At 37.3% G+C, this 219,210-nt stretch overlaps 12 protein-coding genes and 3 long non-coding RNA genes across 22 annotated transcripts; 7 read left to right on the top strand and 8 right to left on the bottom strand.

Moving 5' to 3' along the window:
* The first annotated feature begins 2,430 nt into the window (after positions 1-2,430).
* Positions 2,431-12,037, top strand: LOC105392274 (nicalin). The gene is made up of 11 exons (XM_048628021.1): positions 2,431-2,724; positions 3,288-3,475; positions 4,230-4,416; positions 4,927-5,057; positions 6,012-6,224; positions 6,555-6,636; positions 7,008-7,150; positions 7,525-7,692; positions 10,400-10,499; positions 11,072-11,204; positions 11,842-12,037. Exons 1-11 carry the CDS (start codon positions 2,550-2,552, stop codon positions 11,981-11,983), a joined length of 1,662 nt encoding a protein of 553 aa, XP_048483978.1. The 5' UTR covers positions 2,431-2,549; the 3' UTR covers positions 11,984-12,037.
* A 2,167-nt stretch (positions 12,038-14,204) lies between these two features.
* Positions 14,205-31,285, bottom strand: LOC105392287 (hemocyte protein-glutamine gamma-glutamyltransferase). The gene is made up of 15 exons (XM_048628020.1): positions 31,116-31,285; positions 28,479-28,568; positions 27,023-27,153; positions 26,444-26,568; positions 24,858-24,990; positions 22,200-22,383; positions 21,362-21,579; positions 20,745-20,951; positions 20,343-20,562; positions 19,741-19,899; positions 19,014-19,134; positions 18,532-18,640; positions 17,846-18,006; positions 17,179-17,370; positions 14,205-16,091 (listed from the first exon to the last, which is right to left on the bottom strand). The coding sequence occupies exons 2-15, from the start codon at positions 28,547-28,549 to the stop codon at positions 16,002-16,004; spliced, it is 2,121 nt and encodes a 706-aa protein (XP_048483977.1). The 5' UTR covers positions 28,550-28,568; positions 31,116-31,285; the 3' UTR covers positions 14,205-16,001.
* Positions 31,286-36,497: 5,212 nt separating this feature from the next.
* Positions 36,498-52,863, top strand: LOC105392273 (ionotropic receptor 75a). Its single transcript, XM_048628027.1, has 12 exons — positions 36,498-36,717; positions 37,180-37,328; positions 37,724-37,883; positions 38,122-38,455; positions 38,740-38,912; positions 39,472-39,698; positions 39,919-40,018; positions 40,337-40,515; positions 50,076-50,183; positions 50,760-50,926; positions 52,357-52,554; positions 52,686-52,863. The coding sequence occupies exons 1-12, from the start codon at positions 36,558-36,560 to the stop codon at positions 52,738-52,740; spliced, it is 2,010 nt and encodes a 669-aa protein (XP_048483984.1). The 5' UTR covers positions 36,498-36,557; the 3' UTR covers positions 52,741-52,863.
* A 1,647-nt stretch (positions 52,864-54,510) lies between these two features.
* On the top strand, positions 54,511-69,070 carry LOC105392286 (threonine--tRNA ligase 1, cytoplasmic). 5 transcript variants are annotated; one of them, XM_048628017.1, is made up of 17 exons: positions 54,595-54,750; positions 55,010-55,257; positions 55,567-55,738; positions 56,750-56,827; positions 57,294-57,472; positions 57,872-57,950; positions 58,313-58,334; positions 59,373-59,497; positions 60,227-60,336; positions 62,986-63,141; positions 63,624-63,801; positions 66,188-66,310; positions 66,748-66,926; positions 67,288-67,354; positions 67,907-68,014; positions 68,385-68,499; positions 68,888-69,070. In XM_048628017.1, exons 1-17 carry the CDS (start codon positions 54,685-54,687, stop codon positions 69,046-69,048), a joined length of 2,166 nt encoding a protein of 721 aa, XP_048483974.1. In that variant the 5' UTR covers positions 54,595-54,684; the 3' UTR covers positions 69,049-69,070. The 5 variants fall into 5 exon arrangements, with proteins under 5 accessions (XP_048483976.1, XP_048483974.1, XP_048483972.1 ...); XM_048628019.1 differs by lacking the exon at positions 67,907-68,014 and having other exon boundaries at positions 54,511-54,622; positions 67,288-67,462; XM_048628015.1 differs by lacking the exon at positions 67,907-68,014 and having other exon boundaries at positions 67,288-67,462.
* Positions 69,071-69,477: 407 nt separating this feature from the next.
* On the bottom strand, positions 69,478-73,542 carry LOC119691099. The gene has a single exon (XM_048627903.1). The coding sequence runs from the start codon at positions 73,540-73,542 to the stop codon at positions 69,478-69,480; it is 4,065 nt and encodes a 1,354-aa protein (XP_048483860.1).
* A 1,643-nt stretch (positions 73,543-75,185) lies between these two features.
* On the bottom strand, positions 75,186-78,450 carry LOC119690559 (putative phosphatidate phosphatase). Its single transcript, XM_038106036.2, has 6 exons — positions 78,229-78,450; positions 77,705-77,859; positions 77,205-77,404; positions 76,629-76,743; positions 76,044-76,220; positions 75,186-75,345 (listed from the first exon to the last, which is right to left on the bottom strand). Exons 1-6 carry the CDS (start codon positions 78,287-78,289, stop codon positions 75,214-75,216), a joined length of 840 nt encoding a protein of 279 aa, XP_037961964.2. The 5' UTR covers positions 78,290-78,450; the 3' UTR covers positions 75,186-75,213.
* Positions 78,451-78,805: 355 nt separating this feature from the next.
* LOC119690584 (zinc finger protein 221) lies at positions 78,806-82,836 on the top strand. Its single transcript, XM_048628022.1, has 7 exons — positions 78,806-79,081; positions 79,499-80,293; positions 80,527-80,619; positions 81,064-81,168; positions 81,597-81,719; positions 82,091-82,213; positions 82,571-82,836. The coding sequence occupies exons 1-7, from the start codon at positions 78,959-78,961 to the stop codon at positions 82,778-82,780; spliced, it is 1,572 nt and encodes a 523-aa protein (XP_048483979.1). The 5' UTR covers positions 78,806-78,958; the 3' UTR covers positions 82,781-82,836.
* A 681-nt stretch (positions 82,837-83,517) lies between these two features.
* Positions 83,518-85,942, bottom strand: LOC119690585 (zinc finger protein 184). The gene is made up of 5 exons (XM_038106193.2): positions 85,781-85,942; positions 85,058-85,582; positions 84,771-84,896; positions 84,205-84,330; positions 83,518-83,775 (listed from the first exon to the last, which is right to left on the bottom strand). The coding sequence occupies exons 1-5, from the start codon at positions 85,895-85,897 to the stop codon at positions 83,575-83,577; spliced, it is 1,095 nt and encodes a 364-aa protein (XP_037962121.2). The 5' UTR covers positions 85,898-85,942; the 3' UTR covers positions 83,518-83,574.
* Positions 85,943-93,574: 7,632 nt separating this feature from the next.
* LOC119690525 (phospholipid phosphatase 3) lies at positions 93,575-171,671 on the bottom strand. 2 transcript variants are annotated; one of them, XM_038105809.2, is made up of 7 exons: positions 171,381-171,671; positions 121,362-121,449; positions 98,239-98,393; positions 96,028-96,248; positions 95,498-95,624; positions 94,886-95,068; positions 93,575-94,550 (listed from the first exon to the last, which is right to left on the bottom strand). In XM_038105809.2, the coding sequence occupies exons 1-7, from the start codon at positions 171,510-171,512 to the stop codon at positions 94,419-94,421; spliced, it is 1,038 nt and encodes a 345-aa protein (XP_037961737.2). In that variant the 5' UTR covers positions 171,513-171,671; the 3' UTR covers positions 93,575-94,418. The 2 variants fall into 2 exon arrangements, with proteins under 2 accessions (XP_037961737.2, XP_037961738.2); XM_038105810.2 differs by lacking the exon at positions 171,381-171,671 and adding an exon at positions 151,289-151,391.
* On the top strand, positions 114,688-124,182 carry LOC125490039. The gene is made up of 3 exons (XR_007267410.1): positions 114,688-114,698; positions 121,503-121,505; positions 123,229-124,182. It is a non-coding gene; the product is annotated as an uncharacterized LOC125490039 (long non-coding RNA).
* LOC125490038 lies at positions 128,458-129,405 on the bottom strand. The gene is made up of 2 exons (XR_007267409.1): positions 129,115-129,405; positions 128,458-128,742 (listed from the first exon to the last, which is right to left on the bottom strand). It is a non-coding gene; the product is annotated as an uncharacterized LOC125490038 (long non-coding RNA).
* On the top strand, positions 153,801-160,245 carry LOC119690526 (C-type mannose receptor 2). Its single transcript, XM_038105811.2, has 5 exons — positions 153,801-153,926; positions 154,272-154,556; positions 156,485-156,739; positions 157,130-157,354; positions 160,001-160,245. The coding sequence occupies exons 1-5, from the start codon at positions 153,890-153,892 to the stop codon at positions 160,150-160,152; spliced, it is 954 nt and encodes a 317-aa protein (XP_037961739.2). The 5' UTR covers positions 153,801-153,889; the 3' UTR covers positions 160,153-160,245.
* An 11,539-nt stretch (positions 171,672-183,210) lies between the features above and the next one.
* On the bottom strand, positions 183,211-185,690 carry LOC119690524. Its single transcript, XM_038105808.2, has 4 exons — positions 185,461-185,690; positions 184,723-184,913; positions 184,285-184,395; positions 183,211-183,356 (listed from the first exon to the last, which is right to left on the bottom strand). Exons 1-4 carry the CDS (start codon positions 185,576-185,578, stop codon positions 183,222-183,224), a joined length of 555 nt encoding a protein of 184 aa, XP_037961736.2. The 5' UTR covers positions 185,579-185,690; the 3' UTR covers positions 183,211-183,221.
* Positions 185,691-187,795: 2,105 nt separating this feature from the next.
* Positions 187,796-207,850, top strand: LOC105395355 (phospholipid phosphatase 2). 3 transcript variants are annotated; one of them, XM_038106107.2, is made up of 7 exons: positions 187,796-188,045; positions 197,712-197,814; positions 205,156-205,310; positions 205,749-205,960; positions 206,607-206,733; positions 207,106-207,288; positions 207,543-207,850. In XM_038106107.2, the coding sequence occupies exons 1-7, from the start codon at positions 187,938-187,940 to the stop codon at positions 207,654-207,656; spliced, it is 1,002 nt and encodes a 333-aa protein (XP_037962035.2). In that variant the 5' UTR covers positions 187,796-187,937; the 3' UTR covers positions 207,657-207,850. The 3 variants fall into 3 exon arrangements, with proteins under 3 accessions (XP_037962035.2, XP_037962036.2, XP_037962037.2); XM_038106108.2 differs by lacking the exon at positions 187,796-188,045 and adding an exon at positions 195,727-195,816; XM_038106109.2 differs by lacking the exon at positions 187,796-188,045 and adding an exon at positions 196,236-196,387.
* Positions 194,647-195,460, bottom strand: LOC125490036. Its single transcript, XR_007267407.1, has 2 exons — positions 194,934-195,460; positions 194,647-194,788 (listed from the first exon to the last, which is right to left on the bottom strand). It is a non-coding gene; the product is annotated as an uncharacterized LOC125490036 (long non-coding RNA).
* Positions 207,851-219,210: the final 11,360 nt, after the last annotated feature.

Genomic DNA, 219,210 nt, shown 5'->3' with positions numbered 1-219,210 from the left:
CAATATAATATGGGTGCCTGATTGCATAAATACCCATAGATCTATTATAGGTACATAGGTAATAGGTTGTGCTTATGTGTTAATCCAGGGTGTCGTTAAACCTTATAAAATTCCAAAATGTGCTGAAAAAAAATCCGTTTTCTCGTGAAAGGGTTTATAATATTGGTACAAAGTAATAGGATAAACAGCAACCATACAATAGGCAAAAACAAGTGCTCATCATACTATTAATGGTGTGTTTGAGGGGACGTACCCTTCTTATTAGAGAAGTACTTAGTTAATATTATGTTCCTTGGGCGGGCTTGAGCGGGATTCGAACAATCGACCCCGAACTCCAAAGGCAGGTTACTTCAATCTGTGCTACAACGTTAGTTTATTACTTCTATGGTTTATACTACCACCTTATGAGTTACGGTTTTGTACTTAAATACTAGTTTTGGGACGTGATGATGATGATGATGTGCGACCACTGCGTCGCCACCGCCGCTTGCCGACACTTTACATAAAGCGAACAGTTCACGATGTATACTCACGATGGCGCTAGCGAAACTTTCAGACCACTTTCAGACTAACAGAACAGATTTTTTTTTCTGGTTTTTATGACCGGCGTTAGATCTAAGTGAAAGTGAGGTGTAGCCTACTATAATAGCGCCGTCAATAAAAAATATCATAACTTCGGTTTAAAAGCGTTTTTTTTTCAAAACTGCATTGTTTCACGCCCTATTTGTGATTTCTCAATTTAATACCAAGAATGTAGAAGTCTATGTAAAACGATAAAAACGGTCGTTTCTGAAAAAAACAGCACCGGCTACCATCTATCGGTCGATTTTGGAACTTTTTTTATTAACTATCAGAATATAACCTCTTACTTGGAACCTATAACTCTGGTACTTTAACTAACGTTCAATATCACTATAAACCACTATAAACCTTTATTGTGTCTGGCACTTGTTTCTGTTGCAGAGTTAGCTTTATCGGACTCTATACCATAGAATAACTATAGATTGGCAAGTTGCTTGGCGACCCTCCTTGCGGGGTGAAAGACGCGGAGGGGACGAGGTACCCAAGACGACAGCGGGTAGCGGGAGGGTAGCGGTGGAGGGGAACGCGTGCACTGCATGTCATTGTTACGGCAGTCTCGGCCGCGCAGCCGAGGCGGCCACATGTCTTATATAGTCTGTCATAATTTGAGTGCGACCCACATGAGATCATTGATCCTGAGACCATTAGTCTTAGGATGAGTGTTGAGGCCTTTTTAATATTATCATTATATTATTATTAGGTATCTATAATTCGTCAACAAAATAACGTTAAAAACAACAAATCGTGTAATGTCTCAATATAGGGGCTTCTTGTAGAACAGCGTACCGGATCAGTCATGCTACGCGGCTAAAGGTTGGTACTGCGCAGTCAGATACGAAAAAGTAAACAACAAAGACGAAGAGTCCATATGACAGTGCGTCAGTTGTCAGTTCTTGTAACTAGGAAAGCAACCAAAATTTATGTGATTTAATGAAAGTAATTAATGAGCAAAACACAGAGAAAAATTACAAAATTGATGAAATTTTGAAAGAAAATGGTCATATCGTGCTTCGCCTACCCCCATACCACCCGGAATTAAATCCTATTGAACTTGTGTGGCTCGCAAGAACGTCGATTGACTCTAACTTAGATAAAGAGATAAAAGACTTAGAGTTGCTTTTCTCTAATTATTCGCCTGAAAAGTGGAGAAATTGTGACGACCATGTCATAAAAAATTAAGACGAATATTATAAATCTGATAGAGTATTTGACAATGTATTGGACAGGTATGTTATTGTTTATTTATAATTTAATGTAAATTAAACATAAAATATTATATGTGTACACTGAACTAATATGACTGGCGTACTCTAGTACATTATACTTCAAAGTAGGTATAATGTTTTTTGGTTTTTGTCTTAGATTTATAATTGAAGTTAATGAAAACGATGATGAAGATGAGGATGACGACGACGATGAACAAGTTAAAACAGAGAGTGAACATGAAATTGATTTATAAAATAAAACACTTTTACATAAATAAATTCAAATTGGTAGATATTCTGAAGGTAAACATCCAAATTTTAATGCTGTCAAACTATAAATTTTAAGCTAAATATGACATTTACGGGAACACTCATAGAATAAAATTTTACTTACGTCAGAAATAGTTACAAGCTATCGCGAGATTAATCCGGGCACACTTTTCTACGTGTGTAGCATGTCGTGCTACCTCGCCCCCGCCACTTCTTTCACCCCGCAAGGAGGGTCGCCAAGTAACTTGCCACATTATAAGTACTAGTAAGTACTACTGTAGTACTTAGTTATTCTATGTCTATACGTTTCTCTAGTTTCTTCACAGATAAAAAAAGAAATCTTTTAAATATTTTAGTCTGGCAACATTTTTCTGACCTGTCATGTCATTGACCGACTTATCATATCACACGTAAGGTTTCTAATGGGATTATATTATTGAATTTGGTTTTAGTTATCAATTACCCAGTAAAGTCAGTTAATTAGTCGCCAAAATGTGGCTAGACGAGGCTGATGGCTTCGCGGAGCTCTTCAAGGGTTATTTGCCCTACTATTTGCTGGTAGCTCTGCCTATTTTTATCATCATGTCCCCGGTAAACCCTGTGGCGGCTTCGCACGAGTTTTCGGTCTACAGAATGCAGCAGTACGACCTCCACACAGTCCCGCACGGTAAGCATTTAGTATTTCTTCAGTTTTAAGTCACAATTTCCAAAACAAATTCGTCAACTAAAAGTGAGGTTATTTTTAGTTGCCTGTATTTTTGGAGTTCAAATCTAGCTTGATTTGTTCTCATTGCTTATCTAAGACGAAGATCTTATCAATCGTGACAGCTGTATCAATTTCTAAGTAGGTTGTGTTTTCGTTGGGATCATTAGTTTGTTGTCTAGCCCTATAAATGAATGAAACTCTCAAATGTTCATTTAATGCATGTAGTCCATTATGAGTCAAGAAGGAAGAGGTGCTTTCCCACACTAATGATTTCAGGTTTTTCATATTAGTGCTCAATGAAAAAGAGGCTGAACTTTTGACTGTTACCAAACCTGAGAAACTATATTTTTATTAAATAAGTATGGATCCATTTCTATAGAATAAACAATCATTGAGTAATAACTAGTATTACTCAATGATTGTTTAGTGTTTTAGTTTGTACTAAGTAACCTAAAACTATATTCCTCAGATAACCATTACAATAATTTTGACAACACTTCTAAACCAAACACATCTTCATCCAGGTTGCAGAAGCACAAGCATCAACCTGGAGGGCCGCTCGCTGGCAACATGGGGTACGTCCCGGCACTGCGTGGTGGCACGCGTGCAGGACATCAGCATCGACCAGCTGATGGAGATCCGGAGCAAGGCCGGCGCGCTGCTGCTCGTTCTGCCCAAGAATGACACGGTGCTGACTAAGGAGGAAAAGGAGGTTGGTGTTAACCCCCGACAAGAAAGAGGGCAGTTTATGTAAAATGTACTTATACCCAGAAAAGCCAGGCCTATTTCCAGCAGTTGATGATAGTAGTTATCCCAATAGAATCTCGCATTTGTGTCAGGCAAAATATGGAGAATTGGTTTTCCACAACATGTTATTTGTAAAAAATGGGGTTTGATATTCAGTTGAGACGGTTTCATAAATTCAGTTCAACTATACACTGTATCCAATTATGTCGCCAAATCTTCTGTCATATCCTTCAAGTAAAATACATAGTATAGCCAAACACAGTCTATTACTTTCAACTAGAAACAATACTGCATAAATCTAATTAACATAAACACAATGGATTTCCAACAATGAATATCATAAAAATAACAATCAATGGTTGGCAATACATAATCAAAACAAATGAATATAGCCTTTATGTTCAGTGAAACCAAGTAGCTAAACTGCATGAGAAATACAGAGGACAGTATGTTTTAGACAGCCATGATATAGGCGATTGAAAACCTTCATAGTTACAAACTTTCCTGTTTATAATAATACTAGCTGTTCCCGTGAGCTTTGCTTCGCCTTAAAAAGTTGAACTCCATGGGAATTTCATTAAAATCGGTGCAGCCATTCTGACATGAAGAAGTAACAAACATAAACACACACAAACTCACAAACCTTCGCCTTTATAAAATTATAATAGAATTAACTAAATTTCTTTCGAAACCACTACAATCCACCCTCTCCTTCCCAGCACATCCAACTTCTAGAGATGGCGATGACTCAGCAAGAGTTCACGGCGCCAGTCTACTTCCTGCCCTGGTCTCCGCCATTAGACGACATCCTGGCGGACTTACAGCATAGCATCGTAAATGATGACAGCTCCGCCACTGCGCTGGATGCCATGTTGAAAGGCGTGTCGTCTAATGGGTATCAGATTGGTAAGTCGGGTTTTGTAACCTTTGTGCAGTTTTTAGTGAAAAGTCTCTTTCAAAATCTCTTTCACTTACCAAACAATAATATGCAAAGAAATTTTGATGTATAAACTTTAAACGATTAGATATTATGTAAAAATACCGAAAACTATGGCTAACAGGGTCATAATTTCAGCACAATCGGTAGAGTGGAAAATTCCAAAATCCCATAAATATTTCTTTTAGCCATTATGTTGCTATAGCGAGATCCACCCTACACAGCCCCCTTTTTTAAACATAAAGGGCCTTACCACAAAAACTTAGACAGTATTTAAGTGGTGTTTAGCGCTGTCAAACGCCTACAAAATCTGTCTAATTTCGTTTTAAACACTTGTTAAACAGTGTTTAAAGTTTTTTGTGGTAGCACAGAAAATTTCTAACGCTCATAGATAGATGGAAGCACACACACCAATAAAACTTATTAACTTATAATGTAACTCATAATGATTAACACAACTAAAAATCCTCTCTCCACAGTGGTGTCAGCGGGCGCGCCTCACCGGCTGGACTCGAAGCCGGTGGCTCTGCACGGGAAGCTCGAGGGCCGCTCCAGCTCGGGACCGACCATCGTGGTGGCCGCGCAGTACGACGCCAGCGCACTTGTGCCGGTGAGACTACCTTCTCTGTTGGTGTTGTATAACATTGTACAGTCAGCTGCATAAGTAGCTATACACTTTTGTACCTTGCAGCATAAACTGCCCCTTCAGTCATCCCAACATTGACGGTTTGTTAAGAAGGTAATTTGACTAAGTACAAGACGGGGTGTTGCAAATCGGGTATAGCACGCCGAAAATTTTGTGGTATACAAAAGGAAGCCTATACCCAACCGTGGGCGATAAAGAGCTGATGATGATGATAGTACACCTAAAAGACTCAATTCATTCTCAGGAGTTTTCATTAAACATACAGATATCTTTAGCGGTTCAAAAATTTTATTCAAAAATAATATTAAAAAAGTTATACTTACTTGACCAAATTTGAAAGGCAAATCGTAAATATAATACAACCTTTAACTCTTAAACTAATCTGTTATGAGTAGGTATGCATATTTTACGTATCGAATTATTATATATTATGTATTTTACATATAAAATATGTATTTATGTCTATAACACTAATTAATATCTAAATATGATTTTTATTGTTTTATTGTTTATACATTACACCTATGTATGTTTGTATGTATGTATGTATGTATGTATTTATATTATGTTCATATACTTAATTTATTTTTTTCTTTTTGAATAAGTGCTCATCATATTCATTAAATACGAATAGTTATCTTTTCATTCTACTTGCAGATAATTCTTAGTTGAGATTTTCTTCCATCAAATTAATGTAGAACTATGAATGGTATTTTGTCACTTTGTTAGTCAGAATTTAAAATGTATAACTTTGTTTTGTTTCGTTTACAACTTGTTATTAGTTAATAATGTGGGAACTTGTTATTGGCCTTGTATACTATTAATTATCTTAAGTCACATATGTTTTATAAGCGCTGTTAGTTTCCTGAATAAACATAAAATAAAATAAAATAAAATATCCCTATTCTTCCCCTCCAGGACCTAGCCTACGGCGCAGACTCCACGGCCTCAGCCACAGTAGCCCTCCTAGAGCTAGCGCGCATATTCTCTCGCCTCTATTCACGCGCACTCACGCGGGGAAGCGCCTCGCTGCTGTTCGCTCTGACCGGCGCCGGCGCAAGACTGAATTATTTTGGGACCAAGAAGTGGTTGGACGATCAGTTGGACGCGCCTGATGGGAATACGCTGCAGGTATTTGAAGACTTATCTATTAAATTGTAAAAATTTGGTAATTGATATAGTTTGAGGTGCGTGAGTTCTCCAGGACAGCTGGCAAACATTATGTTCTGCAGTGGGCTGGACGAACGAACTTAAATCTGATTCTAAATCTTAAAACGTATTTATTTACATCAGTAAATACTATTAGTAAATGTAGACCTCTCCCAAGGAGCGCAATAACAATGTCCCCGGTCTTCTTCATAAAGTTACTATTGGCCAATAATCTGAGATAGCCAAGCAAAATATCAGTACTTTTAAATCAAAACAAAATTACGTTATTAATTCACATTTTCTTCTCCTTAGGACATTTCCTTCGTGATGTGCCTAGACGCGATATCGGCCAGTCCAGACCTGCTGATGCACGTATCAAAGCCTCCTAAGCCAGGTTAGTACTAAAACAAGTCTATTTTTGACATTCATTAAGATTATGTCACTTTACAACACATGATACCTAAACATTTATGTATTTCAATTTTAGTTACCGTAGAATGCCCAATTTTGCGTTTCATCTACAATCTATATCATTGCCTATTTTTAACCGACTTTGAAAAAAGGACTTATAAGACTACGATAACAAATGTTTTCTTATTATTTTTTCCAGTTTTTACCTCTACTCTATTCTATTGTGTTCATGTGGAGACGTTAGTACTAAAAAGACATGTGCAAGTCTTGCACCTGTCTTTCTCTTCAGTTTTTTCCATTTACATATACTAAAGGTAGTTTTACCAAGATAAGCAATTTTATCTTCAACACCAGGTGGCGCTACTCACAGCATCAAGTCCCGCCTCGGCACTCCAGTCAACCACAAGAAGATCAACTTGGCCGACGAGCTGCTGGCGTGGCAACACGAGAGATTCAGTATCAGGAGGATGTCTGCGTTCACGCTTAGCACTTCTCAGGTAAGATAAAGATAATTTTTTTTTTATTAAAAATGCAATGCAAAATACCTAAAAAACAATAACACAACGGGTTGCTGTCCAGAGTGTTAAAAAGGCACCAACTCAGCCTAATATGCTGTGGACGGTAGGGCCATGGGCGGTAGATGGCGTTAGATTTTTGGTTCTGGTGCCAATTTTTTTTCAAATAATGACAAAGTTACAAGTATATAATAAGTAGTACCACAGTAATATAAGAAATCAGAAAAGTTTTGTCTTAATTTCAATATTTTTGTCATAACCTAGAGAATCATCGTTGAAGAAATATGATAGCAGTTATAAAGAACCTACATATTTTTAACGAATAACATCACCACAAAAACCACCTCTATCCCCAGAGCCACAAGGACCCGTCTCGCGGCTCGCTGCTCGACACGCCATCTGAAGAGAAAGTGCTGAACTTGATCACAAACATACAGACTATCGCGCGCGGGCTCGCCTCTCACGTCTACAACTTGACGGGGGAAGAAAGTAAAGACGATGCCGCCTTGTTCGAGGATGCCCTGGTAAGATACACATATTAATAAAGTCAAAGTCAAATATTTTTATTCTTCGTAATAATATAAAATTTTCTGATGAACGTCAATTTTTACAAATAACTCTCCGTTCGGATAAGGGGGCTCTTTCTGTCAGCAGTCCATCACTATAGACAAATGAGGCCCTGATCTAGACACGCGGTAGCGTGTCAAGCCAAGTACGAGAAACAGAACTGGCGAGCCGCACCGTGTGTAATATTACACGAACCATTTCGAGACACTTTTGACCCCTTTCATAAATCAAAAACTATTAAATATAAACGTGTGAAATTTGGCTCATATATTGACACTAGCGAGATACGTATGTATGTGTTCTAAATTTCATAAGCGTATCTCAAACGGTTAATTAGATATTAATGTCCAAAAAACCTCATTTTTAACATTGACTGACTCACTCACGTAGGTATAGATCAAAATTCTTATGGTACTAAAAACTATGAAAAAATGGTTTTGAGATGCATTTGCATAATATTAATGTTAACTAGTCTAAGATAGCTGTTAATAGAATGGAATGGAATGGGATCGGATCAAATCGGGTCGGATCGTATTGGATGGAATCGGATATGTACGGATCGGATGGGAACGGATCGTATCGGATGGGATTGGATCAAATCGGATCGGATCGGATTAGATCGAATCTGCTCGAATCGGACGGATCGGACAGATCAGATGGATCGGATCGTATCTGCTCAGATCGGTTCCGATGAGATTGGATGGGTACGGATCGTATCGGATGGGAACGCATCAAATCGGATCGGATAGTACGGATCTGATCAAATTGGATCGAATCGGATTGGACAGATCGGCCGAATCGGACGTATTGGACAGATCCGATCGGATCGGATCAGATCAGTTCCGATGGGTACGGATCGTGTCGGATGGGATCGGATCAAATTGAGTCAAATAGGATCGGATCGAACGAATCGGCTCAAAACGGATCGGATCGGATCCGATTGGATCAAATCGGATAGGGGGCCGTCCATTAATCACGTAAGGCTCAAAGGGGGGGGAGGGGGTACGGAAAACCTCACGAAACATCACGAGGGGGGAGGGGGGGGGATCTCGTTAGACATCACGTGTATAAATTTTTGTCAAAAAGCGCTAGGTATTTCTGAACCGAAATTTTGAACGGCGCAAAACTTTGAACGGTAGATAGGATTTATTGCAAATACAGAAATGTTTTTCAATTCAAAATGCAATTTTCGTTATATTTTTTGTAGTCAAATAATAAAAATAGCCTTTACATAGACTTCCAAAAAAATACACGTGATCCAGGGGGGGGGAGGGGGGGTTGATCCCAAACCTCACCAAATATCACCAGGGGGGAGGGGGGGTCAAAAAATGAGAAAAACGACCTCACGTGATTAATGGACGGCCCCTAGGATAAAATAACACTGACAAGAAAATTATAAGTAAGTACCCCGTAAACGTATGAAAATACAGTAATAATATTGAATATATGATATGTAGATTGAGTGAATATTTTTATCCTTTATTTTTGTCTAGGGACTTTAAAGTTTTTTTTATGCATTTTAAAATTTGTCTTTTTAAAAGGACCTACGGAATTACGAGGATAATATATTATTATGTACGTACTTACCTACGTATGTATGTACTTACCAACAAAAAGTAATGATATCCAATCAAAAACATAAATGTGAAATGAGAGCCAAGTTCAATATTATTATAGGTACTTACCTAAATGCCGAATGTTGACTTCAACGACAAAAGAAGTGAGATCTAAATGGGTGCCAAGTTCAATGGTCAGTCCTGAAATTTATTTATAAGTAACAGTATTACATAATCATATATTCTTATAACATAAAATAAAGTATTGTAGCCTAAGGTCTGTCTTGGCTTTAGAGTCAGAAGCGATACCTTTGCTCAATGCGAAAGTTATCGGGCATTCTAATAATATTAGGATGAATAGAAATTCGGGTTCGGTGTAATGTTACTCGGATTGTTAGTTTTAAAAGCAGTACGGTAAGGGTCCTATGGAGGTATTTCTTGTGTAACTCATGGTCCATATCCTAATATCTTTGTAAGTATCTCCTGCCCAATATCTCCAAAGTGGTGACCCCGACGGAATTTCAATACGCAACATTCTAGTATGAACTCAAAGTCGCTATAATAGACATCCTAAAGCGTGAAATTCAGTATGAATGTCAGGCATGAAGGACCAAAAAGGTGCACAAACATCAGGCCATAGCACAGGTCTTACTGCTGTGCTGACACCCACTCTTATAAAGCTCGATTCTTACTGCTTACTCATACTCCTATAATAACCCATTACCCTCTTTCCCCTTACAGAGTGTGGACGAGGCGTCAGTCCGGCACTGGTACAAGTACCTGACGTCACAGCCGCGCGCGCCGCACGTTACTAGCACCGGGGCAGGGGCCGGCGTTACAGGTGATTACCCTATTACAGTCTAGGAACCATATTACTTACCTATAGGTCGTATACAGAAAGGACGCTGCAAATTTATAAGCACTTACCGGCCGAGGCTTGACAGCACTGGTGCGTTCTACACAAAAGAATAAAGCAAATTTTTGAATATTGAAAGGTAGTTCTCATCGCTGACCGACGTTGAAGCTTGTAAGCTCTGTAAAAAGTGCTTAAAGGGCGTGTAAGAGCTTATAAGTTTCCAGCTTTCTTTCTGTATACGTACGGCCACAGAGTGTGGACGAGGCGTCGGTCCGGCACTGGTACAAGTACCTGTCGTCGCAGCCGCGCGCGCCGCACGTTACTAGCACGGCTACAGGGGCCGGCGTTACAGGTATTTTATTGCAAAAGTAGTACCTAATCAAAGCTAGCATGCAGAGCCTGTAATATGGGTATCAAACTACTCATATATCTACACAGATACATAAATATTATTAACAACCAAGATCCGACTCCAAATATCTGCCCCAGCCGGAACCTTCGGCATAGCAGTCATGGTCACTATGAACATAAATTAATCAGAATATAAATAAAATAAAACACCACCCAAATACATACCATATTGAACTGTTTCGTCATCTGTGTAGATTTTCCTCCAGGAGTGCAAAAAAAAAACTATTTCGTCACTCTCTAGCAAAGAACTTATTGTTAATTTTATGAATAATTTTATAAATATCTACCTACACACTTGTCCTCCTTGTACTTCCAGATGTCGCCACTGTCGAGTAGGCCCGATTCCCTAGTTCTAAATGGCTGTTTCAGACACAATTTTTCTCCACAATAATGTAATTGGTCAGAACCTGAAAAGCCTACTCGATAGTGCTGCAATCTGCCAAAGTTTCACTTGGTTTTCTTCCCCATTGTGTAATATAAGTGTACCTAACTAACCCACCCTCTCTTCCCCAGGTATCCCAGCAGCCCTAGAACGCGCTCTCTCCCGCTACCTGGGCTCGGTGACCACCTCCCAGCAGCAGGTGGACAAGCGCGAGCCGGAGTACACCCTCTACGGACCCACAAGGGCACAGCTGCATGTTTATAGGTGAGGACTGATTATTTACTTTACTACGTGGGACGCCCTCCTGCCCGCTGGACTGACGACCTCAGGCGGATAGCCGGTAGTCAATGGATGAGGACGGCCGAGGACCTAGTGTTGGGAGAGGCCTATGTGCAGCAGTAGATGATTATTAGCTGATGATGATGATGAAAAAGGCCCTAGAGTGAGCTCTGTCTCGCTACCTGGGCTCCGTGACCACCTCCCAACAGCAGGTGGACAAGCGTGAGCCGGAGTACACCCTCTACGGACCCACTAGAGCACAGCTACATGTCTATAGGTGAGGAATGTTTATTTACTGACAGCGTGGGACGCCCTCCGGCCCGTTGGACCGACAACCTTAGGCGGGTAGCTGGTGGTGGTTGGATGAGAACGGCCGAGGACCGAGTGTTGTGGCGCTCTTTGGGAGAGGACTATGTCCAGCAGTGGATGATTGTTGGCTGAGTAAAAATCACGTGACCAACAAACTTTATATGAGAACTGTTTTATTTTTCATTCTGATTTAATTTTCGTGCTTAGATATAACATGCTGCATTGCTGCACATGTGGGTTTTGGCTTAGTATACCCTTTTTGCAATACCCTGTACCTTACATCTCAAACCCTATCTCTCCATTTCCCCCACAGCGTGAAGCCAGCAGTGTTCGACCTGATCCTCACGCTCGCCATCATCGCCTACCTCGGAGTAGTCTACCTGGTACTGCAACTGTTCCCGAGGTTCTACGAGGAATATGCTCGCCTGGTCACCGGCAAGGCTAAGGTTCAATAGACTATGAGGTCAGGACTTGTGGGTTTACTATTTATTATAGTGTGATCATTACCGCTGTGCACTCCCTGAGGTATGGGCGCGGCGAGACGGGTGGAAAAAACGGATACTGCGCTCTGTCACGTCTCTATCTTTGTCTCTGTCACATGCCTTAGCGAATGCACAGCTCTAATGGTCACACTATAGTTGCACCATAGCTGCGATGCGAGCTCACTACTCTCTGATTTTTAATTGGAAAGAATTCTGACATTTTATAAGTGATGCTACTAAAAAAGTTCTTTACCGAAAAAATGAAAAATTGCGATCCATTTCTGGGCAATAATTTTTTCTTAATATTTTTATACAAAAAGATAAATCTAAATATTTACTTGCTCAAGTAAACTAATACAAAAATAACAAATATTTCAATATAATAGCTGTTCCCGCGAGCTTCGCTTCGCCTTAATAAGTTTTCCCGTGGGAATTCCGCGATAAAAAGTGACATATGTGTTAATCCAGGGTGTCAGCTAACTTCATTCCAAATTTCATTAAAATCGGTTCAGCCGTTTTGACGTAAAGAAATAACAAACATACACACATACATACATACATACATACACATAAACACTTACAAACTTTCGCATTTATAATATGAAGTAGGATCACGACTCACGACCCATGTATCGAATTAATTTTAATTGCTTTATTTTATTCTTTAGCATGGCATCACTTCCTACTAAATTCAGGGATAATAAACCTTTTTAATCAATTTCAAAAAAAGATTGTCTATTCGGTAAGTACATATAATATGTTCGGTATGTATGTAAGATTATTGGAACTGCACCATATTGACATATGACAATATACGAGTATCTAATAAACAAATATTCAAAATTTTATAAATGTTTATGTACCTATGTACGTTTCGTTTATATGCTTGTTGGTATGTATGTTTGTCCACGCATATCTCCGAAACGATTGATCCGATTGTCACTATTCTCTTTAAGGGTTCCGTACCTCAAAAGGAAAAAAAGGAACCCTTATAAGATCACACTTTGTTGTTACCACCTTTTTTCTCGGAAACGGGTAAAGATATCAAGCTGATATTTCGTATAGATGTACATAATTATGATGAAATTAAAAGGAAAACTACCTCAGGTAATTAAGTATACTTGTACGGAACACTCACTGGCTCAGTCGGGTAAGCGCCCGCTTCTCAAGCAAGAGATGCGGGTTCGAATCTCGGCGCTGACATGTAGGTAACAATGAGTTCTTTGAATTTAAGTACAATGTATACCATCGCTCTTACGGAGAAGGAAAACATCTGTGATCATATGTGAACCCACCAACACCGCAGTGGACCAGCGTGGTGGGAAATGGTCCAAGCTTAGGAAGGCAGTATGGAGATGCTGGAGGCGGGTTCCGCTCATCTGGCATAATCTTTATTGACCAAAACTCATTTCGCATAACTCGTATGGTCTAAACTTTTTTGGTCGAACCATCACTTTGCCAAGACTTATGTGGCATAAGGCTCGTTTCGTCTAAAACTCTTTAGGCACAATCTTTAAACACCTAAGTTTCGTTTGCTCAAATTTATGTTCGTCTATACCTATGTATAATCTTGTTTCTCCTAATGTTATCTTAATAAATAATATATTAAGTATGTAGTAAATGTACAAATTGTGGTATTTTTCTCCTACATCCCGAAAATCACGATATTGTATGATAAAAAAATCGAAAGTTTTTAGATATATTTTCTACGACAGCGATAATTATATAAGATAATTGAGATTATCTTTAATTGTATTTTTCACTGTTTGTAATATATTTAGGTAGGTACGGTAATTATTTCTCACCGTAGGTAAATCCCCTTTTAATTTGGAGCGCCGCACTTAATAAAATGGATACAGGGACTAAAAAAAATATATTATAGTCTCAGATGTCCAGACTCGTATTGAAAAAGTGCCCAGCCCAAAAAGGTTTGTGATCTCTGATTTGTCTAAAATTGATAACTGTCAGAATTCCGTAAGATTACTAATAACAGTGTATACGCGTGACGTCTCGCTCTATCCTATGGGGTAAGTGTGAGTGGGAGTGAGATGGCTGTACGATGTGACGTCGCATCGCAGTTTTGTGTTCAATGCTCTTATTGTTTAATTTTTCAGCTGTTTTTATGAATTAAACATTTTTAGGGATTAGACTGGGGCTGTGTAATTTTTTGCCGATTACTCAATCGAAATGGTACAATAGGACCGTTCCTGATAAATTTATAGATGATAGGTGAGTTTGTTTTTACAATTAGATTCCTGGTTTTCTTTTAGTTGGACTTTTGATGGGTAGTTTTGAAGGAATTGTAGTTAGTGTAGGGTAAACGGTATACAGCTTACATAAATAATAATAATAATATGTCAAGTGCGCTTTGAGCCAATCACAAACCACTGCCATTGGTGTTTAGAATGTAAAAGCTACTTTAAGGCGTTCAACTAAACTGAATAAGATCTAAGGACTACTCGTAAACTTTTGGTTTTGTATGCAATTGAGAATATCTAGTGGATACTAAGTCAAATAGTTTTAGTTCACCATTTGTATGTAGGATAAGCAAAATTGGATTTACTTACTGTCATTCCTTTTTAGAGCAATACTAAATACTTAAATATATACCTAAGTCCTTTTATATGATGAGTAGCAGTTGAACCATCGAAATTTTAAGTGATTATAGTAAAACCACAAGTCTTATCAAATAATTATCATTAAGTATTGAACAATTTCAATTAAGTACTTTTGAATAAGCAATGCGTAGAAAAGTCTAATATATTATTGTTTGGGAATCGAATAGAAAAATACTGTTACATATTAGCGTAAGGCTGACTGCAATAATTTTAAATACCTACTTAATTAAAATAAATTGTTTTTTAAACGAATAATTATCTCAGTTTGAAGTATTATGAAATTAACTTTTAGGTCAATATTGGTACAAAACGAGTCTAAATTATAGATATTTATAACCTGTACTGTACATTTTATTACGCGACCGTGTTAACCTCAAATCCAAATAATTAATATTTATCATTCTATATAGGATAAAAAAGAGATGATAATCAATAATACTTTTTTTGCATTTTATAAGGTGAGTTCCTTTCTGTTTCCATCCAAACAAAAAACAACTTATATCAATGTATAAAAATCCCTGTGCGTTGTGTGATAATGATAATTTATAAATATACATAATCGTTATATTATTTATATACAAAATACCAAGCTTGTTGAGTTTTTTTTTATTTAAACTACAATATCAGAGAATGAATTTCCTAGTTTTAAGCTTAAGACGTGATGAGCGATGAATTGGTGATGTTTCAAGAGTTTCTTCTCAAGATTATTCTATGTTCTTTTGTACAGATTTGTATAAAAGAAATTTCAATGCATGGTTCTATAGATTTAGAAAAAATGTCAAGCGGTTTTAGGTTACAACTATAGTTTGTACACCGTCATATTTGCAGATTAAATAACGACTTTAGTATATTTCGTACTTTTCTATGATTTGTCATTGAAGTTAAAATCTGCAGATATGCCTACGGTTAGTGTCGTGTAAGCAATGTAATGAAAGATCCTCAAATGCGGTTGAGGGCTCAACCAAATAAACGTTGTTTCTTAAATAAACTGATGTTTTATTGAAAAATATACATTTGCACAGGTTTAATTTGCACTTATGTATAATGTGCTACGGTCTAAAAAACGGATATCAAAAATAATTTAGTTTCTACCTGTTATTTTTTGTTGTTGTTTAAAAAATGTAAGTAAATATAATAGTATATGGCACATATCAATATACCCAACAGTTTACTTTAAGCTTACGGTACTAAGTACATAATTATCTATGTACTTATAAAATTAATTTCATATAAAATCTAAACTATAAACTTAACATACAGCACAACATAAACTGATTATCGTATAAAAAAATACTTCGCAATAACATTACATCCTTAGTACAAAGAAGAGAGCTAAATTATAGTATTATCATGATATATGTATAAATATATATTTAATCAAAGACTTCAGCACTCGCCGCGCCGCTGATGTCCTTCAGTTCTTTAGACTTGAACGTCACCACAAAATTGATGGGGCCGGGTTTCTGAAACAGAAATGGTAAGTAAAATAAGGAGGTAATACATACTACACCGTTTCAAATATGCGTGCTTATACGAAGGTTACATAAATTATAATAATGATAGTATGTAGCTACCTATGGCCCAAATAAATGGCTGCAAAGAATGTCATCTCATCATTGGTTTCCTAAAATTTATGCCCAACAACCTAGACCTACATATAATTCTCTTCCGTAAAAGCTCACACCTGATTTCCCCGAGAAACTAAGAGAGATACTGATCTTAATGGACAACATTTCAAAAAACTAAAGCTGCTATAAATCGAAAACCATTTCGAGATTTAGCTCTAAAGGCCACAAAAAAAATGTTATTGTATTTATTGGATGTATCATTTTAGAGAAAATCATAAAATAGTAAAAAAGTGCTGATGTCGTCATGCATCAGGTGCGATGCATTTTGGTGATCAAAGCCCATAGATTTAAAAATAAAGTAACTGTCACTTTCATTTTTGATTGACGTTGACGTTTTATCGTGACGTTGTTGTTTATTTGGGTCATTTTCATTAATTCTGTTCTGACACTTTCTGACTATTTTTTTTATTTATTATTAAGAGATGACCTCTATATAATATGTCCCAGAGCATGCCACCGCCTACACAGTTGAAAAAATGCTTCTGCTTATTTTTTTACATGATAAGTACCTACTTTCCATCATCCGAAATATCAATGTCATTTGAAAATGACCCATTTGTTGGTTGCCATGTAAATAAAGTTTAAATGTCACTTGTCAGTGTCATTTATGTTTTTTTTCGAGACTCAGGCAATAGACAAAAATAAAAATTGAGCCTAATATGTGACGTCACTTCCGGTTTTAAAATAATTAACTTTAAAGTTAAAAATAACATGCAAAACTTAATGTATATACAAAATAAAAAAATACGGGTCCACTAATTTTCTATAAACTTTCCGAATAGCTAATAAAAATATAGGGTAAAGAAAATGAAATGTTGTCCATTGCATTATTTGATGTTTAAACGTTTTTCAACGAAAATAAACCAATTTTCACTCTCCACCAAGCAAGCCACCAACAAAAATAACAACCGAAATCACTCACAAGCGGCATAACCGGAATCTGCCCGGTCACCAGCTCCTTAGCCCCAACATCTTCTATCGGCAGCGCGAGCGTGCGGCCCGAGATGCCTGATGACGTCACCCGGAACTCGCAGCCGGTGAGGGGCACGTCGAGCGGGTTCATGAAGGAGAGGGCTACCGTGGCCGGCTGGCTGGCTAGGAGCTCGTCTGTGAACTGTGGGGGGAAAGAGGAGGTTATTTGATGGTGCCACGCTGTTATTTTTCCGAGGTTAGCGTAGAGTATTTCAACGACCCCGACGTCGCAACGCAGTTTTGTGTACAAGCACTATAGTTCCACAATCTATATTTTATTCTGAGTTAAAAATAAACACCTATCCTATAGGATAGCAACAGGTGCTACAACCTGGCAATTTATTCTGGGGGGGTACCATACTGCTGAGGGTACCTACACGTGCGTAGAGATGAGTAGTTTGAGTAGGTACAGGACTTTTTAGTAAAGAAAGTTTCATCGAATAAGCTTCAACTGTTATATTTGTCCGGCGCACCCTAAACACTCAGCTACTGCCGCTAACCTGACTAGCCATCACCTCAGTTACAAACGCTAGACCAGCTCTAGCATTCCCCACTCACACAAGATTCCTATTTATAAAGTAGTGACAAGACAACTTTCCTCGCAGCTCCATCCATACCTTAACAGAGATGATAGGCTTGAGCACGGCGAAGTCATCATCATCGGCCCAGGATTGCTTGGTCTCGTCCACGATGGCCATCGCCGTGATCTTCAGGTTGCCGTATTCCACCAGCCGCGTCAGGTACTCCTCGGGGGTGACCTGGATGCTGATCTCCTCGCCTGTGAGATGAATTAGAGTAGAAATTGAGGGCCAATGGGGAGAAGAACTAAAAGCTCATTACAGATGGTGCCCTAGACGAGTGTGCCTGATTCCCCAGTTCTAATTGATGGCTCAATTGCCATTTTTTCTCCCTAATAATGTCATTGATCAGAACCTGAAAGGCACACTCGATTGTGCTGCCAAAGTTTCACTTGGTTTTCTTCCCCGTTTATTGGGCCTAATTTGGACTGCAACCTAAAAGACGATAGGTCTTTCTTACTGGATTTCAGGCTGTACCATTCTATCGGATTTAGAGCTTTTACATATTCAACAAAAGATAGTAGTTACCTTTTCTAAACAGTTTGCTCTCAAAAGTCGCTAATGAATAAATTGATGACGCCCTCGCACTCATTTAGGCTTCATCCAGTATGATTTATATTATTTCCAAAGTATTCAGGTAGGATAGGTAAGTAGTTAACTACTCAACTAGGTATATTTGTGAACATTGTATCTGCGAGGAAAACAAAAAAAAAATAAGGTCTTACGTTTCCCAGGTCCGACAAAGATTTTCCCCTCAGCTTTCTTGACGACTTGCGACTTGACTCCGTTGTAGAAGATGCTGGTCGCTGACAGCACCGCCTTTATGTTGCGACCCTGGAAAGAACAACCATTTTTATGCATGAGCTTTAAATTTATCGACATGACTGATTATCATGGTCATTACATTATAGAAAAGAAACCTAAACCACCAACTAAAGAAAAAATATGACCTAAACTCTGTCTTCGTTGTTCTATGTGGCCAGTCATTCATGCTTATTCAGCACAGTTAGTATTTTCGTACCATCATCAAAAGCTCAGTAAATTTTTGTACCGTTCACCGAGTGTTCATATAGAATCATATACCTAGTCTATCCTCAGTATAGTACTAACTAACTGTCTCTACTGGACACCACATAGGTAGGTATTGTAGGGCAGTATAGACCAATGCGGACTCGGGTGTACCCTCTCAATGGACAGAACATGATACCTCGTCGGAAGTGTTGGTGATGTCGACGCAGATCCGGAACTCCTCGCCGATGAACACGGTGTCGATGTCGCGCAGGCTGAACTGCACGTCGCTGCTCGTGTTGTTGAGCACCGCGTAGTATCTGGGGAAAGAGGGGTTTTATTTATAAAGGGAAGTTTATTGTTTTGGTTAAATTTAAGTGCTGTAGAAACTTAGTTTTTCTTAAAGGATTTTGACCGGTATGTAACATTTTATGTAATAGGTATGTTATGTACCTACTTATTCACTATAAAATAGGGCATTTTAAGTACTTTCGACATTCGTTCGTCGAAGAAACCTGATTAGAAGAAGCAGTAAAAAAGGCATTTCATGATTTTTTACAAAATATGTATATTAACTATTTGATCATTTCGAAACAGTATAATTTTTTGGCAATTTTGGGGTCGTAAGGGTCGACTATCGGGTAATTAGGGCATATGTAAGGGAGAAAGAGATGAATAGTGTGTCCAATTGCATGTAGTACCTAGGTCATCTGATGACTAGTAGTCATCTACATCACAGGAGAACGCATTTACCCCACTAGTCAATGACTAGCCAATGACACCACGAACAGCGGGCGGGTAACGTCTCCCGTGGACCGTGTGACTTGTGGGTAAGTTGTCACAGGATTCTATCCCGTGCACGTTTTCTCTATTTCTCTCCACCCTGAAAATTCCTTGATTGAAAAGTGTATCCATCCCCTTCTCACCTCTTAGCCCTCTCGCTCTGTCTCACTCCGTTCATGAGCGCCAGTCGCTCCGAGGCGGACCCCTCCGTGTGCTTGTACTGGTGCGTGATATCCTCCCGATCCTCGTCTCCGTTCGGGTCGAACACGTAGGGCTTCTTCGTTAGGATCATCTTGCCGATGCTGAGGGGAATTAAAAGGTTTTAAGTGGTGGTTTTAGAGTTGACAGTAGCGGTGTTGGTTTGTGAGGGAGCTTATATAAATAAACTCACGAGCAATGGAAAAGTTTCAGTGGCATATGGAACAGCAATGGCAGGTGGATTTTTTTCAGTGTATTTCTTCAAAACGTGATTCAGCCAATGAAGTCGAAGATAGTTTAAAAGGAATATGAAAAGTCATCTTGTACCCCCTGCAGGTTGACTGGCAGAAATTGCTTTTAGCATTAAGTCCACCTGATTGTACATTATTACTATAGTATATTGTACAATAAAGTATAAATAAAATAAAATAAAAGTGACATTTTAAAGGCGGAAGAAACTACACCTTATCCTGTAATCCGTATGCATATTATCTTCTGATAAAGTGAAGCTTAGGTAGTTACAGTCAAAAGCTCAAGTAATACTCACTAGTAGTTCTTAGTATCCACGATGCTCCAGCCGGTCTCCGACTCAGGGTCTCGCCTCCACCGCATCAGGTCAGCGTTGACTGTCGCCACCATGAAGCCCACGTCATAGCTGAGGCCCAACACCCCTTGCTTCACGGCTTCTAGAGGCGCTGGACCACATTGGTAGAGACCGGAAGATTTCTCTTGGGGTGTTGCGTCAATCGATTGCCATCCACCGAAACCTGCACATAACGATCCCTTGTACTACTATACTACATATAGGATAGAAGATCTTCATCAGCCATATACTGTGGCGAAACAACTAGTAAACTTATAGAGATAGGCTACTGCCATTCTCTCGTCCTCTTATAATACGAGTATGGTGCTCTTATCCCAAACGTTAATATAGCACATAAAGACTCACCAGCCGGCAAGTCAGGCCTCGCCATCCAGACATCATTCCACACATGGTAGTTCCAGATAGAGTCGACCCCCTCAGGGTTGTTCGGGTCAAAGTCCAGGTCGTCCATATTCTCCGTATAGTACTTGTCGACTGAGAGAGAGCTGTTTGCGTCGTGGGCGGAGACGATGTTGGTGACGGCGCGGCATGGGATGCCGAGGGCTCTGCAGACTAAGGAGAAGAGGAGGTTTTAAGGCATATTTTAGCGTAATTTACACGACGCAAGTTTCTTGCCTTTAATTGTATGCAACAGGCACTGAAACTTGCTGATAGAGAGTCTGTTAACTATGAAGCTACTTACGAGTATATACGATGTTGTCAGATTAACGCAGCCTTGCTATACCATCATCTAACATTAGCAATGGGCAATCCTTTAGCAGCATTGCAATAAAATACCAGAGCTGATTGGATTTGTAGGGAGGATGAGGATGTGTAGAGGACTGTAAGGATTATTGATTGCTAATTTTAGATGATGGTACGGTAGCAGCACGCTAATTCCTCATTATTCGTCATTGGAGTATACCAGAATAATTTTTTCCGGATTGCTACTATTTGCTACAGCATAACGTCCAAATACTAACTAGTAACAACGACCCCGGCGAACACCCAGCACTGTCCGTAGGGCACCTCCTGCTGCGTCTCCAGGAACTGGCGCAGGATGTCCACGGAGTTGGTCCACTCGGTGGGCGCCGTGCCGTCCTCGTATTGGCCGTCCCAGCGACCAATCAGGATGCCCTGGTCGTCGTTCGAGTTCACGATGCGGGATATAGCGCGAGAGACTTTCACTGGGTCGCCGCGGCTGGAAGAAGAGAGAGGGAATTGAATTTTGTCTTCCATGTAGGTTTAAGCCCTCATCTTAGCCACTACTAAAGTCACTAGCTGCACAATACCAGTCCAACGGACACAAACAAAATAATATAATAATGATCCTGGATATTTGGCATCGCCCATGATGCCACGGTGTGCTTGACTATGCAGGAACTCGTGATAGGTACCTAACTCATTCTAGATTCTAGGAGTCTTTCAAAGACATAGAGAGTATATATAGCTAGGTCCCCATTCAAAACCCCTTTCGTGCTGAAGCGGAATAAGACACTACAAAGCCCACCAAAATCCCCATTAAAACCCCAAAATTACTGCTGAAAAGTGTGCTGGTCTATGAACTGGTGATACGTCTCTCGAGGAGTTACTCATTTCGTGCGAAAGAAGAAAGAAAACATTTATTTGACATAATGAACAACAAAAACAGAAAAATAAAAAGAAAAAGAATACAACAAAAAAATAGCAATACAGGAATAAATACAACATAGTACAAACAAACAAACTAGGTTGCTGTCCAGAGCGTCAAATCGGCACCTGCTCAGCATGTGCTGACACTATAAAGCATACCAAAAGCCCCATAAAAAACCCCAAGCTTACTGCTGAAACGGCACGCCAGCTCTGTCCAGCGCGAACATGCAGGCCGGCAGCGCGGCCTCGTCGAACTGCGCGAAGAGCCACGCGCGGCCGCGGCTGCTGCGCGCCGGGCCCACCCACACCTTGCCCACGTCGTTGAGGACGTACTCTTGCAGGAGCTCTGTTTCTTCCATGTAGGTTTGGTCGTCTGGGGAGAGGGGGGCATGTTTATGAAGAGCATGGACAAGATCAAGAGTTTAGTAGGTACATATTTTTGGGATCATAAAGGCTTTTTCTAACAAGACGCGTTATAACGCGCCTCAGAGCGCTACCTTGACACCGCGTTGCGTTGCGTACTGCTAGCGCTGGCGCCTAGCTGGCGCTCTGTTTGATGGTATTTTACCATAGTAGTACAACACATCTTAGCGTCATAGCACTCATAGCACTCATAGCGCTGCGTAAAATTAGCGCTTTGACGCGCGCTAGTACCGCGCTCTGTTTTACCATGATAAAGATAATACACAACCTAAAAGATAACTAAAATTCGTTTCGGTGGTTGAGTCTGCTTCAGCTAGCTACAGCCCTAAAGCCTGGCAGTGCTCTCATCACTAGCCGTTCACTAACTAGCCCATGACTTTGTTCAGTGGTATAAGTAGAAAATATTTGGAACTTGAACCGAAATGAAATATAAAATATTTACACGTGTTCAAGTTTTTCAATATAGTAGAGACCCAAATTTTAACCAACTTTTTAACCCTACCTATAGTTAGGTACACCTTGGGTATGTCCAGGTCCAGGTATCTATGTAAGATCAGTTTAAACATTAAGTTGTAAAAGTCTACTTCCTAGTTACTCCTTAGCTTGGTAGGTACCTACCTATACCTACCTTATTGCAACAACAACAAAGGGTCAAGTTCAAAATCGCATTTATCAATTTGTACGGTACTCACAAACCAAGGCTATAGATTGGCAAGTTGCTTGGCGACCCTCCTTGCGGGGTGAAAGACGCGGAGGGGACGAGGTACCCAAGACGACAGCGGGTAGCGGGAGGGTAGCGGGGAAGGGCAACGCGTGCACTGCATGTCATTGTTACGGCAGTCTCGGCCGCGCAGCCGAGGCGGCCACATGTCTTATATATTCTGTCATAATTTGAGTGCGACCCACATCAGATCATTGATCCTGAGACCATTAGTCTTAGGATGAGTGTTGAGGCCTTTTTAATATTATCATTATATTATTATTAGGTATCTATAATTCGTCAACAAAATAACGTTAAAAACAACAAATCGTATAATGTCTCAATATAGGGGCTTCTTGTAGAACAGCGTACCGGATCAGTCATGCTACGCGGCTAAAGGTTGGTACTGCGCAGTCAGATACGAAAAAGTAAACAACAAAGACGAAAAGTCCATATGACAGTTCGTCAGTTGTCAGTTCTTGTAACTAGGAAAGCAACCAAAATTTATGTGATTTAATGAAAGTAATTAATGAGCAAAACACAGAGAAAAATTACAAAATTGATGAAATTTTGAAAGAAAATGGTCATATCGTGCTTCGCCTACCCCCATACCACCCGGAATTAAATCCTGTTGAACTTGTGTGGCGGTACGTGAAAGACGAGCTCGCAAGAACGTCGATTGACTCTAACTTAGATAAAGAGATAAAATACTTAGAGTTGCTTTTCTCTAATTATTCCCCTGAAAAGTGGAGAAATTGTGACGACCATGTCATAAAAAAATAAGACGAATATTATAAATCTGATAGAGTATTTGACGATGTATTGGACAGGTATGTTATTGTTTATTTATAATTTAATGTAAATTAAACATAAAATATTATAGGTGTACACTGAACTAATATGACTGGCGTACTCTAGTACATTATACTTCAAAGTAGGTATAATGTTTTTTGGTTTTTGTCTTAGATGTATAATTGAAGTTAATGAAAACGATGATGAAGATGAGGATGACGACGACGATGAACAAGTTCAAACAGAGAGTGAACATGAAAGTGACATGGAAATTGATTTATAAAATAAAACACTTTTACATAAATAAATTCAAATTGGTAGATATTCTGAAGGTAAACATCCAAATTTTAATGCTGTCAAACTATAAATTTTAAGCAAAATATGACATTTACGGGAACAGTCATAGAATAAAATTTTACTTACGTCAGAAATAGTTATAAGCTATCGCGAGATTAATCCGGGCACACTTTTCTACGTGTGTAGCATGTCGTGCTACCTCGCCCCCGCCACTTCTTTCACCCCGCAAGGAGGGTCGCCGAGTAACTTGCCACATTATAGGTACCGTATACGCCTTTAACAATTTGAGTTCACTTCTATAAATAAACTCACATGCTTCGCCAATACAGCAACAAAGAAAACAAACTTATTTGTGCAACTAACTACCTATCCGACATAGTAAAAAACATTAAATCATTATTATTACTTACATAAATGTATAGGTATTTCCTAAATATGAAAAGCTATATTCTGTAAGTACATAAATGTATGGTATTTTAACTATAAATGTGGCAGAAATTTCGCTACCGGACACCCAAGACCCCAGTACAAATATCTGTCTTTTAAACAAATATCTGCCCACCCGGGAATCGAACCCGGGACCTTCCGCATAGCAGTCACGATCACTAACCACTACACCAGATGAAAGTACTCACCAGGGTTCCAAGGGTTAAACAGTATATACAGGTCGGACTCGAAGTCGTACACCTCCCTCAGGTTGGTGCCTCTACGCCGGGTCACCACGCGGACGGACCAGCTGCCCACTGGCAGCGTCACTGGGGTGGATACCTGGTGATGGAGAGCATACCATGAGTAAGTATAAGTTTTTTTTTAGTTATCTATCACGGCCTAACGTGGCAATAAGGTAGCGTTGTATGATACTACACAAACATATGGAAAAAGAACAGCGCCAACGTAGTCACTTGTCATAAAAATTGCTATCGATTTGAGTTGTTCAGTTGAGCACTGTTAGTGCCAATATTCGAGTTACATTTAGGTATGTCGGTGGAGGGTAACTTAAATGTTACAGTTGTAAGCAAATACATTTATTTATTACTAGCTGTTCCGCTGTTCTGTAGTTTTGGCGTGAAAGAGTAACAGACAGACAGACAGACAGACAGACACAGTTACTTTCACTTTCTTTATAATATTAGTAAGGATGTATTCTCAGTGTCAGTGATAGTATATAAGTATGTTAGTAGAAGTAAGTAGAGGTATTCATTCGTCAAATACCTAGACTAAACATTCTAGCAATCTCTCTATTAAACTTTAAGTAGGCGAGTATGTACACCCATGATCATTAGTATTTAGTACTCAATCTTTTATTGCATCCATAATTTAAATCTGCTTATGCAATCTTTTGTGATCCAGCAGCAAAAAACAGTAAATTGGAATATTATGCAAAATTTGCCGTGATGACTTTGAAATTATCGATGCATAATTATTGACATAAGTAATGTAATTGCATAAACGTGATGTCGATGTCGGTGCAACAAGAAGACTAGTTTCTTTTGACCTAAAATAAAATATATTTAAAAATTAGTTATCCACGTAGGTAAATACTTCCTGAAGGAAAATATAAGCATAATTATTTAACACTAAATACTTAACTAAATGAAAAATAACTTAAGAAACTAAAATACAGTAAAAATGTGCTCTATAAAGTAAAGGTTATTTATGAAAATACTTAATGTCTCTTGGATGACTACCTATACATATATTATGTATAATAAGTAGGTAGGTATATAAGACAAATATAGAATAAATTATAAGTAAGTAGAATCAAGCTATAGCTAATTAATTATGTAATCCGATTTTATACTTGGCTCTGGTATTTGATTGTTTTATTTGTGTGTTAAACCGTCTTAAGAATTTGGAGCCAATTTAAGCTCATTACAATAAATTGGTCATTTATATGACTGCCTTTAAAGAACTTGACCCATTGTATTTATATTTACTTTACATAAGTAGTAAGGTAGCCTGTTTGTTAAGCCCAATTTAAAGGTTCAGAATATGGCACACCTAACAAAACCTAACCATCTTCATTAACAATTAGGCACACCTAATAGATACTAGTTACAATAGTGCTGAGGGTAACTCAGCACCGGCTTCAACATGGAATTTCAATTTCTTAAGCTTTTATACTATGTACCTACCAAACCAGATTTTTTTTCGTGAATTTTCATTAAACCTGACCAAACCAGGTGTACTTAGTACCTTTTTCTTAGCTATAAGTACCAACCTCAAACATCATGTTGTCGTCCTGCACATCGGTGATCCGGGCGGACCAGATCCCCTTCTCCGGGACGGATTCCCGCTTGATGAACACCGAGCCCATCGTGTCCTTGTCCAGCTGGGGGTTCTCGCCTGGCAAGGAAATATGAGATATGGTTACTTTGTTGATTTCCTACTAGTAGAACAGGAGGGTTCTCGCCTGGGAAAAGGAGTCCAGGAGTTGTGGTTATTGTTGTCTTGTTAAGTTCCTACTGATAGAAAGAATCTGTTGGATTGTTAATAAAGATTTTTATTCTATCTAGGGGGTATAGACAGCTGTTTATCAGCAGCGCCGATGCCGTCTAGAATCCCTAAAATCCTTGTCAACTACTGGACATTTGCTACTCCACATTTACGTAAGTAGTCCATAATGGGCTCGTCAACACTACGTATCTCAGATCATACTCTCTCTAGATTTTGGTAGTTTGTGGTGGTGGAAAGATTATCCAGTCTGTGTAGGGACTTTACTAACTGCTCGGACGCAAAATTCAGCATAACGTATGGCTCTTGTCTCTCACCACAGCCAAACAGCTCACCCATCACTCACCCAGCACAAACACGAGCTGCACCACGTCGTTCTCCTCATCAATGGGCCGCTTGAACCGCACCACTCCGCTGAACGGCTGCCCGCGCCGCACCACCGCCGTCGTGGGGTTCAGCTCGTTCACCACCTCGTATCTGGGGGGACAGGGGGGATGTCAGGTGATGGGTGCACGAAAGGAAATTTCATATGAGGGGGGGCGCAGGGGGGTAGCGAGTGGAGATAGCAGGTGATGGGTACGAAAGGAGCTTTCGTAAGTGAGGTATAGATAGATAGATAGAGTACTCTTTATGTGTACCCGAAGATATAGGTAATCAACAATTTTACATTAAAAGAAAGGAGGACTTTTAACTGCTTATAGCGATCTCTATAAGACAACCTTTGGATGGATGGACTAAAAGATACATAAATATGGTACTATAAATGTACGTGTGGCGTATTACCATGTGCTTAAATAAGAGGTGTATAATAATATATTATGTGAACGCATTAATACGATTAGACAGCTAGCGGTCAGTTATAAATGTGTATTTATAAATATTGTGGCGAAGATGCTGCTTGAAATCATTAGCTAGTTAGCTAAGTACCTCCTAAGTGTTTTCCCCGTATACGTATAATTATTTTTAAAGAATTCGTTTAACTACTTTATTTCTTGTGTATAAGTACGAGTACCTAACCTATGTATGTTATGAATGATTATATACTTACTTAGAAATATGTAAGTACATAACATATTTTTTATAAGAATTATATTTTTTATCTGTAAAAAAATATTATATTCGCATCCGCCTGATGATCATTCGTAGTAAATATATCATAGGCAAGAGCTTCAGTCCTACGCGTTTATATGCATGTGTAAACAGGTCGTGTGTAAGTTTGAATTTCTTCATTGTTATTATAAATTCTTTTGACCTTAGTAAGTAATGCACAATGGTTTTTGATCGGTATTAAGCTCTACCACCTATCAACTTCTTATAGTTATCTTCAGCCAATCCTCGCTAATGTAAGTATATTTTTTTCAATTAGTTTCAAATTTTTCCTCTCTTATAATTAATACGCGAATTAAGTATCAAAAAAGTTTCGTCGCTGACCAACAAACCTTACCTTACAGAGCTTTGCCGTGTTATTCTGTTTTTTAATCTCAGATGCTCTATTGACAAATTCTGAACGCTTCATCAACAATCGATTGTCCCGCCAATAGAACGATACGGTCACTTAATCGGGGGACAATCGACTTATTTATGATGAACCGTTCAGAATCTGTCAATTTAGTATCTGAGATTAAAAAACAGTCGTAAGAGCCAATTTCTACATAGTGGGTTAGAGCCTCTAGAAATACCAAGGATTATTACTTGGCTTTTGACACATCTGTCAAGAATTTAATATGGAGATGATGTATATTGATCAACCTTTCCCTGGTTACGATTTATCCGACTATTGTGAAATTCGAGCTTAGACTTACTTCCTCGTGTTGTGCGGCTGCGCGTTGTCCGCGGGGTAGAAGTGCACGATGTCCACTTGCAGCGGCTCCATTGTTGAATAGATTTACTAACTGCGACAAAAAAATATATAATATTATTCTTCCACCTAAATAATGTCTTCAAAAATCGTTAGTACAAATCGGTAGTAGCTTTTAACTATAACAAGTTTTTTTTTTGTAAACTTCTACTGTTCTTGTGTGTGCAAATAAATAATATTCTATTTAGAAATAGGCAGGTATACCTATTGACATGCACTTTTAAATTTTTAAATATTTTTTCTTAACTGAAAAAAACGATTTAAGTAAATAGTTGATACCGATGTTGATTAGTTAGACTACTTAACACATTAACGAAAAAACCTACATAGGGACCTAGTTAAGTACTCAACAATGTAAACATTAACAACAGCATTATTTACAAATCCTAACTTATATTATAAATGCAAAGTAACTGTGTCTGTCTGTCTGTTACTCCTTTACGCCAAAACTACTGAACGGATTTGAATGAAATTTGGTATACATATATTATGGTCTAGACCCTGAGAAAGAACATACACTACTTTTTATCCCGGAATTCTCACGGGACAACTTTTTAAGGCGAAGCCAAGCTCGCGGGAACAGCTAGTGATCTATAAGTTTGGGGTGGTTTCAGGGACTAGACATGCACCTCTTTTTTCATTCGATTATTTATAAGTGGCAATACATTTAGTTATTAGGTATACATAGTTCATTCTTAATCTAGACATTTATGAGAAAGTTTCGTTTCAAAGTTTTTTACGAGAATAATAAACTAGATTTTATTGGCAGTCTAACATTATAAAAATATTTTGTAGTTTGACACAAACACTAGGTAGGTATACCTACATTCTTGAGGCAACGACTTCAATACAGTTGGTTGCCAAGTGTACAAAATTTAAATCAGTTTTCCTTATTTTAAACGTAAATATTTTATCAAACACACATAATAATATTATAATACTATCAAGAGGTCATTGTCCTTATTCTATGCCTATATCCGTCATTTTGGTTCATTAATTTTGGTAATTTATCATTATCATGAAATAACTACTGTACTGAGGTATACCTAGCTCACGCCTCATTTGGTATTTTTCAGGATGTAGGTATTATGGATTAATATGTTTATATCAATGATCACCCAATAAATGGATGATCATATATAGGTAAGCGATAAACCTACACCATCACAAGTTTAAATTCACCTTCCTTTACATAATATATAACCCAACCATAAAAACTAGACAAACAGGTGTGAACATATTTTAACGATTCATAAAAAATACTGCTTAATAAAATCGGACGTAGTAAATCGTTTTTAATATCGATCGAATCAAGGTAGAAATATGCGAAATTGCGAATGTGTGCGAGTTCTATTATTGTACCGCGATGCAGGCGAATGGGGAACTGACTCATTCATCATTTTAGCCGCAGCAGTCACGATGAAATAATAGAAATTGAGTAAAATTTTCTAGTTATTTACTTTTCGAAATTTTATCAGTTCTTCTTTTTGAACAGCTACCATATTTATTATCAATTTTAATTTAATTAGCCTTACCCTTACCTTAGACATTAAGTATAATTTATATGTGTGAGCTATATTATGTGAACAAGTTTTAAAAGCTTTTGTAACTGTTACTGTAGAACGCTTCTATTACATCTTGATAAATAAGATTCAGCGTATAAATAAGTACTGTAAATGTAGGATGTAGGCAATATAGCATTGCTTTCCATAAAGTAACACATTAAACGGAGCTTTTATTCCTAAGTACCTACCTAGATATACCTTAGTTATTGTAGTAATACAGGCTGTTAATTTTTTTACCATAGTCGCAAGACTGTCAAGTCGCAACAGAACAAAACAGTTTTTTTTACAAATAATTATAGTACTTAATAAAAACTTATAAAGGTTTTATAACTCTACATTAGAAGATCTCACTATATCAAACTAAACGTTTTTGTAATATTTTCACGCTATAAATTTTGACCATTTCGGTGTTTATTTTCAAGCCAAACTGTGATTTTTCATAAGCGACCAGAAACAATACGGTACTTAACTACTCAATTTATATGCAAACCTAGAAATCTGTAAAAGAATCCATTCAAAACTGTACAAAAATCCATAACTTCCAAAGCAAAGCTTTACCAAAGTCATCATCAGATGCTACTGAAATTACATTAAACCCAATGGTGTACTCTACCTGTTTAGTGTTCAACTTCACCAAGTAGGTATAGAGGTAGGACTATAGGACCAGTTTTGGGCAATATACCTATGTAATAAATACGAGATTTGAAAGATAACCTAAGCTTAAATGATTGTCGTTCTGTAAACAATATTATTATATATAAGTAGCTTTCAAAATTTAAAATGATTGTAAAAGACTAAACTTTTTAAAAGTTTGAAAGAGTATGGTATGAACCTACTATAGCTACCTACTTGTTCCTATACTAAAGAGCAGAACAACAGACGTAAAGTATAGAAAGAAACTTTTTTTCAAGTAGGTACTTAGATACAACCAAAAAATATAATAATAATTTACGTGTTTATTAAATATGCAAACATTTAAAACAGGTATTTTCAAGTGCTAAGCTTAAAATACACACCTTAAAAATCACAAAATCACGCAAACACCACAGCAAAAACAACACAAACAAACTTTTATTCACCGATCGAGACGGTTATAAAAAAAAATTGCGAATGCGAATTTAAAATTTAAATTTAGAACGCGTCGCGGGCTTTGCGCGTGCGCTCACACACTGGCTGGGAACTTGCTCCAGACGGCTTATGTATGTATTTATTTAACATCTCGTAGTATTGGACGATCATCCATCGGTAGAATGACCATGAGCGCTTAGACATGATGGGACATCGGCATTAAGACGTAAGAAGACAACGAGGTAAAGTTTCTTACTGCGTGGTAGATGTTCATGTGGATAGCTAAGTAATCTGAATGGCCAATCCTATTCGAATTGGTGAGAAACCCTAGTCTTCGGCACGAGTTAGAGTCATGGTACCTTAGCTCTGCAGTTTTGTTTTTCCGAAGCTTCGGAGCGCTTTGCTTACCACCACGGCTCTATCGTCGTCTACTGCTTGAAATTTATTTTTGTTTATTCGTGCGTCGATTTAGAGACTAAACCTCCCTGCTACACAAACGGAATATAAAAATCCATAAAATGATAACAAAATGCATGGACACTCTACATTCTGACAACAAAGTTAATTCATCGCACGCGCCTTCTACAGAAGCGTTTAGTCAGTCAGCCAGTGACATTGACATTGTGACGTTGTCATAACATTATTAACAAGTATTATGACTATTTCTGACGAATAGCGAAAGAGCTTTACACATCGGGGAAACCGAAGGCTCTTCTAATTTAAAGTAAAATAAGTTTGTACTGTATTTTTTAGTTCATATGACTCCCACAACGCTAACTTTGCAACAAAAACAATTGGGACATAGAAAAGATTATTACAATTTATCGTTTGTAATTTCTCACAGAAGTACCTATCTTCAACTTGAATAAAATATACATACCTATGTAGGATCCAAATTCTCCATGTCTCTATCATCCTCCTAAACACAAAATGTATGAATCGCTGAAAACTCCGTAAGTAAGTAAGTACCGAACTAATCTACTACAGCTTATTCTAATACCTACTAATACCTGCCGCGACCTAAAAAAGTTTCAAAAAAAGTTGGATAAACCAATCACATATCGTCAATGATAGAATTATTTACTCACTCTGAGTTCAAATAGCAAGTGTTAAAACGACCGGGTGATTCCCAAAGGTCTTTCTCACAATGTCGCGATGACTAACTCCTCAATGATTACGTATAGTCGTAGAAACTACTCGTGGTAGCGCCTCACTGGTGACGTCACAATATTTGACAAATTCGTCTCACGGGGTCACTCTATATGACGAAAAACTAAGTTTCAGAGCGCTGCTGCGCGAGCCACGACTCTACCTCGTTGTATTAAACGTGCCGATTGCACGACAGCTCTCGTTCTTTCGTTTTTTGTCAGGGTAGAGTAACCCTCCAGGCGAGGTCGAGAATAGTCATCATCATCATTTATCATCATGTCCGGTGGCTATTCGGTTTTTGCCGATTCCTTTTTAAGATATCCTTTTCAAGATGTTCATTATGGCATTGTTATTTTGATTATTGTTTCCTAATTAATGTTGTGTTTAATACCTACTGAATTATTCACTGATAAACTCTGCTCTCGCGAAGCTTATTTTAATAGTGGGTTTATCATTTACTATTATCTGTTTGGACTCATTTGAGATTCCCTGATCTGAAAGTTCAATGTACGCTAATAGTATAAGTACATTCATACTTATACATATGTACCTATAAGTACTTACGTAACTTATATACCTGCTACTTTACATCGTAATCTGAAAATTATAGACCTTCAAGTCAGTATAATTATTATTGACCCGTTAATCCTAATACTTAGCATAGATTTATTCTAGTTTGTCTTGACTAGCACTGTGATCTACGAGCATAATTTTATTTAGTCATAGTCAGTCACCGTGTGCCGTAGGCGTTAATTCTTGATTACTCATTTAAAGCTTAGCTGAAGAAAATCATTATAATTTCAGTGCTTTACTTACTTATAATAACAAATCATACAGCATACATGCATTAAGACCTAGCTTAGCTTTTTTTGTTATATTATATTATTAGGATTTTTGTCTTTCCAATATTACCGCGCAAGTGGTAAACGTGAATTTTTCGAAGATAACCCACGATTATTGGTACTAAAACTTATGTGCATAAATAAGAGGAGGACCAGGATCTCAGAGCGTGTGATGTAAAGTAATAATAATGAATCATTACAATGATGGAATCAGATAGTTATGCGTGTGCAGTGGGTATTGTTATCGCGATGGGTACTAAGTTTAGTCACGGAACTTGCAAAGCTTCTGGCTCGTGAGTGCAAAGTTCATGCTAGACCCCCATGAGCCCATCTCCATTGCTCCTGTGTTCATGCCTCTTACATTAATGCAGTGACATTGAGGTGTGTAGGTATATTCAATGGGGCTTACTAGAAGACGGTACTAGAAGAATACTTAATTAGAAAAAGCTTCCCATACAAAATCTAGTTTTAATTTTTTTTTCGCTTCAAAACTCGTTGAACAAGAGTTGTTCAGAATTATAACTTAAAATCTCAATAAACAGTTTGCAGGAACCGTTTTAAACTAAATTTAAAAAATAATTACAAAAGAACCAGTCTTTGGTACAAGTTTTAAAGAGACGAGACGAAGAGGTAAAAAAACGAGACGTTTTAATGCGGCCATTGCTATCCGGTACCACTTTATTGAATAATACCTATTAGGTACGCCTTTATTTGCAGTTTTTTCTCAATTTTATCGATTACTACACTTGTTTACGACATCATACATGTACTAAAAGTATTATTCCTTCATGTAATGAGCTAAGTAAATCGTTGGTCCGCTCGTTTATATGTTGATTTACGATCTTGATGATAGATAGTAAAAGTTTGTTTTATACCTACCTACTTAATGCATAATTATTAATGAATTGTGTGTGTTAGCCGTGGTAGGTAATCGTGTTCCGTACCTTACTCATTCTTTTTTTTTCTTAAATTTAAGAGCCGTGTAGTTCCCGCCACCGCGGTCTGTCACAAGCCCTACTGATTAAAACCCATTAATTTATAAATAGGATAGGTATGTTTTTAAAAAAACTAGTCATCAGACTAATACTTACTTAATAAAAACTCAATTGGAGACCACGAGCGTAAAGGGGAATGCCCTCCGGCCCGCTGGATCAACGACGACCATAGACAAGAAGCCGGTAGTGGCTGGATGAGGAAGGCCGAGGACAGAGTGTTGTTCCTTGGGAGATGCCTATGTCTAGCAGTGGACGATAACGGGCTGATGATGATAACCTGACTAGATAGTTAGGTATATTATATGTTATTGGTTTTACCATACCTACACATTTCTGATTTACCACTGGGTTTAGACCTACAGAAATGATTATGAATTACAGGTAAAACTTTAAGACATATGGCTCCCGATCACATACGACGTTAATTATAGATTAGGTAGGCTAATGTAGTTTTAATTAATGCTTAGTTAAGTTACAGAATGATCATTAATTAAGTAGTAGGTAAACATTCTCGATAAATTGTATGTGTATGTTTATTGTAGGTATTCAGTCATTTACATGTGAAACTAGCACATTATAGCTGCGTAAAGGGAAAATTCAAAGAACTCATTGAGGTCATCAGGTCACCAGAAGATCCGTATGTATGTCCCAAGGTCTTATAGCAGGCGCCATCCTAAATTCAACACTTAGCATGGCCAGCGACTTTAGGTAGGTAGGTACCCCAGAATCGAACTTAGGACTTGATTAAACATAGTACAAGCTTTTATTCTAATTATGATGAATTAGCATGAACAGCATGTGTTAGTAAGGGATTATTAGATTATTACGAGTGATTAATTCGTCACTAAAGTGTGTCAAGAACTTCTTATATCCTGCGGGCATCTATGTAAGTATGTATACAATATACAAGCTACTTAGGTTAGATCTTACAACTAAAGGCGACGTCTTACAGGAAGGACTTATAGGAAGGTGATAATAAGGTGAAATATGTGTATTTTATATTTTTATCTTTAGGTTATTAGCTGAGCTTGCATCTAAACTAAGAATACTACTCTTACTAAGGATAGTTAATCATCATCTTCATATCGACCACTCTCAATTTTAAAGATCAAGAATCTGTCCATCCCAACCAACTTACACACAGGCAGATAAAGTTACTTAGTCACTTATAAATACCTACTCATTTTCGATTGAAGTTTAATTTCTCTGACCACCATTGCAATTGCAACATGCATTCTCGTTATGAAGACTGATGCGATGGGACAGGCAGCCTTGATGCAATTATTGAGTGCAAGGATAGTGCAGAGTTCGGCGAAATCTGTGAGTCACGATGGGCCAAACAGATGCTTCAATTTATTTTTGACGCCCTTTTCCTTCTTCAGACAGACCTCTTTTGTCTTAAAGTGGGTTACAGATATAAAAAGTCCTTGGGTTACAGTGCTCAGAAAGTCATGGAAGTCTAGATTCTAGTTACCGCAAAATTGTTGTATTTCAAACAGTTATACATTTCTGGAGACCTTTGGACATCCTAGATAAAGCGGATATATTTCTTAAAGTCAGAAACTCCTGAAAGCACTAATAAATAATAAGCTCTAAAATATTCAGGCAAGTTACAAGAGTTTGTATTCTACTGCACATGAGTAGGGTAATAAGTAGTTATGGAAACGAAATGACAATTTGTACCCCATCATTATCGTTAGCCATAACCATACGAGCAGTAAGTACCTACCTAAATATTGTACCGACGAACGCTTATAATGTAGGGTTACATCCGTATTTCGGTACTGAGGCGTACAAAACTCCTTAACTTTAGCTAAACATTTAGTAATATTTTTAAAGCGGCATTAGGTATGTCATACATTTTCTTCAGTATCTACCATTGAGTACACCCGAGTCTCTACTACTAACATAAACATTGTGTAAATATAGGTTTTACATTTTTTTTTATTTATTCATTTATTTAACTACTTATATTATCTTACAGTATAACCCCCTTATTCATAGAGAAGTTACAAAACGTTTTAACTAATAAACTGTTTTGTCCCTCTCCAACAAAGAACAATTTGTTCTTTGACAGAGAGGGACAAAACAGTTTATTAGTTAAAACGTATTGTAACTTTTCTATGAATAAGGGGGTAAACCTTTAAAATAGGTAGCAATTTAAGGAGCAGTGTCCATCACATACCTAATCTTTCATGTTACCTTAGTTACCTATCGAATGTTAATTAATGCATGAAATATATAAAAAAATATAAAAGGTGGTTAACCACTTCTGAAAGCGAATGTCCGAAGAACGTTCGGGGCTCATTAGATATAACTTATAGCATCAATAAAGATAAATCAGCCTTCTTTCCCTCCAAACACATTTCACATTTCTACCTGCACGAACTTAACTTCAGAAATCATGAATTTCAGGAAAACCCTTATAGTTTTCATATTCCATTTTGTTGTTTCTGTGTTTTGTAGAGATAGAGATACTGTAAATATGTTGGTGTCCTACTTATCCTATGAGAATGCTGATGTGCCGACTTCGCTGCTAGTTCCTGGGTTGTGCTGGTCGCCTTGTAAGTGAAATATGACTAAGAACACTCGGGGTAACATTACCCATTTTGACCCCAAATTCGAAAATCGGTAAGCCGGCGGCGGTGGTACGCTACCATAGTCAGATTGATACAGATATACACACTTAAACACCTCTCATTTTATCGGGTGTCAATTAAGTACTATTTGGTAATAAAAACATCGAGGTGTATTTGAAGCTTTTTAAAACATGAGACAATCTAGGAAGCCTGAGTGAAATTGGTTGGCTACCTATAACACTCGTTTCTCATCCACATATTTACATTCCTAGTCCCTCTAAGGGAAAAGCACTACACTCGGCACACTTGAATGGAACCTATATGTACAACTTATGTGGAACGGATATGCATCCGCAATGTCTAAAGTTCCAAGCTTCGCCAACGTCTTGGCAACTTCTTGCTACGCTGGTCTGCCCTCATACAGTATACTTACAATACATTTTCCAGACTACCAGAAGACCTTAGCCGCGCTGTTGTCCCAGCACTCTGTCCCCACGGGCGGCTCGCTGCAGCCAGCTCGCTCGGAGCACTACCTGCAGCACGTGCTGGTGCTGGCCGACCTCGCCTGCCCGGGGGCGCAGGAGCTGCTGGAGACCGTGAGTTAGGGAATGTGGGTGAGGGGTGACGGGGCGATGCGCACCGGAATGTTAAATGTGGATTTAGTGTTAAAGCTTGATTCAAACCGAAACTACCTAATAAGGATTGATGTATCTTAAAAAGAGATTAGACACTACCTAGATTTAAGATTTTACTGCAAGTCGCCTTGGGAGGTGCTACATATAGAAAGAGGCCAACAGGGTATCCGAACATGGGAAATAATGGTTGAAGGTTGGAGGGCAGAGGACCTCTGAAGAGGCAAATTGAAAACATAATATTTATAGAATGTTATAATAAGCCACTAGTCTTTCAGCTTTACATAGCAATGGTACCCTGATTTAAATAATCAAGACTCTAATCTCATTCTACTAATGCTATTTTTTTTTCATATCAGGCAAACAAGGATCTGCTATTCAAGTCACCGTACAGATGGCTGCTCCTGGACTATGAAGTTCCTGAACAGAACCAGCATCTGCTGCGAGTCATCGACATCCTCGTGGACAGCAATGTCGTCGTTGTTAGGAGGTCTAACCACGGATTCACTTTTACTGAAGGTAACACTGCATTTCTAGAGCAGTAAGCCTCTTCCTTCATCGTCTGTTCATTGAACTGGTTTTCCACTAGACTTGCATGAGCGTACTGCGCATCGATGACCAGTTAAAGATTGAGTTGGTATAGTTGGAAGTATAATGTTAAAGTTGATGTTGATACATTTACCACTATGACCAAATAATGACTTTTTCATAATACTTAGTACTTAGGTATAAATCAGTATAACAAAATTGGTTTCAGCTTACAAAATAAACGAGACATCCGAACTAATAGAACATGCAAGAGGCTCCTGGCGACCTATTTACAATCTTCCTCCAACACCTCATAAATCTATTGGAAAAGAAAAACATGAAGACAGCAATAACACTGGGATTATATCAGAAAACGGTGATGAAATGGTTAGAATAACAGCTTTTACCCGAGAAATCAAAGTAGACCAATATGGCATAATCGAAGATTACAGACAGTCGAAGGTGATCTCATCAAGAAGGCATGACTTGAGGAGACATGTCCTGACAATGTCCAACATTCTGATCGAAACTAATGAAACCATGAAGCACATGAATGATCGACTGTAAGTTTACTAGACGAAGTACCTACCTACCTCTATAAATTAAATAAGGATCTTGAGAATAGATTTCTTCACCCGATAAATTTAATTAAGTACTTATTGTGATTTTGATGAGACAGAAAAACCTATGCTTTAATTTTGCGGTTGTTATTTCATCTTCAGAGTCTTCATAGTTCATTCTCTCAAAGATTGTGATAAATATTTTATATTTTGAGCCTACGCCATCCAACCAACCAACAACGCGTCATCCTCTTTCACTATCTTCATTCCACCTCCATCCTCTTTAGTGACCTCCACCACGACTCCATCACCAAGATGTCTTACATGGTGGTGAGCATCTGCTTCGACATGCTGAACGCGACGGAGCGGCTCATCTTCACCAACTCCTGGGGCTACAGGAACCAGACCGGCCACTGGCAGGGGCAGATCAACTCGCTGCTGACGAAGGATGCTGATTTAGGTAATGTTATCTTACGGTGGCCCAAAGGACCTTCAAATCCGCGATGCCGCCCTATCTTCATGAACTGCCCTATAACTTCAGCCCAGCTTAGCTTTCCTGCGCGTAGCTTGCTGTTTACCTACCGTATTGTACCGTATATAGGCATCAATGAATGTATAGCAATTAGGACAACGGTGATGGCCTTCTGGCTGCTTCAATTTCCACTATCCTTACTAATCCTTACTAATATTATAAATGCGAAAGTAACTGTGTTTGTCTGTCTGTCTGTCCGTCTGTCTGTCTGTCTGTCTGTCTGTTACTCTTTCACGCCAAAACTACTAAACGGATTTGAATGAAATTTGGTATACATACGGTCTAGACCCTGGGAAAGAACATAGGCTACTTTTTATCCCGGAATTCCCACGGGAAAACTTTTTAAGGCGAAGCGAAGCGCGCGGGAACAGCTAGTGTTAAATATTTCCTTAATAGACCTTTTTAGCGATTCCTCATACTTCAATAGAAATGTAAAATATTTAGTTTTTATTTGGCAGATGATACACTAACAGCATTTACCTCACAGGAACCCTCACAATCTTCACTCAAGAGCGCATGCAAGTCATAGACTACGTGGCCATGGTGGGCAGAACAGCCGTCCGTTTCGTCTTCAGAGAGCCACCACTAGCCTATGTGGCTAATATCTTCGCACTACCCTTCACTGGAGCCGTCTGGCTGGCCATACTCATCTGTGTGCTGGGATGTGCCCTGCTTCTGTATGTGACATCGAAGTGGGAAGCTTCTATGGGGATGGTAAGTTTGATTGCTTTGTTGAGGACTGAAGTCATCGGTGACTTAGATACGGATAATATAATTATTGCTATTGCTTTGGTTGTTACTTCCTATCTCACTTTCTTTAACTTTAGAACAGAGAACTAAGCCGTAAATCTAGGCACATGTTGACTGTTGGTTTCTTTTCGCTTTATAGTGTTGCTTCTAAATCTTAAAACCCTAAAACCGAGGCTTTATTTAGCACCCCCTGCAACTGGACGGGTCGTGGGCCGACGTGCTGATCCTCATCATAGGAGCTGTCCTGCAGCAGGGATGCACGCTGGAGCCGAGACATGCTGCTGGTAAGATAATACCGTAACCTACCCAGGCGCCTATAGAACTCAAGTTAAAATCGCCATTTTCCACATTACTTACGTGGCCACAAACAGACAGACCAACACAGAATGAAGAAGTCAAACTTAAGTATTTATTTTTTATATTATTTTTATCCTGGCGCTGCTGCAGATTGTATGGCTCAGGCGAGATAGCGCCATATTAGAGCCTGTTTTTGGCTAAATTCCTTGCAAAATATCCACGTTATAATCCTGAGATTAACAACCATTACCTTTGGTGCAAAAACCACACCATTCTTCCTGCCCAATTATCCCTTTATATCCCAGGGCGCGTGGTGACGCTTCTTCTGTTCATATCGCTGACGATCCTGTACGCCGCGTACTCGGCCAACATCGTGGTGCTGCTGCGGGCCCCCAGTTCCTCTGTGCGCTCGCTGACCGACCTGCTGAACTCGCCGCTCAGCGTCGGCGCCAGCGACTTTGAGTATAATAGGAACTTCTTTAAGGTAAGGCTGGTAATACATTTTAAAACTCACTATCTTCTATAAAAAGGTTGTCTGGTGGAGATTGCTATAAGCAATAAGGCCGCATTTTATTTTAAAGTTTTTGTTCTTGGTGCATACAATAAAGGTAGTATGTAATTAATTACTAATATTGTATTGAAGTGTGAAGTTATTTTTCTCGTTTTATTTGTAAGTTTAAGGTAAGGATGGCAGGTAATAATGTAAGCATGTTCTGGTTCCGTTTTGTGTAAGATTGCGAACCCGTATACTCGTAACTCGTAAAGTAACTACTTGTGAGTATTCAAAGGCATTGAGATGGTAGTAGACATCAGTAAAGTTCCCCGTGCTACATTACAGGGTGGCCCAAAGAGTGACGTCCAAAGGAAAATGTTTGATTCCTTAGGTCAAGGGGTAGCCAAATCACACCCATGTATGTTCAGCAATTTTTAGTAGTTTAGGAGTTATGATTTTTTTAACTAATTTTCTACGAAAGTCGACCTCAGTGGATCAATTATGTTTTTTTTTTTTGATAACTTTTAGTGTCATCCTCTTAAGTTGTTCTTTTAACCATAAAAGTTTCAGCTTCCTAGCTATAATGTAAGTTAGTTATTTTTATATCGAAAGTTCAAATTATATCATCGAGCTAGACTGCTCTGAATTTTCAACTTGAAATTAAAAATTGAACTATACTCTAATTTTTTATTCCGCGGAATTCTGACATTTCATTAGTGATACCACTAAAAAAGCTCTTCACCGAAAAAAGGTAAAATTTGGATCAATTTAAGGGCAATATTTTTTTTAAATGTTTTCATAGAAAAACATAAATCTAAATATTTACTTGCTCAAGTGAAGTAGGTAATACAAAAATAACAAATATTTCAATACTAGCTGTTGCCACGAGCTTCGCTTCACCTTAATAAGTTTTCCCGTGGGAATTCCGCGATAAAAAGGCTACTTTTTATCGCGGAATTCCCTGGATAAACACATAAGCTATTATGTGTTAATCCAGGGTGTCAGCTAACTCAATTTCAAATTTCATTAAAATTGGTTCAGTTGTTTTTACGTGAAGAAGTAACAAAGGTACACACATACACACATACACACATACTCACAAACGTTTGCATTTATAATATTAAGTAAAATCACGACTCACGACCATTGTATTGAATTAATTTAAATTACTTTATTTTATTCTTTAACATGGCATCACTTGCTACTAAATTCAGGGATAACAAACCTTTTTAATCGATTTCAAATAAAGGATTCTCAATTCGGTAAGTACATAATATGTTCGGTATATAGGTACCTATGTAAGATTATTGGAACTGCACCATATTAACATATGAAATCAAAATCAAAATCAATTCTTTATTTGTGAACATAGGTAATGTATGAATAATAGGTGTTAAGTACAATGTTGAGATCTCTATGTTCTATCTGGTCACAGATGTACAAATCATCATGCAAATCATGCACACATGCTTTCTTCATAATTTAAATGTTAGGTACAAAATAAATATTAGGTATATTACTTAATGAATTTTGTTAATACAATAATGTCTCAATTAATAAATGTCAATATTGAATAAAATTACTAATTATATAATGTTATAGTGTTTCATCAGTCAAATATTCGTTTATTGTATAATAGCATTTTCCTACTATTTAGTAGTTCATACAATTTCTTTTTAAACAAATTATAATTTAAACTGTGGAGATAATTCGGAATTTTATTAAAAATTTTTGGTCCCATGCATAATATATTTTTCCGCATCAACGCAGTTTTTGACGACGGATAACTGACGTTATTCATATATTGTGACCTAATTGATCTGTGACGTGTCTGGGAGACTTTGACAAACAGATTTGGGTTGGTTTTTACAAACACCGCAACTTCATATATGTATAAACATGGGAAAGTAAGTATTTTGAGAGACTTAAAGTGTGGCTTACAACTCTCATCTGGTTTTAATCTGCAAATAGCTCGTACACACCTTTTTTGGGCCTTAAATACAGTTTCTCTCTCGGTACAATTTCCCCAGAAAATTACGCCATAGCGTAACGTTGACACTACGTAACCATGGTATGCTGACAGAACTGTGTTACGGCTTACAATTTTTGATAATTTGTATAAAAGATACGATGATTTACTTAGCTTCTTACAAACATTTTCCGCTTGAAATTTCCATGTCAGCTTATTATCTATATTTAATCCTAGAAACTTTGTTACGGATACATTTTCTATTTCCGTTCCATCATAATTAATATTTAATTTGTCAGTTTTGTTAATTCTCTGATAGAATGTCATATATTTAGTTTTGTCAATATTAACAATAAGTTTATTACTATTTAGCCAATTAATTATGTCTTTGAGAGTATTATTAATGTTAAGTTCATATATGTCAAGGTCAAGATCATTACATTTAATTGATACCGTGCTGTCATCTGCAAACAACACCATCGGATAGTGAATGCTCATTGGCAGGTCATTAATGTAAATGAGAAATAGTAGTGGGCCCAGTACACTACCTTGAGGGACTCCACTAGTAACAAACCTACTACTCGATAAGACCTTAGTCTCTTCTTTGGTCTTTGGGCAAATCCTTACGATTTCTGTATTCTGTCGCCTGTTACTTAGGTAAGAATTAATTAATTTGAGTATGTTTCCTCTTATGCCATAATAGTTTAGTTTGTCTAATAATATTTTATGATTAACAAAGTCGAAGGCCTTAGTCATATCCATAAAGATAGAGCATATAGGTTTACCTTTATCAACGCTTGTAAATATGCCATTTAGTAAATCATACATGGCCAGATTAATAGATTTGCCTTTTCGGAATCCTTTCTGTTCCTCAACTAAAATATTATACTTATTGAGGTATGAAAGAAGCGCATTGTAAATATTTTTTTCAAATACCTTAGAAAATATTGATATAAGAGCTATTGGTCGATAGTATTTCATGTTACACTTATCTTCTTTTTTAAATAGAGGTTTAATGATAACAGGCTTAAGGCTTTCCGGGTAAATACCGTCCACAATGCATAAGTTCATGATATAGCTTAAATGCTCCATTATTATATCAGATACATGTTTAACAACTTTTGTGTGAACGCCATCATACCCCACGCTATTTTTATTTTTTAAAGACCTAATGGCTTTTTGTATGTCATCCGGTGTCGTAGGTGTCATGAACATAGATTGAGAATTATTAGAATTATTATATTTTAATTGAATATTACTAGAACTGTTTGGTAGATTTTTTTCTATTTGATCCACAAAAAAATCGTTAAAAGCATCAGCAATTTTTGTGGGATCGGTAAGAGTAACATTATCTGTCGTAATTTTTGTGATGGTCTCGTTTGGAAATCTAGATTTTGCCTCGTTTATTATGTTCCAACTCGCTTTTGTTTTATTGTCTGCCGTATTAATATAATTATTATTTTTTGCTTTCTGCGTCAAAGATATAATTTTTTTAAGTCGCTGTGAGTAGGTTTTCAGTAGCGTTTTATTAAGAGGCGTCGAATTTCTTCTATAATTCCAAAGCAGATCTCTTTGTTTTCGTGCACATATTTTTATTCCTTTAGAAACCCATTTCGGCCTTTTCTTAGTTGTAATTTTAACTGTAACTATTGGAAAACAAAGTTCATAAATTAACATAAATGTATCCATAAATCTATTATAAGCAGTGTTGGCATTATTCGTTTCATAAACATCGGAAAACGATAGACTGTTTATATGTTCTCTAAATTTTTGTAGGTTCTCGATAGAGTAGTCCCTTTTTTTTACAGTCCATGAGCTTATTTTGCTGATCTTTTTTACGGGCACCTTGAGAAGTTGAGCCGTATGGTCAGACAGACAGTAGTCAATAACTTTACCACTACATTTATTTCCTACGTTATGAGCAAAGTTGTCAAGGCAGGTTTTACTTTTTAGTCGTGTCGCTTCAAACTCAAACTCAAACTCAAACTCAAATTTTTTTATTCATCGTACAAATATAAAATTTTCTGATGAACGTCAATTTTTACAAATTACTCTCCGTTCGGATAAGGGGGGGCTCTTTCTGTCTAAGGAGAAGAACGGAGGCAAGAAACTCCTGAGCCATCTTTTCAAAAAAAGACTTAAAACTAGTTGGTATACAATACATATAAGCTTAATAATTATTATTATAATAATATGAGCAGAGCTAACTACTTATCACAGCCATGCATTAACGTCCTCTAAGTAATCATCAATTTTATAATAAGCTTTTTTACTGAGTTTCTCTTTAATGTAACACTTAAACTTATTCTCTGGCATTTGAGCAACTTCTGCTGGAAGCTTATTATAAAATCTAATACAGTACCCTAAAAACGATTTATTAACTTTCGCCAGACGCATCGCTGGAAAAGCCAGCTTATGCTTGTTCCTAGTATTAATGTCATGATTACTGCCAATTGTATCAAAAGTTGAAATATTCTTTCGTACATACATTAAATTGGAAAAAATGAACTGACATGGAACTGTAAGGATGTTAATTTCTTTAAATAGTTCTCTCAATGAATCCCTGGAACCAAGTTTGTATATAGAGCGGATGGCTCTTTTCTGTAATACAAATATAGTTTCAATATCAGCTGCTCTACCCCAAAGCAAAATGCCATACGATAATAAGCTGTGGAAATAACTAAAGTAAACTAATCTGGCGGTTTCAACGTCGGTCAGCTGTCTAATTTTCCGTACAGCAAAAGCTGCGGAGCTCAACCTTCCAGACAATTTTTCAATGTGAGGTCCCCACTGTAACTTTGAATCTATAGTCATCCCAAGAAAGACAGTATCATTAACTAGGTCCAATTTATTCCCATCTAGAATAATGTTAGTATCGCACTGTCTAACATTCGGCAGTGTAAATTTAATACATTTCGTTTTCTTAGTATTCAATAGAAGATTATTAACGGTAAACCAATCGTGTATGTCAGATAGAATTGAATTAATTTCATTAAAATTATTTTCTCTTCTTTTAACTTTAAAAAGCAAAGAAGTATCGTCAGCAAATAAAACTATATTAGTCAATTTTTCAACCATAAAAGGCAAGTCATTAATATAAATGAGGAATAAAAATGGTCCTAGAATAGATCCTTGAGGGACGCCTATTTTTACATGAGCCCCCTGTGATTTAGTATTGTTAATACCAACTACAGGCAGAACTCGTTTCTTTTGAGAGCTTCGCGCTCTTTCAATACGCTTAGTATCGACTGTATGGACATAGACATGTTTTGTAGTAGCGCTCGTTCTATCAGCTATAATCTAACTAATAAGTTTAGCTCAAATATTTATGATTAGTAGTAACATTATTTACTTAACGGTTATTTTATGTAATAGTCATAGCATATTGTAGGTATAAATAATATTTTATTTAGCTTAGTTTAGTTTCGTGTTTTCAGTTAGGTTAGTATGTTTGCATACATAGGAATCATTTGTGTATACTCTGTTACCAATTAGTGAAAACTAGTAATTGGCTTTCAACTGTTTATTTTTAGTGTTATACTGTTAAATTTTAGCTGTAAGTTTTCCATAAAATAAATAAAAAAATAAATAAAATAAATATCGACCCTTTGTTGTCTCTTGTCTAAATATGAAGATATCAAATCTAAAGCCTTTCCTCCTATTCCATAGTATCTAAGTTTCGAAATTAAAGTCTGATGGTCTACACAATCAAACGCCTTCGACAGATCACAGAAGACTCCAATAGCATCGTGATGGTCTTCCCAGGCGTCAAATATGTGCTTAATCAACGCAGTACCGGCATCGGCTGTTGATTTGCCTTTTGTAAAACCATACTGCTGGCTATGAAACAATCGAGCATCATTGAAATGCAAAAGCATCTGACTGAGTATGACCCTCTCAAATATTTTACTCAAAACTGGAAGAACCGAGACAGGCCTGAAGACCAGACCAGACCTTCCTTTATTTCTAGGGTAAGATTGAAACTGTATAAAAGATTCCGAAATTGATTTGTTAAGCTGTTACATTTTAGAGTATCGATGTTAAAGTCTCCCGCAAGTATAATGTTTTTTTTATATTTAGTACAGATTTTCAAAATTTCTTCTAATATTTCAAAAAATGTTACAAAATGTTTTGCTACGTCTTTGTTTTTGGGAACTCTATAAACACAGATCACAATAGTATTTAAATCTGTCAATTCTACGGCACAGCATTCAATTATACCAACAATATTTTGTTTGTTTTTAGTTGTTAATTTCGTAATTAAGTACACCTAAGTGCCCTTTTCCAATGTTTAACTTTTTACCTATAACGGTTGTCTGGAAGAGATCGCTTTTAGCGATAAGACCGCCATTTGTGCATGTATGTTAATTAAGTTAAATTTAAGTTATGTTTCATGGTGTGCAAATAAAGATTATATTATTATTATTATTATTATTATAATAGAAAGTTTCGATATATTTAACATTTCCCTATATTTATGTCCACTACGAACCAATATACATGCACCTCCCCTTTTTTGAGTTCCTCTAGAAAAGTGTGCTGCTAAATGGTAATTAGGGATTGATAATAGATCCTCGTGGCCATTAATTATAAAATGTTCAGTGACACATATTATATCGACAGATGTTTGTTGCGATTGTAATTCTTCTAAGTGAACAGTCAATACATCAGATTTACTTAAAAGGCCTGCAATGTTTTGGTGAAGAATATGAATGTGGTTAGTTACGAAAATTATTATTACTTTCACTGACTATGTTTACATTACATTTTCTATATTCGTCATTAATAAAATTAATTAATTTCTGTATGTCATAAAATATTTGTTGCATTCCTTTGTCATTTAGTTGCCCTTGTCCCCTTGAAAACATATCGTATTCATAAGACAGATTTGCATTTGAATCAAGTACAAAAATGTGCTCATGTGTCAGAGCATCCAGATAAATCAAATTATTAAAAGTTTCTACTCTCCAGTTGAACATTGAGGTGTGATCATGGCATTTGAATGTAGGTAGGCATATTACAATATTTGTATGGTGTAGTGGTTGTAGCGTTTTCCTTATGAAAAGGACTATATCAAAGTAGTTATTAGTAGTTTTAAAGTCATTCTATGACAATCCATTAAGCCTAATAAACAAATATGATTTTTTTTATTGTATAAGTATGTTTATATGTTTGTTGGTATGTATGTTTGTCCACGAATATCTCGGAAACGATTGATCCGATTGTTACTATTCTTTTTAGAGTTCCGTACCTGAAAAGGAAAAAAGGAACCCTTATTGTTGTCCGTCTGTCTGTCACCACCCTTTTTCTCAGAAACGGTTAAAGATATCAAACTAATATTTCATATAGATGTACATAATGATGAAATTAAAAGGAAAAATATCTCAGGTAAGTAGACTTGTACGGAACCCTCAGTGCGCGAGTCCAACTGGCACTTGGCCGGTTTCTTATCGTTGACCTTTCGCGTTGTGATAGTTTGTTGATTTTTAAAAACGTTATGGAGCCACAACCTGGCCCTTCACAGGAAGCGGCCCCATCTGACAGAGCACAAGAGTCAGACTTTCTCTCTCCCAGAAAGAAGCGTCCTCGTGGTTCTTTTGCGCCTAACGTAAAGACCATCATTCTAAATATTTAAAGATATAATATAGAAAATTGTCCGGATACAACTGATGTTCAGACTCGTATTGAAAAAAAGTACCCAGCCAAAAAAGGTTTGTGATCTCTGACATGTCAAAAATTTATAACTGTCAGAATTCCGTGAGATTAAAGATTAGAGATTAGGTATTCTCATGGTCCCTTATTAATTTTAAAAACTCCGCAAGGTTCCAAAATAACATAAAAATAAAAATAAACTATTGATTAATGGGGTATTTATTTGCAGAAAACAGCCTTCAAAGGTACTTGGGTGGAAATTACCTCATTAGTCAATGTTTTCAGAAAGTTGAAAGATTCCTGTTATATGTCATTACTAAGGACTAATTCAGTCAGAAAATGTATCAAATTAAAGGGAAAATAAGATTATTTAAATTTTTTTTTATTTAAGTTACATTTTTGAATGTAAATTCTTAGTAAAATGTTTAAGTCTGAGTTGTAAGATTTATGAGATAATTGTATTATTAATACTACTTAAGTAAATAAACTCAAATAATTATTTTACACATTTACTCACAATAAATTTTCCTTAGTAATGACATAACAGGAATCTTTCAACTTTCTGAAACAATTTATAATAATAATATAGCCTTTTATTTCCGAAAACTTACAATTAGTAACAAAATAAAATCTTACAAATCTTATAACTACTATTTAAAAACTTACACTACTATTTACAAGCATGCGGTTACAGAATGTCTCTGATTTCGGTGTGCCTTACGGCAAAGGCCTCCTCCAACTCTTTCCATTGTTGCCTGTCCATGGCTACTCTTGTCCAGTGAGCTCCTACCGTGAGTTTCAGTTCATCCTCCCACCTTCTTGCTTTCCGTCCTCTGCTCCTGACACCATCCCTTGGGTACCAAACTGTCACCTTTTTGCTCCATTTTTCCTTTTTGCATCGAAGCATATGCCCAGTCCATCTCCATTTAAGTTGATCTATACGTGATAGAATATCCGTTAGTTTGGTTTTGTGCCGTATATCTGTACTTCTGACTCTATCTTTTAGCTTCAAACCTAGCATGCTTCTTTCCATCCCTTTCTGGCATCTTTCTAGTTTTTCCCTATGGTGTTTCGTAAGGGCCCAGGTTTCACAGCCATATGTGATGCAGGGTAGGATGCAGGTATCAAAAGTCTTCTTTTTGATTTTTATGCTCAGTTCCTTACTTTTCATCACTTCTTTCAGAGCCCAGAACTTCTTCCACCCAGTCGCAACAATTTACTAATTAGGTAATTTCCACCCAAGAACCTTTGAAGGCTGTTTTCTGCAAATAATACCCCATTAAGCAATAGTTTATTTTTATTTTTATTTTATAATGAAACCTTGCGGAATTTTTTAAAATTAATAAGGGACCATGAGAATATCTATTTCAATTTTTAATTTCAAGTAGAAAATTCAGAGCAGTCTAGCTCGATGATATAATTTGAACTTTCGACATAAAAATAACTAACTTACATTACAGCTAGGAAGCTGAAACTTTTATGGTTAAAAGAAAAACTTAAGAGGATGACACAAAAATAAAAAATAATTTAAAAAAGTTATCCAAAAAAATTATAAAACATAATTGATCCACTGAGGTCGATTTTCGTAGAAAATTAGTTAAAAAAATCATAATTTCTAAACTACTAAAAATTGCTGAACATACATGGGGGTGATTTGGCTACCCCTTGACCTAAGGAATCAAACATTTTCCTTTGGACGTCACTCTTTGGGCCACCCTGTATATGCACCAAGCTATTTACCTAGTTACTTTAGAATCACAATGTATGATAGCGATAAAGCATGCACCCACAGTCATGAATTTATGGACTCTAATTGACTTTTAGATTACTTACATACCTACAAATATTATACCTATAAGTAAATAAGTAAGTACTTATACCTATAGTTTAACTATAATGGGAAACATTACATTTAACATTGTTATTTCAGAAACTAAACGAGCCAATAAGGAAGGAGATATATGACAAGAAGATTGCACCAAAAGGGAAGAAACCCAATTTCTATAGCATGAAGGAGGGTATCCAGAAGATCAGAGAGGTAGAGATGAATAAATAATAAGTTGAACCTTTCTACAACCAATTGCAGCAATATCAAAAGATGCCAAGTACATTCATAAAGATCGCCAACTTTTGATAGGGATTTCGATGTTAGATTAACTAGGACCCCATTATTTTACTCGTAATCTATATATTTGTATGCTGGCCTTACCAATCAATGGACAGCATACAAATATCTAGAATATGTCTAGTCTAGTCTGGCTTCGTAAAGAACAAAACAACCCTCTATCCCCATCCTTCTTCAGCTACCGAAGACTTATACGTAACCTAAATTGGCCTTAGTCACAAAAAGTTATATTCAAAACACACCTCCACTACTCTCAGCTTTTGTAAAAGCATGTCTCTCCGTTATTTAAACGCCCTTGAAGAATCCGGTCCTATACCTAGTCTATTTTTTTAACAGACGAGTACCTACCGAAACCTTTTGGTCCTTACAATGCTCACCTAAAATACAAAACCCATCTCACTCTGTCAATATCGGAAATGTGTGAGATACATATTCAGTACTTCCTCGTTTGTTAAAAAAATAGGCTATAAATGTTCCCATCTCCGCCAGGGTCTATTCGCGTTCCACATGGAGCTGAACCCCGGCTACCGGCTGATCCAGGACTCGTACCAGGAGGACGAGAAGTGCGACCTGAAGGAGATCGACTACATCAACGAGATCGACCCCTGGGTGCCCGGCCAGAAGCGCGGGCATTTCAGGGACCTGTTTAAGATTAAGTATTATAGCGGAAATTTTTCATTGCTCGTTAGTGTATACAATCATATTGTTTCAGCTGTGTCTGTGTGAGAGAAGGAAAAACTATGGGTAGGTTAAGTAATCGTAACTAATGGACATAATTACGAACTTTGAATGAACTTTTTTACAGGATAAATTTTAAATGATTATAAATGTTGATAGAGATAAAATTAATTTTATAACGAGTAGGGATAAAGAACTGGGTAAGTACTTTAATTATCAGGAAATGTAGGAAACGGAAAACCCTAGTCCCTATGTGCCGCTAGGAATCTAGATTAGCGTTCTGGGAAATGATAACTGGCATTTAGGTTAGCGTATTTATGATTCAACGTATTGCATGCACATTCTAGTCTTACCATCAATTAGGTAGATATGTAAGTACTTATTTTTACATAATTTTCCGGCATGGTGCAGTTTTTTAAGGAAAACTTAGAAAAATAACTGTATTTTCATTAGGAGCGGTGGTAGCTCAGTCGGACAAGCGCCCGCTTCTCACGCAAGAGGTGCGGGTTCGAATCCCGGCGCTGACATGTACCAATGAGTTCTTTTAACTTAAGTACAATGTATACCATCGCTCTTACGGTGAAGGAAAACATCGTGAGGAAACCTGCATATCTAGATTTAGCACATCTAGATATGTGAACCCACCAACCCGCAGTGGACCAGCGTGGTGGGAAATGGTCCAAGCTTAGGAAGGCAGTTTAGACCTTGGGGATATGCACAAAGGTTCCACTCTAGAGAGCCAGGTGCAGGTACTTACACCCCCACAGAGAATAGAATAGAATAGAACTGTATTTTCGCTTACCTTTCCTTGGACGACCGAATGGCGTAGTGGTTAGTGACCCGACTACTGAGCCGAAGGTCCCGGGTTCGATTCCCGGCTGGGGCAGATATTTGTTTAAACACAGATAAGTTGTTCCCGGGTCTTGAATGTGCCCGTAAAATGGCAATAGGCCCGCCCCCTATTACATTGGGACTAACATAACACTCTGGCGAAAAGTGGGTGCAGCAATGCATCTCTGCCTACCCCGCAAGGGAGTACATTAGAACAAGGCGTGAGTGTATGTGTATGTGCTTTCCTTGTGGTGTATTTTATGACTTTTACCTTTAAGTTGCTATGTTGATGTTGATTGATAACTATACTAACTATAGTAATTATATGGCTTTACCCATTAGGTATCAAATACCATTATTTATTTATATTTTAATTAATAAATTAACTTCCTAGGACCTAGGTACCAATAACAAAAACCCTCTTGGAACATGGACTTCCAGTTTTTCATATTTTGTCTCTATCGTAGAAGTTAGAACAAAGCGAACTCATTTTCTAATTTCCACTTACAATTTTTTCATTTAATAACTATACGTATTTATAGCATTTTTAACTAACCTATCTTCTCCTTTCACCCAGCTTCATGAAAATCCGAGAGTCGGGCATCCAAGCCTGCATCCACCACCGGCTACACGTGCCCAAGCCCAAGTGTTCTTATGGGGTCTCCTCATTCAGCTCAGTGGGGGTCACTGACATCTACCCGGCGCTGCTCATCACTCTCTATGGGTTCCTGGTAGCTCCGGTGACGCTGCTGCTTGAAATCACCTACAAGCAACTGTAAGCTTGTTAGCTAGCCTTCTTGGTGTGCCATGGTTGCCTGGTACTTTTGTTGGCAAATTATGATTATTATTTTTTTAAGGTCAACACTTCCTACCTACATACCTAATTATTATTTCTGTATATTTCAGGTTGCGCGTTCGAGAGAAAAGGAAGGCACTGGAAAAGATTGATTTCACAGAGTGATTTAAAATTTAAGAGTTCACATTTTACTTAACTGAATTTAATTGAGTTCACAAGCACTGCATAATACTTAACGAGTGCATAATGCATAATAATGTAGGTTAACTAACTAGACTCTCTGTAGACATAAATGATGATGCGCACAAATATATGGAAGCTGGGACCATCACCAATAGAAATGAGTGATACGTCGTTGAAAAGGTATTTTTTGCAGAATATGAATAACGGAAGCGCTAGTCCTGATTTACTGTCCAATTAGAATAATCGTACCTTGAAAGTTTTTATATTTTATTTCTGTAATTTTAATGTTTTTGTTATGTTTTCACATTCATTTTTAATTTTTATAACAAAATGATCATCATTCATTATAATATTATATTTGTTTATTATCTCAGTAAATAAAACCAGTTGAAAGTAATTTCTTTTTTAATAATACGTGTTTACGTGTATTACGCCCTAACCGTCATCAGGAGAAAGAGTGCAATGCCATAGAAAAATACTTCCTTCCGACGAATATATTTCAAAATGGACAACATATACGGATTTGTCGTCATAATATTTTTTTGCTCACATGAAAAGAGCTATCCAACGATGTATGACTCATCTTTATTGGACATAGGTCCCAAAACGCCCATTGTCGTTTATAAGAAACTAAGGCTCTGTTTCACAATGTCTGGTTAGCGGCTACCTGTAAGATAAAATACATGCTGTCACTCTCTGTTATTATTTTTTGACAGTGACAGCATGTATTTTACCTCACAGCAGGTAGCAACTAACCAGACATTGTGAAACAGGGCCTAATAATAAAGTACCTAGTTATACACCTACCTAAAGTCTTATTGCTGGATTATTGACCTAATAAAATACTTATTATAATTATATAGGTAGGTACCTACTTATCTAGTTATTTCTTTTTTGATTAGGTAAGTACTATACAACCATCTTTAATTTATGATAAAGAATGAAAAGAAGAAAGAATGAAAAGAACCTGAAAGGTTCGATTTTTTATTGTTCACTAATAATAATATTGTAATAATATATAGATATTGCAGTTTTAAGAATTTAGGTAGCTATTGAATAAACTTATTCACACAGATATGATTTTTCTCCCTAAATAGTCCCTTTTCAATTTCCACGGAGATTTGGATTTTCGCGCGGTTGCAGCGGGGTAAGTTAGTGTTGCCATTGGAAAACCATCAGAGGCATTTCGAGGGATGAACCGCTTTGGAGACCCGGTAGTTTTTGATGAACCTTTAACCTTAGTTTTTGTAGCAGACACAGACTTCTTCTTTTCACCAGTTTTTTTAGACTTGGGTGACTTGGGCCCTTGTGTAGCAATAGCTGTGGCGCCACATTGGGTTGCGAGATTCTTGGTTTTTGCTCGAAGATTGTTATCTGAAGATAGGCCAGCTACAATGTAACGCAACTCTGATAAGGCATGACCGTGAGAGCCTACATCCTCTTGTAATTTATCTAATTTCTTTTCAAAAACTTTAAACGCATTAGCCAACTTTTCTACTGGATCCATTGTTGATGCGGGCTTTCCTTTTAAAGTTTTCATTTCAGATTACTAGTAAGTTACTTGAAAATTTACACAAAATTTTTGTTTGTTTTATTATCATTTTATTTCCACAGAACAGACGATGTCAGTGTTGGTATTTTTGATTTGATTGATTTTCAAAAATTTGTTCTTGGAATAATAACAACCTCCCACCAGGATACAGATTAAAACGAAACTTCTGAACGGATTAAAAAATAAACTGTCAGTGTCAGTTCACAGCAACGTCAGCTAAAACGTCAAGTGTCAAAAATATTTTTCTGCGACACGGCCGCAATGGGTGATACCGCTGTTGAAGATATTCAAAAGCTAAATATTGACGAAAAGGCAGGATTTTAGTCATTTCTAACTCGAAATCTGATGCTTAAATTTACAGTTTAACGATAGTGATGCTTATCTTGTTCGGTTTCCGTAGAGATTGTGTGATCGGCATCAAACGAGGCCTTGCCACATGGGTTTGTAGGAACTATTTGGACAGCTAAGCAATAACTTAGCATGACTTACTTGCGTGAATCCTAAATGATCCAAAACAGTGCCATTTCCTTATAATCCAATGGTAGTGCTGTGATCTGTGATGACATTTTAAACAGTAGAAACATACAGCAGCTTTTGCATCAGCCATTCTCAAGTCATGACTCACATGGCACCTTAATTACCCTTACACATACAACTTACAAACAAAAACATACATCAACAACATTTTCTCCATTACAGTCACAAAAAAAAGCTATGAAAGAGAAAAAGAAGACCGAAAACAGTGGTGGCGGCAAAGTGGGAGAGTTGAACCCGCAGCCGGAGTACATCCAGAGACGTATCGACCTGTGGGACAAGTACAAGGCCCAGTACCTGGAGGAGCTAGAGAAAAAACCGGCGGTCAGCATCGTGGTGACGCTGCCCGATGGCAAGCAGGTGGAGGCCAGCGCGTGGCGCACCACTCCGTATGATGTTGCTAAAGGAATCAGGTTGGTAATGTTATAAATGTGCAATTTGTTCAATGAGAGAAGAAATATGAAGTTTGTTTCTCTTTACTATAAATTATTAACCAGTCATCCATTCATACCAGTTGTGTCTGATTTTGTGCGAAAAACCTGGTTTAAATTTTACCAATTTTATTCAACATGCACACCCCTTATTCCCTTACCAAATCACGTAGCTACTTAACACCTTTCCTTACATGCACACAAGTGATTTTTGGCCAGAATTGTAAGTAGACCAGCTTATACATTATACGGCAGCATAAAAAACACTTCATAAGCCCATTTCTCTTGCAGCCAGGGGTTGGCCGACAATTCCATAATTTCCAAAGTCAATGGAGTGCTGTGGGACCTCGACAGACCCTTGGAGGGTGACTGCAAGCTGGAGCTGCTGAGGTTTGACAACACTGAGGCTCAGGCCGTGTTCTGGCACTCGTCCGCTCACATGCTCGGAGAAGCTATGGAGAGGGTAAGGAAATGAATAATTATTCATGTAGCTTTTAATGGCAGCTTCATGGTCTTAAAGGTGGTAATCCATGGTGAAAATTTGCCTCAATAACAGTTGACAGTTATAGTCGTTTGCAATAGAATCCAACAATCATGTAAACAAATATGGCGGACTGACATTGACAGCGTATTGTTCATGCCCATAGTGATGTCATAGTGTTCTAATTAGATTAAATATATAAGCCATAGACTATAAAATAAAACTGATTATATATAAAAAAGTGTTTATTAAAACAAATTTAAATCTTCGTCTTCTTCATAATCACTATCAGAAGTGTCGCCGGTGACCGTAATTATAAATGGAACCACTGTGTCATCGCTTGCCGTGTCTAAAATGCCGTCGAGCTTTTTCATTTCTTCCTCTTCCTTTTTTCGTTTTGGTTAATTATATTAAGCTCTTGAAAATTATTTTTTATTGTATTCAAATAATATTAAATTAAAATAATTTATTAAATTAAAATTAAAAGATAACTTCAGATTACGAACAACACTAACTTTTCAATGACTTATAGAGTTCGATGAGTAAAAAACTAAGATGACAGCTTGTCAAATACTTCGAAATTTTTACGTTGCAAATGTTTTAACAAATTTAACTTATAAATACAAGTTAAATCGTGTTGAAGATAATGTGAAAACAATGGTGCGTTCGTTGAAATCAGACTATGTTCATAATTGATCGTCAAATGTATGTGATTACGGAGTAATCGTGACAATTTGGTTTGTTTACATGATTGTTGGATTCTATTGCAAACGACTATAGAAAGGCATCTGGCTAATCCTTATTCTGCAGTGACAGACCCTAGTATTACTGAAGTGTTTTCCACCAACACGGTGTAATAAGAAAAAAAAGTCTGGTAATTGTTTAAACTCCAAATTAACAACTTAGCATCAAGGTTACACCTTCATTCATATGAAATAAAACTGATCAAATATACTTGTTATCTGGACATAATTTATTGATTTGTTGTTACAGGTGTATGGAGGATGTTTGTGCTATGGACCTCCTATTGAAGAGGGCTTCTATTATGACATGCACTACCCTGAGAAAGGAGTAAGTATTCCACAGCATTTTCATACTTACAGTAATATCTGAAACTTGCCCATTAACTTGTTAACATACACACACTACACAGACACACACACACACACACAGCCCATAAATGGACCACTACAGGACATGACTTCCTGCAACTTAACCAACACTGAAAGGTTAATCTGATAACTTAGTAGGCCAGTTGGTGTAAACTGATAAGTCTGATTAAACTTAAATATGATTTAGATATTTTTGGTAACTATGCACTTTTTAGCTACACTGCAAATACATTAATAGTAAAATATATTCAAACCTCCTACAGGACCTAAAAAGGCTTAAAACCGCTTACGGCGGCGGCGGCGGCGGCATTGTGTGCGGTTTTTCTATAATATATAAACTGTCTTTTTTGCATACAATGATTATCCGCCAACCGCGGCGTTGCGTGTAATCCGCCTAATAACACCTGAAACACCTCCATCCGCAGATATCCTCAACAGACTTCCCGGCGATGGAGACGCTGGTGAAGAAGATAGCGAAGGAGAAGCAACCCTTCGAGCGGCTCGAGCTCACCAAGGAACAGCTGCTCGAGATGTTCGACTACAACCTGTTCAAAGTGAGGATCCTCAAGGAGAAGGTGGACACACCCACTACTACTGTTTACAGGTATGTGAATTTTTTAAATACTTATATTTACTCTTTTATCACCTTCATCAACCAAAATAACTTCTTTATGGAATTTAGACAGACGTAAATAAATAAAAAAATTCACGGTGCGAAGACTGGGCTGCATGTACTTGTTTTTATTTATCTAAACCCAGGTCATAAAAAATCTTAACAAAACAGAAACTGTGTCATGAAACGAAGCACACATGTTTTTTTAGAAGTCTGAAATAACAGTAATTTTAATGCATCAATAATATACAAAGTTATAATTATGCTACTATCATAACCGTGAGTAAATAACAGTCATTTTAATGCATCAATATTGTACAAAGTTATGTGCTACTATCATAACGGCTTAATATTATTATTACTCTCATGACTACGGTTTGTATTTTTCAGATGCGGAACCCTGATCGACCTGTGCCGCGGCCCGCACGTGCGACACACCGGGAAGGTGAAGGCATTCAAAGTAACCAAGGTAAGGAAATTAGCCATTTATGCCTTGCTATTGATATCACATTAATCATGGTTACCCAGTCAAATTATGTATTTTTATGTGTGAAACCTGTTTTCGCTGTGCTTAGCGACCGTGCTTTATTCACAGCACCGTAGCTAAAGGTGGTAGTGAAACTGCTTCCGAAGCTTGGAGCCGCGGGTTCAAATCCCGCCCAGGGCAAATATCTGTTTGATGAACACATGTGCCTAATATGTATCTATCTATGTATTTCTGTAGTTATATCAGCTGTCTGACACCCATATCACAGGCTCTGCCTAGTTTGTGGTCTGATACCCGTGTATGAGTTCTCCCCACATATTTATTATCTATTTATTTCCCCCCAGAATTCCTCAACCTACTGGGAAGGTAAAGCCGACGCGGAGACGCTTCAGCGCGTGTACGGAGTGTCGTTTCCGGAGCCCAAGCAGCTTAAGGAGTGGGAGCTGATGCAGGCCGAGGCCGCCAAGAGGGACCACCGGAAGATCGGAAAGGTAACTTTAAAAATTGTTTAACAAGTGTTTAAAATTAACATTGATAGATGTATTACGCGTTTGACACCACTAAACATCTATTAAATACTGTCTAGTTTTTGTTGTCTTAAATTTGACAGTGTTTAAAATGAAATTTGACAGGATTTCTAGATGTTTGACAGCACTAAACACCTGTTAAATACTGTCTAAGTTTTTATGGTAAGGCCCTAACTGTACTACCACAAAAAACTTTAAACACTGTTTACAAGTGTTTAAATCGAAATTTGACAGATTTTGTAGGCGCTTGACTGCACTAAACACCTGTTAAATGCTGTCTATGTTTTTGAGGTAAGATTACAGTAAATAACTTTAGACATTGTTTAACAATTGTTTAAAAAGCGCTAGCAATTTGACTAGGGATTGACAGCGCTAAACATCAGTTAAACACTGTCTAAAACTAGTCGCTAGAACTCGTCAACCAACTGGGAGGGCGCGGCCGACGCGGAGACGCTTCAGCGCGTGTACGGAGTGTCGTTCCCGGAGCCCAAGCAGCTCAAGGAGTGGGAGCTGATGCAGGCCGAGGCCGCCAAGAGGGACCATAGGAAGATCGGGAAGGTCAGTGGCTCTATTTCTAAGATATACTTTAAACATTGTTTAACAAGTGTTTAAAACGAAATTTGACATGTATTAGGTGTTTGACAGCTCTAAACATCTGTTAAACACTGTCTAAAGCTGTCGTTGCCAACAACTAAAAAACCTAAATCCTAACTTACAGCCACAAAAATCTTTAAACACTGTTTAACAAGCGTTTAAAACGAAATTGGACAGTTTTTGTAGGCGTTTGACAGCGCTAAACATCAGCTAAATCTCATTTTATATTAAAAAACCAAAGATAAAAAAGCTAGCTGCTAAAACTAGTCTTGGTAATGAGAGGGTAAAGCCGACGCGGAGACGCTTCAGCGCGTGTACGGAGTGTCGTTCCCGGAGCCCAAGCAGCTCAAGGAGTGGGAGCTGATGCAGACCGAGGCCGCCAAGAGGGACCACCGGAAGATCGGGAAGGTCAGTGAGGGACACTTTTTATTCATTTATATTACGGAGGAGCCAAGATTTTGCCACTCCTCCATTGAAAAGGAAGGATCGGAGGACCAAGATAGGTAGATATCTTTTGGCATTCATTATTCATAGAAGATGTCGCCACAATATCGACGGTGGAAAGGTAAAAATTACTAAGCGACTTTAGTTGCGACAGTGAGTTCTACACATTGCTGGAATCTACTTTTTCCACGTTCAGCAAGGCAGCAAATAAAAGGGGTTGTTGGTAAGTAGACCTGATCGTTTCAGGAGGTGAGAAAGACCTTTCCAGTCGATTGAATCCTGTGATGCCTTATCGGAAACTTAACCATTGTTACAAAAGCGGTGTACGAAGCCGAAAGGGGGTGGCTCAGGTGGTCAATCCGAACAACTAAAACAGAAAACGTTAGTATAACATCAGCACTCCTAAACTTCATTTCTCCTAAGATTCGGACCGAGGCTTTTATGCGAAGCGACCCGATCCAAAAACTTATAATTAAACCTAACAATAAATTAGATCCAGAAGGGCTTAAACGGGGAGCACTTATGTCATGACAAAAGTATTGCATCGCGCTCACTCACATCGCAGAGCCTCAAGAGCGACCGCGACGGAGAATCTTTGTCATGTCTTAAATATGCGACCCGTGCTAGCCCTTCAGGTACTCAAAGTTTCAAACCCTAATTTCACAAGTTATAAATTGAACCCTATTGTTACAGGAACAAGAGCTGTTCTTCTTCCACGAGCTGTCGCCCGGCTCATGCTTTTTCCAGCCGCGCGGCGCGCACATCTACAACACGCTGGTCAGCCTCATCAGGGAACAGTACAGGTGCGGTCTTAGGAGCCCCCTAGACGATCAATTATATTGTGCAATCCTGTTGTCCTTTCCTACCTCTTGAGGAAAAACTTGCTCCCGGTAACAGCCTTCCCTGGCACATTTAGAAGACTCTAAATCGGTTGCGAGCAGAGGTAGGCTGCTGCAAGGTCAATCTTGCAAGTGGGGCTATACCGTTGGTACCAACCTATGCGACTGTGGTACCGCCCCCCAGACTATGGAGCATTTACTCCCCTGTCCCCTGTGCCCTTCCACCTGCACACGGGAAGACTTATGCTATCAAAGTTGCCTCTTTTTGGTCTGGACAAATATAAAAATTCGCATGTTCACTGACACGAAAGAAGAAGAAGAAGATTGTGCAATATAATTCATCGTCTAGGGTTAATATTGAAGATTGCGCATGCGACTAGTGTCAACTTGACAGCACTTTCGACCACTTTTTACCTATCGAATTGACAGTTGTCGCACTCGCATTCGATTCTATACGTTAGCTCTGTTTTTCGTGATCGCCCTGCTGGGATTGGTTAATCAATAATACGTCATCTCCATATAAAATTCTCGACAGATGTTTCAAAAGTCATCCACTAATATCTGCTCTAACCGACTATGGAAAAATTGGCATTTAGAATGATTGTCCACCGTAGAGTTTAATCGATTCTGATTCGTTTGGTAATACTTATCTAAGTCATTTTTTCACAAAATGTATGGGTTAGACTAGTTGACCTCCAAGGCGACGATCTACAGGATGTTGGGAAAAGCCGGAATCTACGTGTGCAGATTTAATTTTCGGTCTTAGATATAACATGCTGCACACGTAGGTTTCGTCTTAGTATACCTTTTCAGCAACATGCTGTATAACCATGGCACTCGGCTATTCGTATTTGCAAATACTGCCGTGTCATTATATTCGGAAAAAATATTGCAGAATTTGCCTACCATTTTGGTATTTGGCGAACACAGCAAACAACCAATAGCAAATCATAACTGCATAGTATAAAACAAAGTCACTTTCTATGCTTAAATCTTTAAAACTACTCAATGGATTTTGATGCGGTTATTTTTAATAAATAGAGTGATTCAAGAGGAAGGTACAATAACATCACAGTTTTTCTGAAGTGTATTGCGGAAAGTTATCGTAACAGATTCGATACAAGTGGTGATGGTTATGAAAACACATTTAAATTAATGGATTTTAAAGTAGGTAAGCAGAATCTGTGATTGAACTTTGTACTTTTCAGGAAATGACTAAAAGGCCTAGGTAGATTTTACGTAAAAGAAAGTGAAGTTCTAAATTAGCAAGGCTGGTCATTTCAGGAGTAAATTTTTCGCAAAGCAAAAGTGGTTTACAAATCATACGATCTTCGATTCGATTTCGTAGGACAAACTTCTGTCGTTTTAAAATATAATTCACAACAAGTATCGCTAGGTGGCGGTAGCGGCTGTGATTCTACATCGCGGTATGGTTGTGTTTCAGTTCTGCTTTGTATTAGTCATGTCTGGTTGTTACTAACTTACGGTCTTATTCATAAAAAGTTACGGGAGACCTATAGGCCTGCTATAAGCAAATGTCAAAAAAACTTTATTCATAAACGATCAATAGCGCTAAAGAACTCTCCAACTGATTCGTAAAACCTTGATATGCTAAAGTTGGCTGGACCCTACTATACACCTTCCGTAAGCCTCCTCTTGTACAAAAACATGGCGGCCGGTCAACAGCTGTTCTGCTTTATTGACGATTTGACATTTGTTGTGAGTTAATATTTGCTGAAAATAAGTTGCCATGGTAACGTAAAAATTTAATTATTTTTTTTGTGGGTTTTGGCTTGGCCAACTGCGCCTTTAAGCCAACGTAAACTTTTTTAAGTGCCGCGCTGTGGCTAACATAGATAATAGAGATTGATAAATGAATGAAAGTTTTCGCTATTTTTGTTTATGGTTTCGTCGGACCGGCAACTTAATAGGGTAAATGTCAAAATGTTTGGTCTGTGAAATCTATTAGCATCACTATAGTTACTGAAGGTTTACGGAACTATTATGAATAGAGATTTTTACGAAACCTCAAATAGGCTTAATGTGTTCCGTAACTATTGAGCTCAGTAAACCTACTTTAAGGTTTTTTTATGAATAAGACCGTTAGACTAGTAATAGTATTTATTATGTGGAAAGTGTTATGTGGAAAGTATAAAAAGTATAAATATAAATTTTTGCATAGAACATCGTATTTTAGTCAAACTGTTATGCGGTGTTCTAATTTATTTACCAATGAGAAAAGAATGATATATTTAATGTCACTCAAACTCAAAGATTCATATAATCTCCCTTTCTTATCTTTTCGCTCAGTAGTTTCTATGGGAAAGAAAAACCAATTTAAACTAGGTCAATATTTTTAATTATATGAAAATAGTGATTGTCGTTCCCCGTGAGTGCGGCTTCGGTAGCGTCCTGCACGCCAGCGGATCATTGATTTCGGTATACTATCCTATAGATCCGTTGTAGACAGAAACATAATTCCGCTTGTCTGGAAATTAGAATCGAAATCTGTGTTATTAAGCGTCAGTATGCAAGCTATTATTCCACACTTTTTATATGGGCCTATATGGCCTGAAACAAACACCTATTATAATCAGACCCCTACCCCGGCAGGGCCCGCGGCTTCCACGAGGTGGTTACTCCGAACATCTACAATGCCAAACTGTGGCAGACGTCGGGCCACTGGGCGCACTACGCCGACAACATGTTCTCCTTCGAGATCGAGAAGGAGACCTTCGCGCTCAAGCCGATGAACTGTCCGGGGCACTGGTGAGGACGTTTTGAGATTATTACTCGTAGAGAATGGTGTGAGTGGGACGTGGGTCTGTGATGGGCCGTTATAATAAAAAAGAATGTCATACTCATAAGCTTACTACAATGAATCATTCAAACAGTTGTTTTATAAGGTATCAATAAATCGGTCTTATTGCTTATAGCAATCTATATATGGCATCTGTGGTGCAAGGATATCATCATCATCGTCGTCATCATCAGCCAATAACCATTCACTGCTAGACATAAGCCTCTCCCAAGGAGCGCCACAACACTCGGTCCTCGGCCTTCCTCATCAAACCACTACCGGCTACCCGCCTAAGATTGTCTGCCAGCGGGCAGGTGTCCCAAGCTGCGTTTGTCTGTTCGTGGTCTCCACTTCTCCAGATAGCCAGGTTCTTCGCCAGATATGACCAGCACACTGCCACTTAAGCTAGTGCATGGATATAATAATAATTATTATTGTTATGTCTCCTCAGTCTAATGTTCGACGTGCGCTCCCGCTCATGGCGCGAACTCCCGCTCCGAATGGCGGACTTCGGCGTCCTCCACCGGAACGAGCTGAGCGGCGCGCTGTCCGGCCTGACCCGCGTGCGGCGCTTCCAGCAGGACGACGCGCACATCTTCTGCACCGAGCAGCAGATTGAGCCAGAAGTGGTGAGTTCAATAACACACTATAATAAAGAAACGTATTTAAAATGGCTTACTATACGAAAGAAGAAAGAAAATGGCGATTTAAATATGCCGCCATTTTGTGTCTAGTTACTAAGATCTTCTTATAAAGAACGCATTTAAAATGGTAACCAAAAGCGAGATCGAAGAAATAACGCAAAATGGCGCTTTAAATATGCCACCATTTTGTGTCTAGTTACTTTATTATGAGCCACAATAATAAAGAACGCATTTAAAATGGTTACTATAACCTAAAATGGCGCTTCAAATATGGCGCCATTTAGTGTCGCGACAGTAGCGCCATCTAGGGCCTCCTTGGAACGAGCTGAGCGGCGCGCTGTCCGGCCTGACCCGCGTGCGGCGCTTCCAGCAGGACGACGCGCACATCTTCTGCACCGAGCAGCAGATTGAGCCAGAAGTGGTGAGTTCAATAACACACTATAATGATGAAGGTATTTAAAATAGCGCTTTAAATATGGCGCCATCTTGTGTCAAAGACACTAACTTACTTACTTACTTAGATATGAGCCACAATAATAAAGAACGCATCTTAAATGGCTACGATAAGCGAAAGGCGCTTTAAATATGCCTCCATTTTGTGTCTAGTTACTTAGATATGAGCCACAATAATAAAGAACGCATTTAAAATGGCTACTATAACCTAAAATGGCGCTTCAAATATGGCGCCATTTAGTGTCGCGACAGTAGCGCCATCTAGGGCCTCATTGGAACGAGCTGAGCGGCGCGCTGTCCGGCCTGACCCGCGTGCGGCGCTTCCAGCAGGACGACGCGCACATCTTCTGCACCGAGCAGCAGATTGAGCCAGAAGTGGTGAGTTCAATAACACACTATAATTAAGAAAGGTATTTAAAATGGCTACAATAAGCGAAATCTAGTTACTTAGATATGAGCCACAATAATAAAGAACGCTTTTAAAATGGCGATGATGGGTGAAATTAAAGAAATAACGCAAAATGGCGCTTTAAATATGCCGCCATTTTGTGTCTAGTTACTTAGATATGAGCCACAATAATTAAGAACGCATTTAAAATGGCTACTTTAACTTAAAATGGCGCTTCAAATATGGCGCCATTTCGTATCTAGTTACTTAGATATGAGCCACAATAATAAAGAACGCATTTAAAATGGCTACTATAACCTAAAATGGCGCTTTAAATATGCCGCCATTTTGTGTCTAGTTACTTAGATATGAGCCACAATAATAAAGAACGCATCTAAAATGGCTACTATAACCTAAAATGGCGCTTCAAATATAGCGCCATTTAGTGTCGCGACAGTAGCGCCATCTAGGGCCTCCTTGGAACGAGCTGAGCGGCGCGCTGTCCGGCCTGACCCGCGTGCGGCGCTTCCAGCAGGACGACGCGCACATCTTCTGCACCGAGCAGCAGATTGAGCCAGAAGTGGTGAGTTCAATAACACACTATAGTGAAGAAGGCTTTTAAAATGGCTACGATACGAGAGAATGAACTAAGTAACCTAAAATGGCGCTTTAAATATGCCGCCATTTTGTGTCTAGTTACTTAGATATGAGTTACAATAACAAAGAACGCATTTAAAATGGCGACAATATGCCGCCATTTTGTGTCTAGTTACTTAATTATGAGCCACAATAATAAAGAACGCATTTAAAATGGCTACTATAACCTAAAATGGCGCTTCAAATATGGCGCCATTTTGTATCTAGTTACTTACATATAAGCCAAAATAATAAAGAATGCATTTAAAATGGCTACTATAACCTAAAATGGCGCTTCAAATACGCCGCCATTTAGTGTCGCGCCAGTAGCGCCATCTAGGGCCTCCTTGGAACGAGCTGAGCGGCGCGCTGTCCGGCCTGACCCGCGTGGGGCGCTTCCAGCAGGACGACGCGCACATCTTCTGCACCGAGCAGCAGATTGAGCCAGAAGTGGTGAGAAAGAAGGCATTTAAAATGGCTACGAGAAGCGAGAACAAAGAAAGTAACCTAAAATGGCGGCCTCATATTATCAGGGCATACATTCGTGTGATGAGTGTTTGCCTCTGGTTGTCGTCTATTTATTAGTTACGTATTTATCTATGTATCTTTGTAGATATATCAGTTGTCTAACGCCCTTATTACAGGTTCTGCCTAGTTTGGGGTGGGATGACCGTGTGTGAGATGTCCCAACATATTTTTTTATTTATAAAATAAATATTCTCTATACTACAAAGTCACGTTACCAACAAAGTTTGTATAGAAAATGTTTTTTTCGCGAATTTTTACATTCTGATTTCATTTCCGGCCTCAGTTATAACATGCTGCACACGTAGGTTTACTGTATTTATTACACACCGTATCCTTCCATTCAAAACCACCTTTCTTCTCCCCCAGCATGGCTGCCTGGAGTTCCTGGACTTCATCTACTCGACGTTCGGGTTCACGTACCAGCTGTACCTGTCCACGCGGCCCGAGAAGTACCTCGGGGACCTGAAGACCTGGGAGCACGCTGAGAAGGTACTGTGGTTACTTGTGAAGCGGTTGGTAATTTGGCGTAGCAGCATTACTCGTTATTTTCTTGGGCTGTGATCTGTAGCAGGACTATTCAGAATGATGCAACATTAAAAAAATCCTAACAATAAGGAATTTTGTACCAGCGGCACGCAGAAAACTGATCCGAGGTGTCGATTTTCAGCAAATTTATAAAAGTGTCAATATCTCGAAAATAATCGTTTTTTTACTAAGGTCATATTACGATATTCTGGCCGCCGACGACGTTTAATGTTGTGTTTAATAACACCAAGATATTTCTATCTAGGACTTCACCTTCCTACATACATACTAAATATGATAAAAAATTGTCCATCGTGTAAGATCAACCAACATTCTAACACACTCATTCCTCTTATAATATCAATATCAAAACTGCAATAATACCCCACCAATCCCCACAGGCATTAGCAGACTCGCTCAACAAATTCGGCAAGCCGTGGCAGGTGAACCCGGGTGACGGTGCCTTCTACGGGCCCAAGATTGACATCATCATCAAGGATGCCCTCCGAAGGTCGTTCCAGTGCGCCACCGTACAGCTGGACTTCCAGCAGCCGGAGAGGTTCAACCTCACTTATGTCAGGTGAGTTGTATGGGAAGATAAAATTTAATATAAGAAAAGATAAATGTAATGGAGGAAAGAACGCGATATTTTGCTCTATTGCGTTGCGCTCTGCAAAAGTCTGCGACAGTCAGCTGAAAGAATGTCAAGACGGACGCAGATTGTTTTAGGATTTTACGTCATCATCAGAACAATAGTGGACATAAGTATCTTTGTAGGAAGAATGCTATGTCGTCGGGCGTCCCAAGTTACTTTTAGGTATTCCTGTCCACTCTAGAACGCGGTTATTGATTCTTCATCGACATTTTCAATCCAGTTTAAACCAGCTTGCCAAACGAATTTTTCGAAACGTGTCAGTGGTAAACTAACTAATTAATTCCAGTGAATCCGGCGAAAAGAAGCGTCCAGTGATCGTGCACCGAGCCATCCTGGGCTCAGTGGAGCGCATGGTGGCGATCCTGACGGAGTCGTACGCGGGCAAGTGGCCGTTCTGGCTGAGCCCGCGCCAGGCGCAGCTCGTGCCCGTCGGGCCCAACTTCGACGAGTACGCGCTACAGGTATGAGTGTGAAATGTGCGAATTAATAATAGATTTTGGTGGACGTATGTTGTTCTATAGTTTTGATGGCAGGATTTTTAAAGCTACCGCGGTATGCTGTCTTAAAAGTGTCACTCAAAGAGCGTTTTTTTTTTAAATAAAGATCGCGTTTCTTCATAACAAGCGCGTTTCTTTATAACAAGCCCGTTTCTTCAGCGTGTTTCGTCATAATGAGCGCATTTCCTCATAAAGAGCGAATTTCGTCCTAAAGAGCGCATTTCTTCATAAAGAGCGCATTTCGTCCTAAAGAGCGCATTTCTTAATAAAGAGCGCGTTTTTATTCATAAAGAGCTCATTTCTTCATAAAGAGCGCGTTTCTTCACAAAAAGCGCATTTTTTTCATAAATAGCCAATTTCCATCAAAATGAGTCTCCCCGTGCGTCCCCTGGGCTAGTGGAGCGCATGGTGGCGATCCTGACGGAGTCGTACGCGGGCAAGTGGCCGTTCTGGCTGAGCCCGCGCCAGGCGCAGCTCGTGCCCGTTGGGCCCAACTTCGACGAGTACGCGCTACAGGTAGTGTAAAAAGTGCGAAAAAAGATTTTGGTGGACGTATGTTGTTCCCGATTTATGGTGGCGGCGTTTTTGAAACTACTCTATAATACGCGCTACAGGTATGAAATGTAGAAATGTGAATGAAATGTAGAAGGAAAATATTATAGGCGGGTTTTTGAAACTATTGCGGAATGCTGCCTGAAAGATGTCAGTAGTTTTATTATGGTGTATGCAATTATTAGTTTTTCTACTTCCAGTTCCGAAGTTACTTCCTTAAGACCTCGTTTAGCCAAGTTTCATCAAAATAATTTCCACCGGTAATGAACCTTTCCTGGGCTGGCTATGACAGATCTATCACTGATAAAATTCCAAATCATTTTTATAATCCCAGGTGAGGGACAAGCTGTTCGCGGCCGGCTTCATGGTGGAAGCGGACACGGACCACGGCGACACGTTGAACAAGAAAGTGAGGAACGCACAGCTAGCGCAGTTCAACTATATACTTGGTACGTATTATACAAACATACAGTATAATATGCTCACGACTGTAATCCCCGAAGGGGTAGTCAGAGGTGACTCACACGTACTTGCACATATTATAAGGGTTATTTATTTGTTGATCGAACACACTTTAGTATGTAACAGGGTAGCTATTATAATAGTTCTCTTAGCCAAACGGAAACTTGTTTGGATTTTCATGTAATGTCTTTGAAAAGGTTCGCAATGATGCCGCTGGTTTTCTTTTTTAGTTTAGTACTTTAGCTTAGATTTTGTTATGCAAATTGAAGTGTAATCATTGACCGTGTGCCCTCAATCTAAATGCTAATTGGAATGTAGTGTATTATGTTTTTTTAGGGACAACTTAAAAATTAACAACTCATTTTTACCCCACAGTGGTAGGCGACAAAGAGAGATCCTCAGGCACAGTGAACGTACGCACTCGCGACAACAAAGTACACGGCGAGTTCACAGTGGACGCTCTCATAGAACACTTCCGCACACTCACTAAGGAACGCACGCTGGCTGACGACTGCCAACTGTTGACTACAGACTAGACTGGACGAGTGTGAAATGTGGCGGCGTGGATTTGGGCACTGAAGATTTATGCCGTCGAATATTGCACTTTTAAGTGTAATTTGATTACATATAATGTAACTAGGCTACTTTAGTCCAGTTTTTTAAGTTCTTGATAAGATATCTGTTAGGGGTGGACTGTATTTGAAAGTCTTCTTCAGTTTTCTTAGTTGTTTATTGTTCCGCTTCTGTTTTCTGAATGACAATTTGCGTACCAAAATGACCCTACTTAAGTACTCAGAATTGGTCACGCAACCGATAGCTGATAAGGTGAGATACCTTACTCTAATATCTACAACCAATGACATGAAAGTATAACAACCTATAAACTATGCTATACAAAACTATTACTTATACATGTTAATCTAATCTTATGCTAGGTTTTCGTCGTGAACATTCTCCCGCCGTCGCTATCTTGCGATTCTTCTGGCAGCACGACGATCCTCTTCGTTGGTCGACGCAGCACGTGCCCGTTGCTCGTGGTGATGTCGACGACTCGCACGATGTTTTCCTTCGCTGGGTAGACAGCCGGCAGACTGGTCCTCGGGGCCAGGTGTTGCGCGGTTTGTTCGAGTCGCACATGATGACCAGGTCGCCGATCTTCGGTTGGCTGCCGGTGCTGTGTGGCTCCCGCCGGTGTTGGAGTAGCGGTAGGTACTCCTGCATCCACCTCTGCCCCCTGTTGAGCTTGCCTCCAGTGCTGTCGTGCTCTCCTGCTGTCGTGCATTCTTCCACGTGTGTCCGAGCGACACGACGGCGCTGCTCTCCTTTTCGTCGCTGGTCTTGGGTACTGGTTCCTTGTTCTCCGTGGGCCAGTGTTCTTCAGAATGCCGCAGGAACTCGGGCCAGTCGAAGTCGTGCGGCGTGGCTCGAGTTGCGTCATCGGCGACATTTTCGGCTGTAGGTACCCATCCCCACTTGTTTTTCTTCGTAGATTCTTCGATTTCAGCGAACCTGTGAGCGACGAAGGTCTTGAATATGCGTGGCTCAGCTCGTATCCACGCCAGCACCGTCTGTGAGTTGCTCCAGAACACTCTTCTCGTGATGTCTTCATAATCGTGTTCCGATCGAGTTGTGTTCGAGATGCGAGTCCCGAGTACCGCAGCCTGTAGTTCCAGCCGCGGTATAGACGTAGGCTTGATTGGTGCGACTCTGTTCTTCGCCATGGCCAGTGTGACCTTCACGCTGCCGTCTGCTCGTTGCATTCTCCAGTAGACCGCCGCGGGCGGCGGTTTCGACGGCGGGCGGTCCCCTCGTAGCACCTCAGCCGGCGTCTTATGACTGTTAAGACGAATGCCGAGATTGTCTTCATGTACGTGCCACATGAGGCCGAGTGCCTTCTCTATTTCGCTCCCGCCGATGTCGATCGTAGCTGTCCCGGGGTCGGTGATGAGGTGGCGTAGTACTTGTCGCTCGTTCGATGCCAATCCGCGTAGTTCGAAGCCCGCTCGTCGATGAATCTCGTCGACTGTCTTCGTGACGTGCTGGGCCTCTTCCACCGACGTGAAGCTTTGCAGGTAGTCGTCCATGTAGTGATTCCTCTCAATTGCTCGGACGAACTCGGGGTGCATGTCGGTGAAGTCTCTGGTGTTTCTGTTCTTGATGCAGAGTGTCATGCACGGTGACGATGATGCGCCGAAGATGACAGACGTCATGCGGTACTCGTCTGGTGTACCCTCCCGCCGGTCGCCGCGCCAGAGGAAGCGCAGCGCGTCTCGGTCGCACTCCTTGATGCGTATCTGCATGAACATCTCCTTGATGTCCGCGCTGACTGCGTAGGGGTGCTGCCTGAACCGCATGACCACCCCAGGAAATGACTGAAGCAGGTCGGGGCCGGTCAGCAGCATGTCGTTCAGGCTGCGCCCATGTGACTTCGCTGTGGCGTCGTGCACCAGTCTTATCTTCTTCTCGGGGTTACAGACGGCGAAGTGCGGCAGGTACCACGTTCTGTCTTGCGTCGGGAGTGTGGTGGCGGGCTCGGCGTATCCTGACTTCAGCATATTCTCCATGCGCTCTTCACATTTCTTCTTGAGTTCTGGGTCACGGTCGAGCTTGCGTTCGAGGCTGCAGAGTCGTTTCAGTGCGTCTTGACGGTTGTTAGGTATTTTCTCATTTTCTCGTTTCCATAGCAACCGAGTTCCGAAGCGACCATCGGGCAGCCGGCGACTTTCCTCTTCCAGTTTTCTCGTGGCTTGCTCCTCTGGATCTGTCGTCGGTTTTCTCGCTTCGATGCCCAGGGACTCCAGCTCGAAGTAGTGCTTCATCATTTTCTCCATTGATTCTTCCGCGCTCGTGACGTGCCCGCAGAAGTTAATTGGTTTGCTCTGTGTGGTGCGGCAGCCGTGCAGTACCCAGCCGAGCTGTGTGCGAGATGCCACAGGCTGGTCACGGCGGCCGTCTCGGACTTCCCTCGAGACAATTAAGTCCCAGTTGTCCTGGCCGATAAGTAGTTTCGGCGACGCCTCCTCGTAGGCAAGTTCCTCTCGAATATCGCTCAGGTGGCTGCAGTCGTCGACTTCTTCTCTCTTCACCGTCTGAGTGATGAAGTCGAGCTTCTCGACTGTGCGTACTTCTTCAAGCTTGAACTCTTCTTGTGCGTGCTTGCCCCGTATGGTGAAGTCGACTTTCTTGCTCTTCGAGTGTCGAACTTCTTTGCCGCTGACTCCTTGCACCCACATCGGATCTGTGGGGCCGTCGAGGCCGAGAGAGTCGGCCACGTCCGCGTCGATCATCGTGATGGTGCTTCCCTCGTCGAATAGTGCGTAGGTATCAATACTGGAGTGAGGGCCAGTAAGTACCACGGGCGCTATTTTCAGGTAAGCGCGGCGACGTTCGCTATTGTTCGCTGCGACAGTCGGCTTCTCCGTCGTGGACGCGGTAACCTCTTCATTTTTCTCTTCTTTCTTCGCGGCTTCATGATGCAGGAGCTTGTGGTGACTCAGTTTGCAGCCGGAGACACCGCAGGGCTTCGCTTTACATGAGAAGCGGCCATGTGTGCTACGTAGGCAGCGGAAGCACAGCTTGTTTTGTTTCGCTATTTCCCAGCGCTCGTCAGTCGTCTTCTCGGTGAACCTAGTGCATTCAGGTAATTTGTGAGCCTGTTTGCACAAAGGGCAGCCGTCCTCTTCTTGCTTGTGCGTGTTCTCGGCGGCGTAGGTACGTTCCGTCCTTTTCTTCGCTGCTTTCTCCCTCGCACTCACGGGTGTAGGTGCGCTGTTGTCGATCTGCTCGAGCGCGGCGTATGGGCCGCACTTGTCCGCTTCGTGGTTCAGGTAGGTAGAGAGCTTCTTCAGGTTCGCATCTTCACCATGATGCGTGAAGTTGTACTCGTACCATTTGTCACGAAGAATCGGTGTGAGCTTCTCGATTACAGTGCGCTCGGTCTCCGGGTTGTAGAGGAAGTGCGGTTTCTTCAGTGCTTCGATCGTAGCTACGATGTTGGCCAGCTTGCTTGCGAAGATGCACAGGTCACGTGGGCTCTCAGCTAACTTCGGTAGTTTCTTCACTTTGTCGAGCTCGTTGAGAATGAGTGCTTCTGGCCGCCCGAACCGTCGTTCCAAGCCCTGTATAATGACGACAGGGTTCGGATCGCTGATTAGTAGACAGCTGACGGCTTCGAGGGCGGCCCCACGCAGGCTTTTTCTCAGGCGGGCGACGTTTTCTATCTTCGTGAAGTACTTCTCGGTTTCATGGTAGGCCGCACGAAACGGTAGCCACTCGCTGCTGTCTCCGTTGAACGTAGGTAGATCTTGAATGTACCGTGGCGGCTCTCTGTAGTCGCCGCCGCTCAGCACACTTTTCAATAGTGCTGCGAGCTGCGTGACGTCTTCACTCGACGACTTTTCTTGCTGACGTGCAGGAGGCGCGCGCTCTTCATACTGCAGCGCCTCGACGACCCGTGGCGGTTCCGTAGGTATCCACGGGGTGGGGGGGGCCTGTGTCTGGCCCCTCACGGGGGACGAGCCTCTTGCCTGGCCCGCTGTGAGAGCGAGAGCAGGGGGCGGGGGCTTAGAGGATTGCTCCTGCACCCACTGCTCGATGCGCTCGCTCTTGTCGACGATGTCTTCATCTTCCTCATCGGACGAGTCCTCCGCTTGTATCCGCAAGAGCTTCACCTTCGCTAGTTCGGCGGCGGCTTGTGCTTCCTTCTTTTGCGCCTCGGCCAACAGCTCCCTAGCCTCCAATTCCGCGAGGAATCTCTTGCGGGAGGCTTTGGAGTGATGTGACCGGGGCCGTAAGGTAGCTGGCTGCGATGTGACTTGACGCACCACAGTGACCACGCTCGTTTCTCGAGGTGGCGGCGTCGCAGGGCGCTCTGATCCGGTAGCGCTTGCGTTCGCCGCCGACGTAGTCGTGGCGTATGTCTCAGTCGCACCGCTTCCCATAGTCGTCGTGGTGTTGCTCGTACAGACCGTGCTTGATTCGGCGATACTGGACTCTTCCCTCCGGCTACTGTGGCTTCTAGTAACCGGCATGTTCGTTCTTTATTCCCGTTTTCGACTCTTCGATAGACCAATGTTCAGTAGGTCTGCCAATTTCTTTCTTCTTATCCGGCTTCTCGAAGGTTCGATGTTTCTTCTGATCCGTCTCGAAGTTGACCAATGTTAGGGGTGGACTGTATTTGAAAGTCTTCTTCAGTTTTCTTAGTTGTTTATTGTTCCGCTTCTGTTTTCTGAATGACAATTTGCGTACCAAAATGACCCTACTTAAGTACTCAGAATTGGTCACGCAACCGATAGCTGATAAGGTGAGATACCTTACTCTAATATCTACAACCAATGACATGAAAGTATAACAACCTATAAACTATGCTATACAAAACTATTACTTATACATGTTAATCTAATCTTATGCTAGGTTTTCGTCGTGAACAATATCAGTAGATAGACAAGTTCAGAACGTTTGTTTACATTTCCATTGCTGATTTGCATTTACGGTTTGGTGTATTTAAGAGTTATTGTAATATTAACAACTTTTTAGATAAGTAAAATCAATACCCGAGCCCAATTTAACATTTAGCTTCACTTGCAGAATTCAACTTTCAATATAATATTGTTTATTCTGTCTGGATAATTTAAAAATGTAGTAATTTATTTAGAAATTCACAAAGTCTTGGCCGGCTCAATGCACCGATCCCTTTTCAGGGTTTTTTATACAGTCTTAATTTATTTAAAGTTATTGGTTTCTATCAATAAATTCGCAAAACTTAAATATTGTTTCTTTTCAATCCTTATCCTTCTGAAGCTGCGTACAGACCGGCCAAACGAACGCCAACGAACGGGTTTCATTGATCTGCCCTGTATTATGTATGATAAATATATCCATCGTTAGGCGTTCGTTGGGGGCAGTGATGATGGTAAGGGGTGTTTCGTCAATAAGTAGGTATGATAATTCACAATTATAATTTTAATAAAACTCCAAAAATATTCCATCTGTGTTTTTTAAGTCAATAAAAATACAATTTAATAATACAATAGGTAATAAATTAAATTCTATTAAATAAATAGTCGCTTAAAATAGTGTTTAGAACAGAATTATGTTCATAGGAATGATTACTATCTACGAGAACATACTACAAAAATGTACCTATTGCTTATCACTATCACAAACATGTTTTATTTATAGTAGGTATTTTTTCTAACATTTCATCCTCATCAAAGATAAATTCATACAAAAAATATCATTGCAGTAAATCTATTACGTAGTTGCTTCGAGCTAATAAAACATAATAAATAAAACCCGACTAGAGTAAGCTTAAATTGTGAAACACAGGAGTTTTTCCTTAATAAAAGTAATATCAGTTCTTTGGTGTGATTGTCAGGTAAATATTGCTTCATATTAGTAAGTATAGTTGCATCCAAAAATATGTACTTCGTAAGCTTTTTCCTACTTTACTTTAATTAGTGCAGTCATCATTATTTTCACTACACATTTCCTTAAAAACGGCGATACGGCTCACTACCTATCACGTGAATACAAATTTTAGTACCGTATTTAGCAGCATTGCTATTTGGAAATATTACAGCTTCCGCCTCTATAATTAAGGTATTGTATGTGTTCATACTTATCATTGTATGTGTCTTGCATTTGGTTACAAAAATACTGTTTACGTTATTGCTAACTAATGAGTAAATAAGGCAGGTACATTACATATTAGCATTGTCTTGTAAAGCGGTAGGCGATTCGTCTGTTTCATTAAATTTCTTATCGTCAATACCATTCTTCTGTTCTGTGTGTATTTCTCTCGGACATTCGAAGTTTTTGCAGAGACGAAATATCTGTTGAAAGAGGTAGCAATTAGCATTTTGATGAAATAGACGGAAATTATAGAAATATTGGTAAGGGCGCACACATTACAGATAGGTATTTGGACTAAAACACAATCTTTAAATTTTATTCTAAATAAGTAGTTGGCTAGGCTTTCTTTAATAATATTTTAAGGGTTCCGTACGTCAAAAGGTAAAAATCCATCTGTCTGTCTGGCAATGTCGTTTATTTATCAATATTTTTAACCCCTGATAGAAAAAGAGGGATGTTATAAGTTTAACGTGTCTATGTATGTGCGGATCTGTCTATGGTAGCGTAGCTCCCAAACGGCTGGACCAATTTTAATTTAAGTAGTTTTTTAGGGTCATATGTAAAGTTCTTAGCCATATTTTATCAAAATCGGCTTAGCCTTTCAAAAACACGACTTTTACTGTTCAATGTCTATGTTTTTTAACTTTGCTTCGATTATCAAACCTTACCGTAAACTGCAACCCAACCACCGCACCGCTATGCCGGCCCCGGCTAACACGTCCCGCCAGTGGTGGCGTCTGTCGAGCACCCGCGAGACGGCGCAGCAACCCCACTCAACACGCTTTTGGCCTAACGGCTGAACCGATTTTAGTTTTCTTTTTTTAGGATCACAGGTAATGTTACCCCCAGTGTTCTAGCCATTATATCAAAACTGGCTTGACTTTTAGCGTAACCTTACCGTAAACTGCAACCCAAGCACCGCTATCCCCGCTCCAGCCAGCACGTCCCGCCAGTGGTGGCGTCTGTCGAGCACCCGCGAGACGGCGCAGCATGCCCCGCTGAGGACGCTGGCCGCTTGCAGCGAGCGGACAGTCAGTGTGTGTGAGGGGAGGGTGAGACGCCGGTGGAGGTACCACTAGAATATTAGATGGGGGATTTGGTAACTGTTGTTACAAAAAGTAGGCTGAAAACTGCGTAAGTATAGAGGTCTTTATAATATGTGTGTAGCCTTGAAAAGGTTTTGATGATCCACGCCCATAAGAGAGAAAATTGGCATGAAGTTGTAGAAATAAGACTTGCTGGACTGCTAAACCTGGAGACTAAAAATTTTGCACATTAGATACCTTCCCTTACACAGTGTAGGTGTACACTAAGGAATAATTTTTGGAAAGTCTACCCCTAAGGGGGTAAAATAGGGAGTAAGTATAAAATTCTTAACTGTCAGGACTTCGAATCTCCAAAAAATACCCTCCCTTTACCCCAAATTTGTCGCGAGCAAAGCCGCAGGCAAAAGCTAATATAATAACAGCATCCCCACACTCACAGCCACAAACAGCGCAGCATGGACCGCCATGGAGGTGTGTCCCGACGGGAAGCTGCGGTCAGACTGCGCCACCCAGCCCTGCTTGGTGCACGTGTAGCGGGGGACGAACTCAGACCTGGAATGAAATTCAATATTTTTCAACAATGAAAAATTGATTTTTTTTTCGTTAGTCATAATATTACTTTACCACCATTTCATAAAGGCTCGTCATTATGTACATTTACATATTACAAGTAAGTACATAAAATAATAATTTGTACACTATTATAAATAGGGTTTGGCAAGGAAGAAGATGAAAGCACATGATTATTCTTATGATAAAGGTTCTCAAAGGTAGGTTATAAATAATAATATGTATGTTCATGACTTTTTACATTTCCTCCTTATCATCAGTATAAAATTAGTAGGTACTTAACTATTTAATCTGTGCTTTGATCTCCCATTCTTAGTTACTTATACTTACATAGAGATCCCTGAAATATTGCTAGATCAGCTTGTTTTTATGAATTGCCTTTTTTTACCTAGCAATTTAGATTTAAGTAACAATAAGTGTAAGGATAGGTATATATTTCTCACCCTTCACAAGTATCAGCCTCCTTGGGGCCACAAGTGTCAAAGAAGTGTGGCCGCGGCTCTCCGACCAGCACCTTCAGTATGGACACAAACACCAGGTTTACAAGTAAACCAAAAAGGTACTCTTTAGACCATTTTAGAGCTCTTTTTGTGGATGCTTTTCTGTCATCACTTTTATGGAATATCTTCTCTACAACTAGCATCTGAAATAAAATATTGGGATTATTGAAATAATTGGCTTAGTTAAAAGGTAAGATTTCCCTGTAAACTTAATTACTTTTTAAACCACATACACTTTAAGGCCAAGAAAAGTGTTTCAGGAAGAACTGAAGCTAGGATTTAGTGTTACTTATACATTTAAATGATACTGGTAAAACAGGAAATCATAGCTACAGATATTGGAATCAATCACTTTGAATTAAAATCCACAAGGAACATAGCAGACAGTCATTAATTGATAAATCATGAATCTCCTTATTTCAGTAAGCAAACAGATGACTCACTAAGGCTAATGGCAGCAAAGCAGTTACAGCAATGAGCCACTTCCAACTTATAGTGTCTCCAGTGTATGGATGAGAAAGTGAGGGGTCATTGCACTCAAACCCAAGCCTGTTACCGGGAATCCACTTCAGTTCAGCAATAATTAGCAGGAACAGCGCTGGAAGATACAATAATGATAACGATTAATACTGGTTTTATATCACTTTTACTCAGTTTTTTAATAAATAGTAAATAATGATGCACTTAACATAATTATTCTGCTGGGTTGTAAAGCCTAGGCTGTTACGTAAATAAATTAGGTAAGTACCTTATCCAATAATGCATTGTACAATGAGTTATCGACGAAGACGATACAAATGATAACTTTCGGCTCTCACGCCGCAAAACAGCTGATCGACTGATGAGTCATGTAAATGCTCGGTAATCCCCACCAATCGATAGATGCTATAAATATAACTATTGTACTACAGTAAATTTAGATAATAGTGCTTTTAAATTCGTAAGTGATATTTATTTGTGAACTTACCTCGGTGCCACCGGTTAGTTTTGCACCAGCAAAACTTTACTCTATCCAGAATTCGATGCATTTCTAGATAGATCTGGTATTAAGATCCCCAAGCTATTAACAATAATAACAACTGAGGGACTATTTTTATTGAGATATTTTTAAATCAATTACTTTCATAAACTTTTATTGAATTTTCCTCGAATTTTCATGCAAACAAACTCGAGTCTCGACGTTGACGTTTACGCATAACGCAACAAAAGCAGAATTGACATTTACCACTGTCACCAATATTCGTTTCGGAACTAACTATCGAGACAACTTATATTAATTTATGTAGGCCTCACGATTAAGTACTGTAATAAAACATGCATTCCGCATAATGCGTGCTCACCTTTTACGAGAGGTCTTTCTCATAAAAGGACATCTCTCATAAGAAGATGCTGAAAGTGCTAAAACACATACATTTCCATATTCTGAAACAAAGCTTACTTACTACAGCAGGTTCCGACCCGCCGTCCATGGACAATGACACAGATTACTATGCCATCTGTCAAATTACGTTGCGTATTTATATGTCAAAATAAAATCTATTTGACAAATTCCGCCGCCCCTGTCTATGTCTACGCTCAAATATTATTATTTAAATAAATAAGTATATTCATTTAAAAACAAAACTTTCTTTGGCTGTGCTATAAAAAACATGTTATTAATTATAGTAAATTAGTTCAGCGGCTACGAAAATACAGACATGGATTTTTCAGGCGTGTGTCGTTTATGTTTGAGTGAAGACTCATTGATCTCAATATTTACAAGCAATGCAGCTGAGGATAAAAGATATTCTACTGCCATTTTCCTCACTAGTGGTATAAAGGTACGTTATTTAGTGAATCCTACTCTTACTTGCTTAGCTCATTGAACCCTTAAATAGCACATTCCAATGGTTTACTAAGTACAGTCAATATAAATGTACAATGTAGGGTCTGTCCGATCTGATAATAGACTGCTAGCTGGTAGTGGCTCGTTGAGAAAGTGTGAGGACAAAAGCGCCATGCTTTGGAAGGTCTCAATGTTCAGCAGTGTCAAGGCTTTTACAACCAATGGTTGGGACTGTTATTTTCTCACTTTATTTACTTTTGACTGAAGTACATAAACATTTACTTTGTTTCATTTTCCAAACCATTGATAAACTCTGATCTTAGAATAATGTGATCAATTATCAATATCTGTATCAATTATTTAATACACATAATTCATATTTTACTATATTATTTACTTGTTTTGATTACAGGTGACTGAAAATGATGGTCTGCCCCAGAAAATATGTAGTATATGCATAAACTATTTAAATAAGTCTTTGAACTATAGAAAAAGGTGTAAAGAAGTAGAAAATAAGCTTCTTGAGCAAAGTATTAGCATAAACAAGGAGGAACCTCTAGAATTTGAGGTTTTATATGGAGAAACAATTACTGAAAACACAGTAAAAACTGAAGTAGTTAAATTGAAAAAACATTATAAGACAGAGACAGTAAAAGTTGAAATAAAACTAGATGAAAATTTTGATGTCAAAGATGAAATCTTAGGTGAAAGGATTAATGATGATGATGAAGAGATAAACAGTGATGATGATGAAGAAAATAAAAGTGAAGAAAAAGCACTAGAATACACAATTAAGAAATATTCTACAGGCAGCCAAAATTCTGACAGTGAAATAGTACTTTACATTGGCAATAATGATGATCATTTTAGCCAAGACGTCAAGAAAGAAATTGAAGTGACCACAACAGATGAAATACCTAAGAAACTAAACCAAAAGCAATCTGAAACAGATGATGAACAAGATGGTGACCTGCCATATGAAATAGATATGAAGGCACCGGATCAAAACCGAGTTGTATGTAAGGTTTGTAGAAAAAGCCTTTCCATTCGTAGCATTGATGCTCACATATCGTCAATGCATCCCGGCAAAGATAGTAGAAAGATGCAGTGTGAAATTTGCTCCGTGTTTATTCTGAGACATAAATACAATCGCCATATGAAGATGATGCATGGTATTGGCCCTGAGATGAAAACTTTTAGATGCAGCGTAAGTGTTCAATATTTTTTATATGTTCAATGACTGGGAAGGCACTGGCTCTCAAGATACAGGGTTACCTTGTTTGGGAGTCAGGGTTTTCATGTTTTGTGTTTACTCTAAACTTGTTTCCAACAAAGATTATTAATGTTATAATAGAGTTTTTTTTTCAAAGAAAGATCTACTTAATTTAAACTTCAACAGCTTCAGTTTATGAAAATTTATATTTTATTATCTGATTTCAGTACTGTAAGTCTGAGTTCCTTGACAAAGAGATGTTGATCACTCATGTGGCTAGCTGTGTGAAGAGGACTAAGAAAAGGGAGCCAAGTAAATCTGTAAGTATAACTTTCCTTATAGAAAATTCTAAATATAATGTAGTAATGTTTATTTTTTTCACACATTTTAAAGACTAGTTTCGTTTGACACAGTTGGGTATCAAAACTCACCAATACAAAAATAGTATTTATTGTACGAAATTACAACTTCCCTAAAAGTAAAACACTCAGTGTTATATGCTGAGGGCAGTAGTATACCCATCCAACATTGCAGCACTTAAACGGACAAACATCATCATTAGCCCAATCTCAATCTCTTAATTCATCCATCCAAAGGTTGACTGGTTAAGATCGCCTTTTGTACCCTAATTAAGTTACAAGTACAAATTAAGAGTATTCTATCTAGATAGATTAATAGATATTAATCAGCCCATAAACTCCATAATCACCCACTGCTCAATTTACCATACATGTACAACAACCTGGATGTGATGTGAATTTCAGAGTAAAGAGCTACAGGAGTGTGATGTCTGTCAGAAGGTGATGCAGCGAGGCAGCATCAAGCTGCACAAGGCGATCAAACACGCCGGGCTCAGACCTGTGTGCGAGGTATGTTTTGCAATAATTATTATTATAAAGGGGGATATGGGAGGGTGGGAAAGGTAGCCTATGACAGTATCTAAGGTCCAAGCTATCTTTAAGTTAAAATTAGTTTAGCGGTGAAATTCTTATTCAGTGAACTGGACTAGGGTGAAAGGATCTGCCTATCACAATCCCACGTTTGTGAAGGCTCAACTATACCTAGTGAAATACTTGTGTTTTCTCTTAAAAAACCCGTGGTAATCACGGCAAAAAAATATGCTTATGTATTAGTCCTAGCCTAGGTGACAGATTCCTACCTAAAAACATACTTACCGGTCCAGCCATTTTCCGAGAGTAACAAACATGTATACTTATTGTTAACCTCCTCTAAACTTAAAATACGTTCTATGAATTGGTGGGTTCGTATATTTATTCTGTTGTTGTCTTTGTTGCAGCACTGTGGAAGTACATTCGGCAACAAGTACCGGCTACAAGAGCACTACCGAGCTAAACACGGCTACGAGAAGTTCAAGTGCGGCCACTGCGACTTCGAGAGTGCCAGCGCCATGGCTCTGAGGGTGCGGTCATTTGTTTATGTTACGTCGTTACATAGCTTTACAAATAAAATCAGTTTCTACTGAAGTTGACTAACTTACTAGTACTAGTCAAACTTAACAACATTCCGTAAGAACCAAACCAAAATGGTTAATTTGGATTCATTTTACGGTAGCATTTAAAAGTGTAAATGTAGAGCCACTTATGAAGCTGTATTTATAATTCAAGCGATGAAAGCATAGCCAGCTTCATAGGTAGCTACTTTATACCTTGTCTAACTCACAAACCTATTCATTCTAAAATTTATTATTTGTTACTTTATAAAATTACAAAGTGTATCGCTACTGATAAAATTGACAACTCATAATATCTAATTCTTATAATAATTTTCCAGAACCACGAGCGTCGCCACCGCGGCGAGAAGCCGTTCGTGTGTGAAACGTGCGGCGCCAAGTTCCACGCCGCGTACCTGCTCGCGCAGCACAAGCAGTCGCACCGCACCGAGAGACTCGCTAAGGTATAACGACACATTTTACATTCGTGCTCTTGCACATGACAACTCGCTAAAGTATATAGGCAGATTTCACATTCATGCACTTGTACAGAATCATTGTTACTATGAGAGTGGGGTCAGGTTTCTCTGCACCTGACCGTACCGTTTACATAGCTACGTGCTCAGTTGCACAATGCACAATCATAGATTTCTATAAAATATACATTATATACATACAGCACATATTGTATCGTGAAACTTGTAAAAGGAAAAGTATATTGACACATTATACACTAGTCCTACTGACACACTGTTACCCATCACATTTGACTGAACTTTCATTACGCAATTATAACCCTAAAATGCTTCTCCTACCCACAGTGCGACCTCTGCCCGGCCTCCTTCAAAGCGCGCAACTCTCTCCACATGCACAAGCTGAGCGTGCACAGCGCGCGCGTGTTCGCGTGTTCTCTCTGCACGCGCGTGTATTCCAGCCGACACTACGCGGCGCGGCATCTGCGGAGACGTCACCGAGGTGACGGAGCGCAGTTGACGGCGATCAGTGATGATAGAGTGGCGGTGGAAACGTGAAATGTGTGGGAGTGGATTTGCGAATGAGTGGATGTAAATGCGTGAAATGTGTAATAGTGGTTTTGCAATATGAGTGTTATTTTCAAAGTTGGAATTGATTTTTATGAAACATGGTTCAGTATTAGTATAGTTGTAAATAAATAAATAGTTAATTATCTTAAAAAAAACAGATTTATTTTGCTTTTTTCTTTAATTATTTATAAAGGTTTCGTTGTTAGTGAGATTATTTTAATTTATTGATGTGCAAAGCATATTGTTAATATTATTTAAGGATAATAATTACCCCTCGAATTTTATGTATCAGGCTAAGGTTAAATAAAAACAATCATAATACATATAATTTGTATTGTATTTACTTCCCTATAAAATTTGTGTGCGAACTAAATTCATACAACCATTAAATGCACATATTGAACAAGATTGTAATTTCAAAACAGTCCTCCCTTCTAAACAGATAAAGAAGCATTCTGCAGGCATAGCACGGCACACCAATCATTCTAGCTATCACACATTGCACGGCCATGAGAAAAGGCGCACCATAAAAAACTACAATAATATACACCATGCAATGCCTCTTATCATGCCATGTCCAAGTGTTTTACAAATATGACTTGTTTAGAAGATCTGTGATAACATTTACAATACAATACTCTTTATTTGCACCAAAAGGAAATAATACAAAAACAACTTATAAACTTAAAAAAACAGTACAAAAAGGCGGCCTTATTGCTAGCAATCTCTAGCAGACAACCTTTGTTTGGAAGACATTTAATTCTTCTCCACAAAAACAACAGCTATAACTTGATCTTGATAATCTTCGCATCACTAGTAGTCAGTCCGTGTAGCTTCTTCAAGTGGACCCTAATATACTTGATGTTCCTGTATACGTGTGCGCAAACAGGACACTTGTATGTGAACTGCTTGCTTGTGTGTGCGCTGTACGTGTGGCGCGCTAGGTGGCGGCGCGATTTGAACATTTGAGGACACTTTTCACACTGGAATGGTGGAAACAAAATGAGATATAGAATCAGGAAATATATACGTAAAGTGCATCTTTGCGCTTATGTTTAGTATTGACTGATGATGATGATAATGACAGGATTTAGGAAGAAAGGTATTATAAACCTACAGAGATCACAACTCGTTCATTTAAATTATTGTAGAATTTTCTGTAATTGGAGATCACCTTATCGGCTTACAATTTAGCGATAACATGTGAAGGTTTCTCCTTTAGAAAATTAAGCGTCAGTGTGCCCAAGTATGATAATTTTTTAAAGTCGACTGTTAGAATCCATTTCAAAATGCTCACATCCTACAGGCCAATTCCTGACTTGTAAAGTCGCCAGACAGTGGCGCGTCATAATACAACATTATGTAGTCTCCATTCTAACATTCGACATGAAAACGACAGAAGCGCTGTCTACCTGCACCGTGGCGCTGGTCTGGTGGCTCTCCAGGTGCTGCAGCAGGCAGCGGCGGCTGTGGTACGCGGCGCCGCACTGCGCGCACGCGAACGGACGCTCCCCCGTGTGCACGCGCCGCTCGTGTAGCTGGATGGGTGTGGAATGTGACGGATAGGTTTTAGGATTCTGTTATGCCATGTTTAATTTATGCACTAATATTGCACTGATGAAAATAGCTCAACCATTTTTCATTTTATTTAGGCACATATAGGACTCAAAATAATGGGAGAGGCTAATCTTTACACCAATAATTCTCACATGAAATAGGTAGTTAAAGATCTAGAAAAACTTAGAAAAAAATGTAATTCATTTATAAATGAGTCTCTTGTTCTTAGCATGACAGTCACAAATATTAGAGGCATGTTAACATGATGAAAGGGTTACCCAGACAAATTAGCTGACCTCCCAGGGTAGATACTCAGGGCCCATACAGAGTACAATAGATAAGTATCTCAAGGTAGCCATTTTTGTGTCAAGTAAATGTATATAGTATATTTCTTTCTGGCTGATGATGAAGATGCAATTACCACAAGCTGGGTGTTGTCTAGTGCGAGGTAGTCACAGCTGCTGCATCGTAGGTTCCGCTCCATGCCGTGGTGAGACCGGCAGTGGCGGTTCAGCTGGGTCGATGACACAAAACTCTTGCCACAGTACTGAAAAGTTAATAAATATTAAAAGTACAGGCTGTTTATAAGTTGGTTTAAATTAGTTTTCCAGCTAAAGCCTAGACGAGCGATAGAATAGAATATAATAGAATAGAACCCCTTAAGTTTCTACTAAATTTATTGTTCAGTATGATGATTAAATCACTTACCTCGCAAACAAATTTAAACCCTAAATGTAGTTTGGCATGGCTCACAAATGAGGGCCATGAGTTGACAGTCTTCTTACACACTTTACATGTGACGGGACCTTTCGGATTCATCTGGCCTTCGACAAGACTCAAATAAGCTTCCCTTCTTTCTTTCCTTGAAGATTTTGTTATTTCTACTGTACATTCTTTCTCAACTTTTGGTTTTATGTTAGATTCTGTTGTTATATTTTGTAGTTCTATACTTTTATCTTCTACATCAAAGTCTGTTAAACTTTTACTGTCTAATTCTGAATCAATTTCTAGTGTGGTATTGAAGGAGCCCAGTGTTGTATCATCAACTTTACTAATACTGTCTGGTGAAAGGGTTTGATTGTCAGCACTGTTGTGAATTTCAAGTTTTCTGTAGCCCATTGCAAGAAGCTTCTGCTCAGCTGCTTGACTTTGGCTTCGGAGGTTGAGAGAGGAGTTAACTAATTCTTCGCATGAACTACAAATGTGCTGGGGTAGACCGTCGTTTATATTTATCTAAAAAAATAACAATGGTTTTACAATGTTTATCTAAAGACAAAAAGTTTACTTGGGTATATTATATATATTGTGTATTAAGAGAAAGGTTAGCTATCAGATTATAATTATGGTTGTTATAGACACTTACTTACTATTTTATGTAATTTTTGAGTATTCGAACACATGCTTAATAGACAAGAAAACTTTAAAACTTACTTGAAGTCCGGTAGTCATAGCTAAAATATTGCTGTTTTTGTCACTAAAAGATGCATTAGTAAATATTGGTCTCAGGCGTTCTTTGGAGAGACACAATCGGCACAATTCCGAGGTCATATTGGATTTGTGAATACTAATTCTAAAGAATAAACACGAAATTTATCAACACAATAACTATTGCATAGTTTGAACTTATTGACATTTATTTGTGTGCGGTGTGCGCAGTTTTTGACGTTTTAATTTGACGTATGTGAGGTTAGCCTGCGGAAAAGCCCTGTTGCGTAGGTACAGGGAGTCTCCAGTTTCTCTCATGAATGTGCAACCAACACGCCCGTAAACAAAAAGGTAGGTCCGTTGCATTGGTGCTTTGCTTATAGATAGGTAAATAGGCGCTGTTTGTATTCGCAATAATATGCCACGATATTGCAATCCATCTCTCGTAATTAGGCACCTACCTTCTCTGACATGAAGCTATGTAAATTGCACAACATAACTACCTACCTACAGTGTGACGGTAGCTGGTAGATACGCACATGGTTGAATTTTATCAGTGAGATTCCTGTAGTCGTCACCTCGTCACACAAATTTAGGTAGGTACCTTATTATACTTAGCTAAGTAGGAACGTCAAGAACTCGGAAATCGTGATAAATAAACCAGCGGCTCCGTACAATTTTAACTAGTAATTGTTGTCGTCTTACCTACGGAACATTATTATTAATATGATACCTATACATAACTACCTAATACTTACCTACCTAATTATTGATTCTTAAAGAACTTCTGTATTTATAAGAATGTCGCAGGTGTTCATTATTTCATACACTTACATCCGCGTTGTTATAAGGCGCCATTCTTTTCTTAAAAACTTTAAATAGATTTTTTGAATCTTCAGCTCTTAAGATGTCTTTTTTATTTCTCCTAGACTACGACACGCCATTATCCGTCGACATCTATGGTCAAACGCAGCTAAAATAGTCTAGCTCTTGGACTTAAACAGAGCTCTGCTCTTTGAACTAGGCACAGGTAGGTAACTTAAGCCCAGCCTAGGGCGTAGGGGTTGCGGCAAAGAAAATTATAGCTTAGCCTACATTAGTGCCGATATATCATTATTCATTAGGTAAGGTTTGCTATGCAAGCCTCTGTAGGTAGGTATTTATTGCAAAATCGTGTCATAACAATAGAGATACCTACCTACCACGAGTTTGTTGCCATGATAGGTATTTCATCTTGGTAGGAATGTAATAGCTCGGTTGCATTTATCATACTCTGTAAGTTATGGAGTCAGATCTATGTATACTAGTTACCTTTATGTATGAAATTCACAAGTTGCTTAAAGTTCTGATGCTTCTATAGGACTGATGATGATAATGTATCTAACACCTTTCATTCAAAAGGTCCTCTAAAGACCCAGAAAACATAGGCTATAAAATACAGGACGCGTCGCGATGCTATTTAGGATACGTACACGTTATAAATAGAAAACAATTAAACACACACGATACCAACAAGAGGGTCAGTCGGGCCTATTTGTCATCGCATTATCAACACGGAGATTGGACGAAGGTACACAACGGAAAGACTGGGCCTTTTTTTAAACACATCGTGTGTGGCCGGTGGAAATCCTAGCTGGCGGTTGGTACTGATTGGACCGTGATAGTTTGACCCATATCGATTCATAGATAGATAGAATAGATTCATTTGTTTTTTTGACAAACTATTTCTAATACTAAGTACTTTTGGTAAAAAATAAAATAAAAATGTACTGAGTAAATATGGTAGTAATTACCTACCTAGTTCATTCATGGGACAATCGATCGTTGATGATCCGTTCAAAATCTGTCAATTTACCTAGTATCTGAGAAAAAAATAGACTTTAGACTCACTTAACTAAATCTGTAAAATTATAGATTTTGTTTGTTGAGAAGGTCCAAGTCCAAGTTCAAACCGGGTCCAAATCCGGGACGATGGTCGACCACATAATCACCTGTAATTTATAACCAGAAAACGCATGTGTTAACAAACTATAGATAAAAGGGTACTTTAGGATTATTTTAATGGAGGAAATTTAGTGTCTTCGGTTGATAAAAAGTTTATGGTCGTTTTGCAATACGCTTTACGGGCATTTTTGGCTTATCGTCAGTTTTCTCTGATAATTCCTATGACCTCTTGGGTTCGATTGAGACGCTAAAAGCTTTTCAATGGTACTTACACGGTTTATTTATGGCCTTTATTAAAGCTTGATCAACTCTCAAATTGTTTATTTAATTCTTCCTATTTCCTACTTAAGTACCTATTTGTATAGGTACCTTAGCGAGTTCCGTCCGAGTGGGGACCTAAGTAATGAGGTACTTATTGAAACAAGTACCTACATACTTAAGTACATAGAACTTGAGTTTAAGAGTTGATAGACTATGTTAGCTGGAGTCTCCACAACCTTTAATCGATCTAATGTAGGTAACGCACTGTGCTAACCACGATTCTAGGTCGATGCATTTGACATACCAATAGCAATATAAGCTCCGTATCCTTGGCTTTTTGACAAGCTAAACTAACCCTCGGAAAGTTGGGAAACTTGCTTTAATTCCCATGAACAAAGCGCACTTTATGAACTGAGTTCAAGTTTTATAGGTTTTGTGGTTAGAGACAAAACCAACAGACGGAATCAGGTTTCTCGGCTAATCTTTCGGTTTTTTTCTGAGTTTTTATGTTTGCTTTTAGGATTCCGTGTTGTTGTGTAAAAACGGTCCAAGTTCCACAATGCGATTCGTGATTTAAGTAGGCTTCGTGATAAGTATCTCAGGGAGTTAATCAACCATTATGTATGTACCTACTTATCTATATTCCGTCATACCAAATATACAGGGTGTTGTAAAAAGGGTATACTAAGCCAAAAGCGGGTGACTCAGGGGATCATACTGAACAACTTTTGTTCTACGAGTTTTGAAAATACACGAATTTGCTTACCCCCTTTCGGCTTATTATAACCTTTTTGCAAAACCTGTATATGTAGGCTACCAAATTTATTGCAATATCGATGGTTATGATACTTTATACCTACTTAGTTCCGCATTTATTTTACTCAGGTACCGTAAGGTGCAGATAAACATGACCCCCCTCAGAAGCATTGTTAGTATGAGAAGAGGTCAGGTTTCTTTGCACCTGACCGTACCTAACTACAGGATAAAATCATAAAGGAATTTATTTCTATCAAATAAACAGTAGTGTCACGATCACTACCTCACGCTAAAATTTCGGAAACCTACCGGTCATTTCGCCCAATATTCCCGCCTTTCCCAGAAGTTACCGCTACATCTAATTAGTTGGACAAATACGTACGTCTTCTCAAACAGACTGCAGGGTTAATCTAGCATTTAAAAGCCGTCATACGTTTAAAACAACGAGATAGAGTCGTGGTTCAGCAACAATGCTCCGAAACTTAGTTTTTCGTAAGATAGAGTGACCTCCTGCAGTGTTTGTTTAACTCAAAAACAGTTGGCTTATCTGTTCCGGTTTTAGGTATTTTTTGAGTTTTACTGAACTTTGCTTCTAAAGGTCTCCACAATAATACTTAGGTACTGCTGCAGCTGAAGTGCTTGTATTTTTTTATCTTACTTACATAAAGTATTTACCTCACCTGTAATAAGTAATTTTTCATGGCTTACAGATGCAATAAGTAAATGGAAAATTGAGTGTATTCATAGTAAGTAATAATTATTTATCTAAGTACCTACATAAAAACCATAACTACAGCTACTACTTTTATTACCTGTAAATTCCCTACCATGCTTTGGTTTGTTTGTACTAACTACATGTTTATATGACAATAAATAATCATAACAAACAAGTACCTAATAACAACATACAAAACCACTTTCTACCAATAAAGTAATGGACTTCATAAACAGACAAAATATCTATAGGGTAAACAGGATAAACTGAGGACCTGGCTAGTTACTTAGAATAATTGAAGTAAGATTATATGAAAACTAGCTGTTCGCTTTGCCTTAAAAAGTTTTCCCGTGGGAATTCCGGGATAAAAAGTAGCCTCTGTTCTTTCCCAGGTCTATACCATATGTGCACAAAATTTAATTTAAAACCGTTCTGTAGTTTTGGCGTGAAAGAGTAACAGACAGACAGACAGACAGACACAGTTACTTTCGCATTTATAATATTAGTTAGGATTAGGATTATTAGCATATAGGTACCTACCCATGCTCAGAATTGTACATAATCTGGATCACATTATTATCTACAATCGTAATGATGGTGATCCACGACATTTTAATGCGAACTAGGTAGATGGAGTGTCAGTGCAAAAGAAACGTCTGGACAAAATAACACCCCACTTTTACCACTGAGGTCTTAATTTGAAAAAGTTCGGTTCAGGGTTGAACTTAAAAAAACGGTTTGACAGTAAATACAGTTTTTTGCTTTGTAGGTATGTCGTTAATCTATAAAAATGACAATAATTATAGCATTAATGTACCAAATGCCTTGTACTCCATGAACTGTGTACACACTGTATAGTCATACTATACAGGGTGACCCAGGATAAAGTGCACATCTGAAAGATAGAGTGACCCACAGCTCGTATCTAAATAAATTTTTGGAGATTCACCAAAAACTTCTATGAATCTTTCCGCTGTTTACTTAACTTGGAACACCCTGTATGAACAAGTACTGTATGAACAAGTAGGAACGTAAGTTAGTACACGGAAGCTGCTTTTATTATGAGCGTAATTATATCGAATGGTTAGATCAAATTCACAAGGGTCAGCTAAGCGGGCCGCTAATTCAATAAGGACTGCATGAGAAAGTTCCGAGTAAAGGTGCCAATAGGCAGCAGCGGACGCCAAAAGGTTGCAACCTACGGCGTGTCGTAATGGGGAGAAAACCTAAAGCTAATTCCAGATGTGGCCACTGTCGAGTAGGCCCGAGTCCCTAGTTCTAATTGGTTGTTTCAGTCGCCATTTTTACGCACACTCAATCGTGCTGCAAAGTTTCACTTGGGTTTCTTCCCCATTGTAATGTTCTATGGACGTTTCGTTGTCGTTGTAGTATATTTGTGTCTCTAACCATTATTTAATCTGTGAGAGTTGGTGCAAAATGCTGATGTCTAAAATCTGCAGCTCTATCTCGAATATCTCGACGAAGTGTGCCGATTGCGTGACAGTTCTTTTTCGTTTGTTCGTCATTTTAGAGAATTACACCCCTGATACTCATGCTTATCGTAATCGTCATCATCAGCCAAGATTCTGCCAGACAGAAGACTTAAAAAGTTTATTATCAAACGGCCTAAAATACTTAATTAACTTTCGGGTCAGCTATCTTCGTAGTGCACTAAATTTTGCCGTAGTTAATTCTGGTATGACTCTAGCAAATACTGGATAAACTAAGGTAATTCTCGGTCATTTTAATATAAGCTATAATAATACGACACAAGAGGTCCCGAAGGCGAGCGGGGTTGGTCACGGATTCGAATAGGGTTGTCAAAATTATAATATTAAGGTGTATTAATAGGTTTAGATTAAGTTAAATTGTAAGGTAAGTTTAAGTACCTACACCCTTAAAGTGTAAAATATCGTCTGTGGCAATAAAGTACCTATATTTTCTTTCTTTCTTTCATATTTTATTAAGTTTTTTCGAAAGTAGTAGCAGAACAAAGGTTGTATGGAATGAATGGTCATTGGCTCTGGGCCCTGAGTCACCCCCCTTTCAGTTTACTTTGCCATTTTTGTACCCTGTATACCTAAGAAAATAGAATAGTGATTCTTGAATAGAGCTGTATGGAACCTCTATCAGGTATTTATTTATTATTTATTACAAAAAACTTACACCACTATTACAGAATTATTCTAATGCAGTTATGGTGCTTGAATTGGCAACCCTAGCTGTAAAACTATTTTATTAAAGTGGTTGAGCTTAAAGCGTGACTGTCGTGCATTTTCAGTTTTGTTTTATTTTTAAACCTATTTTATGGAGCATAAAGCCATAGTAATTCTACCCGAGTACCCACGTATTCCATAGTACCTTACACATAATTATGTGCCTACGTTATGTTTATGTCCCTCTATATAATGTGAGTTTCACACTTTGGAATATCAAGTTAAGCATAACTTGACTATGGAATGCACTACTGTGATTGGCCGAATGGTTGTTGAATAATAGTCATGCTTTGGTAGATTTAGAAGTTTTTAATTTCTCATCCAATTCAAACGAAGAACTAAACCTTATTGTGTCGGTGTCTCGATGATGAACTTATAGGACCTTACCACAAAAACTTGCGACAGTATTGAACAGGTTTTTAGCGCTGTGAAACGCCTACAAAAACTGTCAAATATCGTTTTAAACACTTCTTGAAACAGTTTTTTTTTGTGGTAGTACAGATACACTCTATTTCTATACCTTGTGAGATAAAAACAATTGTTTATGAATAACCCAACGGACCCCGCGTAGGTAGAGTGAGAGTAATTTAGTCACCCTACCCGCATAACTATATCGGAATTGATTTAGACAAATTGTTCAGTGGCCACGGTTATTGACCGTGGGTATTATATTATAACCAACGAATATAATGCCTACCTCGTATTTATATTTAATAGTAGCTGTTCCCGCGAGCTTCGCTTCGCCTTAAGTTTTCCCGTGGGGATACCGCGGTAAAAAGTAGCTTATGTATGTGCAGGGTGTCAGCTAACTCCATACAAAATTTTGTTAAAATCGGTTCAGCCGTTTTGACGTGAAGAAGTAACAAACATACACACAAAATTTGGCATTTAGGTATAGGATTTATTTTAAGTAGGATTTAAGTACTTAATGTTCCCAATTTTTCACTTTGTATTTATTATAAGTAATTATTATACTTAACTAGGTACTTCATAAATAAAACATACTTAATAAATTTTTCATTCATTTATTATTCGCATAGAGAATGTCGGACAAGCATAAACTTTCTACAACACTAATATTTACAAAAAAAATATATACTTAATACACTTAAATGCAAGGGAATGTATATTTTAAATTTAAATAGTATCAAATCAATTCCTTTTTTATTGTAATAGTTAATAATAATATGTCAAGAATATTTATAAGACAACATTTTAAATTTATAACGTTTTTTACTTGAAATACTTAAGGTGGGCTTCAGATTTAACAATAGGTAGTTAAAGAAAATAATTATCTAACTATAATTATTACTTAAAAACTACGTTATTATAAGTAAACTTATGGACTAGACAGGTACTGTACAGAAAATACTGACAACGCGAATTAAACTAACTTATTTATTAATAACAATAAATAAAGTGTAAGTAGAAGTTTCAAAACACTGGTTGCACTTTTAATAAACTAAAATAGCCAATTTCAGAACCCCCGATTCTGGAGTCATTCTACAGGGTGTTGGACAAAGGGTATGCTAAGCCGTAAGAAATATGACGTAAAACGAAGTTTGTCTAAGAGAAGAAGACTCTCATTCGTTCGTTTTTCGTCAGTATAAAGTAACCCTCCTGATACTCATTCTCATCGTAATCATCATCATCAGCCAAGATTCTTCCAGACTGCTGCACTTAGGCTTCTCCTAAGGAGAGACACATAACTCTTTCGCACTAACGGCGAGTGTTAGTGTGAAAGAGTTATACTGTGCAGTCTCAAAGCATGAGAAAAATAAAAAAGATTCGGATCTACATGAAAACTGCCATACAACCAATCAAATACAAGACAATATCTACAGACACGTTGTATTAATCTTATAGCAATACTAATTTTTGCTCGGTCGGGGGCAAAAAATATACCAATGCAGCTATTACGGTCTATAAAATTATCACTTTGAATTGGCCACTCGGCTCTATGGTCATATTTACGTATATAAATAAATACATGATTCCCTAATTTAACTTAATGTACATTAACAGAACTTAATCTCATCTTTTCAGTCCTACATTAAAATAACTTTTTTTTGGGCAAAATTTTATTTATGAGTTTAAGGGTGACTTGCACAACAAAGGTAAGTAATCAAAATTAAATCTATGACCTCTTGCACTCACATAATACTGTCAGAGGAAGAGAAAAACTATTTTGATTAGCTGAGAATTTTGATTAACTTTGTTGTGCAAGACGCCCTTAGTGTCCGTCGACATGACGTCCAAACTTGCGACTTTATCAGTAGACAGTGTAGAATTACCTACGCGGATTAAATAATTTATTATTAAAGTGGATACAATAAAAATGCCCTAATATGTAATCTCTAGGTATTAGACATTCCGAGGTAACTATTAATGCATAAAACAAAGTGTAGGCTAAGCACGCACTTAGCCTTAAATCATTTCTTATCACTTTGCCCAAATTACACCACTGCTTTAGCGGTAACAATCCTAACGTTCCTAATAATGACACTTTCTAACAGCCACCAGAAATAACCTCAACAAAATTTGCACTTTACACAAAAAGATTTCTACCAAAAAGTTCCACTGTCAATATACATCGACTGCATTAAAACCTTCATGGTACACGAAAAGATTTCCACCAAAAAGTTCGATCAACACACAGAGACTGCATTAAAACCTTCATGGTGCGTTTCCTCTTTTGAGGTTATAATTTTAGAACGAGGTCCGAGGTAGGTTGAACCTACACCGCCGCTGGCTAGGGGACCACGACGTGGGGCTCGCTAGACAGGAGCCTCCGCACTGATTGGTGGTTGTTGCCGTCGCTGCTGGAGATGTCACTGGAGGAGACCACGGCCGGCTGCGAGAAGTTCTTGCAGAGGACCAGCGTCTGTGGACAAAGCGATTTGAGTTAGATTCCATCTGTTGAAAGATACTGTCAGGGCAGACCTCAGAACACGAAACATATTATGAACAAGTGACCCGACGACACGCGTTCGTTGTAGTTCGTTCATAGTTCTAGTCATAGAAAAGAGTGGCGTGGTATGTGGCATGGCGTTTCAATAGTGTGTAGTACGCTCAAGAATGAAATTCTCCCTGTCTGCCAACTACTACTGGACACTCTTGAATGGCCCCAAACGAATGCCATCAGAAGTTTTTTCATGTTTTACCAGCGTCATTCCTCCACGCTAAAAAACCTTTCAAAATAACAGAACCAAAACTCACCGTATAAAGCACGCTAAGCACGCCCATGCAGCCTCCCACCAGCACGTCCCACCAGTGGTGCCGGTGGTCGGTGAGGCGACTCAGAGAGCAGACGGCGGAGTACACCAGACTGAGCACCTGGAGTAGGGGCACCGCCAGGACTGAGCGGGAGCGCCAGCTGAACGCGCGCCGTTGGAGGTACCACTGTGGGGGAAGGAGTAGTAGGTACAATTAGTTGGAGGTTTCTTGGAGAATCGCTTAGTTGTAGTAATGGTAAGGTATAGAGACTTCTACTTCTGCTTTAGTTGGAGGTTGTTTGGAGTACCGCTCAGTTGTGGTAATGGTAAGGTATAGAGACTTCTACTTCTGCTGTTAAATGTCAAGGTGGACAATGGCTAGTTTAAGTCTGAAAAGAGTTTCTTAACTTGTATATTTTGTACAATATACATCCACCAAAGAAAAGGGCCTAGAATGACTCCTATTATGAAACCTACAAGATTTCATTTCCTGATTTCCTGCTTGGGAGCAAAACTTATTCTTCCTGGGTAACTTAGTGTTTCTGTGTCTTTATTCCGTATTCCTGTGGACGATACATGGTTAAACGTTGATTAAACTACTAAAGTTAATACTCACAGCAACGAACAACCCGCAGTAGACGGACAGAGAGGCGTGCGCCGACGGGAAACTCCTCGAAGAGTCGATCTGCAGGTACCGGCTGTACTTGGTAGACGTGCACTTGTAAGAGCTCACCCATTGCGATCTGCAATCAGAATAGTTGTTAGAGAATCTGGCTGGAATTCGTGGCCCATGAATCCAGTCCTGATTGGTCAGAAATAATCTATAGAGGATTATGTCAGTCATAATTTTAGTGCTGAAATAGAAAATATGGTAAAAATCTATAGTAATGTCGATCGGCGCTAGTAGCCAGCTTTCAACGTGGCGTGGGATGCCCTACAGCTAGCAGAATCTGAGTAGTTTTGGCAGCATTAGTTGGAGACTACTTCCCATTTTAGGGTTCTTGGGATGTGTATTTCAGCATCCAGTAACATGGCAGGCTATGAAAATTTCAGGTGGATTCGCAGGCTTAAGGCTGTAACTTCTAAGCACATCTTCCTTCTAATAACCATCTCATCCACAACACTGGTTTACGTTTTCGTACTCACCCATTGCAAGTCCGAGCGTTATCCGGTTGGCAGAGGTCAAAGAACGTGGGTCTGGGAGACCCGACCACACACTTGACCACCTCGAGGATGGCCAGGTTGACTACTGCTCCGTAGATGTAGTCGCGGTATATGACGGCAGCTGTCTTGGCGCTGACGATGAACTTGTTCTTCTTCAACGTGTATTCGTCTTCCCGGTGCAGGCAGGACTCTACTATCCATACCTGGAACAAGAGAGAGAAATGAAATTTAAAACCTGTGTAAAATTTTCGTTCACTCTGGTCTGGATCCAGCGTACTATAACGTAGTGTTTTCTGGATGAATCGGTATGAATATTGTTTTATGTGTTACCTCAACCGTATATACAGGATGTTGCAGGGCACAATGGTAGGGTCAACTGAATGAACTTAAGTTCTACTCAATTAAAATTCGGGTACATCGCTACATAATTATGATTATAGGCTAAAGTTCGTCTTAACTTGAAATTCTCAGTTTCAAATCGACAGAAAGTGATCGAACGAAAACTTAAAGATACCGCGACCAACGAGAAAAGTCAAAATGATTGACCTAGAAACAAAAGTAGTAGCTGTCATGTAGTAACATTTTATTAGATTAGTAAGATTGTGAGTAGTGGGTGGGAAGTGGGATCAAGATTTATGAACTACACGATGCAGATAGAAGAAACACAACGATTTTGAAGATAAACTTTTAAATGGCAGTCATAAACTTGCTGACACGTCTCCCATGAATCTACATGATATTTACATTTTTAAAATTAAGTTAGCCCGGAGCAAAGGCTGACTGATTGATTGACGATATAAAAGGGCTTTGCATTTACTTGCATATAATTTTTTTTTATAACTTGTTTAATACCAGTAGCGTAGATTACTGATTTTATTCGACTTACATCCAAACTCTAAAATCAGATAAAAAATAGTTCGTAACCTTTTTCATTTGGGTTCATGCTCTAATTTTTATTGGATTATATAATATTCTGAACATAATTCAAGCTATGCAAACGTAATGAGGGCATACATCTTAGTTCTTGCTACCAAATTAGCTAAGAGTACGAAGTACGACATTACAAACTTCGCTAATACCCGATGTCACATGCATAATGTTTCTTTTTGCTCGAGTCAAGTCATCAAGCCAGTGGTGTATATCTCTTTGTCTTAAAATTAAGCAGCTTAAAATTCCTTGTTGATGCCGCACCGCTTGTGTTATGTTTTATATTACAAGTACAGGTTGAATTTTATGAGTAATCGTGTTTAAGTCTACATTTTACACTCATTTAGTGACAAAGACGGATAAAACAGGAGTGAAAATTTTGTTGTCGTGAAGACGACAACCTTTTTTTCAATCTAAAAACAAAACAATGTTCTTCGAATAATACAGTAGGTAAGTAAATTAAATTCTTTCATCCAAAGGTTGTCTAGTAGAGACTGCATAGTGAGCAATAAGGGCACCTTTTTGTACCTACTACAGTTTTGTTAAGTTTTAGTAAGAAAGGAAGAATGAAAGGAACATTCATTTGACGCATTTAAGTATTTTTTTTTAAATATTTCCTTTTGGTGCAAATAAAGAATTTTTTATTGTATTTATCGATATTCTTCTCGACCACTGATATAACTCCACCTCAATGTGTGATGCGGAACTATTTTTGTACTCAATGTACCTATTATTTGCAAACATTAGCAGACATTCGCTCATCCGCTGAATAAACATATTTAACGAGACGGAAAATACTTCTTATTATGCTAATTTGTATAGACAATAGATGATCATCAGGACATAGGTAGTTACATAGTTACATATTTGCATTTATTTATTAGCGTATCATCATTATTTTGCAGGCTTTTTTTTAGATTGCAGTTGTGGCTAGTAGAAGAGCGATCGTTTCTTTTTTTTATAGAATGACTGCAAAGTTACGTTGTTAAAATATGAACTTTTGATAGGCGATCAAGAGTTCACATTTACTGTCTTCTTTCTCATATTCGTCATTTATTGTTTGAAGGTTTCTAACTTCGAACTTCAGTGAGCTTATTAAAGAAGCAATTACCTATATATTTTTTTTAAATGTACTTAATTCATTTTTAAATTAATAAGTAACAATTTTAAATTAAAGTAAAAATATAAAATATTTAAATAACATTTATTTTGTTGCTCAAAAAAACCCTTTAAAAAATTAAAAAATAATCTTACAAAAATACTCACAACAACATACGGCACCACCACCGTGATGACGGCCACGAGCGAGATGGAGAACGTGTCGCCCACATGTGGGAACGAGAGGGCAGGATCGTTGCAGGCGTACCCGGCGCGGCGGCTCGGGATCGCGCCCACTTCTAGTAGCAGGCATACTGCTGACACTGGTGGAGGGAGACAATAAATTTATATTAATTATACCTAATCAGTTATAAAAAATCACTAATAAAAACTAAAATCGTGATAAGAATTTGGTATTTTTTTTTATAATTATTATAATGTTTAATTTTTTGCGCATGTTTATAAATTTTGACATATATAGATGAACTTAATGCTAATAGTATTCTATTCCAGCTAACCAAGTTGTGGAGAAAGTGATAGATAGCGCAAACGACTGACCGGAAAAAGAAAATTTTGTTTAAATGAAGAAAAAAAAGCGTCTGGCAGAAAGCCGATAATAGGACCTTTTACCCTAAGTGTTGACGAGTTAGGAGTGTTATTAATGATCGTAATGTGTGAAACTTTTGTTGCAAAATTTTATTACACATTAATTAAAAGATACAAAGCAAACATTATCAGGTACTAAAATTTTATTGATGGAAAAATTTAATACTTAATAAATAATAATAAATAAATTCATTTATTTCAGATATTAATCCATAAAAAAATCCAATTAATATCCTTACATCAATAAGGAAGACACAAGTTTTCTTATAAGTTAACTTTATACTAGACAGGTTATAAAGTAATGCCTCGGGATACAAAACACATTAGGATATCTGATGACCTGTAGTTTCCTGCTTAAAACACGTGTTATTATAGTTATTACATCTACTGCTTTCATTAAATATGGCCCAAGGGGCCCACACTAGCTAAAAAAGTTTTATCATAACCATTTTTATGTACAGTCGTATTAGTTGAGCGTTTTTGACTCCAAATATGAAAAGCTGAAGTGCCCTTCTGCATTTAAATAAGGCAACTGACAAAAAAGTTTTATAAATTCGAAGTTCAAAATTGAGTTTTTGAAAAAAGAACACAATAGTTTACGAGCTCCAATTACGTTGGACACGATTGTAAAATTAAAAATGCCCTCAAAATATTTACGAGATGCAACTCGTTAAGTATACTCATAAATCAGTGAGTATTAAAAGTCGTTAGTTTGATTAATAGTGCCGCATCAAACGCGATAGTTTCTTTGAATAAAATATGGAATTGCCCATTTATTAGACGGAATGAATCATTAGATCGGATTATAGAATTGATTTATTCAATGAATGTGTGCTTATTTACCAAATCGCATTTTGTGTATACCTGTGTTCATAAAAGATCAGCCTTCGCTTAGGTAACTTCTGTGTTTTATAACAATAATTAGTTTATTAATAGCTGTATAATAATTAACAATAGGTACCAGTATTATACAACTTGTTGTTGTACCTAAGTATGGCAAGCCGAAAGAACTCAGGTGGTCATACTGAACAACTTTTGATCAACAACTTTTTTTTTACTTATCTCTTGGCATCAGCTACCTAGATAGTAATAATAAATTTAGATTTTTATGTTTATAAATACAATATAATAGTATTATGTATACAATATTTATAATTATAAGTACTCTTTAATCATACGGTACTTCTACCAAACTCGTGATCCTTACTAAATTAACGACTTCGACTTTTAGATAACCCGCGATGTGCGATTTACAGTTATTTGCAAATAATTCCATATATGGCTGTAGCTATAGCGATGCGCCATGTCTAATTTATTATTTGTTTTGATTATTTACTACGTACTTAAGTAGGCATATGAGAAATGTATAAATGGCCAGGAAACCTGCACATAGATTCTAGATAATTTCTTACAAAATCATATTTCTCTACTCCAGAGAACAATACAAATTTACGTGTTTCCGCATAATCAAAAAGCGGCTCATTGCAAGCCATTTAAAACCTCAGAATAATAACGCCTTTTAAAACCAACCTCCTTGGGAAAACGTCAAAGATTGAGATCTTTTAAAAGATATATCGCCTTCTTCCACAATACATAGACGACCTCTTTGGTATACTAGTTTTGTGCCGCGACCAACGACATTTTAATATGTACTAGATGGTGTGTCAGTGCAAAAGAAACGTCTCGATAAATAAGTCCCCACTTCTACCTACATAACCTACATACCTAACTGTCATGCGCTTTTATAATAAATTATTAAATGAAACACTTAGCCTTACTGAGACTAAATTTAAGAATTTTGTAAAAACGACATTAGGTAGTAAAGCTTATTATAGTATAAATGATTATCTAAACGACAAAAACGCGTGGTCTTGTCCAACTCAAAAGTTGTCCTTCCTTGTCAACTAAGGCATTTGGAAAAATGAAATGGATATGCTCTGGTAAAATTGTATTAACTAGGTATAAGTAAAATTGTATTAGTTATAAGCAAAAAGTTGAAAAGATGCTCGAGGAGTTTCTTTCGCCATTTCTTTCCTCCTTAATGACGGGGTCTTTGTGAAATGGTGGTAGATTATGACTTTTGACAAGTAATTATAATATTCTACGTCGAAAAATAAACGATTTCATTTCATTTCATTACCACTGAGCTCTTATTTTGAATTAGTTCGGTTAAAATATTTGTGGCTTTATTCATTGATACAATGGTTGTCATTAAGTATGTTGAACTTAAAACGGTTTGATAATAAACAAATTGCGGACAGATTTTGCTTTGTTTTTTTATGTGACACACTATCTTGGTCGTGTATTTTTCATCTAAGTTCGCGTCTATAGACTGCCAGTGACAAAGTCACCATCAGATGAAGATGGAAGATAATAGATAAGAGTGAGTTACCGACTCCTTGCTGGACTTTCTCTCTACAGGATGTTGCAAAAAGGGTAAGCCGAAAGGGGGTGACTTGGAAAGTCATTAAACATCTTTTGTCCTACGATTTTTTAAAATTCGTGGTAAATAATTTTGCTTCTTCATAGAAACTTTGTTAGTCACGTGACTTTAAACTATGGGAAAGGGAATTATTTTTTCAAGAATTTTCAAAATTCGTAGAAAGTAAGATGTTCAGGCTAGCACGGGGCGCATTTGAGACGTGACAAAAGTTCTCCGTTGCGCTCGCTCTTGAGGCTGCGTGTTATGAGGCGTCACGTCTTAATAGCGACCTGTGCTACAGGGTCAGAATAAACCCCGGAGTCACTGCCTTTTAGATTACTATACTTACCACTTTGGCAACACCCTGTATTCAACTGTAGATTAACACCTCAAGACTGGATGCTGTATTGACCGTGGATTTATTTAGCATATTTATTGATGTTTCTCAACGCAATAAATTGCTTTCATCGGGTTGTAAAACCTTTGGTAGTGCTTTTTGTTCAGCTGATTTAATAAAAGTTTGCATTTATATACCTACCTCTAAACATGAGAAATTACCTAAATTAAACATATAAGTTGAGAAAATATGTATGTAATAAAAAACAGTTTTTCAACCTATTTGGTTAAACTACTTAGCAGTTAGGTACCTAGTTAAAATGCATTACCGAAGTTGATTGTGAGTCAGCATTTCTATTTTAGACTGGTGCCACAAATTAATAAAACATTTCGAATTGAAGTGATTAAAAACGAATATTAAAATTCTAATTCTAAAGTATGTGTAATTCATTATTTATATCACAAAAAACTGTAAATTTTCTAGAGTACGCTCAAGCTTCCTATCGCAAACTTGTTTTGACAATGATTTTCAGATTCAAAATGTAAATCACTAATAACTTCGTAAATGTTAACGGTCTTATTCATAAAAAGTTACGGGAGACCTATAGGCCTGCTATAAGCAAATGTCAAAAAAACTTTATTCATAAACGATCTATAGCGCTAAAGAACTCTCCAACTGATTCGTAAAACCTTGATATGCTAAAGTTGGCTGGACCATACTATACACCTTCCGTAAGCCTCCTATTGTACAAAAACATGGCGGCCGGTCAACAGCTGTTCTGCTTTATTGACGATTTGACATTTGTTGTGAGTTAATATTTGCTGAAAATAAGTTGCCATGGTAACGTAAAAATTTAATTATTTTTTTGTGGGTTTTGGCTTGGCCACTGCGCCTTTAAGCCAACGTAAACTTTTTTAAGTGCCGCGCCGTGGCTAACATAGATAATAGAAATTGATAAATGAATGAAAGTTTTAGCTATTTTTGTTTATGGTTTCGTCAGACCGGCAACTTAATAGGGTAAATGTCAAAATGTTTGGTCTGTGAAATCTATTAGCATCACTATAGTTATTGAAGGTTTACAGAACGATTATGAATAGAGATTTTTATGAAACCTCAAATAGGCTTAAAGTGTTCCGTAACTATTGAGCTCAGTAAACCTACTTTAAGGTTTTTTTATGAATAAGACCGTAAGACTCGGTTTTGACTTGCGATAGGTCCCCAGTCCATTCATACTGATATAGCCAGTGGCAGGTTCCGCAGCTTATAAATTAACATGTTAACGGCTGGTGCCTTGCGTAATTTTACTAGCCACTATGTATAAAGGCCTCAGAACACGATTCCTATAGGCTTCCCTTTTGGATTGACTGATTTGATATTTTATGATTTTTATATTAAAAAAAACTAGCAGGGCCCGTGTGATTCACTTCGCCTCAAAAAAAAAATCCGTGGGAATATCGCGATAAAAAGTAAATGTGTTCATTCGCTTATTACCTCAAAAAGTTTTACCGTGCGAATACCGCGAAAGTAGCCTATGCCTTAATCCAGGGTGTCAGCTAACTCCATACCAAATTTCATTAAAATCAGTTCAGCCGTTTTGACGTGAAGAAGTAACAAACATACAAAATCACAAACTTTCGCCTTTATTATATTAGTGCATGTGCATGGGATTCTTTTTGTACAGGATGTTGTTTACACCCTGTAAACATTTTTTAGCTTAAGCTCAATAAAATTATCCATGTCAATTTATGTTTATAAATCCTTTGTCCCACATCAATTTCGCGCACACGGATTTATGGGCTGTCAAATTGGACCCCCGGCACAAGCACCTTCCTGATTTGATTGGAAAATTGGGGATGTTCGGCAGCGGTCATTGCCAAGGACGACCTGGCGGGCTACTCTATACTGACGAAAAACGAACGAACGAGAGCTCTCGTGCAATCGACACGTTTAATACAACGAGATAGAGTATATGGAGTGACCCCCTGGCTCATGCGACACAGTTGTGACGTCACCGTGTTGTTAGGGAAGAGTGAACGAACTCGTATACGGGGTGACTTAAAAACAATTGAAAAACCTAACGGAATTGCATAAAAAGTACGTTCGACGAGTGTTTAGAACGCTAACTATTTAAGACAGCTTCTTGATAGAGCTTAGCAATTCTCTAGTTTTTTAGGAATTAAACATATTATAATACTGATTCTCTAATATCATAAATTTTTCGTCCTTTATACAAGATTCAACTTAACTAATACTACTAATAAAAAAGTACTGAATAAGTCAGTCTTATATTTACTTAATGCATTATTTAGGTAAATTAATCTTGTTGATAAATATGTATTTAAATCGTACCTACCTACACCATAGGTACTGACAAACTAAGTATAATTTAATGTAGGTGTACTTCAGATAAAATACCTGTTCTAAGTTACTGGTATGTATTAATCCAACAAGATATGTGGCACTGATAAAATATTAATTATTATGTCTAGCGGTCTAGTCTACGCCCGTGCTAAGCTGACAGCTGCTAACAGTTCAAGGCTTGTCAAATAGCTATAAGTGCTAGCACTCGTAACATGTTCAAAGATATAAATTTGTTCATTTTATCACCCTGTATATGTAAATAAGTTTAAGGTAACTTCTATTGCAGAGTGAATGGAAATGGAAATTTTACAATCTTACAAGTTACAAATACCTGTATAACGATTAGATTTCGCTCTTAAATGATCATTTTATCAGCTTCGAAATTCTTACCATTCATTTAACTATCACTAATCGTCTTCAACACTTAGGTAAACTCATAGAAACCGTTTAAATTATACATGAAAACGAAACCGAAGTGCATTAATTAATACAAATAACAAATTTTCCACAAAACTACAGTCAGTTCTAAACTAGTTTTAGTTTTAAAGAGTTTTAAGGTACAAATTCCGTTGAAATGATCTAAAGGGCATTCGCTGTAATCGAAGGGCCGAATGCAAATCTATCGATTTAGTTATAATCGATAGATTAACCGCAATAGATTGACAGTAAGAATGTTATATGTCGACGAGTGACTTGTCAAGCCGATCAATAAATCTAATTTAGAGTGGCGTTAGTTTACACCTAATGTGACTTTGGCGTAACTTTTTAAAGCATTAGAAAATAATATTTCAGAAGCATACTTCCATGTTCAGAAGAAATTGCTTACTTAATAAATTATCACTTATTTCATCGAGCTCGCTTTAGAGTTTCAGTCCTATATTATGACAGTTTAAATTTAAAATAAGTAAGTCTCTAATGTTATGGACCCTACATGTAATATACCTAACCTGTAACCATATTTATTACTTGTGATTACTTATTCTAACAGATGTTTGTGTTAAATTTAACACTCTCTCACTTTCGATTTATATACCTACTATAAGTACTTTATGATGCTATAAAAAGATGCAAAATTACCAACAACAACTTAGTTTATAGCTCATAAAAAACTATGATAACTTTCCATTCGCAAATATGACAGACGCGACGTGCTAAACACACAAATTTTCAAACTGAATAAGTAAATACGAAGAATAAATAAAAATTCGCTACGCCTCATGTAGCATTACTTTAAACGGTTCATGAACAAAATAAACACATTTCCATTCCATTTTTAAATTTTGGAAGACCGTGAACGTCTGTCAAAACTAACGCACAGATAAACAAAACTCACTTTATATATTATGGCTTTATTTTAAAATACTTAGGTACTTACGGTAAATTACGTTTACATACAGGATGTATATCTAATTCCGGAAAAATACATACGTGATACTTAGGTAAGTGCTACTTCTTCAAAAAAACTTTAATAAAATAAATTTGTAGGTACTTTATACGCTAGGCAATATCGTCGTTCATCATAGGAAGTATCGTGGTTGGGCACCCAAAACCCACAAGCTTACCTACTTACTTACCAATTTCTAAACAATATTTATCGATCCATCTGTCATATTTTCCACAAAGTTGTTTGTTTATTTAATTACTCTCAAACAGCGCCTATGGGAATAGAAAGTGGCATAGAGTCGAGATGTAAAGTTTATCAAGATGTGGGCGTGACCTTGTCACCACGTCCCCGATACCACGACAATGCAACAAAGCGGGGGGTTACTTTGACGAACGAGAACTGTCATGCAAGTGGCATGCTTATTGCCATTTTTTCCATTGTGGTTATCTAACCGACAGGGATTGATTTTTAAATTAAATGTCATCATTAATTAAACGTCATCTCCATATAAAATTCATGACAGATGTGTCAAAAGTCAACCACTACGCCCTGGTTATGCTCTAACCGACAATGGAGAAATTGGCACTTAATGCAACGAAATAGAGTCGTTTTTAAGGCATCAGCGGTCGTAAAATTTAGTTTTTCGCAAGCTGGAGGGATCCCGCAGTCAATTTACCGCATTGTAGGTAACATTTAAAGCGGCTAGTCATTTCACGGAATGCCTGGGAAGCGATAGAACAGATTTATTGCAAATTGCAACGACGCTGACGGCTCCCGCTGGAATTGTGTTTGGAATTATTGTAATTGTTTGAAGTTTACGGCGTTAAAGTTTTCGCTGTTATGATGGGAAAAACAATTTTATGCAGTATACTTACTTAGTCAAATATTTTTTTACGGTTTTTACATAGGTTGGGGTCTATAAGTAGATCATAAAATCATTTACTCAACTTTAAAACCGTTTACTCAAGAAAAACACGCCTAAAATCCATTGAGACCGCCATAATAAAAACCCTACATTGAAGAGATTAAAAGTACCTACATACCTAAAAACAACTTCAGTTTAGAAGTGTTTTAGGCATTTTACGAACCGGCTGACAAGCATTACAACAACACTTGTAGTTTCGTTAATTAACACACTTTGATAAACGGCAGCTGTGGGAGCTGCAGCCTGATTGGTGGGCGTGCGGCCAGTGTAGGGTTGCCAACGTTTATATGTTTTTTTTATGTTATTGTTAATGGTCTACTCGCAACACGTATGGGTATTTCGCTAAATTTCTACCAAACTTAGCAATTTTTCATGCAATAAGTACAAGTAAAATATGTGTTTCTATTCTATTCTGCACCTGGCTCTCTCGAATGGAACCGTTGTGCATATCCCCAAGGTCTAAACTGCCTTCATAAGCTTGGACCATTTCCCACCACGCTGGTCCACTGCGGGTTGGTGGGTTCACATATCTAGATGTGCTAGATCTAGATATGCAGGTTTCCTCATGATGTTTTTTCTTCACCGTAAGAGCGATGGTATACATTGTACTTAAGTTAAAAGAACTCATTGGTAAGTAAATGTCAGCGCCGGGATTCGAACCCGCATCTCTGGCGTGAGAAGCGGGCGCTTACCCGACTGAGCTACCACCGCTCCCAAATATGTGTTTAAGTTATCAGCAATTTTTTACTACGGCAGGACATGAGCCTACTCCAAGAATGGAGAGTTATATCATAATCTACACGCTTGGCAGGTTTAGATATAACAAAATACAATTATTTAATAACCAAGGCCTGAGTTCAATTTTGCCTTTAAACAAACATGTGCCACGGCATCGGCCATCGAGCTTCGGTATACAGTCAGGTTTATTAACTACAGCAGTCGATTGCCAATTTTTACTTTATCGCTGTTAAACAATGCAATATCTAGGTAAAAAGATAGATAGACGAGTATGAAATCCACCACTCTGTAGAACTAACTTTTGACAACCCTAGGCTCGTATTTAAATACCTACAGCGTTAATTTAACATGTCTCGGCATTTCCAACTGCCATTGGCAAAAGGTGCGTAATTTATAATTATTTTCAATCTAATTAATTTAATGAATAATCACTGATGTATGTAAGTTATTGTAATATATGTACTATACGTAGGGTATGTGAGAAACATTGGTCAAGCCACTAGTCGCTTAATAAACGATCCACAGCACACACGCGTGTTTCATTACAGTTATCACCTGAGAATGTTAGAGATTTCCATAGATATGCACGTGGGTGCATGAAAGGCGACTGACGTATAAACTTGTCCTTAACACATTCGTGGACACTTCAGTCAGGCCGTGATGTGACACTTTTTTTCCCATACAAATAACCACGACGTATTGGAACATCTTGTCACATCGTATAGGATTGATACGGTTGTGATGTGACAACACAGTATACAGAAGCCCAGTGCACCCTGGGAGCCAGCGATTGACACTATTCTGACTGGCCGGTCTAACTATAGGTATAGGTACAGTCAGCTGCATAATTAGCTACCTATACTCTTTGGTACCTTGTCAATCTGAAACCGCCTATCCATTCATTGAAATATTGACGGTTCGTCAGTTTGACAAGGTACAGAAGTGTACAGCTATTAAAGTAATACTTTGTGTAATAAAATAGTAGCTTGTAGTAAGTTAAAAGGGTCACCCCTTTTCGGCTTCCTATACTTGTCACTTTTGTAACACCCTTTAATATTGTTTGTCACGGACAACACGCTAAGAATATGTGATTTCTGATTTTTTTATTCTATTATGTGTAAGTATTTATAAATATAAGTACAGTTATTTAAATGAGGTCATCGATTGTAAATAAGCACACAACACGAGACATGAAGCGTTCCGATAAACATCACATACACCGCATGATATCTGAAGAACAACAAGCAATGTGCATTCTATTATACTCATATTTACTTAATTAATAGTCCTAATCTGTAGATAAGATCGACATCGTGTCTGCCTGTCTGTCAGTACCTTCAAAATACACTGACCTATTCAGATTGCTAATTTGTGGTAGCTAGTGATGTGCCTGCACTGCTATCGTATATTATGGTATCGATGAAATCTATGAAAATTGGCTTTTAAGGCTAAATAAAAGGTGCAATACAATATAAAAAAAACGAAAATTTCACCTAAAAGTCGAAAACTTTTGAACGGCTTAATCGATTTTGATAAAGTATGGCTGAGGACACTCGAGGTAACATTAGGTCTGTACTAATTATAATTACCCTAAAAAAACAGAAATCAGTTCAGCCGTTTGCGAGCTACCTACGTAAGAATAGACAACTACCTTCAAAAGCACTTTAAACGTATAGCACCCCTCTTTATTCGTTGGGGTTAAAACACTACAGTAAACAGTAAGAGTATTCAAAATGTGGAAAGTACAAAATATACGTATATAGGTACTTCGCGTAATAAGAGACCTTTGATGCCGATATCTTAAGTGACATATCTTCTCCTAGCGGAAACGCGAGACTGACTTGGATATGCAAGCAATTATGACTGAAATTAAGGATATGTTTTCATCACTCTCTTTGGAACAAAACAAACGAATTAGCAACATACAAACCTCAATGTCTAATATCGAAAAACAGAACGAAGAGATAACAAGCAGCATAAAGTTTCTCTCAGAGAAATATGATGAATTCTTCGAGAGGGTTAAGAAATTGGAAAGCGAGAAGACCGATGACATTAAGCGCATTCATATTTTGGAGGACAAGGTTGAATTTCTGGAGCGAAAATTAAGATCCTCTGGGATAGAGGTGCGTAATGTACCTAAAAGGGTTCAAGACAAACAAGAGACTAAAGAAGACCTATGCCAAATCATCAAGGACATGGGGAAAACTTTAGAAGTAGGCCTTAATGATAGCGACATTAAAGACGTGTATAGAATTAATTCAAGGTCTGTGGAAAAACCCATTATCGTTGAGTTCTGTTCAACTTTAACCAAAGAAAAAATTGTCGCTTCAGCAAAAAAATTCAACAAAGGCAAGACACTTCATGAAAAACTTAACACTGGGCATCTGAACTTCAAGGAAAAAAAGCCGGTGTTTGTCTCCGAATCCCTGACGCCCCGAACACAGAAGCTATTCTATATAGCCCGTGAATTTTCAAAGGCCAATGGTTACTCCTTTTGCTGGACTTCTCGGGGAACGGTATTCCTGCGGAAATCGGAGAATATGCCCCAAATACGCATTGAACACGAGTCGGAGCTCAACAATCTCATCAAAAGTAAATGACTATTTAATGATACCTTTATGTCATACTTGTCATTATTTTTATCTTTGTGTTTCTTATTTTTATCTACTGCATGCTTTCATAAAATTATAAAAACTACTTTGAATGTTAGACTAAATCATAATCGTAATGTTACAAAAATACAAATACCAAAAACCCATCACACAATACTACAGATCGACCCATTATCACACACCACACATAACTACAAACACATTTTACCACAACCACAACACAAATACTCATCAAAATACACAGTACACGCACACATAACGAACTATTATGAAACATCTTGTTTCCACACCTACTTCTGCTCCAATAACACTATTTTATCAAACAATGCACTGTGACCTAACAATTATAAATGATATTGACAATACCAACATTAACTTTAGTACAAAGCATAACTCCCCGGAGAAATGTAAATCAGACTTAGGTAACACTGATTCTCAAATCACTATTATTAGTCAAAACATTCGCAGTATCTCCAAAAATATTGATGCCTTTATCGTGTTCTTATCAAGACTACATTTCCTACCACACATTATTATACTTACTGAATGTAGACTCAACGAAGCTACTGCAAAATTCACTCTCCCGAACTATAATAGCCATTACTCGCAAAACTACTTGAATCAAAACGATGGTATAGTAGTTTTTAGCCGAAGTGATCTGAACATTACTATAAAGGAGCCACTTTTCAAAGAATCAAACTGCCTAACAATTGAGGTTGGGAAAAAACTTAATATTATAGCACTATATAGGTCTCCTTCCTATAAAAAAATTGACAACTTTTGCTCATCTTTAGAAACCACAATTCAAAACTGTACTTCAGAGGCATGTATCATTGTAGGTGACATAAACATAGATATCGTGGAAGGTACTACTGATAACCGCGCTAATGACTATCTTGATATTTTGAATCATTACGGCTTCTACCCCGGTCATTTTTATCCTACTCATGGTCGTACTTGTCTTGATCATGCCATAATTAAAACAAAGAAATCTACGAAAGTCATAGTCTGTGAAACAGCAATAACTGATCATGACACAGTTATTATTGGCATTGAACTCGACACGCCATTGCCAACCAACAATATCAAGGATACAGTTATCTATAAAACAGTAATCGACTACAATAATTTAATTAAGGACATAGAGGATACAGATTGGTCTAGTATTTACACTTTAACTGATGTTACTGAAGCTACGATCTATATAACCAATAATCTAAGTGACAAAATAAAACATCATTCTACAACTCAGCATATTAAAAACTCACAGGCTATAAGGAAACCTTGGATTACAAAAAACCTCATGAAGTGTATCCGACGTCGCGATCGATTGCATCTAGAAGCAAATAAAAAAGTGAATAAATCTAACCCGGACATTCAAGAACGCTATAAATTATACAGAAACTATTGTAACAATACTATTCAAAATTTAAAAACTGAGTATGAAAGAAACTTATTAGAAAATTGCAAAGGTAACAACAAAAAAACATGGTCAACTATTAAAAATATATGCAACTTAACAAATAAAAATTCGAACAACAACTTAGACCTATTAAAAACTAAATCAAATGCAGTTGACTCGCTTAACAATGCTAACGTATATTTTTCAACGGTTGGGGAATGCCTCGCCAAACAAACACTAACGCGACTTAATAAAACCGAGAGTGAATTATCACTAATGGTAAAAATTCCCGACCAATTTAACAAACCCAAAGACTCGTTTTTTCTTTCCCCATGCGACATGACTGAAATAGATAAAATTATATCTGCTCTAAAAACAGGATCTGCTCCTGGTTGGGACGGAATTCCCAACAAAGTGTTGAAGCTTTCTAAACATATACTGGTTCCTCTATTGACTTACGTCTGCAATCTCAGTATTTCTGCTGGAAAAGTTCCACATGGACTTAAGATTGCAAATATCTGTCCTATTCACAAATCTGGAACTTCTTCAATGCCCAGTAACTATCGACCCATATCGCTATTAACATCCATATCAAAGATCCTAGAAAAGGTTGTTAACAAAAGACTGCTAGCATATCTTGAAAGTATGGGCCTATTGTCTGATAACCAATACGGATTCCGCAACAACAGATCAACTGAAGATGCAGTAACAAATCTTGTAGATCACATCGTGACCAAACTCGATACTGGTGATATGTGCGTAGGTGTTTTCCTCGATTTTGCGAAAGCATTCGACACAGTTTCACGACCAATTCTGTTAAAAAAAATGGAATGCTATGGAATTCGCGGTATTGCATTGGACTGGTTTACCTCTTACCTTAGTGAACGTGAACAAAGATTACGGGTTGGCGAGCACTACAGTGACAGTAGAACGATAGGTTTTGGCGTGCCTCAGGGCAGTGTGCTTGGTCCTACTCTCTTTCTACTCTACATTAATGATCTTTGCTCAATAAACCTATCCAATGCAAAGGTCTTCACCTTTGCTGATGATACGGCGATTGTATTCCGTGGTAAAAGTTGGGAAGAGGCTTATTCTGCAGCCCAAACTGGAATTGACAGAGTGAATGTATGGCTTGCACACAATCTACTCACATTAAACGCCGACAAAACAAAGGTGATCGAATTCTGTGTCTCCAGGCGTACTGCCCCTCACTCATTGTTTGCAATTCGCTTACATACTTGTGAAAACGACCTCTTATGTAACTGTCCTTCCTTCCAACGTGTCCATAGCATCAAATACCTTGGCGTTTTCCTTGACAGTTCCCTATCGTGGGCCATGCAAATAGACTCAATTTCATCCCGTACAAGGAAGCTGTTGCATATATTTAGACGGCTAAGGGACATAGCTACAGAAGCAATTATTAAAACTATTTATTTCTCACTAGCTCAATCAATATTCAACTACTGCATAACTACTTGGGGTTCGGGATGTAAATCGCGCCTACTTAAAGTTGAGCGCGCACAACGTGCTTTACTTAAAGTTTCTTATAAGAAACCCAGGCAGTATCGCACTGATGCCCTCTATAATGAAACAAAGGTACTTAGCATTCGTCGACTATTTATACTAGCCACGGCGCTAAGATTCCATAAAGCAGCTTTACTGACCTTACCGCAACTACATCGTCCACAAAGATGTTTAAAATGGACCCTACCGACTATCAAACTAAAATTTGGCAAAAGATGCTTTAACTACATGGGACCTTACATTTACACAAAACTACATAATCTAATAGATATAGTCAATTCCACTAGATTCATTTGTAAGAATAAAATATGCACCTGGCTTCTTGGACTCAATTATGAATCAACTGAGTCATTTATACCGAAATAAAAACAGATCAGTGGTTGATTCCAACATCCCAAGACTATTTCGCAGAGCTAACCATACTTCCTTACTTATCTATATATGTATATAATACAGACACATACAATACACCACCTACCAACATCTTACTAATACACATACCAACAACATAATTATACTAACGTGATCACACACTCACATACTCACACACACATATAAACACACACACGCACTCATAAACACACACACACACACTCACATACACACACACCACACACACACACACACACACACACACACACACACACACACACACACACACACACACACACACACACACACACACACACACACACACACACACACACACACACACACACACACAAACACACACACACACAAACAAACACACATAATCATAATCAATTCAAATTTAAACGGGTTTATATTTTATTTTACTTAGTTACTAACTGTACTTGTAATTGTACATATTTTCTTGTAACACTCTAATATATATTTTAAATGTTTGTAAAATAGTGTGGAAGAGTGAAAGCTAGCCCCTACAACACAGGGAATCCTAGTGTAGGGACTAGAGATAAGATGCATTTGTGTGAACTTTTACTTAGCACCAAATAAACGATTTGTATTTGTATTTGTATTTGTATTTGTATATCTTTACTCTACTGGACGGCAAAATAGCAAGTAGTACAGCACTAGTAAAGTACTAAATGCCCTACAAATGTACCACATTGGATGTAGGCCATTGCGTTTATGATTATTGCTTGCGCCGATGCGGTCCACACAAAAACATTCATTTTGCGGCATACACTGTTATGATAACATCACGAACTATTTAGGCCCTTACAACCGACCATTGTGTGGGTATGACTAAGGAATCAATTAACCAATAGATTACAATCATTATGATCATCCCATAATCCAATGCCAGCTCTATCGCAAGGAGCGCCACATCACCTAGGTTACAAACGTAATATTTCCTATGTTGGATGTTTAAATTGATCAACCCTACACATCCCGAGAAATAAGAGACAATTAAAAATATAATTAGTGTGTCTGGTTCACCAATGGGTCACCGGGACGTAATCGGTTAATATAATAAGCACCGAAGTAAAAGGTTTCTTTTTAAGTTAAAAAAATCCACATAAATAGACACAAAAGCTGGAAGGAGTCAAGCAACGAATAAACTGTATTTAAAGAAGAATATCCATCTACTTCTCAAACTAGCAGTCAGCAAAACTTTAATCTATCTATCTAGGTATGTCCTATATTTTCCTGACGGTACACCGGATCCATATCCCGTATCAAGCCGGCGTCACCGACACAGTGTCAGAGTGCAAAGGGCACCACACTGCAGTCACCCACTGCATGCCTACTCCATTACGTTCAAGTGTCTGTTTCCCACCTCAGATGCTGCCGTCACCGCGGTCAAATTGACGTGGCCTATTTCTGACGGGTGTTAAGGATACACTAGGTATAATATGTATGGACCTTACTGACCATATACAGGGTGTTGCAAAAAGGGTATACTAAGCCGAAACCTGTATACCGACGCGGACTCGGGTTACTGATTATAAATTTTATGTAGCTATTCATGATTCTTGAATGAAACCAGGTACTGTGGGTGTCGACTTATCTATAATATCAACATTCCTGCCCATTTTCTGGCCAACAAATGCAAGATTTGCATGCACATTGGGAGTTTTTAAACCATTAGAGCATTGAAAAGTCCCAGTTTACTTTTCATTGTACGACCCTAATACATAATGCGCATCTATCGCATCGCATCAAAATTCATGCTAAGGGGTCAGACCCCTTAGCATGAATTTTCATCGTGAACGTGACGTGAAATTACTTGATGAATTTTGTAGGGAAATTTTAGTTCTGCTACTGACCGCCAGGGGCGCTGTTCATATTTTCATACAAAATTACTCGATTATAGAGCTTCCACTATGTTATTGTATTTTTGACGTTTCCTTATGTCTGGTAAGTAAAGTTGGTTTTCCTTTGCAGTCGTCAAATATGTATGAGATTTAGAATGTCTAAAAACCAATAATATAATGGACAGAGTATAATTCTACTTCACGTTCACGATGAAAATTCATGCTAAGGGGTCTGGTCACGCCATACACGATAACTTAACTACTATTCTTTGCTGGACATACCACATCCCATCAGTGGGTACTTAAATGTGGAATCTTTAAGAATGCCGTCTATGGTCACATTTGTAATTACTCTGTTTTAAGGATAACAATTAAGATCGACATTAATTTGGGGATCGGTGCCTAAACCTTAATCTAAATTAGTTTTTAATAGATACGTGTGAAGACAAACACATTTAAATGCCATTCTTTGATTATCATCATCATCATCAGGCTAGCCCATACAGTGATAAAGTCTGTTGAACCAGCTACCACGACCGAAAAAGATTTTTTATTGCTAATGTTGTGTTGTAAATAATGCTATTGAACCAAAAGTTCTGAAAATTTTAGTTAGCGAGTACTACACCGAAGCTTCATAATTATTTTAAATTAGGTGTTGTTGTTCTATCTGAAAAACATTTCAGTTTTGAACTTTCATGTAGGTAACTACTTTGGAATCTCTGGAAGGTCTTCTTCTATCAGATGAAACTTTCAGATATAATCAAATTAATCCCGCAACTCCAGTAAATCGTAGATTCAGTTACGTAACCTTTTCCAGGTCTATGAAAAGCATAATGAAGGAAAGGCGTAAAGTTTAACGATGTATAAAGCGCCGGCAGCGTTGCCACACATCCTGTCAAGTCAATAGGGAATAATCTTAATTTAGATGCGTTTTCCACTATTTCCTGGAGGGTTATTCTATCTATACTGGCGAAAAACGAACGAACGAGAGCTGGCGTGCAATCGGCACGTTTAATACAACGGGATAGAGTCGTGGCTCGTTCAGAAACTTCACTTTTGTGTTTCCGGGAAGATCAGTGAGGTATCAGTTACTTTGTGCGCGAGCGCGAATAGTGCGCGAGTAGTGTATTAGAATGACAGCTGTCAATTGATTTATTTTATTTATTTCATGGAACGATTTTGCTATCGCAGTGTACGGTCAGCTGCGTAAGTAGCTATACACTTTTAACTTTGTCAAACTATTTACTTAACTAACCGTCTATGTTTGGATGAAGGAATCGGCAGTTTGGGAATTTGACAAGGTACGTAAGTGTACTTTTAGCTACATACTTATGCAGCTGACTGTATGTCTGTCTACAAAACTGCAAACGCATGGTTATTCCATGGGAATCTGGCTGTGACCCAAGTTAAGTGACAGACTTTTGAAAACCTTATCTTCGGACTTTCGATGTAAACAAACAATTATCTAGTTTGAATACTGACACGTGTATGTCGGGGCTCGAACCTGTGACCCCTTCACTATTGAACTGCTCACCGTGCCCAATCAATCATCCATACTTTCTACTCTTTGTATGGGAAATGTCTTCACCTGTTAAGTTAAGTAGGTACTGACAGTTGGTGAAAAATTAACTTCTGAAATGGTAATTTTACGCTTTAGTAATGGAATGGTAGCATAGTTTTTAGGTATACTTTTACCAAACACTAAACGTATTTAAAATTATAAAGTAAGTATTTAAATCAAATTTTAATTACATTTTGTGCTGATAGACATTAGAGGGCGATTGAATGTTCAGCGTTGGTGAAATTCCACCTTAACCTCTGTCTTGTCATCTTTAGCTCCCATTTTCTTGAAACAAATTATTATTTGTAACCACCGATTATCCGGTCTTGATTATCTTTTAATACTGTATAGTAATTTATTACTTAATAAGTTATTTAACTATATTTAAAACCTACCTAGTCAATTCTAATAATCGTTAACTTTTAGGTTCTAACTAGCATTAGAAACAGTAATGTTAACTAGCGTTAAATGCGGAGTTGATTCTCTATATCCGCCTAACAAAGGTTTTAGCTATTCTTGTAAGTTTACACAATTCTAAACCGATTCAAGCCCGATAGTCCTGTAGGTATTATTTGTATCTATAAATATATGTAAGGGTAACGTGTATAGTATTATGTTATACTGGAGTAGGTAGGTATAAAAGAAGGCGTAGGTAAATTGATATGGGAAATTTGGAATAGGAAAATCACGAATAAAAATATTCTTTATAGTAAAGTCACATGACCATCAAAGTAATTTTATTATATTATTATTAATATCACTTTTGCAAAAAGTACTTGCACAAGTTAGTTTACACTATGCATAAGAAAGTCGATATAGGTAATTAAATTATGTAATTACTGCGGTCGAAAGTAAAATGACACTGCGGACTTCGCACCGCGGTTATCACGTGAAGCAATAACTAGAAACACAATAGGTAGCTAAATACTAAACTACTCGAATGTGTCATGAGATGTGAACCGACCGCACACTGCACTGTGCAATGCAACCAGTGGTCATAATAAATGCACCAAACATAGATTGACAATATACGGACTAGATGGAGTGTGCAAAAGAAACGTCTCGGCAAATAAATAATAATAATAATAATAAATATCTGGGGATACTCACACACGGCCATCCAACCCTAAGATAGGCAGAACCTGTATTAAAGGCTTATGGGTGTCGGACAGCTGATATATCTACAACACACAAATACATAGATAGATACATCCTAACTAATATTATAAATGCGAAAGTGACTGTCTGACTCTCCTACTATAGAATAGATTTAACATATTAGGTTTTGTATTTATTTTAGACAACTGAAAAACTTTAATACCGCGATGTAGGATCTTCATATTAATTCGCCTCGGTTCCATACAAGCTCTTTGATTGCGCTTTTAGTGCCATCTGTTGGTTATATCCGGAACTGTCTGTCTGTCTGTCTGTTACTCTTTCACGCCAAAACTACTGAACGGATTTGAATGAAATTTGGTATACATATGGTCTAGACCCTGAGAAAGAACATAGGCTACTTTTTATTGCGAAACGGAGGTTGTAAGGGGTTAAAAGGGGGGGTTAAAAGTTGTATGCGAATACTTAATTTTAAAAGATACTACGGCTGACTGGCGTAGTGGTTAGTGACCCTGACTGCTATGCCGAAGGTCCCGGGTTCGATTCCCGGCCGGGGTAGATCTTTTTTTAAATAAACTTTATATTTAAGCACTTGATGAGCAATAATTAAACATTTTGTTCTAGCGTTTTTGAAACTTCGATCTGTGAGTGGATGAAATAGGTGTTCATATTTTGTATGAAGTTCGTCATTTTTGAAGATAAAAACATTATATTTTGTATTTAGGCACTACATAATCCCAAAAAAATAATAATTAGCATATAAAAAAAACCCAGTGTGGGGGTGTAATATAGGGGTTGAAAGTTTTATGGGTGTTGAGTTTTAGAAGTTTAATTTATATAGTAGCTATGTCCGCTCCTAGATGGCGTTGTCGGATCGGATATAGATCGCGGTATGGTTTGATTTTAGCTAATGTACTTATAGTTTGTATGTATTTGCAGTAAGTTTTCAAGGTCCTCGAAAACAACCCAATAAACGGCTGTACTTTTCAATACGTTTAATTCATTGTCATTTGGTTCTTATGCGTCATTTTTGAAGATAAAACCATGAAACTTATTACGTAGGTGTTTTAGGAAAATATGCAGAGATTTTCTATACGGAATTCCCATGACTGACACGCACAGGCTAAACGTAGCGTAGGCACTTGAAATTAGGAAGGGACGTAGCTTAGGTACCGTATTTTCCCACAAAAACCGGAGTTAGCGGTTGAAATTCGGCATTAACTTAGGCTGTTTTTAATAGCATGCGGATTTGATCACGCACGCGGGATTTCCCCGCACGCGTTCATACAAGTATTCATTGTGACGCGTGGAATATGCACACGAGATGCGGGAAAATGGCGTGCTATCCCACGTGCGTGATGAAATCTGCATGCTGTTAAAACAGCCGTAAAGCTTAGTTACAATAGGATATTGCAAGATACCTAGATGTTTTCAATCTAACATGTCTGCACACCTTAGTAAAGTTATGGTTTTGTTTTGAAAAATGGGAGTTAAAGTGAAAAAAAATAAGTAGTATGAAAAAAACCAAAACTGCATAAGTTAGATGCTTGAAATTAAACATTTATAAATTACTATTCTGCCATTGCTATACAAGTCTTTGCTCAATGAAGTCATGAAAATCATTTTTAGTCAAGTATCTTCGTACTTATTTGTGAACTTTCATCTAATTTAATACCACCATGGCATGTTATTGGGTAGGTAGTTCGGGAGTAGTCCACGGCAAAATAATTTTAAGGCGAAGCGAAGCTCGCGGGCAACAGCTAGTACTAAATATAAATATCAACACCCAAGACCTGAGTACAAATATCTGTGTTTAAACAAATATCTGCCCCAGCCGGGAATCGAACCCGGGACCTTCGGCATAGCAGTCAGGGTCGCCAATAACACCACACTTCTGCTACTGAGCCCTTACTTTGAATTAGTTCGGTTAGAAGATCTGTGAACTTATTCATTGGTGCAATGGTGGTCATTGCTACCTAAATAATTAAGTAAAATTGTAGTAGATATAAGCAAAAAATTTAAATGATGCTCGAGGAGGTTACTTTCGCCATTTCTATGCGCCTTAATGACGGGCCCTTTGTGAAGTAGTGGTTAGAGTAATACATATTATATGACAATCGACAAATAATTGAAAAAGTTTTACGTCGAATAAACGAATTTCATTTCATTTCAAGGTTGAACTTATTAAAACGGTTTGACAGTAAACAAAATGCAATCAGTTTTTGCTTTTTTTTTCTTGTGCGTATATTGTTAATCTATGACCAACTCATATTTTATTATTGTAACTTGAAACACAGGTGCGTTTCGAGACTTCCCACACTGCACTGTGTGACAACTTCGACTTGCTCTTGTACCTATTGTTAGAGTAAAAAAATTTAGCTCTACCTAAGGAATTGGTATCACAGAGTTCTATGTTTTGTTAAATTGGTAATAATACATAGATTACATAGTTATTTTTTGACATCGAGAGTTTTTAGTCTTCCTTGACGATCGCGGCAAAAACTAGAGTTGGACTAGCAACGGTGACTGGATTAGCCAGTCAGCAGTGTCAGTGGGTGACTGCTGAGGGTGCGCCGGACATAATATGTCATGATATTTCGTATTTAAGGTGCCTATGTTTATGAGCTTCGAGGCAGCTTGGAGGGACCAAAATGATAAAAAAGTTCCAAAATATACCTACTTATTTATAAAATGTACTGTGTATAATATATTCAAATGGATAATAATTAAAGTGTGAGATAGTATTTCTACTAAAAACTAAAAATATCCATTCCGTTGAAGTGGGCCAAACAGGGACCACAGATAAAATACCACAGAGTATCCATGTCAGTGAGTACCATTATATTGTGTCTTCTTTCGTTAAATCCACGTGTGTGGTTTCTGCCACCCGACACCAGAGGTCGTTGACGTAACTTGACATTTGACATTGACATATTTAATGTTCGGTCAACATTGTATTGTACATAGATAAAGAAGTTATGTAAACAACGAGTTCCTGTCTGCACCAAAGATTAAACATGCGTTTATAAATATTATTAACGTAACTTATGTAATAGACGTATTTTTCCTTATCTGTCAATTCATGAACAAGGAAGGAAAATAAAATAGTTTTGTATATTAAATACTTAAGTACCTAATTTACTATTTTCCACTCCTTTAAAAAGGCCTCGGTCATAATCGAACCTGGAACTTACGAGTAGGTAACCGATCGTTCAATACAACGCACTAACAATAATTCGTGTGTGGTCCGACGGTGTGGCTATCATGTCATTCGACACTGTGTTGATAGAATGTCCAGAGATGTTTGACGTTAGCCCACAGTGCATCGTGTTTAGGTAAGCAGAATCAATATGGATGGATGACTCTACTAATGAAATAAAAAAAATATATATTTTGGTCCTACTTACTTAACAATTCCATCTCATGTACCACTACCAATGAGTTCTTTGGAATTTAAGTTAGTACGTGGTTAGTTACGTTACTCACCCTTTACTTACCCATCACTCTTACGGAAAAAGAAAATATCTTGAGGAAACCTGCACATGTTGATATACATCATACGAGCCCACCAACGCACGGTGGACCAGTGTGGTGAAAAATGGTCCAAGTTTAGAAAGAGAGTTTAGACCAAAGGTTCTATTCGAGTAAGCCAGGTGCATGGGGCAGAGATTAGTGGTTATAGCGCACGCTCTAAAGTTTAAGGAAAACGTTTGCACGACACAGCTCTCGTTCGTTCGTTTGATTTCTGTAGTGACTCCCCAGTTATTTTAGACCCCCACAGAAATATAAATAGAACAGAATGAACCGCCCCCGTTCACCAACCCGCACTAGGCCAGCGTGGTGGACTAGGCCTAAAACCCTTCCTTCATTGGAAGCAGACCCGTGCCCCAGCAGTGGAGACGTGATGGGTCGTGATGATGTACCTACCAATTAAGTCACAAATCTTCTAATAAGAGCTCAGTGGTAGAACTGGTATGTTAATTGTCGAGACGTTTCTTTTGCAGACACTCCATCCATTCCGTACATTGTTAATCTAAGTCCGCAGAGAATAGAATGCACTTACCCATCAGCAGTATGGGTAGGTCGACCAGCAGGTGCCACCAGTAGCTGTGCCGCCGCGCCTGCATGGCGGGGGGGGCGGGGGGCGCCGACTGAGGACAACAGAGGACGAGGTTAGAAGTTGTTTAGAGCACTGTGTGTAGAGGAAGTAAGTTGATGTTTAGAGCACTGTGTGTGTATTTGACTATCTGACAAATTCAAATTCACTCACGGGCAATGAAAAGGTTCCACTGAGAAAAGCACCAAATTACTAATAAACGGAAAAGGAAAGCTTAATGCCGTCTTCTGCAACATTGAAGTAAATTTTACAGAGCATCAGGATATTACCAACTTAAATCGGCAATATTTTGTTCCACTTTTAAATTAAATCTTTGATAAAATTGGAATCGTTTGTTGTCGCCATTTGGTGAGTGGAGCTTTTTCATTGCCCGGCAGTGTACAATCCCAAATGTGTTGGAAAATATGAAAATATCTACTTATTATATAAGTAGGTACCTAAAATGGTTTTGTCACACCTGAAAACGTAAAATTACGCAGAACTTGAGTAAGTATGCAATTTAGCGCTGTGATTGCCGGAATTGTCGTCGAGTAGCACTTAAGTTCTTGCTATTAAAATATCAGTGACAGTTTCATAAATTTGAAGTACTTATCTACATACTAACATTAGTGCCAATTTCTCCATAGTCGGTTATCTAACCGACAGGGATTGATTCATAAATTAAACGCTATCTCCATATAAAATTCATGACAGATGTGTCAAAAGTCAACCACTACCTCCTGGTTATGCTCTAACCGACTATGGAGAAATTGGCACTTATTCTTGAAAGCTCATATTTCGTCATCGTATAACCTGACAGCGTTTTCTAAGAATGTTAAACAATACATTCTACTTACTACCAGGTACGATCGAATTCGAGCGAGCTATACTGACTATAGAGCAATAATGTTGCCTAGTGCCAACACAACGAAACCTAACCTAACTGTTTACAGAAGCTACGTGCTAGGCAATCAAACACTAATGGCCTGGATTCTTTCACAGGACTTAGGCTACCTAGAATTGGAAGTACTAACTTAAAGTTTAGGGTTGATCAGTAATATAAAAGCAACTCACGCGCTTTTTGGAAAATAATGTGAGGGACAGACTGTGAATCAAGCCCCCAAATTAAAAAATAATATATTATAGATGAGAAACAAAAGTTTTAAAATTTTGCAGTCTTTTGTTTTTACTAGCTTTTTATGGAAAACCAGCAGTTTTGCATTCCCTATGACCACAGTGGCCGAAAGAGGGCCGAAACGTGGCCGAAACAAACGCATTTCTGATTCTATCTTTTATATTGCAATATCGTTGATTCTGAGTATGCAAGCATCCAGCGTGAATTCTCGGAACAATAATTTTGGCCACTAACCTGTCCAGTGCTACGGCCAGTAGGCAGGCAACTGCCAACAAGTGGCCATTATGTTACACTAATGTGTCCGGTGATACCAGCTATTAATATTAAACACTAGGTAGATCCGTGTTGGCCCTAACTGCGCCTATAAACTTGACTATTTTTAGCACAAGAAATAGGACGAGGGAATAAGTAGACAAAGTAACTGACAGTTTCACACCTGAACACGTCCAGTTAAGCAGAACTTTAGTAAGCAATTTGTCATTGTACACCTAGCTATAGTAGGATTTCAGTTTTGGCTTGCGTCGTTCTAGTTATCATTACACGATCGCTTATTGACTGGATAATTAGAAGTCTTGTTGGCCTATGGTAGCCGAAGACTATCGTGAAACTCGGGCCCCATCGCGAACTCAAAATGAAGTTAGTTACATTTACCTACGTTCTTCTCCAAAGACAACAAGAGCCGTTTTTTCAGACGGAGAGTAGGGTAAACGTACCGGTTTGCCGGCCACTACCCCTTTCCGGCCACTTCGCACCTTATTTTGAATAATAGGATAGTATTGAGACATCTCCTTTCTAATTTCGCGCCACTCGACCTGGACGAACATCACGGTTCATAATCCAACGGCATGACCTCGAAATTTGCGGACTGAACCCTCAGTCACCATTTCAAAATTTGGTGTGTGGTTGCGTGGCAAATTTAGCAGAAAAAATAGCAGGTGGATTGATTTTCAGAGGTAAGTTTTTAAGTGTTCCTACTGTTTTATTAGTGATTGAATGGGTTTGTGTGTAGTAAAGTATGTTTAATTTCAATATTCAATTGCCTAAACTAACAAACCTTTTCAAAATTAGTAATATTTTCGGTGGTCGGACAATAGGTTATCGATTTATTTCAAAATCTAGTTTCCGGCCGGGTGGTCGGAAACCGGTATATTGTAGTCATTAAATTTTGCCTATATTGCGGAAACCTTAAATGCACTAACATAGATTCCATTATATTAGTGAACAGCTAGAATTTTGCGAATTGACAACTAGATTCCGGCCGGCAGAATGCCTCATAGTTTCAAAGATATGACCTTAAAAAAATAACGAATGTTTAGCGGCCGATAACCAGTTAAAACAAAACCTGTTTCCGGCCATCGAAATAAGCGGCCGAAAATGGGTAAAAATTACACCTGATTCCGGCCGTCTGAAATAGCAGGCGGCCGAAAATTGGTAAAATTAAACCTGATTCCGGCCATTAGATAATAAAACGGCCGATAATGTTTATCGATGCCAATGCCAAGAGTAGCTAATTTGACTTAAAATTTTAATTTGTTTTTTAAAAACCCTATGAACTACTGAATAAGACTCGTTTTTCTACTGTGAATTAGGTGGCCGATAACCAGTGCACTGGTGGACGATAACTGGGTAAAATGGCCGATAACCGGTATATTTGCTATTTTTACAAAAAATATTTATTTTAAAATCATGTATCACTGCTACGTCTATATACTTTAGGTTTTATGAAACTAGACTATTGAAAGATCAAATGATATTTTTTTGGAAAATCTTGACACACAGCATTATGATAGAAATTAACTTTGAAGTCAACATGTCGCTTAAGTGGCCGATAACCGGTACTGTTACCCTAGTGTGTATATAAAAATGTACACTTTGCCTACATTGATGCACAATAGAAATTGATAAATTAATACTCTAGAAACTTATCAGGCGGCCTAAATAATATACTTTCAAGATTATCTGCCAACCATCCTTTGTGTACAAATGCACAATGCTTGCAACATAAATATCTTATCATCTATTGAACTGGGAAGTACCAGATAATTCACAAATTAACTAATGATGTACTAAGTAATTATGTGTTATTTAACCAGATAATTTATTTTGTGTAAACAGCTACAACTTGAAAGTGTTAAGAATGTTGTTTCTTAGAACTGGTCCTGTTATTGACATATCCAGGCCATCTAGCATCAAGGGGTTAAATTTAAAGTAATACCTAAGTAGTTAAACATGTGCATACTGCATACTACAGTCGTCGAAATATAAGAGGCCCGTTTGGACAGCTCCAAAATGTATGACAGCTGGTGTCAAACCTAAATCATAAAAAATCTTATAAATAAGTAACTTTTGGTGCTTTAAAAAATCTTTTTTCTTTCGGCTGTTAAATAAAGTCAGATTATGTGTCTTTTTATGTATCTCATCAAGTAAATCAAGATAAATAGCAAAATTGTGTAGCTGTCCAAACAGGCCTATTATATTTCAACGACTGTAGTGATGGAAAAGCACATAGTGGTTCAATAAATCCTATTTGTAATCTCAGTTTCGCCCAGCAATAACTAGTAAATAAACCAATGGTTAACGATTAGGAGGCGTTCGCTTGTGAGTTTATGGTGATCTTATTTACATTACACATCATTCTGATTTCACTTTTACGGGCCATAAAACGATTACTGGGTTACATTACAGGTACAAATAGTACGCTACTGTCGCGAAAGTTGTAGCTACTGTAAATAACAAGGTATTATGTAAATTTTACAGTAGGCCACAGGACTATGTATGTAAATATTATTATATGTATAAATATGTCGTTAGAATCAGGCCACAAAAATTTATGATTTTGACATCTGTCAAATATAAAATCATTAAGTAGTCTATAGATAGCCCATAGCCACAAATTAGCAACATTTGTATGACAATGGATTCAAGTCGGACGTCATAGATCACGGGCATGATCGACAATACCTTTATGTGATTGACAGCGTTGCGCAGTCAGTCCTGACAGTCGTGACAGGTCGTACAGTGCGAGTCATTGACAGTTGACGGGCGTCCCAAATGGATTGACGGCTGATGACCGTATTTGTCAACTGAGCGCGAACTGTTCGCGAATTGAAAGTTACTTGCGACTAAACCGACCAGTGCAGAGTGAGCCCTGGTGCAGATTTACATGTAGGTATATTCAGTTCAGACAATGATAATTTAAAATTTTGCAATGTAAAAAATATACCTACTTAGATTATTTCTGGCATCTCTAACTGAAAGTTTGTTTGCCAGTAGTTTCATACGATTTTACAGAATGATAAAGATAAAGATAAAAAGATAAAATATTCTTTATTTGCACACAAAAATATGGACAACAATACAAAACTTAATCTAACACATATGTACAAATGGCGGTCTTATCGCTTAAAGCGATTTCTTCCAGACAACCTTTGGGTGGAAGGATATTTAGATGTAAAGAAGGGTAAAGTGTACTAGGAATAAAGAATATACCATAAATATTTAATATACCAATATATTTACATACTACCTACAATATATTTACATATATAATTTATATACCTAGCATCATAATATATAATATATTAAAATATATATTAATATATAATAAAATACATACCACGTTACTTATATATAATAATAAGCATATTAAAGAGGATATAGTGATCTTCATTCAAGAGCCGAGGAAATGGTCTTTTAACATCCTTTTGAATGAGGCCAATGACGGTGCTTTCCGTATACTAAGTGGGAGATCGTTCCATAAAGTGATTGCTTGTATGGTGAAGGAGTCACTGAAGAATTTTGTAGTATGGGGTGGTATATTCAGCCGTAGGTTTTGTGAGGAACGCAAACCCCGGCTGTGGGATTCATGTCGAAAGTGAAATCGCTCTTTGAGATAATCGGGGTACGCTGGGTTAAACAGTATTGAGTAAAGAAGTGAAAGAATGTGAGTATTCCGGCGAAGGCGAATGGGGAGCCACTTGAGCTTAGCGCGATACTCTGAAACATGGTCATACTTGCGTAAACCAAATATAAACCGTATACAGACATTCTGGAGGCGCTCAAGTTTGTTAAGTTGCTCTTCGGTAAGATCGGGATAACATGAGTCGGCATAATCTAGAATAGGAAGAAGTAGGGATTGAGAAAGCACAATTTTGGTGGCTGTGGGCAAGAAATTTCGCAGTCTGCGGAGTGATCCTGCAGAAGCGAACACCTTCCGACTGACCTCGTCAAGCTGCGTCTTCCAGGTCATGGCATTGTCCATGTAGACCCCCAAGTTTTTCACCTGTTTACTCCAAGGTATGTGCAAGAATGCTACATGAATGCTACTTTTTATGTGTCAAAATCATAGACTTACCCCCTTATTCATAAAAAAGTTACTGAACGGATTAGCTATTGAACTGTTTTGTCACTCTCTGTCAAAGAACAAATTGTTCTCTGTCAGAGAGGGACAGAACAGTTCAATAGTTAATCCGTTCAGTAACTTTTTTATGAATAAGGGGGTTAGTATATTATACTAGCGTATAGACCAGCTATACTCAAACTGCGGCCCGCGGGCCGCATGTGGCCCGCCGGGCCTTTCTCAGTGGCCCGCGTGCCATGAGAGATAATAGAGAATATAGGTAAAACTATTGTTAAATGAACAAAATGAGAACTTTGATTGTTTAATTTCAAAAAAATTCTTATTATATCACAGGTAATATTTTTAAAATTTATAAAAATAACCTTAGTCCATAATGAATTATAGTACTTTACTTATTATAGTTTTAAATTCTAAAATTGCATTATATATACTCTAGTATTCTTACACAAATAATGTTATATAATAATGTACATAATTATAAGCGTATTTATAATCGTACCATATTTTCGGGAAGAGCATCTACTCATCCTAAGCTACAGGTTTTCCACCTATTTAGGGAGTAGAGACTTGACCCTTGTTCTACTATATAATTGTATATCAAGAATGTAAGAATGTTTTTGAAATAAAGATTATTTATTTATTTATTTTATTTATAAGTACATTCTGTGTATAAATTATCGGGATTATATCCATAAAACAAAAAATGTTTGTTATTCATCCAAATTTATTTTATAACTTTCAAATTTTGCTCCTTAAGAAACGATACACATACGCCAACAAATTATCCAATCATCACAACATTTTTTTAAACGTTTAAACGCTGTTTACAGAGAAAATAATATTATTTGCGGGTTATTTAGAAGTTAATAAATTCGACGTAGAAGGTCAAAATGAGATATGTGGAAAAAAAATCGAGAAAAGATTTTGCACTACGATATCGCGCCTTTCGCACGAGAATCATCATTGTGAATGATTTTTTGAGCAAACACTCAAAAAATACCATCGAGCATTCACCATATTAACCAGATATGGCTGCAGCTCACAGCTCTAGCTCTAAAAAAGAAGCTAGAGCCGTGAATTACTACTTCGAGGCACTGTTTTCAATCGATAGAAGACAATAAAGAAAAATCGCCGCAACTACTAAACACAACTCTGAAAACAGCGTTTAAAAAAATGTTGTGGTGATTGGATGATTCGTTGGCGTATGTGTATGGTTTCTGAAGGAGCAAATTTTATTATTCGATAGTTTACATCGCCCTATAATAGTAAAAAAAAAAAATTGCTTGCGGCCCGCGACCTCATGACTTGAACGTGTTTGTGGCCCTTATATAAAAAAGGTTGAGTACCAATGGTATAGACGAACTGACAGCTCGATAAAACGTGACCAATTTTGATTTTTCAGTGTGTGCATTAGCTAGTGATGTACCTTTCTTTCCTTTGGAGGACCATCGATAAGTTATTGAAGTTCGATGTTCCACCCTTGGAGAGAGTTGTTCCATAGACTGTTGTTGTCCAGATTATAATTTTGACGTAGTGTAAAAAAAATGCATAAATAAAAATAAAAACACTTTTTTCATCGCTCCTTATTTTATTGACTTTTAAACAGAACAATCTTAGATATATCATCTGTCTGACCCATATTACTGGCTCTGCCTCGGATGGCCGTGTTTGAGATGTTACCACATATTTATTTATTTAACTGGTTCATTACAGTTTCGTTTCCTAAATTATTAAGTTTACATTCATTCTTAAGTCGAATTGCTGCAAATGGTAGAGTTCTTCTTTGGATTCCAACCAACGCGTCCAACTAATTTCAACCACTTTCGTCTTATTATAGTATCTATAGAGGGAATCTGTTGGACAAATTATAGAAAATAATTAGTTTATGTACCTATTTGTTAAAAGATGTACCTTGCCCTGACAAAATGGTTCAGATACGAGACGGTAAACGCAAGCTAGCATTTATTTTCATAGGTAACATTCAAGATAAAATATCGATAATGATATCGATTAATTTGAGTCAATCCCTAGCGTACATGTAAAATAAATTGATGAAAAATATATCCACTAAAATCATGAAAATTATTAACAAATGGACTTCCACATACACAAAATATGAAAGTAAACAACAGCATTGGCATTATTTTATATTTAATACAGGATAAAATACAAATTTTAACCAAAAATAAACGCGTCGTGGCAGTGATGACTATTTTGGTATTTACCTGTGAAATGTGCAATTTTCAGGATTATTTCTATTATTAACGCCACAATCACTCGCAGAAGATGTTACCATTGTTGAATACAATTAGATTTACTGAAAATAAACCACGATGTACGCAAAAAATCCAAAATACTAAGGTGTTGATTTTCCGCGTGCCCAATTGTGACGCTCTGTCATTCAAAACCAGTCACATTTTCATTGGATTCGCTATCCTTTTCCAACTTGCCAAATTTCCGTAAGGGATTTTCTTTTCCCTCGCTCGCTTTGTTCGTCTATACGCCAGTATATACTAAGTCTATGGTCAAAATCGTACGATATTAACTGTCAGCTATCGATAGATAGAGTTATCGAAACTGGCAGTAAATCACCATTGCTAGTGGAAAATGAGATTTAGGTACAGTGCTCCAAAATTGATAATGCGCATAGAAATCTTTGACAGATCGGTTGTTTTCGATTATGTGACACATGATATTGAGTCCTATTTCTTTCGAACAAGGTGCAAAATGAAAGTGTTATTTTTAAGGCTCTTACGAATTAATGATTCGCATGTGAAGATCTGCATGTGCATTATTAATTTTGGACAAGTGTACGGAAACTTGTCACTGAGTCAAATTTTAAACACAAAAAAATAAGGTTTACAGCTCAAAAATTTGAATTTGTGCCTTCAGAATCGACATAATTAGGTACTTAAGTATACCTATCTATAAAATATAGTGATCACAGTTTGATATTCTTATGCAGAAGATCTAGAAATATTGGACAGTGCGAATTACATTATGATTCCCTGCAGTCATTTATGCAAAACGTGGATGGCATAATTTTAAAAGTTAAAAAATAACAATAATACTTAATAGATCGGTATTTAATTATTTGTTGTTTAGAAATAGAACCGCGATCCGGTTTGTCAATAACGATAATTGTTTTATAATCGAATTAGATCCCAAAGTACCTAACCATTTTTAGTCGAATTACGTGTTTTTTATTTTTTATAATTAGAGGGGTCAGTATCTCATGTTAGGAATATGGACAGGGTGTCCGAAAGATAGTTGATACACAAATCGTAATTCTAAACAACGTATGCTCTTGAAAAATCTGTATAATTCACGAATTTTTATTCGTCTCTCTAGAATTTTTTTCAGAGACACCGAGGTGACCGACGTATTTGAATCGGTAGGAACCTTACTGAAAAGTTTTAAACAACGGAGGTCTTGACCTCAGACTTTTGAGGTGGACCAAGAAAATTATTTAGCGTAAACGTTGAATTATTCTGTTAAAATTAAATATAATATTCTCAAAGTCTTTGTCCTGGTTTCCCGGAGTTTTCATTAGAACACGGAATATCTTGCTGAAACAACTTTTGCTTCAATATTCCTACAGCTGGCGCGGGTTGTAAAATGTGAACTTTGCTTCAAATTAGCTAGAGGTCAAGATTTATATAAAATTTTCATATTGCTCGCTACTCGCTATATTTATATTTTAAATTCAGTAGGTAATTTGGGTATCTCATCTGTGGTCCACACTCTACAGTGCAGTAAATAGCTATAAAGTACGTTCGTCTTGCGATTAAAATATCTAGAGAGAATTCATAGAGCTTTTTTAAATTTCAACCTTTTGACTGACGTAATGAGTCAAAACTCGTGTGTTTCAAAGACAATTTTAACCTTGTAGTAAATTAACAATACGGTCTATGAATTATAGTTTGGGTCTTTATAAATCAGAGTTTAACTTCAACCAGACTCTCGGCAACAGACCGTTATACACAAATCAATCACAACCGATTACCGCATTACAAAATATACACGCGTTCAGTCAAAGAACTTCATTACTTAATAGTATAATAACATTCGTCATTACGAAAACAAATGGCCGACTTCAAAGGCCTTTATCATCTTTGTATCTACGCGGTAAAACATAAATAAGATAGGTCGATAGGTGACTGACACACACTGGTGATCTCAAAGTCTTTGTTTACTATTAACGTAGACTATCTATTCGTTTAGGAATCGTTTGTGTTGTTAATTATTTGTTTTAGGGCAGCTGGTTTATTCTGGCATAACCAGTTGAATCCCGTGAAATTGGACACATTAGGTGCCAATTTCTCCATAGTCGGTTAGAGCATAGCCAGGTATTAGTGGTTGACTTTTGACAAATCTGTCAAGAATTTAATATGGAGATGACGTATAATTGGCCAACCTTTCCCTGGTTACGATTTAACCGACTATTGCGAAATTGGAGCTAAAAATTCGCTTTCGGAAGCTCGCAGTCATAGTCAATATTCATTTAGCCACGCGAGATTTTTGGCTTTCATTCCTTCAGTTCAACTCAGTTAAAGTAACCTTTAGTAACACATAGTTATTCCTGCCTCCACAATAATTTGGTTAATTGTCAATGTAAACCAATAGAAAGAGTAGATTGTGTAACCTACCTTGGTGTAAAGATTGATAATAATTTCTCATGGTCTCAACATATAGAATATATTAGCGATAAATTAAGGATATTATTAGGTAAATTTTATCATTTAAGTTATAAAGTTCCTATTAGCACGTTAAAATGTTTATACTTTGCTTTAGTCGATTCAATCTTAGATTATGCTCTTGATTGTTATGGGCTAACGTTTAAAACCTACTTAGATAAACTAGAAACATTGCAGACTCGATTTTTAAAGCTACTAGTTAATACAAAAACCAAATTAGAATGTAGAGATAATTATAAAAAACTGTATAAAATATGTAAAATTCTGCCAGTCACTGTTAAATTTAAATATCTATTAGCCATTCACAATTATAAAACCTGTAATAATTACCTTCATCCCATTACCCATAAACACGGCACAAGGTCTATATCTGAGGGTAAATTTGAGGTACCTAAAGTTAATAATTATTATGGTGATAGAACTCTAAAAAAAAGAATACCGTACCTACTTAATAGTTTACCTCAGGATATACGACAAGAGCCTATGTTATCTAAATTTAAAACTAAATTAAAAAAATATTTTTTGCTTAACTTACCTTGATACAAGTTCACCTCAGATTATAATTTTATTATTTGTTGTGATATTACCAATTATGTATAACAATACCTAAAACATAAAAAAGTATTTTGTTTAGTATAAGAGACTCCGATCCCACAGGCAAATTGTATACAAACAGTTTTGTGGGACTCATTGTAAAACTACAACTAATATGTAAGCTTAATAAATAAATAAATAAATAAATAAATAAATAAAGAGTTTATGAAATGAAATTTTCGTGCTTCTGCCATATTATGTTTGTTGTTTATTTTTATTCTAATGTTACTAACTTAAGCCGTGTCTACTAACAATCTCCAATTGTCACTAACACAAAAGGACGAGTTTTTGTGCGGCTATTTAAATAAAATGCAGGATAAACTGGTCCAGCGGACAATAGTTTATTTGGACAGGTTACCAGCGGGGTCACTCTATATCTATAACGAAAAACAAAGTTCTGGAGCGCTGCTGCGCGAGCCACGACTCTATCTCGTTGTATTAAACGTGCCGATTGCACGACAGCTCTCGTTCGTTCGTATTTCGTCAGTATAGAGTAACCCTCCAGGCACTAAAACACACCACATAATGTTGAAACCTTACAAGGAGAGCGCAGGCGAGAAATAAATATGCTGTTTGTCTGAATTTTTGTTATTGTTCTGAATGTTTGATATAATTTTATCGTGGTTGAAAAAACAATATGATCGGAAGGCACATCCATTAGTGACACTGCTGATTGTTGAGTTATTTTGTTGAAAATTGACACTTTAAAAGTTTTAGGACCACTGTTTTTTACCCGACTGCCGAAGGAGGAGGGTAATGTTTTTTTAAGAAGATTCCAACGCCTCTCTGAACTCTGAACAAGGTATTTCAGAAGTTTTTAGAGTATATTTGATTTTCCAGTTAGTAAGTGTAAAATAGAGACCTGATCTAGTTATTTGTAATTGTTTAACAATAATTATTTCCTAGGCAAATAAAATGAAGAATAGGTAACTTTGCTATGCGGTAGGTAGCATAATGTAATAGTACCTAACCTAATGATAAGATAACACTGTTAATTATTTATTGATCCAATTAATTGCTGGTTAAGAATTCTACTTCAGTATGGTTCATTCAATGATAATTATAATCCACTAGCTGTTCCCGCGACCTTCGCTTCGCCTTAAAAGGTTTCCCCGTGGGAAAATATCGATAAAAAGTAGCCTATGTTCTTTCTCAGGGTTTAGACCATCTGCATATACCAGATTCTATTTAAATCCGTTCAGTACATTTTGCGTGAAAGAGTAACAAACAGACATACACAGTTACTTTCGCATTTATAATGTTAGTTAGGACGGATTGTAATTAATAGTAAACTTGCAAAAGACACATAACAACAAAAATAAATAAAATATGGAAGCTTAACGAGACAAGGCGCCATCTCCAATTTAATATAGTTAAATTATGTTGGTATTGTTGAAAGAGTTATCTTGATGTCTCACTTTGTAACATATTAAAATTTAGTCTTATTCATGTCCTCAACTGTATACATATACTATTTTACGTCCATTCTATCTAATATGCCAGTTATAATATAGGTATGTAACTTATAATTAAATGTTATAAAAATACCTATTATAAATATAAATTTATCTGCCTATTTTTTGGATGTATTATACTTAAATATTACTTATAGAATATTTTGTTCCTAAGATATTATAGTACCTAATTGGTTCCATACATTTCAGTTGAGTAGGTATATGCGACACTTCAAAAATCTTATTAAATTGTAACGGGATTGTTCACTTGGCAACTTTCCTTATATGTAAAAAACGAATTAACAAAGTCCTCTTTTTTAAACTGTTATTGAGCCTAACAACATGTTGTGTCGTTCCTTCGGGAGGCGCAAGAGAGGAAGACCAAGAAAGACGTGGCTTGATTGCGTGAAAGAAAATATGAGAGAGTGTGGAGTGAATGAGGATATGACAGAGGATAGGGTAAAATGGCGTGACATGACCAACAAAGCCGACCCTAAATAAGGATAAGGCAAGGAAGAAGAAGAAGAACATGTTGTGTCGTTAAATTACATCAGGGGCGAAGTGAATCTGAAAATTATTAATAATATTAGCATACTCAACTGCTTTAAATTGAAATATTCTTACATGAGGCGTTAAACATAAAAAAAACACATTTTAACGGAAACGGGATTTTATTCGAGTATTATTTGTATCTCACTCTCGTCCCTAAAATATATTGAATTCTCAGTGCCTTTGTAGGAAATAATACTTACAGTAATAAGAATAAGGCCAAAATGAATTTCATTACAACTGTGTTTACTTATAAATGACACGTGAATGGTCCTTTAGAACGTGAAGCAGACGATTATGGGCTAATTATGATGTCCACTATAAATGGTAACAGTTAAAACACATTTCTTATCGCATAATTAATTAAAACCACCGATTAATGCATTCCCCCTCAGAACTCGGTCGTTCGCGCGCTCCACTCACACATACTTGATATACTTAATTGAATTAGCCTTGAAATATGTCATGTGGTCTGGTTAGCCACACTTTGTTCGCCGATGAAGGAACTAAGATGATTTTGACAGGAGTGTCTGTGCTAGAATATTCTAGATTATAATAACAAGGGACATCCCAAGAAATGACAGTAAAGTTGCACAGAATATTGTATACTTAATATGAATACAATATTCTGTGAAATATAATAATATTGTGTGATTTGTACACATACATATACACATAGGTAAAAAATGGTCGGTCTTATCGCTTGAAGCGATTTTTTCAGGACACCTTTGGGTGGAAGGATATTTATGATCAAATCAAATTGGGTCAAGTGTAGTTACTAAAGATTATACTACTAACGAATGTACTAAGCAATATACGAATATTTTCTGAGACCAATAAGAAATGAGGAAATTCATTGAACAAATAGATCGGCAGATAGATCGCTGGGCCTAGCCAATCGTAACTGTTGAATTAACCACGAACACGATTGACAGTTCACTTTTTACGCATTGGCGTTCTGCAGATGTTTTTTTAAAACCTTTAATTATAAATTAGTTCAGACATCTATTGAAATTGATATTTTATTTATTCAATACTCATAATTAATATAATATATTACTATTTCACAAAGGCTATGCCACTATCACTAAACATAAACACGTAATGGCAAATGAAACTCCTTGAGCACCTTTGAAATTTCAGCTTAAAAAATTTATTACATAATTATGTATTTTGATTGCTTTGTAATAAACTACCTAATAATGTATTTATTTTATTTGACATAGGTTTACGTGTACCGGGATGTATTTAATGGAATGTATATGTTATAAATTTATAGCATTCAATGTTTGCTTTTCCTACTTCTCGACTCTCGTACCTTGTAATTTCAGGAAATAAGATTAAATACTTACCTAGGTATATATTTTTCTTTCCGGGTAATTATTACCTTCCTTCAATAGATGTTACATAGAGGTAACGTATGAAGTAACAGGTGGTAATAGTGCTTGATATAAAAATAAAATGAACTATCCTGAAAAAAATAATATGCGGAACCAAGATTAAAAATAGCCGCACCAACTTAACTATTACATCTTGTCTCATCACAAGCGATATTGTGTGAACAAGGAATGCAATGAATCAAATGTTTGCTCTGTAGCTTGCATGTTAAATTTACTAACGTACTTGTACTTACTACTTACAAGCGGTCGTTGGCTTCGGACTAATTTGATATAGGTACTTATGATACATAATTATTGTTGAAAGAGTAAAATAAAAATGTTTTCTTTTATTGGCGATTTCCTGACGCTAGTTAGTTTTTGTAACCGCCTTAAATATAAAAATATAGCTAATATAGTTAGGTATGGTACAGTTGCATATGTATGTATGTAATATGTATAGAAACACGACCCTTTTTAGTGATATTGCTACTGAGACGGGGGTAGGTTTCTTTGCAGCTTACTGTACTTATAACATGTATTACAAAATCAATTATTAGCCCTGAACCCGTGGCTTGGCAATGATTCATTTGTTTCTAAACTTAAATATCGAAAGTGTGATACTAAAGCGTGGCAAACTAGAGGCTATAACCAATTAAATTCCCACCCTAATTGCATTAATATACATCAGAAATAATGTAAGTAATAAATTGCATTTCATTCACTCTATGTGACGAAAAACTAATTTACGGACCGCTGCTGCTCGAGCCACGACTCTATCTCGTTGCAATAAAGTTGCGGATTGCACGACATCTCTCGTTCGTTCGTTTTTCGTCAGTATAGAGTAACCCTCCACAGCAGTGGCAGTGGGCGCGGAGAAAACAGTGGCAGCGCATAAATTATCACGTTTGCCTCGGACTGGAGCAGAAATATGACTGCTTATACAGGTGGTGTCGAGAAAGAAAGGAAAACAAATAGTGCAGAAATCAAGCACTGAAATTTTATTGGTTAAAAAGTGCTTACCTTACCTATATACCTACTCTACATAAGCTTTTCGCTTTGAATCTATAAACTTTATAAAAGAATGATCCTTAGATAACTTTGTCATTATTATCGGCGTTATTATTTAAATGAATAATTTTGTACTATTACTAGGTAGGTACTGAAGTACATCTCTTTTGATAACACCTCTCTTTTTTACCGGGTGTTAAAAATGTTGAGACGTAGGGCTGTGGTATCTATCGATAGTAATCTATCATTCATAACTTAGTTAAGAAATAAATAGTTAGGTAGGTATGTAACTAATTTACATGTCACGGCTGTTAGATTAATTATGAAATGAGCAGTGGGTGGATAGAAAATCGTGGCAGCGGCATAATTACCATGTCACTTGAAGTTAGCGCCGGCACAGATACAACTACATCGAGAATAGGAATATTTTATATACAGGGTGTTGCAAAACCTGTAAAATTGAATACGGAAGTTATCTTACAGAAGGTTTCTCGGTGGTCTCAATGTAATGGTGAGTTACGTCCTCTTTAAGATCACAAATCATAATAATATTATGTATTCTACGTAATACAAAGTAAATATTTATAATTATTATTTAATATATATATTTCTGTCAGACATCGGGGTACGTAAAAAAGTTGAAGAGTAGGTATTTTCGTAATTTTTATGACGAAGATACTTTTGATAAGTAGTATTAACTTTATTTTTATAAATCGTAAAAAAATATACATTAATATGTATGAACAAATTACAAAGTAGGTACATTTAACCATACAATAACAAGTTTGTACAGTAGTACTAGTACTCGTTATTCTATGATTTTACTAATCATTCTATCCATACACTTACAGAATTTAATCCTGGTACCAGAAAACATACCGTGATAGGATGTTTACATTAGTTTAGTTTGTTTGTTTTGACGGCATAACTTAAATTCCCTTGTAAACTTTGGTAACATACACTTTAAACAGGCCTGCTGTCGCTACACGGGTTCGTTATCGACGTAGATAAACGGCACTACATCGCTATTCGCTATAAATATGGCACTGTGATTGGAGGAAAGCGCATTAAACGAATTTATCGACGTCGATAACGAACCCGTGCATGGTCCGCTGAAAGGGTAAGGCTTTATTCATGTTATTTGGGACATCGTGGGTTGGAAATTTTGGGATCTCAATAATTTATCCGTGTATCCCTGATGATGAAGGGACCAGCTACATCTGTTATAAATCCGGGGCCGTGTTGTGTGTGATGACTGTAGCAGTAGTGTTTATGTGGATGTGCTTGAGCAGCATGTGAGCTTGAGATCGCTATTTTAAAAACTCCACCTGTATACTTTTAGGCGCAGGCCACCGTACATACTTAGTTAGGTACTTATTCAATTCAAAATTCATTCATTTGGCTCAGGAGTTTCTTGCCTCCGTTCTTCTCCTAAGACAGAAAGAGCTCCTTATCCGAACGGAGAGTAGTTTGTAAAAATTTACTCATCAGAAAATGTTATATTTATACGATGAATAAAAATATTTTGACTTTGACTTTGACAAATAAGTCATGTCTAAGGCCAGCGTGGTGGACTCTATACCATAGGCCTGAAACCGGAGCCCTAGCAGTAGGGACGTGATGGGTTGTGATGATGATTTTGAGAAAAAAAACTTGTACCGATAAGTTGATTGAATAAGTCGTATATTTTCATGTACATTCACTTACAAGTTTTGAAAGGAAATAAGGTTTCTCTTCACCATCTATAAATATAAGATATCGATTAACTATTGCCCTAATCCAATTTTAGCTTTAAGTACAATTAATGGTAACCGGGTTACAAATTTGTTATTTTAGGTTCACATGAGAATGTTAATGTATAATCGGGTGGTTCCCGGTAACTAAGTTGATAAGTGTAAATACCTATGTAGTAATAGGGTATTTACATATTAATTAATTTTGATAAATAGTAGTATTTACCTAAGTTTACGTTTAGTTTACATTGATCAATATTGAAAAAATATTCATTACAAGAGGTAGGAAAAATTTAATATATAAAGAAACCATAGAAAGTGACACCTTACATGCCCCTTGCGAATGCGATTGAATTTTGGAATTTTGGATACAAAGGTAGCCGCTAACCAGACATTGTGAAACAGGGTCTAAACCAGATTTTACCTCCTAATATAAATTATAAAATTAATATAGCCTAAGAAATAGAAAGGAAAGCAAAAGTGTGCGTGCGGCGGCGGTCAAATAAATATCACGACAAAACAATTATTTTTAAGCTATTCTTTTCAATTGAATCCACTGCTACCTACTAATTGTAAATAGTCACGAAAGAGATTTTTTTTTTAAATGATTTAGTTATTACGGTTGAGTACCGTAGTGTATAGTTTTTTTATCATCCTAATTATTCCCAAGAGAAAGATAAAGTTATGAAATAATGACTGACTAGCGAAATGTCTACTGCCACCTCATGTAGTCGACGGCCAATTTGCACCTTATTAATTGACCGGAAACGTTTACAAAAGACTAACGATTTTACTTGAAAGCAATTTAAAACAGAAATCTCTATCGATTCCTATTGCAATTATGCTCTCATATTCCAAAGGAAATAATTCCTTGCTCTTTTGGATTTAAAAGCTATTTTAGAGTTTAACTTAAAAGTGAAAATGAATTAAACCGTTCCATACTTAGGTAATGTATTGCCCTTCGATTGAAAGTATGAATCATGTATGCCCTATGCATAAACTTTTGCATGAACTTAATAGTTAGTAAGTTTTTATTTGGAAAAAAACGTCTTCAACGTAGTCTCGTTTCTTCGAGAATCATACATCCTTGCACAGAACTAATAGATATGAATAATTCTCGGCCGACAGTCCATCCATTGGGCATTGTTAGTAGCCGGATGCGGTTTCAGTAGAAACGGCTGCAATTTCTAGAAATTATGCACAATATTACTGTTTATTGTTACTGTAGTCGGTTTTGTATATTATTATGTATTATGTGGATCATAATAAAATGTACCTTCTTTAAAATAAAATAAACTTCCCATTTTCCAAGTTTATTTTCTGAGAACGGTATTAAACTATACCGAAAACACCTACTTAACAATAAGCTAGAAGAGAGTGAAAAAGATTGGTTCCTAGTAAAAAATTTAATGGTAGTGTGACTTAATTTACTATGTAGTTACTGACATATGCTTTGATATTTATTTATTCTGAGGTCACCAAGATTAAGGGCCAGCTGAAAACCAGCGCTGTGGCCTCTTTGGTCACAGCATATGCTGAGCTGGTGCCGATTTGACGCTCTAGTCGACGACGTAGTTTGTTTGTTTTGTAATATATTGTACTATTTCCTGTATTGTTATTTTTAGTTGTATTCTTTTTTTCTGTTTTGTTGTTCAATGTGTCAAATAAATGTTTTCTTTCTTTCTTTATTTGTGTTTTAATATTGATCAGTGAAAAAATTGCTGCGGACATGTGGGCTAAAATGAGGCATAACCAACGAAATGAACTAGTTCTATATTAACCCGTAACACGACTTTTGTTTGGCAACATTAAACATTTATATGGCTATTTAATTATCCTTGTGTTTAAGTTAAAAATCTATTAAGTTTTATACAGTTTTAGGTAGCTATGATCTTGTGTGTGATGTGGTTGGAAAACCGTTCATTTCCTTGCCACGTAACGTGTGTATTATAATTATTGTTTTTGAATAGCTACCGGTGTTCAAAGCTACTTCCGATACTATAAATACATTTTGATTGGATTACTTACACTCGTACCTATTTATCTATCTGTGCCTCGAGTGCGAGTTTTTTCACCTATCGAGAAGTGAAATCGAAACGCAAATTTGTATGGCGCGGGAGACACACAACCTAGCGGTTGCGAATGGGGTAAAGGTAAGTTGTAAGTACTTATCAAAGTTTCCGAGAGACAACGATATTTTAATATGAACAAGATGGAGTGTCAGTGCAAAAGAAACGTCTCGACAAATATCCACACTTCTATTCATTGGTACAATGGTTGTCATTAGCTTGAACTTGACTGTAAAGCAAAATGAGGACAGATTTTATTTATTTTTGTATGTGACACACCATCTTTTTCGTGTATCATTATATCTAAGACTTACAGAATTGTAAGCAGGACTTAGAGATCCTTGACAGCTGAATGGTGTAGTGGTTAGTGACCCTGACTGCTATGCCGAATGTCCCGGGTTCGATTCCCGGCTGGGGCAGATATTTGTTAAAGACATATATTTGTACTCGGGTCTTGGGTGTTGTTATTTATATTTAGTATGTATCTATCTATGTATTTGTGTAGATTATTATCTACACAATACTATACATCAGCTGTCCGACACCCACACCTTTCACGGATTCTGCCTAGCTTGGGGTCGGATGGCCGTGTGTGATATGCCCCCACATATTTATTATTATTATCAAATAAGAAACTGGGCAACACGTAGCTTCAAGTTAACACATGGAAGCAAATTACTTATTCACCATTATTAATAAAATTTAACTTCGTACCAAAATAACTTTATGATAACAATTTACATAGAATTTATGTTTTTGTCGTTGTTACTAAAATATTTCCAGGAATATGTCTACAGTATCATTTATACGCGCTAATTTGTAGATTTAATAAGTATTTTTAGTAAGTAAATTGAGGTTTAACTTCAGTTCTTACATTCATAATAATGTACTTTATGTATTAAATACTATTTATTTATCTTCATCACGCACCGAATACTCAAAATAACTTATTATACTACCTACTTACTTATAAATAAATAAAGCTTATGTTAAAATCAAAAACATGTTATGCAGCTGTCAATATTTGAATAGCAACCATAATTCTCAATAATATATCACACTGAACAAGTGCTTATTGTTTACACTTAGTACTTTAAGACGCAACAAATAAGACACAGTATTGCTTGACACAACATTCTTTAAAGCTTAAATTATTTTATTCTTTCATAACGAGCAAGTAATCTTTGAGATAAGTCATGAACTTTAACTTTAGACCGACATTCAGACGATTTGAACCAGTTTTGAATAAGGAATATGCATGTATTTTTTTATATTCTTATACGATAGATTTACAGTACTTTATTATAGTAAAAAAACAAATTCAACACCAAAAAAAGAAATTTAAGGTTTTTTTATGTTTTTTTTGTACTTTTCTACAATTATTTACTCGGTCAAAAATAAATTATAATCAAAAATATTGATGGAGGCATAATTTTGGAATAACGAAGTTTATTAAAAATAATATTTGACATTTATTTGAATCTTATTGTTTTTTTGGCGTTGAATTTGTTTTTACTATAATAAAGCAATGTAAATCTATCGAATAAGAATATAAAAAATGCATGCATATTCCCTATTGGATTCTATCTAGTTTTTATATTTAAAAAAAATTGTACTTATATTGATGAAAGTTATAAAAAAAAAAACACGCACTCACGCCTTGTACCAATGTACTCCCTTGCGGGGTAGGCAGAGGTGCATTGCTGCACCCACTTTTCGCCAGAGTGTTATGTTAGTCCCAATGTAATAGGGGGCGGGCCTATTGCCATTTTACGGGCACATCCAAGACCCGAGAACAAATATCTGTGTTTAAACAAATATCTGCCCCAGCCGGGAATCGAACCCGGGACCATCGGCTCAGTAGTCAGGGTCACTAACCACTACGCCATTCGGTCGGATGAAAGTTATGTCATAATCATAACATCTCTGATCTCTACATCTTATCTTAGCCTATCAATTAGGAGCATGGAAAGTGCAGCTGTATCTGTCTGTCACTACAGAGCGGGTGAGACCAACTTATTACGCTAATAGGTTTTTGATTATTGATTTTAGGATAAAAACGGCATGTCCATCTGTCTGTCACTCACGATGCGGGGGGTCATTGTTCTGAGGAAAGTTTTATTTAGATTATAATTTTGTACCCAATTTAGTACTAAATAGGTCATAGCAGTCTCGGCGTGCTTATCATCATCAGCCTATAGCAGTCCACTGCTGGACGTAGGCCTCTCCCAAAGCACGCCACGGGATGCGATGTTTAGCTTTCCGCATCCAAATTCCAATCATATCCAGCCACTTTTCGCAAGTCGTCACCCCATATAAAATAAATAAATAAATAAAGCCATTTATTTCCAAATGTTTACAATGTAGTTTACACTTGATTTAAACTAAATAAAACATAAATTTCAAATAATCAATTCACTAATGGTAATAGTAATCACAATGAGATTAAATAATTATTATCTAATAAAATGTTCTATTAATAATAACTAATTAGATAACATGCATTCTTACATAAATAATTTTAAAATGTCCGTGAAAATTGTATTGTGCATGCATAATATAATATCAAATAAAATGAGTGTATAATTAAACTAATGATTATTTTTCATTTGGGCACCCAAAATTGGGTAAAGGCCTCCTCCATGTCAAGCCATTCTTTTCGGTTTTGTGCAAGTCTTGTCCATGTGTGGCCGGCTACAGAGACGATGTCGTCATGCCAGCGTCTCCTTGGGCGACCAGGCATCCTGTGTCCGTCTCTTGGGTACCAGTGTAAGACTCGTTCGCTCCATCTCCCATCAGTTACCCTTGCGATGTGACCGGCCCATTTCCATTTAAGTTTACAGAGCATACCTACTGCATCCGTCACTTTTGTAAACTCTCTAATGTCTGAGTTTTTAACCCTGTCTCTTAGTTTCAGCCCCAACATGGATCTTTCAGTTGCTCGTTGGAAGGTGGTAATTTTGCGTATGACAGTTTTAGTTAAGGCCCAACATTGACAGCCATACAATAAAGTTGGTAGTATGGTGTTGTCCATGATCTTCTTTTTCAGGTGGATAGGTAGGTCACTTTTAAATACGTCTTTATTAGCCCAGTATTTTTTCCAGGATGTAGCGATTCTTTTGTCAATTTCTTTTTCCATGGCTTCTTCAAAAGATATAATTTGTCCTAAATATATATACTCATTGACGTATTTAATATTTCCACTGTGTATATGGATCGGTTTTTCTGTACTATTCGTCATCACTCTTGTTTTTGAGGAGTTCATAAGTAGTCCCACCTTACGACTTTCTGTGTCAAGTGTTCTAAGCATCGTTTGTATAGCATCGTGGCTATCTGCTAGGAGAACGATGTCGTCAGCGAATCTTAAATGAGTCAGCATTTCTCCGTTGATGTTTATACCGCATTTATCGGATTCAAAGTGAATTTTCCTAAATACTGACTCTAAGAGGGCTGTAAACAACTTAGGTGAGATGGGGTCCCCTTGTTTCACTCCACGTTTAATAGGGAAAGTGTCGCCTATTTTCTCAAGCCGTATTTGAGCACTTGTCTTGCTGTAGATGGCTTTGAGAATGCTTATATATTTTGTTGGTATGCCTTGTTCTTTCAGACTCTCCCATAGTTGTGAGTGTGAGACTGAGTCGAATGCCTTTGTGTAGTCTACAAATGCCAGATAGAGATCTTTGTTATATTCCTTGTATTTTTCAATCACTTGAGTCAACGTAAATATGTGGTCTGTAGTGGAAAACCCTTTCCTAAAACCGGCTTGTTCTCTAGGTTGTTGTTCATCTAGTTGTTGGGTTAGTCTATTGAGGATAATTTTGGAGAATAGCTTGTATATGGTAGGCAACAAGCATATAGGTCTGTAGTTGTCGATTAAGTTAGGGTCACCCTTTTTGTAGAGCAATGTTATTATTGCATTATTCCAATCTTCTGGTATCTGCTCTTGTATTAAAATATTGTTAAACAATTTAGTAAGGTGTGGGGAAAGCGGCTCTATCATGGCTATAATAGTGTCGTTCGTTATTCCATCTGCACCTGAACATTTGTCCTTCTTTAGTTGCATTATTGCAAACTCAGTTTCTCTATTCAATATTATTGCAACTGATTCATTTACCCGTGTGTTTGTCTTTGGCTCTGTGTAAGCATTATCATGACAGGAATACAGTTGCTTGTAGAAGTTGGTGGCCACCGTTAGGATCTCTTGTCTTTTTGTGGTTTCTTTTCGAATTTCATTGCTGTGGAGTGATTTAATCCAGTCTTTAGAGTGTTCAAATTTTATTTTAGAGCGTTTTGTAGAGCTTCTTATGTTTATTTCTTTTTCTAAACTTTCTAATTTAATTCTCTGTCTACTTTCTTTTATTTTCTTCGGTATTTTAGTATACAGCTTTTTCAGTTTCTTTCTTTGTTCTATAGTTCTATTTGGAATTTGTTTAAGTTTGTTTCTTTCGTCAATCAAATATTCTATATCTTTTGTGATGTATTGTGTCTTGTGTGAATTTTCTTTTGTGATAGGAAGATGTTTGACGCATTTTTTAATTTCTTCTATGGTTTTTGTGTAGGTTGAATTGATTTTTGAATCATTATGCAATAACTCTATTTGCTCTTTTATCATATTTTTGAGGGATTCTTCTTCAATTGGTGAGAAATTTTTATTTTTATGTCTATAACTACTTCTCTTTTTCTTCATATACTTGTCTAAATTGTAGCTTAATCTCAGTAGTCTGTGATCACTGGGAAATTTTGTGGATATGACTTCCATATTTTCGGCTTTTTCCTTAGTTTTAACCAAAATAAAGTCAATTTCATTTTTAGTTGAACCATCTGAGGATAACCATGTCCACTTTTGTTTTTGATTCTTTTTGAAAAACGTGTTGGTAACATGTAGTTGATGTTCAAAGCAAAAGTTCATGAGAAGGCTGCCTCGTTCGTTTGCGTACCCCATACCCCATATGCGTGCTTATAAACATTGTAAAAAAAAAAAAAAAAAACACGCACTCACGCCTTGTACTAATTTACTCCCTTGCGGGGTAGGCAGAGGTGCATTGCTGCACCCACTTTTCGCCAGAGTGTATGTTAGTCCCAATGTAATAGGGGGCGGGCCTATTGCCATTTTACGGGCACATCCAAGACCCGAGAACAAATATCTGTGTTTAAACAAATATCTGCCCCAGCCGGGAATCGAACCCATTGTAATATGTTATTTAATGAAATTATTTATCCAATCTAACGTAACATTATGGACCTGACTGATTTTTGACAGGAAGGCGACGCTGCTTATGGATTGTTAATTGCTAAGTAGTCTCTGTGGTGATGGTGATACGGTAACTGTACCAAATGCATAAAACAAGTGACTGGAGCGAAGCTGCAGCGTCTTGCGCTTGCGCAACCGTTAAATCTTTGTCACTAATGGCTAACATGCGGAGAAATATTTCACTTACCACATGTTCGACACCTTAGAGTAACAATATACGAACACGATGGTACGAAACATACAGAAACAAAGAAATTAACTGTTCGCATTTTGTTTACTTACTGTCAAACCGTTTTATGTTCAACCTTATGACAACTGCTGTAACAATGAATAAAGTCACAAATCTTCTAGCCGAACTAATTCCAAAAAAAAATTAAAAAGTAAAAAAACATTACCCTCCTCCTTCGGCAGTCGGGTAAAAAGAGCTTAGTGGTAGAAGTGAGATATTATTTACTTTTTTCCAGACGTTTCTTCATCTTGTTCATATTTTGTTAGTCTAAGCTCGACACCGTTAGTTTTTAACAGTCGTGTCGGTAAATTGTTGCTTCTGTATTCGAGTGTGTATGGAAATGTAAATGTACAGTTAAATCAATTTTATAGCATGACTCTGTAAATGTTTCTTTTGAGGATAGTGCATCAGACGTAACACTTGGGATGACTTTACATCGCAGTCAGTGAAGCCTTAGGGACCTTAGGGTGTCCCTACACAACCGACTTTTTAAGCTAAGCATATTGTAGCCTATCGGTATCGTACGTATCGCACCAAACGGATTGTCATAAATGTATGGAGAAACAGCGTCGACAATGCCGATGAAGTGGACTCACTTGTGTGAAATTCTATAGAAAGAATACTGAATGCGATGCGTCCGTTGCGAACTTTTTCTTATAGACTTTTTGTGGCACGGTGCTTTGCAATATATTATTCCAATAAGATGAGTATAAGATCTATTTTTTTCCTATAAAAAGTCGGACGTCGATTTTCGATCTCCTTAAGGTGTAGGCGCATTGTTAGTACATAAATACCGGACAATAGATTTATTCTATCAGTACAAAGTAAATGTACTTGAGTACCTGCCCGGACCTACTAACACCCACAAGCTCTTGGCCTGTGCCTTGGGTTACCTCTAGCTTACGCATTTTTAAACGATTTTTTAACCATTCTTTTTGGTACACTACTGAAATCATTAATTTTTTAGATGTTGTGTTATCACTAAGTTGCCCAAAATTCTAATGCCATTGTTGAGCTAAGCCCAAGTTTCACCATAGACTGTTAGATCATTAACACCACTACTGTTACATTGTAATGTCATCAATTATACGTCATATCTTCTCTATATTAAATTCTTGACAGATCAACCACTAATCCCTTGTTATGATCTAACAGAGTATGGTGAAACTAGGGCTAAGCCGCTCTACCAATGACAGGTCTTGTTCGTTAGTTCCTGTCAAGCTGGACTAACCCCTGGTACTGGACTGTCAGTGCTCAACGAGCATTTCAATGGGATAATTTGTAGAAAGCCCCCCGAGATCCACAGAGATAGTGTAATAGGCCTATACCTACATAATATATACAAGTTACCTATTCAGGACAATGCAACAATTTTGTAAATCACGATCTAACTTTATGTAGAGTACATTAATGTAAGCGTTGTATCGACTTATATATTACTAGCGTAAGGACATGCCCACCTGCTGTAGAAAATGACACCCTCGCGTTGGCCCTAAAATCTCATAAATCTGTCATAATTTGTATGAATTAAGGCCAACGCGCGGGTATAATTTTCTTTTGATAAAATGTTCTGACGGGCATATCCTTCCTTTTTTGAAATCATTGTGTGGATTTTCAATTGCATGAAAAAGGCTGTTCACGAATGTCTGAATCACATTTAATTTTTCGTCTGTAAGAGGAAGACCCGGGACAGGGAGAAAACAGAAAATAGGGGAAGAATAGATGCAGTGTCGTAAACTTGTTTATTTGGTTCTCCTCTCCTACCCTTCGCATCGGACCCATAACCGTATCTTTTTATTTGTTCGAAATTATTAGTTTTACACATGAAAACTGAAAACCAGGATCATTATCCATTGATTTGAAGACCATCAATATAGTTTGCAAAATTAACGGTGGTGGTACTTAGCTGACAAAACAAAGCGTTGTCGCTATAAGATAGCTTAGCTGTGCAGAATAGCGCACCTGTTAGCATAAAATAGAGATACCTCCAGGCCGTAATGTAGCAATGATAGGCAGATTATATCACTGCGGTCAGCCACGGAATCGGAGCGGGCGATTCTACTCGGCATTGGGAAATTCACCAGCAATAATAGCTCAGAATAACTCTGCAAAGGGCATAGACGCATAAACGTAAAGCTAAAATACATTAGCAATGAAATAGTTCCAGTTAGATACCAAATGCATACACCACCATGCCAGATTTTTTAGAATAATTTAATTTAAAAATTTAACAGAATATTTACTTTTTAGTTGGTTATAGAAGGATGTTGTCTTGATGAGGATGTTACTTAGGTATTCCAGCAAATATAAAGTAGAATGAATCGTCATGATTCAAAAAACCTGTACTTAGTTGCCGATGTTACGTATCTAATCGTATAAAATATGGGAAAGTGTCGCCACGCTAATAGCTAAATAATAGCCCCCCATTAGAATAATCTCACAGGAAATTACACCGCAAATAAACTGTGTGAAATTGTGGCAAAAGCATTTTATTTTTCGTTTTTGCAACATATGTACAATAGGTAACTGGCTGATATGCATGATACACTATACACTCACGAGCAATGAAAAAGATCCAGTGACAATAGCTCCAAATTACTCTTAAACAGAAAAGCCGCCGCCGCCGTCTGCAATAGTTGCATAAAGTCTGTTTTACCTAGACCGAGATATATTATGTACGTTTCCCATCCTTTTATTAGGTATAGCTGTTCCCGCGCGCTTCGCTTCGCGTTAAAAAGTTTTCCCGTGGGAATTCCGAGATAAAAATTAGCCTATGTTCTTTCTCAGGGTCTAGACCGTATGTATACCAAATTTCATTCAAATCCGTTCAGTAGTTTTGGCGTGAAAGAGTAACAGACAGACAGACAGACAGACACAGTTACTTTCGCATTTATAATATTAGTTAGGAAGTTAGGATGTCTCATTAAGATCAAGACAACATCCTTCTTAGATTCTTAGATGAGAAAGTAAAATAAATAAGGATAATATTTATGTAGATATATTGTATGTACCTATATTATGTACGAGTATAAGTACGTATTGGTTGTGTAGGTATCATAACAAGGGGACTTAGAAAACAGGGGAAGAATAAATGCAATAAATGCAAATGAATAATAGAGTTTGTCTAGTGTCGTAAACTTGTTTATTTCTTTGGTTTTCCTCTCCTACCCTTCGCACCCGTAACCGTATATTTTTATTTCTTGATATTTAAATTGTATGTATTTGTTTTTGTACAATACATGCACATGAAAAAAGATAAGTTCCTGATTTAGTCGCATTAGAACCACCGTACTGGCAATAACTACTTACTTAAAACTGTATGTACAGTCCACTTTTTAAACTTATTTATTTGGTTTTTATTTCAATGACCAGCACGCCACAGTTTTGTTTGAAATTAAGTAGGTACTAGTTTTACACATGAAAACTGAAACATAGATTCAGGATCATTATTCATTGGTTTCAGGAACATCAATGGTTTGTGTGCTACTTATGAAAATAGTCAAAGGAAATGGCGTTTTGCTTTGAACGATTCACATACTTACTGAGAAGCCAACGGTTGGATTATTCTTATTTGCTTCCTTAACATCATCATGATCACGCTAGTAATGGAGACGACTTACCTTCCATCCACCGCTGAAAATTGTCATGTTCGTTACATAGACAATTAATGTCTATGGTTCGTTATTGCATTTAGGCATAGACAAAAAAGGTTGGAGCCTTTTTTAAATATTGCTTACAGTAAGAGTCACGAGCAATGAATTCACAGTTTAGAAATTAGGTATAAGTTCTTGTGTATCTTGTTCATATTATTTTATTTTTTTCATATTATCTTATATACGTAGGTAAAGGTAACGTATTGTTTGATATAAAATGCATTTTTCCGTAGGAATGATAATGACACGATAACTCACTTAAATCGTTTTTGTCACTCTCAGCTACTTCCAAGTTCGGGCCAAAGGAAGCCGAAGCGTACAAAATGTTTATTAACTTTTTACAAAATAAACAAACGTCCTTAAAGTATTTGGAGTTATTCTCGAGGCGCGAATTCCGGAGGCCAGGGTTCGAGTCCCGAGTGGTTTTTACGGACCTGCTGCAATATTCATGTCATTGATTGATTTATCTGGGATCTGTGTGGCGGGCATGGGTTGCTTTATAAATAAAATGGAGGCAATTTATTCTCCTTTCGGGTTTAGACTGTCGGGTAAATTGCTATGGGGATACAGATGCCATGGATTTACGAATGCTATTGAGATTTTTTATACTTGAATAGATCGGGTAAGTATATCATATTTTTCATGAACACGTATTAGGTATATTTTGATTTGAATGAAGTCAGATAGAATTGTTTACATTTAACGGTGCATCAGGAATTCAGGATCGTAACAACAAAAAATTTGAATATTTTGTTCAAATTTCCTATGAAATGTTTAAAAATTTTGGCTCTTAATTGGTTTTTAGCATTTTGTAAGTGGAACTATTTTGTTTGCTCATGAGTGCAAAATAATTACTATAAAAATACTATTCTCTTTAACGTCTCCATCTAACGGTCCTCGGTTTTCCTAATAAAGGGCAGTTAGCGTGGAATTTAGCACGGTCCTCGGTATAAGAGTAAGTAGTATATAATATACTAGCTAGTAAGATATATAAGTAGGTAAGTATACCTAACTGCCGTAGTTGATATCTAGTTAAGTATATGTAAAGCGTGGTTTATAAACTCTGATTATATTACCAATATACTTTATACGTAGGAGGGGCCCAACCGTAGGTAACTTAGTAACCTACATTGCTATACATTATACATTTAGGGCAGACATACCTATGTATCTACCTACACATAATTAAGTAAGTATACCTACATAAGTTTAAGTGAGTATGTATCTATCTAAATATTTTAAACTTTACCTAGATTTTATGTAGATATCGGAGCATGGCTACTTCTTAATTTGTCATCAAATAATTTAATTTATGACATGTAGGTATACTTAATTATTTTAAAATAAATGGAATGATGTTGTTAAGTTGTTATCATTAAGCATCTATCACATAAGTTTCTTTGCACTCTTTGAAGAGAGTACCTATATAACTTATCTCTATCTATACGGAGAGGTCAAGGCACCACAATACATTAACTTGCGACGAAAATAAACAAACATTACCTACGACACCGAGTAACTCGCTATCGCGCTCACTTCTGTCATTTACTGACACTTTCGATTGTTTTGGTAGAAATTAAACACTACGAATGAAAATACATAGACTACGACAACGCTAGCTTTGCAATAAACAGCAAGTGCCGACACCAAAAAAAAATAGTTAAGTAAGTACTACCGTGCCAGACAGAGGAAGGGTAGTGTATCGTATAAGTTAGATGAACCTATAATGGGCATCTTTCGAAATAGGTGTGAAAAAAATACAAATTAGAAGACTATAACTTACCAAAATAAAATCCCAGAACACAATAAATTCTATTTTAGGTAATCACCCGCAGAACCAGAGCACTTTCCAGAAATATCGTCAAAGTTCTCATTTGCGAACAAAAACAAACTCACAAACACAAACCAAAGAGTTCAAACTTTAAAAAGTTATGAAAACTTTTTCGTCGAGTTTTATTTTCGAACGTGTTCGATCGCGGGAAATTTGAAATTCGAATAAGAACGCGTCGCGATCCCGCGCTGCTCGCCGGCTGACTGTCTGCGACTGGCACGAGCGTGGACTAGGGAACCAGTGGAGTCTACTTTTTCGCCCGCCGTGTCTGTGAAACTCCGAACAAATTGGACCTAATGCCGGCTTTGATAGCGGATGGAGATTGTTATTGTTGGACGTAATCAAGAGAATTTCAATTGTTCTCCAAATTACTTACTTATAAGCCGCAATAAACTTGCTAGGCTTATCGGGCAGTTGAATAACCCTTGCAAAACAAAGGGTTTATAATAATAACTTTTTAGCTTTGCTAACAGATTAAATATTAAATCTAATCTAACCTTATATTTATTATTGTTTGATCAATAGACGATCCTTTGGTTTTCATTACAAAATATCACAAATTAAAATCGTGTAAAACAAAAATATTATGAATAGTTTAGTACTGCTACTCATCGCTAGATGGCAGTATGAGTGGAGCTTGGTATACTGGACGGCAGATGGCGCTGCCTTACAGCTATATAAAGGCGCAAACAAACCTTACGGTTACCGTCTATTCGGATGTAAAATATATCAAAAAGCTAATATTTTATTACATAGGATGTAATAGTAAAATTAAAATATAAGTTCTTACAACAAACACAATTAAGTACTTACTTACTTTATTACGCGTTCTATGCATAGGTAATAATATTTAAGGCTTCGGCGTAGCATCGCAAAAAACTGCAACAGTACCTAATAATATGAACTTAAGCATTTGCTCTGAAAAACTGTCAAAACCGTCGCAGTTTTTTGCAAGGCAACGTCACATCGCAGTTTTGTGTACACGCCCTTAGATAGGTAAGTAATAAAAAACATCACTACTACCACTACGTAATAAAAATAACGCAATCAGAGTAGGGTCAACGCATCTATTACCAACCGTGAAGCGTTTATTGTAGTTCATACATCTCTTCACAATGGATTGATCAAATCACATCAAACTAACTAGCGGCGAAGCAGCGCAACCTAACATTGGATTATATTCTATTGTACGTAATAACTTTCAAGATTTATATGTACAATGTGTTGTTTTTCTAACCCGACAAACTTTAAGGGTGTATTCTACGAGTGATTTCATCGAGAAAACACCCCATATGTGGGGTCAAATCTCAATATTCTAGAAATGGCGGCCATTTTAAAGTTTTAGATACTTAGTTTTCATAAAAAAAACATATCTTGAGATTTAAACGCCTTACGGACATTAGGTGTGTTTTGAACTTTCAATAATTTTTGACTGCCTCGACGTAGTGATACGGTTTTGGTATCTGACGTATGTAGGCATGGTTCTTGGACAATGGAAGTTGTTGTTAAGGAGTCTACACACCAAACCCGCCGACCCGCCGACACAGCCCGGCGGCTTGGTGTCGGCGACTTTGTTTCAAGAATCATGTCGGCGACTCGTACCCGCGCGTGCAAGTCGGCGGCATGGCCGGCGACTTGCGTACGCGCACGCTCAGTTGCCCGCCGACACTCCACGTTCGTACACACTGCAATCACTAACTAAAAAAGTTGTACTGATTTCTTGCCGCCGCGCCGACTAACTCACCGACACAGCCCCATGACACATGTTGGCGGGTTGGCGGGTTTGGGTCGCCGACACCAAGTCGCCGGGCTGTGTCGGCGGGTCGGCGGGTTTGGTGTGTAGACTCCTTTACTAATAATTTTGTCATAAGAAGTGCTATCTTAAATTGACCTTTAGCACAAAGGAAAGATAAATAATTAATTCCAACATGTACAGTATTGTATTTTTTGTCTAAGGGTGAGACCCTATTGGTGCGTTGTTGCGCTGCGTTGCGTCACGTCGGCGTAGCGTCCCTCTAAGTATTAGGTATGTGGTCCCAAGAACGGCATAAAAAATATACGAGGCGTAGTGGCCTAGTGGCGTATGTATTATAATAAGGTCTGTCATTCTTGAAGCCGTGTGTTCGATTTTCAGCAAGTACGAATGGATTGTTTAGAAATAAGGAATTTATGTACAAATACGGTAAATTAGAAATAAGCAAATAAGGAATTTAGGCACAAATACGGTAAACCAAAAGGTCGTGAGAAAACCTGCACATCTAGATTCTAGTTGTGTACTTAATGTGTTTGTGTACCCTAAGTGGATTGTACACATTCAAAAACAGCGATATGGCTTGCCACTTGCCACCTATCACGTGAGTACAAAATGTATAGAGAAAAGCGGGTGGCTAGCTTAGAAAATTAACACCCTGTACTTAAGTACCCATATTATCCTTGCTGATAAAGATAATTTAATAAATACTCGGTGAAGACAACATCCTGGCGGGGAATCGAACTTCGACATTCGTAAGATATTCTTAGTGAAGGCAACAGTTCAGTTTGAATCAATTAAACATGTCAATAAATACAATAATAGTGTTATTTTTGCTTGGTAAGTTTAACATTCAGTTTGTGCATGACAAAATTAAGACCTTTGTGACGGTATCTTAATCTGTGTCTTCATTATTATTTTTATATTTCTTCACACACAGTCATTATACCCAACAGAAGAAACCTAAGTATGTATGTACATATCCAAAACAAATACCATGATACACTTAACCCTTTGCTTCGAAATATCCTTCCACCCAAAGGTTGGCTGGATGAAATCACTTTAAGCGATAACGATAAGACCGCCATTTGTACATAATGATGTGTTACATTAAGTTTATTGTAATTTTGACCATGTTTTTTTGTGTACTAATAAAGAATATTTATTCTATTCCATTCCACACAGCTGCAACATCATCGGCCCGCGTCGTACAGTTCTTCCGACGCGACTACACACACTTCAAGCAGGTCAACAGCTTCTACAAGCTCCACGTATTCTCTGCTGCCGGCAGTGACTTCACTGAAGCGTTCCAAGTCTGTCATGAGGAGAGCTCTCAGCTCTTCTACCCGAAGACACGAGAAGAGTTGACGGTGGTAGCAAACTTGAGCGCCAAGTTCAATCTGAACGACTCTGATCTGCTGGTTGCGATAAGGGACGAGTTTAGCTTCGGAGAGTTCGTTACTGTTGATGGTGAGAACTGAGAATGGGATTGTGTAGCTTTATAGTGTTTTTATAAGGGCTAACATGGAGCGCAAAACGTGCACATCAAGACGTGATAATGTTTTGCGTCGCGCTCACTCACATCACGCGGCTTTGAGAGCGAATGCGACCACTTTTGTCACGTCTTGGCATGGCTAAGGCTGAATTCGTCCAAACATCACATTACACGAGAATAACTATACCGGAATAAAATTTATACGCGAGTAAATATCTGGGATAAGTACATTTGCATTCTACCAAGTTATACCATGATTAATTGAATGAACAAGGAACGAAACGAAACGAAACTGTACTGCAACTAAAATAAAAATAGCTGCGTATTCAAAGTATGCAATATAAATGACATGCCAACTTAGTTTGAATGGATTATAATAGTATAAAATTGTTTATGTTTTAATATTTTAATCGCTGTTGTTATTCTGAGAATTTGCCTCTTAACCCTAGAGTAGTCGCGCCTTTTTGTGTGACGCGAGTGCTCGCGTGGCGGCATTTTGCCGCCCATATTAAAATGTATTTTTTGGACACTTAATAATTACGAAAACATATAAATGTATATAATTTGAATAAAATTAATCATATGGTATTAGAAAAAGTAATATTTATAGTTTTTATACTATAATTGTCCATTATATGAGCTATCGTTCATGCTTTGGTAAAAAATCTGATCTTTTAGGTATAAGTTTGTCTTAAACCACACAAAATCAACAAAACTCAAAATTATGAAAAAAATTAGACGTTATCGTCATCTACAGCATTTATTTCAGCAACACAGTCCTGAAACATGAACACAAAGTAATCGTTGCACAGTAACTTTCTTCATGTATTGCACTCTTTTTTGACCTACTATTTTTCTTATATGGACATAGTTATATGCATGTACCCTCTCTTCTTTAGGGTGTTTAATGTTGGTCTGGTGGTACAAAACGGGAGACTTGTATCACCGGACCAATAAAAAACACTTATGTACTGTCCATATGTGAGATTTTATTGTTATACGTGGTGTAGTTATGGGCAGAGCTATTTTTTCCAGGTAAATTCTTCGTAAAATTAACTCGTTAGTAAATTAACAAAATTATATCGTTAATCGAATGTAAACTGAAATAGATACATACCTACATTATATTTACATTGTTATTACCAAAAAACACTGAAAAACTAACAATATTTCATAACAATTGTAAAAAAAATAACTAAAATTTCACTGACGCGAGTGCTCGCGCTGTGAGCATTTTGCCGCCGCGTGCGACACACTCTCTTCAATTCTCTCGTCCTGCCGTAACCTGTGCACTGAATTTCTCCAAATTTACGTAACATGTAGCAGAAGACCGAGAAGTCAGCTACATAGGCGCTGGACCTTGAGTAGTGCATAGTTCGCAAAATAATAAACATTCTTTGCTGAGGGCGGCAAAATGCTCATAGCGCGAGCACTCTAGGGTTAACGTGGTTTTGTTTATGTTTTGACAGATGTGTTTATATGTCATATATGACGGTTTTCCAACGGTTTTCTAATCAGCTGATGTGCCGCCGCCATTACAAAATTACTCTCGGATAAGCTCGTTACACGGTCAATTTTGGCGGTATAACATTTTATTCTTGGGATAAGCTACTTATCTCGTTTTCAGGTTTGGTAGAATGCAAAATCTGCTTACTCCCGAGTAAATGGTAGTTTACTCGTGAGTAAAAGGTTACTCGACGTTGGTCGAATCCGCCCTAAGTGAGACATAAGAGTCTATGGTGACAGAAGATCAAGTCTTTTCAATTTTATTAGTCCACTATAACGCATAAGTACATTTTCGCGATCTCAAATTTGAATAATTTCACTCAAATATACATTTTGAGGAAAGAAAAGTTGTTAAAATAAGTTAGTAAAAAAAAACTCCAACAATTTTATATTCCAGGCAAATCAGTGGAACTAAATGCCCCATTACCACTAGCGAACCTAGAAGAGGTAAAAACAAACGACGAATACAGTGCAGTTACTCCAAAAATAGACACCTTGACCCCATCTCTGGAGGCACAGGCAGACAAGCATTGTGTCTTATGGAACATTGACACTGGCACTTACAAGTTGGACTACTGTAAAGTCGGTTATACGAGGCCGTTTGTGTGCAGAAAGATAGATCAGCCAGAGCCATGCCCGACTATTGATAAAGGTGAGTAGTTAGTAAGGTTTTACGACTTTTTTGCCCTCAAAACTGGTACATTGCCTGTAAGAGATCGCTCTTAGCGCTAAGGCCGCCTATTGTTCATTGTTCCTAGTTTATAAGTTTTCTTTGTAAGTATGTTTTAATTTGTTGTGACCAATAAAGACATATTTATTCTATTCTATTCTACATTTACTGCTACGTGAACCCCAAAATATTTCTCTTTAAAGTTTAACTTGAGCTTTGCAATCTCGTCCTTACGTCCATGGCGATAGAAGGTGGGGGTTTGGAGGGGAGAACGCTTCAACGTCATGTTTCAAAGTCAAATAAAAGTTTAGTTTTTATATCATACCCTCAAAACCCTCTAATTACTTTCATTAATATCCTTCCCTTTCCTAGGTTACGAGTACGAAAGATCACTTAACAAGTGTTACAAACTCCACCCCCAAGAAAAGAGCTGGCAGGACGCCTCCAAGGCTTGCTACATGGAGGGAGCCAGGCTACTCGTGCTGGATGACGAGGTCGAGTTCAAGGTCACCAGGCAGCGGTTCCACGACGAGGTCAGGGTCACGCAGTTCTACATCGGCATTCACAGGATCAGTGGAGACCTTTATACGGTTAATGGTAAGTTTGGTGTTGCGAATACGGGGCGTTGGAAAAGTGGTATTGCATGGTTTATCCACCAACCCGCACTAGACCAGCGTAGTGGACTAAGTTTAAACCCTTTGTTCATTGGAAGGAGACCCGTGCCCCAGCAGTAGGGACATGATGAATCGTGATGATGATGGTTTTTAAGCTGATAGGGGTGACTGTCCCGTTGGCATTCTGAACCTTTTGAAGGATTAGGGTCAGCCGCTGACTAGGTACCTAGCAGGTACCTAGCAGGTACCTAGTATCGTATAAGGAGCAGGTTATACGTCACACGGGTAGGCTTATTTTGTACTCCTTTTGTTCTACAGATCTACGACGTTAATAGAGTCGTGATTTTTTTTTGTCGTGCGTGCCGTGTCGTGCGTCAACTACGCTGACTGGTTCTACGTTGACTGTGGTGTAGGTATGTGTCTTTTTATGTATTTCATCAAGTAAAAAATCTGAGTAAATTGAAAATTTGTTTAGCTGCCGATTATATTTCGACGACTGTAGGCAAGAACTGGGCTTGTAAACTGACCATTCCCTTTATCTGCAGCCAGCCTGCCGACCGTGCATATTAGGGGAAAACCAATCCATTATTAGTGAATGCCTGGATGGCCATAAACACAACGGTAAACTTTATTAGGCAACTGTTTTGTACTCGTAGATACATAGGATCGCCGGCCCTGGTGGAATTTCACCAAACGCTAAATATGTATTTGTATGTATTTAGCCGCCTAGTAAACGTATGTCAGTCAGTACAAAATGTAGGTATATAGAATTTAATTTAACATTAAGGGTTTGATAAAAGTGGCCCTAAATAGCTACGAGGTAAAGGTCCGGTCACACGGCCGGCGCGCCGTGACGCGACCAACGTCACGACCGCCGCGACGATTCGTCACGTCATCGTCATGACAATGGTGACGGTGTTGTAATACAGTCATCGAATTGCTTATAAATAATAGATGTTGCAAAAAGTAACTAAAAATAAAAACAGGCCTACAGTAACTTAAAATATATGGTCAGTAGAAAGAAACGTATATCCTATCCAAATAATCTTACATAAATTATTGCAAACCACAGGTAAGTACCTCGCTTGTTTTAGCACAGGAATATTTAAAGGTTAATTTTACCATAATCAAAGTTAAAGTTACCAATTAAACCCAATCAAAAATTTTCATACGCAGTCAGTCAGAAAGTAATATTTAAAGTCTTATTAACGTGTTAATGATGGCTTGACAGTTAACATTGCAGAGTCTAACTGTTTCATCTCACGACACTGTGGAGTCATCTCATAAGCGCAATATCATACAGTCATCGCGTCTGATCTAGATTATACAGATTACAATATAAGGAGAAAGCTTCCGTTGCCATTTCTTTAATGGGGCTCTAGCAAAAATGGTTTGTGTTTCGTTCTTGAATCACATCAACATCACACGGGATAATTGTGTAAGTTGACGGCTTTTTAATAATTATGTATTGTAACTGCGGTTAATCGGGTCGCTAATCAAACTTTATGCCTACTCGACTCGTACGGAATTGATTTATTTAAATGCTAATCCAATGACTGAAGCAGATAGTGTTCAGTGTGATGAAGGCTTTGAATGTCATTTCTTCGACTCAATCATTTATTCTCTACCGCGATATATCATAATTATTGAATTTATTCGTATGTCGTTTGGTGTAAGTACTAGGGACATACGTTTCTAGTAGGCATTAGTAATCGTACGTACAGAGCAAGCAGTGTCGTGCGTGTCTAGATATACGATTCGTCATAGATGCGTAATTCATCGTCTGTCTCGACCACTTAGATTAGATATACTATACTCCAAGTAAGTATAAATAAGTACTAATAAAGCGATGTTTTTCTCTCATTAGAAGTATTCAGTTACACTCACGTGTAATAACGATTTTATAACAAGATTGCATCAGTATAACGTGACGCTAAAATCGTCTAATTAACGCAACATTTATAATCGGCTGTTACTGCCTCATAGATTCTAATTTCTAACTAATATTATAAATGCGAAAGTAACTGTGTCTGCCTGTCTGTCTGTTACTCTTTCACACCAAAACTACTGAACGGATTTGAATGAAATTTGGTATGTAAGTATACATACGGTCTAGACCTTGGGAAAGAACATAGGCAACTTCTTATCCCGGAATTCCCACGGGATTTTTTAAGGCGATGCGATGCGCGCGGGTACAGCTAGTTTTAAATATGTACCTAGTTACGCGCTTAGCCAGCGTGCTTTGCACGTAACATAATTATAATGATTATGTGTAGGTACCTACATCTATTTCCATATCTTACGGAACATCTCATTACGACGACAACGAGACGACTCGTCGCGTCTCAGTCCCGCCGCTGACTATGTGCCCTTACCTTTATACCCTGGTTACACATACCAAGTAGAGTGGCGACTTGGCGAGTCAGTATCCTCGGCCGAGCACTCGGTCAATTGCTAACCGTTCATTGGTCGAGGATCGGCTTTGGATCTCGCCAATTTACTCGGTAGGTAGGATATTAGGGTGCAACGCAGGGTCTTAAAAATCTAATAAGGACTTATCGTTTTTCTAACCAATAATAATTATTTGAACTGGTACCTATGTATTTTATTCATGTTTTTTTTATTTCAGGTGAGAGATTGGATGAGAACGGCCCGTATGAGATATGGTACGACTCGGTCCAAGATAAAACCGAAGACTGTGTTACGGTGAAAGATAATTTCTTTTTAACTTGTGCTTGCGATTGGTATTATCCTTTCATTTGTGAAATGAACGCATATTAAATAGATTTACCTGTATACCCGTATAAAAATCTACTATATATATATTTAGCAATCTTTCGTTTATAAAATCATATTAAAGATGTGTATAATGTGTATTAGTGATGTAACGAATATTCGCATTCGCATTCGCATTCGCGAATATTCGCATTTTTTTGGATATTCGCATTCGCATTCGCATTCGCATGATTTGGTGCGAATGTCTTGCGAATATCAGTACTTATTAACATAAACTATTTGAAAATAATGGTAGGTTAACAAAATCTAAATCCATTCGTCTATAACTTTTTTAGTACAAGTTACCCTCTTAATCACATTTCCAGTCTTATTTTATCATTGGGTATTATTTATTTGCTTTGGGAAATTTGGTATATTTGCTAATTTCTGAACGCAGCTCTTGCTGTCCTGCTCACTCGTCCTCTCTCGCTTTTTCCTTCTTCTTTGCTTAGCGGCCATTAACGCATATAGTGTTTTGTTTAAATAAATAGTAATTAATTAATTTACTGGTTTTACTCAAGATACGACAAGTTGGCGACGAGACGAAAGTGCCCAGTAAAGTGTGCAATAAAGGATATCGCTGAAATTAAAGTGATTTCTTCTGAAAAAGCAAAAACTAATTCACCGGCGCACGCTTCAGTGTGAAGTTGGCCGAAAAAGAAAAATAATTGCAAACGCATTCCAAAGTCGGACATTTTGTGTTGTGACTAAGTTCACGTTTGTTTTGGACGATAAAGAAAACAAATGTCAAATGAATCAAAACGAAACTTTTACAACTTCTTGGATTTACAAGCTGAACAAGACTGAACTGCAGGAAAAATTAACCGAATACGGATTACAATTCGATGATAATCTTAAGGTGGATGATCTCAGAAAATTACTTAGTGACTATTGCAAACTAAAAAGTCGAAAACAAATAATGGCCAATAATTACAACTTACACTCTTTCGATGGTGAGAATTGGGAATCATTCGAACAGCAACTGGAATGTATCATAGCATTAAATGAAGTACCAGATTCTAAGAAAGTGCCATTATTGCTAACGAAAATCAGCCCAAAAGTGTTTGAAACACTAAGTTGTATTTGTGCTCCAGAGAAACCATTAAAATTAACCTACATCGAGTTATGTAATAAATTGAGAACCAAATACACGCCCTTGCAATCGTCAACCTTGGATCGGGCCTCATTTCGAAGCAGAAACCAGTTTCAAACAGAAACTATTGAAGAATATGTACTAGCTTTAAGAAAACTAGCTGGGACGTGTAAATTTAAGGACTTGGATGACCAAATAAAAGAGAAGCTCATTGATGGTGTCTACTCAAAACTGATTAAATTTGAATTATTAAAAGGCAGTCCAGATGCTACTTTGGATGAAACAGTAGTGTTGGCTAAGACTGTTGAAGCGGCATTAGCACAAACCAAAAGCAAAAATGGGACGGAGGTCTCGGATATGTTTCAGTACCAACAGGAGCAAAGAACTCCTTCTAAAAATCTTTCTAAAAGAAACAAATTCAATAATTCCAAGTCCCAAGGTAACAAAGGAGTAAATAAACCACAAATAACATGTTACTGCTGCGGGAATAATAATCACATGAAAGCGGAATGCAGATTAATACATAAATATTGTTCTGAGTGTGGGAAACAGGGACACCTATATAAAGTATGCCCCAAGAATTCGCGAACTAATCAAATATATACCATGGAAACTGATGACCAAGGAAGCGACCAATCACAAATCCAGGATGGTGTCGAAGATTCAATTGGAGGTCTATTTGATGAACATATAGAGGTATATTCTGTCAATGTAAGAAAGATACCGCCACACTATATTAGGCTCCATGTAGAAGGCAAAGATCTTGATTTTCAACTAGACACCGGTTCAGATGTATCAGTGATTCCATTAAAAGATAAGAATCTTTTCTTTAGTAAATTCAACATACTTGATTGTAATGTTAGATTTAGGAACTTTGACCAAACAATTTCACAACCAGTTGGCATAATGAAAGATTTAACAGTAAATTATGAGAATAAATCTATGAAATTAAATGTTTTTATAGCTCATGATGATGTACCAAGGATAATTGGCCGTGATTGGTTGGATGCTTTTGATCTGTGGCCTCCAAAATTTATGGACACTCATATTATTGGTGAGGAAATAAATTATAACCTAAATGTAAAATCTGTTTCAGAGGCTGAACATGTAATTAAGGAAAAGTTTGCAGAAGTATTCAGTTCCGGTTGGGGTGATTTCAAAGGGGAGGCAATTAAATTAAAATTAAAATCAGATGCCAAGCCCAAATGCCTTCCAGCGCGTCGGGTGCCGTATGCGATGAAGGATAAGGTAAAAAATGAAATTTCTAGATTACTTGAAAATGATAGAATCACTCCTGTGGAATACAGTCAGTGGGGTACACCGGTTGTTCCTATATTGAAACCAGATGGATCAGTCCGCTTATGTGGTGACTATAAAGTTACTTTGAACCCACACTTGGAAGTTGACCAATATCCATTGCCCCATATTAATGACATCTTTAATACATTGAAAGACGGAAAATACTTCTGCGAACTTGACTTGAAGGAGGCATATTTACAGGCAAAATTAGATGTAGATTCACAGGAATTAACAACTATTGTCACAGAGGAAGGAACATTTAAATATAAGTACTTACCCTATGGTGTAAGCACTGGTCCAGGATCATTCCAGCGTCTCATGAGTAGTAAGCTTGCTAACATACCTAAAACTATTGTCTTCATTGATAACATTTATATTGCTGGAAAGGACCTTAATGAAACCCTAAATACATTGTATACAGTACTGTGCAGATTACAGGAATGTCAGTTTAAATTAAAACTAGAAAAATGTAAGTTTTTCCAAACATATATTGATGTTTTTGGGTTCAGAATCACCAGGAATGACATAAGCATTATAAAATCAAATATTGAACCATTATTACAAGCCAAAGCACCAACAAATATTACAATGCTTAGGTCATTTCTCGGAAAAATTAATTACTATAATCGTTTTTTGAAGGATATGGCATCTACTCTTGCACCTTTGTATGAGTGTACCAAGAAAAATAAATTTCAGTGGACCAAAGATTGTGATAAGGCTTTTAACGACATAAAAATTAAGTTGTCATCAGTAGATAGCCTCAGACATTTTGATCTGAACTTGCCCTTAATTCTAACATGTGATGCATCAAGCACAGGGCTGGCTGCTGTTTTGTCAAACAGAGATGTTGATGGTACAGTAAGACCCATCGCTTATGCTAGTAAAAAATTGAATTCAGTGGAACAGAGGTACTCTGCTATCGACAAAGAAGCGATGGCCATCATATTTGGTGTTACTAAGTTCTATAACTACACTTATGGTCGTATGTTTGAGTTAGAGACAGATAACTCAGCCTTAGTCAGGATCTTTGGTCCAAACAAAGGCATTCCTAAAATGGCAGCGAAAAGATTGCAGCACTATGCAATTTTCCTCTCAGCTTTTAACTATAAGATACGACACATCAAAACTAATGTAAATCCTGCCGATTTCTTATCACGTTCATGGGTAGAGACTGGATCTAACAATTTAGACTTTAATTGTATATATTTTCAAGAAACAGATAATAGTATGTGTGTTTATACAAACAGTTCCAATTTAAAAAATGTTGACTGGAAAGTTATCCAGCACGAGACACAAAAAGATGTGATTCTATCAAAAATAGTAAGATATACAATGGATGGTTGGCCTGAAAAAAAAATTAATTGATACTGAACTATTTGTTTTTTACAACCGAAAAGATGAAATAAGTATGGATAGAGGTTGTTTATTTTGGGGGCATAGGATTATAATACCCACAGTATTAAGAGAATCTGTCACTGAGGAACTACATCAAAGTCACTTTGGAATAGTACGGATGAAGCAAATGGCACGTTCATATTTTTGGTGGCCTAATTTAGACTCCGAAATAGATATGATAACAAAAAATTGTATAATATGTTTAAATAACCATAAAAACCCACCAAAGACACCTTTGAAACCATGGCCGGTACCACCCTCCCCATGGTATAGGTTACATGCTGATTTCCTAGGTCCATTTCACAATAAAATGTACTTAGTAATTGTAGATAGTTACTCAAAATGGCCTGAGGCATTTGAAATGTCAAATATAGGTGCTGCTCGTACAGTTGAAATACTAAAAGCTTTATTCTGTCGGTATGGATTTCCAGTTCACCTGGTGACCGACAATGGTCCTACCTTCACTAGTGCAGAATTCAATAAGTTTTGCCAAACTTTGAATATAAAACATACTTTTACCCCCCCATATCATCCCGCCACCAATGGTGCGGCTGAAAGATTTGTTGAGACTTTTAAATCACATGTAACAAAAATAAAGGAAAGTGGAATTCCCATTGCCTCTGCTATAAACTTATTCCTCTTTGATTATAGAAATCTTCCTCACAGTACCACCGGAGTCACACCAGCAAAACTTATGCTAGGAAGGGAGATGCGGAATCGTTTTTCTCTATTACGGCCCCCACCAGTATCAGATAAGGCCTATGAAATGTTAGAGAAGCAGCGAAAATACACATCAGGTCATAGAGATGTATCATTCATGATAGGTGAGAAGGTCATGGTCAGGGACTATCGAGGGGGTCATAAACCATGGATTCAGGGTAATATTGTAGGTGAATCAACACCAGGTGTAACATATATTATCGATGTGGATGGAAATAACTGGAAAAGACATGTAAACCAAATTTTAAAATGTAATAGTAGTTTATTAGAATAGTTATTGTAATAATAGTTATTGTAGTAGTACCTTAAGAATACCACTGTTTAATACTACTGTTATAATTTATAAGTTATTTAGAACTATACTTAGTTATAATTGAGATTGTTGTTTGTTTTAAAATGTAAGTGATAGAAGGTAGAGAGAGCTATTCAAACAAATATTTTATTCATTATTGAAAGAAACATTCATATTAGGTGGTGGAGAGTGTGGTATATTTGCTAATTTCTGAACGCAGCTCTTGCTGTCCTGCTCACTCGTCCTCTCTCGCTTTTTCCTTCTTCTTTGCTTAGCGGCCATTAACGCATATAGTGTTTTGTTTAAATAAATAGTAATTAATTAATTTACTGGTTTTACTCAAGATACGACAGGAAATGAAACTTTAGATGTTAATAGTTTAATAAGACATAAACTCTTTAAAAAACAAAAAGCGTATTTTGACAGTATACAGGGTTATTTGCAAGTAGACCTGATCCTTTCAGGAGGTGACCTGGACATTTCCAGTCGATTGAACCTTATAATGCATAATCCAAAACTAAACCATTTCTAAGATATTTAATATTTAACTTTTTTTAAATTGACTAAATGTTATGCTTAAAACCAAAAAAAAAACTAGCCATATTTCAGTTTTTTTTTGTTATTTGCATAAGTCACACCTTAATAATCAAATGTGCATTATTTAAATATTTTTTAAATATGTTTAATTATTTTGTCTTATTTAAGTCAAATAATGCACATTTGATTATTAAGGTAATGTTTGATGATTATAAGGTAAGTTTCGGATAATGCATTAAAGGTTCAATCGACTGAAAATGTCTTCCTCTATCACCTTTTGAAAGGATCAGGTCTACTTACCAATAACCCTGTAGTGTCAGAACAAGACAGCCATAGATTTAAATACGTTTAAATATTTCTTATAAATGTCGCAGTGTGTCGTAACAGTTACGGAGATAACTAAAGTGTAACTACTTTTACAAAAAACTGCGACTATTATTGGCTAGTCTGATTCGGAATGCGCCTAGAACGTAACGTACCACATACCTCGTACGAGACTGCCACTAAACCATACAAATGGCTCCAAATTTGAACACAAACTGAATATTCGCATTCGCATTCGCGAATGTCGATATCAGATATTCGCATTCGCATTCGCATTCGCGAATGTCCAAAAACACACATTCGTTACATCACTACACTACACTAGACTAGACACTACGATCAAAAATCCTCGGATCTCCGGGGTCCCTCCGGGAAGTCATGAGCAACCTGGGTCGTCTACGGGCTTTCTGGCGTGAGCTTGGGTGGCTTAATAGCTAGTCACCCCATAGGTATTTCACGCATAATGGCCCACTTTGGAGGCTAAATGCGGAAAATCGGCTCGCCATGATAGATAGAAGGTGTTATTTATACAAAACAACCAAAAAAGTTATTGAAATATAGCTACTTTCTTTAATTTTCGGTTTTAAGCATAAAATTTGGGCAAAATATAAAATAAACTTAAATATTAAATATCTTAGAAATTGTTAAGTTTCGGATAATGCATTATAGGGTTCAATCGACTGGATTTTTTTTCCTGTATAACCTCTTGAAAGGATCAGGTCTGCTTACCAATAACCCTGTGTCAGAGCAAGACAGCTATAGATTTAAATAGGTTTAAATGTTTCGTGTAAGTTGTCCTCAGAAACCGCACACAGTCGCGATGTTTCGTAACAGTTACGGAGCTAACTAAAGTGTACTTAACTACTTTAAAAAAAAACTTCGACTAGTATTGGCTAGTCTGATTTGGAATGCGCCTTGAACGGAACGTACCTCGTTCAATAAGAAACTAAACCATATAAATGGCGCCAAATTTGAACACAAACTGAATATTCGCATTCGCATTCGCATTCGCGAATGTTGTTATCAGATATTCGCATTCGCATTCGCATTCGCGAATGTCCAAAAACACACATTCGTTACATCACTAATGTGTATACTGTATGTTGTCATTTTACTTGCCTATGTATGTAGATAGGTACTTACCTATGCCTACTTATGTATTATAAATTTTATAATGAATGTAAAAAAAACATATTTTAACAGGCTGCAACAACTTGTTGCCTTAAGGTCACAGCACATACGAGCGTAACGTAAACGGGTCCCTTTACGTTACGCTTATTATGATTGTGCTGAGACCCTTAGGCCCTGACCGCACCGCGAATATTTCGCCGCGCGAATATTTTTTCACAATTCTGTAACACATTGAATACTATAGGAGTATCCGCACTTGCGGATTTGTCTCAGCCGGGATCTGCATAGAAGCATAGAATAACAAGTACAATCACAAGTACAAGTGCTAGTCTCGTTATTCTATGATAGAAGTGACAAAATTCGCACGAAATTTTATTCGCGGACAGAGCCTTAGAATATTTTAGCCTATGGGTATACCTTTTTTCCACAATTCCAGTACAGTTCGTCAACTACAACTCTACGGAAAAAACTAGTGTATGACTAACACGTGACGTTAGGCCATAGACAAAGTAAACTCATAAATCCCGACCGCTCGCCACCGGTAGAGGTTTACTAAACCAGCTCCAGGCGGCTCCAGCTACCACGTAGGAACCGTATTCAGGACAACTGAGCGATTCTAAAGCGATGGTGAATTCGCGGTGTATTATTGCGCGGGAAATGTAACAACTCAACGTCTACGTCTGTTTAGGGTTGCCCCTTATTGCCACTGACAATAAAATAATGCATAACATTGTGACGATCGATCTATGTACTTACTTTTCACAAATACTTATAAGAGATTAATGATGATATACTTTTCCAGAAACATACCTAATGGGTTCCGCTCATCTCGCATAATCTTTATTGACCAAAACTCATTTCGCATAACTCGTATGGTCTAAACTTTTTTGGCCGAACCATCGCTTTGCCAAGACTTATGTGGCATAAGGCTCGTTTCGTCTAAAACTCTTTAGGCACAATCTTTGAACACCTAAGTTTCGTTTGCTCAAATTTATGTTCGTCTATACCTATGTATAATCTTGTTTCTCCTAATGTTATCTTAATAAATAATATATTAAGTATGTAGTAAATGTACAAATTGTGGTATTTTTCTCCTTCATCCCGAAAATCACGATATTGTATGATCAAAAAATCGAAAGTTAACGACCAATATAATTATTACAAACCCCATGAGATCGAAACCTAAAAATAGGTGCGACGACGAGCAAAGCGAGGAGGAGCGTGTTAGGTGCACATGTTCATCAAAACCAAAGCGGAGCGCAGCGAAGCGGAGCGGAGCGTTTTCCAAACAGCGGAAACAATACAAGGCACCAGTTTGCGCTATGTAGGGAGACGCTCCGTCAAAGTTAAAGCCAAACGAATATAATTACTTTGTATAAACATATGCCATAGCATTATTAGGCTATTCAAGATTTGGCCATACCATTATTAGGCTAAACAATGTTATGCGAAATAACTTTTTACTAAACGAGATTTATGCCATACGATTTTCGGCGTAACGAGACTTTGACGAAACGTTACTATGCAATGCAATACGAGATTAGGCAAATAAATCTTATGCCAAAAAAGGTAGAACCCATACCTAATTACTGTCTGTCGCTTTGACCCAAACCCTATCGAGGGGTGTTTTAATAATCGGATTTTCGGAGACAATTTCCGGATTCAAATTGTATTGAATTTGACACTTCATCATCATCATCATCAGCCTATAGCAGTCCACTACTCAACGTAGGCCTCTCCCAAAGCACGCCACTGGATGAGATCTTTAGCTTTCCTTTTCTCTTGAATTTGACACTTATTACTTCGTAAATGTTACTTTGTTTCTACTTTTGTCTTCGCGATAACCCCACTGAGTTGTCTAGAATAAGGACACCCAGTACAGTCACCGCTCGGGCATCCAATACTTACCGCATTCGACGAAGCTCATAATAATACCATGTATTTCCTTACCACCTTGCCATTTCATATTCAGGCTTAAACCTCGAGGAATAAGTCTTTCTATTGATTGTAAAGCAACCGTGCCAGGTAAAGATAAGGTTGGTAGTTTAACCATCCCCTTAGAGGTATAAGCTATAATAACAAAACGCTTTTTTTAGCTTTTCAATGACAATGACAATATACCAGTTTATAACTAAGAACAGTGTTGCAAGTTTTTTTTCCCACGGTTTATTCTAGCTCTCAGAAATAGGGCGATCTGTAGAATGCAAAGTTATTATCTTGCGAAGAAACTTTTCAAATAAGTACTTATATCAAATCTAATAATAATATAATCTGTAGGTAGGTACATTGATAAAATTTTAGTAAGTACCATACTAGGTCTATTTATAAAAGAGTGCGAGGTATATTATTGTATTTAAATTACTAGGCCCGTGCCCGTAAAATGGCAATAGGCCCGCCCCCTATTACATTGGGACTAACATAACACTGTGGCGAAAAGTGGGTGCAGCAATGCACCTCTGCCTACCTCGCAAGGGAGTACATTAGTACAAGGCGTGAGTGCGTGTGTGTGTTAAATTAATAGTACCTACCAACTGAGTACTTACCAACTTTACTGTTATGATTCCACCGTGTGGTCTTTAAATCAATCACCGTGAATCAATTAAGTTAGTATTATTGTAGCGTAATAATCATGCTAATTGTTTTATCATAAAATGTATCATCAACGCGTCATTAGAGGTTTAGCTTACGTGACCATAATATTTATTTTGGAATTAAAAAAGTTGTTTTTCTTGAATCTTAGTCACTATGTAATGTAACTTACCTACCTGTCTACAATAATATCAAATCAAGTACCTATGGTAAGTACCGAGGTTGGTTACTTACCTATTAAAATTTATCAAGTTTTCATAACTATTCAAAGTTATCTGGGGAATCATTCTTATGCTGTTGCGTCTGAAAGTTTGTATTAGACAGTGACATCAACTATTTTATTCCTCAGATAACATTTATCTGACTATCGAAAAATCAGCCCTAAGTATACAATAAGTACTTATACATAGATCTGACATAACTAACATCATAATGATTAAAACTTGTCATTAGTTAGATGACCAATATCACGTATCTACCTAGGTAGGTATTTAATATTGAATAAGTAATCAAATCACGCGAAGTAAAACTGAAGCACTAGTGTTGCCGTTTGATAGAACACTATCGATAGGTCAAGAAATTTCAACAGTTCGGTAATTTATCGATATATTATAAGTTGCTTGCGATATTGTTGGCAAACAGCAATAGGTACTTAAATACACTCACGGGCAATGCAAAAGTTCCATTCACAAAATGCCGACACCAAACGACCCCAACTTTTTTAAACATTTAAGTTAAAATTTGAAGTTTTAGTTGTTGATATCCTGATGCTTTGTTAAATGTACTTGAATGTTGCAGAAGGCGTCATTAAGCTAGCCTTTTCCGTTTAGGAGTAAGTAGGTAATCTTATGATTACTATCAATAGTATTATACACACACTCACGCCTTGTACTAATGTACTCCCTTGCGGGGTAGGCAGAGGTGCATTGCTGCACCCACTTTTCGCCAGAGTGTTATGTTATTCCCAATGTAATAGGGGGCGGGCCTATTGCCATTTTACGGGCACATCCAAGACCCGAGAACAAATATCTGTGTTTAAACAAATATCTGCCCTAGCCGGGAATCGAACCCGGGACCTTCGGCTCAGTAGTCAGGGTCACTAACCACTACGCCATTATCGGCCGTCAAACATATTATCGACGCTAGAAATCAACATAAAATCGATAGTACCTATCGATAATACTGCTTATCGAATACTTACTATCTACGTAAATGAGCTATTATTAGTATCGATCGATACTTGGTTTGTTCGCTCGAACAATTTCTCGGCAACACTAGAAGCATTGAAACAACCAAGCGATGCTTTGAACAGGCTATCAACACTATAGAAAATAACATTTATAGGAAGTAATTATTTAGCATTATGAGTAGGTACATTGATTTAGACAATGAGCTACCTAGTGAGCCATAAGTAACAGCTGTTTACAGATTATCGGATTAGGCAGCTTTTGTTTTGAAAACACTATAATTATTATGACTCTAGGCGACTGCCTTGTTTAAGTTTTTATGGTTCCTTGGGATCTATCCAAGGTAAATTATTGGTAGCTAAGTAATATTCTAGTTCTAGGTTGCTAATTTATGATACGTATCTCGATATCGTCTCGTCATCTCCATATTAAATTCTTGACAGATATGTCAAATGTCAACACTAAATCCCTTGTTATGATCTAACAGAGTATGGTGAAACTGAGGCTTATACACTTTGTAACTATGTAAGTATCTGGGATTAATTGATTTGACAGATGTCATATTTTAATCAGGATTACGATTAGGTAAGATTCGATTCCTGCCTACAGCTTCTGTCAACAGCAACAGCCTCCAATATCGGCAGAATTATAGCAAGAAATAACTTACAGCAACATCTAAAGTCGAAGTGGATGACAGATCAATAGTGTAAACTCCTTCCTCAGTAGTCGATGATGGAGTCACTTTAACCACACGTTTTGGCATTTTAAAACAGCCCACTACACTGTAAGAACGCACCATGGTTGCACAGCACACAAACACTCACTTTTAAAATTTAAAAACAGAATAACGTTTAAAAACAAAACACAGATTTGAAAAAGGAACTCGCAACCGTTCGGAAAGGAGGTTTTAGCGCGACGTGCGCAAGCGCAAGGCTTGCTCGTTGAAATGACAGACAGGTTTCGAACGTAACTCGCGAATCGGGGCTAGGGTTGCCGCTGACACCTTTTGGTTTGTTTTTTTGGTAGAACCTTTTTACCGTTTTGGTAGACTGTCCTAAAATGTTGTTGAAGTGTGGGCAGCAGTGGGACACAACACAACCAGCCTGGGTTGTGTTGTGTCCCACTGCTGCACCTAAAAAAAAATTGAGCTTATGTATGCTGAATGTTCTTCGAACATTCTTTATAAGTAGGTACTTATTATGTTTTTACCTACATCAGCATCAGCATGTGAATTTTACTGATCTACTTCATAAAAGTATAACTCACATACCTACGTAGCGTAGGTCCTCTTCCTACATTATGGAAAAGTCTAAACAAATAAATAATCCTTTAAAATTTCTAAGACCAACCACACACAGTAAATGTAGTACTTAGGTTAGAATAATGTTGAACTAAGTTAAATTATTCATTAAATACATTTTTACTAAAAAAAATTGCAAACAAAACTTAATATCAATCAGAACCATAATGACCACATGGGCCAGCCCTGGCCACACCTGAGTCACACGAGGTGGTTCCATTGTATGCCGGTATCACATTTTATTTGTCCATTTTATCTGTTAACATTAGCACTCAAGGATTCTGCTTAGCATTAGTTGCCTGGTCGATTAATAAATTAACCAAGTGGAATTTCTTGATGAAATCACTTCTAAGAAGGACTGAGATTTGTAGTTACTAGTTAGGTATGTGCTGGTAGCTGGTAGCAGGAAGTTGTAAAATATTGGATTCTAGTTTAGTGTTTTATAGTTTATATGTATTATTTATAAGATTTAATTAAGTACTTAATAATAATTGGATACTATTTTAGTGTTAGTATTATAGTTATGTAGGTATATTTTTAAAGATTTAATTATACTTAATCATAATAATCAGAAATAAAAATATTATTAGATAATATTATGTAGGTAAGTTACTTCTTTATCCTTCTTTCTTCTTATTATCCTGTCAATCCCATTAGGAGCTTATTTACGCTCACCTCAGGTTGTAGATATTAAATTATACAAAAAAAAAGATCGAGACGAATTGAGAACCTCCTCCTTTTTTTGAAGTCGGTTAATGAAGTATACACCTGTCACCACAACGATTCCACAATGTACCTAATTAAATAATTAGCCCTACCCAACTGGCTTGGCATAGTAATGATCAGTGATACTTAATGATAATTAACTTATTTTTAATTCTTAATGAAAAATAACCTATAATATTTTTATATTTTATTTCTAAGTAGGTACGCACATAAAATCGTGTCTCAGTTTAAGTGAGAATTAAATAATATAAGCAGCCGACGTGTGGCGTGAGGAAAAAAGTGAAGCCGAAACGCGAATGGTACAACTCGGTCAACTAAAGATGTGACTGTTTTTTATCTTCTGTATTTATGTTGCGTCTAACTTATTTATTTAGTTAAAAAAAATATTTCCGGTGTTAGGGTTAGCCTGTAGCTTGAATCAAATGCAAACTTTGAGGAATTGTCCGAGTAGTTTTGAATATAACAAGAGTTCTCCGTCGCGCTCACTCTTGAGGCTGCGCGATGTGAGTGAGCGCGATGCAAAACTCTTGTAACGCGAACGTCTTAAATGCGCCTCGTACTAGCCCTCCTGAGCGGTTCATCAACAGTCGATTGTCCCGCGATTAACTAACTAACGTATCGTTCTATTTGCTGCACAATCGACTGTTGAATTGTTGATGAACCGTTCAGAATCTGTCAATTTAGTATCTGAGATTAAGGCCTTGTTTCACAATGTCTGGTAAGTGGCTACCTTTGAGATAAAACACATGCTGTCACTCTCTGTTATTATTTTTTTGACAGTGACATCATGTATTTTACCTCACAGGTAGCCACTAACCAGACATTGTGAAACAAGGCCTAAGAAATACTTACTTAGACTTTATAAAGTAATGCATACTATCGGGATGGGATGTAACCTTAAGTGTCCAAGTTATACTTTTTCACACTGAATGTTTTCGCGTGTGTCTTCGTATTTGCATTGTAAATTAGCACTGGTGTAGGTATTTATAAAATAGATCGGTAGGTGTTAGTCTGCAATAGTGACTAGTGAAGTGAAAGTAATAAGTGCATTGCATAACAATATTTAAGTAAGCACCTACTAGAACTTCGTATCGATCTATTGATAGTAGGTAATAGGTAAACTGAGTGAACAACGTAAGTCCCTAATATTTTATTTAAAAATAAAATAATAATAGGAAAATAACCGTCCACGATTTCTAAACATGACATGAACAAAAGTGTTCGTAGCAGGCTTCAATCGATTCTCCAGAGTAACATTACCTACCTGTGTTTCTGTTTTCCCCCTGCACGTATTTTTTGGTGAGTCATGAAACTCTTGAAGTGAAAATATGCTGCCTGACGAGTTATTGCATCTTCTGGAATATAAGTATTAATAAATATACTAACGGACTACTACTACATACGGACTAGGCCTAAACCCTTCCTTCATTGGAAGGAGACCCGTGCCCCAGTAGTGCGGATGTAATGGGTCGTGATGATGAAATATACTAAAGTACAAATACAAGATTTTGCAAAATTGGTACAGTATGAGGCAAATAAACCTGACCAGAAGGGCTAGCACGGGGTGCAAGTAAAATATGACAAAAGTTTTGCATCGCACTCACTCACATCAAGCAGCTTCAAGAGCGAGCGCGACAGAGAAATTTAGTCACGTCTTAAATGCGACCCGTGCTAGCCCTATTCTATTCTATTCTATTCTCTGTGGGGGTGTAAGTACCTGCACCTGGCTCTCTCGAATGGAACCTTTGTGCATATCCCCAAGGTCTAAACTGCCTTCCTAAGCTTGGACCATTTCCACACCACGCTGGTCCACTGCGGGTTGGTGGGTTCACATATCTAGATGTGCTAGATCTAGATATGCAGGTTTCCTCACGATGTTTTCCTTCACCGTAAGAGCGATGGTATACATTGTACTTAAGTTAAAAGAACTCATTGGTACATGTCAGCGCCGGGATCGAACCCGCATCTCTGGCGTGAGAAGCGGGCGCTTACCCGACTGAGCTACCACCGCTCCGGTATTAGGGTTTCGTTTCCGTGTTCCCGGGAATTCCCGTTCCCGGGAATTCCCGGGAAATTTGTCCTTCCCGAAACCGGGAAAAAAATAGTATTCCCGGGAATTCCCGGGTTTGATTTTTAGTCGATTCTATGCTATATTTTCATATTTATTTATCTGTTTCTCCTACCTTAAACAAAAAAAAAATATCGGCTGGCTTGTCGTCTTCGATCAGAAACTCGGTTTTGTTGTAAATTATTGGAAAATCATACGTATTTTGGTTATCGCGCAGTTGCATTGCAAAGATAAATGACTCATCTACATCACCTTGTTTCACCTATTCCTGATTCAATATTTTAATCTTTATTTATCTGTTGGTCCTACCGCCTACTTAAAAATGTAAAAGCTAACGCTAGTGTGACGCCTGTCATATTTGTTTTTATGTCCTCGTTTTATTTATTTATTTATATACACTTTATTGTACACATACACAAGCAAACATAAAAGAGAACAGTTACAAATCAAAACACAAAACATATACAAAGGCGGGCTTATTGCCAAAAAGCAATTTCTTCCAACCAACCTACGACTGGGTGAAAGATAAATGACATTAGATCCTTTAACTAATTTGAGTAGGTACAATTAATAATTATCAAACTGAAATTAGCCTATGGTTTAAATCTAACCTTAAATTAAGAGTGCATGATTACAACATAAAAAAACATATTATTATAATATATAACTTACATATAAATATAATAACTTATAAAAATTACATCATACTTATATAAATAATACTACATAAATATATATATATATATATATTTTACCTGCCAACCTAATGATTCAAAATAGTGATGTCTAACATTTTTTTTAAAAGTTTCCATTGATTGTGACTGTCGTACTTCCTCTGGCAAGGAGTTCCACAAACATGCTGCCTTCATTGCAAATGAATCGCTATAGGAGGCAGCATTATGATGGAATGCTCAAGACGTTTTGTGTCTGCGTTTATTTTTTATAAAATTACTAACACATAGAAAAAACCAAAATAAGAAGTAGGTTGAGCGATAAATCGTTGGATGAATTAATTTTTCTATAACATTACCTCAAGTGTAATTAATTTTCTATTTTAATTATATGTCATAATAATATTATTTTCAAACTGTTAATTATAATACCTATTTTATTGTTTAATTTACAATTAAGGAAAACAAATGATTTGGCATGTAAAAAAATATAATTATAATTTTGGTTGTTAATTTATCTGACTGCTTTTTCCTACCTATACGAATGATAAAAGTATATTTTATTTAATTGTAAGTGCTTTAATAGACTTTTAATACCTGACAAAAGCAAAACCAAGTATTTAAAATAAATTCCCGTTTCCCGGGAATTCCCGGGAAATCTTGAAAAAAAATCCCGTTTCCCGGGAACAGAAAAAGGTCGGGAAAAACGAAACCCTAGTAGGTATATAATAATATATTTCCAAGTCCAGTTGCTCCGGAGGAATTGTAAGTTGAAAGATGTCTAGGTTGTTTAGAATTTGTGCAATAAGCTACCCATTATCATGCAATTAAGTTGGCGAGACATAGGCCAAAGTAGTCTTCCTCTGCAGTAGGTAACATTAAACTACCTAAGTAGGTACTCACTTGTTTAGAAAACACAGTTCAGTAAAACGGGATGAAGTTGCTAAACCCTTTGGCTACGCGAAGCCCGCACAATAAGCTTTTACCAAAATAAATTCATACCATCTATTTACAATTTTACGAGTAAAGCGACTTTGATCGTTCACCGCGTCAACATTATCCTAACTTAATATTATAAATGCGAAAGTAACTGTGTCTGTCTGTCTGTTACTCTTTCACGCTAAAACTACTGAACGGATTTGAATGAAATTTGGTATAAGTAAGTACATGTGGTCTAGAGTGCTAGACCCGGAGAATGAACATAGGCTACTTTTTATCCATTTACTTAAAACTTTTTAAGGCGAAGCGAAGCTCGCGGGAACAGCTAGTACCTAATAAACGGCGTAATCTACGCCAGCCCGAGGCCCAGTCAAGGTCGATTAAGGTTCAAGGTCGACCTTGGGTAGGGCGATGGTCCTGTGACCTCGCTTTGTACTCGCCAAGGTTAGGAAGGGCTTACAACGTTCGATAGCAGAAGGGTTGGTAAGTACGATAGCAAAAAGGGTAAGTAAAAATAAATAAGAGGATATCTACAATGCTTTTCAAGGTTTACCTTTTTAATGATAAGTAAGTCAAGTCTGTTTTTAAAATTATACCGGTAGGTCAATGTACCCGCCATTTTGGAGCTATTTGAAGCTAATTCTGAAATCGCGAAAAAAATATTAAGTAGGTATATAAATGCAATAACAATGGTGTGAAATTCAAAAAACAAATACACATTAGTAGATAAGACAGATTAAGCAGACTTGAGCCTCGTTATTTGCTAGTGGAAAAAAAGGCAGTACTTAAAAAAAAAGATAAAAGAAAGAGAGTGTTTATTTTATTTATCTGGGTTTGTTGTTACGAGTTTTGCGACTGGCGGTAATGTCCAATATCCAAGGACTGGAACTGGAAAACTATAAACAATATCTCTATAAGAAACAACAAAAAACCTTGAACAGAGTCTAGGTACTCTGCTAAAGCCTTCACCTTTTCTAACATCACCCACCGATGCACTGATAAAAATAGGTAAGCTTTTACCTTATACCCATTCAGCCATACCATATTATCACGGTACAGTCACCTCCATAAAAAGATGTTAATTTATAGAATTTATAGCAGACCAGCAGAAGGTTCTTCTGGACAAAGACTTCTGGCCTGCGGGAATCGTTTTCCGTCGCTACAGGGAGGCGAAACAGACTATTAAATCCCCTGTTATTAGTGCTAGAGTTTAAGTTACTTTTCTTTTTATTATAATTTATTATGTTATTTATTATTGTTGTATTTTAAAAATGTATTGTGTTTAGTTTATAATATGGGCCACTGATGCCTGAAATAAAGGATTATTATTATTATTATAGCGTCTAATCACCGCGGCTGGTGTAGCGGTGTGCGAGAAAATTATAGAGCTAGTAATTGATCACTCGAGCTTGCGGCCGACGATACCGGTCTATAGATACTAGTGATGTAACGAATATTCGCATTCGCATTCGCATTCGCATTCGCGAATATTCGCATATTTTTGGATATTCGCATTCGCATTCGCATTCGCAAAATTTTGTGCGAATGTTTTGCGAATATCAGTACTAACTAGAAAAAACTATTTGAAAATAATGGTAGGATAACAAAATCAAAATCTTCATCTACTATAACCTTTTTATTACAATTTACCCTCTTAATCACATTACCGGTCATAGTTTATCACATGGTGTTATTTATTTACATTGGGACATGAAACTTTAGATACAATGAAGGTGGGTTTTTCCGAAAGGTTTTTGTCGAGTTTGCTACATGTTCGTATTTTGTCACATTATCAGAACTGGTTGGGTTATTGTTATTCATGTAAGGTTGCTTTTTGTATACTTGAATATACAACCTAAAACTATGTTTCCTAGGCTACTGTAAATACCCTCAGAATTCTTAAATACATAAGTTTCAAAAGTTGATATTTTATACATTGCTCAAGGGTTATTCCGATTACATCGAAAAATGAGTTTTAGTTCATTTAAGCTAAAGGATCAACTTTAACCTCGCAAAAACATATTTGGTAATATTGCCTAGAACTACCCAGAAGTACTTTTACACATTTATGTGATATTTATAATTCCACAGAATTGTATAATAAAATGTTTCAAGATTCGGAATTACCCTAGTCAACTAATTCCGGAAAATACAAAAAAATATGAGCTAGGGTTTTTAAACTCACAATGTAGTGAAAAAAATCGTCAATCTTTTGGATGAAAAAACAATCATTTAAATAACTTAACTGATTTCATAATAACCGATGTGCGGGTAATTCCGAAAATTCGAAAATGCCTAAATTAGTTCCTACTGCCCTGAGTCAACCCAAGCGAGGTAGAAGATTAAGTTGCCATCAAGGTGAATGGTCCCACAGTTCAAAGTATGGCTGCGTTTGGAAGAAATCGCCTAAAATCGATAATTACCCGAAATTAGGCATAAGCCGACTTCACCTTAGTTAATAGTTTCATAAGACCTAAATATCAATAAACTCTTTTAAACAAAAGCGTATTTTGCCATTATAGTGTTAGAGCAAGACAGCCATGGATTTAAATACGTTTAAATGTTTCGTGTAAGTCGCCCTTAGAAACCGCACACAGTTGCGATGTGTCTTAACAGTTACGGAGCTTAATAAAGTGTAACTACTTTTTAATAAAAACTGCGACTAGTATTGGCGATAGTCGGATTCTGAATGCGCCTAGAACGGAAAGTAACCCGTTCAGTACGAGACTGCCACCAAACCATACAAATGGCGCCAAATTTGGACACAAACTGAATATTCGCATTCGCATTCGCATTCGCGAATATCGATATCAGATATTCGCATTCGCATTCGCATTCGCGAATGTCCAAAAACACACATTCGTTACATCACTAATAGATACTGCTTCATCATTGGCTTAGACCAAAGATGTAAGAAAAAGATGGTGTGCCCAATGAATGAAGTCACAAATCTTCTAACCGAAGTAATCCAAAATAAGAGCTCAGTGGTAGGTGGGGTGTTATTTGTTGAGACACTTTGACACTCCATCTAGTTTCTTTTAAAATATCGTTGATCATTGGTAACTACCTGATTATTAAGTAATCTGCTGTAGAACGGTGTATGATGAGTTGATTACTAGTGATCGGGTAAAATGGACTCTGATTCTAATGAGACGGGACGCTAAATTCTACTTATGTATGTAGGTACTTACTTATTTATTTATAAAACAGGATCTGCACAAGGATAATGAATCTCACTCTCGACGACTTGCGAAAGGTGGATGGTTATGATTGGATGCGGAAAGCTAAATATCGAATCCAGTGGCGTGCTTTGGGAGAGGCCTACGTCCAGCAGTGGACTGCTATAGGCTGATGATGATGATGATGATCTCACTCTCACGCAGATGGGCGAATATAAAGATTAGAAATAGTACTTGTAATTTCGTCTGGGTGCGGTCTCCACTAATACACTCGCGAGCAATAACACACGCACTCACGCCTTGTACTAATGTACTCCCTTGCGGGGTAGGCAGAGGTGCATTGCTGCACCCACTTTTCGCCAGAGTGTTATGTTAGTCCCAATGTAATAGGGGGCGGGCCTATTGCCATTTTACGGGCACATCCAAGACCCGAGAACAAATATCTGTGTTTAAACAAATATCTGCCCCAGCCGGGAATCGAACCCGGGACCATCGGCTCAGTAGTCAGGGTCACTAACCACTACGCCATTCGGTCGTCAGCAATAAAAATGATGTCACTGGAACTTATTCATTGCTCGTGAGCTTAGTCTTAACTTCGATATGGTTTAGGTAGGTACATGATAGATATTTTGTAACTGCTGTCTGACCCAAAGGCCAGCACCAAACGATACAATATCGAAAACAGGCTTTGTAATATAGCTGCGTATATTTAGTCAGAACCGAAATAAAATTAAGACCTTCAAAAACTCAAACCTCCGGCATTGCGTGTTAAGATTTTAAAATCGTGAAGGCTTTTTTTATGTACACAGATGAAATGAATAAATCTTGTTCATCTGATTATTAGAGGCGCGATTTTAATCTGAACTTAAATGACTTCTTGGAACCGAGTGAACCAAACCATGGGATCTGATCTGAGTCATGTAATCGGTATTTATGTATTACATACTTTAGTTTGAGTATACAGGGTGTTGCAAAATTGGTATACTAACCTACACGTGCAGCATGGTATATCTAAGCCCGAAACTGAAATCAAAATTCAGAAATTCGCGAAAAAAAAAAAAAAAATTCCATAGTAAAAAGTCACGTGACCAACAAAGTTTCTATGGAAAAAAAAATCGCTGATTTCAGTTTCGGGCTTAGATATACCATGCTGCACATGTAGGTTTCGCCTTAGTATACCCTTTTTGCAACACCCTGTATAGGATAACGGATAACAAATTGGGTAGTCTAGTATGATTCAGCCGTGGTTTACCAATCTGTTTATACCTAGTAACTATTGGGTAGTTAATATGATAATAATACCTAATTGAAATAATTCTGCGACCGGCATTGCATCTACCTCCTCTGTACTCTATTCATAATAACAACTACATACTTACTTATATGATAATGTTACAGTCAAACAGTGCTGCTAAATAGCCTTAACTAAACAGCCTACCCGATTACATTTAAGGTAAGCGTAAACCTATTGGTATCGGACCAAACCGATTTTCATAAATGTATGGAGAAACGGCATCAACATAATACCTATATGCCGATGAAGTGGACGCACCTGTGTGAATTTCTACACAAAATATACTGAATGCGATGCGTCCGCTATGATTATATTATGTACTTATACTTACCCGCAGTGGCGGATTTACAAATTTGCCGCCCGTAGGCCATTCAATTTTTGCCGCCCCTACTGACTTCTGAAATTCAATTAGTTAGTTTAATCCCGTTATTAGTATGATTGTGAACTTAATGATGTGCATATTTCTATGTCTATCTGTCACCAACTTCAAATGTTTCATCAAATATTATTTAAGGTTCCGTACCTCAAAAGGAATAAAGAAACCCTTATAGGACCCTTTGTTGTCCGGCTGTCTTTTCCTCAGAAACGGGTAAAAATATCAAAGCTGACATTTCGCAAAGATATACAAGGTGGGCCAAAAGTAATCACCCTATTGGAAATTGCTCTCATTTGTACAAATGGCCGCCAATTTCAAATTTGTTTTGATATTGGTGGACTAGACAAATGCAGAATACAAGTTGACAAGCCATGGAAGCCACACTTCCCAAGAACGCCAAATAATTTTGTATATTCAGTTTTCGGGTCGCCTTTTTTTCGTTTTATATGTAATTTTTCCCTGCAATATCGCCCGATTTAACCGTTTCAGACAGTTTTTGTGGGTGTTTTTTCAAGACCCGTGTTAATGTGAATAAGCCCGTGTCTCTGGAAGCCCTTAAGGACAACATTCGACACGAGTGCGAGAATCTCTCGCCCGAAGGTCTCGCTGAATTGATGAGAAATGCCATAAAAGGAGCCCGTAGGGCAATCAATTGTGACGGCGCCCATTTGGCCAATACCATCTTCTAGACTTTACCAATAAAATTTTAAATGTTCAAATAAACATAGTTAATAAAAAAACACAATCGAAGTTTTTCATTTAGAAAAAAATTAGAGCCAATCATGATAGGATGACTTCTTTTATCCACCTTGTACAAATGTACGGCATCGACAAACTGGTAAAATAAATTAATGAAAAAAAAAATGTTACCTTCCATACCTGTAAAATGGGGATGATTTTTTTCGTTGATGTAAGGTATTGTACAGGTCTTTCAAAAATATCAAAGATCTTCTCAAACCATTCTTTTATTCAGTGACTGGTTTGCGAAATATTAAGCTTAAAACTGCGAATTTTTGGTAGACTCAAGTGATTGTTTGGTCCAAAAATATCACTGATGTACTTAGTACATATGACAAAATTCCACATTATCCACATAACTACCATTACAGCCGTTTCCAGTTTCTCCAAATTCGAAAGTATTCCCGCCGCTTCTTGTCGCGTTACAGGCTTTTCAGTAATATCATATTTGATTGATTTCAAAGAATATGCATGCCAAGAATCTCTTTAACTATCACATGCTTCTTTTCTGGCTGACCATCGTCTCAAATTAACTCTATTCCGGGTTTTGCCTTTCCCGATTTCCCTCATTTATTTAAGCCAGCGTTATGTCGAGTTTACAAAAATTCCTGTAGCAGCATGAAAAAGCGGCAATCTTGGCTAGCTTAAGACGTGACATAAGTTATGCATCGCGCTCACTCACATCGCGCAGCCTCAAGAGCGAGTGCGACGACGTCGAACTTTTGTCACGACTTAAATGCGCCCCGTACTAGCCCTTCTGAGCATGATTCAGCAGCCACAGTTGCCACTAAATTCAAAGAATATAGGTACATACTGATTATATGACAGTGCGTTTATTTATATGTAGATTGTGTACAGGTAAATTTATATTTAAAAAAATCTGTAAAATAAAAAATGCTAAATTTGCCGCCCCACTAAATCTGCCGCCCTAGGCACTGGCCTTTTTGGCCTATAGGTAAATCCGCCACTGCTTACCCGTTGCGTACGATGCCAAAAGTTCGCGCCTGCACCTTGTGTGTGGACAGTGACTATAACGCATTACCTGAATGGCTAATCCTCTCACCACGCTGACAAACCCTAGTGCAGCTCTAGGATTTGTCACCGACACGACACACTAAAAAATATATACAATTACGTTGTATCTTCTGTATATTCAATAATAACAATAACATGGAAAAGCACTGCCAACTATAATCACGCCATCCTCTCCGCTCCTATCAGAACACGTGGATGCCCTCGATTCTCCGGAACAGCTGGAGCTTCATCTGCAGCAGCGCCAGGATCCAGTCGGGGACGAGGAGCACCCGGCGGACGTCGTGGTCCTGGTAGTGGCCTTCCAGACGGAAGGTTATCTGAGGAGTTGGGGTTTGGAAGTCTTTAGCATCACGGACGTCAATATATGACAGAAGTTTTCCATCGCACTTGCTGTCGAGGCTGCTCTATCATGCAAAACTTTTGTCACGTCTTGGCAAACGCGTCTTGCGCCCCGTGCTAGGCCTACAGGATTCTATCGCCACTGTGAGATGGAAGTAAGTTTAAGTTTTCGATCCTGAGGATCCGCTGACACCTGATTGGAGGAAATGCTCTCTGAACTCTTCTGGTGGAAGTGTACCTGAAGAGTATCTTAGAGTGATAGAGAACCTGAAATTTGTTTCTTCATAATCCCCTTGCCTTCACGGTCAGAATTAATCATCCACTGCTAGATACAGGCCTTTCCCAGGTGCGATTCTACATTAATCTGCGCCGTTTTCATCCAGGAGACAGGCTGGAGGACGACTAACAACACCATTGGCTGTTCGTGGTGCCTATTCGACATCTCAACTGCTATACCTAACCATTATCAAAATCTCGGCAGATTTGACCGACCGCACTAGTTGTACATTTTCCTAGAAAAATGTGAAATTTACTGATCGCTGAGGTTAAGCAACAACTGACACGGTCAGCCATTGGATGGGTGACCAATTTCAAGTGGTGCTTTTCTGGACGCTTCCGTGCTTCGGACGGCACGTTAAGCCGTGGGTCCCGGTTGCTGCTTCGGCAGCAGTCGTTAAGCCTAGTCAGAGGCCTTCGGGCGGCTTGAAAACATCTGACAGTCGGGTTGCCCACTTATCCGACAACTCTCTCAGCACAAGCTTGCTTGTGTTGGGGTCCACCAACCCGCACTTGGCCAGCGTGGTGGACTAGGCCTAAATCCCTTCCTTCATTGGAAGGAGACCCGTGCCCCAGCAGTGGGGACGTAATGGGTCGTGATGAGAAATTTATAATCATGAGGTTAATTACTTTAGCAGTCTCTTTGCTGGTAGACTCGCTCGTCTGCTCCTGAACCTTGAAGAACACGGAGGCGGTGGCCTGCGGGATCGGGTACTTCGCCGTGGGCTGGCTGAACTTCACCTGGAATCATCGTCAGCAACATCACCGAATACGAGCATTAAGAAACCTACTGAAATTTTCACCAGAAATTTTGAATATGACCGATTCTGGAAGGCGAAAAAACAGACAAACAAATTATAATTATCTGCGGGACCCGGATTCCTATCCGTCCCTTGCTTCACGAGTAGAGCCAGCGTTGCAGACACTGGGTTTTCTTCTTCTTAGTTCTCAGCGTCTCATTAACAAACACATGAGCTAGACTGAAGTTTGTCACCGTGAGGAAAGGATTGGCCAGTCAGACGTCAGACGGACTACACCAACGGCCACATCAGAGAAACAAACCCTCACCTCAAAATAATAAGCAATAGCGACATCATCATTATAACAGCCAATGTACTCGATATGGTACATGAACGTTTCAGTGAGTTTCCACACGTTTTCTATGGCTTCTCTGATAAACCTCTCACCGCTCTGGGCGACAGGAGGCTCCAAGTTTCCAAGTTTCAACACATAAGGGCGGTTTAACTGGGAGCGGGTTACTGTGAATCGGAAAGATAAGCATTATACTATTCATCATCATCTTCATCATCACGACCCATCACGTACCCACTTCTGTGGCACGGGTCTCCTTCCAATGAAGGAAGGGTTTAGGCCTAGTCCTTTTATACTATTACCACCAGTAAAATACAGTGATGGCCTCAACCCTCACGCAAGAAGCTTTACAACTTGTCTATCTTTGTTGTAAACTAATCTTACCACTGCTAGCTTCCAAATGAAAGATAAAGAAACCATTCATATTAGCCAGGTGCAGACACTAACACTAACATAGAGAGAGTATTATTATAGTTGGGTCTTGTAGCATCACGGTCAGCTCCGGGTGTAAATAGGGAGTGTGTAAGTAGCTCAATTTACGGCACTCGTGATCACTACCATGATTATAATAATCATCATCACGACCCATCACGTCCCCACTGCAGGGGCACGGGTCTCCTTCCAATGAAGGAAGGGTTTTAGGCCTAGTCCACCACGCTCGCCTAGTGAGGGTTGGTGGACGATAATAATGATGAAGGATAGAAGGGCACTCACGGGCGATGCTTTTCAAGGTCTGTCGACAGCCGAGCTGGTCTTTGGCTCGGTTGATGACGCACGTGACCAAGTCGACAGCAGTCTCTTCGTACGACTTCAGCGGTGGTAAGGACACCATTGCCTTGGCGTTGGAAAATGTTATGTTGTTTGTCAACAAATAAAAAAATTCACTTCTGTAAAGGATTTTTAAATCAAAGTTTGATAAATTTGTAATGTGATTGACAGTAAACTGACATGTTACGCATGTGTCTTGAAAGGCTTGAAAGTCTAGATTCCACTAGTCCGCTTTAGTCCTGTTTTTTTACACAGACACAAAACATACATCTCGATAAAAGTTAAAAGTATGCTGCCTACTCTCAAATTCTCAAAATCGACCCGAATGGAGGCGTCAGTTATGTTAACCTCCTGAGACCTCTGACCGAAAATTTCTCAACTTTCAGTTTTCGGCGATTGCAAACATTAACTCTGTCTTTTTCTGAACTGTATATAAATGTATATTATACATCATTATTATATAGAGGTCAGTGGTGCGAACCCTGTCGTGGGTCACCACATGTCATTATGTCATCGTATGATGTCTCTGGGTGTCTACAGTACGACGACCGAATGGCGTAGTGGTTAGTGACCCTGACTACTGAGCCGAAGGTCCCGGGTTCGATTCCCGGCTGGGGCAGATATTTGTTTAAACACAGATATTTGTTCTCGGGTCTTGGGTGTTGATATTTATATTTAGTATCTATCTATGTATGTATTTATGTAGATATATCAGCTGTCCGACACCCATAACACAGGTTCTGCCTAGCTTGGGGTCGGATGGCCGTGTGTGAGATGTCCCCATATATTTATTTATTTATTTATTTATTTACAGTAGTCGAAATAGAGGCCCGTTTGGACAGCTCGAAAATGTATGGGATGACAGCTGGGGTCAAATCTAAATCATAAAAAAATCTTAACAATAAGTTACTTTTGGTTCTTCAAAAGTTCTTTTTTCTTTCAGCAGTTAAAAAATAAGCCAGATTATGTGTCTTTTTATGTATTTCATCAAGTAAATCAAGAGTAAATAGCAAATATGTGTAGCTGTCCAAACGGGCCTATTATATTTCGACGACTGTGTAGAGGTGTCACGTTTGGATTACAAAACCCTTTTCAAAGCGAAATTCATATATTTTTATGATTTTTAACCTTTATCATTGCTCGCGACTGTAAGTATCCATGGAGTCATTGTAACAATATTTACCAGCAATGAAGAAAATAAAAAGTACTTACCTAGGTAGGTACTTAAATGTGCAATAATGTTTTATCGTAGACTTACTTAGACATACCATACCATGTTTATACAAACAGATCCATACAAATATTGGCACATTAACTATGCTAGTCTGCAGCCGCCGACTGGTTGTATGACGCATCACGCATGTCGTATGACTTTCTTATTCGAATGACTCACAATTGTATGGAGTTGAATATTTTCTTTTGCAAGGTGAACTTAGTCATGGTGTCTCGTAGTATTGTTTGGCGAGTGGGCCTGTAATAATAAATGTTATTAAATAACAATCGCGTATACTGTAAGTAAACTTAATAAAAAAAAACCTTCGAATATTCGAAGATCATAATTATGATCTACTAATGCCGAGTTACACGAAGGAGCTTTAGTGCCAATTTCTCCATAGTCGGTTACATCGTAACCAGGGAAAGGTTGATCAATTATACGTCATCTCCATATTAAATTCTTGACAGATATGTCAAAATTCAATCAATAATCCCTGGTTATGCTCGACCCACTATGGCGAAATTGCCACTTAAAGTTTAAACGATATGGCAAAGTTCAGTAAGTACATTTAGAATCCGAAATCGTTGGCAAAACAAATTAGTTAAAACAAAATGGTATGAGGGTAAAAAGGCTGAATACTAAATGCTATTAATTTTATTATTCATAATCTAATTAATACGTTAAGTACCTACAATGAAAATGAATTAATTAATCGCACATAACAAAGCATAACATTAAGGGCTACCTAAGCACAATCATTAGGTACAGTGGGAGGCAAGTTACACGCAACATTCGCAGTCAAATTTAACTCTTAACGACCACGAATCAACCTCCGACGTATAACGTTTAACGAGACCGCTACTGTACATACTCTATATTTACATAAGCATTATTCAGTATCAGCAATTATATGACTAATACAAGCTCAACTTGAATCCCATACACCAGACTCTCTCTTTAGAATTACCACTCTATTACAACAACATAAGAGACGATTCAGATTGTCAGTGTAAGTAGGACATATTGCAGATACAGTTCTCTTATGGAATGGAACTGTCAGTGTCGAGACATGCGTGCGCGCATGTAGTCCTATCTTGGACTTAAATCCCAGTGTTTTTGGGTTTATTTTTGATAAAACCCTCAGGCGGTTATCCCGAACTTGGTGGAGGTTGTTATAAATTCACATTTTGTGAAAATTTTGAAAAAAATGCGTGTTTTGGACTGTGTGAGCGGCGGCGGCGGGAAGCTCAGCGGCACGGCCAGCGGCGAGGTGTTTACTATAAATACGGCGTCGGATTCCAGTTTGAATATACCGGTAATACAGTGTTTTATTTCATAATGCCAGCTATATCTAGATATAGGTAGGTATGTATTAGTTGTAATTTTGAAATCAAGAAAATGGATACTTAGGTGGAATTTCGCCAAACGCTAAACGTATTTAGTGGCCTGTGAAACGTTGCCAGTTAGTGCAAAACGTGTTTAAAATTTGTTTTAAATAGAATTTTAAATACTTTTAGCGTTTGGTAAAAGTGACCCTTAATGTTTAATGAAAATGTAAAACTATTTACATGACACAAATATTCCTGTATAATAGATGGCAGCAAAGAAGTTAAAACGTGCGCTTAAAATAGTTGAAATGTATTGATGTCAGGAAACACTATTGAAATTAGCACCTTTTCCGATAAAAAATACCCTAAGACCTAACTAAATCTAGATTTAAATGTTTGTGCAAATGGCCCCTAATATCAAAAACTCCGAAACATTCTGATTGTTATAATAATGTCACTGATTGTATAATAGGTCACTTAGCTGACCCTTTTTGAGGGCAGATTATGCCATCACACACATGTACCTATATTCTGGCTAACACAGCGTTACAAGGATACTTTAGTCTATTTAAACTAGCCTTCTACCGCAAATTTCGATACAAAGGTTTTCCCGTGGGAATTTCCCGTTATGTAGCAGTTATCTAATAAACTAACGCGCTATGAAAAAGTTACTCTTACAAGATGCTGACACATCTGCACCAAATGACTCCTAAACGGAAAAGGTCTGTAGCTGTAATACTGAGATACATTTAACAGCGCATCAAAATATTCAAAATATTACCAATAAAAACGAAAATATTTTGATCAAAATCTAAATTACCGACGACCGAATGGCGTAGTGGTTAGTGACCCTGACTACTGAGCCGATGGTCCCGGGTTCGATTCCCGGCTGAGGCAGATATTTGTTTAAACACAGATATTTGTTCTCGGGTCTTGGATGTGCCCGTAAAATGGCAATAGGCCCGCCCCCTATTACATTGGTACTAACATAACACTCTGGCGAAAAGTGGGTGCAGCAATGCACCTCTGCCTACCCCGCAGGGATTACATTAGTACAAGGCGTGAAAGCGTGTTTTTTTTTTTTTTTTTTAAATTAAGTACCTAAATGGAAAAAACTGCTGAAGTCTTTTGGTGTAGACATTTTGTAAGTAAGTAAAACTATGTCATTGCTCCCTAGTGTATGATTATGTGATGGTCGCCATTTTAATTTCGTTTCATTATCTGCACTCGTTCATTATGCATGCAGAAATGATACCGGCTGCTGTTTGGAAGGCACTCATGCATGTTTCCATGTAAAGATAAAAACTTTTGTCAAGTAACATTACCTTGCCTGCCATTATCATTGTAGGTGTCCCATTATACCTACTCGTGTATTGTACAGTCAGCTTCATAGTAGCTATACTTTTGTATTCTTAGTTTGGTTTTTAGCTCTATATAGGTCCACTAGTTTTACAAGGAGTGTATGATTCCGACCTAGTGTTGGAGAAAGACTCGAGTCTTTTAAGCTAAGTGCCAATTTCTCCATAGTCGATTAGAGCATAATCAGGGAGTAGTGGTTGACTTTTCACGCATCTATCATTAATTTTATATGGAGATGACGTTTAATTTATAAATCAATCCCTGTCGGTTAATTAGTGCCAATTTCTCCATTCTCGGTTAGAGCATAACCATTGAGTAGTGGTTACCTTTTGACACGTCTGTCATGAATTTTATATGGAGATGACGTTTAATTTATAAATCAATCCCTGTCGGTTAGATAACCGACTATGGAGAAATTGGCACTAAGCGTCAAATTTTCGGAATCGTACGCAACGGACGCCTTGCATTCAGTATTCTTTGTAAATAAATTCACACAAGTGCGTCCACTTCATCGGCATTGCCGATTCCGTTTCTCCATTCATTTATGACAATCCGTTTGGTGCGATACGTATGATACCGATAGTTGGATGGACGCCTACCTTTAAAGACTTGAGTCTTATACCAACACTAACTGACCGTAACTAATGTTCGGGGTTTGACAAGACGTGGCTTCACAAGAGACTTATTAACTGTACCTTACTTACGTCTGGCACACTCTGTAATCAGCGACTGACAACGTGTGTGATTGTCTAAGTGCCAATTTCTCCATTGTCCGTTATCTAACCGACAGGGATTGATTTATAAATTAAACGTCATCTCCATGTAAAATTCATGACAGATGTGTCAAAAGGTAACCACTACTCAATGGTTATGCTCTAACAGAATGGAGAAATTGGCACTAATTAACCGACAGGGATTTATTTATAAATTAAACGTCATCTCTATATAAAATTCATGACAGATGTGTCAAAAGTCAACCAATACTCCCTTGTTATGCTCTAACCGAAAATGCAGAAATTGGCACTAATAATACCTAATTTAACCACGGTGATAAACCCTAGTCAAGCTAGCTACTTCGTCATCTTCACGCTACGAATCTACTAAGTACTGTAGAGTTTATGACACAGGAATATCTTCAAACCATCCTAATGTCCATCTAACCAGTAGGATACCTATTCCAATTATTCAATTAACTGAAGTACAATTCGTTTAATTCGCCCGACCCACATACACATACACGCGTGCGCACGTAACATCCGCATTATTGCAGCAGTCGGCTAAATTACTTTGTAATCGCCCTGTCAATCTATCTGTCAATAAGATGATGGGTACGGTTAGCAACTACCCGGTTTCACATTACTCGGTTAAATCGTAACCAGGTATTGGTTGATCAATTATACGTCATCTCCACACTAAATTCTTCATACATGTGTCAAAAGCAAAACAATAATCCCTGGTTATGCTCTAACCCACTACGGAGAAATTGGCACAGTCAGTTAGGTACGGTTAGCATAAGAGATGGAGCCAAGTTTAGAGGTAATCCTACCCAAGTAGCATTCCGGGTTCATGTGAACATGGTACATGTGAACTACTATATACTAGTTCACAGTCATGTTAATACCTCACAATTTACTTCATAATATAATTTATTTATTAACTATTATATTATTATAAGTACTTATAATAATTTATTTAAATGGCGATTTCGAATTTTAGCCTCTCTAACTCTATAGAAATTTTGTTTATCATCGCCTTTTGAAATAACTACGAAGTAAATAGGTAAGTAAGTACCTAACTATTTCATACATCATGATTGTGGAGTGTATGTACGAGTGTGTGTTCAGGTGTAAGAAATGAAGCCAATTAAAATCGCTGCTTCAGTAAACGCATAAGTAATTACAATTCAGAGGCAATAATGTACCGCTTATGAAGACTAATCGGCCGTCTAAGTGATGAACTCATGATTATCCACATTCAACACTACAACGCGTGGCTGAAATTGCCGGAAACTGGTGTGCTAATTTGCTAACTGCATAGGTACTTACAGTTTTACAACCTCAGTCTTCTTTTTATAATTCATTAATCATTACTTAAGTATACCTATTTGATGAAGTAAATTTTTACTTAGTTCATTATACTCGTAACACATGATCATTATGTATTGTATTTATATATTTTAGGAGGCTAAATACAAATATTGGGAAGATAATAATAATAATGTACATTGGTAGATGGGCACAAGCGCGAACGGTTAGTTCATAAAAAGAAGCCTTTTCTCAGCATTGGGAGCATCAAAACACACCACAGGGGCTTAGGTTGGTGATGGGCCGCGACGCCAGCGGGTGGAGCGGCGGCATGCACTAGTATTATTATGCTCTATCACTGAATATACCTACCTCTACCTATTTGCAGAACCCGAAAAAAAAATAGACATTTCAAATAGGATTCTAGGGTTGCGCTCCAGTTTACTCGGGAGCTAGACTTGCTGAGCTGATATTATGGGGATATGTACCACTCCAGAGAGCCACGTACAGGAACTTCGTCCCCTCTTAGAATAGAGACATAGGTTTTGGTTCTAAAATAAACGGAGATAGGTACGTAACCTAAATGCAGGTCATCTCTGTTTATTTTGGTTTTCTAATAGCTATCGTACTTCCTAGTTAGGTATTAGGTGATCTAGACTTGATCGCGAGGGCGACATTTTTGACTCTTCCTCTTCCTGATACAATAAAATCCTGCGCAGGATTTGCCCAATTTTATGTTACGGAGTGTTGAAGACTACTACCGCTACCTAGCGGTGTAGATTGTAACTGTTTAGTTCTGCTACTCGATAATAGATGTCAGCAATGTTTTTTTTTAAAATTATTTTGAGGTAAGTATATTTAAAAGTAAAATAATAATAAAATTTGTTAATAATATGGTGCAAATAGTATATTATTCTATTGTTATTTTGGAACTTGAATAATATTTTTACTACTTACCTTTTTAATATTAAGTAATCAGTAAGGTAGCTACATATTATACTTACCCAATTATTATTTTTTAAATCTTGATTTTAGCATAAATAAATATAAGTAAGTAATTACTATAAATAATTGTGAGTAATTAGTTGATTATTAATTTTATTGTAGATATTGCTGTGTTAATAAAAAAAGTTTACTTTCTTGGCTTATCGGTTTTAACTTAAAACATACGTAATAAATAGGAGGCAATTAATTACTTCATAGAACATAATCACGTAATATTATTATGACACGCATAAATAAATGTTAGTACTTACCTACCTATTTTAAATTTTCCTGGTATGCATATAATAGTACCTAGGTATCTCACGGTATAGGCCTCATTTAATAAAAAATACAATGTGCTATTATGTAGGTAAGGTACGGTGGCCTGCGCCTAAAAGTATACAGGCGGAGTTTTTAAAATAGCTATATTTATTCATTCTGGGTTAGTTAATACAAAATTGGAAATTCGAAATAGCATCTTAGGTCATTTGAGTTCCACAAGATAAATAAGTTTATATTCTGTAAGTAGGTAAGTAAGTATTATTATTTTTTGGGTTTGAATAATGAACAAAAATACGAAATAAACCTGTCGCTCAATATCGGATAATATATCAAATTCGTTTCTTGGAGACTCTAACACAAGCAGAAGGTATACCTAAATACCAAAATTAACAGCCAATCAATTCCAATGTTAACTTGTGTTTTGTACGAAACGGCACCCCGACACAAACCTACGCGAGCAGAGACACCTAGCTCATAACTTCCAGCTTTCTGACCATCTAACACTTAGATTAACAATATAACGAACACGATGGAGTGTCAACGCAAAATAAACGTCTTGGCAAATAACATCCCACTTCTACCACTGAGCTCTTATTTTATACTAGCTGTTCCCGCGCGCTTCGCTTCGCCTTAAAAAGTTTTCCCGTGGGAATTCCGGGATAAAAAGTAGCCTATGTTCTTTCCCAGGGTCTATACCATATGTATACCAAATTTCATTCAAATCCGTTGAGTAGTTTTGACGTGAAAGAGTAACAGACAGACAGACAAACAGACAGACAGACAGACAGACACAGTTACTTTCGCATTTATAATATTAGTTAGGATTAGTTCGGTTTGTGACTTTATTTATTGATACAATGGTTGTCATTTGGTTGAACTTAAACGGTTGGTAGTAAAAAAAATGCGGACAGTTTTTTGCTTTTTGTCCCACCATCTTGTTCGTAACATTGTTAGTCTAAGATCTACTCAAAAGCGCTATTTATTGCACCAGTCATTATTTACACATTATATATTAACCGCTGGATAAAATATTGGTGCCATTTGTCGTGACTGCGGATTCAAGACTCCTCGTAAATATTATGATAACGCCACATTGTATGTAAAATTATTGTGAATTGAATACCTGAGTCTGCTGTGTAGGTACTTTTAGTGTGTTGCCAAGTTAGTATGTGGCCATACTAAAATATTACCTACCTTGTATTTTTCTGAAGATACCTACTTAAATTTAATTCAAAACGAAGCAACACAAAAAAAAAATATAAAAATAAAATAAAGTACCTACTACTACCTACCTACCTATTTTTTTCAGGAAGAATTGGCACTGGTTTTTGTAGCAAAAACGAACTCTCGAGGGTAGGGAGAAGTTAGTAAAATATTGAAATATTATTTAGTATATATTATCATAATATTATACTTATAGGTAACTAAGCCTGCCTACATGTTGTGTACCATGAATAGTAAAACCCTATTGACTTTGGCTAACATAATATTAACTATATACCTACTACTTTGGAACTTCAATGTATGTAAGACTTAATTTGTTACATATTAAAGTATGTAAGTACTACTAAGTACATCTCTAGTACGACTACCAGAAACGTAAAAACATTTAATATTTCCACAGACTACTTAGAAGAACTGGTAACGTTCAGACCGCCATGTCGCATACTTTGTCTTTGAATCATTGCAAGAATTGAACATGACATTTTTTTTTTTAAGGTGCTCGGTTTTTTTTTTTTTTGGCTGAGGAATCAAAATTTTCAGCCTTAATATATAACCGAGCACCCTACGGTTTGAAATCGGGCATTTTCCTTATGGCCAATATTTCCAATCGCCAGACATTAATTTGTTCCTAGGAATAAATGTGCTGTCCGGCGATTGAAAATACGGCCCATTCAAAAATAAATACATTACGGGAGATATAATTAAAACAAAATGATTATTTAAATAGTTTTTTATTTTACTAAAATACTACTACATACCCTTAACTTCAAGGCATGCCATTTTATTTGGTGGTTGTGCATATGAATGGTCAATGTGGCGCTTCTTGGAATAACTATGATCTGTTGTCTTCTTGGCATCTGAAAATTAGAAAACATTAATACAAATCAAAGTTAAATAAAAATTACTAGTTAATTATGACATTAAACGAAAATGCATGTTGAAGGACGATTGATTTTGAAATACGCATCGTCAATAATTCATCATGAATTCAGCAACACCTACCTGTTTCTGTAAGGACCGGTGACGGATGTCCTGAGGAAATCTCCAAGTCAGTAAACAAGGATGGATAGGCATCACCCTTCAAACGATTAGTCATCGGGTTAACAAACCTCTGTTCAAAATGTTTATGGCACACAAACATGTTCGTGGTGATTATTTCACCAATATTTTCGTAACCTATGCACTTTAACCACCGGTTTTTGCTGTCCTCTGCAGCGGGTAATTTATGCAATTTAACGTCCTGTCGTTTATTATTGCAAACGGCACACAACACTTTCGAAACATTGCCGAAAATTTACACGATATTGCACAAATTGTGGATTTAAAGAGGCGGAAATTAATCGACGCAAGCACTTCTCAACAACAATAAGCAATGGCGGCCTGGCGTGCTGGCTGTCACTGTCATGCAAATTCTCAATGGCGCCCGAATATTGGAGGGGGTGAAGTACGAGGAGGGGAACGAAATGTCATATTCGATTCTTGCAGTGTCATTTTTTAAGGACCGTTTTTTTTTGCTTGACATAACCTGGCGTGAATATTTCCCAAACAACGTCAGTACATTGGATATACTGAATGGAGTAATGATTAATGTTATAGAATATCCCTATAATGAGTAATTACCGTTTTCTCGTTGGGTCAATTTAAATAGTCCACAGTAGTAGTTAGGTAAATGAGTCATTTTCGCATTTAGAATGTTCATGATTTTGCCATTGTGTAAACTGATTTCGGTTGATTTTGGCACTTTAATTACAGATAGGTATATTTATGCGTGTAATTATTAATTATAAATCCAATTTTTATTAACAAAACAATGGTAGTAGACAATATATTACGTTCTAGTGTAGTGAGCATAAAAAGGATTGCGTCTCTTCCAAGATACAGAACGGTATGATTTTTTTCTTTTTTTCTAATTTTTACTTTTTGTGACATTTTCTTTGTAGTAATAAAATATAATTGGTGGAAAAATATAAACGAAAACGTTATTACGGTGAAGAGATACAAATCTACTTGTATGTCTTAGATTCTAGATGTGTAACTACCTTAATTTAATTGTACTCATTCAAAAACGATTCGGCTTGTTTGAGCATTACTACCTTATTATGTTGGTAAATAAAAAAAATCGTATTTAAAGAACCTACCTATCTCCATTGCAGACAGTGTAAGAGTCATATATATATACGAATGCGAGGTAAGTAAGTAGGTATATCTACATTATTCATTGAATTATTATCTTATCAATACATTATTTATCTTGTATTGAGTGTTCAATGACTTGTTGATGGATGATTAACACTTCTGGCCAATTTTGCAAAGATTAGTTATTGTGCTTGACTAATATGTTGAACGTGTGGTTGTGTCATCCAAAAATTGCATTTTTACATTGCTTTTATATATTTTTTGACTTAAAATATTTTTTATATTAAAATAATACAATGGCTTTGTACGGTTCTCTAGCGGTAAGTCTTTGATGTTTCAATTGTTCTGGTTTTAATTATATTAAGGAATCTGTTGGATGGGATGGCGATGGTTCAAAATTATTATTGTCGGGAAAGAACGAAATAAAGACATATGATAATAAAATAATTTCTTACTTATTAGTTTTACATCTGAGAACGTGAAATAATTTACTCAATAGACTTGGCTTTAGACTTCAGTATCCAATCATTCACGAATATATAATATAATAACAATTATTTTAAAGTGAGCTAATATTATGAAAGTATTAAAGAGCACTACGCAGAATGCTTTCTTGAACGAATTTAATCTAAATCCAGATGGCATGCATCCCCGTTCTTAAAATTAGCTTGTATTATAATAATATTTACTCCCAACTACTTCCTCTTCGTGATTTATTTCATATATTTTTCATTCACACAAAGGTTGCCTGGAAGATATCTTTTACCCATAATGCCGCCCATCGTACTTACTCTTGCTTCGTAATGTAATTTATGTTGTGTTTTTAAATAAAGTATATTGTGAGTAATATTGTATTGTTTTGTAAAACCAAATTAGGTGTACCTACTTATAATGTATAGTGTATAGTATCTCTCTTCCTATCACTTGTCCAACCCTGAAAGGTTGTCAAAGGTCAAGTGGTGAAGGTTTTCAGCCAAGGTCAGCCCAACCTTGTAATAGAAGGGTTCGATCGATAAGCTTTCATTTATTCAAGTTTACACTCCAACTTTATCTTCTGTCGTTCAATACTCGATTTGATTTATCCTTTGTAGCATTTTATTTATTTTCTACGTATGTATATTACTTACTTATCTAATAGGATAAAACTAACTCAATAATAAATAAAAAAACAATATCATTATTATACCTAACTATCAATAAATAAAAAAAAATATGTCTATTGACAATTAGACATCATATTGTGACTATCCTATATTTATCGTCATCGTCATCGCCCTCTATCGTCCACCGGTTGAGTATTAGGTCTCTTTTGGACTCAACTTATTCAGTCCTTTGTCTGCCCTTGTCCACAGCCTGTTTAATTATTGTTTGTACCTACTATGTATCGTAAATGATCACATAATTGCTAGAAGAGACTTTCGGGCAGCTTGAAAACATCTGAAACTGACAGTTGGGTTGACCACCCGAGAACCCTCTCATCACAAGTTTGCTTGTGTTGGGGTCCACCAAATCCCACTGGGCCAGCGTGATGGACTAGGCCGAAACCCTTCCTTCATTGGAAGGATACCCGTGCCCCAGCTGTGGACGTGATGGGTTGTAAATGTTGTAATGTGATGAATTAATAACTTTAATGTTTTGTTTCAGAGAGCCGATCTCGAATCTCAGTCGACTGTCACGAACACAAAGTCTTCGCCGGGCTGCAGACTCTGCTGGCGGTTGTGCATCGACGTACCTATTGTTGTGTTAGGTAAAATTTATACAATATTCTTCTTCTTCTTGGTATCCGATGTCCCCACAGTGCGGCAAAGGCAGAAGCAACCTAACCATAAAGCTTGTGAATATTTAAAATTATAATAAAAGTAATGTTGACAAACAAGCAGGGCATAATAATATTTTTAAAGTTGTTTATTGTTGCACTAAAAAAATAACTTCATGCAAAGTTGTTGAGTATAATTGGGTTCTACCTTTTTTGGCATAAAATTTATTTGCCTAATCTCGTATTGCATAGTAACGTTTGGTCAAAGTCTCGTTACGCCGAAAATCGTATGGCATAAATCTCGTTTAGTAAAAAGTTATTTCGCATAACATTGTTTAGCCTAATAATGGTATGGCCAAATCTTGAATAGCCTAATAATGCTATGGCATAGGTTTATACAAAGTAATAATATTCGTTTGGCTTTAACTTTGACGGAGCGTCTCCCTACATAGCGCAAACTGGTGCCTTGTATTTTTTCCTCTGTTTGGAAAACGCTCCGCTCCGCTTCGCTGCGCTCCGCTTTGGTTTTGATGAACATGTGCACCTAACACGCTCCTCCTCGCTTTGCTCGTCGTCGCACCTATTTTTAGGTTTGGATCTCATGGGGTTTGTAATAATTATATTGGTCGTTAACTTTCGATTTTTTGATCATACAATATCGTGATTTTCGGGATGTAGGAGAAAAATACCACAATTTGTACATTTACTACATACTTAATATATTATTTATTAAGATAACATTAGGAGAAACAAGATTATACATAGGTATAGACGGACATAAATTTGAGCAAACGAAACTTAGGTGTTTAAAGATTGTGCCTAAAGAGTTTTAGACGAAACGAGCCCTATGCCACATAAGTCTTGGCAAAGTGATGGTTCGGCCAAAAAAGTTTAGACCATACGAGTTATGCGAAATGAGCTTTGGTCAATAAAGATTATGCGAGATGAGCGGAACCCGTATAATTGGCTTGAGATATACCTACATGTATTCGCATGTAAGTACATATTTTTGCAAAGCAACAAATCATTATAAGATACAGATAACAACATTTATCATTCAAAATTAGCCCTTAAAGCTTGAACTGTAACATCTAAATTTATTCAGAAAATTAAATAATACATTATTAAATTATAATAGCCAGACAAATAAGTTTTAAAAAGGTGAAGACACTCCAATGGTAGGGTTAACTGCAGATGTGAACATTTATCACTTGGTTTCATTATAATGAATATTCCAGGAACTACAACGAGTAAATTTTATGCAGATTTTTATTTTCAGTAATAACATTAAGTATAGTTAGTTAAGCTCATACTCACTGTTGAAATTTTGTTAAATAAATAGCAATTCCCGCAACGATCCAGCCTCCAAACACACGCGGATCCAAGTCCGCACAATTATTGATAAGATTTTACCATTTTTATTTGCTTCCGAAACAGTAGGTATTTAAATGATTATTATTATTACCTCCAATTCAATAAGTAATGGCCTTCGTAATAAACAGTTGGTCAGTAAGATTTCACAATTATGTTTGCGCTGTATGTGAGAAATATTACTTACTACTTACTACTAATATTGGTCGGTACCGTAAATGAAAGCCTGTGCTTCAGTATAAATTACACTTCGTTTATCAGATGTTTTACTTAGTGCAGTTACTTGTAATATATAACATCGTTGCATAAGTAGATGGGTATTTATAGGTAGTAAATAAGGAAAAAATGTTTAACACGTGTCATGTAAAGCCATGTTGGACCGCACACGGACGCATCATGTGGCTGAATAGCACTGCAATCGCAGTCAATCCTCGCTGAGAAAAAAAAACAATCGGGTCAATGACTTGAAACGGTCGACTAATATTTTGACTATCGACAATAATTGTAAAATTTTACGTGTAATAAACGAATTTCATTTGCATACTTAATATATTTATTATTATATTATAATTGATGTTTCAACGTCGGTTTTATATTGAGTGTCGTTATTTTTTTGTATGTGGCTATAATTGCATCACACTTAGTAATGCTCTAAGAAAGTAAGGCCGGTAATTTTCGTGTTTCATAATCTAATGGCCATTCACACACTCTCACTGCATTAACATAAACGCTTTTAGGCGAATTGTTAATCTAAGAGATTAAGGTGATTACACCTTAAATTGAAATAAGTTCGTATATAAAATAACAATTTGATGTCTTGGTTAAGGTAATATTTTAGTTTAAGTAATACCAGTTTCTTAGCTTCAATCCATCCTCCCTAATTAAAAGAAAAACAAATACACGCTACACAAATACACAGGTACTACTATTATAATTTTATTCATACGAATAATTTTTTTTTTTGTAAAGTTTATCACAAAGTATTTGATTCATAAAAAATAATATGTGTACTTAATATGTACTTTGATTCAACTCTGTGTTTAATTTAATAATGAGTGCAATTTGTCACATACATTTAAATGCTTAATTTGATTGTATAAAATTATGCCTAATATAGCATCAGTCACCCTAATTTCCTAACACTGCGCTGCCCGCTGAGCTTTGTAATTTCTCGATTCAAGCCGAGACTCGATACTTTAATCGATTACTATTTATGGGTATTCGATTTAACGGTCATTATCGACAACTTCGTAATCGATTCGTGTGTAATTACCGCAGCCGATAATGAGTATGGCTTTTTATGGACATTGTTAATAAAAAATTAGTGAAATGTGCATAATATTTCTTAGGGCATTAAAATTTTTACTTGATTAGGTATTATGTCTTATTCTGATTCCCCTATTAATATTTTATTCTTTTAAAATGATAAAGGTTCCTGCAAATCCAATATAACAAAAATACAAATACATATATCTAGTTTACTAACTATTAACTAGTACTTAAAAAAGTTTATAATTTTACTAAGTAGGTACTTACTAGTGTCGCCATCTGTTGCCGAGTAGCAAGATGAGAACCGAAATATAATTTTATTTTCTTGTTTACTTTGTTATCATGGAAATTATAGTTTAAAACCGCTTTGTAACACAATAATATACAAGACTTAAGTATACTCTATGAAATTATGGAAAGATACTAAGGCCTTGTTCCACAATGTCTGGTTAGTGGCTACCTATGAGATAAAATACATGCTGTCACTGTCATAAAAATAATAACAGAAAGTGACAGCATGTATTTTATCTCACAGGTAGCCACTAACCAGACATTGTGGAACAAGGCCTAAATCTAATAAATATTACCATCTCAGATATCAAGCCTCAAAGTGGCAGGATCCTCCTTATTAAAGTACTTACACAAAATAATATTAGTGTCCTAACACTATGACGTCACAATAAAATGAGTGTCCTAGTCCTAACACTATAACGCTTATCGTAACAGCTTACGTAGGTTGGTACAATCGGGAAAATCCAAGCTAAACCATGCCCAATTTTATACTCATCCCAGCGCCAATCGCCGTGCGAGTGGGTTTCTTTGCATGTCGTGAACACTCGGGTAGAAGGGCTAGCACGGGGCGCAAGACAGATTACAATGGTTACTTTATTTGCACCACAAATAAAAAAACAGAAATTACCTACAATACAAAAAAGCAGTTCTATTGGGTTTCAAAACTTAACCTCCTGACACCTGGCGTGCTATGAGTAGGACATTGAAAAAAAATATAATATAATTATAGTTTAAAAATACCTATATTAAAAGTTTTATGGAGTATCCCTGTTATTCCTTTAAAGTTTTATAAAGTACCTATCCCTTAAACAATTTGTTCTTTGACAAAGTGACAAAACAGTTCAGTAGTTAAATTTTTTTTTTTAAATTTAATAACAGTGTATACATTTATACCTCTCGGAGGATAAAAGGATGTGGCCTTTTACATACTTGTAACAAATAACTTATGTTTTTGAATAAATGATTTGTATTTGTATTGCGTACTTATAGCAATCTCTACCAGTCTGCTTACCCGATAGTACACTCGACCACATGGGTAGACATGTGGTGTACAGTAATGGATATGTCAATCGTTTTAGAAAACGTATTATATTTCCTACGCCGTAAGTGATGAATTATACCATTCTACTGTCTTCGACATTACCTGGGGGCAGTAAGTTCATTGAGGATATACATAGGTGGTACTTGGATAAACTAAATAAGTATGAGCTAAATAGGGTTGCGTGGTACGTATTAATCTAAGTAATCACTAAAATCCTATAAATTAAAGTAAACGCGTATATGTCATCGGAAATTCGTAATTTTACTTTTTTTACTGATTACAGTAAGTAAATTATATGAAAGAACTTACTTGTATCTAGCACATACCTTAAAGAACATAATATTATTTACTTAAATATCTTTTCCATTAAGTAATTATAAATAATAAATTATAAAAACGTGCACTAAATAATATCTACTTCCTATAATGAGAGAATATCTGCTTCAAATATATCATATATAAAATCCTTGCACAAGATGCAACCCTGTCTTCATTTCTCTATGGTTAATAAACCTACATATACATTGTCGCACGTGTCACACCACCTGTGCCTACCACATGCGGGGCCATGCGACTCTATCACCTACCTACCTATATTCTTAATATATACTGCCTAAGTTTTAGTATCACCCTGTGCACAAACTTTGCAGGAGAAGACACTCCAATGACTTATGGCCGAAGACTCTACAGACTGTATCATTAAACTTTTATAAATCTTGTTGAATAAAATACAAAAGAAAGAAAAATCATGTATCCTTACAATGAAAAACAAACGTTCATGAAATGAGATTATTTTCAGCAGTAGGTGTATAAAGTTATTGATGGGTAATGATTTATGTAATTTGAGTCAACAGCAGGTCTATCAAAAGGAATATTAATATTTTGTAATACCTACTTGGTCAATTTGGTAATTATAGTCTGACAGTTAGATAGAATGCCGAAGAACAATAATAAAGAATAGAGAATTAACCATTCGTCATGATACATTAAGACCGATCTAATGTTCCATTCTAATGAGGACTTATCCACTTAATAGGTGTTGTTAGGTATAAGTACTTAAGTTTAATAACAATGGAATTATTGACAATATAATTATGTTCCTAAGAATTTGTGAAGATGTATCAGCTGCTGTCGGACACTTATTTATCAGGCACAGCCTGTAATTACAAATTGGATGATCGTGTGTGAGATGTCCGTACTTATATACATTTACTACTTATCACAATGTAAAATTCCCCAACAAAATGACATCGGACGACGCTTCCTCATACGCAACACTCCTCAGTCAATCACTTCGGGGATCAGTGCGAATCACTTAGCGGATATTTTGGCGATGTTCTGACATTGACTTTGACCTGCGGCGGCAGAGGTCGAGGGGACTGATTGGCTAATACGAGTAGTCAGGGCGAGACGATTGCCGAAATGCGATTTCACGGCCAGATAGGGGATGGTCCAAGATTTGGCAAATAACGGGTGAGAAATTTTCTAAGCTTTTAAATATTGTATATATATACATTCTTGGGGACATTTTCCAAGCTTTTCAATAAAACTTCTATTCATTCTATATTTTATGCACACATTCAATTTATTTTTTAAAAGCTTACAGCTCTGCTTAAACCATAGTTTGAAATATATTTTTTATTTGCAAATATGTAAAAGAAGTTCAAAAATGGTTAGTAAGTAGGTATAGCAAGACGAAATGGGGTGACTCAGGGAGTTATTCTGGACCATTTATGTTGTACCTACCAAAAAAAAAGTATTTTCCCCCTAGAAATCTTGATGATCATATTGGGGCTTTTATATTTTATTTTAAGTTATTTCTTGGCCTCCCGAGTCACCTCCTCACTACCTAAATGTTTCATCATTTTGAGTTGTCGATATGACGTCCTCGGTGCCGCGGTAACAGCCGGCGGCCATTACCGGCACGTCAGGCTTTTAGGTGATAATTTGCATTAATTTTTTGCATTTTTGACGTTGCTTCCAAGTTGTTCATCTGTTGGAGTATTAACATTAGCTGGTGTGCCCGCAGCTGCAGCTGAAACATCAGGCTGCTGGGGCGGCTGCTGGGGCGGCTGCTGGCCCCCTTGTTGCGGACACGGAGCCGCCATTATATTGAACACGATACCACACGGAGTCGACCCCTGACTCGTGCCAGTACTCGACGCAGTAGACCCCTGGCAGGACTGACCGCTCGACTGGCCGGTCTGTTGCTGGCTGGTCTGTTGCTGGCCGGTCTGCTGCTGGCTGGTCTGCTGCGGGTACGGGTAGAACGGGTAGAACGGGTAGAAGTAAGGGTAGTTGAAGTTGCAAGAGTTGCAAGAGTTGCAGCAACTGCTGTCCGCCTGCTGGACGTAGAGCGTCTGAAAGAAAGTGGGTTGGGTTAAGACAGTATCGTGGTAGTTGTCCCGAGGAATAGTTTAGGGCACTTTAGGGTAATCGAGATAGTATTAATGCTGCTATTTAATACCTAATCCTATTCTTTTTACCATGTTAGTGTCAATCACTGGACCTAGACGATAGCTTACTACACTAGAATTTCGTCAGACAGCGATTCCTTGGGGTGCGCCGGACTTAGGTACATAAAAGACTGTACTTGTTATTCTATGATAAAAGGAACAACAGTGGGATTACTACCACTACTAAATAACTACTTAGGTAATAAATGAAAATTAAATGCTTAAACTCACCACTATTAAACAAGTGACAGCTAGCACCATGGTACACATTAGCCGAGCCATCTTGAACTAGGGTAGAATAGTTATAATGTTGAAATGTTAAAATCTCAGCCTATTTATACTCACAAGCTAAACACATTTTGATAAACAGAAACTTTGTTTGATAGTTGTAGTAAAAGAAACACAGGTGCGTAACGTTATCGGCTCTTTCTTTGTTGACGCTGACATATTGCTGAATAGGCAACGGAAGGGCGATAATGTAATAGTAACAATAATTAAAACAACTTTACTTTTAAATAGACATACCTACTTACCTAAAGTAAAGACAAAAAGTAGTCTTGTTATTCTGCTTATTTAGTTACATTTGCTTTAATACTTTGTATAAATTCTTCCTATAACAGCTTTTCGAAAAACTGATATGACTTCAGTCAAATTTATAACAAAAAAAAAAGTTTATAAGTAATTAATAGCTATTGCCTGCGAGCTTCGCTTCGCCTTTTTCTTCGGTTTTTTTCTTGAAGGACTCCGCTGTCCTTTCCTTTGTCTTTCGCCACGGCGATTTCAGCCGTTAGAATATCAGAATTATAACCATCAACCACTTTACTTCTACAATAGGTTTCACCAATAAGAAACCCTCAAACTACATAGGATTAACACTAACATTGTTCGTCTGTTTGTCCGCAGTCCTCGGTCTGGTGGGCTTGTATGAGGCGCGGGTGATCCCCAGCTACAAGGCAGGGTTCTTCTGCAACGACCCAGCCCTCTCATACCCCTTCAAGGGGGACACGGTCACAGCGGAGGTGCTCATTCCTTCACTGCTGATTGGGCCTTTGGTGTTTGTGAGTATTTTGTGTGCATGGTTCTTTGATTTTATATGCTGGCAATTGTCAATCATTAGCTGGCATTGGTCATTAGAAATATATTATTCTTCTGGTTGTGTCTGTGACATACACTAGAGTTAGTCTAAAGTCAACAGTCGATTGTATCGTTCTATTGGCGGAACCATCGACTGTTGATGAACCGTTCAGAATTTGTCAATATAGTATCTGAGATTAAAAAACAGACATTAGAGTTTGTCACCGTGGTCACACAGCCAGTAAGATTATGGCTGATTTCTTTTCACCAGCTCCAGACCTTACCAATAGTCAAAGCTCCAGAAGTATTATAATTACAGTTTGTGGCAAATAAACTTCGACTCCGTGACTTAAAAACCTAGCGTTTCCACTCCCAATTCCAAATTTTCACCACCATATATGACCCCTTTTTTACCTCTACAGATATTTGTAACAGAATTATTCATCAAGAGCGACTACACATTCCGGGGGCGTCTGAAACGCTCCTTGCAGGGCACCGCCTGGGTCTACAGGTGTTTCCTGTACGGTCTCGTCTTCAACTTCGTTCTGGTGGAACTGATCAAGGGCATCAGTGGCAGAGGAAGGCCTAGCTTCTTCGATGTCTGCAAGCCGGATACCGCTCTGACTTGTAATGGGTAAGTTTGTATTGACTTTAGTATTGAATAGGTGTAAAATGATGCACGATTCACGAAAGGATCTTATAAGTATTTAGGTACCTATAATAGTTTAAGTACTAATTGTTGGAATTGGCTTCAACTTGCACCAAATACATCCTCTAAACAGCATTTGAATAGTTGCAACCCTATCGTCTTCCAAAGTTGGAAAGTGTCCAATGTAATATCCCTTACTTCATTTCAGTCCCACGCATGATTTATGCATGTCAAGTGCGTAATATGTGTTATACGATAAGAGAGTACGCACAGAACGAATGACTATTATACGATTCGGATATAAGCCTGAGATGAATGCGTTCACGGAAAACGAACGCCAATCAACTCGGATCACGCTCTATGTCCTAAGGTCTAGAAGGCATAGCATGGAGCGCAAGACGCGCACGTCAAGACGTGACTAAAGTTATGAGCTGCGCTCACTCACATCACGTCACGCAGCGTCTATACCGCCACGCAAAACTTTTGTCACGTCTTGCCGTCTTGCGTAAGTAAGGGCGCACCCTTAGGTTCGAGCATATTATCGTGAAAACCTCTCTTAACTCTCTCTCTCCTTCTTTATTTCAGTAAGTAAGTACCCTTTCTTAACCCCCTCTCTCTCTCTCTCTTCCAGTACGGAGTGGGTGAGTACATTCGAGTGTACCGCGGAGTGGTCGAGCAGCTACCGGCAGTTCGACTCGTACCACAGCTTCCCCTCGGGACACACGTCGCTGTCTGTGCATGCCGGCTTCTTTGTTGCGGTAAGAATTAGGAAGGAACGTTCTCGAAGTAAAGATGCTGTAAATTTTTAACACAAGTAGGTTCTTAGTGCCCCAATTTTGAACTCCTGCAGAAGTCGCAATGCGATGCTATTCTGTTTCGTATTGGAATTAGATGTGGCAGAAACTTTTGAACATTACCGAGAGTACTTACTTGAATCCTTTAACATGGATCTATCTAATATTTAGGTACCTAAGCTAATCAATCTAATGGCAAACTCGGTTCCGCTTGAAGCATAGAATCAAGAAGCCTATCAATGCCTCAAGTACCTATATTCCTAATCTTGGTCTACTTCTCATCCCACTCTCCAACCCACCGTCTCCCCTATCTAATAACACCTCCTAACCCCCCAGTGGTACCTCCAACGCCGGGCTTTCAGCTGGAAGAACACCAGCTTCTTCCTAGTCCCGTTCCTCCAGCTGTGCTGCATGGTGTACGCAGCCGTGTGCTCGCTGTCCCGCATCACAGATAATCAACATCATTGGTGGGACGTGCTGGTGGGAGCTGTGATAGGTGTAGCTACTATGTGTTACTCTGTGAGTATGCCTAGTAATTAATATAGTATGAGTTACCAGGTGTTAGTTGTACCACTAGCCCTACTGGTGGGACGTCCTGAAAACCTAGCACGGAGTTACCACGCACTCGCTCTCGAAGCCGCGCGACGCAAAACGTTTGTCAGGTTTGCGCCCTGTGCTAGGACTTCTGAATAGCTTACTTATACCTGCTTTTTCACAACATAAAAAAACTTTTACTGATATTTGCTAACAAACTTTTTATTTACATTTTACAGGCGTTCGTGCTACTAAATAACTTGAAAACCAAAAGTTCAGAAGACTGCAGAAATAGTAGAAAAAGTAATTTACCGAAATGTTTAATTGACGACTCTAGATTTGCTACTGCCTAGTATTTTTTAATGTGCCAATTCTAGGAATAATAGGATATTTGTAATGTTCTTATGCCTAAAAAACAATGAGCAAGTGATTATTTATTGAGGAAGGAAAAATGGAATTGAATTTATATTATTTTAATTACTACGTATTAAGTGCCATTTTTGTAAATATTATTTATATTAAAAAAGTATTTTACTAATTAAGGAAGGTTTTGCTTTTTATATTAATATTCATAAAAGCTACATTAATTATCTTGTAATTATTACCTATATAAGTACTTACACAAGTATTTCCATTTGCGCAATAACTTTATATTTCAAAGGCTTTAATAATTGAGATAAAACAAGCTGTGTACCAATCCACCATTACAGAATAATCTAGCTGGATCTACAGGTAATCACAATCATCTAATCATCGATGTGAACCTTTACGGTTCGTCGTATCAACCATTGAACGCCTAACTCCATGTCACGGTCATATTAAATCGCTGGTAGATAGGTCCAATGTAGGGCACCTATTGCGCAATCTAGACCCTATGTCTGAACCTATCAACCTGTTGAGCTGATGAATTATGTCCAAATAGAGGATGTGGGGAACGTTCTCGTTAGTTACCAATATCGAACAATTGTAAACATGTGTAGGTTGTTTTGTATGATTTTCGGACTAGAAACCTTGTTCAACATAAAGACGTAGGTACTTGTACTTAGTGGGTTACTCTTTCATACATACAGTCCATCTATCAAAGTTTTCCCGGGGGATTCCGGGATAAAAAGTACCCTATGTTCTTTCTCAGGGTCTAGACCGTATGTATACCAAATTTCATTCAAATCCGTTCAGTACTTTTGGCGTGAAAGAGTAACAGACAGACAGACAGACACAGTTACTTTTGCATTTATAATATTAGTTAGGATAAACTGTACCTAAACCCTCCTCACGAATTCTAAAAATATTTTGGTACTTACGTAACGTAAGTTATCGAAAGAGGGGGCGTTTAGTGCAATAAAAAAAAAGAAAAATATAGTTACACAATCCATAGGACATAGGTAAGCTAAATAAATAACATAATTATTATTTCAATAATCTGTCATCTCGTAAAATACTTAACTATCGTAAAATCTTACTAACTAATATCTTTGCATCTTACAAATTATCCACGTGTACCTAAGTGTTATGTTGTGTAACCCTGAACAGTAAATAGAAATAAACTGTGACAAAATAATTTGTCTTTTCACAGGGTGTTGTGTGATATAATATACCTAAGTGTTACTGTTAAGTGCTTATAGGTGGGTACTTTTTAAAATTTGAATAGTCACATTTAAAATTTATCGTGGACCGTGGTTAACATTTTAGTAAGTACGTGATAGGTTATAAGTACTTGATAAAACGCATTAAATTTCTAACAATACAAATTATTTGACCAACAAGCTTTTTAATTGGAGAATCAATCACAAATTATATTTTGAATTTTCAACAAAACCTACCGCTTTTTTCAGAAGTTTGTAAAATAAAAATATTGTTTGTAACAAACAGCCTGTGTGTAAAATGCACATATTCGTCACGTTGTTCTATGATAAATGTGATTTTGATTATTGTTTATTAAGCGACTGCACTCCCCAAAGGATGCATTCTAAATTAGTTGTCCTATCATGATGAGTGTTGGGAAAACTCTGTTCAACACTGTGTTATTATTACCTAATCGTGTTGTGAATGTGCCTGAAAAAATACTATAAACCTCTGTTCCCGCGAGCTTTGCTTCGCCTTAAAAAGTTTTCCAGTGGGAATTCCGGGATAAAAAGTATCGTAAGATGTTCTTTCTCAGGGTCTAGACCATAATGTATACCAAATTTCATTCAAATCCCTTCAGTAGTTTTGGCGTGAAAGAGTAACAGACAGACAGACACAGTTACTTTCGCATTTATAATATTAGTTAGGATTAGGATGTGCGTTGGCATTATGTATATGGCATAAGGCATATTTCTGAGTTGCGCCATTATGAAATTAGCACATTACATTAATTAATTTAAACCAATATTTCAAGGAATATAGCATTTTTGCGTCCTCAATTATAAATAACTGAAGTACTGACCTATGTATATGACCCCTATGACTCAAGGGGTGCCCCACAGGTGCTGTATTAATCACCACTGATGGGGTTTCCCACAGGATATTCACATCAAGGGGGTCTCTCTATATAAATCGACGTATGAACGAACAATAATTTTCACGCAATAGGCACCCTTATTACAACGACATAGGGCCATGGTTCAAGCAGCGCTCCGAAGCTTCGGAAAAACAAAACTACAGCGCTAAACACGACTCTATCTCGTTGTATTAAGCTTGCCGATTGCGTGACAATTCTCGTTCGTTCGTCATTTAGTGAATGACCCCCCTTGCAGTAGTAATGTAGGGTTCCATGCAATCCACCCTTTTCTTTACAGTGCATATAGTTTATGCTATCATAATGGTGTATCGTGGAAGCTTTAGCGTGTTGCAATTTAAATTACTTAGGTACCTACCTTCAGTGTAGAGACGAAAAAAAAATTCTAACGTTGCAACGATTTATTTTATTTCTTAATTTAGTAGACCGTATTGAATGTAGAAAAAAAAAGACAAAAAGTTACACTTGTTTCTGTTGCAAAGTTTGCGTTGTCAAACTCTATCTAGCCGCTACCGCCTGCACGCGAGAGATTTGCAACTTTGTTTATGAGTATTTTGGTAAAGTATAACTAGGTACTTAAGCTAGATACTGTAGGGTATGGTAGCTTATTTTACTTATTTAGTTACCTTATACAAAAATTGTAGGTACCTACTAGGGCATGCAATACCGTAATACCGGTATCCGTAATACCGGGATCCCGGACCAAATTTCAGCTTTTTTCAATACCGGTATTGAAAGTTAATACCGGTATTGAAGTAATACCGGAATAGGACGTTTTTAGGCTATAAATAAAGCGATTAAGATTTAGTTAGCCTTGTGTTCCTATATTCTGTGAAAGCGCACTTGTTCCCAACCGTTTAATGCAGTTTTCGGCTGCTAGAAATCTACTGTTGACCATGCGTAAACCGACACCGGATGAAAAAAATAATTTATTCTAAAATTTAAACTCGAAAACTGAAGTCTCGTAAAAATCTACAACAAAATATAGAATATGATTGCATTTGCTTGTTTTATTCTGACGTATACGACCTTTAAAGACAGTATATGCCATTTATTACAAGGAAGTCTAATACCGGTATTAATACCGGGATCCCGGTATTGAGTTGTAATACCGGAACTCAATACCGGTATTGAAAATTGTTCCGGTATTGCATGCCCTAGTACCTACCTAGTTAGGGTTCCGCTCATCTGGCATAATCTTTATTGACCAAAACTCATTTCGCATAACTCGTATGGTCTAAACTTTTTTGGCCGAACCATCACTTTGCCAAGACTTATGTGGCATAAGGCTCGTTTCGTCTAAAACTCTTTAGGCACAATCTTTAAACACCTAAGTTTCGTTTGCTCAAATTTATGTTCGTCCATACCTATGTATAATCTTGTTTCTCCTAATGTTATCTTAATAAATAATATATTAAGTATGTAGTAAATGTACAAATTGTGGTATTTTTCTCCTACATCCCGAAAATCACGATATTGTATGATCAAAAAATCGAAAGTTAACGACCAATATAATTATTACAAACCCCATGAGATCGAAACCTATAAATAGGTGCGACGACGAGCAAAGCGAGGAGGAGCGTGTTAGGTGCACATGTTCATCAAAACCAAAGCGGAGCGTAGCGAAGCGGAGCGGAGCGTTTTCCAAACAGCGGAAACAATACAAGGCACCAGTTTGCGCTATGTAGGGAGACGCTCCGTCAAAGTTAAAGCCAAAATAATATTATTACTTTGTATAAACCTATGCCATAGCATTATTAGGCTATTCAAGATTTGGCCATACCATTATTAGGCTAAACAATGTTATGCGAAATAACTTTTTACTAAACGAGATTTATGCCATACGATTTTCGGCGTAACGAGACTTTGACCAAACGTTACTATGCAATACGAGATTAGGCAAAAAAATCTTATGCCAAAAAAGGTAGAACCACCTAGTTATTATCAATTTATCGAAACGAATCACTTAAGTAACTCAGCCAGGTACAAACTTACTCATATGTAATATAATTATAATGTATCTAGTAATCAAGCACTAAAAGTAGCTAAGTAAGTATAATATTTAACTACCGTAAAACTTACAATTCTTGTGACTTTAGTCTACGGATCTCTAAAAGCTGAAAGATTAACTTTCGTGCATGGCTTCCACGGCTTTCACCGAAATCCTATGAACATTCAACCGAAAAAATGTAATCCAACTTAGAATCAGCCCGGCGAAGCCATAATTTTGTTTGCATGTGTACTTATAAGTAGGTAATATGGGTTCCGCTCATCTGGCATAATCTTTATTGACCAAAACTCATTTCGCATAACTCGTATGGTCTAAACTTTTTTGGCCGAACCATCACTTTGCCAAGACTTATGTGGCATAAGGCTCGTTTCGTCTAAAACTCTTTAGGCACAATCTTTAAACACCTAAGTTTCGTTTGCTCAAATTTATGTTCGTCAATACCTATGTATAATCTTATTTCTCCTAATGCTATCTTAATAAATAATATATTAAGTATGTTGTAAATGTACAAATTGTGGTATTTTTCTCCTACATCCCGAAAATCACGATATTGTATGATCAAAAAATCGAAAGTTAACGACCAATATAATTATTACAAACCCCATGAGATCGAAACCTAAAAATGGGTGCGACGACGAGCAAAGCGAGGAGGAGGGTGTTAGGTGCACATGTTCATCAAAACCAAAGCGGAGCGCAGCGAAGCGGAGCGGAGCGTTTTCCAAACAGCGGAAACAATACAAGGCACCAGTTTGCGCTATGTAGGGAGACGCTCCGTCAAAATTAAAGCCAAACGAATATTATTACTTTGTATAAACCTATGCCATAGCATTATTAGGCTATTCAAGATTTGGCCATACCATTATTAGGCTAAACAATATTATGCGAAATAACTTTTTACTAAACGAGATTTATGCCATACGATTTTCGGCGTAACGAGACTTTGACCAAATGTTACTATGCAATACGAGATTAGGCAAATAAATCTTATGCCAAAAAAGGTAGAACCAGGTAATATGGCGCATAGCTGGCTTAAAATTACCCGCAATGAATTTAAAGTGTGGATTTAATAGGTTATTATGAATGATATCTCTATTATTAAGTACCTATATCGCGTCTGGGCGAACGTAGTACCTATAGGGTATATGGCGCCTCCTCCGGCCAGTTATGGTGGCTTGTGAAAGGTGACTTGTAATGACCTAATGATTGGACGCGGAAAACTATAGGTCGCATCCAGTGGCGTGCTTTGGAAGAGGCCTCCAGTAGTGGACTGCAATGTAGGCTGATGATGATGATGATAAGTATACTTACTAAATGCAAATTAGAAAACACGTTGTGCAGTGAAGTAGTACATAAATTATAGACGAATCGATTTAACTAAATGCCTATTTCTTCTCTCAGACAAAGGTGACTTCATGGAGAATTCTAATTGATGTTTCATCAAAATTAATCAATCAATGGGCTCTTTGTCCAGTCAAAAATCTACAATTCTACCTACTGTAAATTTACTACAGAGGTTTTTTGCTTTCCAATGCATTTTTTAAAGCATTCTCGGGTTGACCACCCACAGTGACCACATATAAATAGAGATATCATTCATAATTAACTGTTGATTACATTAGCACATGTTGCCCCAGCTTATGACCGGACATTACTGAGCACTACTGCATTAAACGAGCAATCTTTTCAAATAAGGTGCCAGGTTTCCGTGGTATATTTTTTTTACAGTATGTAGGTACAGTCAAAGTTGTTTATAAAAAAATACGATTACCTTTTTTGACTTTGAAAACCGTGTTTTTATTAAATATACAGCATTACTCGATATTTTTTTGACTGCGATCAATAGCAGGGCTATACAGGGTGATGCAACACCAAACAAATTCTAACAATATGGATTTTTGTACCGGCGGCACGCAAAAAACTGATCCAAAGTGTCGATTTTCAGCAAATTTATAAAAGTGTCAATATCTCGAAAATTATCGAGTTTTTACTAAGGTCATATTCTGATATTCTGGCCTCTCATGAGCTGACCTATCAGCCCTTTAAGGGATGACGTTGACTTTTGGGACACCCTGTATACGTAGGTAGTTTACGCTAGATGCGCCACTTTGTATGCGAGAAAACTAAAACTTTTATAGTTTCGACCATGGAAAGAGAATTCTACTTTCATGGTTTCGACTAATACCTATCAAACCTGTACTTGCTCCAAGTTACCTAGGTAAAAAATTTCATAAATGTTTACCTACCATAGCAGGCAGAGGTAGGTATATCACTTTTCATCAGATACCTATGAGTCCACGGCAATAGGGGCGGTTCTGTTGCCCTAAAAGTAACCCAAAAATACACCAACATGAACATGGCTTAATGAATCTTAAAAGAGGTGTCACTGAGAAGATGTTAGCGTTGACAGGTTAGAAAAATAAAATGCTAACGTGAAGAAAGATTTGTTTACTCGCTTAAAATTAAAACTAAATTTAAATCAAAGAAAGTTTTAAATAATGTACCTACTTTAACCACTTAAACTTAAAAAACATAGATTCCCAACAAAAAGCCGACGAAACCTTTTAAAGTAGGTACCTGAGTAGTATTTACGCGTATACATAGTGGTATGAGTAATGTATTTATTAAGTAATATTCAGTTTTTAAATATAGAACTGTCTTAAATTACCGCTAATGCACCGTTGTCTTTACATCTGTCAAACTTATGGTGAGATATGGGTGAGACACCTATAAATAACGTAGAAAAAATAAACCTGTGTAAAATATGGATAGGCAGGTTTATATTAAATTGTAAAATTACAAGATAAATTGACAAAAAATGTTAATCTGAAATTAAAGTGTATCAAAAAATAATAGCATCGGATAAAAGTTTGTACGTAACGAGTAAGTATTTTAAGGGGAATTAAAGTAAAAAGTAAGTAGGTACCTCATAAAATAATTATAAATTACCAATTTCATCCTAAATGCCTACTCTAGATCATGGGAGCAGTTTTTTCACGTTTTTACAGTTGATCCTATAAAGAAAGTTGTTTAGTGTGATACCTACAATACATATATCTTCGACGCGAAGTAGACTGTTATAATAACAATAACACCCTGTATAATAAACATCCGTTACTCGAATTACCATAAAGGAACCTACTTAAATCGCCCATTGAAATCGTTATCACGATTGTTAACGGATTGTAATAATAAAGTTCAGCTTCCATCATTGTTCAGCCAAAAATAACTAGAATTAGCATAAATAAAGCCGGTTCGTTGCCCTGTTGAACCTAGATTTATGCCACGCTATTAAATGGATGCTAAAGACTTGTGGGGAATGTCAGTTAAATTTGTTCTTTCTATTATTAATAAAATCGCCCCAATTTTGGCTAACATCTTTAATAAATGTATCGCTGAAGGTGTGTTCCCAGATCTTATGAAATTTAGTAAAATTATACCTCTGTTCAAAAGTGGGGATATGGAGGACCCTGCAAATTTCAGGCCTGTCTCGGTTCTTCCAGTTTTGAGTAAAATATTTGAGAGGGTCATACTCAGTCAGATGCTTTTGCATTTCAATGATGCTCGATTGTTTCATAGCCAGCAGTATGGTTTTACAAAAGGCAAATCAACAGCCGATGCCGGTACTGCGTTGATTAAGCACATATTTGACGCCTGGGAAGACCATCACGATGCTATTGGAGTCTTCTGTGATCTGTCGAAGGCGTTTGATTGTGTAGACCATCAGACTTTAATTTCGAAACTTAGATACTATGGAATAGGAGGAAAGGCTTTAGATTTGATATCTTCATATTTAGACAAGAGACAACAAAGGGTCGATATTAACAATACTAAATCACAGGGGGCTCATGTAAAAATAGGCGTCCCTCAAGGATCTATTCTAGGACCATTTTTATTCCTCATTTATATTAATGACTTGCCTTTTATGGTTGAAAAATTGACTAATATAGTTTTATTTGCTGACGATACTTCTTTGCTTTTTAAAGTTAAAAGAAGAGAAAATAATTTTAATGAAATTAATTCAATTCTATCTGACATACACGATTGGTTTACCGTTAATAATCTTCTATTGAATTCTAAGAAAACGAAATGTATTAAATTTACACTGCCGAATGTTAGACAATGCGATACTAACATTATTCTAGATGGGAATAAATTGGACCTAGTTAATGATACTGTCTTTCTTGGGATGACTATAGATTCAAAGTTACAGTGGGGACCTCACATTGAAAAATTGTCTGGAAGGTTGAGCTCCGCAGCTTTTGCTGTACGGAAAATTAGACAGCTGACCGACGTTGAAACCGCCAGATTAGTTTACTTTAGTTATTTCCACAGCTTATTATCGTATGGCATTTTGCTTTGGGGTAGAGCAGCTGATATTGAAACTATATTTGTATTACAGAAAAGAGCCATCCGCTCTATATACAAACTTGGTTCCAGGGATTCATTGAGAGAACTATTTAAAGAAATTAACATCCTTACAGTTCCATGTCAGTTCATTTTTTCCAATTTAATGTATGTACGAAAGAATATTTCAACTTTTGATACAATTGGCAGTAATCATGACATTAATACTAGGAACAAGCATAAGCTGGCTTTTCCAGCGATGCGTCTGGCGAAAGTTAATAAATCGTTTTTAGGGTACTGTATTAGATTTTATAATAAGCTTCCAGCAGAAGTTGCTCAAATGCCAGAGAATAAGTTTAAGTGTTACATTAAAGAGAAACTCAGTAAAAAAGCTTATTATAAAATTGATGATTACTTAGAGGACGTTAATGCATGGCTGTGATAAGTAGTTAGCTCTGCTCATATTATTATAATAATAATTATTAAGCTTATATGTTTTGTATACCAACTAGTTTTAAGTCTTTTTTTGAAAAGATGGCTCAGGAGTTTCTTGCCTCCGTTCTTCTCCTTAGACAGAAAGAGCCCCCCCTTATCCGAACGGAGAGTAATTTGTAAAAATTGACGTTCATCAGAAAATTTTATATTTGTACGATGAATAAAAAAATTTGAGTTTGAGAGTTTTGAGTTTGCTAGGTTTTAAATAGTACTGTTTATCATGATACCTACTAGGGCATGCAATACCGGAACTATTTTCAATACCGGTATTGAGTTCCGGTATTGCAACTCAATACCGGGATCCCGGTATTAATACCGGTATTTGATTTCCTTGTAATAAATGGCATATATTGTGATTAAAGGTCGTATAGGTCAAAATAAAAAGAGAAAAAGCAATGAAATTCAGTTTTTTGTAATAGATTTTTACGAGAATTGAGTATTACCTAGTTTAAATTTTACAATAATTTTTTTTTTTACATCCAGTGTCCGTTTACGCATGGACAACAGTAGATATCAAACGGCCGAAAACCGCATCAAACGGTTGGAAACAAGTGCGCTTTCACAGTACATAGGAATACTATATCTTAATCGCTTTATTATAGCCTAAAAAAGTCCGATTCCGGTATTACTTCAATACCGGTATGATCTTTCAATACCGGTTTTGAAAAAAGCGTGAATTTTGTCCCTAATACCGGTATTACGAATACCGGTATTGCGGTATTGCATGCCCTAATACCTACTCGCTTAACTAGAGGTTAAAAATCAATATTGTTTTTTAATTTCGTTGTTTTAAAAGAAATATCTATCTAACAAAATAAAGTTTGAATTAAGTAAGGCGGTGAACATTGTTTAAGAATAAATAAATATTTAATAAATGTGTTTGTGTTACAGTAATGAGTGCAGGCATGTAATAGTTTATTTATAAAAGAACTATTTTCAGACAAGACATGTTGGTGTAGGAATACTATTGTGGACCAAAGGATAATCCTGTTTGGGAATACAATGATAGAGCTGTGGCAATAGGATTTAAAGGAATGCCATGGAGATGATATTGTTAGAGGTAAAATTATGCTCTTTTATTAACATACCTACACAAGACGGTTGAGTATAGGTACTTCGACCTTCGATAAAAGCAGTAGCCTAGCATGGGGCGCAAGACGTGCATTACTTTATATCAAGACGTGACAAAAAAAGTCGTCGCGCTCTCGCTCTCAAGTGAGCGCGACGCAAAACTTTTGTCACGACGTGCAAGTCTTGCAGTGTCTTGCACCCCATGACCCCATGCTAGGGCTTCTTACCGGCTAATCCTTCCTCCACGGTGACAAACCCTCTTCATCATCAGCTATAGATGATCGAAGCAAACCCTTCTTATTCTTATTCTTATAAACCCTAGACACGCTAGTCTCTCATTTTTGTCACCGACACGCTAAAGGATGATTTTACCAATCGCATTTTCTATGAATCTATCTATACCTGCCACTCCATAGGTTTCCCTGTTCATCTTCATCTATTGAGGAGCAGCGCGTGGGCACGTGTGGGCACTGACAGACAAACAAACAATTACATCCTGGACACACCTTTACATAATTATTACTCCTTGACGAAAAGAAAGGTGCCATGTGTTTTGGATCCTAAACAGTCTGACTCAGTGATTTAGATAAAAATGCAGAACTACTTACTACTTGTGAAACAAAAGTTGGGAATGACCACCTGTCAATGCACCATGCACCCCCTTCGGCTTGTTATGTACCATTTTTGCAAAATCCTGTATAGTATATTATTATGTTGGTAGCACCGCAGTCCATTGAATTTGCAGCTTCTGCCGCAGAGTAGAGTCGGTCTCTTTGTCAGCCGCAGCTTTGTGCCAACTTTCTATGTTGGAGCGCGTTTCCATTGCAAGTAGACAATTTTTAATCCCCGGCGGAAAAAGAGGAGTGTTATAAGTTTAACGTATCTGTGTCTGTGTATCTGGCGGAACCGATATTTGTTTTGTTTTATAAGCAGTGGTCTGACCAACGGCCGCCGGTCGGACCACTGCCTTAGGGTCGTAGGTAATATACCCATTATTACCCCGAGAGTTATAAGCCATGTTTCATGAAAATCGGTTTAGCAATTCAAAAGATATACTACTTTTAGTGTTGAATGAAATGTAGGGGGTTTTTAACGTTGGTTAGGTTAGGTTATTGTTAAACAAAGGTGTGAGACGTTTTAATTTCTGTTCTGTTTATGGCGAGTTTCTTCACTTGAGCTTTTAAAATCAAGCACGGATTAAAGGAGCACGAGCGCTGTGATAAGCTGAATTATTGTCGCTAAGTAGGTAGTACCTTCTGAGGACTTTAATAAGAAGTTAGGCTTAACTCCAATTTACTTATGTTTTTTTAACTGTGAACACTCGGCCTACACCACGCCACAAGCACAGTCAGTGGCGAACTGTTTGCCTACTGGGAACGCGCAGCCTATACCACCATCCACCTACCTCCACTCCAACTAGACTTCAACCCACTAAGGAACTAGGCAGGTACTTGTAACTCGCCAGTCTGTATGAAGCGTGCTTGACAAT

Source organism: Plutella xylostella, chromosome 19, assembly GCF_932276165.1.
Source record: "Plutella xylostella chromosome 19, ilPluXylo3.1, whole genome shotgun sequence".
NCBI classification, from domain to species: domain Eukaryota; kingdom Metazoa; phylum Arthropoda; class Insecta; order Lepidoptera; family Plutellidae; genus Plutella; species Plutella xylostella.
The sequence above is the reverse complement of the archived record's forward strand: the minus strand, read 5'-3'. Positions and strand labels throughout refer to the sequence as shown.

Excerpts from the sequence above, each read along its gene's own strand:
- LOC105392274 (XM_048628021.1), top strand. The coding sequence starts at position 2,550 with ATGTGGCTAGACGAGGCTGATGGCTTCGCGGAGCTCTTCAAGGGTTAT. Across the intron at positions 3,476-4,229 it reads TGACTAAGGAGGAAAAGGAG|CACATCCAACTTCTAGAGAT; the intron begins GTTGGTGTTAAC and ends TCTCCTTCCCAG. Across the intron at positions 11,205-11,841 it reads GCACAGCTGCATGTTTATAG|CGTGAAGCCAGCAGTGTTCG; the intron begins GTGAGGACTGAT and ends TTTCCCCCACAG.
- LOC105392287 (XM_048628020.1), bottom strand. The coding sequence starts at position 28,549 with ATGGAGCCGCTGCAAGTGGACATCGTGCACTTCTACCCCGCGGACAAC. Across the intron at positions 26,569-27,022 it reads GCAGCTCGTGTTTGTGCTGG|GCGAGAACCCCCAGCTGGAC; the intron begins GTGAGTGATGGG and ends TTTCCTTGCCAG. Across the intron at positions 18,007-18,531 it reads CTTTGTCGGACCTGGGAAAC|GCGAGGAGATCAGCATCCAG; the intron begins GTAAGACCTTAT and ends TTCATCTCACAG.
- LOC105392273 (XM_048628027.1), top strand. The coding sequence starts at position 36,558 with ATGAATTTCAGGAAAACCCTTATAGTTTTCATATTCCATTTTGTTGTT. Across the intron at positions 50,184-50,759 it reads GTATCCAGAAGATCAGAGAG|GGTCTATTCGCGTTCCACAT; the intron begins GTAGAGATGAAT and ends CATCTCCGCCAG. Across the intron at positions 50,927-52,356 it reads AGGGACCTGTTTAAGATTAA|CTTCATGAAAATCCGAGAGT; the intron begins GTATTATAGCGG and ends CCTTTCACCCAG.
- LOC105392286 (XM_048628016.1), top strand. The coding sequence starts at position 54,685 with ATGCTTATCTTGTTCGGTTTCCGTAGAGATTGTGTGATCGGCATCAAA. Across the intron at positions 57,473-57,871 it reads CCCACTACTACTGTTTACAG|ATGCGGAACCCTGATCGACC; the intron begins GTATGTGAATTT and ends TGTATTTTTCAG. Across the intron at positions 68,500-68,887 it reads GCAGTTCAACTATATACTTG|TGGTAGGCGACAAAGAGAGA; the intron begins GTACGTATTATA and ends TTTACCCCACAG.
- LOC119691099 (XM_048627903.1), bottom strand. The coding sequence starts at position 73,542 with ATGCCGGTTACTAGAAGCCACAGTAGCCGGAGGGAAGAGTCCAGTATC.
- LOC119690559 (XM_038106036.2), bottom strand. The coding sequence starts at position 78,289 with ATGCATCGAATTCTGGATAGAGTAAAGTTTTGCTGGTGCAAAACTAAC. Across the intron at positions 77,860-78,228 it reads AACTAACCGGTGGCACCGAG|CGCTGTTCCTGCTAATTATT; the intron begins GTAAGTTCACAA and ends TGTATCTTCCAG. Across the intron at positions 76,221-76,628 it reads ATGCTGCGCTGTTTGTGGCT|TGGTACCTCCACCGGCGTCT; the intron begins GTGAGTGTGGGG and ends CTAATATTCTAG.
- LOC119690584 (XM_048628022.1), top strand. The coding sequence starts at position 78,959 with ATGGATTTTTCAGGCGTGTGTCGTTTATGTTTGAGTGAAGACTCATTG. Across the intron at positions 80,620-81,063 it reads AAAGGGAGCCAAGTAAATCT|AGTAAAGAGCTACAGGAGTG; the intron begins GTAAGTATAACT and ends TGTGAATTTCAG. Across the intron at positions 81,720-82,090 it reads CCAGCGCCATGGCTCTGAGG|AACCACGAGCGTCGCCACCG; the intron begins GTGCGGTCATTT and ends ATAATTTTCCAG.
- LOC119690585 (XM_038106193.2), bottom strand. The coding sequence starts at position 85,897 with ATGACCTCGGAATTGTGCCGATTGTGTCTCTCCAAAGAACGCCTGAGA. Across the intron at positions 84,897-85,057 it reads GGTTTAAATTTGTTTGCGAG|TACTGTGGCAAGAGTTTTGT; the intron begins GTAAGTGATTTA and ends TTAACTTTTCAG. Across the intron at positions 84,331-84,770 it reads TAGACAACACCCAGCTTGTG|CTACACGAGCGGCGCGTGCA; the intron begins GTAATTGCATCT and ends ACACCCATCCAG.
- LOC119690526 (XM_038105811.2), top strand. The coding sequence starts at position 153,890 with ATGTCAATAAATACAATAATAGTGTTATTTTTGCTTG. Across the intron at positions 153,927-154,271 it reads AATAGTGTTATTTTTGCTTG|CTGCAACATCATCGGCCCGC; the intron begins GTAAGTTTAACA and ends CATTCCACACAG. Across the intron at positions 156,740-157,129 it reads ATGCCCGACTATTGATAAAG|GTTACGAGTACGAAAGATCA; the intron begins GTGAGTAGTTAG and ends TCCCTTTCCTAG.
- LOC119690525 (XM_038105809.2), bottom strand. The coding sequence starts at position 171,512 with ATGGTGCGTTCTTACAGTGTAGTGGGCTGTTTTAAAATGCCAAAACGT. Across the intron at positions 121,450-171,380 it reads CTTCGACTTTAGATGTTGCT|TCGGCGCCCCCCGCCCCCCC; the intron begins GTAAGTTATTTC and ends TGTTGTCCTCAG. Across the intron at positions 96,249-98,238 it reads TGGTGGTGCCGTATGTTGTT|GTATGGATAGTAGAGTCCTG; the intron begins GTGAGTATTTTT and ends CTCTTGTTCCAG.
- LOC119690524 (XM_038105808.2), bottom strand. The coding sequence starts at position 185,578 with ATGGTGTCCTTACCACCGCTGAAGTCGTACGAAGAGACTGCTGTCGAC. Across the intron at positions 184,396-184,722 it reads CTATTGCTTATTATTTTGAG|GTGAAGTTCAGCCAGCCCAC; the intron begins GTGAGGGTTTGT and ends CGATGATTCCAG. Across the intron at positions 183,357-184,284 it reads CCAGCAAAGAGACTGCTAAA|ATAACCTTCCGTCTGGAAGG; the intron begins GTAATTAACCTC and ends CCAACTCCTCAG.
- LOC105395355 (XM_038106107.2), top strand. The coding sequence starts at position 187,938 with ATGCGTGTTTTGGACTGTGTGAGCGGCGGCGGCGGGAAGCTCAGCGGC. Across the intron at positions 205,961-206,606 it reads ACCGCTCTGACTTGTAATGG|TACGGAGTGGGTGAGTACAT; the intron begins GTAAGTTTGTAT and ends TCTCTCTTCCAG. Across the intron at positions 206,734-207,105 it reads ATGCCGGCTTCTTTGTTGCG|TGGTACCTCCAACGCCGGGC; the intron begins GTAAGAATTAGG and ends CTAACCCCCCAG.